This window comes from Anastrepha ludens, chromosome 6 (assembly GCF_028408465.1).
Source record: "Anastrepha ludens isolate Willacy chromosome 6, idAnaLude1.1, whole genome shotgun sequence".
Lineage (NCBI taxonomy): Eukaryota > Metazoa > Arthropoda > Insecta > Diptera > Tephritidae > Anastrepha > Anastrepha ludens.
In genome coordinates, this window is record NC_071502.1 from 105,977,455 (window position 1) to 106,212,811 (window position 235,357).

The 235,357-nt window shown below is 36.9% G+C and overlaps 2 protein-coding genes across 2 annotated transcripts in view; both read right to left on the bottom strand.

Moving 5' to 3' along the window:
* The window catches only part of LOC128868870 (integral membrane protein GPR180), a 13,183-nt gene extending 3,709 nt beyond the window's left edge, over positions 1–9,474 (bottom strand). The window contains exons 1-6 of the mRNA XM_054111428.1: positions 8,546–9,474; positions 4,286–4,757; positions 4,070–4,213; positions 3,937–4,007; positions 701–990; positions 1–633 (exon numbers count right to left, since the gene is read on the bottom strand). The exon at positions 1–633 is cut by the window's left edge and continues 3,709 nt beyond it. Coding sequence (XP_053967403.1) covers positions 353–633; positions 701–990; positions 3,937–4,007; positions 4,070–4,213; positions 4,286–4,757; positions 8,546–9,057 — 1,770 coding nt within the window. The 5' untranslated portion in view covers positions 9,058–9,474 and the 3' untranslated portion in view covers positions 1–352. The remainder of the gene's footprint in view (positions 634–700; positions 991–3,936; positions 4,008–4,069; positions 4,214–4,285; positions 4,758–8,545) is intronic.
* Positions 9,475–35,882: 26,408 nt separating this feature from the next.
* LOC128867218 (sodium channel protein Nach) lies at positions 35,883–183,532 on the bottom strand. The gene is made up of 11 exons (XM_054108319.1): positions 183,386–183,532; positions 156,133–156,389; positions 106,857–107,492; positions 67,343–67,540; positions 66,988–67,272; positions 63,149–63,385; positions 62,779–62,933; positions 61,831–61,896; positions 45,213–45,304; positions 40,907–41,012; positions 35,883–35,992 (listed from the first exon to the last, which is right to left on the bottom strand). Exons 1-11 carry the CDS (start codon positions 183,530–183,532, stop codon positions 35,883–35,885), a joined length of 2,289 nt encoding a protein of 762 aa, XP_053964294.1.
* Between the last annotated feature and the right edge of the window lie 51,825 nt (positions 183,533–235,357).

The window sequence follows — 235,357 nt, forward strand, 5'->3', positions numbered from 1 at the left end:
CAAAACTAAAGCAATTTGTTTGTAGTAATAAATACAATAACATTGTGTTTACATGTAAAAAATCATAAAATCATCACATACGACGCACAAAGACTTTCGTTACATTGTTTTCTACCCGACCAGCGCGCATCAAAATTTCACTTTCTTTTTTCTGCGCTTCACCTCCTACGCTCTTAATCTCTCCCGCTTATAGGTATATGTATGTATGCATGTAGATAGTTACTAATTCCATTGTTTGAAAAACTTCGAGTGCACGCAAATGAGCTCACAAAACTACATACATTCAGGCGTTTACAGTATATCATATTTGTTTTTGCACACTACTCATGCACATACAAGGGCCGTTTAGCACTTATGCCACAACATGACTATTCTTATTCAAATCGGTTAGCAGTACCGCATCAAGATCCTCTGCATCCAACAGCTCCGCGCATGTGTCACCGTTTACAGAATTAGATGCTAGCATCAAATTGTTCGCACCGCCCACTGCCGTTGCAACACCGCTGATGCCGTTGATGTTCGCATGCGCAATGTCACCATTGGCGATGACCACCGCATCGGGTGAATTGCGTTGACGTTCACGTTCGCGCACAATATGTGGCGCTTCATTGAATTCGTCCAGCTCATCCATGCCTTGACCGGATAAATGAAAATATTTTATAACTGTTTCACTTACAATTTAGTTCTATGCTGCACTCACCTGTGTACTTATTGCCGGCTAACAGTAAATACTGTCCCGATCGATTAGGCCACAGCAGTCCCGTCATTACGCAATATGCCAGACAGTCAGCTGAATTGGTTATGCCGAGTAGTAGTTTATAGCGCCACATGGGGCTCACCTGCAGCGCTACAATGGCGACAATGGGCAAGTAGATGAACCACACCAGACTGGATGCGCCTAGGTGTAATAGGAAATCGAGCTTTTTTGTGGAGTGCTCATATTTCATAGTGTTGCGAAGTTCGTAGAGGAACCATGTCATGAATGATGTGCTGAAAGTAGGAGAATCGTTATTGGGAGACATAAAAGTAAAGACTTTATAAAACAAAGAGCCGCAATGTTTCCATGCTAGTAATCGGCCAGAACTTTTTTATAGCCATCATCATCATTAATTCCCAAAGTTCCAGGTTGGAGCTTAAGGCCACAAAATTATGTGGCCCCAAAAATAGTTCGGATATGTTTTAAGCTACAGGGTGGGCCATATAGCGTTTGCTTTTGCGTTGCGTTACGAAATGGGACGCTATACGCTTGAACAAAATTGAGAAATATTAAAAACCTATTTCCAAAGTGGTGAGTCTTCTTTTTCTTCCGTGGTTACAGTAAACGGCGAGCCTTACAGTGACATGCTCAACGAGTTTTTGTTTCTAAAAATTGAAGAGGATGACATGGACGACATTTGGTTTAACAGGACGGTGCAAATTGTCACACTGCCAAAGTTACACTCGAACTTTTGGCTACCGTTTTTGAATTCCGATATCAACTGGCCACCTCGGAGCTTTGATTTAAGCCCGTTGGACTATTTTTTGTGGGGAGCCGTTAAGGACAAATGCTATGCGAACCATCCAGAGACGATTGATGCTTTAAAACACGAAATCGAAATTGCCATTCATGAAATTGGAAATGTGCTTAAAAATTGGGTTGATCGAATGGCCTACTGTAAAGCCAGTCGTGGCAGTCATTTGAACGATATTATTTTTCTTTCATAAATGGCAATGTTCAATCTTCAAAATAAAAAAAAAAGTTTGAAAAAATATTGATTAGTTTTTTTTTATAGCCGATTCAAAAAGCAAATTTTACATGGCTCACCCTATATTATAACAAGAAATTGGGCCAAGCTTATTTTTCAAAAACTTATGAGATATATTTAGCGCTGTTATACTAAGAAAAAAAAATTGAATCAGAAAAATTGATGTTATTTAGCGGCGATGAGAGTCCATATCACTAAAGAAAAGCTTAGGAAAGAGCTAAAGATGCTTAAAAAATTGCACTCTGTGTACATAACCTCAAAAAGTTTAAATACCACAACACACCGCGGAGGAAAATATGGTAGTGGCTCCTTCGAGCGAAGGAAATCCAACGAAAAAACAGTAGCTACAAATGATACTGAGCCAAAATTTTCGAGATACATGAGTGTAATTTGGATAGAGATCCCTTAAGAATTTAGCTTACTTCGACTTTTAGAGAGAGATTAAGTAATTGCTTTTGTTACTGAAAACCTCTTCTAAGTATATCGACGAAGGCATCGAGTATGAACCGGCTATAGGAGAAATGTAAGGCTTATTGCTATGAAATATTTTGCTTTGGCGGCCACTGTAGACGTTGTAGAAGCTTCCTAAACCCTGTCAGTGCAATGTAGTTACCGGTCGTCTTCGTCTAGTTCATCTAACGGTAGGACCACGAAACCAGTCCTTTCGGCAGGTTGGGTCCAGAAAGAAACGCGTGTTAGGTGAGTCGGTTTGGTGGGGCATGCGAACTGGTGGTTAGTATCGTGCGGAGTGCCTGCACATGCTGGACATATGTTGTGTATATCGGGGCCAATTCTGTATAAGGAGTTTAGTCTGCTACAGTGTCCAGAACGTAATTGTGCTAAAGTTGTGCGGGTCTCTCGAGGTAGCTGAAGCTCTTCTTCCGCTGTTGGTGTTGGTGTTGGTTGGACTCCGGTTGGACATTCAGGGGTTGAGAGTTTAGGAATGTGCTAAGTGTATCCCGATGAACGCCATTTAATGTATGTCTAAACACTGCCCGGTCCAGTAGTTGTCGGTTCGTTTTGTCCTGGATCGTGTCGAAATAGTTGAAGAGATGCCTCCTGACGTGCCTGGAAGGCGGCTCAGGTTCTAGCAGGTGTCTACAGGGGTGACAGCTAAGGTAGCACTTTAGTACAAACTGTTGGCTGAGCATTTTGGTATGCTCCTTGACTGGAAGCATTTGTCTTTGCCCCAAGTACTGCTGGCTAGCGCTTTGAGGACCTTGTTGCGGTTTTGGACTTTATTAGCAATTGCGGTTGTGTGCGCAGAAAAGGAGAGCAACTCCCAAAATTTTGGGGTTGTTTACTATCGGTATTATCCGTACAGGTGGTAAAGAGAGTCGCGGTGGATTTAGTGGGGGAAAGTTGTAGATTCCTCGCAGTCAAGAAGTGAAAAAGACTGGTGAGGCAATCATTTACTTTGGCGCACAGGCCACTGATGTCATTTCCCCCCCGACACCATTATCGTACAATCGTCAGCATAGGAGACCAGGGAGACTCCCTCTGTTGGTTGGAGCAGAATCCTTGTTGATGTGAGGCAAGGGAAAGGTGTTTCATGTAGAGTGGGAGTAGGAGGGATTCAAGAGTCTTCACTACTAGGGAAAGGAGAGTTATCGGGCGATAAGATTCCCCTTGGTTGGAGGGGTTTCATTAGTGGGACCACTCTCCCTGATTTCCACTTGTCAGGAATTATGAGAGTAGCCATATACATTTTGGAAAGCCTTTTGAGGTACCCTACACCCAATGGTCACAGATTTTTCAGCATAAGCATGTCCGTCAGGGCCAGTGGCTTTTGATGTTTTTCATTTAGTGATGGCCCCCTGAATCTCATCACTGGAGAATGAAAGTGGCGCACTGTTGTTCGACAGTTCGTGCAGCCATCTGGTGGTACGAGAATTGGATTTGTCAACCGGAGGATGCAATATAAATTGCCGTCTAAAATAGCCCACGCATCTCTTCGGGTCCGGCGAAGTGCAGCCGCTGAAGGTGTTAGCAACCTTATCGATCCCCGGGATCGGTCTGGCGTATGTGATAACGCTCGTTTACTAAAACTGCTGATTCAGCAGGAAATTGGGAAGTATGTCTCGGCTTTTGCTTGTGTAAGAGTTCTTCCTCACAACTAACGCATTGGGTGCAAACCACAAGCTTTGCTTATAAATTAATATTTTAAAAGTCTCTCTCATTTGTTGCGTACCGTAGTATCAAAACAATCCAGCCCGGCCAAGTTTGGTATTCATCGATGTCCGAAATAATATCCACCTCCGTCTGTAAGAGAAGGTTTTACGTTAAAAATTTTAGCTGCAAGCAAATATTAATGCTAAACTCACCTTATCCCACACATAGAGGAACATTTGAAATGCACAATAGGGAACCCAAATACTCATCAGTATTATCCAACCAGTGCGGTTGATTTGCTGGCGTGTCACGGCCCAGCCTTTAGCCAGCAACAGCAAGATTAACATAAAAGTGGTCTAAAGAAGAAGTTATTATCAATTAAATTATTGGGGTTACAATGAAAAGGCAGCTATATTTTTTTCACATACTCTACTAAAGATATCCAATATGTCGCCAGCAGTCTGCATGCTCGGCATACCAACTCCATTCATGGCGAACTTTATCAAATGCGCCGTAATGAAAGCTAAACTGACAAACTCACTCGCCAAGCTGAGCGTGAAGAGTCGAGTTACTGGATGTTTTTGCAAACGCACCGCATATATTTGCACCGGCAGCAGCACCATATAGACTAGCAAGAAAATCAAATACATTTCGAGCAAATTTTGCTGATCGAATGAGAACTGAAAGGTGAGTGGATGAGCAGCGGAATTATTGGGATGCCCGTTGACAACGTATATATCGTAGTTGAGAGCGGGCGTGGGTGGTGGGAGTATGCCGTAGGGTGATGCAAGAAATTCGTTAACCACATTGGCTGCATTCTGATTTTTGAGACGATCGTATACATGCCATTTGCAGGTGGTGCGATTGCGATAGCAGGCAGTCAGCGCGACATACCAGAATCTGAAAGGGAAAGAAAGAAAAGTTTATTTCGTGTTTTGAGAATTTAACAAAACAAATTTTAATTAAAAATTCTTTGTTGAGCTACTCATTACGCCGAGCAGCGCTAATACCATATATGACTCATAAAGCAAGCTAGAATATTGGGGTTTAAGTGCTGTATGGTAATTTTTGTATTTACTGGAGATACTAAGATGTAAAATTTTAGTGTTTCATTTTCTAGAAATTTTTAAATTCAATATTTGCACTAAATTTCCGTCATTACTAACTTTTTACAGTCTATAAAATATGTTTAGTAATGAAAACACAATAGAATTAGTAAATAAAGGTATGAATTTAAAGCTAGTAACTGACAATATTTGCTTTATTGAGTATTATGCAAATGAAATGCCGAGTTAGAAAGGTGTTTTAAAAACAAATAAACAGCGGCAGATAAGTTTGCTAACAGATAAACATTTTTGTCTTCATTTGGTTTTGCTTCGTGAGAAATTGCAAGGAAACTGTAAATTTTTCTGAGAAGAGTCGCTTGCAAGGCGAATCTATTAAAGGTGGCAGTAGGCCAGCTAATTTGTTTTTTTTTCTTTGTTCTTTTTTTTAGCCGTGTACATTCTGATGTCAGCACAAGATGGAATTATAGAAGGTATTACTTACCGAGGCGCATTCATTAAAGGTGGTGGTGTTTTGTACATTTGATTGTCAAAGCAAAGTATTGGCAAATTAGAAAACAAAGAATGAATTCGCCTTGTTTCATTCTGGGCTGACAGCCAAGGCGCATTCATTAAAGGTGGTGGCACTAGACCAACAACGATATTTTGTTCGTTTGATTATCAAAGAAAAGTATTGGCAAAGTAGAAAACAAAGAATAGGCTGACAGCCACATAGACACGGCGAAAGAAAAAACAATCAGCTGATTTACCGATACCACCTTTAATAGATTCGCCTTGACTGACAGCCATATGGACACGACAAAAGAAAAAAAATCAGCTGATTTGCCGATGCCACCTTTAATAGATTCACCTTGTTACTTACATTCAAATTTATAATTTCAAAATTGACACTTTCTCAGTGATGGTAAATGTAGGGAAAATTCCCTACATGTAGGGATTTTTGTCGAAAAATGTGGGTGTAGGGAAAAGAAGGAAAGATTTTTTTAAATTCTGCAAATGTAGGGAATTTTCAAGAAGGACAGAAACAATTTTTAAATAGCGGGCTAAAATTAAAAAAGTTCATTTAAAACAAAAATCCGCAATAAGATTTAATGCCAGACTTCTTTTCCTTATGGCAGCATACTTTAAAAAGCGTTAATATGGCAACATTGCCGTGTTTTTCTTCGTTAACGCTAGCACGATGTTTTCTTTGTGCGGAAATTGTTAGTTGTCCCACGTTTTCTGGTGCTTTTCACTTTTGAAGTAAGTTTACAATTATTTTAGTTTTGGCTTTTTTTATATTTAAAATGCATATATTTTACAGAAATGAGCTCCTCCTCTTCGACTGACTCTCCGGAGGAACACCAGGAAAAACAATGCAAGTATCGGAAACAAAAGTTCAATAACAAGTGGCTTGACGACGAAATTTTAGTGGCTAGTTTGAAGCTGTGGCTAACGAGCAAGTCTGATTAACAGAAGCACGCCGAAACAAAAATGCACCAAAAAATATGAAGGCAATTAAAAAGACATCTAAAATAAACAGGTTTTTTTAGAAAAGGCGAGTAAACCAAATGGTTCCAGAAATTTCGAAATAAGACTTAGCATGTTCTTCGCTGAGCATAATGTTGCGCTGCAAGTGGTGGACCATTTAATTCCACTCTTAAAAGAAATCGTACCTGATTCTGAAATAATAAAAAACTCTGAACTCGGAAGAAAGAAGTGCACCAACATAATAAAAAATGAATTGGCAAAAGAAGAAAAAGAAAATTTAGTTAAAAAATTAAAAGTAAACAAATTTTCCATAATGATCGAAGAGAGCACAGACATCGCACTCAATAAGCATATGTGTCTCATGGTGAGATTTTTCGACGAGGAAAGCGAGCGACTTGTGGTTAAGCTGATGGATCTAATTCCAATAAGAACTGATTGCACTGCAGGACTGCTCTGTACGGAATTTTTAAAAAATCTTAAGCAAACAATTCAATTTTGATGTTGCAATTGCCTCATTATAGTGTAAACACAGGGGAAAAAAATGTAGGGAATTTCGTAGGGAAAATTTGTTGTAAGCGTAGGGAAAAGTAGGGAATTTTTTTGGGTTGTTTAGGGATTTTTCAAAAAACCATTTACCATCACTGCACTTTCTAATGAATTTAAGTTCCAAAGTTGTAATGGACATTTTAAAATGATTGACAAATAAATTGATTCTTTGTTTTAGGTATACTTTTAAGTGAGAACAAAATGCTGTTGTTGGCCTAGTGCTACCACCTTCAATGAATTGTTGTTGTTGTAGCACCATAAAAATTCCCCATACATATTCGAGGAATGCTGCTGAAGTGACAGCCTTGCCGGATATAAGTCCGGGTCGTTCCAGTTACGTAAAACCGACTGTCGTGGGAACGCTTTCAATGAATTCGCTTTGATCGCTTGTGGATGTACGTCGAAGATTCCCTAAAAAAATTATATTATGGCCCTGAGCGACTCTCGCTAATTATTTTCCACCTAGACCGCAGTTGGCGGGGCAATTCCAAGCGAACTTTAGTGGTATTCTGCAAGTTTGAGTTTTCTTTTTCTTTAAAAACACCTCTCATTTGATCAAAATCAAACTAATTTCGCATGCAAGAAATCCAACGAACTTTCAAAATTAAGCCATACGGGAAGGCGAAATAAATATTTGTATTTAGTAATTTGACTGTGTGCGTAGCTTTTATCACACCAAGTAATTTGTGCAATCCATTAGGCAAATTAAATAAAGGCATCTCTAGATAAATAAGCAACGAATGTTCAAATTTTCAACGCAATCGAGGCTGCTGCAACCACTTAATTGCTTCATTAACATCCGGTTGAACCAATTTACCGCTTGTTTGTCTGTAGAAAGGCTGAACTTTAGCTGGAGTTCAACCATTTTAAACGATTTTACCATGGTTCACAATTAATTTGCGTCTCTTGCACTTTTACTTTCTTATGCCTTGAGCTGAACAAAACAGCTGAGTGTTGTCTGCAAAAAGTGAAAGGAAAGCAAACCTATGAGGCCAGCCATCGAAATGAGTGCATAAACAATGAAATATTGGAGCATTACATTTGTGTGATGAAAAACTTGCTACAGATAGCAGGCCCAAATAATTTGGACAAATGATTTTAGCGCACAAATAGATACTCCACCTTATCTTATCATTGAGCAGAGCACTAAGGTTGGGGAAATCACGGCTACGTGACATACGGCTGTGATTTCTTTGCTCAAAAAAGAGCAAATTTTACTGACTTAAAAAATTATGTCGAAAAGCACACGTGTGAATATCGGCGCACAACAAAAAAAAACACACACACAAAAACTTGTTTGGCAGGTATTTATGATCAATAAGCAATGCAAAAAAAAACAACAGCTGCAATAAAGCGTAAGCTAACCGTGTAGCCTACAGAAGAAATGCATTCACAGCACACTCTGCTTGCACAGCGAGTTGTTAAACTGAAACATTAGCCATGTAAGCAAAATTATTTCCTAGAAATACTCTTAATTTATTCTCTCATTTACGCTTATCGCTGCATTTTGCAATTTCAATTTAAGAAAGCAATCGTTCATGGAACAACTTCTGTTTAATTTCCTCCCTGCATATCTCAACTTCTTCTCCTCTTTGCCCTCTAACTCACCTAGGCTCCGACACCTCGCTGATAGTGTAGGTGAACTGATGTTCTGCTATCACATTTGCGGCCGTATCCTCGTCTGCACAAAGCTGCCCGTGTTTACACGGCACACGCCGTACGAAATCGCGTTTACCCTGCTTGTTGCATGCCTCATCATAGACCAGTGGCTGCAAATGCGCAAACATACGTTGACACGCTAACTCGTGGTCATCATAGCTACGGTTGCTATAGAAATCAACAAAAGCCGCCTTGTCCAGCACGACCAGCGAAATGGGTTGCGCAAACTGATCGGATGTTGTAATGTTGCCGTATATGTAGCCGAAGGAACCGCCGTGCGGTGCTGTTGCTTCGGCTTTTTGGAAACCAAATTTGGTAATAACTTTGAAAAAATCACCAGTATGAAAAGTGCCTGTTAAATGTATAGCGTTACTGTATTGCCATAGCGCTTGAAAGGCATACAACCAGCCGAGTGTGTGGAGTAGCAGTCGCGGCCATAACGGCGGCCGCTGCCGCTTCATAATGCAATTGCAATCTTTTTACGCTTTCCTATTGTTGTAATTCAAATTTATGTTGTGTTGTCGTCGCGCTTATTGTGCGTTCCTTGAGAGATGGTCTGCTCTTTATGTTTCAGCTAGAAAAATTCATCTATGCAAACTGCTTCTGCCAATTCGGCGTTTGGGTGGAGTGTCGCAATTTCGTTTTTCGCTTTTATTAGTTGTGTATTTTTCTCTCACATTTAATAAGAAATTACGTTTTAATTCTATGCTACTATTTTCTCGTAAATTTCATTTTGTGTAGCGCACAGTTTTAGTTTAGTATAAATAGCGATTTTAGTTCATTTTATCACTAAAATTTAATAAAAATACACCAGCGCATCAATCGAAATGAAAATAAAACAGCACAAAGCTACAGATTTCTGCGCTGTCAAGCTACAAATGTTGCCAGATTACTTCAACAAAGTTGACTAATGAAAACTTGTGAAGCATAAGCCAACGTTCATACAGAGCTACAATAACTTTACTAATGTAAAACAATTGACTGTAGCTATTTTCGATACGTTTGCCGTTTATTGGCTGCATTTCTTCCGTAATTATCCATGAATGATGGAATAAATGTAATAGCTTTCAGTATATTCAGTACAGAATAAAGAAATAAATGCAAAAGAACGAACCTTATGAACGACAGTTGTCTGTGCATGCTGAATATTTGTAAGAAAAAACAACAACGTGGACACTAGCGGAAAGCCTTAATATTTACTTAAATTTACTTCAAACAATCCATGCACAGACTTCTGATTAGAATTTCATTTTTCTCCGTTTTACAGGGAATGCGCAGAAGGAATGCGTTTGAAATATAATCAGGAACTTTCTTACAACAAGGAAACTCAGTCATCGATTTGCGAATAAAACAAACGAATGGAATAAACCAAAGGGAATCTATTAAAGGTGACCGCAAGAATGATAGAACGAGTCAATTCGCCTTGAGTAGACCGGCTGACTAGTTTTGTTTTCTTTCGCTGTGTGCATTAGGATGGCCGCAAAAATAAAACAACGAAAAACCGTTGAATGTCGACTGCACAAAGCATATTTTTCTTTTCTATTTTCTTCTGTTGTGACATTCCAATGTACAAAACGTTGTTGTTGGTCTAGTGTCATCAGCTTTAATTAATGTGGCTTGGAATAAACGTACTATTTAGTCATCACATATCAAAGAAAAAAGTTGTAAAGAAACTCAGTGTGAGCAGAAAAAAGATGAAAATAGATTACAATAAATATAACATAAAAAAATTGGAAGGTAATCAAGTTCCGTTTTTGCAATTACGCGCGTAGATCATGTGGGCCGCCCCTGCATGCGTACAACCAGCTGTTTTTATTCTCACATATAGGCATGCCCACCGATACGATCAAGGCGAATCTATTAAAGCTGGTATCGGTAAATCAGCTGATTTCTCTTTTTTTTATTCTTTCGCCGAGTCCATGTGTCTGTCAGCCCATAATGAAACAAAGCGACTCATTCTTTGTTTTCAAGAATGATAGAGAAATAGGTAACGCCTTCCAAATTCGCCGTGCCGTAAGAGCAGATGAATAAACAAGCAAAAGGAAGGAGAATTAATTGTTTGTAAAGATCGACTTCGCCGGGGCCCGAAACATGGTAGTCTGCAGCACCAGATTCCAGCATAAAAAGATATACCAAGCTACCTCGCTGTCTCCTGATCGAAAAACGCGAAACCAGATCGATCATGTTGTGATAGATGGAAGACACGCTTCTAGTGTATTAGATGTACGTACGATCCGAGGACCCAACATCGACTCGGATCATTACCTTGTTGGAGCCAAACTGCGCACACACCTCTGTGCAGCAAAAAACGTGCATCTACCTACGCAAAGAATGTTCGACATCGAAAAGCTGCAATCACAACAGGCAGCCAGAAGATTCGCCACTCGACTCTCACTCCTGCTCTCAGAGAGTACTGCCCAACAAATCGGCATCCACGAACAATGGAGCAACATTTCTCGTTCTCTACGTACCGCCGCCGAAGAAGAAATCGGATTCCGGCGAGCCCGAAAAAACAATTGGTACGACGAGGAATGTCATGCTGCCGCAGAAAGAAAGGATGCCGCCTATAGAGCCATGCTGCGATCGGGCGCAACGCGAGCCATGTGGGATCGCTACAGAGAGCTGAAAAAGGAAGAGAGACGTATTATCCGACAGAAGAAACGAGAGGCCGAAATACGTGAGTGCGAAGAGCTTGAGATGCTGGCCAACAGGAACAACGCCCGAAAATTCTACCAGAAAGTTCGGCGGCTTACAGAAGGTTTTAAGACCGGGGCGTTTTCCTGTAAGAACAAAGACGGCGAACTGGTGACTGACGTACAGAGCAATCTTAAATTATGGAGGGAACACTTCTCGAACTTATTAAACAGTGACAGCTGCGCATGTCACCGAGAAAGTGAAGATCCCGATACCCCAATCGTTGACGACGGAATTGTCGTTCCGCTACCCGATCATGACGAGGTGAGAATAGCGATAAGCGGCTAAAGAACAACAAAGCCGCGGGCGCCGACGGACTGCCGGCTGAGCTATTCAAACATGGCGGCGAGGAGCTGGTAAGGTGCATGCATCAGCTTTCATGCAAAATATGGTCGGATGAAAGCATGCCTGCCGATTGGAATTTAAGTGTGCTCTGCCCAATCCATAAGAAGGGCGATCCTGCAATTTGTGCCATTTACCGCGGGATTAGTCTTCTAAATATCGCCTATAAGGTTCTAGCGAGCGTATTGTGTGAAAGGCTGAAGCCCACCGTCAACCAACTGATTGGACCTTATCAGTGTGGCTTTAGACCTGGAAGGTCTACCATCGACCAAATATTCTCAATACGCCAAATCTTGGAAAAGACCCATGAAAGGAGAATCGACACACACCATCTTTTCGTCGACTTCAAAGCTGTATTCGACAGTACGGAAAGGAGTTACCTGTATGCCGCTATGTCTGAATTTGGTATCCCCGCAAAACTAATACGGCTATGTAAGATGACGTTGCTCAACACCAGCAGCGCCGTCAGAATTGGGAAGGACCTCTCCGAGCCGTTTGATACTAAACGAGGTTTCAGACAGGGTGACTCGCTGTCGTGTGACTTCTTTAACCTGATGTTGGAGAGCATCGTACGAGCCGCAGAACTTAATCGCTCAGGCACAATTTTTTATAAGAGCGTACAATTGCTGGCGTATGCCGATGATATTGACATCATCGGCCTTAACAACCGCGCTGTTAGTTCCGCCTTCTCCAAACTGGACAAAGAGGCAAAGCGAATGGGTCTGGTGGTGAATGAGGACAAAACGAAGTACCTCCTGTCTTCAAACAAACAGTCGGCGCACTCGCGTATCGGCACCCACGTCACTGTAGACAGTTATAATTTCGAGGTTGTAAAAGACTTCGTCTATTTAGGAACCAGCATTAACACCGATAACAATGTCAGCCTTGAAATCCAACGTAGAATCTCTCTTGCCAATAAGTGCTACTTTGGACTAAGTAGGCAACTGAGCAGTAAAGTCCTCTCTCGACGAACAAAACTAACACTCTACAAGACTCTCATCATGCCCGTCCTAACATATGGCGCAGAAGCTTGGACGATGGCAACATCCGATGAAGCGACGCTTGGAGTGTTCGAGAGAAAGATTCTGCGTAAGATTTTTGGACCTTTGCACGTTGGCAACGGCGAATATCGCAGACGATGGAACGATGAGCTGTATGAGCTTTACGACGACATAGACATAGCGCAGCGAATAAAGATTCAGCGGCTACGTTGGCTGGGTCATGTCGTCCGAATGGATACAAACGCTCCGGCTTTGAAAGTATTCGATGCGGTACCAGCTGGTGGTCGCAGAGGAAGAGGGCGGCCTCCTCTGCGTTGGAAAGATCAGGTGGAGAAGGACTTGGCTTCACTTGGTGTGTCCAACTGGCGCCGGTTAGCACGAGAAAGAAACGACTGGTGCGCTTTGCTAAACTCGGCCAAAATCGCGTAAGCGGTTATAGCGCCAATTAAGAAGAAGAAAGAAGAAGAGCAGGCGAAAGCAATGGAAACAACCAAACATAAGAAATAATACAGACACGCTCACACAAACACACACATATTTTCTTGCCATGGCGTCTTCCGCATAAAAACGCAAACAAACTGCATTTAAGGGTTTTATATTAAATTGTGCTTCCACAATTTAACACACGGCATTTCGTTTTCATTAGTTTGATTAGTTTAAATCTCACATATCACAAAACCACCATCCATTCACTGAATTTTCATAAACATGTTATTTCTCCTACTTTTGTTTGTTTTGTATTGGAAAGCGAACTGTCGTCAGACTTGTCAAACTCGCGAAAAATAAAGTAACTGTTTTGGGAAAGCACCACCTATAGTACTCAATTTGCATTGGTTGGTTACGGTAAATCAGCTGATTTATGTTTTTCTTCCGCCGTGTCCATGTAGCTGTCAGCACAGAATGAAACAAGGCGAATTCATTCTTTGTTTTCTGCTTTGCCAATACTTTGCTTTGACAATCGAACGTACACAACCTTGCTGTTGGTCTAATGCCTTCACCTTTAAAGAATGCGCCTTGGCTACGACTAATGGAATCTAAAATAGTAAGACTGGAATTTTTTTTCGATAACTTACAAAAAGTTTTTAGATTCAAGTTTTTGTTAAATCGATTTTTAATCATGCTCGAACATGCTGAACCAGAATAAAGCAAAAATTCAAAGTAGTTTATTATTATAGAGAAAACATCGAAAACTAAAAAATTTTCCAAAAAATCACAATTATTAAATCTTTAAGATTTCAAATGATTTGGGTCAACTAAAGCTTCTATAACCACACCTCCACGCATTAAAATGTCGCTTGGTGTTTTGATTAAAAGAAACAACAATCAGCTGGAGTCAAGGAAACCGTCGACAACCTTGTATATTATTTGGCGTGTATGTATGTTTTTGGAGTAGTGCAGCACTTAGTGCGACGAAGATTTCGTTTCAAAATAAATATTTTCACTTACTGCCAAAAAATAAATACTGATCGAAAATAAAAAAAGCTTGAAAACAAAGCAAAAAAACGGGCTATCACGCAGGTTAACTCTGCTATGGCCTTCACGTATGTAAGTATACGCTTTTAAGTAAGCCAGCGCAACAGAGTTTCACACCAAATTGCGTCTCGGTTAACTCTGTTCTTTTACAAGGCTAATCGAATATATAATTATTGTTGACACCCTGTTGTTATGTCCGCTTTTATCCAGTGCAAAAACCAGATATTGCTTCTACTATAGGGTGCATTTTTGCTTACCTGCTGCATAATTTGGCTTTACCGTAAATTTAATATTTATAATTTAATGTGTTAAGGACAGTTGTAAGATTTCCAGTAAGTCTACAAAAAAAACTTGCTTAAGCTCCTTTTGAAGTCTGAACCTATACAATTAGCTTTCAGGCTATTCAATGGCTTTTTGAAGCAGTTTTTCTTTGAAAATTTGAATAAATATGTAATCAACCACAGTATAATTCGTAAGTATGTCAAATTTGCTTGTGATTATTATAAGAATATGGCATAGGAATATACAGACATTCATACATATTTCTTTTTGTCTGCACTAACCCTCAAAAGTGTTGCGAAAATTTATTCAAAATTATTTAATCACTTCGTTTGATCCAGTTTGACCAACACCTGTAATTGAATGCGATTGTTCGAAAAAAATAATCGGATTCAGCAAGCGGTGAATGGAATTTCTGATTATGTATTTGAGCATGTTCATACATGTAAATTCATAAAGAAAATATCACAAAAGTATTTAGCTTATTTCTTTCGAATAACGCATAAAAAGCATCGACGGTAGTTTGGGCTCTTTGTCAATACCAGCAACCTTCTTTCTTTGCAAATTCTATTCCGAAAGGGGGAATTTGCATCTGCTGCCACATTTGAGAGATGATAGAGAAATCACACACAGAAGTTTAATAAAAAATGGCAATGAGCTTATGTCTTATGGAAAGGCATAAGTAAAAAACTTTCAATATGTTGGAATGGCCTATAAGTTGATGAACATTTATTTAAACTTATTTTAGACTTATCTTTTCTCGTACTAGGAAATTTGCGGATTTTTTAAATTTAGATTTATGCTGACTCTGGAAACTGAGTTTCAACTAAATATTTGTATAATTTTAATCTTTAAATTCGGTTTTTCAGTACATAATTAAAACTCCTATCTAAATATCTAATGAAAAATTTCCGACTAAGTAATTGAAGCGGAGCCGCGAATAACGTTGTAAATGCCAAAATCGGACAGAAAAAAAACGTGTTTGGAGGTTTTGTGATTGTTTTTTGCTCCTGAATGTTTGGCTTGTCCAAAACAATGACATTAATAACTTATACGAAAAAAAATTTGGGAATTTTAATTTCGAATTACAAGTAAGCAGTCATTTTTAAATTTTTTTCAGTGGAAAAACGTTTCATATCCCAAGCGCGACAGCAGTGAAAACGTTTTTCCACTATGCACAGCATCTATACTGATGGCTTTTAAAAAGTTGTTCCATTGAGCAATACGGTTTGTAGCAACTCATTTAAAATGTTACTATCGCAAAAAAAAAAAATATTTTTTTTTTTTTTTTTTGTTTTTTTTTTTTTTAAATAAAGAGTATATTATACAATGCTTACAGGTTATTTATTTAATACAAAACGTTACTTCAGCATCAAAACAAAAATGTGTTCAAAACAGAAATGGAATTATTCCAAAAACTGTGAATATAGCTTTGAGCCCTTTTACACAATAACTTTCCACACTATCTTTTTTGTTTACTTCTTCTTAAATATTAATTTCCGAATGTTTTCACAGTCACTTTTACATAAATAGCGCGAAAAACCATCGTGTAAGTGTGCTCTTTCAACTAAAAGGTTTATATACTATCTTTATTTATTGCAGATCGATTTATAGAACTCCGCGTACTTCTCAAGCAAGTATGCCGTCATTGCAAGGAGATCTTTTTTTTTCTCAACACTTATACTAATGTATTCCTTTCGAAGTAGAGGCATTGCATACATTTTCAAGTTCTGCGTTTTTTTTGAATAGAAATTATAGCATGACCATGTTTCTGCTATACATACTCTTAGCATGCTTGGATCATCAGTAGAAATCTGAACCCATCTAGCTTCGGTAATTTTGCATTTAGGATCCTTATATAAATTTTGTTTGAGAGCGTCCAAATTCTTAAAATCATTTAGATCCATTTGATGTACATTAAATGGATTCGACTGTCTCTTAGATGCAATTAATAGAGAAACATCTTTGGGAATAAAAAGTTAAAAGGTTAAATTCTTTCTCTTTTCACTCTCTTTCCGAATAATCAAAACACGCTGGAATTTTACTGTTTCATTAGTGAGCTAGAGAAAACACACACGAGCTCTTTTTTTTCTTTGCTTTACACCAAGTCTTACCTGAAATGTATGGCAAATCATTTTTTTGCACACTCTCTCTTTTTTACCGAACTGGCTCTGCAAAAAGTAATTTACGGTGACGGTACGATATGAAATTGCAATTTTAACTCTTCTTCGTCCAGGCTCACTCAATTTGATCAAAGACGATAAAAAACCCGTTTGTTCATTATAATTTTTTTCATAGAATTTGACCAAATAGTCCTTTATTTGACTAACACTAAATTTTTCGCAATTGAAATAGCAACGACAATCACAAACCTAGATAAAAACAATAAATAAAATAAAATTGCAGGAAGTACACTTAAAACGTTTTTCCACATTTCTTGTTCTGGGGCGCTTTTTTGAGGGATACTTTTGTTCTTCCTAGTTATATATGCATTTCCACTATTTCTAAGCTTTTTGTTTTTATTATCACTCCACTTTTCAACATAACATTTCCTCATGTGTACCTCTGTTACACTTATCAATTACCTTCGACAATTGCGATCGTATCATTTTGCGTGTAACTTACAACGGACTTACCTCTTCTAATTGCTTTTTAATTGCCTTATGGTCCGATATTTTAACTTATTTGGTGCAAGAGAGTAATAGTAACGGAAATCTGCAAAAAAACACGTTTTGCAAAAAATGGCTTTAAAACGTTATTCGCGGCTCCGCTTCAGTTGGTGATACTTGTATATTTACATATCGCTCATTTACTTTAAAAGTGTCATAACTGAAAACAAAAATCGCATAACTCAAAAGCTCCTCAGTTTAAGACCAACAGTTTTTAGTACTAATTTGGTACAACACAAAATTTTTCTACTAAGTAATTGGTTAATTTTTTTGGTTGGTAATTGGTACTTCACAACTCAAAAAACTTCATTTCAAGACAAACAGTTTTTAATACTAATTTAGTACAATACAAAATTTGTCTACTACAACCCAAAAACATCTTCATTTTAACTCCAACATTTTTTAGTATTAATTTAGTACAGTACACAATTTTCCTTATAATTAGTTGGTGATATTTGTATGCGACAAGTATTTCTCAACTCAAAAGTCTTCATTTTAGGTCCAAAAATCTTTTAGTACTAATTTAGTACAACACAAAATTTTCCTACTAAATAATTGATGATGACTGTATGGGCGCAAGTATTTCAAAACTCTAAAAATCTTCATTTTAAGCCGAACAAGTTTTTAGTACTAATTTCGTACAACACACAATTTTCCTACTAAATAATTAGTGATACTTATACGAGCACAAGTATTTCAAAGCTCAAAAAATCTTTATTTCAGGTCCGAAAATCTTTTAGTACTCATTTAGTACAACACAAAATTTTTCTAATAAATAATTGCTGATTCCTAAATGGGTGCAAGTATTTCAAAATTCAAAAAATCTTCATTTTACGCCCACAAAATGTTTTTAGTACTAATTTAGTACACCAAAGAATGTTCCTATTAAATAATTGGTGATGCTTGTTCGTGTACAAGCAATTCACAACTCCAACAGTCTTCATTTTAAGTCCAACAATTTTTTAGTACTAATTTAGTACAACAAAAAATGTTTCTATTAAATAATTGGTAATGCCTATACGGGCGCCAGTATTTCACAACTGCAAAAATCTTCATTTTAAGCCGGACCATTTTTTAGTACTAATTTAGTACAGCACACAATTTTCCTACTAAATAATTGGTGATGCTTCTACGTGTTTAAGTATTTTACAACTCCAAAAATCTTAATTTTAAGCCGAAAAATTTTGTAGTACTAATTTAGTACAGCGCTACATTTGCAATATTTGTATTTTTCACCATAAACTGTATAGTGGAAAAGTGTTTAGTACTATTTTTTCTAATGCAATGTCCTATTTAGTACTAACATAATATTTTTAAAATTAGAACTGGGTTGGGCTGAGCGTATGTGCCTTTCTTCCGGCCGCATTCGGTCGAGATGTTTTCAACTTCTTCGTATTATAGCGTCCCATTCGAGCAGAAGGTATGCTGGAGTCGTTGGAAATTGGTCGCAGAATCCACAGGAGTCAGTGAATCATGTCCCAATCCTATAATTACGCAAACGGCGATGACCTGTGGGGATGCCCGTGAGCATTCTCAGTTTCTCTTTAGCGAGGATTATGAATTGCCTGCACCTCCTTGGATCATATCTCGCCAGTAAGGACTTCGCCCAGCGTAGCTCCATAATTTGGCGCCAGCTCATGTCTTTTAACCTTAACTCTTCACTTCTAAGCTTCTCCTTGATGGTGCGTCGTCCCATAGCAAGTAAGGGCTCGGGCTCTATAAATAACGAGGCCGCATTCATTTCATTCATTCATTGTAGTATATCATATTGTGTTTTGTAATATGGAACTTCCCTCCATTCACTAACTATTTTAATACGTTTTTGATGTTAATCTGTTGAAACTTAATAGCGAATGCATATTGGTCCATTTTAGTACTCGAGGAAAAGTTATCGATATATTTATTTCATATCGAAATTTTAATGGAACATTTTTGATAATCTTAAAATATTTTATTGGAAAGCACAAAATATGTTTTTAGGACTTTTTAGTATCTTTAGATTTTTAGTACATTTTTTTTTTATTTTTAGTACTTCATTGTCAAAAGCGCGATATTTCATTTTACTAACATACAATTTTTACGTATTTTTAGTACTAATGAACCCAAAATCTCTTTTAGTACAACATTTTTTTTTTAGTACTCAATGAAAAGTAGTACTTAAAATACCGCATTGCCAAAAGTGCGATATTTCATTTTACTATTGTATATTAATATAATATTTTTATGCATTTTTAGTACTAATTAGCGCAAACTCTTTTTTATTTTTTAGTACACCTTTTTTTATTTTTAGTACTCAATCAAAAGTTGTACTTAAAATCCCGCTATGTAAAAGTGCGATATTTCACTTTACTAACATACACCCTTTACTTCTTTTTAGTACTAATAAGCCCAAAATCTCTTTGGGAATGACTTGGTATGTTTTAGTACAGGTAAAAGTATTATATAATATATACAATTATACTTTGAGCACAGGATTTTTTAGTACACATTATTTGAGTACTAAAATATTTTAGTACAATTTACAATGTAAAAAATTATGAAAATCTGTAAAAAAATATTTTTTAGTACTTCTTCAGTAGTTCTCAAAAATTAAATTCTAACAAAATATTTGCATAATTTTTTACTTTTCTGTTCTTTGAAGTCTACTGAGTGATATGTTGACATATTTCTCTATCCAACACAACAGGCAACTAACACACGCAACCATAATGAATTGACTTTCCTTCCTTGCGTAACTTCTGCGGCACTTCAGAGCAAAAATTAGAATTTGGCAGTTCGGATAAAATGTCTGCTGGTGAAAGTCTAAAATTGGTTGTTAATTTATAGCTGCCTGCATTATTAATACAATATTAACTTTACATGCACACTTCACCCACACATTCGCAATGTTCACTGATATTTACACTTGTAATTAAAGCATTTTCACATTTATCACACACCAACTAATCGACAGACATAATTTCGAAAGGAATTTGTTGCATATTTGTGCCGACACGTGTAGGTTTGTCTCCGCAACTTCCTTTCTTCTTTTCCTGCCTCACTAAGACATAGAAATGACCCAAAAACTTACAGAGCAAAATGAAGTGATACGACCGACCTTCTGGCATTTAGTGACACATTGTATTTGAACTTGTAACCTGTTTTTCATACAACAACACTGTGACCAAAGCTGGCACACAATACGAAAAGCGCTTGTAACCGCAGTAGTGACTGCGCGAAGGAGACCGAGGAGGAGGAGGTGCGAGTGTACATATCATAAATATTTGCCAAGTGACCCATTCGTGCGGAATGTAGCACAGCAAAAGGATTGTTTTAATTGTTTCAAAACTAACCCAAAAGCTTACAGGCGCACACATACACACACTCAAGGCAGAATGCAACGAAATGAGAATGGCATGTCAGGGAATGACCGAGAATTGGGCTGAGAAAGATGGAGTGTGGGAGCTGGAATGCAAGGAAAGGAGCGAAGGAATGAATGAATGTTTGGCTGCTTTGCTGCTTGGCTCGCAGGACAGAGAACTCAAAAATAGGCATGCGGTTTGTCACATTGTTTTTTATTACTTTTATTTTTGGCAAAAAGGGGAGAAAACTTTTTCGACAGTTTTGAAAGTTTCTCATTTGCTGGACATTCAGATGGGAGTATTGCTGGGAAGGGATTATTTTTCGCATGCGATATTACGCGTGCTTTGGAACAAATTAAAGTTAACGGAATTGCTGTAATTGTGGGGATATGACATGGGGAAAGTTTTTATTTCAAGCGCACAAAAATATAAATACACACCCACATACATTTTTATACGAAATAAACAAAATTTATTTTTGTGTTAGTTGAACATTGAAAGAAAATTTGAAAACTTAAATTTAAAAAAATTTAATGGCTTTGGCCACCAATTTTTGAATTTGATAATTTTTGTTCAAATAACGGGTGAATTTTTAGCTATTATCTTTTTAAACAGTTGGTTTATACAGCTGACGCACGTTTCGTGTTTTGTTTCACTGTCAAACATCTTCATTTTGGTCTATAATTTAACCATGAATAGTCTTACAAACGAACAAGGCTTGCAAATCATTGAATTTTATTATAAAAATGCGTGTTCTAGTAAGAAAGTTTATCGTGCGCCTTTTCCATTTTATGGTCAGTTTAATCGACCCACTGAAGCAGCTATTCAAGCTATTGTGACTAAATTTAGAACCAAATTTACATTATTGGACATCGAACCACTAACACGCTTACGTAGAGTGCGAACTGAAGAAAATATCGCAGCTTTATCGGCCAGTGTTAATGATGACCATCAATTAGCGATTCGTTGCCCTTGGCAGCAATTGGGCCTCTGTTACTCAACAAAGTGGAAAATTTAGGTGTGAAGCCTTTCTAAATACAGCTGGTGCAAGAATTGAAGCCGAACGACCTACCGCAACGCAGAGTTTTTGGTGAATGGGCTCTTGGAAAGTAGGCCGAAGATCCACTTTTTTATCGAAAAATTGTGTTCAGCGACGAAGCTCATTTTTTCATTTTTGGATCAATGGGTACGTAAATAAGCAGAATTGTCGATTTTGGAGTGAAGATCAGCCAGAAGAATTGAAGGAGCTACCAATGTATCCAGAAAAGGTCTCAGTTTAGTGCGGTTTATGGGCTGGGGGTATCATTGGACCGTACTTCTTCAGAGATGCTGCGAATAGTAACGTAACTGTGAATGGTGAGCGCTACTGTGAAATGATATCCAACTTTTTTTGCCCAAAATGCAAGACCTTGACTTGCATGACATGTGGTTTCAGCAAGACGGTCCCACATGTCACACAGCATGCGTAACAATGGACTTGTTGAGAGGCGAGTTCGGTGAACATTTTATTTCACGTTCGGGACCTGTCAATTGGCCACCCAGATCCTGCGATATAACGCCTTTAGATTATTTTTTGTGAGGCTATGGTAAAGCTCATGTCTATTCAGACAAGCCTGCTTCAATTAACGAATGGGAAGACAACATTAAAGCATTTATATGTGAGATACCGGCCGAAACATTGGAAAGAGTATGCCAAAATAGGCCTAAGCGGATGGACTATCTGAAGCGCAGTCGCGGTCAACATTTGCATGAAATAATCTTCAAACATTAAATTATATGGACTGTACTATCGATTTAAATACAAATTTCATGAATTTTTCTGAATTTTACGTGTGTTTTTTTGAGAAACTTTCCTATAGCTCTTAGCTCCCTTTAGATTCTTTTGAGTATTTTGGACATATTTTAAATGTTTGTCGTAAAAATAGATAGTTCAGTGGCTAAGTGGTGCACAGTGCATTTTTGCCTTTAAAACTTTACTTCAGCGCTAAGTTAGTAAAATTTTTTATGCAAAATATAACTTTTAGTACTAATAAATACTAAAGTAACTACTTATACAACACTTTTTTTGCAATTTTATTAAATAATTTTAGTATATTAAAGATTTTCAGAATGCAAAATTCAGTATCAGTTTTAGTACATAGTGCGTCCATTAGATTAGATTAGATTAGATTTGTGGGTGGTTGAACAAGTCCAAGCACTCAGTCAGGAGACCATTGTACTATACCCGGATAGATTTCAGTAGAAAGAATAAAGATAGGAAATCTTTCCTGGGTGGTAAGACGGATAAATTAGTTTGAGGTCACTCTTCCACAAGTCTCTCGGATCCATTGATGAATCTTAAGAGATCCGGAAGAGGAAGAGTATGAACTTTATCCATACTCGGTATATCAAAACCCAATATCCTAAGTCAGATACTGGAAAACGCCGGACAGCTACAGTGAAAATGCTCTGCAGTGTCGTCATTCTCAGGTCAGGATAGGCATATCGGGTTGTCTACAGGCGTTGTGCGCTGTGGTTACACCCACCAGTACTCTCAGATTCTTTCTGCTGAGCTTTAGGGAAAAGGTCACTATTTTCCTGTTTGGTTCTTTCACAAGCACTTGGCTTGAATAGATGCAGAATTGACACCTAGAAAGGGTTCTGGGCCTAGTGGCATACTTGCAGAGTCTTGCATAGTTCAGAGCCAATTAATCAGCTAACTCGTTCCCTGTAATACCACAATATTCATGCGCCCAAATAACACTAACTTTGTTGTGTTTTGCAACAATATTCAGTTTTGCCTTACATTCACCTAATAACTTCGAAGAGCGGCGTGGTTTAGCAAGGGCTTTCAGCGCAGCTTGACTGTCACTAGAAATTCCAATACTGCTACCTCGCACCTTTTTCTCAGTTAGCCAGTACGCCACATTCAAGATGGTATAGACTTCCGTAAGGAATACCATGGCCATCTGTCCTGTGGCATAGGAGTACTTAGTGTCTTCGTCTAAGTACCATCCAGATCCACTACCATCACTGGTTTTGGATCCGTCGGTGTAGAAAGTGTGCTGATATCCCGTTAATAGGTTCTCTGGACTTAACCATTGATCTCTATCTGGGATCAAAACATCATACTTCCTACCGAAGCTAACGACAGGCACCCGATTGTCCATCGGCATCGATAACAGTGTGCACCGCTCCGACAAGAGGTGGTATATCTGACAGTGGCCAGTGCTTACTTCATTTCCCCAGACTCCGTTTAACTTGAGCCTGTACGCCGCCTTCAACGCTTCCTTTCGAATTTGAACATCTAGAGTTTGCAAGTTCAGAATTGCATTAAGGGCATCAGGGCATCACCAGATGTCGTACTTATGGGACCTGTGGTACCCAAGCACACACTTCTCTGTAGCCTGTTTAGGTGGCATACTCTGGAATTAACCATTGTAGCCTTCCACTCTACTACAGAGACGTATGTAAATGTATGCATCCATTAGTACTAAATTTTTTTTACACTCCACGCAGCAGTTAAAAGGGTCCGAAAAACTTTTATATTTTTATAGAAATAATTTTTTAGTGCATTAAATAACTCTTTATTGTGATTTTAGTACACTGAAATATAATTTAGTACTCTAAATAGTTTTATATTAAAATGAATTCAAATTAAAAATTTAAGTGGAGTAACAAATAAACTAATGTAGAATAGATTTTTGATGGTAAAAAATAAGTTTTAATATGATTTTAATTGACTAAACAATTTAGTACTTTTATTTTTTTTATTAGTACTAAAATTTAAGTACGCAGAATAACTTTTAAATTAATACTAAAATGGTGAGCTAAAACATGAAGTAGTTCTTTAATTTAGTATAATTTTTTTTATTTTAAATAATTTTAGTACTCAAAATTTTAGTACTATTTAGGATTTAATTATAAGTACGTGGAATAACTTTTGATGACTATTAAACTAATTTTTAGTACTTGAGGTAATGCTCGAATGTGATTTTAGTACCACGTAAAATTTAGTACTCTACACAATTAAGTGTATAGCATATTTATTAGTACTAAAAATTAAGTACGCGTAATAACTTTTAATTAATTTTAAACCAAGTAATACTTAAATGTGTTTAGTACTTTACACAATTTAGTGTATAGAATATTTATTAGTACTAAAAATTAATTACTTTTAACTAAGTTTAAACTAAGTAATACTTAAATGTGATTTTAGTACCAGGTAAAATTTAGTACTTTACAAAACTTAGTATATAGCATTTTTATTAGTACTAAAAATTAAGTACGTGTAATTACTACGCGTAATTTTGAACTAAGTAATACTTAATTGTGATTTTAGTGCCCGGAAAATTTAGTACTCTAAAAAATGTTACTAAAAAATTATTCTGTTAACAACATATTTAATTTTATATACTTATGTGATAGGTAGCGTATTTTAGTACACAATATATTGCGTTGTAGATGCTACTATTAAACCTCAAATACAATTTAAATAAAAAAATTTACACTATTTATTAATTTTAACCTAGAAAATAAGCCTTCAAAGGATTCTCCATAGTTTAGTACTGTAAATAACTGTAATACAATACTTATGTGATTACAAGTAATCCCATTTTTGATTGATTATATCTTTTTCAGTGCATATTATATGCACTTTAGTACACTCACACATTTTTAGTACATCAGCTTTTTATTTTGTTTTATTATTTTATTATTTATTATTATCTTTTTTCAATTATGCGTTATACTAAGAAAATTAGTACTTTCAATGGTTACGTAATTAATTACAAGGTGCAGAAAATGGTGGCTAGATTTTTTTCAGTATATTTTTAGTACGCAATACATTTTGGTACATTGTAACATATTAGATTAATATATTGCTTTATTATTATTTATTTCAACAAACTATACATTTTAGTACATAATTAAATTTTTAGTACATTTTCCATGTGTACTAAAAAACTATTACAATAAAAAAATTAAACTTAAATAAAAACTTTTTAGCGCTGCAAATAATTTTTCAGTTTTATGTACTAAAACACAAAATAATAGAGAATTTTTATTAATATTTTATTTTTAGCACTTTTATTTATATTTAATTTTTTTTATTTTTGTTAATTAATTAAAAAAAAATAATGAAATAATTAAATTAACAAAAAATTTTTTAGCGCTGAAAATAATTTTGCAGTTCTGTGTACTAAAATACAAAATAATAGAGCACTTTTATTAATATGTAGTTTTTAGTACATAATTTTTTTTTGTAATTAATTGAAATAAATATTATTATAAAATAATTAAATTGATATAAACAATTTTTAAGCGTTGAAGATAATTTTTCAGTTTTCTGTACTAAACCTCTAAATAAAATAGTACTTTTATAATTATTAAGTTTTTAGTACATTGTTTTTGTATTTTTGTTAATTAAATTAAAAAAATGTTACAATAAAATAATCGAACTAAACCATTTATGGCGCTCAAAAAAATTCTTCAGTTTTGTGTACTAAAACACAAAGTAATTTCTTAATATTTAATTTTTAGTATAGGGTTTTCTTATTTTTGTTAATTAAATAAAAAAAAGTATTACAATAAAATAATTAAATTAATATTAAAATGTTTAGCGCTAAGAAAATCTTCTGTGTGGTGTACTAAAGCGTAAAATAATAAAGCACTTTTATTAGTATTTAATTTTTAGTACAGTGTTTTTTTTATTTTTGAAATTTAATTTATTTTTATTCTTTGTATATTGTTTTTAGTTTTTAAAAAGTACAATGAAATAATTAAACTAACGTAACACATTTTTTAGCGCTGAAAATATTTTTTTTGTGTACTAAAATACAAAAGACTTTAGTAATTTTATTAATATTTACTTTTTAGTACAGTTTTTTGTTTTTTTTTTTGGTAAGTAATTTTAAAAAATATTATATATAAAAAAATTTTTAGCGTTTAAAAAATGTGTCCAGTTTTGTGGACTAAAACTCAAAATATTTAGTATAGCACTTTTATTCATATTAACAAAAAAATTAATAATTTAATATTTAATAATTTAGTACACAAAGCTCTAATTTTCTGCACTAAATCGAAGTTTTTATTAAAGAAGTAAATAATTTTTGTACTAGGAACTTAAAAAAGCTATAAATTTGCGTATTAAAGTCAAGCCATTTAACGTGCTTAATATTTTTATGACTAAGTTTTGCTTAATATAATGAAAATACTGCTTTTCCCGCATCACCCCAACCCTCTTCAGATTATAGTAAATTTTCAATAATATAATAAATCAACGTTTTTTAAATTACTCCACTACCCAACTCGATTTTTTATCCTCCAAATGCGGCACCATTTAATTTAAGCTTTAAGTAACAAACCATTTTTAGTTGCATTTTATAGCCACTTCCAACCGCAATTACCCGCAACTTATCGCACATTGAACTCTTAAAAATTATGAAACAGTCTACCAAAACAAAAATAGAAAAAAAATGGAATAAAAATAGCAAAGAATTATTGCACACAACGGCCACTCGATGCCATCAGATAAGCGTCAATCGGTCAACTATTATCGGTGTAAGTAGCCATGTTATGAATAATTTAGAATGTTTATGCCGCGCACAACCGTTAAGCAACATCACTGCGGACCGCTTAACAAGCGTCTTATCCCTTCAACAGCCGGTCGGTCAGCTTTCTCGTCTTGCGACCCTCATGCTTTGGCATGACTAAGCACCGCCTATTCGGCCGGCTCTCACTAATCCTGTCGGTATTGCAACTAAATGACAAGCGCTGATGTTGTCATTTCATTCAATCATAAATATTAAATAAAATGCTTACATATATCGATTATAACGATAAACCGACGCAATCGAGGGGGAATACAACCATACACACACACACACACACATACTAACACACAGCACCGAAGATTGAGTAGCTTTCGGTTTGAGTGAGCTGAAGTGGCCAGTGGCAGAGAGAATTTATGTTGGTCAAACGGTGGGGTTGTGCTGTTGTGGCTTGGGGGTGGTTCGGCTTGCATACTCGTGCACATTGATACGCTTATGCTCCATCAATATTTGCTGTTGTTTGTTATTGTTTGTTATTATTGGCTTTTTGCTGTTTTGTTGCTTTGCTTTGTTGACTATTTGTTGCTGTTGTATTTATGCTTCGTTGGTCCGTGGCAATCGTAATCGCCAATAATTGATGACAAGGCAGAAATTACGAAAGTTAACGGTGGCTTTTGTTTTCTGGAAGTGCTCACTTTCTTGCATTGCCGATACAGGGGCATGCGCTGCTTTTATGTTATTGAAATAAAATGAAAAATTGCGATTATGATAAAATTGTTTTGGGTTATTGGAAAATGTGCTGTGGGATGGACGTTTTGGTGGCGCTCGTAAGCTTAATCATGGAAATCTGTTAATTATTTTTGGAAATATTTAAGCTTCTTGAAGAGCTACTGCGTCACTATTCAGTTGGTGGCTGGAAGCCTTAAAAATATTCTTGTCAGGAGGGTAAACAAAAATTTGCTATGATTGTAGGCCATACTAGACAGAATCGCTTTTGTGCGATAATATTTGTGTTTATAGACAGGAACCGTAAAGTGCTCCTAAGCTCCACAAAAGGGGTCGCCAAAGCACTTGCTTTGTAGGTCGCTTGAGAATTGTAACCGCGTTTTGAGAGAGAATGAAATCGTAAGCGGGCAATGGCACAAATTAATCAATTAATATTTGGTTAGTTCTATAGCGACCTGACTAATTTGAAAACAGCTGTGTAGGGTTCTAGACTGGAAAGCACTGGTACCAGTAAGAAATTTATTGGATCTAAGCTCGGCAGTATATTTTTGTAAAATAACAGGTTGGCTAGTTCTTCCAAATATCTTCTCAGCTGATGGCAATGATTCTTTTGGGGTGGGGCGGTTAGGAGGATGGGTTTAATATATGTGGATTATGAACGATGAAGCTAAGAAGATATGCTGAGACGATTCCAACTCGTCCTCCATATAGGTGACGTAAAAAGAACTCGTGGTAATTCCAAGTGCCACAGCATAGACACCTCGCGGAAAGTGTTCTTTGAGAAAATCCACGAAGTTCGAGAGCTGAGATTTTTTGATCTCCAAAGATCGCTCGAGCTCTACCGATCCACACGTGACCAGAAGGTTTTCACGACCTTACAAGTTGGTTTCCTTGCCCAGCGCCCGCTGAGACGACGCGAAGCCCATCTTTCCACGAGCAAATCGCTGGTGGTCAAGGGGATCGCAGTCTTCTCGCATCACGGGGAAATCACCTCACATGCCCCTTGTCTGGCCAGCTCATTGCCTCATAGTTTCTCGCAATGTCGCTGTGATCAGGAATCCAGATGAGCCTTATGTCAAAGAATTCGGATGCAGTCGACAGTGAAGCCAGGCATTCTCTGATAAGTTTTAAGTGCGCCATCATGGATGGATATAAATATTTACTTTCTTGACAGTTAGCACGCGTGTGAGTAGCCAATCAGCTACTTCTTTGATTGCGGCTACCTTTACTTGGAGCCCAAGGCCGTGGTCCGGTAACCTTAATTTGAGTCTGAGGGGGAGCTCCTTATAGAATACTTCTCCGCCAACCTTTCCTTCCAACTTCGATATATCCGTGAACAGGTTCACCAATTCTTGTGTCCAATATATAGCCCTCCGTCCACACCTGCCATGATGCAATGTGAGTGGAGAATGTTCCGCTTGTACTAAGCGTGGGTGTATATTGATCCGTCGACAATGCGGAAGTATACGCCTAGTGAGCCGCATTCCAATTTTTTATATCGATTGAATTTAGCCGTTCACGCTTCATTAGACAGACTGTATGTAAAATTTCCCTAAAGAAGCAGTTTGAACTAGTTTTCTGTATCTCAATTTTATCAAGGGATCACTGAATATACAATAAATGTGGAGTTCGTTCGAAAAGGCCCAGAACTTTAGGTATCCATTAAGCTATAATTCAGTCAGACTCAGTGCAATAATAAAATAATGGATTTGGAAATGACGTTACTCCGAAGTTTTGGACCCGTGCACCGCAAGTTTCAGCCATCCGTGCTATTCAACTTCATTTTTCATTTGCTGAAAATACTTCTTCACACTAATCCTATCCAAGAACTAATGAGAAGAAGTTTTAGTACTGGACGTCTACCCTAACTTTCAGTTCTTACACTATTTCTGCCACTGCTTTGCTCTGGTGAAGTTGGCTGTCAACTGGATCTGGGTGCAATGAATATTCATGATATCCTTAGGTTTACTAAGCTTACGTACTGGTTTTATTTGTAGGTGCGTGCGAAAGCGTGAAAAGGCCATCAACAATGAACTGATTGGGCTTAAGTGTGCCGCTGAACTTAGGTATTCAGAGCTTCTTAGGTTCTGCAACTACATAATAGCGGTTGCTCCTCGGCAGGTTATGGCAAACCTCCGAGTGTATTTCTGGCATGAAAAAGCTCCTCATAAAAAGTCATTTGCCGTTCGGTAGTGGCTTAACACAGTAGCTCCCTACAATGGAACAATATCAAGACGCACACTACAAATAGGAGGAGGAGCTCAGCCAAAGACCTAACAGAAGTGGACGCGCCAATTATTTATTTATTTATTTGTAGATATCACAATGATATCGATGGGGTGGTTCTTTCGTTAGGTTCCAAGACCTTTTGGTCCCTTTAAGCCACCCATAAACGAACCATACTCTTTGGTGAACGTCACTTGGGAGATTCTGCAGCCAAATTCTCCACGATCATTTCAAATGCATTCATATACTCGTCCAATCAGTCGCTGTTCAGATGGCAACGATTGTTGTCACATTGGTTGATCTTTTTCGTAAATCATTAGTACAATTTCAGTTTTTTCGTAAGCAAGCCACTTCGTGACCTAAGTGACGTCAGCCCATCAGCTGATTCTGTCAAATTCGCTCAAAACCTACTAGCGCACATCTAAAAATCTACTCACCATGCATACATTTTGCTTCCCTCTTTTATGTGAGCCATCCATATTTCATATCACCACTTTTTTGGTGAGATATGCTTACTCACCATATTTGTTGGTTATTGAACTTTTGAAACACCCTTTTTCAGCTCCAATAAGTATTGCTTCCATCGATATTACATATCAAGGCATGTGGCAACTAGAATTATCAATACATGCTGCCATTGCGGCTACTGACAAATTGACTGAATGTCTGACAGAATTAGCGCAGGAGCCATACATACATATGAACGTGTGTATGTGCGGGTTCGACTATAAATAAAAATTCCAATACTTAGAAATTGTACAACCATTGCAGAAATTTACCCTTTGTCATTTATGGCTTGTATTTCGCAATTTGTCGCAAATAAGTAATAACAAAGGCAAAATACAGTTCCTGTGCCACTTTTACGCCTTCCCACCCCCTGGCACAAAACTCTTGATTTCAGTGACGCCACATAACGCCGCGCACGGTCACTCTTTTCCACATTTTTTCTTTCTTTCTTCCACCCTTTGGTAGATTAGGGCACTATGATTGCCTGATTGGAGGATTGTTGCTTGGGGAAGGGGGGTTCGTATGGTTTTACGGTACTTTTTTCTCATCTCATAACGCTGCCAATTTGTATCAATACACTCGCTGATATGAAATTTGATGTTGGTGCCACAAATTCTGTTGATTGTTGATTTGCTTGTTTGCTTAGAATTTTTCTAGGTTTGCTATTTATTCGCCAAGCTACTGCCACTTGTATATACAAACAGTTAGGCAAAAAAGTTTTAGTACAGTAATTGTTTTTCAATATTCACAATGTGAACATTTTTTCGCTTTTTTTCTATGAAAATATAGTTTTTAGTATAATAAAAGCCGTGTTTCATATTTATTGAGAGTTCAATAAAAAAATCATAAAATTTTCATCAGAATTACGCGTTTTATTCTGGGAATTTTAAAATTTCTTTCGGGTACGTAATTTTATAGCTCATTTAATTAAAAATGGCTCAAAATTTCGTATAAATTTTAATAATTTCTCTGCTGATGGTCTTTGCATTTTTCTTCCTTAAGGGGTTACAGTTAGAATTTTCAAAAAATCGATTTTGTTTTATTTTATTTAAGAATACAGACAGAAAATTTAATATGGTTCCGGTGAATATTTTCGAAGTTACACGCAAATTTGAAAAGGCGTTTCAGAGTGCTTGAAAGTAAAAGGCCGAAGCGGAAACGCGTTTTTCTCAAAATGGTGTTTTCAAAGTCGGAGACCAACATTACTCGAAAACGGCTATACCAAATAGTCTCAAATTTTAATTTTTTTAAATATAATATATTTTTTAGTAATTAATCGAAGATTTGTTCTCACTAATAAACATTTTTTTATAAACAATTTATAGCCGGAATTGGATGGTATTGATCTGGACAATGTTTATTTTCAACAAGACGGCGCTATTTGCCACACAAGCAACGACACCATTGATCTTTTACGGCAAAAGTTTTTGGACCGTGTTATCTCTCGGAGAGGTGATCACAATTGGCCACCGAGATCTTCAGATTTAAGACCTTGTGACTTTTTTCTTTGGGTCCACGTGAAAGAGAAGGTCTACGCCAACAGCCCAGGGTCAATTCAAGACCTCAAAGATGGAATTCGTGAGGCTATCGAGGACATAGGGCACCCCCTTGCAATTCGGTTATGGAAAATTTCTTGAGAGGGATATTGTCCTGTAAGCGTGGTCGTGGTGGTCATTTACCTGATGTTATTTTCCATTATTAACGGCATGCCTTCCACTTTATAATGAAATAAACATCCGTTCATTTATATTAAGAAATAGCTTTTTTCTTTGAATATCAAAATAACCCCTCTTATTGGAAAACCCTTTATTTAAAAAATCCTATGAAAGAAGTTCAGAGTCAGAAGTCCAAATTTGATTTATTTTTTTAATGTTGCTCATTTTTTTAAAGTTCGAAATTTTCAAAAATTGAAACATTTTTTTTATTGTTACTCAAAGTTTGAAGCGGCAAAATTTGTTTCCTTGTTGTAATACATACGTAAAAAGATTGCGAAAAAAGCAGTTTCAATCCTGCTCCAAATTTGTGGTGACCTGTATCTTATGTGAATCATAGTCATTCTCAACCTAACCTGACCTAGGGCGACCTGCGATTACTCCCCATAGCTGTTAGTTATTAAACCTCGTAATTACCCAACACGTCAGCAAATGAGAAGAGCACATCACGTCCAGTGCCGGATTTACACAAAATGCCGCCCTGTGCACCATGAAGAATGCCGCCCTAATTTTTTAAATTTGTGTGTGCGTGTTTGTATTGTAGTACAGAAAATCGTCGACTACTCAATAAACAGGTGCAACAAAACAAATTGTGGGTAGTTTTATCCATCAATTAACAGATTATAGAATAATACTTGATATATTTCAATTTTTATTGTTGAGCAAAATTTTTATTGTTTAATTATAAATTAAGTGCTAAGAAAATGTAATAAATAGCATAAAATATAGTAGCACATCTTAAAAAATAGAATCCAATTGAACCTATAGAACAGCAAACTTACTTAAACATATTATCAATCTTTATTAGATGAGCAAAAAAAGGAATGATTGCTTTTATGAGATGAAGTTTTTACATATCACTTTAAATGCGAACACGTCTGACTTTTCGTACTGCAAACTGGTGTATTAAATTGTCACAATTCAAGCGTTCAAGTAAATCAGACTCAATGCACAGTAGAGCCAGACTACTCAGACGGTTTTCAGACATTGTTGAACGCAAATGATTTTTTACTCTATCCAGACATGAAAATGAACGTTCTGCGCTGCAGTTTGTTGACGCTAATGTGTTAAATATTCGATATGCTATCTCCACATTTGGAAACTCAGTGTATAAATCGTTCGTCCGCAGAAGCTTCAGAAGGTCAGATGGCGAGTTACGTTCTATTTTTCGTTTATAACAGTACGCGTGAAAGTGAATCATTTCGTCAGTGAATGAAATCTCAAGGTCTGAAGTATAAGCTTTTCTCAAATATTCCGATCTTTCACGAAGCTCTTTGAAATTCAAACCTCCAAAATCAGTAATCATTGGGTTTTTCAGTAAGAGCGCTTCAACTTTTGAACTTTTTTGAATAAAACACAAACGGTTTGACTTTTTAACTAATTTTTTTTTATTATCGAGTTTGAACATATACATTTAAGTATGAAATTCGATTTCTTTTGCATGACCACCGCGTGCACGTTTTACGAAGTCCAATCGTTGAACCCAATTTTCGACCACTCTTTTGCATAAATCGGCTGAAATTCCAGCAATTTCGCGTTCAATATTGGCTCTGAGCTCACAAATCGTCGCCGGCTTGTTACTGTAGACCAATGACTTCACATAACCCCAAAACGGGACGGCTTGTTAAATGGACCTTAAAATGGCCGTAATGCTCTTAAAGTAGCAGCACCAGAACGATTATTTTCATAAAAAATTTGCACGATTTGCAATCGTTGCTCAAGTGTGTAGCGTTCCATGATGAAATGTATACTAATGAAGTTTACAAATGACAAGCGAAAAATAAAAAATGTTGCGTCGTTCGCCCTCCCTATCGGAAAAAAGTTGAAGCGCACCTATTGAATAACCCTATATAACCTTTCATATGCTTGGCTTCTCTTTCTCAATTCTGAATCAACGTTGTCTAGTATGATATTGAAGGTATTTACTCGAAAATTATCGCTTCCTGTCAACTGAACTTCCCCATCTCTTGATTCGTCAGCTTGTAACTTTCTTCTTCTTCAAATTGCATTCGTGTATCTGCTACTACTTTTATCAGTCCACGATAGTCATTAATTACATCAGTAATGTTAATTTCAACTTTCTGTAATCTTTTACTAACAGCGTGGAATCGTGATAGTAAAAAATGCCAAACAATGTGCATGAATGTTATCTCAAGTCTCTCTAGTTGAATCCTCAGCCCTCTAGCTTCTTGTCTCGTTATAGCATTCTCAGTTACATCTTCCTCGAATAAGATCGGAGTTTCAATGATTTTGCCATAGTAGATAAAGGTAGTAGACAAAATATTTTGTTACATCAATACGGTTATCTATGTATTATTAAGAACATGCTTTGAACAATGCTTTAACTGTATGCACCTGCTTTCTAACCTTGTTTTAGAAGGACTGTCGGTTTTTAACAATTTAATATACAAAATCGAATGAGTGATGTATTTTTCCTGCGCCACATTTGCGTTAACCGGACTCTCTCCAAGTTCGAAATATTTTTGTTATTGCGAATAAAATTGAATGAACAAAATCGCTCTGGCGGGTATTGTGGGTCACGTATTATATAACAATATTTCTGCGTGTACGAAGGTTTCTGAAGATTGAATTGCAAACAAACTACTAATTACAACAACTATCATGAATCAACATTGTTTGATAAGTAATTCTCAAAATAACAGTTTTTGTCACTCGAATCATATAAATTTATAATAGGTATATGAAAAAAAAATACTTAATTTTTTCATACACACTAATGCAGTCAAGCGATTTTACGTAATTTAAGTAAAAATGTTATGTTATACATTAAAACCATGACGTTTTTCAATAAAAGGTTTGGTTTCCCACAATTTCCCACACTGTCGGGTAATGTTGGCCGAAACACTTTTTTTAAGAACGCATAATTAACGTTCAGAAATTAACTTTTCTATTCTTACAAATATTTCTCGCATAGATGAATGATTACACTTTCACTAACTGTTAGAAACTAATCCGAGATCAGCTTCTTATTTTCTCCATAAACGTTTTCCCTAAGGTGGCCCCTAATACCCGCCGCTCCTCGAGTATAAATTTTTTTTTTTTCAATTTTCTTCTCCAAATTTTGCCGCCCTTCTAGAATCTGCCGCCCTGTGCGCAGGCACCGTTAGCACTTAGTGTGAAACCCCCACTGATCACGTCAAAGCTGCATTTCGGATAGTTTCGAAAAAAAAAATTGATTTTAAAATTAAAAAAGTTGGCAACATTGCGAATATTGTAAAAAGACTCGTAGTGCCACAACTTTTTCGACTCACTGTACGTATTTAGACATAGCAAATTTTACATTATTTTGCTTTTATGTTTGCACTGTTAAGACAAATATGTTGGCGACGTTTCCGGCATAAATAACCGACATTAACCATACGAGTACAACCCTGTATAATCCACATACACACACACACTCACACAATTGAATACAAAGCAAATGAGTCGTAGTTGAGGAAGTGGTTCGTTAATTTTTATATGTCAGTGGCTAATAGTTGAGGGAAAACAACATGAAATGGTTCATTTGAAAGGTGTATATGTATGTGTGCCATAGTGTTTGCATAGGATTTTTCTGATATTTATTCATTGCGGTTTTAAAACAACTCGTGCGTACATTTGTGTTGTGCGTAAACAAATTGTTGTGTGGCAAGCCATAAAGGCTCCAGTTTAGCTAGCAGGATTATTTTATTTAATTTTTTGCTTTTTGATTTCTATTTTTTTATTTTATCCTTTTTTTAAATTATTTTCCTTCAAAATATTAGTCAGCAGGTTTGAATGCGGTTGCTAATTCCAAAACAATCTCTTAATGAGACGTGCGCTGAAGTAGTAGATGACCTCTGTGAAGCTTAAAGCGCTGCAACCCAGAAAGAAGCCAATGAGGCCGCCAATATAAACTGCAAACGAAAAGAAGGATAAAGATAAATAAATACAAGTTAATAAATATTTTTTATATAAGCCAATATAATATTTTCTTAGTTACACTGGAAATTTATTTTGCCCCGCTGAGTTTATGAGGACAATGTTTCAGAAATTCAAGCAAATGAAACTACATATGAACCTTTCAGGGATAGGTAAGCCTCCATGCTGATTATTGATGACTAATTGCTACTGCGCCGATCATTGGGCGCATAGTGCCAGCTATCACAGTTATCCCGGTATCGCAGAATTGTGGAGTTCCGCGGAAGCCCAGTTACAGGCTACCGGACGCGTCACAGGCTGTGATACAGATAGTGATACGGCCTTCAGATACGAAGGGTAGCTGTGAATAAGTATTATTTACAAATAAGCAGTACCGAACAAGCAGCGGGTAGGAATAATGGGTGTGAGCGGTCTTGCTTTGGTGTGAGGCAAGTCCTTTAAAAAATCCACAACGCCCAATAGTTGCTACTGACAAGACGAACAAAGGGCGCCTTCAAATTAGCATTCTACCTGATTCCACAAGGCAGCGTCTGTCTTCAAACAAGATGTGTCTCATAGCGAGCGGGCGTCTCTTGGAAATGCTATCCCTAGCAAGCTATACGACGAGGCAGCCTCACCACGAGGATAGAGATTCTGGGCTAACAACCATTACTCCGAAATCACATTGTTACTGAAACCAGAAAATGACTGACCCACAGGCTAGGCTATTAATGAAAAAAAGAGGAAAAATTGGAAGATTTGCAAATATGACAAAAAAATTTCCCACGAATATTTGAAACAAAAAATAAACTGGAAATTGTTTAAAAAATTTTAAATAACAAAAGTTTTTTGTTAAAAATAACTAATATTAAAAATATTGGAAAAAAATTATATAAAAAATTGTTTTTAAATAATTTATTTTTTGTTACAATTTTTTTTTTGTACAAAAAAATGTAATACCAAAAATTGTAGTACATTTCTTTGTGATTTTTAATATTATATATTTTTTGTGAAAGAAATTTATTACTTTCCCATTTAAAAAAAAAAATTTTGTTTGTCTCAATTTTAAATAAAAAGACAACAATTTCTTTAATTTTGAGTTTAAGCAATTTTTTGTTTTTTTTATAGTTTTTTTTTGGGAAGAAATTTAATATTAAATTTTAAGCCTGGTTGGCAATAAGCCACGCATAGACCTTTTGGTCTCTAGCGATACCAGAAGGAGACCGACCTCTATGAATACCTAAAGTAGACATCATGTAGGATGTCAGCGCTTTTGGCGAATCTAAGTAGGGCTGGGAGCTCCGCTTTTGAGACGTCTTCCAGCCTTCCAAACAGTGGGGCTCCCAGGCATCTTAGTCGCGTTTTTGATAATGCCGGACAAACGCACAGAAGGTGTTCTAAAGTCTCCTCAACATCCTCTCTGCATTTTCTGCATTTGTCCGTGTTAGCAATCCCTATCTTGTACGCATGTGCAGCCAATAGATTGTGACCTGTTGGCATACCTATGATAGTTCTGCATTCCTTTCGGGAGAGCGTAAGTACGAATTGAGTGAGTTTTTTGTCGTTAGTTCTACACATGAGTTTTGCTGTTTTGCATGTGGTCAGGTTAGTCCACCTAGCTTTCACTTGCCTTTTCATGTGGTCGTCCATTTCATTGTATATCGCATTTAGCGGTCTCGGTATGTCGTTCTCTTGTTCAAATGGTAGTCTCACAGCACTTTTTGCTATCGCATCTACTATTTCGTTCCCCATAATGCCTTTGTGACCAGGTACCCAGTAGATATGCAGCCTACTGTTTCCGGCTAGCCTTTCTATGGCCTCCCTGCTCCGTCGAACATTTTTGGACTTAATACAATATGAGCTTATTGCTCTTATTGCTGCTTGACTATCCACGTATATATTAATTGTTGAGTTCTTTCTTGTTCTAGTGTAGGCTAGCTCCGCGGCCTTCCCCACAGCAAAAACTTCCGCTTGGAAAATACTGCTGTGGTCTGGCAGCTTGATAGACTGCCTTATTCCTAGTTTTGAGCAGTAGATACCCGCTCCCACTCCGTCTGGAGTTTTCGAGCCGTCTGTATAGATGTGAAAGGTTCTATGGCCAGGCTTCATTCCTTTGTACCATCCCTCCTCTTCAATTGTAGTGCGGAACCTTCTTTCCCAATTAAAGTACGGAGTCATGTAGTCTGTGCCACCTGAGCTCCACTTTCCTATTGAGCTGTGACCGAAGGTTCTGCAGGTGAATACCCCCGCAGCCACTAACCTCCTCGCGGATTTCGCTGCCAGGTTTTCCGCCATGAGGTCAATAGGTGGCATGCTGAGTATCATTTCCAGCGCCGCCATTGGAGTGGTCTTCATCGCTCCTGTTATGCACAGAGCAGCGAGTCGTTGAATCCTTTCCAGCGGCATTAAGTATGCCAGTTTTTTTGTCGCAGTCCACCATACTAAGGTTCCGTACAGCAATATCGGTCTGACTACTGCTGTGTAGCACCAATGCATCAGGGAGGGTGATAGACCCCAAGTAACGCCCAGCATTCTTTTACATGCGTACAACGCATTACTGGCCTTTTTCACCCTCTCCTCAACGTTGTGCTTCCACAGCAATTTGCTGTCCAATATTACTCCGAGGTACCTTGCATAATCTTTGAGAAGTAGTTCGTTGTTGCCTAGCTTCGGGAGGTTCCACGCCGGAACTTTGTACTTCCTGGTAAAAAGTACCATATCCGTTTTTCCCGCGTTTATCCCTAGCCCTGCGCGAGATGCCCATTGATGTATCGTTTTGAGAGTGCTGTTCATCATATTACTGATGGTGTCCAGGTACTTTCCCGTAACTACTATAGCTATGTCATCGGCATATGCCACTAGTTTAGGTGCCCCTCCGTCAAGTTTCTTAAGAATTTCATTTGCTACTAGTAGCCATAATAGCGGCGATAGTACCCCACCTTGCGGAGTACCTCTGCATGCATATTTGGGGACGCTCGCATCATTCCACTCCGCTCTTATCTTTCTGCTAGCTAATAGCTGCCTTATCCATAGATAAACCGCGGGTTGCACATTAAGTGACTCTATGCTATTTAAAATAGCATCTTTTGTCACGTTGTTAAAGGCCCCTGATATATCTAGAAATACTCCTAGAGCATACTCCTTATATTCTAACGCCTTTTCTATGTTTAGTACAAGTGAGTGAAGTGCAGTTTCAGTGGATCTGCCTTTAGTGTAAGCATGCTGCGCCTTGGATAATTCGTCCGGCGCAATTGTGTCTCTAATGTATGTATCTAGAATCTTCTCTAACGTTTTCAGGAGAAATAAAGTCAAACTAATGGGCCTGTATTCTTTTGAGTATAGAGGGTTGCTTTTTCCCGCTTTTGGAATAAACACAACCCTCGCTTCTCTCCACAATACAGGAACGTAGCTGAACCTTAGGCATCCCCTGAATATCGTTCTTAACCATGGTACCACAAGGTGGCTTACCTTTTGGAGCATGGCTGGGAAGATATTAAATATTAAAGTTTTTTTAAATTTTTATTTGGTATTAAAATTTTTTTTTATTAAATTTAAATATAAATTTTTTTTTATTTTTGTTTGATATTATTTTTCTTTTATTAAATTTTTTATAAAAATTTTTTGTAAAAAATTAATACTAAAGAATGGTTTTTTAGATTTAAATAAACTGTCCAATTTTATTTTTAAATTTCATTTCTTTCCCCTGAATATTTGAAATAAAAAATGAATTGTAATATAAATTGTTAAAAAAATTTAAATAAAAAAATTTTTTTTTTGTTAAAAAAAATTGATATTAAAAAAAAATAATATTTAAAAAAAATGTTTTAAAAAAAAATGTTTTTAAAAAATTTATTTTTTATTAACAAATTTTTGTTTTGTAAAAAAAAATGTAATAAAAAAAATTGTAATGCATATTTTTGCAATTTTTAATATTATTTTTTTTGTGAAAAAAATTTATTACAATAATATTTTTAATATTTATCACATTTAAAAAAAAAAAAAAAATTAAATTAAATTAAAAAAAAAAATTGTTTAAAAAATTTTTAATAAAATTACAACAAGAGTTTTAAAGTGTTTTTTTGTGAAAAAATTTAATATTAAATTTTAATATTATAAATAAAATGATGTGATATTAAACTTTTTTTTTAATTTTTATTTGATATTAAAACTTTTTTTTATTAAATTTTTTGAAAAAAATCAATACTAAAAAAATGTTTTTTAGATTTATGGTAAATAAACTAAAAAATTCTATTTTGTAAGGTGTATTTTAGTCTGGAATATATTCGTATATCACTAACACAATCAAAGTCTTCATGTCCCCAGTTACGTCAGGCAATTAGCGGATTCCTTCAAACTCGCTGAGAACCGTTTAACGGTCTGATCTGGCCAGACCTCTAAAATCTTTTCACCATGAGTAGAATTGATATATTTAAAAAATTGTATTTAGGCTGTTTTTTGAAACAAGTTAGCTCAGCCTGATTGTATTTTCTTTGATTTTGGAGAACCAGGAACCACTTACTTACTTTACTTGGTATTTTTTTCTGGGTAACATTTTACGAGACTAAAACGCTTCTCAAAATGGGTTCAGAAGATGAGGCATGGCACTTTGAGATACTGTTATGACATAAAAAAAATCGAAAGATGTTACATAACCTTAAATACAGCCAAAAATGCTGATTTTTGTAGGCATATTTCGAAAACTAGACGTGCCTGGATTATTCAGAGTTGAGATTCCTATTCAGTACGTCAAAAAACTGCGGAAAAATGCAGTCTCAATCCTACTTCAAAATTTGTGGTGACCTGTGAACCACAAATATTTCGTTTTCTACACTTTCTTGGCCACTTTCAACCTAACCTAATCTAGGGGGACTTGCGATTACTTACCATTTGTTATTTAATCGCCTACTTACCCAACACATCCGCAAACGAGAAGAGCACATCGCGTCTTAGCTGCATTTTCGGATAGTCTATAATGCCCCACTGAAGATTCGCGCCCAAAAACCAAACTCTGGAACGCTGGAAAGAAATCAAAATGGGAAGATACAACGATTAGCAATCTCGGATACATTAAACTATGCAACAGATTTTTGTAGTAAGTAATGAAGCCAAAAGTAATATATGTTAAAATGAACGAAAATTTAAGATCTGGATTTTGAATTAGGATTAGGTCAGGATGTGAAGCACAATAATGGAATAAAAGGTTTGGCAGATTAAAGTGAAAAAATGCGCATTTCTTTGCCGTGATGTGAATGTAGATGAGATGCGTGAAAACACTAAGAAGGGAATGTCAAAATTACGAAGCTCTTTAAACACAAAAAAAAGTTAGGTTGGGTTAATGTGAATAAGAAAATATCGAAAATAAAGAAAAAGGTAAACACAAAAATGTAAACCAACATTTGCAATGCAACAGCTGATTCTGTCAAACTTACTGAGGACCAAGTAGCAGCGCACAGAAGGCGCAACATTGATAGAAATCCAAACTCACACACGGTTTTGTTTGGTATTAATCGACGGCATAATTTCCTATTGTGAGTAAAGTGTTTCCTTGAAGAGCACGAAACTCGAAAGTGAAAGCTTTATTCCAAACTGGATATCGCCAGTTTTACGCTAAAGTATTATAAGCTCGAAGCGAAGCGAAATACAAGGTTTGTTTTAGTCTCAATCAGTGGTATAATTTCCAACTGTGGTTATGCTCTGTAAATACAGTGTTCCCTCGAATGTCAACTAACCAAGATGCACAGACCTCAAACGAGTATTAAATTAAGTTAAACCCCTCAGTTAAGGAGGATGGTTCCATATGTGATCACTTGGGAGTGATCAGGATTCTTCTTCTGCATATGGTTCAAGCAGCTCACAACTCCCGGGATTAGCCCAAGTATCCTCTGGGTAACATCCGAACACCCGTTCGGGAGTGAGCTAAAGTGAGAAGGCGAACCATTCTAGGATAGCTGGTTGTGCGCTGGGTTTGGGACCCGCCACTTAAAACCCGAACAGCGAAAAGTGAACATCTAACTACGCAAAAAATGTTCGACATCGAAAAGCTGCAATCACAACAGACTGCCAGAATATTCGCCACTCGACTCTTACTCCTGCTCTCGGAGAGCACTGCCCAACACACCGGCATGCGCGAGCAATGGAGCAACATTTCTCGTTCTCTACGTACCGCCGCCGAAGATGAAATCGGATTCCGGCGAGCCCGAAAACACAATTGGTGCGACGAAGAATGTCATGCTGCCTATAGAGCCACGCTGCGATCGGGCGCAACGCGAGCCATGTGGGATCGCTACAGAGAGCTAAGAAAGGAAGAGATACGTATTATCCGACAGAAGAAACCAGAGGCCGAAATACGTGAGTGCGAAGAGCTTGAGATGCTGGCCAATAGGAACAACGCCCGAAAATTCTACCAGAAAGTTCGGCGGCTTACAGAAGGTTTTAAGACCGGGGTGTTTTCCTGTAAGAACAAGGACGGCGATCTGGTAACTGACGTACAGAGCAATCTTAAATTATGGAGGGAACACTTCTCGCACCTGTTAAACAGTGACAGCTGCGCATGTCACAGAGAATGTGAAGATCCCAATACCTCAATCGTTGTCGACGGAATTGTCGTTCTGCTACCCGACCATGACGAGGTGAGAATAGCGATAACGCATCTAAAGAACAACAAAGCCGCGGGCGCCAATGGACTGCTGGCTGAGCTATTCAAACATGGCGGCGAGGAGCTGGTTAGGTGCATGCATCAGCTCCTATGCAAAATATGGTCGGATGAAAGCATGCCTGCCGATTGGAATTTAAGTGTGCTCTGCCCAATCCATAAGAAGGGCGATCCTGCAATTTGTGCCAATTACCGCGGGATTAGTCTTCTAAATATCGCCTATAAGGTTCTAGCGAGCGTATTGTGTGAAAGGCTGAAGCCCACCGTCAACCAACTGATTGGACCTTATCAGTGTGGCTTCAGACCTGGAAAGTCTACCATCGACCAAATATTCACAACACGCCAAATCTTGGAAAAGACCCATGAAAGGAGAATCGACACACACCATCTTTTCGTCGACTTCAAAGCTGCATTCGACAGTACGGAAAGAAGTTACCTGTATGCCGCTATGTCTGAATTTGGTATCCCCGCAAAACTAATACGGCTATGTAAGATGACGTTGCTCAACACCAGCAGCGCCGTCAGAATTGGGAAGGACCTCTCCGAGCCGTTCGATACAAAACGAGGTTTCAGACAGGGTGAATCGCTGTCGTGTGACTTCTTTAATCTGATGTTGGAGAGGATTTTACGAGCCGCAGACCTTAATCGTTCAGACCCAATTTTTTATAAGAGCGTACAATTGTTGGCGTATGCCGATGATATTTACATTATCGGCCTTAACAACTGCGCTGTTAGTTCTGCCTTCTTCAAACTGGACAAAGAGGCCAAGCGAATGGGTCTGGTGGTGAACGAGGACAAAACGAAGTACCTCCTGTCATCAAACAAACAGTCGGCGCACTCGCGTATCGGCACCCACGTCACTGTAGACAGTTATGATTTCGAGGTTGTAAAGGACTTCGTGTACTTATACTTAGGACTTATAATTGTTAGGGTTGGTTAACACCGATAACTTTGTGAGCCTTAAAATCCAACATAGAATCTCTCTTGCCAACAAGAGCTACTTTGGACTAAGTAGGCAACTGAGCAGTAAAGTCCTCTCTCGACAAACAAAACTAACACTCTACAATACTCTCATTATGCCCGTCCTAACGTATGGCGCAGAAGCTTGGACGATGACAGCATCCGATGAAGCGACGCTTGGAGTATTTGAGAGAAAGATTCTGCGTAAGATTTTTGGACCTTTGCACGTTGGCAACGGCGAATATCGCAGGCGATGGAACGATGAGCTGTATGAGCTTTACGACGCCATAGACATAGCGCAGCGAATAAAGATCCAGCGGCTACGTTGGCTGGGTCATGTTGTCCGAATGGATACAAATGCTCCGGCTTTGAAAGTATTCGATGCGGTACCAGCTGGGTGTAGCAAAGGAAGAGGAAGGCCTCCTCTGCGTTGGAAAGATCAGATGGAGAAGGACGAGAAAGAAACGACTAGTGCGCTTTGTTAAACTCGGCCAAAATCGCGTAAGCGGTTATCGCGCCAACTAAGAAGAGGAGAACAGAACCCCTCAGTTAAACCACCTTCCAGGCTAGTCAAAACTATATTGCTGACAGATGCACTGCACCTAAACTTAAAAATTTTATAAATGCTTTCATGCTGACTCTAAGAGTTTAAGTTTGTGTCAATTGCTACCATTTTTATTCGCACACTACATTTTTTTACGACAGTTGCACAAAAAAAGAACAAAAAAAAAAATATTTCCAACGACGACTATCAATTTCGAAGAAAAATATTTTCCTTTTACGGTGCTTTATATGCTTATTCCCCACTCTCACCAAAGGATACTCGCTATTCACAATCCAAAAAAACAAATAACAAAAACCAAACCAATAACAGTTAACAATAATACTGGCAAAATTTTCAATATTGTCGCATTGCGAATATACTGAGCATTACTCGCTAGAATCCGTTACAACACATTGCCACTTTGTACAAAAATATGTAAAAGAGGGAGAGAGAGAAAAAAAACCATGCCAGATTTTTTGGGAAAAAGTGAATAAGAGCAAAAATATTTTTATCGTCAATAATTCGGCATACAAATTGTGGCAGTAACAGCAGGAAATGCTGGTAACAGACCCATTCCATACTACCAACAAAGCTGCCAAATCTGTGGCAATGCACTGCTGCGAGAGCGACGGATGTGCATTTGAGGAAGTCAGCATTGGCGGCAACAGCAGTCCCGCAGCGCCTGCATGTGCATTGATTTTCAGCATTACTATTCCAGTAAAACGGTACTTGCTGCTGCTAACTGTATGCTTGAATACGAGTGTGTACAACAGTTGATGCTATTGTCAGCTTGTGAATCGCTTCATAAGCAATTGTTGCTCAGCTGAAAAATGACACATTGCGCACTGATAGCTGGCACGATGATGCAGCTCTGGCGGTGCCTGCAGCAGGATACTCGTACAATGGCGTATGTGGCATGATGGCGCTTATTCATATGTAGTTAATATAATACTTACATCCTCCATATTTATATGCGTGCTTCGGTGTGTGTGTGTGTGATATGAAAAATTTGTGTGCAGATTTCATAAAAAGGAAATATGAAATCATTTACGGTACTTACATAGGATTGCACAAAGAAATTGGAGTCATCGCAATTTGACAAGCAATGACAATCGATTTTATACCGGCTGGACTTGAGCGAGATGATTTCTCCTGAAATCGCAGAAGAATAGAAAAGTGAATTAGACGATAAAAACTGTTCAGTGTTGTATAAAAAGTAGTAGGAAGAAAAAAGCTGAAAGGTGAAGGAAGTAGCACTTCTGGGAGTTTAAATTTTTCATTTACCTCAACTATTTTTATTATTCACAAAAAATTTCATATGCACAGAAAGGCGAATCTATTAAAGGTAGTGCTGGTAAATCAGCTGATTTGTTTTTTTTTCTTTCGCCGTGTTCATGTGGCTGTCAGCTCAGAATGAAACAAGGCGAATTCATAATTTGTTTTCTAGTTTCCCAATAATTTGCTTTGTCAATCAAACATACAGAATTGTTGTTGGTCTAGTGCCACCACCTTTAATGAATGCGCCTTGCTACAGTCTCAATTTTTCAATTTCTTGTCAATTTAAATTTTTAAAGGATTAAATTCTTAATATTAAATTGAAAATTGAGATCATCTAAAGGGTGGGTAAAGTTCAAGGGCTGATGTTGAATGTGAACCACACCAACACTTCAAGATTTTTTCTGCATTTAATTTGACACTTTTCAATTTTAGATTAACTCAAAGAAAGATACACAATCGAACAACGAGCTAAAGTTATTCAGGCTTATTATGAAAACGGGCATTCAAATCAAAATGCATATCGCGCACTTCATCTTCAGTGATGAGGCACATTTTCACATCAGTGGATTCGTCAATAAGCAGAATTGCCACATTTGGATGAATGATAATCCAAGAGTAATTGGCGAAAAACCAATGCACCCACAAAGAGTGACTGTTTGGTGCGGTTTATGGGCCGGTGGCATCATTGGGCCGTATTTTTTCCAAAATGAGGCTGGTCAGGCAGCTACTGGGAATACTCGTAGTGTTCGCTATTGTGAGATGATAACGAACTTTTTATGGCCCGAATTGTAAGATATGGATGTGGACGATATGTGGTTTCAACAGGACGGTGCTACTTGTCACACAGCTAACGAAACAATGGCTCTTTTGTGCGAAAAATTTGATGGCCGAATAATCTCACGTCGCGGCGATGTCAACTGGCCATCAAGATCATGTGATTTGACACCATTGGACTTCTTTTTTTGGGGTTATTTGAAAGAAAAGGTGTACGTCGATAAGCCAGCAAAAATTCAAAAGCTAAAGGATGAGATAATTCGGCACATTAACGACATAGAACCTCAATTATGCCTCAGCGTCATCGAAAATTTGAACCATCAGATGGAGGTGTGCCGCCGAGGTCGTCGCGGCTATTCGGCCGATATTTTATTCCATACGACATTGAGCCATACCAATATTATCATAATAAAGGGAAATTTAATGATGCAGTTTTAAAGGGAAATACCTGACTGGGTTAAGTTAGGCTAGATTTTGATGGTTTGCTGGAAAATTAATGCTACGATTTTATTGAAAGGGAGCGCAAGGCCCAGCAGCAGCAGGTACAGTTGCAAGTACAACATGGAGATAAACTGTTTCCGGACACGACGACGAGAAACGCCGACATCATTTGAGTTAATCACTCCCAGAAGACAAGACGATAGCTCGTAAAAACTGCGCTATCTCAAATTTTCCGATGTTCCACTTCCTTCAGAACCATCTATGAAACGGTGGGAGGAGTGGACACTATCGCTGGAGCAAGATCTCTATACGTCCACAAGAGAGGAACCTGGACGCAGTTACCTGGTTGAGTCAATAGACATAAACGCGGCTCCAACTTGATGGAATGCTTACAGCGGTCTCAGGGTGAAAATCAGATGAGGAGGAGGAATGTTATAGTGTTGGTGGGAGCATGCCCTGCATACCATTGGTGCGACGGCGCTTTTGATGATGTTTCAGACATTAACCATTTCAGACATTAACCATTTTAGACATTAAGCATTTTGATGGTTGCCAATCTTCATAAGAGTGCACTGATACCATTAGTTTGGACTCAAATTCCTCCTCTAATTCTTGATGTGGTGAAATTGCTGCGCCCCTCGGATAAACTATAAACTACTGTGCAGCGATATCGCATTCTGGAAAGTGGCAGTGCCCGGTGATGATATCAACTACTGTACTAATGAAAGATCGCTCTAGATTGGTAAGAAACCTAGTTCTGTGCTCATTCCTTCAAGACCAGAATTGTCTAATTTCGCACAAGTCGGCACAAGTGGGCTCCATGATTCATCTACTGTTGGCTTGAGCAATGTAGCCAGACCTAATCCAGAGCAAGCTCGAGGATAAAGGGATACCCACATATTGCGTAGAATTCAATGGTTTAAGATCAGTAGATTTCTTAGCCAATTCCCAGGAATGTCTCTGTGTACAAGAACCGAGACAACATTCGTGGTGCATCTTTTAGACAGCTCAGTTCGAATAGCTCTAGATTCGATTGCATCTTTTTATAAAGCGCTGTCGGGCTGTAGATATTTTATTTTTATAGATATAATTTTCCGCTGAAACTAAATGTGAACCCATAACGCGACTCTAGAACTGGAACAGATTTCGAGGTATTCGAAGTTTCGAGTTATTCGAGTTTTTGAGCTTTCGAAAAAGGTAGGATGTTAGGTGAAATGATTGAAGTACCTGTCTGGCTGCCCCCAAGTAGGGCTAAAGCGCCGTTTTGATACCATTTGCAGTTCTCCAACGAGCAGATATCTACAGCTAACTATATCTGTTGATGTAATTTAGAAGGTTGATGGGATTTGGGTTGCTGCACTGCCTCAGATTATTGAAAAAAGGAGCACCCAGTGACTAAAGTCTAATAATAGTCTAATCAATTTTCATATCTTCATCTTTAGTGAACTGCCCTTTTCGATTGAACGCTCCTAAGACTCGCAGTACACCCTTGAACACCGCAGTGAACCGCCACTAACAGAAGTTTAAGCTCAACTGCAACCTGGTACCAAAGAATAAAAAGGTTCGAGCCTCGATGAAGTCTGCCAGCTTGCGTTCTTTATCTAGAAACGAGCATCAACACCGATAATAATGCCTTGAGATCCAACGGAGAGATTCTTTGTCAACAAGTGCTACTTTGGACTAAGTAGGCAAATAGTATTGTAGTAAAATCCTCTCTTGACGAACAATACTAACACTCTGCAAGGCTTTCCTCATGACCGTCCTAACTTATGGTGCAGAAGTTTAGACGATGAGCATAACTGACGAGGCGTCCCTTGTTGTGTTTAAGAAAAAGATTCTGCGGGGGGGTATTGCAGGCGATGTAACAGTGAGCTGTATGAGCTTGACGACGACATAGACATAGCGCAGCGAATAAAGATCCAGCAACTTCGTTGGCTGGGTCATGCCGTCGTTCGAATGGATACAGACGCTCCGGCTCTGAAAGTATTCGATGCTGTACCAGCCGGTGGTAGCAGAGGAAGAGGAATACCTCTTCTGCGTTGGGATGCTCAGGTAAAGAAGGACTTGGCTTCACTCGGTGTTTCCAACTGGCGCCGGTTAGCACGAGTAAGCGTTTGTCGTGCCAATCAAGAAGGAGAAGAAGAAGAAGGTTGAATTTTATCAAAGCTCTCCTTCTTACCCAATTTGGCATGGAATATAGAAGCGATATTTGGTTCTGTCCCCATTCTTTTCCATCGGGGTGTGAGGGCATATGTGTGGGACACTAAAGAATCTCGTTTCAATGCGGGCTGTATAACTTACGGAAGTACTTGATGGTAAAGTATTTTTCCTATCACATAGTCGATACCGAATCCGCGACCTCTCACAAGGCAGTTTCATAGATGTCGCAAAGATCGTTGGTATTTTTACGTTGCCTTATTCATAGTTGACGTCTCTTGTGGGGCGGTGATCAGTCCGTGATGATTTGCACTTACGATGATGCCACCCAGCTAGAGAGAGCTACCTTCTCCTTTAAGGGATGAGAGATTCTAGTTGTATGCCATCTAGATTATAGCCTTCAATTTTTGACGTGTTTGCCATCGAAAGCAGACAGTCTCATTCGAGGTTTTGCTCTACTTTGCATTGAAAGTTGAAGTGTCTTTATTTGAAAGGCCAGCTATTAGCCACATCCTGACATGTTTTATGCAAAGGCATGTTTATTAAGCCAGCCACCTGCTCCTAGTCCGACGTCCGCTTGCAGCGACACCTCCTAATGGATAGACACTGGAAACCCTGGTGACCCTCAAATCCAATACGGAAGTATCATATAAGCGTGAGATTTTGCCCTCACTTTAGCTCGCCCCCAAGTGATTCCCAAATGACTAACTCAACCAGCACATGGAGGCTTAATAATACCAGAATTCCACCACATCCTAATTAGTTGAAATATTTTCACTCTGTAAACAGCTGTCGATTGCTACTCAGGGATACTTGACCAATGCCGGAAGTTGTGAGCAGCTTGAGCCGCTTGCAAATGAAAAAAAATCGTTACTGGCCACTTTCAGTTGAATGACAGTAGAAAAAATTTCTTCCTCTCTCCGCAAAGCCATATTAAAAACTGTATACTCTCTAAAACCCCTAGCATCCAATGTGCCAGTTGTGCACACAAAATTGGGTCAAACTAAATCCACCTGCATTCCATTAAACTGACTCACAAAGAAAAAAAAAAAACAAATTCTCAGAACGCAGGTTAAATATTTACTGGCCAAAAATTTTAAAATTCCATTAAAAATTTCCTCTAAATCGCCCCGGGAGGCAAAAAATTCTAATCAGTCTCAACTCACCATTGACACTTTAGCATTTTTGTTGACCGACAACTGAGAGCAGTAGCCTGGTAATCCGCCTAGCAAATCTACTAATCTTTGCGTATAATTTGCAGAACCAAGCCACACACACAAATATCAAAAGCTTAGTTATCGCCACACATCATGCAATAGTAAGTGACGGCAGTGGTCCAAGTGGCAAAAGTGAAACTAAAACTATTTTAGTCATTCCTGAAATTCTGTTTTTTGTTTGTTTGTTGTCTTCTACTTTCCTCAACGGTACTGCACATGATGTTAGCCAAGTGCCATGCTTCCTTGCAGTTGTCCGACAAATGCGAGTACACGTAGACACACGGAAGTAAAGTATGTGCTTGTGTGTGTGTGTGCGGTTATGGTTAACTGCTACTCTACATGTCTCTACTGTGATATGCAGCAATGAATGCCAAAATTTAGCCACGTCCCTTGCGTGTGAGAGAATGCTAGTCCAGTTCCGTTTTTTTTTCGAAGAAGTGAGCGAGGGGCACGGAGGTCACGTATAGGTGCAGCAGGTGTTCACAGCAAAAATATCATTTTCAGTTCACAGTCATAATGCCAGGCGTTGATATATGTAGGTATGTATGTACGAGTGTGCAAGGGCCATACAGTGCATGACCAAACTACTCAGCAAACATGCTAGTTCATGAAGTAGTATTTTGTGGAAGAAATCAAACTATATCAAAAGTGAGCACATTTATACTAGTTGCAAAGTGACCAGAAATGTACTAGTTACAAAGTGACTGGAAATATACTAGTTACAATTAGAGGTGTATGCGAATTAATTTTTCTAATATATCTTTTCACTGATACTTAAAATAAGCATACTTCGAAATATTGATGGTGTCAAAAACTTGCGCTCTCTGGGCCATTATGAAACTAGTTCATGACTAGGTTGACTATCTACGTTTAGATGCATATACTGGCTAGTCCGTTAACTGGCATAATCCCGAAGAAAAAAGTGCCACTTGCAAATACATATATGGAAGATGAACTACTTCAGCTGCATGACAAACTGCTACTTATGCCATAATTGCCGCTACAACTTCAAATTAGTGTAACAATTCAAGGCCCGATTTTTTTAAATTTTTTATTTAATTTCACCTTTTCTAAATTAAATTGTGGCAAAAGATTCTGGTGGAAGATACAGAAATATACATGCATTGGCGACTGGGAAATTTACATCTGACGTTTTCTTAGGGTTGACCCAGCACAGCTTTCAACCTTTTGCACATTCTTATGGTAAATCAGCATATAAAACTATGTTATCCTTATCCGCAAATGTCAGCGGAAATTCTGCATCCCCACATCACATCCGTCTGGAGCAATGAAAACCTACCCCCGTCCTGGACTAAAGACATCATAGTGAATCTGCCCAAAGAAAGGCGACCTGCGTGACTGCGGCAACTGGCAAGGAATAACCCTACTTAACACCATCTACAAAATTGTAGCCGCGGTTATACAAAGCAGGCTCAAAGATATCAAACGCTCCTTAAGATACGAGTAAGCTGGTTTTCGCCCTCACCGAAGCTGTGTTGACCAAGGCAACACACTTCGGATTATACATAATAGAACAATCAGTTGAGTGACGTTCCCCGCTCTACATGCTGTTCGTAGACTTTAAGAAGGCATGCGACACTATCGAACGAGACGCAATATGGCTGGTACTGAGTAGAAAGGGAGTTCCCGACTAGATAAAGCGACTCATCAAAGCCCTCTAAGAGAACTTCGTACTGGCAGTGCTTCACAAAGGCGATATCAGCGATCCATTCACTATCAACGCAGGCGTAAAGCGTGGTTGTCCCCTGTCGCCCCTTCTCTTCGCCGTCGTCCTTGACGACGTCATTAACCAACTGACCCTGCACAAAAAAGGCATCGTATGGAGTTTCACCAGACGTCTTGAGGACCTGGACTTCGCCGATGGCATGTGCCTCCTCTCTCACAAACTCTCTGACATTCAAGCGAAGGCGGACAAACTAGTAGCGCTGGCACGCGCTGTCGGACTGGAGGCCAACATCGCCAAGACCAAGACCATGAGAGTTAACTACAATAACGCAAGGCAGATATTGGTTCACGGATGTCCGGTGGAATTCGTCAAAAGTTTCTGCTACCCCCAGCTGCATCATCACGGCAGATGGTGGAGCAGATGAAGGTATCAAAATTCGACTTAAATGGCAGAATTTTTTTAAAATTGAGAAGGTGCACTGTCTCGCGCTAAAAACAATTTTTTCAAACGTACCAACGAAATTATCCCTTACACATTTTTTACGCTGTCTGAGCGCCAAATTTCAGGCGCAAATAAAAGCTGAAATATTCTGCCGTAACCACATTGAGGTTGCCTTAGTTTTATATACTCGCTGACTAGCGTTCAAGGACCCAGTAAGGGGCGGACTTCTGCTAAGTTCTTCAACACAAGTTAATTTGACTGTCGTGTATATTCGTATACAAATACACATGAAGGTATGCATCGGTGCGTCCTTCAGCACCTCAATTGCTTTCAAGCTCACACATAGTCATGCCTGCGTGGCTGTCTGTCTGTCTGGTTGGTCACACCCCTTCTTGCTGTTGCAAGTGTAATAATTTCGTTTATTTTAATTTTTTTTTTGCATTTTTTTGTTTTTCTCTTGCGTATTATTTCATTTATTTTGCCTGTATGTGACGTGTTTGTCCAACTATTGCTACTACTGCTGCTCTCCCTCGATACTTTCACGTTACTCTTCGTGTTACTTGTGTTTAGTTTTTGTTGCTTCCTTTTTTGTTGTCGAAGTGCTGGAGTGTGTTTTCCTGTCTCCGGTTGCTTTCCCCTGCCCCAATGAACGTTTTTGGTTTGTTCCACTCTGTTCATTTCAGATTCGTGCAGCAAAAACAAAATGAGATATACTTTTGTGTGCCGAGAGCAGGAGGAGGAGAAGTAGGGGTAGCAGAGAGTTCGGTTGGTGTTAGTTATAAGAATGTGAAATTGGGCTAGTAAAAAATGTATGGCTGTGTAGTGAATAGTAAGTACGCATGCAAGCTTGAGCATTTCTGACAAATTGAGTAAATTTCATAATTTGAACATGAATTTTAATTTCCTCTAACAAACAGAGATAAATTTCTAAAATGTTGGTGTGCATACTCGTATTCATATCCACTTTGTGTGTTGGTAGTAGTTTTTTGATGAGAGTGAAAGGCAAAACTGAGTTTGCTTGGGAAACTTGTTGCTTAACGAAAATTATTTTTCAATGACATCGTCCCTCAAATTCTCGGAGATTATTTAATGAGCTTATCCTTAAGATGATTATTGCTCTTGAAATATACTTTTGGGGTACAGGTGGGTCTTCTTAGTTGGACGATGATGGAAAACCCTTTGCCAATAGACACCTAATTAACTATCTTAGATTGCAACTTCCGGCTGCGAATTTCCTTGTAGCAGCAGAAATATGGGGAGGGACTATTAAAAAATGAGACTGACGCATTTTATTTATATTTCCCTTGCATTTACTAACTTCTTAGCGTCTTAAATATAATTTTTTTTTATTTATTCTATTATTTTTCCAGAGTGGGCCATATAGCGTTTGCTTTTTGAACCACCTATTTTTTTGAGAATGGTAACACAAATGATATGTCAAATGCCTTCGTAAAGGTTTGACATTTACGAAATGGGACGCTGGGACGCTTGAACAAAATTGGGAAATATTGAAAACCTATTTCCAAAGTGGTGAGTCTTCTTCTTCTTCCACGGTTACAGTGAATGGCGAGCGTTACCGTGACAAGCTCAACGAGTTTTTGTTTCCAAAAATTGAAGAGGATGACATGGACGACATTTGGTTTCAACAGGATGGTGCAACTTGTCACACTGCCAAAGTTACACTCGAACTTTTGGCTACCGTTTTTTGAATTCCGATATCAATTGGCCGCCTCGGAGCTGTGATTTAAGCCCGTTGGACTATTTTTTGTGGGGAGCCGTTAAGGACAAATGCTATGCGAACCATCCAGGGATGATTGATGCTTTAAAACATGAAATCGAAGTTGCCATTCATGAAATTGGAGCCCAAACAATCGACCCACCCTATACTTTTGGTCTTGTGAAAATGTTTAATTTGTGCCGAATAATCGTCATTTGTGGGAAGTGTTGATTTTCCTCTTTCATTCGAAAAAACGGCGGCTGAAGCGCATCGAAAGCCACATAAAGTTTATGGAGATGCTGCTTTAAGTGAAACAACGTGCCGAGATTAGTTCCGTCGCTTCATAGACGGTGATTTTAATGTTGACGACCGTCCGCGTGAAGGAAGGCCAAAAGCCTTCGAAGACGCTGAATTGGAGGCATTGCCCAATTAGGATCCGTGTCAAACGCAAGAAGAGCTTGCTTCAGTATTAGGAGTTATCCGGCAATCCATTTCCAAGCGATTTGGGTTCCTTATGAGTTAAAACCAAGGGATCGTCGTTTTTTTTGCCTGTGAACAACTGCTCCAGCGACAAAAAAGAAAGGGGTTTCTTCATCGCGTCGTGACGGGTGATGAAAAATGGATTCATTACAGCAATCCAAAGAAAAGAAAGTCATGGGAACTGCCTGGTCATGCTTCAACGTCGTCGTCGCCTTGACCGAATATTTACGCTGCGAAGGTTATGCTATGTATTTGGTGGGACCAAGTTGGTGTTATTTATTATGAACTGTTAAAACCAAGCGAAACCATCACTGGGGATCGGTATAGACTTCAATTGATGCGATTGAGCCGAGAACTGCGCGAAAAGCGGCCGCAATACGCGGAGAGGCATGAAAAAGTGATTCTACAGCATGACAACGCTCGGCTTCACGTTGCCAAACCCGTTAAAACCTACCTGAAAACACTGAAATGGGAAATCCTACCTCACCCGCCATATTCTCCAGATATTGTGCCGTTCGATTATCATCTGTTCCGATCGATGGCACATGGTCTAGCTGACTAGCAGTTCCATTAATTGTGCTCCACACTTGTAACCATTTTTTCAGAATAAAGTTGTATTTTAATATAAAAAAAACAGCGAGAAATTAGTTGCGCACCTAATATTATTAACCTACAGTCGAATTAAATTCAAATTCTAAAAATTTTAAATAAATTCAATTTGAAGTTATGTACATTTAATATAAAGTAGGATTTACATACAAAATAAAATATATTTTGAAATTTCGAGACCTCAGTCTCTAATTTTTGTCTTTTAGACGAAAAATAACAGGCCTAGAAAAATTTATGTTATTAATTTTATGGTATATTAGAAAAATATTTCCGATGTATTTTCATGCGCTCAACGCGATTCTGGGATCCAAAAGTGCCCATCATGTCATGATTTATTTAAAAATGCACGTAAAATCACATAAAAAATATTTTTAGGTGTTTTTGCACCTCCTTTTCTTAGAACCATTACGTGATTAACCTCTCAACCTATACTTTAATTAAGGCTTGAATCTTACCGTAATGCTAAATTATTATTAAAAAAAAAAAATAAAAAATTAAAAAAATAACAATAAAAGCAAGCTCAAAAAAAAAAAAACAATTTCGAGCAAAATGAGATGAGCCCATTTATGACCCGGTGATTATCGAATTGCAAATTATGAAATTACTTTATTTCGACGGCCGCTGTAGCCGAATGGGTTTAGCGCGTGACTACTATTTGGGAAATCGGTGTGAAGAAAATGAAGAAAAAGTTTTTTCTAATAGCGGTCGCCTCTCGGCAATGCCAAACCTTCTAGTGTATTTTTGCCATGAAAAAGCTCCTCATAAAAAGCCATTTGAAATTCGGAGTCGGCTTAAAAATGTAGTTCCTTCCATTTGTGGAACAACGTCAAAACGCACACCACAAATAAGAGCAGAGCTCGGCCAAACGCCTAACAGAAGTTAAGTTAAAAATTACTACTTGGTGGTTTTTTGGGGTAGCAGATTACAAATGAGGATGGTTCCATGTGTAGAAGTCCACGCAAGTATGGAAAGTTACTGATCGCCATTCACTTGGGAGTGGCCAGGACGATTCTTCTACATATGGTTCAAGCAGCTCACAACGTCCGGGATTAGCCCACGTATCCTCTGGTTAGCTTCCGAACACCCGTTCGGGAGTGAGCTAACGTGAGAAGGCGATGCATTCCAGGATAGCTGGTTGTGCGCTGGGTTTGGGACCCGCCACTTAAAAATCCCCCCCAATGAAAACAACAACAAAGCCTCGGATGAGAACTGCCTTTACTGATGACGACCCCTGCAAACGAAATAAGGAATATGATTTAAGGGCATGCACCTGGAATGTCCGGTCCCTTAATGGGGAAGGTGCCTCTGTCCGGCTGGTTGATGTCCTTGTGAGAGTAAAGGCTGACATCACTGCCATCCAAGAAATGCGATGGACGGGGCAAGGTAAGAAAAACATAGGACCTTGCGACGTTTACTACAGCTGCCATGTAAAGGAGCGCAAATTCGGTGTCGGATTTGTTGTGGGAGAGAGACTTCGTCCCCAAGTACTGTCGTTCACTCCGGTGGACGAGCGTCTCGCAATAATCCGCATCAAAGCGCGATTTTTTAACATCTCGCAAATTTGCGCCCACGCCCCGACGGAAGAGAAGGACGATGCGACCAAAGATTCCTTCTATGAGCGCTTGGAACGTTCCTATGAGCGCTGCCCCCGCCACGACATAAAAATCGTGCTTGGCGACTGCAACGCCAGGGTGGGCAAGGAGGGAATTTTTGGTCCCACAGTCGGAAAATTCAGCCTGCACAACGAAACATCCGGTAACGGACAGAGGCTGATCGACTTCGCCGGGGCCCGAAACATGGTAGTCTGCAGCACCAGATTCCAGCATAAAAAGATACACAAAGCTACCTGGCTGTCTCCTGATCGAAAAACGCGAAACCAGATCGATCATATTGTGATAGATGGAAGACACGCTTCTAGTGTATTAGATGTACGTACGATCCGAGGACCCAACATCGACTCGGATCATTACCTTGTTGCAGCCAAACTGCGCACCCGCCTCTGTGCAGAAAAAAACGTGCATCTACCTACGCAAAGAATGTTCGAAATCGAAAAGCTGCAATCACAACAGACAGCCAGAAGATTCGCCACTCGACTCTCACTCCTGCTCTCCGAAAGCACTGCCCAACAAATCGGCATGCGCGAGCAATGGAGCAACATTTCTCGTTCCCTACGTACCGCCGCCGAAGAAGAAATCGGATTCCGGCGAGCCCGAAAAAACAATTGGTACGACGAGGAATGTCATGCTGCGGCAGAAAGAAAGGATGCCGCCTATAGAGCCACGCTGCGATCGGGCGCAACGCGAGCCATGTGGGATCGCTATAGAGAGCTGAAAAACGAAGAGAGACGTATTATCCGACAGAAGAAACGAGAGGCCGAAATACGTGAGTGCGAGGAGCTTGAGATGCTGGTCAATAGGAACAACGCCCGAAAATTCTACCACAAAGTTCGGCGGCTTACAGAAGGTTTTAAGACCGGGGCGTTTTCCTGTAAGAACAAAGACGGCGATCTGGTAACTGACGTACAGAGCAATCTTAAATTGTGGAGGGAACACTTCTCGAACCTGTTAAACAGTGACAGATGCGCATGTCATAGAGAATGTGAAGATCCCGATACCCCAATCGATGACGATGGAATTGTAGTTCCGTTACCCGACCATGACGAGGTGAGAATAGCAATATCACGGCTAAAAAACAACAAAGCCGCGGGCGCCGACGGACTGCCGGCTGAGCTATTCAAACATGGCGGCGAGGAGCTGGTAAGGTGCATGCTTCAGCTCCTATGCAAAATATGGTCGGATGAAAGCATGCCTGCCGATTGGAATTTAAGTGTGCTCTGCCCAATCCATAAGAAGGGCGATCCTGCAATTTGTGCCAATTACCGCGGGATTAGTCTTCTAAATATCGCCTATAAGGTTCTAGCGAGCGTTTTGTGTGAAAGGCTGAAGCCCACCGTCAACCAACTGATTGGACCTTATCAGTGTGGCCTCATACCTGGAAAGTCTACCATCGACCAAATATTCTCAATACGCCAAATCTTAGAAAATACCCACGAAAGGAGAATCGACACACACCATCTTTTCGTCGACTTCAAAGCTGCATTCGACAGTACGGAAAGGAGTTATCTGTATGCCGCGATGTCTGAATTTGGTATCCCCGCAAAACTAATACGGCTATGTAAGATGACGTTGCTCAACACCAGCAGCGCCGTCAGAATTGGGAAGGACCTCTCCGAGCCGTTTGATACCAAACGAGGTTTTAGACAGGGTGACTCACTGTCGTGTGACTTCTTTAACCTTATGTTGGAGAGCATCGTACGAGCCGCAGAACTTAATCGCTCAGGCACAATATTTTATAAGAGCGTGCAATTGTTGGCGTATGCCGATGATATCGATATCATCGGCCTTAACAACCGCGCTGTTAGTTCTGCCTTCTCCAAACTGGATAAAGAGGTAAAGCGAATGGGTTTGGTGGTGAACGAGGACAAAACGAAGTACCTCCTGTCTTCAAACAAACAGTCGGCGCACTCGCGTATCGGCACCCACGTCACTGTAGACAGTTATAATTTCGAGGTTGTAAAAGACTTCGTTTATTTAGGAACCAGCATTAACACCGATAACAATGTCAGCCTTGAAATCCAACGTAGAATCTCTCTTGCCAACAAGTGCTACTTTGGACTAAGTAGGCAACTGAGCAGTAAAGTCCTCTCTCGACGAACAAAACTAACTCTCTACAAGACTCCCATCATGCCCGTCCTAATGTATGGCGCAGAAGCTTGGACGATGACAACATCCGATGAAGCGACGCTTGGAGTGTTCGAGAGAAAGATTCTGCGTAAGATTTTTGGACCTTTGCACGTTGGCAACGGTGAATATCGCAGACGATGGAACGATGAGCTGTATGAGCTTTACGACGACATAGACATAGCGCAGCGAATAAAGATCCAGCGGCTTCGTTGGCTGGGTCATGTCGTCCGAATGGATACAAACGCTCCGGCTTTGAAAGTATTCGATGCGGTACCAGCTGGTGGTAGAAGAGGAAGGCCTCCTCTGCGTTGGAAAGATCAGGTGGAGAAGGACTTGGCTTCACTTGGTGTGTCCAATTGGCGCCGGTTAGCACGAGAAAGAAACGACTGGCGCGCTTTGTTAAGCTCGGCCAAAATCGCGTAAGCGGTTATCGCGCCAATTAAGAAGAAGAAGAGATTACAAATGAGATGACAGTCGAGAATCGCGGTTAGTGCACAAAAATTCATCGAGAACCAGACTTATACCAAAAAAGAAAAAACATCTAAAAAAAAATGTATACAATGTTTCCTATATTTGTAGATTTTTTACAGGTAGCGATTGGAGTTCATGGAGGGATGGATTGATTTGAGTAGGCCAGTAGGCCAGTAAATTGCCGGGCACTCTGACCAAACATCCGATTATACTTGACAATTTTAAATTTAGCACAGGCTAAGGAACCTTCAGCTCATGGTGCATTTAACTACCATCGATAAAAAAATGTTGAGGCTTCTGGCTCGTAGCCTCTTTACACTCTGCTCTTAAGATGAAAAATCAAAATACAATGAAGGTGGTCGTCGTACTGGTTGAAAAAGTGACGGTTTTGGAGATAAGTACTTATGGACAAGGATTTCCTTGGTAGGGAAATCCATTAGTAACGAACTGACGGTTCGCTGCGCCTTAAAGCAAAAAACAAAAAAAAAAAAAATAAACAACATAAACACTACTGACAAAGCGCTTGAGGATGATCTTGGAATAGCGTCTGTCAAGTTGTACCCGCTATAAGGTTAGGTGGTGTATGGGCGACTAGGAAAAACCTCTGAATTTCAGCAAGAGAAGCAGATAAGAAGAAGAAAGTTGGCAAATGCATTTGTGGAGGTTGTGGTGTAATTGGTGTAATTGTGGATATACAGGTGTAATCCAGAACTTTGGTGGTGCAGAATGGACTTGTTAACAGCAGTCGTCAATAGCTCACATAATAGAAAAAACCACTACAATATTGTAAGAAAGTCTAAGACTTAAGTAAGCTCACCCTTGCTACTTGTACCTCAACCTACCCATGTGTCGTAGATCGCTTTTGAAAAAAATAATTTGTGCTAATTTTTTTGAATATTCTCATATTTCTGTGGATTAACTACCCTTAATTTGGAATTATTTTTGAAAAATTCACTGAAATTTATACAGTTATCTTCTTTTCTATACCTATTTCTATTATTGTTTGTTTATTTCCATATTTTTCTACATGTATCACCCTTTATTTGCACATATTTCTGAAATAAATTTTGCAAGCAATACAATTATCTGATTTTTCTACTAAATTCTTTTTTTAGATATATTTTCATATTTTTCTAGAGGAACCACCCTGTATTCTGATTTTTTCTGAAGTATGCACTGTATATATTACAGTTACCATACTTCTGTGCCATTGTAATTTTAGTTTGGTATAATTTTCTATTTCTCTAGAGGAACCACCCTGTAATTGTAATTATTTCTGAAATAAATTTTGTAATTAATACAGTTAGTTATCCGCAACAAATACAGTTAACTGATTCTCTGTACTTCTTTGTTATGGGTTTTGTATGTTTTGATATTGTTTTAAATGGACCACCCTTTATTTGAAATTATTTCTGAAATAAGCTCTGTAATTATTGTTGTTAGATATCTTTCTTGTCATACTTTTACTAATTATTTGCTTTGTAGATTTTCATGTTTCTTTAGATGAACCACCCTGTATTTGAAAATGTTTCTAAAATAAGTTTTGCAATAAATACAGTTATCCGATATTTCTTGTTTCCTTGTATTTATTATTTTTCGAATATTTTCATATTTCTCTATATTAACCACCCTGTATTTGTAAATATTTCTGAGTTACATTTCGCAAGAAATACAGTTAACTAATTCTCTATAGTTCTTTTTATGGTTTTTGTATGTTTTTATATTTCTTTAAATGGACCACCCTTTATTTGAAATTATTCTGAAATAAACTTTGTACAATAATTACTGTGGCTACATTTATGGCTTGTCATACTTTTTCTAATTATTTATTTTGTACATTTTCATGTTTCTTTAGATTAACCACCCTGTATTTGAAAATATTTCTAAAATATATTTATTTTGCAATAAATACAGTTATCTGATTTTCTATACTTCTTTCTTATTTTTTTCTTTTGTACGTTCTCACATTTCTTTAGATGAATCACCCTGTATTGGAAAATATTTCTAAAATATATTTTGCAATAAAAAAAAACAAACAAAATAAAACAATATTCTGCAATACAGTTATCTGATTTTCTATACTTCTTTCGTATTTTTTGTTTTAAATATATCTAAAATATATTTTGCAATAAATACAGTTATCTGATTTTTTTGCTTCTTTCTTATTTTTCTTATCTTATTTTTTTAATTTTTGCACGTTCTCACATTTCTTTAGATGAACCACCCTTTATCAGGAACTATTTCAAATACAGTTATTAATTACAGTTCTAATTATTATTAATAAAGCTATATATCTGATTTCTAAATTTTTTTCCTGATATTTTTCCTTTTTTTTTGTATATTCTCACATATCTTTAGATGGACTACCCTTTATTTGGATTATTTTTGAAATGCACGCTGCAGTTGACACAGTTTAATATTTGGTTTTCTGTACTTTTTTCTGATTATATATTTTTTGTGCTTTTATATTCTCACATTTTTGTAGAAGGGCCACCCTTTTCTGTATTCTCATACTTCTCTAAATGAACCACCCTGTATTTGAAATTATTTCTGAAATACACACTATAATTAATCCAGTTATCTATCTACAGTTTTTCCATATCTCTTTCTCACTTTTTTATTTTTCATGTTTCTGTTTTTATGTTACTCAAAGGATTACTCACTTTTTATGTCCTCCAAACAAGCCAAACCATCGAAATCACAAATTCGCAAAACTCGTCCATTTCTCACTTTGATGATCCGAAATAACGTCAGATTTGATTTATGTTTTTTTTCATATATCACAAGCATTCATCAAATTAAAATGGAAAAGCAATGGGGAAAGCGTTAATTGTGAAAATCCGATTTAAAATCGAAATCGAAACTATGAATGATTTAGTACATAGGAATTTTAACGATGTGTGTATGCTTGTGTGCATGCATGTGTACAAAATGAAAGAATCCAATTAAAAAAGCTTTAATTTTCTGGTTAAATTTTCAGCAAAAAAAATGTCTGTTTTGCGCTCACAGTTGACTAAATTGTCAAATATGGCAATTTTGGCATTAAGAAAATGGCGGTGCATGAGAGCAACGCCGCAGTGTTGGCGCCAAAATAATCAAATCGTTGGAATGGCAAAATAATTGGCTGATTTTACAGGTTTTTGTGGGAAATAACACAATGCGGTTAACTGTGAAATTGCCAAATAAAATTTTAAACAAAAAACAAAACAATGAAAACAACTAAAAACAAAACAACAACTAAAAAGCGATAAAAGCAAGTAAGCGGAATGTAAATACCAACATTCGTATAATATTCAAAATGGCGTCAATGGCTTTTAGCAAATAGATGCGTTGTCACTTGCAACTACGAATTACAGACATACACACACACGCATACACAGATGCAAATGAAACTGATATTTTCATAAAAGCGTTGGTTTAGCGAATTGTTATTTGAATGCAGCATAGCATAACATTATATAATTGTAACGGTAAGCATTTGTGTTTTTGCTTTTTTGTGTTTTATTTTATTTTTTTTGCGTTTCTAATTAAAATAATGCTTTTAGCGCTCATTAAGTGTAATTGGGTCAAAATATTTCTAAGCGTGAATTAAGTGTATACTGAACACTCACACTGATTGCGATAGAAATGCGGCACGCAGCCACACACCCGCAACGCGAAAAACATGCGACACTCGGCCAGGCAGAGGCTAAAACTGTAGATGGGCACCGTCTGCATTTCCTCAGCCTCGTATTGGTAGCGACATTTGCGCTGTTTGGTGGTGAAGCTGTGAAGCAATTTTATTAGAATTATAATTATTTTAGTTTATTTTAAAAATATTAGAAATTATTAGAAAAAAGTGGCGCCTAAAAGCAGACACCATTAAAATTAAGCGGTCATACAAGCGAAAGTTTCTAAACAACTAAGCTTTACTTTGAAATATGATGTAAATATTTTTAGGCAGTTCAAAAAAAAGTTATTTCATTTCGTTCCAGCACTCACGCCCGCGCCTCCTCCGCTGTATAGATCTCCAACGCAATTAGTTCCACTGTTGTGTAGTCAGTTTCTGGAAACGTGTAACGTTGTTTCGATATATTCGGTATGTCGCCGGCGCCATGAAAGTAGACATCATATGCGGTGGAGAGGTTTATAATCTGAGCATAGATTTCGCCATCAAGCGGGTGCACGGTGACACGATCGCCATGATCTAACTGGCTCCAATCGTTGCGTTTCCAGTAGCTGGCATGAGGTCCAATTTTGTGCGTGTGTGAGAGAGATGGAGAGAAATTTAAAATCGAGGTTAAAATGGAATTATTGGTAATGGAATATATACAGGTTTTCAGAAATATATAACTAAAGTGGAAAGCGGAATTTTTTTTTTTGCCTCCTTTATTGATTACACCTGTCGTATGACACTAAGTAATTCTACAGCTTGGATTTCATAATATTAATCATCATCAATTTTACATTTTGGTTAAGTTTTTGTGTGAGTTTACAAGTGTAGATTTAAATTATTCTAGTTATCAGCTGAGTTGGCGTTGGTCGTTTGAGCCGCCTGAAGTTTGCCCTTTCTTCTGATGGGAGTTGTCGCATGTCAGTATTTGTATGGTTCATTAAACGGGCAATATGATTTGTGCTGCGTTCGCGGATGATTTCTGTTACTGTATCGATGTTGAGGTCGCGATGAATATCTTCGTTTGGGACGTTCCAAGGTGCATTGGTTATAGTTCTGAGTACTTTTGATTGTAGTCGTTGAATAATGTCAATGTTACTTTTACTGCAGTTCCCCAGATTTCTATGCCGAATGCCCAGATTGGCACAATCATAGTTCTGTATATAAGAGTTTTGTTCAGCAAAGACAGTTTCGAGCGCCTGCCAAGTAGCTACTATAGTTGTCGGAATCTGTTTTTTACCTCATTTCTTTTCAACGTGATATGTTCTTTCCAGGGAAGTTTAGAGTTAATAGTCATTTCAAGGTATCTTGCTTTGGTGTCTATCGGGATTTGTGAATTGTTTGTTGTTAGATTCTTGTGCCCTACTTTCTTGTTAGAATAAACTACATGAATTGCATTAAACCATGTTAGTGTTTTGTTCAAAATCTATTGTAACTTGTTTGTTGCTGCTTCTAAGGTTTTATGAGTTGCCAATAGGATGGTGTCATCTACAAATGTTGCTATCATGTCGATACTTGCAGGCAAGGGAATATCAGCTGTGTACAGCACATATAGTACAGGCCCTAGTACACTGCTTTGAGGTACACCGGCTTCCATGAGTTGAATGTTAGAGTATTTGTCTCTATATTTCACGTAAAAGTATCTATTTGCTAAATAGCTTTTCATTAACAAATAGTAGTCGAGCGGAAGATACTGTTTGAGTTTAAATATTAAGCCTTTGTGCCACACGCTGTCGAAAGCTTTCGCTACATCAAGATACACAACAACGCATGTATTTCTTTTATCATTTTCTGACAATATTTTATTTGTTACTCTTTTTCCTACGAAATCCGAATTGGTGTGAAGGAAATAAGTTTCGCGCCTGTAGTATGGGGTCAAGTATAAGCTTCTCAAAAAGTTTGGATAATGATGGTAATAAACTAACTGGTCTGTATAAAGAAGCTTCAGAGGCGTCTTTATTAGGTTTGGGTATTGCGATGATTTCAGCAACCTTCCAAGGCTGTGGAAAATACTTCATTCGTTATGCTGAGTTAAATATATTTCTTAAGTAGAGAGTGGCTTTGTCAGGTAACTCCTTTAGAATCCTTCCTGTCATTCCGTCACATCCTTTGGATTTATTTACGTCAATTTTTGTCTCAACTGCTATTCGTATTTCTTTCGAAGTTATTTTCTTGATTGGTATATTTATGTTATTAGTGAGGTGAGCATGAAATTCAGAGTTGTCAACGTCTTGGTTATTATGTATTTTTTTGCAGGCCTTCCATAGTGTATAGTTTGTAGGTCTAGTAGGTCCCAGTGAAGCGAAAATATGAAGTTGATATTAGAGAGGTCGCTATGCTCCAACGAACTAAGAGTGAGCCACTTTGCGATGCCTGATGATTGTATGCAAGAAAAGGAATATCTTTTCCAACACATCAGTCAGTTCGTTGCTTTTGCGGCAGCCGCTGGAGAAGGAGGGCCTCGAGCCAACTCAGCGAGTGCTGGGCTAGTGTGCAAACGTGCAAGGTCCAGCTCAAACAAACCCCAGCTCTCGAATTTGGTGGGTATCCTTACCGGACATTGTCCGTTAGGTGTTCATGCTGTGAGACTTGGGATTGCCTCAAGTCCGTTCTGCAGAAGCTGTCTTGAGGACGAGGTGGAATCACCTCAACACCTAGCTGCCCTGCTCTCGTCTGGCAAAGATTTAGACATCTGGGCTCTCTCTCGCTACGCTTGTGGATATATCGGGTCTAAATATCTCAAATCTTCTTTCTTTCCTTCTCCTTTCTCCTCTCCGCTGCATGGAATCACACCTGCCGATTTTTTTGAATATTTGTCCAAGTGTGCCCTGTGCTAGGGCTGCCATTAAACCTAACCTAACCTATATATATAAATATATATAAGAAAATGTTTACCGTGTTTTAGTGCCAATAGAACTAACTATGCTCATCAGGACCCAAGACAGGCTGAACAAGATCAGAGAAAATCCGGCTGGTGGGTAGGCTCGTTGAGAGACGTGCTTGAAATTCTTCTATGAGAATCAGTCAATGAAGATCGAGGCCAGATTCGCAAAATGTAAGCACCCGGAAAAGGCAGAGGTGGCAGCAGGAGAACTATTTTTTATTGAATTATTTTCCATTTTGGATGGAAACATTTCATTAGATTTGCTATCAAATTTACTGCAGTGCCTCCAACTTTCAGAGTGCACTTCAGTATCCTTGTAGTCAATAAGCTTTTTGTGGAATAACCTGCATCATCTACTAGGTGACTCAGGCGTGGGTGAGTTAATGAGGCCATTCAAGCAGTTGGTAAACCTTGGACGAGGGCTCCCTTAAAGGTGATCTTTCGGGAATATGTTTCTAGAAGATCCATATCCGGAAATTCAAACCTTGCGATGGAGTTCAGCGGATGTTTCGGATATGTTAAGATTGCATTTTACCTAACTTTCTTCTTTTTCGGAAAAACACACTATGCTCGGACGGAGAGAAACAGGAGTAAGAGGGTTTTAGAAAAAAATATTTCTTTGGATTTCTTAGATGGAAGATTCGTGGTCGGTTTGTGATCATTTGTAGTATGTAGAACTGTCCCACCTCTCAGCAGCATCCAGTCTTTCTGACCAAGAAGTTTTTTTTGGATTATCTGGATGATCTACTAAGAGGTGGATAAAATGAGTTAATATGGCCATTGAAACATTTCGTAGTTCTTCCGGAAATAAATATCCTCAATATTCATATTCAGGAATCGGAATCTTGTAATGAAGATGAACCGGTCTTCCAGATATGACAGGCTTGGATTATTTTCAACTTTCTGCAAACAAACGGAGATTATTTAATTTTTGGCAGAGGAGATCAAGCTCGGACAGAGAGCAGGGGCGAGTAGAATGGCGGAGAACAACAACTCAAATATGAAGAAAAGCAAATACAGAAGTTTAAGCAGCCCCGACGAGAGGGGACGGGGGAATCGGGGACTTTTTACCCCGGTCCCGGAGTTCTCAGAGGGGCCCGGGCTCGAGAGTAATGCGATTTATATGGATTAGACATAATTGGAAAGGGCCCGCATTTGCAATTTTCTCCCGGGGCCCGGATTTGCTCTCTACGGCCCTGAGTCTAAGTATAAACAGGCTGACAAAAAATGATATTTTTAATGCAAAATCAGTTAGATAAAACTAAAACAATTTTTCATACTTACTCATAAGAATTATAGCGCGCCACGAGTGAGTTTACCGAATGGCAAATGCCAAACTCTGTGAGTGTTTCATAAATGAACATTTGTACGGCGGCGCCACTACTCATTTCCGGCTCGAAATTCCATTTGAGTTCATACAGCAAATTCAGATAGTTGCTGCTCGATATGCCAAAAGTTTTATTACGCGGCAGAGTTTCGATATTTTCATAGGTGAGGCGAGCCAACTTCTCAATAAATACATGAAAATCATTACGATCCTGATCAGATTCGAAAATGTTTGGATGTGAGCTAATCAAATGAAATGTTCAAAGTTTCTTATGGATAAACAAGGAGGATAATCGCATAAAATTTCACTTACTACATATATTCCTCCACTTTCAACTCATCGATGCGCTTATGAGGACAAACAGTGAGCGAGGGAAAGCTCGTATTCCACACCAACTTATTGCGATCCATCGATATGACCATGGGTGAGGTTTGAAAACGCTCCCAAGTACGTTTACTCAACGAAATGATGGCGAAGAGAGCAACGCAGATGAAGGCCAGCCAAAGCATTCTGGAGGTGGAGCAACGAGATTGAAGAGAAATGGGAAAGCTAGAGTGACGAGTTTCTTTGGGAATGAGTGAGTAAATGAAGGAGGAAGTGAATAAGTGAGTCAGTGAGTGAGTTAGTGCGTGTGTGCATGTGTGCTTACTCTTTCCCTTCTACCCCTAAGCATTTGTCCTTTTACGTATGCCCGCTGCGCTTTGTGATGTGAATGACCGGCTCTAAAATGGCGTCATAAATCTGACATTTGCGCGCATTCATAAAAATCTATTGCGTGTAAATTTATGCTATGAGTATTTCCGTTTTTTGGTTGCTCATAAAAATCGCAGCCGCAAAAGGCAAAAGCCAAGTCAACAAACTGTAAATGTTCGTATGGAAGTGGAAGTAATAAAAAATTATTGTTTTTTTGTTCTTTTTTTGTTGTGGGAAAACCAAATGTGAATTGCATAATTTCAAAAGTTTTCTCATGCAGAGGTCTGCTGAAAATGACAAAAAAAAAAAAAATAAGTGCGTAAAAATTGTTGGCGAAAAACAAATTGCATGCGAAAAAAATGGCAAAAGTTAGTTGACGTAATGAGAATAAATATTTCATGTATGTGGTTGTGTATGTTTGTATGCACAACTTCTCTATTTCATTGGCATTGTCTATAGCTGCATGTGTGTGAGTATGTGTGTTAATATGTGTTGCCTGTAATTCACCCTTTCTCAAATTTGGCAGTCAATGACTTCAAGCGCTTTGGCGCACTTGGCCCAAGCCTCCAACTTTTATGGTTCCTCTTCCTCAAAAATGAAAAAAAAAATAGTCATAGTCAAAGTGCAAATGTGAGATATTGTCGAAATGCTGCTAGTATTTTTTTATTGCACTTACAAGCATTTATTATACACACATACACACGCAAGTGATTCAAACACATTTGAAGCCACACACACATACGCATGCCAAGCGCATTTCCGCGTGCATTTCTCGCGCTCTAGAAGGCAAATGCCTTTGCGCTACCACCATCGCCTTTCAAGGAAGAAAATTTTAAAGTTGACGCCACAAACCTTGCGTTGAGAATTCTAAGAACAAAAACCATTCCGACGCGCTTTACAATATTTCCGCACTGATTTCAAAAATTTTAAGAAATAATAAGTGAGGAAGTGTGTAAATTTGAGGAACCCAATTTTTTTATAGCCATTGCATGGCTTTTAGTGAAGTACTCGAAGAAAATAGGAATTATAAAGGGTGTTTAAATTTTAAGGGCCGATGTTGAATGTGAACCTCACCTAAACATCAAGTTATTTTCTGCATTTCATTTGACATTTTTCAAATTTCAGACTAATTCAATTTGAACCATGGAAAAATTCACAATCGAGCAATGCGTTAAAGGTATTCAGGCTTATTATGGAAATGGGCGTTCAAATCAAAATGCATATCGCGCACTTCATCTTCAGTGATGAGGCACATTTTCACCTCAGTGGATTTGTCAATAAGCAGAATTGCCGCATTTGGGCGAATGATAATCCAAGAGTGATTGCCGAAAAACCAATGCACTCACAAAGAGTTTATGGGCCGGCGGCATCATTGGGCCGTATTTTTTTCAAAATGAGGCCGGTTAGACAGTTACTGTGAATAGTGTTCGCTGTCGTGTGATGATAACGAACTTTTTATGGCCCGAATTGGAAGATATGGATGTGGACGATATGTGGTTTCAACAGGACGGTGCCACTTGTCACACAGCTAACGAAATAATGGCTCTTTTGCGCGAAAAATATGATGGCCGATGCCAATTGGCCGCCAAGATCATGTGATTTGACACCGTTGGACTTCTTTCTTTGGGGTTATTGCCCAGCAACAATTCAAGAGCTAGAGGATGAGATAATTCGGCACATTAACGGCAAGAACCTCAATTATGCCTCAGCGTCATCGAAAATTTGGACCATCGGATAGAGGTGAGCCGCCGATGCCGCGGCGGCCATTTGGCCGATATTTTGTTCCATACGTAATTGAGCCATACCAATATTATCATAACAAAGAGAAATGACAATAATTTCTTAGAAAAATTTTATTTTGTTTAAAATTAATACCGGCCCTTGAAACTTAACCACCCTTTATTTAAAAATCAAAGATTATTTAATATTAAAGAGTATAAGAAATATTGAGACGCATTGAATTTCGATCAAACGAAAAGCTAAGACCCGATCAGCAGTGAAATCCAGCTAAGAATTCCATTTCAAATAAATAATGAGAGACATTCAAGACCACTAAAAAACGATTTAAACTCCTCTAAATATTTTCAACAAAGTACCAGTGAATTATTATGACAAAAAAGCAACGAAAAAAAAGTTTAAAATATATACGTAAAATTTGAAAAAACCCAAATTAGTGCACAATGAATTTAAATGGACCTGCACAAACTTATCTCACAGCGCACATCTGCGTTTGGAATTTTCATGCGCGCTCAAATTGAGCTCATTTACTCACTAATACTAGCAGTTGCGAGCTTTTTTCGACGAAAAAAAATACCCACACAGCGAATCGGAAACTTTTCTCTAAACAAAAACCAAAAAAAAAAAATAAAGAGTTGCAGCAAGAGCTTAATTCAAATTTCCAACTCTAACCTCAAAAAGTGCTAAAATTTTGGTATTTTTTTATAGCAGCAAAGGCAAAGATGAATGTAACGGAGCGCATTATCCAGTGGCACTCAGTTGCTATAGCGACAGTAGTCACACGCAAACATATGCATACACAGGCAAATTCGCATCCCTGCAGGGAAGCGCTTCTAATGAATTTATAACTATGATTTGTGCGCGTTATTTGTTTTTTTCTATATACTGGTGTAAAAGTTAGATTAAGAAACGTGTATGTTAAAAATATTCCAGTTGTTTATAATATTGTTGAAGTACTATTAAAAGACCTTAGTCTTACTATGTACTATTTATATAAACAAAATAAATAAATATAAGCAGCTGGTGAATTTTGCACGGTGAGGGTTTCTAAGAAATATCAAGTGCCCCTACTTCTGCATGTTTCAATAGTTCGGAAGTATTACCAAATTTTATAGATATATATAATTAGATATAATTATTATAAATCTGGCACCTTCACAATGCCATTTCTATTTATATTTCTTTCGATTGTCTGCAACTAGTACTAAATTCCATAGAGGAGCACTAGTACCTTCCACACCCCTTCTCAATAGTTCTGAACTAGTACTAAATTCTACTGACGAGATCTGGTAGCCTCTGCATCCCTTTTTCGATATTTCTGAGCTTGTACTAAATTTTACAGACAAACTCTAGTACTAAATTCTACTGACGCGATCTGGTAGCCTCTGCTTCCCTTTTTCAATATTTCTGAGCTTGTAAGGGAGAATGGGGAGTTGTGAGACGGGTTTTGTTTTTGGACCCCTATTACTCAAAATCTTAATATTCTGCATATGTCAACGATGGAATTTAACAAAACTACAATTTTCCTTAAAATTAAAATTGTATATAATAATGTAAAATATAATACAAAATACAAAAATGTGGGGAGTAGTGAGACACCATGGTTTAAATCAATAAAAATGACTTATTTTAGTTGTTAGTTCTTTATTAAGATGAAAAATAAAAAAGAAAAGACAATTGTTATAAAAAAAGTGTATAAAAAATACAATGCCATTAATCTGATGATTCGCAGTGAGAACATGTACAATATAATAACCAATTCGTAAATTGGCACACTTTAGCTGCACAGCTCGATCGCATACATTGCAATGAATGGAGTTGTTTCTGCTTAACTTTAAAAGCGGAAAAACAATAAAAACTCAAATTTAACCAAAAATTTCATGATATATGTACAAACAATGCATGAATATTCCGAGGTACTTATGAAAGATGCGTTAAAACGTCGAAAAAACGGTGTCTCACAACTCCCCACATTTGTTGTCTTACAACTCCCCAAATCGTTTTTTTATAAATGGCCGCGTAGTCATAAACACATCGAACGTTCATGCCCAAGTGAATGTGTAAATTCAAAGCTAATAGGACAATTAATAATTTGTATATATTAACATTTGCAATTTGCTTCAACAACTGATCGAATGTATCGCAAAACAAATGATGAAAAAAACTTACCGAGAAATTCCAAAACACAGTAACTGGGAGACGCGTCGAATGCCTGTAAATATGACCAATGCTAGCTGAAAAGTGAGATCGCATCGAGAACACTTGTTGACACTTAAAATCGAATGTAAACAAATGAATAATGCCGAAAGGTAACAATGTCTCACAACTCCCTGTGTCTCACAACTCCCCATTTCCCCCTACTAAATTATACAAAGGATTTCTAGTAGTTCCTATATCATTTTTCTGTAGTCTGGAAGTAGCATGAAACTCTACAGAGAATACCCCCTGCATCACATTTCAGTAGTTCTGAACTCGTACTAAATTCTGCAGAGGGGCTTTAATACCTTCTACATATCTTTATAATAGTTCGAAACTAAATAGTACTAAATTTAATACACAAGATAAATGATTCTGAACTAGTACTAAATTCTACAGAGGATCTTTAGTACCCTCTTTATCACTTAACGGTTGTCGGCAACTCTACTGACGAGATCTAGTACTCTCTGTATCAGTACTAAATTCTACCGAAGAACTCTAGTACTTAGTAGTTTGGAACTGACACTCACTTTCACAGAGGATTCAAATAAGTAGTAAATTTAATGAAGATTTTGCATGAGAAACCGAACTGTGTTCTAGTTCCAGCTGCTGAAATAGTTGATAGGCTAGAGCAGTAATTTCCACTCGTTTTATACTACGACTTCCTTAACACAATTAACTTTTTTTGCAGGAAAACTCACTGGTTTCGAACTGCTGCTCCTCTATTGAAAACCATGACCAAATCATATTTTTCTCTTTTCCACTTGACCAGCTACTGAATATTTAACGTTGAAGCCCTAGCCAATAGTCCTCTCAGCGTACCATTTCGAATAGTGCCGCACTTGTAGGAAATTCGATGAATTTGTGGGAATAGCTGTCATTGATCCAGCAAAAATTGTGCAGATATATCAGCGGTTTCTAATACTTTTTGTATTGCGACTCCATTGCAAAACTAATTTTCTTGCGATGCTCTTTCTAAAAGAAAGAAATGATACTTGTGAGTTGTCACAAGTTTAACAGACATGAAGAAGACTTTACATATTTATTATTTGAGCAGAACACTAAAGACTATACAATTTTATAATTAATATTTAGTAAAAAATATAGCAACAAAATCAAAAATATTACAAACACTTTTATGAGCATCATTTCTCAAACCTGGATTGAAACTTAGACTTTGAATAAATTTTTCAAGCAGAAAATCTTTCAAAACAAAAAATCACCTACATTTTCTTGCTCCCTTTCTATTTTTCCCTTTCGCAGTCATCACTCGATTTCACTCTGTGCGAGAGGGACTTTTGTAGGTGTACACTTTTTTTGCCGTGGCACTGTCACACACCGAAAACAGATGTCGATGCTCGCGATATGACTGGCTTGAAATTGACAAAATCGTACTAACTGATAATCGGGAATTGATTTCACCTGTTACACTTTTTCCTGCAGGGATATTCACGTGTAAGGTCACATATGGGAAATATCAGCTCACACACTCTAGTGCAAAATCATAACCGCATTATAATTTGCGGAATAATTTTTGTTGAGTGTAAAAAGGAAAGATGTTGTTCCACAAATGGAGGGACCTACAGGCCGAGTCCGAACGGCTCAGGTGATTATTCATATTAATATTGGGAAGCAATAGAAATGGCATTGTTTGAGCCAAATGGCTTTTGAATTCACTGTAGATAAGGGAGTTTCATAAGTGGATTACGGTTTGCTGAACTGGATTATTAATGTGAACTCAACAAATTCTTCGTGAAGTTGAGGTTAATAAAAACCGAATGCTTTTTTCTTCATATTCGCTTTTCTACTAACTTAATTTTTAATATTTGCTTACAAAACTTCGCTCTTTCGACATTATCTTCTTAGTTTTTTTCACACAACTCATCTACAGTGACGTCACGCGAAATTTTGTAATCTATCCTTCTGGCGTAAAATTTAATTTCTTCCCAGCTTGTGCTTGCTGTTGTTTCGCACTACACCTCAGCCCTATTCATCCTTTAAAAATTTGCAGTGAGGTTATACTTTTGCACTGGTGTGTGTGCAAGGTTATTGCAGTGTATTTGTTGCCATATCAACTGGCCCGTTTGTCTGTTGGCAGGGTTATCATATGCACCGCAGAGATTTTCCCAGAAATATCCCTTTTTTCTGTTATCAAACCTGCATAGCGAATGCTAACTAAATTCTGTAAGTGTCGGTGTGCGATTACACGGGTGTGTGTGTGTGGATGCGTGTGTGCTACAGCTGTTGCCCGTTGGTGTTGCGAACCCGTTTAATTTTTTTCGCCGCACCTTTTTCCTCATTTTTTCATACTCGTACACATACTCGTATACTTACGCCCACACATGCCCGCTTATGCTTGGTTTGTAATTCCGTTTTTCATTTGGTTGTGGCTCAAAGTTGCAATCCACTTTTTCACCATGGCACTCCAATGCCCGCTGAGCAGGTTTTTTATTTACTGCTAAACCACAAACGGACATTTACGAGGGACATCAAGTTAAGTTCAAGGATCAAGGGGCTTAGGGAAGGGATTTTTTCTTTTAATTTTTCACTTGTTTCAACATTTGGTTGCTCTCGAGTGGGTTGAATTTCTCACATTTTTTTAATATTAAACCTTCGAAAATATATTCTTTAGAAATCGGGTACCTTAGCGCAACTGCATTTCATTATTGTTGACAGACTTTCGAACGAGCGCAGAATTTTTTGATTTTAGAGAAAAGTAATGAAATAAAAAGGCAGTAAATCTTAGGCCTCATCTAGGAATTCTTTGACCTTTAAGGTCTATACTGCAAACCAAACCAAAACCAAACCAAACAACCAAAACCAGCAAACAGGGCGCTCACTTTCGAGGTGTCTTCTATGCAATTTTCAGCCAAATCAATAAATTTTCCGGCAATCACATATGTAAATGATTCTACGGGGGGCCTTCCCTCCTTCTACTGCATTAACTTTTGTTTGGAGTTTCATTGACCATTCATTGATTTGGATCATTGAGAGTAGAGAAAGGAGTATAGATGGGATTGTATAAGCTTCTAACCTTGGTTTCGTGGCTGTTCATTCTAGTTCTGTGAAGAGCTTTGTTCTTGAAAATGTTGGCTTGAGCGCGCGCTTTCAATTTACTATTGCATTCCATAAGTAAGTTGAAAAATGGCGTCGTTTGACGTCGAGGACACGTCCCGCAGTGGAAGGCCTTCTAAATTCGATTAAGAAAGTCTCAAATCACTTTTGAAGGAGAACGGCCGCCAAACCAGTCGAGAATTGGTGAAAAAAATGAATTGCGATCATAAGCCGATTCTCAATCATCTTCTTTCAATGGGACTTACCGTAAAATTGAGAGCCTGGGGGCCTTATGAGCTCAACGAAAAAAGAAAACAGGAAAGTAATCTTCAAATTGCTTCTCAGCATCTCGCCCGCCATCGACAACAAGCGCTTATAAACGGCGCTTTTGGTACCGCATCGTCACGGGAGATGAGAAATGGTGTCTACACATCAAAAAAGAAGCAAAGAAAGAAGTGGGTGGCTCCAGAAGATACGCCAAAGCCGAGAACCAAGCCGGATCTTCATCCAAAGAAGATCATAATATGCGTTTGGTAGGACTAGGAGGGCATGGTGCACTGGGAAGTGTTCGTAAAGAATACCACGGTGAACAAGGAGCTGTAGATTACCCAGCTATGGTACACTGCGTGAAAGAGACTTTTCCACTGAAAAGACCTGATTGACATGGTCAAACCATGCTTCTTCACGACAACGCTAGGCCCCATGTTGCACAAGACTTCAAAGCCGTTCCCACGACAGTCAGTTCTACGTAATCGGAACGACCTGGACTTATATCCGGCCATGGACTGTCACTTGAGTACCATTCCTCGTATATGCATGGAGAATGTTTATGCTGCTACAACAACAACAATGACAACGACCGGTCCCATGTTGCACAAGTCGTTAACTCAAAGACCTCGAATGGGAGGTCCCTCAGCATCCATCGTATTCTCCGGACCTTGCACCGACCGATTACCATCTTTTCCGCTCCCTGTCAAACCATATGAAGGACGTCACATTCGATAATAAACAGATCCTTAAAAACTAGCTCAACAACTTCTTTGGCACCAGAACAGGCGATTTTTGACGAAAAACCATCAACAAATTGGACGAAAGCTGGGAAGAGATTGTTAACAGCAACGGCGAATATAAAGCGTGGTTAAATTTCACGGGCTGATATTGAATGTGGACCACACCTGAACGTCAAGTTTTTTCTGCATTTCATTTGACACTTTTCAATTTCAGACTAATTCAATTTGAACCATCGATAGATAAATAATCGAGCAACGCGTTTAAGTTATTCAGGCTTATGGCAACAGTGAATGACCAATTTTCGAAGAAAATCACTTTCAGTGATGAGACATTTTCACCTAAGTGGATTCGTCAATAAGCCGAATTGCCGCATTGGGGCGAATGAAAATCCAAGAGTGATTGCCGAAAAACCAATGCACTCATAAAGAATGACTGTTTGGTGCGGCCGGTCAGACAGTTACTGTGAATAGTGTTCGCTATCGTGAGATGATAACGAACTTTTTATGACCCGAATTGGAAGATATGGATGTGGACGATATGTGGTTTCAACAGGACAGTGCCACTTGTCACACAGCTGACGAAACAATGTCTCTTTTGGGCGGAAAATTTGATGGCCGAATAATCTCACGTTGCGGCGATGTCAATTGGCCGCCAAGATCTTGTGATTTGACACCGTTGGACTTATTTCTTTGATGTTATTTGAAAGGAAAGGTGTGCGTCGATAAGCCAGCAACAATTCAGCCAACAACACATATTGATATAGTTATTGTGTTTTGTTTGAAATGAAATTCTTCGGTAAAAACGCTACGAACTTATTCCTCAACCGAATAGTTTTATATTTTATTAAATTTTTCTATACCAAAGTACAGGCCTGAAAAATTGATTTTTCATAATTTTTTTTGCTGGTGATTTAGAGGATTTTCTCCATTTAAATAAATTTCGAGCATTCGTTATATGGAAGAAGATTCATGAATCGCCTACAAAATAAAATTATCAAAAATCAACGCGAATTTTGAGCTACTTTCAGTCACCACAGCATTAAACTAGAATTGAAAGCGCTGCAAAGCTTTGAAACCCAGCATTTTTCCCGGAATTATGAGTAAAAGGTTGCCTGAATTATTTTTAATTCTATACACAGCCTGAAAATTTGAGTTTTATGGTTTTTGTTGTACCATGAACTACCATGTTTTATCGACCTACCAGATGAAATTTGTATTCGCAGATCGCAGATTAAATAACCAAGTTCTCACTTTGATTATCGATTCTGGTGCCCTATAATACTCTAAAATCGTATAACTCGTATTTACTTTCTTAGCGAGGTACTGAATCACAGAAAAGTGTGACAATCTTGGCGCCTTTCATTTTTTGGCCGAGATGCTAGGGGTGATGTATTGAGATTTCAATTATTCACGAACAAAAGGAGAAATAAAAATATATTATATTCAAACTTCAAGCATACTCGAACTTCTAACATCAGTAATCAGCTGACCAGTCCTCAATAAGTAACTTCGACCGCAAACATATCCGCCATCACTCGTACACATATACATATGAATGGTTGCGCAAAAAACTAGGTATATGAAAAAACACCTTTTTTTTGGATATTGACAACACATGTGGCCCACTCGCATACATGCACACACACGCACAAACAACCCAAATCCCACCACCCACTGTGTGCAGAGATGGAAAGCCTCTTAACTAACCCCGAGCGCTATGGAGCAAATGCGTCGCGCGAATATAATTCTGGTGTAGATTAAATGCCGCGGCGAACAAATTTGCCTTTGAAATAAAGAGAGCGCAAACAAGAAAAAACAAAAAAAAAAACAGAAAAAGAGAATAAAATAAATAATAAGTGCGCTGATGGTTTGTGAAAATTTTTCGCAAACTTTTAATTAGTTTGTAAAAGGATGAAAATTGAAAACGATTATCTCTGATTGTGCCATTGAGCATCAAATTCATAAATATGTAAAGAATTCAGTAATACATAAATATATGTATTTAGATGTTCGTGGAAACTAACCAAATGGTGGGTTAGGTTAGTTTAGGTAGTGTTGGCTGATCTATAAAAATATCTCACTTAGACCTCAGGGGTCCAATGAGCGGTCAGTGCTATGTATCTGAAGTCGAAGATATTATTTTATGTAACTCCTAATGCACGTCTCCGCGAGTTGTAACAAGCCGTTCGGCTTTTTGTCAGCAATATCCTTTAAGGATGAAAAATATGGGGCTTAATATGCCACCATTTCTCGAACTCTTATCGCTTGAGGGTCAAAGTGAACTTAATGGAGCTAAAATATGTAATGAAGTAATAAAATAAATATTGTGCTTACTACTGGGTGAATCTTGAAAATACTTTTCTCTGGATCTAACTCGAACTTTGTTAAAAGAAAAAAAATAGGTGTTTCACGAAAAATCTTTAACAATCTTCTCATTACACCTTGTGACAGTGAAAGTTATTCAGAAAATATTTCTTATGCACAGATTTTAGGAAACTATAAATTTCAAATAATAAAATTGCATACTTATTTTTTATAATAAAAAAAAGTATTTTAAATACTTCTACTCAATCTGCGATACATCAAACAAAAGTGGATATATGCAGCTAATAAAAAAATATTTGTATACTTCTCAAACCGAGTATTGTTTAAAAATGTCCATTGAAAAGAAATTTTTTAATGAGTTATTAAAAAAAAATAAAGGTAGACAAATATTTATATGTAGTGGCAGATCAGCAGTAGTTATTCCCAATCGCATATGAAAAGGACGTTCTGCCTTTGGTATGCTGAATAAAGTCAGGAGATTGGCGCACATATACAGACGTACGGTGGTCCTATATGGTTGTGAGCAGTGGAACCTGAACACGTGCGAGAGTGGCTGCCCTATGCCCTCGATAGCCTCACGTTTCCATCTTTAAGGTCTTAAATCGACCCTGGGCTGTTGGCGTAGATGTTCTCTTTCACGTGGCTCCAAAGAAAAAAGTCACAAGGTGTTAAATAACAAGATCTCGGTGGCCAATTGTGATCACCTCTTCCAGAGATAACACGGTCCGGAAACTTTTCCCGTAAAAGATCAATGGTTCCATTGCTTGTGTGGCACGTAGCGTTGAAAATAAACGTTGTCCAGATCAATACCATCCAATTCCGACCATAAAAAATCGTCAATCATCTCTCTATAGCGCAGTCCAATTCAAAATAACACCTGTTATTGGAAAACCTTTACTAGCCTAAAACCATAAGCAACACAGACCTATGTACCTAGTACTTAACGAATACCCATCCTCTTCGAAGTGCGTCGTCGCACATGGAATGGAATCGGCCTTACACTGCGTAAACCCCTGGACGACATAACAAAAGCTGCGTTGGATTGGAGTCCGCAAGAGACTTGTAGACGCGGAAGACCAACCAACACCTGGAGGCGACAGGTGGATGCAGAAGCACAGAAAGCAGGCCATTCGTAGAGGCAAATAAAACTTCTAGCTTCGAATAAATCAAATATGTGTATATATATATATAGTTATACATTCCTCACCTTCGTTCTCCTTGCTGTTTTATAAAACTACTAGTTAGTTTAGTTTACGCTTTCCCTTTGAAACTTTATAATTCTCTTATAAATTGAAGGGCGTGGGCAACGCAATAACAAATCAGCGGTTATAGGAATCAGAGGGTTTACATTTCTCATGTTTGCTTTATCTGCTTATTCCCACTTAGTGGAGATTGTGATACAGCGAACAAATACACAAATTGCAAGATTTTCAGAAACATGTTTTTTGTTTTCAAAATTTTTATAGTAGTAGAAAATAATGAGTGAACTTATTCATGTACGATGATAGTAAACACTTCAAATATTTATTATAAAAAAAAGTATTCTTATAGGTTGAGTCATTTTTGATTTGCACTAGTTTGAAAGTTAATTGTATGCTTTCTTGACCCCTAGACACAACTTTTTTGCAAGTTTCTGCAATTTATGTTGAAAGAAATCCTTTTGGGAGAGATGAGCTTCAAAATAAAAAAAATACTTGCGTTAATCGGAGCATGCTGCGTGTAGTTATTAGCGTAAATACTCGGACAGTCAAGGAATGTACGCTTGAGATTTTTTCCTATGCGGAAGAAAAAAAAATTTCAACAATCAACGCGCTTATTGAACCACTTCTAATTTGCACTTTATTATACCAAAATGCAATTAACTATGAAACTGCATAAGCGAAATTTTTATAAAAATTGTGATTACAAAAGAAAAAAAAAAATAAAATTTATTATTAAAAAAAAAAACAATTATAAAATGTGGTAATTAAAAAAAAGCTTTTGACAGAGTATGGCACAAAGGACTTCTGTATAAACTAAAAACCATTTTACCACTTAACATATTTAATATCCTTAAAAGCTACATGACTGATAGACACTTCTTCATAAAATATGACGATGAGTGCTCTGTTATCTTGACGGCGTCTGCTGGAGTACCTCAAGGAAGCGTACTGGGCCCCATACTATACTTATTATCCACAGCAGATATACCAACGCCAACTACTCGAGGATCAATGATAGCTACATTTGCAGACGACACAGATTTAATGTCAGCTAACAACAATAAAGAAGCAGCAACAAAAACACTGCAAGATACGCTATCAGCTACAACACAATGGTTTGAAAAATGGGGCATTGAGGTCAATAAAGACAAAACACAACATGTAATATACGCGAAGAGAAAATCTGCAAGATATCCAATCCAAATTAACGGGGAAGACATAAAAATACACTCAAGTGCAAAATACTTAGGCATAACGATTGACTCAAAACTCACATGGAAAAAACACATACTAAACAAGAGAAACGACAACTCTACTGGCTACTAGGAAAACAATCAACCCTAAGCTTACTTAATAAACAAATGATATACAAATCAATAATCAGACCGACATGGACCTACGGACTAAAAATTTGGGGGACTGCCAGTAAATCAAACCTACAAATCATTCAGAGAAGTCAATCTAAGATGCTAAGGACCATCACAAACGCAAATTGGTACATAAGAAATGGCGATATTCACCGCGTCCTCGGCATAGACACTGTCACTGAAGCAGTAAAAAGAAGCAGCAGTAAGCACATCTTGCGTGTATTAGAGCACAAAAACCATGAGATGAGACTGTTACCGGAAATGGAACTTAAATCAAGAAGACTAAAGCGCAAAACACCCACAGATCTTGCCCGTACTGTGATATAAAATAAAATATAATAATATAAATTTATAGAAAACTATGTATTAGTAAAATTGTAACTAAATACCACCAAAGACAATAATGTTCTCTTTCAAAGGGAAGGGACATTTTAATTCCAAACCCTAACACCAATTACTTATTGTTAATATTAACAGATCGTAATTTATAAAGGAAATAAAAAAAAAAAAATAAATAAATTTACAAAATTTGTTATTTAAAAATAAAAGAAAAATATTTATAAAATTTGTTAATTTAAAAAACAAAAAAAAAAAATATTTAAAAAAATTTTTTAAAAACATTGTAAAAACTTTTTTATATAATTTTTTTTATAAAATTTTAAATTTTTTTTTATAAAATTTCTTTAGAAATGTAAAAACTTTCTTTTATAAAATTTTTAAATCTTTTAAAAATTAAAATAAAAAAAAATTAGAAATAAATTTCATTTAAAAAAAAAATTTCTAAATTTTTTAAAAATTAAAATTAAAAAACCAAAAATTTTTTTTTTTTAATTTATAAATTTTATTTTTTATTTGTTTTAATAGCTGGGGTCAAATTTAAATATGTGTACATACCTATAGATGAAAGATATAAAATTTGTCAATTTAAAAGCAAGAAAATATTTTTAAAATTTCTTATAAAAATTATAAAATTTATTTATAAAATTTTTAAATCTTTTTACAAAATTTATCAATAACAAAAAAAATAAGAAAATTTGTTAATTAAAAAAAAAATCATAAAATTTGTTAATCAAAAATAAATATTTATAAAATTTCTTAAAGAATATGTAAACACTTTTTTTATAAAATTTTAAAATTTTTTTATAACTCTGCTTAAAAAATTGTAGGAACTTTCTTTTATAAAATTTGTAATTGTTTTAAACAATTTCTTAAAAAACGTAAAAAAAATTTTATAACAAATTTATAAATTTTTTTTTTGATTTTTTTTATAGCTGGGTCAAATTTAATTATGTGTACCTGTAAATAAAAGTTATCGTATAAGTACACATTTTACTCCAAAATACTTAACTCCGTCAGAGATTTAAAAATCAATGACTAGGACGGGCTGTAAGTGATCTGCTGGGTGGAACATCTACTCTTCTGCAGTTCTTCATACAAGATGATGCAAAATTAATAATACAATTTCATTTGTAAATAATTTTTTTACTAAATAAATGCAGCTGGATAGTTCATTTGATTGGCCTCAGTCACAAAAATTATAAATCTTTCGATGGGTGATTAATTTTGCGCCACGTTGTACATCTGCGCTCTGCGATTGATACGGCGTGGTATAGGTAGCGCTGGATCTCCTTCGATGCCACTGTACTGAGTATATACAATATTTTATTTCTTGTATATTGACTTGTGGCTAACTCTTCCCAAAAGCGTAGGAAATCGTCACTCTTAGGGGCAATGGCGTTCTGTTGTCGCAATAATTTATTTTTCAGAATTTTCTCAATGTATTTTTGTATTTTTGTTCATAAAAGCTTGTATTTTTTAAGCTATTTATTTACATCTGTTTACTTTACCGCCTCGCGTGTATTGTTTTTCTCACTTTTGGCTTTCTGTTTATTTATTTGAGTGCCATGCTTATATATTTACACAATGATATGTATGTATGTATGTGCATATTTTTATGTGTTTTGTCAGCATGGCTAAGTAAATAGATAAACAAATGGGTCAATAAATGCTAGTAGAAGTAAACTGCGGCTCATTTGGGGATACATTAAATTTTTCATTTCATAAAGATGGCGAACGAAATGGCCCGATAATTTTCATTGTTTTTTTTTCAACACAAAAGGGAGGTAATGCCAACAAAATAAGAATATTTAAAGTAAGTTACAATACATAAAATGAAAAATCACTAAAATTATTGTAAATTCCGGAGAGAAGAGGCACAAATGCCAACTGAGGGGAAAGCTGAAAATCAATGCGAAAGATGAAGCTCGGAAAATTTAATGAAGTTTTAAAGTATGAAATAAAACAATGCCACGAAATTTAGTTTAAAAAAGTCCATATGTACATTCTTAGGCAACTCGGAATGAAGTTTCGCTTCAGACCAGAGGTCCGATTTAAGATTGTTATTGATAATATTGGCTTTGACGTCTACTGTATGAAGCCAAAAGTGAACGTTTCGGCTCGCCCTCCTAATCACTGTAGCGTATTTGAGGCTGAAATTCCCGCCATTGACGAGGTTACTGTCTGGTTAGGCAAAAATGTGGCTACCTTTAGACAAATCCCTATTTATTCTGATAGCCAAGCGGCGACTAAATCGCTTGGTGGTTTTGTCACTTATTCCACCATTGCTCGCAAATGCCGTGCATTACCCAACTCATATGGGTGCCAGGGCATAGTGACATACCAGGAAGTTTTGAGGCATTAGCGAGAGAGGGCATTATCAAGCGCCTCCCTCTTGGTATGCAGATTGTTGGCATACCTCTCTCAACCTTCAAACTGTGTGGTTCAAGTATGTAGCATTGTATCTTCAGCTAGTCTGGCATGTAGCGCTAACATGGAACGCCTGGTGCTCGAATCAGCTACTTAATCGGTCAACGAGAACGTCTCGATATTAGTAGCTTCGATCACGGGTCACTGCCTTCTAGGTCGATGTGCTCAACTATTGGACTATTGCAGAAACTGCAAGAATGAGGAAGAGGAAAAGTAGTCTCTCAGACGTGAATTGTACTGATGGCCTTAGTGATGTAAGTGTTAGCCAGATCAAAGGGTTCGCACTTAAAACAAAATGATTTAACGAAGTAGAGCAATAAAAATAAATTATTTTTACACAAAATAAAGGAAGGAGGGGAGAGTCGGCATTGATATAGGTACCTCTGTTTTCACTGACGGATCCAAAATGGAATCTGGAGTGTGAGCGGGGGTTTTCTCTAAATCAGCAAGCATTTCGGACTCCTTTAAACTGCCAGAAACGAGCAGCGCTTTGCAAGCAGAGGTCTTCGCGATCCTGCAGGCATGCAAAATGCTTCAAGATCGCTGTTGTGAGGGAGCCATTAATATTTTTTCCGACAGCCAAGCTGCGATCAAGGCCCTGCCGCCGCCGTATTGCAGCTCTCATCTGGTGAACGCCTGTAAAGGGGAACTCAAACATCCCGATCGAGCAGGAAACATCTCCCTTATCTGGATTCCTGGGCACAGAAATATAGAGGGAAATGAAATTGCCGACGAGCTTGCCAGGAAGGGGTCGGCAGAACCGGTTTCATCTGTCCCCCTCGCAGCTATCGGGGTCCCTTTGTTCGTTGTTAAAGGGAAACTACACAATTTCTTTCTAAGAAAAGCGCAAGACAGATGGAGGTCTGTTTCGAAAACACTATGGTCCCAATACGATAGAAACAGAACGCTTAAGGTGATAGGAGTCCCCGCCATTCAATTTCCAAATTCATTGCGGTGTTCACTGGTCACTGGGTGATCGGTACTCATGCGGAGAAGCTTGGAATTCCGTACAACCCCTATTGCAGAAGCTGTGGGGATTCTGCAGAGAAAGAGACTGTTGAACACTTTTTCTGCAAATTTCCGGCTCTGGCGGCTAGGCGCTTGAGATTCCTTAGCCTGCCCTTTGGGGATGACTTGAAGAAATTCTCGAGCCTAGATCCCTTTTCTCCCCTCCACTACATCAACAGCACTGGATGGCTGTAGAAGGTTTTCTCTTCCCAATAATTTTTCTTTGCACAGGTAATGGTCCACATTATGGTATCAAAACGGCACGTAAGTGCTACTTGAAGTGTGCCTGTGACACTCTTGCCATTTTACCTACCTACATACACAAAATCCTTTCGTTTAATACTTATTTAATGTCTTCATAGCATTTGATTTCAAATTTTACTAGGAATTACAGTCAATGTATGCGCGGATTTAGGAGTGTGAGTTCGTATCCAAGAAGGAAAGTGGTATGAAAAAGAAGTATTCATCCTTGAAGGTTAAATACGACATAGAATAAAGTAATTGAAACACAGAATTGGCTGGAGTGTTTTTATATAGATATAAATATTTTCAATATCTATTACTCGTCGAGCTTTCAGCTTTCACTGTTTACGGGCAAAAGCTTTCATGGGATACCCAAAATTCCTACTCGCACTTTTTCTTCCCATCTTACAAAGCTTTTGTGACCGCTTTGAGTTTTGGATGTAAATAAGGAAGTAATTGTTAATCCAAAAGTACACAAAATTCATACTCCGCTAACGGCCTAAAATTGAATTATGAAGGCTCTGGATAACCAAGCGACGTAGGAAGCAAAAGTTAAATAAAAATATTAGTTGCTACAAATTTCCATTATCTATTCAGTAAACTAAATATACAAAGTAACAGTACTTCTTATGATAAATTTGCGCTTCATAAAAGCTCATCAACCATTATGACATTGGAGCGACCACATCCTTTGGCAAATAAAGCGCAAGTGGACACGCACTCAAACAAGCGCGCCCATGCCATTACAAACTATGCAATACAATATTACATTTTTCTATAGGTATTTACTTATGTGTCCTACACATACTTATGCGCAAAACAAACCAAAAGCCTCATATTTAAGCACAAAAGTGAGTTTATTTATTTGCACAAAAGACCGAGAGCTCCGTAAGTCCAATGGCAGGACAAATAAGAACATTTTATTAACAGCAAGATTTGTCAATAACCAATGCCCGTTTCTATTTGTGTTAAGCAAATATATGCACACACACACAAGAACACATATATGGAGCATGTGCGGTGCTCCTAGCAACACACTACGACGGTGGGCGCCTATGTCGGTTTGTATGCCTTGTCAACAAAACAATTTTCTGCAACCTTTTCGCTTCTTGTCCTCTGCTCCTCAGGACATTCTTATTTATTTCTTACGTATTGTATATTTGTTTCCAAGTTAATATCTTACAGCGGCTTAGCAAACAATACGGCTGAACGAGTGTGTGCGTGTGTGTGTTTGCAGGCGCTTCATTGTGTGGAAGCCCAATGCTCCAAACTGCAGGCTACTTCCATTTCAACTGTCACTTTCTCACTCCAAAAGTGTCTTTAATGTCTTGACACTTTAATTTTACTACTCTGACATGATTGTTCTTTTGCTTCCACTGAATTGTTGCCATTTCGAAAGTTTCTCTCAAAAGTCGTCCACTCAAAATTATTTCTCAATTCGTTGGCATTTCTGTTGGCAAATTGCAATTGCAAACAAATAAAATAGTTTTGGGAAAGTTTTATTCACGCTTAAAACGTTAAGCATTTCATTGTCGAAGTACACATACATATGCATATAAGTGTATGAATGTATGTGTGCTTGAATGTGGTCTTGAGTAGCAGATTTGCAGAAGATTGTTAGCCGACAGTTGAATGGAGAAGAACACAATTGCAAAGAATTTAAATCAAGAAAGCTTAACTACCTTTCCTAGTACGGAGTACTTCAGAGGATGGGAGGAAGTGATTGATGTTACTCTACTGTCTGAAAATAGCTTAGTAAGGGTAGATAATTGGAGGGTATCCAATAAAAGGCCCTTTTCTGATCATAGTTGGATTCTCTACGATTTGGATCTTAAGGTAGATCCACCCCTACCGTATCGAAATCCTTTAAGAACCAACTGGAAGAGGTTCAAAAATGCAGTAAACAAGAGGATAGGAGGGACTCCTATCCCTCAAATCACTCTCACGGAAAACCTTGAGAGTAGGGTCATAACACTGGAAAAGGCATTTAGTAGGGCCTACAAAACGTCCTGCCCCATAAAATTTAGCAAAAAAACTCACCCTCCTTGGTGGAGCAGTGAGCTCTTAAAACTAAGGGAAAAATCTAGATCAACGTTTAACCTCAGCTACTCGACGGGAAATTGGGAATTGTATAGAGAAAGTCGGAGACAGTACAAGAAGGCAATCAGGGCCGCCAAAAAAGAGAGCTGGAGGGAATTTTGTTCGTCAATCGAATCCACTAGGGATTCTGCTAGGCTTAGCCGGGTTCTTTCCAAAGACCACTCTATGGCTTCTTGGGTCAAGAAACCTGATGGAACTTGGACTGCTACAGCAGAAGAATCGCTAGAGCTTCTGCTAAACACGCATTTTCCGGGATGCAGCCCTTACGAAAGGGAGAGGGAAAACATTAGGCGGAGCCAATATAATCCACAGCATCTTGCAAATGAAATCATTACCAAAGAAAAAGTTGCATGGGCAATCAAATCTTTCTCACCCTTTAAATCTCCGGGGCCAGATGGGATCATTCCAAAGATGTTACAGGAAACCTTGGACTGTATCCTACCATGGCTAGAGGAAATTTTTAAAGCGTGTTTAAACTTAGGCCATATTCCAGACAGCTGGAAACTAGTCAAGGTCGTCTTCATACCAAAAGTAGGTAGAAGAGGACATGAATCAGCGAAAGACTTCAGGCCAATCAGTCTTTCGTCTTTCCTGTTAAAAACTTTTGAAAGACTTTTGGATACGCACCTCAGAAGCTCTTTGGAGAGCTCTGGTATATCAACTGCACAACACGCATACCTTAAAGGCAAATCTACGGAGACGGCGCTTCACGAGGTTATCGGAACAATAGAGGGCTCTCTAGAGAGCAAACATTATACCATGGCGGCATTCTTGGATATCGAAGGCGCCTTTAACAATGTTAGCACAGATGCCATCCAACGGGCGTTGATAGACCTGGAGGTGGACAGTTGCATTAGTAACTGGGTCATCTCCATGCTAGAAACGAGGATCATCAAAGCTAATATGGGTAATATCAACATAACCAAGAAGGTCCACGGGGGCACTCCACAAGGGGGAGTATTATCTCCACTTCTTTGGCTATGTGTGATCAGCAAAATCTTAACAAAACTTGACGGAGGTGGGGTAAAAGTGGTGGCGTACGCTGATGATGTGGTGTTAATGGTGTCAGGACTGTGTCCAAATACGATCAGTGGGATCATCCAAAGGGCTTTAGGCGAGCTTAACTCTTGGGCCACAGGATGTGGGCTAAGTTTAAACCCGCGTAAAACAGAACTTATGCTTTTTACCACCAGATACAAGGTACCAACTTTTACCCTACCAAATATCAACGGACAAACTCTGGCTTTATCAACCAGTGCAAAGTACTTAGGGGTAATTTTGGACTCCAAACTTAGCTGGAAGTTAAACGTCGAATAACGGGTAAGGAAAGCAGAAATTGCTTTATATGCCTGCAAACGTATGCTTGGAAGAAGTTGGGGTCTTCAACCTAAGCATACATTATGGCTGTATAAGGCGGTTATACGACCCATTTTATCGTATGGTTCGGTAGTTTGGTGGAAAGCTCTAGGGAGAGAGTACAATACCAAATTACTCGGCAGAATACAAAGATCAGCCTGTGCAATAACGGTCGGTGCAATCAGATCATGTCCTAGAGAGGCTCTCAATGCACTGACACACGTTATTCCAATAGACCTACACATAAAGAAGACGGCAACCATAAGTGCATTTAGGTTAAATGAAGCGGGTCGCTGGAAAGGAAAAACTTATGGTCACGCTAGTCTATTATTGCGACAAACTCAGTTAACCTCGGAGAGGACTGACTACATCGTCCCGATGGTAACGTTCAATAGGAATTTTGCCACACTCTTTCCATCTAAAAAAGAATGGAAGAAGGGATTCTCTCTAAACAACTTCGATACCACAGTCTATACAGATGGCAGTAAAATGGATTGTGGTGTCGGAGCTGGTATATATTCTCATAAACTTGGAATTGAAAAATCTGTGCGTCTCCCTAATACCAGCAGCGTCTTCCAAGCGGAAGTACTAGCAATTGGGGAAGCCTGTAGGTTACTAATCGCAGATTTTTCTTTTAAGGGCAATATCGCTATTCTTTCGGATAGCCAAGCCGCAATCCAGGCGCTGGACGCGACTAGAACAACCTCTAAAGTGGTGGAGCAAAGTAGGAATAGCCTCACCAACTTGAGTGAAAACCATAGAGTAACCTTGATTTGGGTCCCGGGACACCGGAACATAGAAGGTAACGAAAAAGCTGATGAACTGGCAAGAGGGGGATCTGCCATGAATAGCGCTCTTGCAGTACCAGTATTCACTCCACTAGGTGCGGTCAAGAATGCAATTTCCCTAAAATACCTTCGAATTGCAGATTGTAGATGGAAAGACCAAACGAAATGCAAAATCAGCAGAACGTTATGGCCCACCTACAACCTCAAGCAATCGTTGACATTAATAAACATGAAACGACGGGACACCTGCAGACTTACGGCAGTCATAACTGGCTTCTGGTCCATCGGAGAACAAGCCGCCAAAATGGGCATCCCTCACAACACATACTGTCATAGTTGTAAACAACCGCAGAAAAAGGAAACAATCTTCCATTTCCTCTGTGAATGCCCTGCCCTATGGAAGGGCAGAATGTTAACCCTGGGCAAACCGCTGTTCGAGAGTCTCGAGCAACTGTCTGGCGTAGACGTCAACAACCTAATAAGGTTCCTAAACCGCACAGACTGGATATAGTCCTGCTGCAAATAACTGTTAAACAATTTGGTAACGAGGATGTGGCAACAAAATGGTGCGGAAGCGCTAGTTGGATTCTGGATGAATCACCACTCTAACCAACCAACCAAACCAACCAAGCTTAACTAACAATTGTTTAACTACATTTTGTGGAAATTTAAAAAAAAAGTAAGCTTATTCTTCGAATATTTTTTCAACTAAAGTACATATCTGGAGAGCTGCACAGGAAAAGGTAATAGTGGATCGCAGATTTTTTTAAACTTTGCAGTTTTGCAGTATTTGGAGTTGCAAAATAATTTTGGTAAAGAATTGTGTAAACCTTTTTTCTAAAATCTTCGCTATTAAAAATGTTTTAAATTTTAGAGAAACGCCGTTTTTAAGAATTTTTAACTCGTAAACTATTTGTTCTGCAAGAAAAATTAATTTATACAAAATTTTGGAGTAAATGTAAAATTTAAGAAATAGAAAACAAAAAATTTCTATTTAAATTTTTTTTATTTATTTTTTTCAACACTCATTTTTACTGTTAAGAAATCGTGATAAGGACATTATAGATCTTTTCTAAAAAATAGCTTCTTAAAATCTTAACTATCCACAAAATTTAGCGAAAATGTCAAACTATTACATTTAAATCGCCAGGCATAGACGGAATTTTTCCAGCCATGCTCCAAAACATGAACGACCTTTTGGTACCATGGCTGAAAGCTATATACATAGGATGTCTGAGGCTTAACTATATATCAGGTCAGCCCATAAGTTCATGCGTTTTTTAAAGGTGGTTTTAAAATTAATAAAAAAGATATTTAAAGTATTTATTAATCAATAATATATTTTCCTTCTTTATTTATAATATCTTCCCAACGTTTAGGCAAATTTTTAATTCCCTGCTCAAAAAATTGTTTGCCCTTGGAGCCAAAATACGCTTCGATATCCCTTTTTATAGGTTCTTTTGAGGAGTAGTTCTTGTTACTCATATGGAATTGGAGTCCACGGAAAAGGTACAATATCCGGAGAGTATGGTGCATGCGGCATTAGCTCCCATCCGAGCGCGTTCAGCCTGCCTAATGTTTGCGGTGCGGTATGAGGTCTTGCGTTGTCGTGGTGAAACAAAACTTTGGATCTATTCACTAAAGATGGTCGATTTTTGTTAAGTGCCTCATTTAGGTTTGATAGCTGATGGGAATAATAATCAGCAGTTATCGTCTGCTTTGGTTCCAGAAGTCCATAATAAACAATACCGGCCTTATCCCACTAAATAGACAGGAGAATTTTCTTGGGGTGAATGCCATTTCTAGGGGTCTGTTCTGGTGTTTCATCTTTATCTAATCATTGGCGTTCGTGAACAGGACTATTGTAAAAGACCCATTTTTCATCACCACTAACGATATGGTTCAAAAAACTTTAATTTTCAAGCCGTTGCAACAGCTGAGAACACATATTCCCTCTCTGCTGAAGGTTGGCGACGAAAAGTCTATGCGGAACCCATTTTCCCAGCTTTGAAACCTTTCCCAACTGAACCAGGTGCCTGTGAATTGTTCCATGCGATGAATTTAACCTCTGAGCTATCATATCGACTGCCAAATTTGGCTCAGCTTCCACGAGTTCGAGCAAGGCGTCGGAGTTAAAGACTTCAGGACGACCAGCGCGCGAGGCATCCTCCACATCGCAGTTACCACTTTAAAAACCACTTTTGCGTAGTCCTTACACTCACGGTATCCTCTCCGTAAACAGTGTTTATTTCTGCAGCAGCAGTTGTTGCATTTTTAGCAGTTTTATAAAAAAATTCAAATTATGCCTCTTATATTATGCCTCGGAGATTCCATTTAATTTTTTAACAACACGTGCTTCTATCCGCGATAAAAATCACTTGTTGAATGCACAATATATGTATCACAGAAAATACAAATAGTTCCGTTATATTCCGCGAATAATTTTTTGTATGCAAAAATCGTACAAAAGTGCAATTATGGGTAAAATACGCACGAACTTATGGGCTGACCTGATACCTGTTATCTGGAGAGAAGCAAGGGTTGTATTTATACCGAAAGCGGTTTTCTTCTGAAAACGCTTGAGAAAATCCTTAATCAGAGAAAATAGGATGTCAGACTTTATGTCTAAGGCACAACACGCATATACTAAAGGAAGATCCACAGATACTGCGTTACACTCACTAGTGTTAGTTATAGAGAAAGCTCTGGAGTACAAGGAATATGCTTTAGGAGTATTTCTAGACATTAGTGGTGCATTCAACAAAGTGTCGATAGAAGCCATTTTAAGGGGCTTAAATAGAACGAATACAAAACCCACTGTTTCTTCATGGATAAAAAACCTGTTAGGTTGTAGAATAATAAGGGCGTAATGGAACGAAGCTAAACTCATTAAAGTAGCATGCGAACATACACCACAGGGTGGTGTTCTATCGCCACTTCTTCGGCTACTCGCATTTAAGGAGTTACTAAAGAAATTTGAAGGTACGCATCGAAACTAGTAGCCTATGCAGATGACATAGCCATAGTAGTGGCAGGCAAATACCTAAACACCGTGAGTGACATAATGCAGCAGTGCACCAATGGACAACGCAAGCAGGCCTAGGGATAAATGCTGATAAAACGGATATGATACTTTTTACTAGAATGTACAAGACCCTCTGTTGGTAACCCTCGAAGCTAAACGACGTGGAACTAACTCTTAAAAACTTCACAAAGTACCTTGGACTAATTTTGGGGTAGTAAACTATCATGGAAGTACAATATATTAGAGAGGAAGAAAAAGGTTAGCAACACACTATACGCATGTAAAAAGATGCTGGGAGTTACATGGGGTCTATCTCCTGCTATAATGAATTGGTGCTACTGAGGTATAGTAAAGCCAATATTACTATACGGTGCGCTAAGAAAACCGACATATAAAAAGCATATGGAAAGTATTCAACGTCTTGGTGCACTCGGCACAACAGGTGACTTGAGAACTAGTCCAACGGCAGCGCTTGAAAGATTTTCACCGATTGATATTGCGGCGGAATGTCTAGCAGCTAAATTGGGTGAAGAAATTCCGATCAACAATAGAAGAAGAGGGATGGAAAAAAGGAATGAAACCTAACACAAATAATCTTAATATATTTACTGCTGGCTTGAAAATGTTAGACGGAGTAGGGGCAGGGATCTACTCCGCAGAGCTGGGCATCAGGCGGCCATTTAAGCTTCCTGACCACCGCAGTATCTTTCACGCAGAAGTCTTTGCTGTAGGTAAGGCTGCAGAAATGGCACTAGCAAAGCAACGCCAAAATAAATATTTACGTTGACAGTCAAGTGGCGATGAAAGCAATAAACGCATATGAAATTTCATCTAAAAATATTCCAAAAAGCAGGGAAGCCATAGAGAGATTAGCCGCAGACAGTCCGTTGCATATTGGGTACCCGGACATAAGGGCATTGCAGGAAACGAAATTGTAGATGAGATTGCCAAAAGCGATGTTTACAGACAATTCGAGCAAGAAAACGACATACTGAAACTTTTAAATACGGTATACAAAGACATCGCTGCGGACATGAAAATACGGATAGATAGAAGGTGAAATAATCTAGCCACTTGCAAGACCGCTAAAATCATGTGTACACAGAGTGCAGATAAATACGTCCAATTCGTACTAGCTCTGTCTAGAAAAGAAAGCAGAACTATCGTAGGTACAGGTATGCTGAGAGGCCACAATTTCCTAGCGGCGCACGCATACAAGATAGGAATCACAAACAACGATAGCTGCAGATTTTGCAATGCACTAGAAGAGAAGGAACGCTAGAACACCTTCTATGTTCTTGACCTGCATTAGCTAGAATCCTAATGAAATGTTTAGGAGCTTTACAATATGAGAAGTTAGAATACCTCTCGGGGATAGATCCCCAAAGTTTACTTAGATTCGCAAAAGACGCAGATGTATTAAAAGATGTCTACTACAAATTTATAAAATGTAAAAAAATTTATATATTTCCTAAAACTAAAAGTAATTTATGCAAAATTTAAGCGAAAAAGTCAAATTATTATTATTATTTTTACTATTTATTTATTAAACTATAATTAAAATTATAAACTAATATGTTTACAGCACTAACTACTAAGGCTATCGGCTATGTCAAATTATTATATTAAGGAATTACTGATTTTTTTGTTTTGTCAAATTATTATATTAAACCTCTGCAACTGACGTGGTAGTATAACATACACCTAATACTATAAAACACTATTTTGCTCCGTTCTTTTATAAGCAGATACTCTCGAATTTTTAGTAACTTTCTCATGAGTACGTTAGTGTATAAAAGGCAGTTGAAGTGAGCGAAAAAGTGTCGGTGTGAGCGAGAAAGTGTCTATAAGTCAACCACATCAGTATTGCCGTAGGTGTCTGAGAAACAATCACCTCAGTATTTTTGTTATATTTTCGTAGTGTCTCCTGAACAACGTATCACTTGAATTGTTTCACCACCTTATATCTTTTTTAGTTTTTATTAAATACAAATCAGAGGAAACACTCTTCCAAGAGAACATCACCTGGAACTTCTAAAAACCGTGACGAGCAAATACTATAGTGGTTGGAGGAAACCGAGCATGAGTTCAGCGATTTTGATGACGAAGGCACTGACTCCAATTTTCAGCCAGAAACAGACCTTTTAGAAAACGATGAAGTTTCAAATGATGAAGCAGATGAAGAACGTATTGTTTCAAGTCAGGTCAGGTCCATCGCTGAACAGCAACGTACTTATGAAGCAGTGCATCAGGAAACATCCGACGAATTATACACAGGAAAGAATGGTTTTAAGTGGAGTAAGACAGAGCGACCCAGAGCATCCAGAACCGCAGTCCGTAATATAATCAGGATACCTCGCCGTGTAAGCACGTTTAACTTTGAATGATATTTGGAGCTTTGGTTCAAACTTTTTGACAGGTCTATGTTGGAATATCGGGCCCAATTTACAAATCAAAAGCTCAGTAGCTACAGGATACAGTTCAAAACTAGTACAAAACTAGATCTTATGGATACAGATGTAACTGAAATACGAGTGTTCATTGGATTATTTACTACACTTCAGTTTTCAAAAGCAATGATGCGGATCTTCGATCAATATTCGCTACTGACGGTACTGGCCATGAAATATTCCGCTGCGTGATGTGCAATTTTCGTTTTTCTTGTTTAATGAACTGACAATTCAAGTACCAGAGTGAAACTTATAAAACAAGATCCAATTGCTCTAATATCAGATATCTTCAACAAATTCATCTCAAACAGTCAATGCCAATACATTCCCGGACCATACCTCTGTATCGATGAAATGTTGCTGCCATTTAAAGGTCACAAAATGTTTATAATTTGCTTGCCACAGAAGAAAAACTTTTTACTCAATCTGGCAAGAGAATTTCGGATGAATAATGAAAGATTGCCAAGAGAACTAAGAATGACGATAAACAGGGTTCTCGGTAAAGATCTTCCCCCTCCACCACCAACCGTTCAATCTAAGTCATCGAGTGGAAGAAAACTTTGCACTATTTGTCCGCCAAAAATAAAAAGAGTAACTAAATATTGTTGCTGCAATTGCTTAAAGCCAATTTGCCTCCAATGCTCTAAGCCACTTTGTGAGACATGCCAACAAAATTTGTAATTTTTTATTTCACGGTTAATATGATTTTGTTTTACTAAACTGCTAAGCTTAAGCTTAATATAGAATACCAACTTTTTTTTAATGAATACAATACCTACTATGGAATATTGTTTTTATTTAAATACGTAACTTTTGGAGGATGCATTTTTAAGTAATGTTCAACATGAAATAATTTCTGACTTAACTACTCAATTAATCTTTTTTCTTAATATATCTTTGAGTTTAAGTTTAAACAAAAGTAAATGTAAAGCATTTGTTGAAAAAAAATAATATATGGAATATTTTTCGTTGTTTTTGTATAGATATAAGTTTTAAGGTTTAATTTGTGAAATAAGAACAAAACCTGTTTAACATAAATTGCCATTTTAAATTCAATAAATATGTTAATAAATAAAAATATAAATCTTTGAGCAAAACATTAAAATAGTTTCACCAACTTTACAAGCCGGAACTTAGTAATAGCTAGTCATCGAAATGGTGTCTGATATACTACCATGTCAGTGGAATTGTGATTAATTGTCACGTCAGTCGCAGAGGGTTAAGACATAAAAAAAATCTATAATGATTTTTTTTAAATAATTTTTTAAACACTAACTTTTACTGTTCAGAAATCATGCTACGAATATCACAAGTTTTACGAAGAAAAAATGTAACCGTTTATACAAAATTTTAACAAAACTGTGATATTTAAGAAATTAAAAGAAATTTAGGTAATCATTTCTTTTTTGAGGATTTTTTCAGCAATTATTTTTTACTCTTCTGAAATTATGCTAAAAGTATTACAGATTTTTCGAAAAAAAAAAATTTTTTCTTAAAATTTTTACGTTCTTTTAGTCATTTATTCAAAATTTCAGCGAAATGTGGAATTTAAGAAATACAAAAACATTATCTGCTATAATTTTGTCAAATAATTTTTTAACAATAATTTCTACAGTTCAGAAATCACGTTAAGGACATCATACAGGGTGAACGATATGAAGTGTTACCAACTTAACACTGCTTGCGTCTGTAAAACAGCTCATGACATCAACGTCAAAATTGTTCGAATGACAGCTCCTAATATTGTTTATAAGCCATCAAAAGCATTTTCGTCTCAGTTTTGTTGAATTTCTGTGATGGCATTCAAACGTAAGAGTGTGATTGCGTTATATTTGGCTGGAAAATCACAACCAGCCATTGTTCGTGAGCTCAGCCACCTCAAAGTGAATAAAATGTTTGTGTATCGCACTATAAAACGTTACAATGATACTGGAAGCATTGCATGGAGGTGGACCAAAAAAACCGCAACAACACCAGAAATGGTTCGGAAAGTGAAGGCTCGACTTGAACGAAATCCACGTCGAAGCGGAAGAAAAATGGCCAAAGAACTTAAAATATCGCAAGATAGCATTCGACGCATATTGAAAAATGATCTCAAGGTCAAGGCTTACAAGTTCGAAAAAGCACACGATCTTTCACTCCAGCAAAAAAAGTTCGGTGCGAAAGAGCAAAGGAGTTGTTGCGCTTGCACGAACGTGGCGAATTTCCTAACATTGTGTTTTCTGATGAAAAAACTGTCCCAATCGAGCAGTTCATTAACACTCAAAACGATCGAGTTTACTTGACCGAACGCTCATACGAGAATTTGAGCCTACTTATGGCCACTCGAAGCAATTTCCCATTGCAAGTAATGGTTTGGGCCGCAGTGACCGCTGATGGACGCTCTCCAATCGTTTTTATCGAGCCTGGTGCCAAAGTGAATGCGACTTTTTATCGGTAAAATGTTGTAGAAGCTGCTTTAGAGCCGTGGACGCGCAAACATTTCGGTCGTAGACCATGGACGTTCCAACAGGACTCGGCACCGTCTCATAAAGCTCGTGTGAACGAAGAATGGTTAAAAAATTATGTTCCACCCTTCATTTCGTCCACACAATGGCTTTCGAATTCGCCAGACGCAAATCGGATGGACTATTCCATCTGGTCCATTTTGGAGAGCAAGGTGAGGACTAAAAAATAGGCCAGTATGGATGCGCTGAAAAAAGCGATTATACGAGAATGGGCCAAAATATCTCAAGATCACATTCGTGCAGCATGCAACTCATTCTTTGACAGTTTGAAGGCTATAGTCAAGGCAAAAGGTGGTCATATTGAGCTAAAGTGAATATTGTATATTAATAATTTTTGAACAATTTTGTCTTTGAAATCAATAAAAACTAATTTCACACAAAAAAGTTAAGGTGTTTTGAATAGGTATAACTTCATATCGTTCACCCGTATAAATAAATTATCTGTTATAACTTTGTCAAATATTTTTTTAAACAATAATTTCTACTGTTCAGAAATTACGTTAAGAACATCATAGATTTTTCTAAAAAAAAAGATTTCTTAAAATTTAAACCTTCTTTAAAAAACTTGTTAAATTTTGAAGGAAGTGTTTTTTGGAATTTCTGCAAAAAAAATTTTGCGATCTGAAAAAAAATTTTGCGCTCCAATAAAGAAATTTTTATACAGTATGCTACTCTGTTATTAACAGTTTCGATTTTGAGAGGCCCAAAATAAACTTTTTGCTTAGTTCGAGTGAAGTGTGAAGAGATTTTTTTTTAACTCGAAATGCAGAAATTTCAAAAGAAAAAGTTGCATATTTTTCATTGTAGAATTAAAAAAGCAACGCTTATCAATAATATTTATTTAGTTTTTTTATTTCAATTACACAGGCCGACAAAATTTAACCAACATTCAGATTCAGAAACCAGACTATATATTTCCGAAGGTTTATGATGCGTTAAACCCAAATCCGGCCTCAGAATTGCTCTATCAGCTCTGGTTTTCGAGATATCCTAACCTAAAAGTGCAAAAATACCGTTTTTGCCCATATTTGAGGTTATGTAGCCTTGCAAATATTTCTTTCACCAAAATTAAAGGATGGCATCTTTAAATACAAGCCTTCTTTTTTCAAATGGCGTTGAGTTTGCTCAAATATCATTTTTTTTTCGCTGAGATATCGCATTTTGAAATTTTCATGTTTCTAAATTTTCCTACACCTGAAAATCGATTGACTCACCACACCCCTACACTATCTAAGAAAAATAAGACTCAATTCAAGAAAATTAGTAATCGACTATATCATGTCTATGTTATCTCAATCGATTTTCAGGTGTAGGAAAATTTAGAAACATCAAAATTTCAAAATGCGATATATCTGCGAAAAAAATGATGTTTGAGCAAACTCCACGCCATTTGAAAAAAGAAGGATTGTATTTAAAGATGCCATCCTTTAATTTTGGTGAAAGAGCAAGAGCAGAGCAATTCTGAGGCCAGATTTGGATTCAGCGCATCATAAACCTTCGTAAATATATAGTCTGGTTTCTGGGTCTGAGATGCTGTCGGCCTGTGTTATTTTTAGAAAAATTTAGTTCATTTCACAACAAAGGCCATGCTATTCTAAGTTTCAAACTTTGTACAAGATTTATAAAAATGCGACAAACTTTCATCAATAATTCCAACTTTTTAATCGCAAGTTTTTTTCTAAAAAAATGCAGTTTTATGCTCCATTAAATTCTGATGCAATGAAGATTACCAGCATGAAAACATTGGGAAAAGTCGATGAAATTCCACAGCCTTCCCAAATCTTGCATAAAGTTTTACCTAAAAGCTCTTGCAATTAAATTTGTGAGCTTTAAAAATAGAAAATAATAAAATTATTATAGTCTACGTGTTGAGAATATTTTCCACCAGAAAAATACAGAAATTTATTAACATACTTACTTACATACATAAAAGTATTATTGCCTGCCAACAAATGGCAATACTCATAATCGCTTTTTAGCAGCTCTGACCTATAGCCAGGCAATGTGGGTAAGAAGTCACACATTTTTATCTATTTATGCGGAGGTGCGCGCCAACATACTTACGCACATATGTTTCTATGTAATAAAATGTGGCTTGCTTAAAAATGAAGTTTAATTAATTGGGTGTTACACAGTGTAAACCAGCTGCTTAGCTATTCTGAGCCGAAAATTTCCAGCAGGATAATCATTTATTTAGTAAGACTGTTTTGCTGAGGGTAGAGTGCTTAGGCAGGGAAGTAAACAAAGGCCAAATGGAGCGCGAGAGTAAGGAAATAGTTTGTGGGAAGAGGTGGATAACAGGTTGGTAAGAGAACTGGCGGATGTTGCAATGAAGGTGAAAGTTTTGGGCGGTTGTTGCGGTGGCTGGTATGTGGCTTTTAGGGCAGTTAGTTAGGCTGAAGTTGAAGAATTTTTAAGCAAACGGATTACTATGTAGCTACCTGCTTGCCTGTTTGCCTTGCAACACGTGCCGAATTTATATTTCTAGTCAGTTTAGTCCTGACATGTTTAAGTGTGTTTTTTTGTGTTTGTCGGTAACGAAATGAACGCATTAAAATAACGACAGAACTTAGGGTACATTTTTGGAGTAGTCCAAATAGAAATAAAGTGTGTGTGGGAGGTGGAGGGAACTATAACTGGGAGCTGTGGGTCTCCTATAAAATTGTTTTAGGAAATTCCACAAACTTAAATTACAAATAAAGTGTGTCAGAGACGTAAAGCTCTTAAATACAAGTAAATGCGGCGCTCACTATTAAAATATGTATGTATGTGTCTATGTGCATAGTATTTAAATGTGCGTGGCAGAAGAGGCACACTAAAGCGCCTTATTTGTGCTACAAACAAGTACCAGTTAGCTCATCTGTGGTAATACAAATCTGTAGCATTAAAAAAAGTCCCTCCTAAATGTATGCCTCCTCTCCAACCGAGGCTTGAGTGGAGTTAACATTTCTATTATATTTCATGCATAAAATTACCAACGAAATGTAAGCTTGCGATACCTACAAGCGAATAGTATTTTCCGCTGTTGTTGGCTTTGTTGGTTGCTTTTTTTGCCTGCGTATTTTGAGTTGGGTAATAAATCCTTAAACCTGACATGACATGACAAGCAGGATTACAGCGAGCGCATGAGATTAAACACGCCGCCTGGTAAGCAAATAAAGCAGCTTATACTAACTGTATTTGATATGGATATTAGACCCATATGAATGTATGTGTATGTGAACAATTATTGGTGGGATGTGTGCAAGTGCGCGAGGGCACGCAAACTATTGTGAAGTCGAGTAGTTTTGGAGAGATGTAATTAGTATGAAGTGCTTGCCGTTTGAAGGCTGCTTGCCGCTCTTTTCGGAGTGATGGATTGTGAGTGTAAGCGTACATTTGTAAGATAAGATGAGTTTGCCGTAGCAGGAGAGAGCTTTTGCTACAAGTAAACAGTATTTTTATCATATCGATATTTTGCTGCAAGAGCGGCATTATCCAAAAAAATCAAAATGTAGAGAAAATGACTTCAAAGTTGTGAATTTACTGTGCCTGCCTATCTAAAAGTAAATAAATATTTTCATCTAATGAGTTAATTGTATCGTCATGCAATTTTTACTTAAATGAAAAGAAGAGTTTGTGGTTATTTTTTTGTACTTATCTTAAAAAACAAAAAAAAAATTGGGCTTATGACGCTCTTGAACCAAATGAGCGATATGAAATTGTTATGATTTAATTCATGTGAAAATTAAACGCTCGAAACGTCACTTACAATGGGAAAAGGACACTTACAGTTTTTTTAAACAATTTGCCAATATAAAGGGTGGTTAAACTTCAAGGGCCGATGTTGAATGTAAACCACACCTAAACGTCAAGTTTTTTCTGCATTTTATTTCACATTTTTTGATTTCAGACTAACTCAATTTGAACCATAGAAAGATATATATTCGAGCAAGGCTCGTCGTTGATGAACATTATGCATAACGACTTGCATTTACACGATTAAAAGGTACAATTGACTCAAGAACTAAAGCCTCTTGACCATTTCAAGCGTCGTCAATGGTCAGAATGGTGGCAGGAAATGGCAACATTGAATGACCAATTTTCGAAGAAAATCATCGTTAGTGATGAGGCACATTTTCACCTCAGTGGATTCGTCAATAAGCAGAATTGCCGCATTTGGGGGGCGAATGATAATCCAAGAGTGATTGCCGAAAAACCAATGCACCCACAAAGAGTGAGTGCGGTTTATGGGCCGGCGGCATCCGATCAGGCAGTTAATGTGAATAGTGTTCGCTATCGTGAGATGATAACGAACTTTTTATGACCCGAATTGGAAGATATGGATGTGGACGATATGTGGTTTCAACAGGACAGTGCCACTTGTCACACAGCTGACGAAACAATGGCTCTTTTGGGCGGAAAATTTGATGGCCGAATAATCTCACGTTGCGGCGATGTCAATTGGCCGCCAAGATCATGTGATTTGACACCGTTGGACTTCCTTGTTTGAAGGTTTTTGAAAGAAAAGGTGTACGTCGATAAGCCAGCAATAATTCGAGAGCTAAAGGATGAGATAATTCGGCACATTAGCGGCATAGAACCTCAATTATATCTCAGCGTCATCGAAAATTTGAACCATCGGATGGAGGTGTGCCACCGAAGCTGCGGCGGCCATTTGGCCGATATTTTGTTCCACACGTAATTGAGCCATACCAGTATTATCATAACAGAGAAAAATGATAATAATTTCTTAAACAAATGGTATTTTATTCAAAATCAACACCGGCCCTGGAAATTCAACCACCCTTTATTATAATTTACAATTTTTGCAAATGTATCGACGAAAATCAATCATTTGTGACAGTTGTTAGTTAAACAGCTACAGACAGGCAAAGGCAAACAGGAAAAGGCGACGGAAGTTTTTGTAGTTAGTAAGAAAGTTATTCAAAAACAAAATTAATTTGCGCCGCCTTAAGCTTTGCAACAGAAAACAAAGCAAAAAAAATTAAATTTTCACAAATATTGTAGTAATATTTTTTGCGAGCTTCTATTCACCGTAAACACCAAATCGTGTATCTCAAAGCTTTTACTATTAAATTTTTTTAATTTTAGCAAAAGTATTTTCGTGCTTTCTAGCTAAAAGTATTTTAAAGCTTTAAGGGGTACCGGTGGCCTAGAATTTTCAAAAAAACGATTATTGTTTTGATGTTTTGGAAGTATGGGCTTTTAAGAATATACTGAAAAATTTTTGGAAGGATATTCTCCGTATTTTCGATTCTACAGCCGTTTTAGCAGGTAGAGTCAGAATCGTCATGTGGCGGCATCGGTTGGTTGGTTGGTTGAAGTGGTGATTCTTCCAGAATCCAACTAGCGCTTCCGCGCCATCTTGTTGCCACATCCTCGTTACCAACTTGTTTAACGGTTATTTACAGCATAACTATATCCAGTCTGTGCGGTTAAGAAACCTTATTAGGTTGTTAACGTCTAAGCCAGATAGTTGTTCGAGATTGTCGAACAGCGGTTGGCCCAGGGTTAACATTCTGTCCTTCAATAGGGCAGGGCATTCACAGAGGAAATGGAAGATTGTCTCCTTTTTCTCCAGTTGTTTGCAACTGTGACAGTATGTATTGTGAGGGATACCCATTTTGGCTGCTTGTTCTCCGATAGACCAGAAGCCAGTTAGGACTGCCGTTAGTCTCCAGGCGTCCCGTCGTTTCATTCTTATTAATGCCGACGATTGCTTGAGGTTGTAGGTGGACCATAACGTTCTGCTAATTTTGCATTTCGTCTGGACTTTCCACCTACAGTCTGCGATTCGGAGGTATTTTAGGGAAATTGTGCTCTTGACTGCACCTAATGGCGCTCTCTGCAAGAGCGTTATTCATGGCAGATCTCCCTCTTGCCAGTTCATCTGCTTTTTCATTACCTTCAATGTTCCGATGCCCCGGGACCCAGATTAAGGTAAATTTATGGTTTTCACTCAAGATGGTGAGGCTATTCCTACTTTGTTCCACCACTTTGGAGGTTGTTGTGGCCGAACCCAGTGCCTGGATTGCAGCTTGGCTATCCGAGAGAATAGCGATATTACCCTTAAAAGAGAAATCTGCGATTAGTAGCCTACAGGCTTCCCCAATTGCCAGTACTTCCGCCTGGAAGACATTGCTGGTATTAGGGAGACGCACAGATTTCTGAATTTTAAGTCTGTGGGAATATATACCAGCTCCAACACCGCAGCCCATTTTACTTCCATCCGTATAGACTGTAGTGTCGAAGTTGTTTAGAGAGAATCCCTTATTCCACTCTTCCTTAGTTGGAGAGAGAGTGGCAAAATTCCTATTGAAAGTTACCGTCGGGACGATGTAGTCAGTTCTCACCGAGATTAACTGAGTTTGTCGCAATAATAGACAATAGACGTATGGTCATGCTACGGTTTTTCTCTCCAGCGGCCCGCTTCGTTTAACCTAAATGCACTCATGGTTGCCGTCTTCTTAATATGTAGGTCTATTGGAATAACGTGTGTCAGTGCATTGAGAGCCTCTCTAGAACATGATCTGATTGCACCGACCGTTATTGCACATGCTGATCTTTGTATTCTGCCGAGTAGTTTGGTATTGTACTCTCTCCCTAGAGCCTTCCACCAAACTACCGAACCATACGATAGAATAGGTCGTATAACCGTCTTATACAGCCATAATGTATGCTTAGGTTGAAGACCCCATCTTCTTCCAAGCATACGTTTACAGGCATATAAAGCAATTTCTGCCTTTCTTACCCGTTCTTCAACATTTAATTTCCAGCTTAGTTTGGAGTCCAGAATTACCCCTAAGTACTTTGCGCTGGGTGATAGTGAGAGAGTTTGTCCGTTAATATTTGGTAGGGTAAAAGTTGGTACCTTATATCTGGTGGTGAAAAGCATAAGCTCTGTTTTACGTGGGTTTAAACCTAGGCCACAGCCTGTGGCCCAAGAGTTAAGCTCGCCTAATGCCCTTTGCATGATCCCACTGATCGTACTAGGACACAGAAAAAGGAAAAAATCTTCCTCTGTGAATGCCCTGCCCTATGGAAGGACAGAATGTTAACCCTGGGCAGGCCGCTGTTCGAGAGTCTCGAACAACTGTCTGGCTTAGATGTCAACAACCTGATAAGATTCTGCACAGACTGGATATAGTCATGCCGTAAATAACTGGTAAACAAGTTGGTAACGAGGATGTGGCAACAAAATGGTGCGGAAGCGCTAGTTGGATTCTGGAAAAATCACCACAAAAACTAACCAACCAACCATTGACTCAAAACTCGCATGGAAAGAACACATACTGAACAAGAGAACCGAGATGAAAAACAAATTCCGACAACTCTACTGGCTACTTGGAAAACATTTCAATCCTAGGCTTATTTAATAAACAAATGATATTCAAATCAATAATCAGACCGACATGGAGCTACGGACTAGAAATTTGGGGGACTGCCAGTAAATCAAACCAACAAATGATACAAAGAAGCCAATCTAAGATGCTAAGGGCAATCACAAACGCAAATTGGTACATAAGAAATGACGATATTCACCGCGTCCTCGGCATAGACACTGTAACTGAAACAGTAAAAAGAAGCAGCAGTAAGCACATCTTGCGACTATTAGAGCACAAAAACTATGAAATGAGACCGATACCGGAAATGGAACTTAAACCAAGAAGACTAAAGCGCAAAACACCCACAGATCTTGCTCGTACTGTAATATAAATAAAATTATAGAAAACTATGTTGTGCTGGTGAAATTGTAACTAATAAAAATGCTACCAAAGACTATAATGCTCTCTTCAAAAGGGAAGGGACATTTTAATTCCAAGCCCTAACACGAATTTCTTATTGTTAATATTAACAGATTGTAATTTATAGTGGAAATAAAAAACAAAAAAATTATTTCGAATTTTTTCATTAAAAACTGAAAACAAGCGCGCCATTTTGTCAATAGTTTTTTTTCTGGTACAGGACATAGCTACAGTCATACTATTTCATATTTTTTTTGGTTTTTGTGTTTCAGATAAATATAACAGCCATAATGGGCAACAACGTCCAGTTCCAATTTTTCAGCAGGGCCAACATCAACGCCAATTTTTAAATAAAATTTTTTTTTCTCATTTAGGTATGAAGAAGAAAAAAGAAGTTAAATAAAAGGCTTGAAAATTTTAAATATCGTTTTTAATTTTTTATTGTATAAAAAAATCCTGAAAATACCCTAAATTTTCGAGCTCTAGACCACCGGAACCCTTTAAATATAATACTATTAAAATGTATTTCACTAATTTCAGGTAATAAATTTGTAGCTGTTCCTCAAAAGTCATACATCAGCTGACCAGCTTTGATTACTGTTTTTAAGAAGTGCAACTTTGAGCTTTGTCCTTCAAGTGATTTTTTGTACATTCGTGCTCACTCTGCACGGGAGCATAGGGCCTCGACAAGACTTTTCCATCGGCTATTGTGATGTCGGTATCTGCCAGCTCTCGCAACATCCATCTGCACCAAGTGATCTTTGATCGACCGCAACCTCTGCTCCCTTGCGCATTCTAGTCCAGTGCCATTCTCGTGACGCTATCTGGTGGTATTCCAAACGTAATTTTAAAAGCCAGGAGTCAACTGCATATGTGCTTCAAAGCTTTAAGTTTTGTCACTTTTTATTTTCTATGTGCTGAGTGGTCATATTATAGAGCGTCTTATGTTTAAAGCTTTAAATCAGTCAAGCATACGCTTCGAAGCTTTAAGTTTTGGAACTTCACTTCCTTCAACTTTTTTTTCTAAAATATACACTGGAAATGCATTTAAAACATTTCAGGTTGCTCTTTAATCTTCTAAAACAGCTTTGAAAGCTCTTTAAGACTTACTTTCTTTTACGCGACCTTCGTATTAATTGTTTTTTAGACAAATGAATTTATATCGACTTAAGAGCTTCAGTTCTTATATCTTTTTGTACCTGAGTAATTTTTCGAAAACTTCAAAGCCTTAAATACTGTAAAAGCTCAGAACGCGAACCTCAAGGGAAAGCTTTAAAAGCTTACTTTCTCAAACCTAAAAATTTCTTATAACTATAGCTAAATGTTTACAGCTTCTTAAACGCTATTGCAGGTTTTTTTCTAAAGATCCTGCATATTGTATCTAACATCGGTAAAGAGTAATGTTAAGTTCAACCCCATTTGGGGTTTTTTTGCTTAAATTATACAGCTAAAATTATAAAGCTTAAGAAACACTTTCGAACATTTTCCTTATAGGCGACCTTATAAAGATACACTTTTTCGAGCTTTTCGGATAGCCTCTTACTTATCCGTTTTAATGAATCATGAAATAATTAATGTTTTGAAGACCTATAAACTAGATTTTAAAATTTCGCTTTCCTTTATCGGTCTAACCAATTTATCTTTCTGATCCTATTTTCCAAATAAAATAGCGAAAGTGCTAAAGCGGAAGTTCTAAATTAACTCGGCTGAATTAGTGGTATGTGGTGATGAAAGCTCAAAGAAAGCTCAAGAGAAAGCTTGTAAGCGAATTTACCCTTAATATTTTTTTCGGCATTGCTTTAAGAAATCTGAAGATACCGAAGATAGAGAAAGAGAGGAAGTATCAGAGAAAGAAAAGGGAAATACGCAAAGGAAGAGACAGAATCAATTTTTGAAATGACCGCGAAAAGGGGTTTTTTGTTTAAATTTATAGAATGGCGAGAGGAAAGATGCGGCATAGGGGAAGTAAGGTTTTGTTCTGCATGAATTCAATATGAGAACCCATACTTTTTTGTAGGTGGCTCATGAAGAATCTACTCGTCAAACCTACCATTTTCTTAAAGCTCGATGTTAGTGGAAAAAAAACTGCAGAGGCAAATCATCTCAAACTTGCTTGCTTGCAGTTGGCGCCTTGCGGGCTATGCCAGTCGCCCGTATCAATTTAAGTCCCACCCAACTACGCAATCTTTACGTCGCAAGCTAGGCCACTAACTGTACTATCTTTGACCTCTTCACTCCCCATTTCACTTACCTCTCTACAATGCTGAGCCCGATTTTTGCCAAATAGATGAATCCATGTATGGAGGATCCCTGCAGAAATTCAAAAATGAAAGCGCGTCCTTTACTCAGAATACCCAACTTCACGCTGTGCGTCTGCTCCCCTTGATGCGAAAGCCGCTTTTGCACTGGCACCCATTGACGTGGTCGACGTATGCGTCGTATACTGTACGTCGGTGAATGAGATTTTGCTGTTGGTATTAATTGCAGCTGCTGTTGTTTATGCAATGCCACCGTATCCATATCCACATGGCTCGCACAAAGGGTGTTATGCATGAGACTCAACACATGCGAAGGCGTATCGGTTTTGCGTGGCTGTGCTGCGTCCGCATACTGCAATTTCAAATAATGCGGCAGCTTTTGGCCGGAGTTGGGCGTAACGAATGCTGGCTGCGCCTGTTGATATGCTACTGACATAGATTGCCGCCATGACTGGCGATACCGATGATTAGCAGCTACAGCTCTCATTGTAGTTGGTTTTGCCAAAGCGAATGGCTCGCGTTCAAACGATTGTTGCTGGTTTCCTTGTGCTGTGAGCAGTGAGGCTTTTGAGTTGGTCAGCGAGCCACTGCTTATGGACTCTACGCTTGATTGCGCGTAAAGCTCATAGCTGCCGTCGTATAGATTGCATAAGTAGGCGTTATTGTCGTGGTTTCTACTGCTGCTGTTGTTTGTGTTATTGCTGTTGCTGTTGCTGCTACTGCTGTGTATATTAACACGAGAGCGTATCATAGCTGAGATTATGTGACTGGGTAAAGTTGTTGCTGTGATTTACAAAGCGTAGTTGCGTCTGGCTCAACCCGATTTCGGTTTTATATTCGAGGTAGCGTGTATTTTGAGGCCTTCTAGAGTATCAAAGGACGAGAATAGCCGGAAAAGGTACAAACTGTAATTGAAGAAGTAAAAATGTAAGTTTCTAAAGTACTAAAGACTGTTTAAACTAAAAATTTTCAACTAAAAATAAATATTGTCTAAAAAAAAGTCATTTGAGTAAGTAATTACCAAGTCCTGTGCTGTTTCAACGGTGCCCAATTTTTCTTTGGCTTGTTTCCAATAATGGTAATTTTGGTGCATAGTCACGCAATCCTTACTCTGATTCTTTACTTAAGATAAGAAACAACTTTTATCTTTCTATCTTTTCATATAGTCATTTGTAGATACTAATTTTTGTCTCTCATAAATTTTTTCCACGAATTTTTTATGTGGTCTAGAGCTCGAAAATGTAGAGTATTTTAAGGTTTTTTTTTAATAAAAAAATCAAGAACAATATTAAAAACGATATTTTTAGTCTTTTTTTCAATATCTTTTACATACAAAAATTACAATTTTTTTTTAATTTTATTAATTTAAAAAATCGCGCAGAAATTGACCCTCCCAAAATATTGGACCAGAACGGTGCAGCCCATTTTGGCTTTTCTCTTTACCTGAAACACAAAAACTTAAACAATTAACAATCAGTAAGACTATAGCTATATCCCGTAGGTAGCTAGGTAGGTAAAATGGCAAGAGTGCCACAGGCACACTTCAAGTACCACTTACGTGCCGTTTTGATACCATAATGTGGATCATTACCTGTGCAAAGAAAAATGATTGGGAAGAGAAAACCTTCTACAGCCATCCAGTGCTGTTGATGTAGTGAAGGAGAGAAAAGGGATCTAGGCTGGAGAATTTCTTAAAGTCATCCCCAAAGGGCAGGCTAAGGAATCTCAAGCGCCTATCCGCCAGAGCCGGACATTTGCAGAAAAAGTGTTCAACAGTCTATTTTTCTGTAGGATCCCCACAGCTGCAATAGGGGTTGTACGGAATTCCAAGCTTCTCCGCATGAGTACCGAACACCCCGTGACCAGTAAACACCGCAATGAGTTTGGGAATTGAATGGCGGGGGATTCCCATCACCTTAAGCGTTCTGTTTCTATCGTATTGATGCCATAGTGTTTTCGAAATAGCGCACGACGAGGCAGACCTCTCCATCTGCCTTGCGCTTTTCTTAGAAAGAAGTTGTGTATTTTCCCTTTAACAACGGACAAAGGGACACCGATGTCTGCGAGTGGGACAGCTGATACCGGTTTTGTCGACCCCTCCATTTCCCTCTATATTTATGTGCCCAGGAACGCAGATGAGGGAGATGATTCCTGTAGGATCGCGAAGACCTCTGCTTGAAAAGCGCTGCTCGTTTCTGGCGGTTTAAAGGAGACCGAAATGCTGGCTGATTTATAGAAAACCCCCGCTCCCCTTCCAGATTCCATTTTGGATCCGTCAGTGAAAACAGAGGTACCTATATCCGTGACGACTCTCCTCTTCTTCCAGTCTTGCCTGCTCGGAATGATAGCCCTAGCATAACTCTCAAAACACAGTTTGAGGATGGAGAGATCACTGCGAAGAACAGAGAAGGAAGGGGAAATCTGCTTCAAGATGCTACTACGTCCTACAGGAAATTGTCTCCTGAGGCCAAGCTCCTTCAACCTGATAGCGCTCTGAGCAGCAATGGATTTAACCTGCAGATCCACAGGAAGTAAGTGCAGAATAACGTTGAGCGCAGCAATGGGACATCTTCTACAAGCACCAGTGATGCCCACACATGCAGTTCTCTGCACTCTCTTTAGTTTAGTGGTGTTGTAGCCCTTCTGAAGGGCTACCCACCAAACTAGGCAACTATGTGGCAGAACCACTGAGTTGTAAATCCAAACTACGACACGTGGCTTGAGACCCCATTTTTTGCCGAATATAGATTTACAGGCGTAGAAGGCTATATTGGCCTTCTTAACTCGATTTTCTATGTGCAGCTTCCAATGGAGCTTGGGGTCAAGTATTACACCAAGCTATGGCCCGTACCCGAATAAAAAAATTTGACAAAATGGCGCGGTTTTGAATTTGACACTCTAAAAAATACGAAATAGGACTTTAGTGTAGGCAATTTCAGACGATTATTGAATATTTTTTTTTGACAACATCAGACCGAAAAAAGTAGTTTTGAGATAATTGAGCTTAAAGGTTTGAGAATGGATAGTTTCCATTGATGCCGCTGCGTGACGAATCTGACTCTACTTGCTAAAATGAGTGTATAATCGAAAATACTGGAAAGATCCTTGAAAAAATTTAACAGTATATTCGTAAAAGCCTATATTTTCGAATTGTCAAAAAAAAGATCCATTTTTTGAAAATTCTAAGATTCAAAAAAAAAAAAAAAAAAAAAAAATACCTCGATATAAGATAAACTTTCTAAAACTATTGAAAAAATAAACTTTCTCATCTCCTTACAGCACTTAAACTTGCATTTAAAAACTCCACTTGGACTTACTGCCATATCACGTATTTCGAAATCGCGTCACTCATTCGTTTGGACTGAACAATTTTCTAAATAAATTGTTGCATGCTTTTAGGCAGCAACTTCAATTGGGGGTAAAAATTCGAAAGCGCCGACAGACATTTTTTCTTTTCTAACTCGTATATTTAACTCAACTTCGAGATCTTTAACAAGGACGCTTGATTGCTTAAATGTTTATATTTATTTCTGAAAATACATTTTGAATAATTAAGGGCTTTATACGATTCCGATTAAAGGAACAATTTAGGCACTTGACTACAGTAACAATTACCAAATTTTAATTTTAATCTGAAAAAAAAACGGACTCGCTTGGTAGCAGGCGTAATGAAAAACTTGGGAAGAAGGAGTCGCTTGTGAGTTTCACTTTTTCCAAGTTCGAGAAAGGTGTAGCAGAGGCCTGCTTTTGGATTTATGAAAACAGCAAAGTTGCTCCGATTTATACATTTTTTCTTTACACCTAAAATCAGAGAACCAAATTGAAAAGTCACTCGTGAGTTTTACTTTTTCAATTCAAGCGAGAGATTAGAAAAATTCGCCAGTGAAAATTTTCGGCAGAACATTTCTTCTTTCAAATATTAATTGAAAAATAATCCAGATGGATAAAATTCGCCGTTGGGTTTTACTTTTTGAGCTCTCAGGGGAGTTATCCAAGATACTCAATTTTGAAATTTTGCAATTCATGCATTTCTTCTTTAAATCTGAATTGAACTGTTGCTAATAAGTAACTCATTCGTGAGTTTTATTTTTAGTTTCTCGGGATCGGTGTAATATTCTTGGGGAATTTTTCTTTATTAATCTTCAATGAAAGATATTCCAAAGAAGGAAGTCTCTCGGAGCTGAAAATTTTTCGTTTTCTAGAGAGGCGATGGACAGCCTCATTTTAAAGCTTGCGCATTTTTCTTCCCATCTTAAATGAAAAAAAAAACAGCGGTTATGCGTTGTTTTTTTTAGCCCTCGAATGAGATGCCGTTAACTCGTTTGTGGGCAATTCGGTTGGGGAATGTTTTTCTTCATAAATTTTAAATGAAAGATGTTCCAAAGAAGGAAAGTCTCTCGAGGTCTTTACATTTTTTGACCTCTAGAGAGACGCAGAGGAGACTCACTCATTTACTCAACTTCTTTATTTTCTTCTCCAATCTTAAATGAAAAAAACTGGACATGCACATACAGTCATGAGTTTTAGTCATTTTTAGCTCTCGAGTGAGATGTCAAAGTAACTCGCCTGTGCGAAATTTTGTTGTAGAAAAATTTTGTAGGACAAAAGGAAAGATATTCCAAAGAAAAGAAGTTCCTTGAGAGCTATACAGTTTTTGGCCACTGGAATGGCGTCGAAGATTTCTCATCTTGTGCATTTTTTCTCCAATCTTAAACGAAAAAAATCAGATGAACAGGAGTCGGACAGTCATGAGTTTTATTTATTTTTAGCTCTCGAGTGAGTTGCTGAAATAACTCGCCTGTAAAATTTTTTGGTCTATGAAATTCTTTTTCCTTCCGTCTTTAGTGACAAAAAACTGGAAAGGAAAAAACGCTTGAAAAGTTTGATAATATTCTCTTTGTCTGAAAGACAAAAAAATGCAAACAGAAAAGTCGCTCCTGAGTTTTGGTTTATCATCTCTCAAGAGTGGCGTCGTAAAAACTTGCTTGGGTAAATTTTCAGTTTATGAAATTTCTTTTTTAACTTAAAAAAAAGAAGCTGGTGGAGAAAAAGGTAGCTGAAGAGTTTTATTTTTCAACTCTCGTGATTAGTGTAGGAAAAGCTCGCGTGCAAAATTTTTCGAAATATTAATTTTTTTCACTCATTCTTAAACTGAAAGTAAAATTGGAGAAGAAAAAAGTCGCTTGTATGTTTTATTTTTCAATTTTCGCTAATGATGTAAACATTTTTTTCATTCATTTTTAAACTGAAAGTAAAATTCTGTTCGAGGTTTGAGTCAAGGCGCATTCATTAAAGGTGGTGGCTTTAGACCAACAACAATATTTTGTACGTTTGATTGTCAAGGGAAAGTATTGGCAAAGTAGAAAGGAAAGAATGAATTCGCCTTGTTTCACTCGTGGCTGACAGCCACTTGGACACGGCGGCAGAAAAAAAATAAATCTGCTGATTTGCCGATACCACCTTTAATAGATTCGCCTTGGGTTGAGTAGACAAAGTTGCTTATACAATTTTTCGATTTATGAAATTTCATATTTAAATACTAAATGGAGTATTAAAATGGAAGAAAAACTCGTCCGTGAGTCTTATTTCTCAACTCTCAAAATTAAGTTTTGTTTCTTCCATCTGAAATGAAAAAAAACTTGAACGAAAAAGTTGCATAAAATTTCTCATAATATTTTCCTTAATCTTAAGTAAAAAATGCGAAGGAAAAAATTGATACTGAGTAGAAAAACTCGCTTGAGAAAACATTTCGATGCCTGCATTTTTTCATTAATTCTAAAATTAAAAGCAAAAATGCAGAAAAAAAGTTACTCATGATTTTTTTTAACTCTCGGAAAGAACTCCCTTATGAAATTTCCTAATTTATGAATTTTTTTCTTAAATAAAAAAAATTTACATATTCATATATCCTTTAATTTAATTTACAGCGACATGAGTCAAAAATATGCATCCTGAAACTATGCTACATATTTTCTAAAACACCTGCCAATAGTCAGCCATGCTTTGTCCTGCATGCAATAAATTATTGAAAATTGGTTTCCTCAAATTCCATTAATATTTTATTTATATTTCATACCACACATACACACGTAAGTATGCACACGAGCATATGATACTAAATGACGATCCATTTAAGCTCCACAATTTAATTAACACCAAACATTAAACTCAAATGTGTGCGACTCAAAGCGGTCGTGTTGAAAAAGTTCTCCATCAGCCTCAGAAAAGCGCTTGACCATCATGGAATATTTCATGGAGAAAGGCGGCGAGCAAACACCACAAAAACATACACTCGCACACATCCATACGCACACGTATAGAGCATGTGAATATTTGTATGGTGATTTCACTGAAGGGCAGCTGAAATGTGCAAAATAGTCTCGCGGTAGCTGTGACAGCTCGAATGTGAGCAGCTCATTTACCTTTGCGAGTGTAATCATTAACCGGCAGAGCTTCCCTGGCAGCTCTTTAGCACTCCTGCACTTTGCAACCTTCATTTTCGTCCTTACCCCGCAGCTGCCATTGGCCTTTGTAAAATGCTTTTCACTTACTCGTTTGCTTTTTTTGCACTATCAATGACGAGTTAATAAAGCCTTTATTATGATGGCTATCGCCAATACACAGAGACCCTCATTTGGCAGTAATGGACCACAAAAATAAAAACGAAAATAAATAAAATATCGACAGTTGATACAAAAATACAACCGAATAAAAACGAAAAGAGAAATATTTGGTTTAAAAGAAAGAAAAACATTACAAAGGGAGCAATGAAAATTGGCTCAGAACACAAAGCAAAAGTGCTGGTGAAAAAATACAAAAAAAGTTGCTTTTACTCTGCACACTCTTTGGCTGGAATCCCGGCAAGGAAATCTTGGGGTGGTGAGTAAAGTTTTTAATTAAATTATTAGTCAATTTTTGGCCAATATGAACTGATCCTGTGAGGATTGAACGTTTACTAGTTGCAAAAAGTCGTGAAGGGGATTGTATTAATTACTATGGGATTGCAAAGTATTACTCTTCTAAAAGGAATTCTAGCAATTTTTTTAGTTTGTAAATTTTTAAGTTTTAGGAAACGTTTAGCAGTTTTAAATTTTCAAGTATGCAATTTTGAATTTTAGTATGTATAATAAAGTACAAGTTTTAAGTGGCTCGAAAACCGCGTTGTTTTTGCAAATATTTATTTTTGCTATTTCAAAGCTGTTTTTGGATTCTGGTGCGCCCTAAGTTAACTGGCGAGAACGGAGCCTTTTCATCTTCAAGCACATAAATATAGTGTGCGTTGCAGCATAAACACCCCTATATATGTGTGGGGAGTGCTGCTGGAGGGACAGTCCTTGGCTTTATAAAAGTCCCGGTCGTTCCAGTAACGTAGAACCGACTGATAATACAAGGAGAAGTCCATTAGTATTAGTGGGAGCGTGCCCCACATACCATTGGTGTGACGGCCACCTTTGAGATGTTTTTGACATTTTGATTTCAACCTCCATAAAAAAAAAAAAAGGAGAAGTCCAAAATGAACAAGACTGGGCTAAAATAGAAACGACAGGGCTTTGCTCCAATAATTTCGAGTTTATTTGTTCAAAATAGTTTCTTCTCGCCTCGAAACACTGTTTTGTGCGATCTAAAAGCTTTTCGAAAGAGTGTTTCAGGTTATTGACTGGAATGGCCTTCAGGATGTCGGTACAAGCCTTTTGGATGATCTCTACGAACGCAAAACGTTCTCCATTCATGGCCAAATGCAATTTCCGAATAGGTAGGTAGTCACAGGGAGCCAAATTAGGCGAATATGGTGAGAGATTAATGGTTGAAATGCGATTTCTAGTGAAAAAATCAGACACAAGAGTGGATGGATGAGGTGGTGCATTGTCATGCAATAAGCGTCAGCTTCCTTTTTCCCGGTATTCCCGGTGAATTCGACGAATGCGTTGTGACAAACGCTTCCAATGCGATAAATCAATGATGATGATATCGATGGAGTCTTGTTTATTTTGGACTTCACCTTGTATAGTGCGGGTAGTTCTTCTAGTTATCTGCAGGCTGCTCTTAAATTCAGGTGGACTCTACATGAGTCAACTTAGCAATCGCTTGACATACACCCTTACTAGCAATGGGCCAAGTGCTTTCGGAGCAAAGTTGGATTGTAGGTAGTGAGGGAATTTCGTAGGCTAACTCTGGCGCAGTTGTCGACAATGGTGTCTCAAGTCCAAGACAATACCCTAAAAGTAACCGCGCTGTGTGGTTCAAATAACTTTATGTCACTCTCGAGTGCTTGTTGCGGGGACAATGAGGTGGAATTTTCACTGCTTGCTCTCTTAAGGAGCTCCTGATTTCAAAAGATTCAGATATCCTCATTCAGTTTTAAAAAACACTTTTGAGGAGTAAGTAGAAATGAGCTTGTGGAATTTCTCCAGGAGCTTACGTAGAAGCTTTTTCAATAGACCAAAATATTTTAGATGTAGTATAACGATTTTCGAAGCATTAGTTTCAACTCACACGAAAGCCAGTTTAGTTATTTTCCGTACTATATTTACCTCAGCTTAGGTTAGACGAATTCCTGCTGAGGTCGTCACTGTTCATGATCCAATAACCCATTCAATACACGGTTCTCGACGAGTGGTACAGAGCGAGAGTGATGTTGGATGAGTTGGTTCGAGTGAGTCTCTAAGTGTGGTGGTGCATATGGAGCAAGGCTTCTTCATACGCCGGACATTTGTTTGATAAGTCGGGATCGGTGTTCGGTGAGCGGGTGTTTGAGTGAGGGGGTTAAAAATGCCGTTGCAGCAGCATTGGTTTGTCCGGAGACTTAAAACCTCCCCCTCGTTTGGAACCGTTGCCCACTCTGGAACCACTTTCACAGTCCTTCAGAGTAGCGTTCCATGTTCCTCATTACAAAAGTCTATACCTATGTGCCTGCGTCCAAGTCTCGCTTTTTTATCCAGAGAATTCGGACGCGAAACTACTGAAGAGCTCCGTCGTTTCTTCGCTACTTCGCATCTTGTCGATTACATGGTTATGTGACCGACTGCATTATCCATACATCAACCGCTTGCAAAACATTCTATTATCCCCCGTAACGGGAAGTCTCGCTGTTGAGTACAGTCGCATTAGAGTACACCCTCTTGCCATCCCAAGTGTAGGTTTCTGACATTTTTGTAGCTTCGCCCAAGGTATTATACTATTTACTGGTGACCAAATCAGCTCTACATAACGTAGGACCGAATTTTCTCATATTCTTTTTCGCTTCTGAGTAAGTACTTAAGCACAAGTCGAATAGGATAGATAGCTTTTGGCTCGGACTTTCTTTTAATAGAGTCAACTTTAAATTAGTGGGAAAGAACTGCTGTAGGAGTCATTAGTTTTAATTTGTTGCATAGCGCTTTCAAGCATCCCCGAATCATCAAGTAAGATGTGTCGAAAAGGGCCATTGACATCTCGCTGCATAGAATTCTTAACCTCCACTTTTTCCCACTGGGACATGCCTCCGTCTATATACCTACATGTATTACGTAATTGTATCTGTGCACGCTTTCATTGCAAACAGCAATTTCCCTGCTTTTTCCTCGCTCGTAGTTTTCTGTGCAAGCAAAACTTACACTTTCCCCTCCTATCAGTGCATGCAGGTGTTTAATGTAGTTGGGTGTATGCGTGTGCGTTTATTATCCTCTACGCTGTGCACGTGTAAATGCATACACAGCCGGTTACCTACGCTTATGACCATTTCATTTAGTTCATTTACCATTGAGCTTATTTAAATGCAAATTTAAATGAAATTGTAATCAGTTTAAAGTAGATGCAGTTACCGAAAGAAAGAGTAAAGAGGGATAGAGATGGAACGGACATTTCTGTGTCTGTGCACAGTGACTTGCTTTGCGACTATCAGCGCGGGAACTTCAAGCTGACGAGTACCTTTTGAAATTTTGTTGCAGGCTCTGAGTAAATCGAAAGAGAAGTGATAGTCGCATTTAATCACTCTTTTGACAAGGGAGGTGCTCAAAAATTTGAATTTGGGTTGGTTGATAACAATAAAAAATATCGGAAAGCGATTTCTGGTCAAACCAAGTAAGTTGCTGCTAGTTGCTGATGTTTTCTCGAGCCGTATGAACGCCAACTTCACAGTGAGCCCCTTTCAGCCCCTCTTAGGGATCTTTATATTCTCTGCAAGCAGTCTTTGTTGGGTAGTCGCTAGAGGGATTAGCTCATCAGGTATCTGTGGAAAGCTGAGCCGCCTCGAAGATACATTAAAAGGAAGTTGCTTGAGCAGAAAGACGTGGTTAAGCCATACATGCGCCAAACGCTGTAACAGAGGGGCTACCAACAAACAATTAAACGATACACAATAAACAGTCTCATCAGCTTTCGCAACATCAACGTCGCAATCGCAGATCCATCGCAGACGAAGAGCTCGCCTTCCCGTGTGAGATCTGTGCAAGACAAGCACACTTTCTTTTCGTATTTCATCGCTGGTTGTCCTGGGTAGATCGCGGTATGTAAAATATATGCACGTCCAACATCCAAGAACGTTTCATATGATACTCGCAATCTCCTCATAGATCCACTGAAATGAAGTCATATAGCGCGCAACTTTTTCTGATCCCTTCAGGCTGTTATAGCACGCTTGAGTCTGGTCCCATCGGAAGATGATCTCGGACTTTGAAATTCAGAAAATGAAATAACGAAAAAAGAAAAACATATTCAATTATAGTTGAGCCTTTAATCGCGGAATTATTTAGCTTCATATTTACGCAGCTACTTTGTCTTGCGCAAAATTTCAAGGTTTCTGTAAATTGTTCTATGGCGTTAAGTCACAGCTGGCGGATGAAGACAAAAAGCTGCGGTTGAGAGTGAGTAAGCACCTCTACACCCTTTATTGGGTGCTTGGCCCAGCTCCTCCTTCCACTTATGGCGAGCATCTTGACGTTTTCCTACAAATTAGGCCCCAATTTTAAGTCGATAACGAACGGCAGCTATTTTTTCATGAGAAGCTTTTTCGGAAGCGCAGAAAACCGCTCAGAATCGGATGGTGTTTCATGCTCACAGTGGGTTTCTGATCCGAATGGTAGTTACACACAAACCCTTTTGGGGTGATGGCCTACTCTAACTTTGCTCACTCCATATGATGCAAAAAACTCACTACTCTCACTCGTTGGATACTAACATTGGTCTCAGGACTAAGCAATCACTTCTTTAGTGGTACGTCTTCATCAGTATTGGTATGTATAACAAAAGCAGGCGGAAGCTGGCTTTGGAAAGGAGTGCTCGCCGAGTTTTTCGATTTCCAGAAAATTTCTTCTGTAGTTTCCCTTGAGTTGATATTCTCTATAGGCCATGGCGCGAAGCGAAATATTGGTTTAAGAATTTGTTTCATCAGCAACTTCCTTAGTTGAGAGTTTCTGATATCGACGCGTACGATATTAATACCCTGTAGATCATCCTGTATCCAAGTATTCACTCAAAGTTTGAACTTACTAATTTCCTTGCACTAATTTATATAGGACCAGCTTCCCTTCGGGTAAACTAAAGTTACAAATATTCTAAAGTGAAATCATTAAATTTTCCTTCACAATTTTCAAAGCTTATTTCTTCATATTTCTAAATAAGCAGCGTACCACTGTTAAAACAATGAAATATGCCATTTTAACCAGGCAAGCGCTGGCAAAAGTAAAAATATTGAGAAGTGCGGTCTGCGTGTCCTTTGATGTCTCACCAATGGACATCGCAGCAGCACAGCGCACCAATAAGTTGATGGCTGATGGTCGAACGGGCTATGCTTGTACAAAACGTAGACATACACACACGCACACAGTTGCACACAAATTACGATAAATATATACGACAGACATAAATTGGCAGGGCCATAAAAGGATACATTTTCAGAGAGTTGCTTATTTTAAGCCGAAAATCGAACTGAGTTGATATGCTTTTGTGGCGGTTTAATGTATGGCGAAACAAACACGCCGCTACACTGAATGAGCGGTATGAAGCTAAAGAGTAGCGCAGCATTGCACACTCATTATGAAGGCATTTGGGTTGGGCGTTCAAGCGTTTGGTCTGCCTACCGGTCTGCCAGCCTGCTGGCCTGTAACTCAAGGACATGCAATTAATCCTGCCCAAATACTTGCTGCACTGAGTGAATGGGTACATACATTCATACATTTGTTTGTGTGTGCGTGCAAATGAATGCCCTTAGCAGCACGGCCGTGTCAGTAGCGTAGCGTAGTGGTGTGTGTGCCATCGCTCCATGTAATCAGTTGTAATGGACTATTTGCGGCGCTGTACTCCGCCACTCGCATACAACCACAATTGCTGGCTACCCATCCAAATATTTTCATATATGTAGACAAGCGTATCTGCTTTTATATTAAACGACATGAAACATAAGAAAAAACACACTTAATTAAATGCACTTAACCAACAACAAGAACAACAGCAAGAAGGATGCGAAATAATGAAATAAAAAACTGGTCGAAAAAATATACAAAATTACCGAATATAGTGAAAATCAACAATACGCCTGAAGTGCTCGCTTTCATCTCTTCATCTGCTTGCTCTTTATCTCAGCGAAAGTAATATGTGGAGTAAAAATATTTTCAGTGCATAAAGTTTAATGTTGTTGGTGGCAAAAAAGAGGAAGAATTGCTGCATTTATCTACCAACCAATGCATTTGCCCTGCTGCGCGTCTGCCGTTGCGAATTCACTTGCACAACTCATTTGGTCGCTGTGGACATGTGCCTACAGTGGCGGGAAAAATAATAGGTATTTAGAAAATCTTAGATTTCAGATTTTTTTTCGTAATACCTAATTTTGGTTTCAGAAGAGTACAAGAAAATTTCAAATTTAAAATTTCTTAAATTTTTTTTCTATTATATTTCATTTAGAAGTCCATTCGAAATTTATAAAAAAAATTTTATACAGATTATATAATTTATTATACTTGTTCGGAAAGCTTTTGACAATGTTTTGAATTAAAAATGTATAGAAAATATTTTTATAGAAAATCGGTTTCTATTCTTTCAGTAGTGTTTAAGCTAAAGTTAAAATTTAAAACTTATAGAAAAATTTCGTATAGAATTTTTTATTAATCTGTTATTTCAAAAAGCAAAATTTAAAATATAGAATTTATTGCAATTTTTTATGAAAATATTTTGTTCTACTGATGGGGCCGGTGTTGCTTTTGAATAAATACAATTTTTTTATGAAATTATTGTCACTTCTCTTTATTTTGATAATATCGGTATGGTTCAATTACATAAGGAACTTAATATTGGCCAAATGGCTGCCGCGGCCTCGGCGGCACACTTCTATCCGATGGTCCAAATTTTCGATGACGCTGAGGCATAATTGAGGTTCTATGCCGTTAATGTGCCGAATTATCTCATCCTTTAGCTCTTGAATTGTTGCTGGCTTATCGACATATATATTTTGTACTTTAGATGTTGTGATGAATCGTCCAAATTTAGGTGCCACCTACGAGTATCGTGATTTTAAATCGTTGAATGTTAATTCCCTGTATTCAGACATGGGTTCTATAAATTGGAATGAATGTTGGTTTCTTAGTACTGTCGATAATAAACTTGACTTCCTCAACCGTAACCTATCCTCGATATTTAACATGCATGTTCCGCTTCGTTCTGTAAATGTTCTAAATAGTTCATGTCCTTGGTACAACTCGAAAGTTCGAGCTGCCATTAGAAAGCGCAACAAGTGTTATGCTAAGTGGAGAAAAAACTTGACGGATACTTCTTGGCGCCGGTACAAGGTAATCCGAAATGAAACCACTGCAATAATACGACAAGCGAAACGTTGGTACAGTTACTCAAAACTCGATCCGTCACTTCCTACAAGAGAACTGTGGCGCAACCTAAAAAAATTTAAAGTTCATGGCAAGGAAAGTTCCGAATGTGAGATTGACCTTGATGAACTTAATGACTACTTTATTAGTGTTGATAAGAAAGCAAATTGTGCTCCTATTTTAAAAGAGTCCTCACCCTGTGCTACTCTAAAAGAACAGTTTCAATTTTTGACAGTTAGTGAGGTAGATGTCCTGAAAGCTTTATCCAAAATAAAGTCTAATGCTATAGGCGATGATGGCATCTCGCTAAAATTCGTCCGTATAGTCATACAATATATAATAGGACCCCTTACCCATATAATAAACCATTGCTTGACTAGTTCATGTTTCCCAGCAGTATGGAAAAAGGCTATAGTTTTCCCAGTCGCAAAAAAGACAAATGCTATTTATGCTGGCAACTATAGACCTATCAGCATACTGCCCGCATTTTCCAAAGTTTGCGAAAACTTGATGGCTACGCAAATTTCATCATTTGTACAGAACAATCGTCTACTCTCTCCACTACAATCTGGCTTCAAACAAAGTCACAGTTGCTCGACTGCAATGGTTAAAATATTGGACGACATTAGAATTAGTTTTGACAACGGATACTTGACTCTACTTTTTTTACTTGACTTTTCTAAAGCATTTGACTCAGTGAATCACAAATTATTATGTTTGAAGCTTAAACACTATTTCGGCTTCAAAGACAGTGCGGTGAAGCTCATGGCCAGCTACCTTAGTGACAGAACGCAGAAGGTCAAGACCAGTAAATTAACATCTCAGTCTAGATACGTACAAACTGGTGTTCCGCAAGGGTCTATCCTTGGTCCACTTTTATTCAGTCTTTTTGTCAATGATGTTTTTACCGTTTGTCAGTACGTGAATGTCCATGCGTATGCTGATGATTTACAATTGTACTTGTCCAGTCGTATTGGTCTCGTTGAAGATTTATGTTTCAAAATAAACAGTGATTTGTCTGCTATTTCTGTATGGGCTAATGAAAACTCTTTATGTCTGAACGCGTCAAAGTCAAATGTCTTTCCTATATGTAATAGTGTCGTGCATGTTGACAATATCCCTAAATTGTGGATAGGTACAAATTTCCTTACCTTTATGGATAAGGTAAAAAATTTGGGGTTTATTCTTAACACAAAACTTACCTGTGCTGACCATATAAATATTGTTGTGGGGAATATTTACGCTATTGCGAAAACTGAGAGTCTCTGCAACATTCACGCCAGAGAAAACGAGGCGCAAATTAGTTCTCCAGCTAATTATGCCTCTCATTACCTACTCTGAGGTGGTATTCAGCAAACTCGACTCCACATCTTGCCATAAACTTAATGTGGCATTTAATAACGCCACGCGGTATGTATATGGGATTGGCAGATATGACCATATCTCTGCCTTCAGATCAAGGTTACTAGGCTGTTGCCTTAATAGTTATTTATCTGCTAGGAATTGCATATTTTTGTGCAAACTTATATTATTCAGGTCTCCTCCCTATCTGACAGAGAAGTTGATACCAGTAAGGTCTCGCAGACACAACAAATTCATTGTTCCAAAATTTAATTACCTAGATTATTTTTCATTACCGCTGTTAAAGTGTGGAACTCATTACCCGACACTGTGAAGGCTGGACTTAACAGATTTAACTACAGGGCAAAAGTCTATAATTATTTTAAAAGTGTTTGATTGCATTAAAGTAGCGGATTAAATTTCTCTTTACATTCTCTAATTACTCGTACTACTTTTGTTTTTTTTTTTCTTTTCTAAATCCTTCTTTTCTTTTCCTGCTGCTTCTTTTCTTCTTATTATTATAGTTAAGTTAAATATATTGGATTGATTTGTAAATGAACTGGTGTAAAATTTAGATTAAGAAACTTGTATGTTATAGGACTATGAATAAGTTCGTGCGGTTTTTTTTCGAAATTTGAAACTTTATTGACGTAAAATGGTTACAAATTTAATATTCAAAATATTGTCCATCGCTTACTACTACTTTTTCCCATCTTTCTGGCAATTCACGGATTCCCTTTGTGAAAAATTCGGTCGGTTTTGCCGCAATCCACGAATCGATCCATTTTTTGACTTCATCGTAATTACGGAAGTGCTGGTCAGCCAGGCCATGTTGCATCGATCGGAAGAGATAGTAATCGGATGGCGCAAGGTCTGGACTATACAGCGGGTGGGGTAGGACATCCCATTTGAGCGTTTCTAAGTATGTTTTGACCACTTGTGCAACATGTGGCCGAGCATTGTCATGTTGCAAAATAACTTTGTCGTGTCTATCGGCGTATTGCGGCCGTTTTTCTCGCAGTGCTCGGCTCAAACGCATCAATTGTCGTCGGTAGACATCCCCCGTAATCGTTTCATTCGGTTTCAGTAGCTCATAATACACAACACCCAGCTGGTCCCACCAGATACACAGCATAACCTTCAGGCCATGAATATTCTGCGCCGACGTCGATGTTGAAGCATGGCCAGGGTATCCATACGTTGCCCGACGTTTTGGATTGTCGTAATGGACCCACTTTTCATCGCCAGTCACAATTCGATGCAAAAAACCCTTTCTTTTGTGCCGTTGAAGCAGTTGTTCGCATGCCATAAAACGGCGTTCAACGTCTCTTGGCTTCAATTCATACGGCACCCAATGGCCTACCTTTCGGATCATTCCCATGGCTTTTAAACGTTTGGAAATGGTTGATTGATCAACTCCCAAAGTTTTTGCAACCTCTTCTTGCGTTTGAGCCGGATCTTGATCGAGCAATTCCTCCAATTCGGTATCCATGAACTTTGGCGGCGCACCCTCGCGTTCTTCGTCTTCCAAGCCAAAATCACCACTTTTAAAGCGTGCAAACCACTTCTGGCACGTTCGCTCAGATAGAGCATGCTCACCATAAACTTCCACCAAGATACGATGACTTTCGGCTGCTTTTTTCTTCATATTAAAATAATGAAGAAGAATTCCCCGCAAAAACACATTATTTGGCACGAAATTCGACATTTTCAAGTGTGGTAAAAATATTGTTGTTTACGCTTCAAATAAAAAACTTATACTGACGTTTGTGCCTTACGACAGTAGCTCTCCAATGAATGTTTGGAAATGTGGATCGATGGAATAATAATCAAGTTACGCCATCTGTTGTAAAGCCGAAACGAACTTATTCATAGTCCTATTATTAAAAAAAAATTTGAAATTTAAAATTTGTAAAACAAATTCCCTATAGAAACTTTTTTCTATTCTTGTTACATGTATTTGTTTTGGAAGTGTTTGGGGAATCTTTGAAATGCAAAAATTATTGGAAATTTTTTCATTTATTGGAAATATTTTCATTCAATTTTTTTTCTATTATTTCAGCAGTGCTTAGGAAAATATGAAAGTTAAAATTTATTGAACATTTTTTTATACAATTTGTTTTTAGTATTCTTAAACATTTTTTTGAAGTTATTTTGACAAAATTTGAAAATATTGAATCAGGGGCGCTCAGAAAAATTTGTAGTTTAAAGTTTATTCTAATTTTTCCAATATAAATTCTTTTCTATTTTAATTATATTCGTTTTGAAAGTATTTAGGCGAAGTTTCAAGTTTAAAACTTATAGAAATTTTTTTATGGACATTTTTTTCCTATTCCTGGTATTTGTATTTTTCTGAAAATAGTGTAGATAAAATTTGAAATCTCAAATTTATTGAAAATTTTTAATTCACCCTCAATGCATGAAGTTTAGTGCCTGTTTAGTTGGGTTCTCTCGTATTTCAGCTCTTACAGGTGACTTCTGTTATATCTAAAAGTCTGCTTAGACTTTAGTCTGATGGGTATCCCCTGTGATAATAAGCGCACAGAAAGTGCTTACTAAGTAAGCCCCTCTTCGCGCTCTCGTCTAAATTCTCATTTCCCGAAAGCATCTGGGATCCAGTGACAATTGAGGCTGTGCTGACGAAGATACGATCTCTATCGTGTATTCAGAATCATATTTTGAGTTAGTCATTAGCCACCCAAAGGGACGGCTGATTGGTTTTTACCATTTCGCTTAAATTTTCATAAATATATCTTCTCATTTATGTTATTTCTTTTCCGCCGCGCTTTTTCCATGTTCATAATGTTCTGACCACGAATCTGGAGTATTGAAAGCTTCTCTAATTTCGGAAATCAGCAAGGCCTGACATTGCTTTAAAAGCCTTGATTTCATGACCATTATTGAGTTCTGTCGTTTACCTCAGCAGTTATCGCCGCAACTTTGAATTATTTTGTCCATGAATACAGACTTTTTGTGAGGTTCCTCAAATTAAATCAGCGTGACAAGACATTATTCTGAAGCTTTTGATTTCAATGCGTTCTCTCTTATTGCCTTCCGTGTAGCCACGCGGCCAGAAATTTAGTTAGGAAAATTACTTTTATTCAATTCAAAGAAAAAAATATGCGAAAATAATACAAAGTTAAGAATTAATTTACTTTTGCTCGATATGACCACCTTTTGCCTTGACTATGGCCTTGAGACGGTCCAGAAAGGAATCGCAAGCCGTCCGAATGTGACTTGCGGGTGTTTTTGCCCACTCGCGGAGCATGGCTGTTTTTCAGCGCCTCGAGGCTGGTGAATCGTTTAGTTCGGCCTTTGCCCTCCAAAATGGCTCAAAGAGAATAATCCATCGTACTCACGTCTGGTGAATTTGAGAACCATTGTGTGGACGTTATGAAGTTGGGAACGTTGTTTTTTAGCCATTTTTGGTGCACTCGAACTTTGTGAGACGGTGCCGAGTCCTGTTGAAACGTTCATGATCTGCCACCGATATGTTTGTCTGCCCACGGATTCAAAGCAACCTCCAGAATACTTTTCCGATAATATTTCGTATTTACGAATTGACGCCAGGCTCGGTGAAAACGATTCAAGAGCGCGCATCTGCGGTTACAGCGGCTTTAACCATTACCTGGGGCGGGTGCTGCTTCCTGGTGGCCAATCGATGACTCAAATGCTCGTATGAATGGGCGGTCAAATAAACCCTATCGTTTGGAAGTTTACGAATTGTTCAATCTGAAAAATGCTCTCGCCAGAAAACACAATGTGCGGAAATTGACCGCTTTCGGCCAAGCGAAGCAACTCCTTCGCTCTCTCAAGTCTGACTTGTCTGACTTGATGCCCGCGCATCAGCTGCGAGAGCGGTATGATGTTGTTTACACTTCAAGTGCCGGACCATATAGTTCTAGTACTCGTTATAACCATCAGACATCTCTCTAAGCCTTGTCATTCAACGGTTATGCCTATTTTCCGACTACCGCTAGCTGTAAAAACTCTCTACGCTACAGGAAGTAATCATCCCGACAACATTTGGTATCTCTCCCACGTTACGCTATTCACATTTATGCATAAAACTAATACCTGGACTTATTTTCAGGAACGCTACTGTAGCCTCTTGCCGTGCATCCGCAAAAGGCGCTTTTGCGTGGTGAAAATTATCTCTTCAGCGGATATTAAAGTAAAGCGCATTACCGCTGCGCCACACGGTGCTTTTTCGTTGCTTAAATGTTGTTGTTTCCAGCGTTAGTATTATTGTAACTTTTTTGTTTTTTTTTTTTTGCAATTTTTACTCTCCTTTAACTTTTTTCACTTTTGTTGTTTGTTAATATTTTATACTTATTATTGTAATACTTTTCCGCGCTGCCTTTGTTCTTTTTCCATTACAGTTATGGGCAATTGTTCATCATTCTTCTGGTGCTCCTTTGTTGGTGCTTCAGGCTGAAGTAAGTTGCTTAAGAAAACACATTTGCTACTTTACAGGTGAGCGCGCTTCGCTCTTTGTCATTACGGCAAAGCCTTTTGTAATGGTTGTATGCATTTAACTCAATGTGTATGTGTGTAAGTATGTATGCATGCATGTGTGGGTGTATGTAGCACTACTTACTGCAATGAAATTGCATTTTCCTTCGCAATTGGTTTCGGAAAGCTCTTATTGAAGACTTAAATTGTTTTTGAAAAGGAATCCGATTGTTACTCTTCGGTGTACGTATGAGTGTGTGTTTCAACAGAGCGCAATTATTCACACAAAATGAGGATGAATTTGTGATTTTACAAACATACTATAAAAGTGGCTAAACATCAAATCAAATCGAAATCTTCTGGATAAAAATTAGGCCTAAGTTGTGCACCTTTTTTACGCGCATGGTTGCCTTTCCAAATCTGTGAGTTCAAATAAGTACAATTGAATTTCTTATCCGGTAAAGATTTATGAAGAAGTACAATTGAATTTCTTATCCAGTAAAGATTCATGAAGAAGTGTTCGTTCTTTATCGAACTCATCCGCTGTCTCATTCCCGTCGATGTTCGAATAAACGGGAGCCTTGTGAACTGAGATTACTATGGACGGGAACGATTTTGTATATCTTAACGGGGATTCAGATTAATTTAGCTAAGAGTCGTTTGACCTTCAAAACCTCAATCATAACTCTAGTTCTTAAGATCTAAGTAGGTAGGTAGGTGAAATGGTTGAAGTACCACTTTGGCACTCCCCAAGTAGCACAAAAACACCATTTTTATACTACTATGAGACCTCCATCAGAGGCAGATATCTACAGCCAGCCAGACCTGTTGATGTAGTGGAGAAGATATATGGGATTTAGGTTGGCCCACTGCCTCAGTCTGTCGAAGAAAGGAGCCCTCAGTGACCTTAGTTGTCAGGCTGCCAAACTTGGATTTTTACAGAGAAAGTGCTCAACAGTCTCCTTCTCTGAAAGGCACCTACAGCTACTAGCTTGGAAATTGAATGGCGCGGCGTCCTCAGGAGCCCTCCGTCTATTGTACTGGAGCCACTGGACTTTTGAAATAGCACATGAAAAAATGGAGTGGGATATTTTCTGCGCTTTCCAGAGAAAAAGTTGTGCAATTCCCCTTTAACAACAGTCAGGGAGATGCCGATGACCGGGTAGAGGTGTCTGAGACCAATGAAGTCGGCTTCCTGGCAAATTCATCAGCAATTTAATTCTTAAGGTCTTATATACCACGGAATAAGTTAGCAGATCCACTTGGAAGATGCTGACATAGTTTTCCAGCCATTGTGTCTAAGAGATATCGAGTTTCTCAAAATAAATACCTACCACAACACCGCAACCAATCTCGGACCTGTCAATATGGAGAGAGAGAGCTGGCTATCTTTGCCACCAACTTGACCTACAATTAAATAGTTACAATTCATTTTCGTGCTCAGCGACCCCAAATTAGTCGAAGATTTTAAGAAAATATTTTTAAATCATTGCTGATTGTTAACCTGTGCTATTGAGGCCTGACTCATGTTTGCAAGGTTTTTCTCTTCACCTATTTGTCTTATTACCCTTACACTGGCACTTATTCCAGGTTTAGCTTCTGCAATTTTTGTTAGGCTTAAGTTAACGAATAGTCCCTCTGTTGGCCAAGAGGTAAGGGCTTAGAAAAGTATTAGCTGACTCTAAGAGCACATCTTGCAAGGCCTGTCAGTGGCCCATCAGGTGCAGAGGCTATTGAATGTTGCATTAGATACTTACCCGGTCTTGAAGTATTCACTTGCGTATTTGTATAGACAAAAAAAACTTTATCTTAGAGGTCTAGGTGAAATAGATAGACGCTTTATTATTTAATTTTTCACTTCGTATTCCGTATTTCAAACACTGCTCTGGCGCAGGAAACTGTAACTGATACTGATACCAAATTTGTGTGAACGTGTCCTTTTTTGAAATGCACAAGTGTGTTGTTTTTTTATGTTTTGTTTTGGGGTTTATTCTCCTTTATATTTTCGGTAATCACTAAATAGTTGAGAACTATTACAGCTGTCACTGCAATTACCGGCTCGTGTCATGAAATATTTAGCATTTCATTGTATGAAGATCTGAAGATAATTTAAATTAGTGTCACGTATGTGAAATGAATAGGAGGATAGCAAATGGCAAGCTGTGTAGCGCAGTACTGGCAATGAAGGATGTAATGCATATGAATAAATATATGTAATATATAAGTGGGTGTATGTGTGTATATAAGTGCATTCGTATACGCACAGTAGTCACATATTTATCGACAACTTGATATGTTATGAAAGCCACATTAAATTTGTAGAAACTACTCACCGGTACACAGACACACACTTGCTTATACCATTATAGAAGGACATTCACATGCACATACAGCTATACTCAGTGGGAAAGGATCAAAAAGCCATTAACCTCGAGCAACAGCCTACAATCTGTCAATGCCCCGCAATCAAAAAAAAAAAATCCCATTTGAAATATACTTAAGTAGATAAATATATATGTACTACACACATACATATATACATACGTCTATATGTATGCGTATTTAATGGTATGTTTTTGCCTGTATATTTGTGCTCATAAGTTTATATGTCCTGTTGAGGGCAGCGGCGTCGGCAGCGCTAGTGGCTGAGATGACCTCAGCGCTAACCACTTTTAACCATTTCTGGTCTTTTCAAGTTGTTTCAGCGACGCCGCTAAAAGCTACTTTCGCCATGCCAAGGTTTTGGTCGTGCGGGGGAAAAACAAAAACATTTTAACGAACAAGTGCATGAGTGGGAATAGATATAAAAAAAACAACAAAAAATAAAGATAAATAAAATATTGTATTTATAAAATATAAAAGAAATGGAATCTAAACTAGGGTGAAGCGAAACTAAAAGAAGCAGCTGGAGGTGGGATTGAGTGAAATGTAATGAATTGAAACTTGAATTTATATAAATTAAGCAAATAAGAAAATGTAAAAAATATAACAAAAGAAAACAAAATTGAGTTAAATTAAGCAAATAAAAAATAAAATAAAGTAAATGAAATAAAACAAAACAAAACAAAATAAAATTAAATAAAATAAACTAAAACAAAATAGCACAATAACGAAATAATGAAAAATTAAAGTAAATATATTTTTCGATATTTACGTAAATAACGTAAAATAAATTAACATAAAGTATATTAAAAAAAATTAATTAAAATAAATAAATATAAAAAATTAGATAAAATAAAATTAAAAATAAAGTAAAATAAAACAATATTAAACTAAATTAAAGAGTTTAATTCAATTAAAGCAAGAATAAAGGAAAATAAAATATCATAACGGAACATAATATAACATAACATAGCATAACATAGCATAACATAACATAACATAACATAACATAACATAACATAACATAACATAACATAACATTACATAACATAACATAACATAACATAACATAACATAACATAACATAACATAACATAACATAACATAACATAACATGACATAACATAACATAACATAACATAACATAACATAACATAACATAACATAACATAACATAACATAACATAACATAACATAACATAACATAACATAACATAACATAACATAACATAACATAACATAACATAACATAACATAACATAACATAACATAACATAACATAACATAACATAACATAACATAACATAACATAACATAACATAACATAACATAACATAACATAACATAACATAACATAACATAACATAACATAACATAACATAACATAACATAGCATAAAGTAAAACAAAATTTATGTATATTACAGTAGCCAATTATAAGAAAAAAAAAAGAAATAAAAAATCAAATAAAATAACACAGCATAACATAAAGTAAAACGAAGTAACAATATATAACAAATAATAAAATTAAATAATCAAACAAAAAATTAAATAAACAAAACGGAATACAATAACAAAACACAACATAACATAAAATAAAGTAAAATAAAATATCATAACATAACATAACATAGAATTTAGTTAATTTACAGTGGCCAAATATAAAAAATAAAAAAAAAACTCAAATAAAAAATTGAATAAAATAACATAATACGACATATCTTAAAAAAAAATATGGTGAAGTAAAGTAACAAAATATAATATAATATAACAGAACATAACAAAGAATAAAATAAAATTTAATTAATCAAATTAAAAGAATTAAACAAAACACAGCAGACTAAAAGTGAATAACATAGCACAGCTTAGGTTAGGCTATACTGGTTGGCCGAAGCTATGCAGGGACCATTTTGGTGCAAGCGATACCAGATTAGAGTCCCTTTGTTTTTTTGTTTAAGCACAAATATGCATCACTCAGGAAGCGCGTGCTGCTTGCAAATTTTAGGAGTCGCTCTAGCTCCAGTTCGGGGGCAGTCTTTCAAAACCAGTTAGTATAGTATAGTTTTTCAGAGAGCTGGACAGTGGCTCTCTTTAGGTGTCGCTAAGCAGAGCACATCAAAATCGAGAAGGGTAGTTGTGTAGTAGAGTTTAGCGCGACTACCATTGTGTAGGTCCGTATTTCCATACCATCTTCGTTTTAGAGGCTGCATAAAACGTAGCGAAGATCGACTAAACCTAATACATACGAGAATTGATTATTATGGCTATAATTGTAATAATTATTACGGCCATTAAAGGAGATTTAAATGAATTTCGATCGATTGTGCCATGTGCGAACTTGGCTTGCAACGATGCAATATTGTTTTGTCTGGACCTCTCTCATTGCCATAAATTTCGTTGGGGTTATAGGGAGGAAAGCGAAAGCCTTATGAGGAAATACCGTATGCCGCCTTGACTTGGAACCCGCGAGCAACGAGAAGAAGAGGCAGGCCACTGATGATTGGCAAAGGACCAACCGCAATGAAACTGGAAAAACGTTTAATGAAACGAAATTTTGGGAACACTTTTGATAAATCCTTAATCTCCTAAAGGAGTATGGAATAAAAACAAATTAGAGAGAATGGGTTTGAAAAAATGGATATCGGCGGAAAAATAGCGAGAATTTGTTAAAGTACACAAAGTAGCTTGAATATTTCTGCTAAAATTCGAACTACTCTTTCATTTGTTATTGCCTGTAATTTTTTTTAACCACAACCACCTATCATATCGCAAGCCGAGCAAAGGAAACTTAGCAAAAAACAAAAACAGAAAAGAATTCTGGCGCGGTAACTGGCGCTGCTCTGGAGACTAAGCTGAGGTATTTGAAAAAGTCTGCGGAAGATATGCAGAGTGAGTTCCCAACGGGCAACGGCAATTCTAAGCAACTGTGACGATTTAGTGACGGCAAAAGTTTGGCGCCATTTACGGACGTTTTTGCCACTTTCTGCAAAGATTCTAGGTTTTTTAATCGTTTTTTCTTTAACATTTTTTTTTTTTTTGCCACTCTTCATTCTCTCGTTTACTCGCCTGTACATCTGTTTGTTTACTGCCTTACAATTTTTACGCTGTTTATTTGTTTGTTTTGCAAAAAGGCTGCGAATGAAGGCCCACTGAAATGTGGGTGAGCCGTGGTAGTTACAGCGCAAGAGGTCGTAAAATGAATGGTGTAGGGAATGTAGCTTAAAGTGAGCTCTTGGAGGGATGAGGCCTGTGTAAACAAGGCGTTACATATCAAGTGCTTCTTTTTCATTTTCCCTCATGTTTTGCAAGCAGGCAGAGCACTTCTTTGAGTTGGAATATGGCAAATGTATGTACAGATGTATGCCCATATTTTGCAGTATTTTATTTTTATTTGCTGCGAGGCCGCGCCCTTGTCCTGCTCACGGCCACCTCAGTTTTGGCCTTCAGTATATCTACCTGCCATCTCTCACTCACACACACTTTGATATTTTTAAAGTAGCCACACAAAATTTCCGCTATTTTTCGCCATTTTGCGCCCTTGTGCTCTCGATTCGCTTCACTTTATGTTATTTTGCTGCTCGCTTTTGAGTTTTCGAGTGTTTTCGTTTCGTTTGCACCCGAAAAAAAGTGAACACTTTTATTTATCTTTTCGAGCATTTCAACCGCAAAACCGAAATATGTTGAAAAAAAGTGACGAAAAAAGTGAATAGCCAAGCATCATCACCAGCCACTTACGAACGCTTGTTGACAATATTTATTTTTTATCAGCTTGTTGCCACTTTCGTTTGTCGCAATTTTTATTGCGGTGGCTGATTTTATTCTTGTTACTCGTTTTTTCACTTCCACCCAACTTTTGTTTGGTGGTTATCGTAAGTGCCGGGATTCCAAGTAACTAAATTAGCAGTTCCGAACTTATGGGATTTTTCGGGATATTCTTTTCATACATTTTTAATTTAATTTATGTTACCTTGCAGTAGCTCAAGTAAAAAAATACAAAATTATATTATATGCCATGAAGATATGCCAGCCCATGAAGATATTAGTCTGTTCACTAAGTTTTGCGGTTCAATAAGGAAAACATAATTTGATGGCTTGAAATACGCTTTATCATTCAGTATAGTCTCACTAAACATCAATACACTTATTCCAACGTGAGAATCTGGAAAGGCTGCAAAATACGCTTCCACAGCTGTTATGACCGCATCATTTGATGAAAAATGCTTTCCACGCATGCATTTTTTTAGGTCTGGAATCTGAAGAAAGCCGCTAGAGGGCAAATCTGATGAATACATTGAATGCTCCAACAATTCAAACTTAAATGATTGGATTTTAGCCATTGTCAAAATGCTCCTGTGACACGGTGCATTGTCCTGATGAAAAATATTTTTTTTTTCTTTTGCAAACAGAGTCTTCTTCCCCGATTTTTATCCTTCAGCTGGTCAAAAAGCTTGCAATAATATTCAGAATTTATTTAGCTACCAGTTTTCAAATAATCCACGGCTAAATTTCCTTGAGCATCGCAAAAATCTAATACTAACAATTTCTTGGGCGACTTCTGGACACGAACTGGTTTCAGAGCCGAAGAACCAGCTTCGCACCAGCTTGTTTTGATCTAGAAGGATGGTTATAGACCCAAGTCTCATCATTAGTACTGAATTGGTGCACGAAATTCAATTTATCCTTTCAAAAACGCTCTAAATGTTGCTGAGAAAGCCGCGCTCGAATGTGTTTTTGTTCCATTGATAGCGAATGCGGCCCCCCATTGTGCACACAGCAAGCCCTAAACTTCTGTTAAAATATTGCTTACACCGCTCCATGAGATGCTTAGGGCTTTTACTAAATCTCTTTCAGTGCCACGATGATTTTTCAATACGATATCCTATATTATTTCTGATATCCGATTTCTGGTGATGCTGCTGTTTTTTGATGGTCTTGACGTGAATCATCTTCAAGGTTTGTACGACCTCGTTTAAATTCAGCAACCCACCTTTCTACAGTACTAATTGGTGGCGAAAAGTCTTTATATACTTTCAACATTCATTCAAAAAATTTCCTTTGCTTTTAAACCCTCCGAAAATAAAAATTCAAAATTCAAAAATTCTTTTCATTGTAGAAAATATTGTGACTCTCGCCACTAAATGGCTTTTAAACAAAGAATGAATTGACAGACTGAAATGAAACTTAACATGGTTCATATGAAGAGAGTACCAACACAACAACAAAAAAGGAAGGGTAGTAGTAGTAGTTTATTTCGCCGGACTCGGTCCAACGCATCTCACTTAATCCAAGGATATCTAGACTGTAATTAGACATTTAATTTTGAATTTGTTGCAGTCTCGATGGTACTGAGAAAGTTCTAACGTTCCATTTGCCAATCATAAATCTTTATCTTATCTTTAAATCAAAAATCTAGTTTCGCTTGCTGATGCTTCTGTAATCCGATGAGCTGCTTGAGTTACAAACAAAAGAGTCGCTTCTGGTCAATCCTAAGCGAAAGATGATTAGAAAATTTTCCCAACGACAGTGGATTTCAGAACACAACTCCATTTCCCATTGTAAAAGAAGGACTTTCGCATAAAACAATTAAGTATTTTATCACCAAATACAAGGCTTTCTTTTGATTTAAACCCATAATGTTAGCGCAGGGTTATAGTTTCTTTTCAAATAACGGAAATTCGTATATACCAATCTCGAGATTGCATTGACCTAAACCCGTAAGCTAGAGACTTTATGAAAAGGCAGGTGAGTCCCGTGATTCAAATTCTGGTACGAGATGCTCTAACTGCTACTGAGTGTCAATGTTTTTTGTCGCTTTGAGCAGTGATTGCCATTATAGTTTTAAACAGTTTATATGTAACAAAAAAAGAAAAAAACAAAAAACAAAAAAAGGTATATATAATATAAATAAATAAACTCAACTCAACTCGCCACTGTAGAAGTGTTCCGCATATTCCCTCAAAAATTTCTAATGCTTTAATTTCGCTCCAAAATGCTCGAACTTTTTTATATCTTTTCTGTATCTTCACACCGTTTTTCTTGTATTTCTTTTCTACTTCTCTGCTGATTTTACCTGCCGTTTGCTGCTCTTTGTCTCCGGACGTGAGTTATACTAAATTGCGGATATCACCAATCAATTGGTATTTAGTAGTCTTTTATCCGCTTGGCTGGCACGTGGGCTGAATGCTAAAGTAGCTTAAGTGAATTATTGCATTTTCAGCACATGAAACGAAGCACCTGTTGGGGTATTAAATTTGTTGCATGTTGCTTTATTACATTAAGTTAGATTTGGTGATGGCATTATGGGCGTGGTAAAATTTGTATTCTATTGCAACTTCTGAGATTAGTTTTTACTTAAAAAGTAAGGAAAAAAAAAATTGAGTACTCTGCAGAAGTTCAATGCACTTTTATTTAAGGGAAGTTGAGATATAAGTAATTAAAAAGTTTGATTGATTGAGTAAAGAAAAAAAGCTCTTTTATGCTTGGTCTCAAGTCGAATCTCACACTTCTTCCTCGTGCCGGGAATCAACCGAGTCTTAATTTTTTACTACTATTTCTAGGGACGAAGAGAGTGTAGGAATCTTCGTTATTCTTAAGCATTTTTAGCGTTACGTCAGGTTAGTCAGGCTGCTTGTGGCCCTAAGGCCTATTGTGACACCTGCATATCTTTTCCATCTCCTAACTAAGTTGCTTAAACCAATCGTTTTAAAAAGGTAACTAGTCTCTCTAGTGAGACATTTTGCAAATTCTCCAGGTCTTCAAAGAAATAATCACCAAGATATTTGGCACGGCTTCTTTGAAGTGCAGGGCATTCACAGAGGAGGTGTTCTACGTACTCAATTTCTTCCTCATCTCCACAGCTTCCGCAGAAGTTATTGTGAGGTACACCCAATCTACTGGCTAGTGAGACAATAGTGCAGTAATCCGTTATAACAACTGTGACGACGCTGGTGGTTGATCTGTAGAATCCAAGCAGACATTTTGTCCTATTAAGATTCAGTTTTGGCCAGGGAATTTTAGAGACCCTGCAGTTAGTAGTCAGGGACCACTTTCTATTGTCAAGTCCATTCAAAGGAGCCGGAATGAGGAATGCTTATGCCCTCTACCACTCGCTGAAGGCCAAGCTCAGATCATTTCCTTGCACTCTCATCTGCTCTTTCATTTCCCTCCAGTTCAGAGTGGACGGGGACCCGATAAACTGAGGTGTTGTTTTGTTGGATAAGCGAGAGCGACCTTCTGCATTCTTTAACACATTTTGAATTGATGCGCCCTGAGGTCAGTGCCTTGATCGCTGCTTGACTATCAACAAAAATGGTAAGGTTTGTCATTAGTCGTATCGTTTTTGCTGTTTGGCCTGTAGCGTAGATATCAGTGTGAAAGACGCTGCAGCAGTCTGGGAGTCTAAATGAGCAATTTGAAGATTCTAGTTTTGAGTACACCCCCGATTCAGCGCCATTGCTTATCTTTGAGCCGTCAGTATAATTATGGTAGCCACTATTATCTGATACGACTCTGGTCTGTCAATCCTTTCTGTCGGGTATTCTTATTTTATAGCCTTTGTTCAGATCTATCTTGGGAACCAGACATTTCGAATTATTGGTAACTGATCTCAGAAACCTGATTGCTGAATGATTATTTATAAGGGGGGCGAGTTATGATGAAACGCGGCTCATCGTGTATACCTTTGCCTTCATACCCATTACATAGACCTCCGCTGAAAAAATGCTAAAGTAACTTGAAAATGTATGAGCTGACTCTGAATCAGAGATAGTGGGAGAAAAGATAAGCTCCTGTTTCAAAGTTCGAGCTTGAACCGTTTATGAAAATTGGGATTTCATATGCCTAGTCAATTCTATCCATTAGTGAACATAAAAGTTGTGGTAGAAGCTGATCTTAGATGGTTGAAGCTTTTATGCTCCCCCTCAGTTCTCTTAAGTTAGAGGGTTGGGCTCTGTCTGTTATTCACAGCCAGAGATTACTTGTAGGCTGAGATATACATCAAATGTTGGCGATGGAATCTAACACCATCTCTGGTAGCGCGTACGTTTACTGTTTCAAAATGACATGCCAATAATTGAATGTTTGTCAAGTTGGGCAGATGGACAACCGAAGCGGCTTAGATGGGAAAGGGTTCTGGTATAATTTTTTAGAGCTAGTAATATTTTTTGAAATACCCACCCAATCAGATTTTTAGATGCAGTACAAAGCGGTATTTTTAAGAACATTGATCAGTTTAGTAGCCACCCACCCGAATTTCATATCCGGCGGCGAAAGTTAACATTTAACTTAGATCTTGAAACAGCAGCTCTTGAGACATTCTACTACTTCTGCCTACTGTCATTTCAGCTATATCTCCTGATGAGCAGATGTTTAAGGCTGCAATGCACTCTTTAACCAAATATATCAGTTTATCGTTAGTTGTCTATGAGCTGGAGCTCCAGACAGATGAACTGTTTGGCTAATCCTACCTGGGTTTATTCCAGTGTGGTAGGTATTCAGAGGACACGAAATGCATCCAATAGGGGTTAACTTCATACCTATTTAAGTATTAAGTAGTTGAGGTGGGTGCAAATTGGAGTCCGCGATTAATTTTCATGCTTTCCAAGTTGAGAACTAACAAAGAATTCAATCAATGACTATCAAATTCCACGTGCGTTGATGGCTTCGAGAACTCCACTAGACCATCGTATCTGACTCATAAAAGTCAAGTGTGGCGACTGAAATCACTTACAAGTCTACGAGTGCATACAATTGGAAACATATACGAGTATGAACATATGCAAATTTTCTAAAGTGTGGACACGTGACCAAGCAAGGGCTATAGAACAACACCACATCCTCACCTACTCCACCTCTACTGCGAGAGGAAATGCAACATGTCTCACTCTAATATAAAATTCATGCACTTCTCTTCCCATCTGTCTTCTGCTCCCTTAAGTACTCATCACACTTTTGAGCCATCGCACGTGAGTGTTCATTATGCGCGACTTGTTGCCAACAAAGGCAACAACAATAACGGAACATGCAATGCAACACGATGGCACAATGAAAGAGCGTCGAGCATCGTAGCTACAGATGTCGCCTCAGACTGATTGTCACTGCCATTGTTGTTGGTGTTGCTGGTTTACTGCTGTTGAGGGTTGACTTTTAATACCTGCACGAGGATGCATAAGCACACACACACGCACACATACCCTATCAGTTATGTAATATATGTGTGTATGGGTGCGTGTGTGAGCGCACACTCCTGTTCGCGGAATTCACTTGAAGTGTTGATTAAAAATGCATTTTATTCATTTCAGCGGCAAGTCAACGTTATCAACTCCGCATAACGAGCGTAATTGTTGTGATGGCGGCTTTTGTTCTTGTATGAAGTTTGGCAACGAAGCTGCTTTAATTTTTTACTGATTTCGTATTTATTTCGTATTCTTTTGCGCGGTTGAGCTCCTTTGAACAAATGACTTTCGTGGCAGCGGGAGAGCAAAGCTTTTATGTAAATTAAGAAGAAAACTTACAAAAAAAAAAATCGTCGATTACACTTAAATGTGTGACGTGAAGGTAGGAGGTAGATTCAGAGTAATTAAAAAATGAATGAATTTTGAAAAATGTTTTTCGAGGATAATGGAAGCAGTTGAAGCCTCTCGCTACTAAAGATTTTCATTTAATGTAAATAATTTCTGAACTTTTTTGAGGAATATTCTTTTAAAATAATCACTACACATACACATATTCATTATTTACATATTCTGCTTGCAAATTTACATATTTATGTAAATATTTCATATTCAAAAAGATTTCTTTACGCAAAGGAAATGTGATGAATATTAAAATTTGTTTTGAAATCGAAATTTAACTAAATATAACGGGTGTTGGGAGTATTTGACTGGTTACAAACTGGTTTCAAATTAAGTAGTTACGCAACTAGTTTCAAAATAACTACAATAGTTACAAAATGTTTTGTAAAAGATGAGATGAAATTAATTTGCTAAAGTTGACTAAAAATCATTTATCATTAATATATTATTTTCACTTCATACACTTTGTATTAAGAAAGTGTGTCAGAATCGCATGACGCAATCTTTTGCTTCTGACAAAAAAGAAAAAATTTTAAGTTCTTTGTGACACTCTTAAAAATTTCGAAAATAAATTCCTACAAAATATATTTGCTTGCCTTGCAAAAGCAGATGTGTGTCTTATTTTGAATATAAAAACAAATGGGTTAGTTTGGAGAAGCAACATTAACGAACTTTTTGAAAAAAGATGTTAATATTCATTTCCTAAAATAATATTACTGAAGGGTATTTGTCAGTATCGGATACACCTTATTTATACAGTTTGCTAAAAACTGCATTTAATTGTGTTTTTGGTTAAAATTTACTTACGGTAATATTTCATCAAATAAAAGGTGAACCATCGACTGCTTTAAATTTAAATCACATCCTAATTTGACACTGACAGCTATTCCGCTTTCAGAAAAGTTTCAGAGGCTCAGTATTATATCTACGTGGTATGAAATTTGTTGCTCTATTGATTTGATCATTGCTGCTAAATCTTGCGAACTTACTTCCAAAATGTATGCTGTATTTACTGAAAAAAGAACTGAGACTTTCAACAGAATATCTCAGACGTGAAAATACATCCACTGCCACTGAAGAGACAAAAAGTTTCAAAAATCAAATTCTCCGTTGTATCAGTAGCAATAGTATAACTCCGGCAAATCCTAAGAGAGATTCACTTCAGCAGATCTTGGACAATAAACCAATATGGCGGCATTATTCACCCATTGCCTTCGAAAATGAAAACGTTCACAGCAGAGTGCTATAGAGATACTCCAAAAAAGAGTTTTTGGCAGCACATGATAACATGTATAGCAAAATGCTGCTGTGTGGCACTCAAGTGAACAATTTAAAATTCCTTATTTCTGAATTGTTTCAACAACTAGTTTCAAAAACCTTCAAAAAAGAAAAAAAACTAGTTTCAAATCAATATTCGCAACTGGGTTCAAAATGAGCGAAAAGTAGCTGGTTAAGTAACTAGTTTCAAAACAACTAGTTGTGAACGAGTTCATTAAAAATGAGTTGAAAAGTAGTTTTCTTAAGCTAATAAAATATAAATTTGTGTATTTATCTGCATGAGAGGATATACAACATATAGGCTATTTTTCGTCAAATGAAGTGTGGCCATAGACTGTTTTCCTTCAAAATCACATGCGTCACATATCGCTACTTCGTTTTCGAAAAAGGGGACAGAATCCGAAAATATATTAACGTGGTACGCAATGGATTGCTCTTTTAGCCACAAAATTGAGAGGCCAGTTTGCAATATCTCCAATAACTTTTTTTAATAAATTTTTATTTGAACCCAACATTTTTAATGTTGAGTTTTTTATAAGAATTTAATAATGAAAAATTATAGCGAAGCTCCCGTCCAAAAATTAAGAAGAAAATTGAGATCTAAAGAAAAAAAATTGTGAAGTGAATGCAGTCTTTATATTTTATAAGAACCCTACACAGCCGCTTGGGTAAATCCAAATATTCTGATATAAACTGAGATCCGCTAGCGTGTATTTATTGGACACTTAGCGATCCTTAACAGCTGCTTAGTAAGAGTTCAAAAAATTACTCTGGCGCTTAACTCAAATATTACTTGTGCTAGTTTTGAGATTGAGAGGGTGAGCTGCTGCAGAATCAACTGATGCAGGATCGATCAACAGATGCAGAAATTAGCCTTAATTTGATTACTGCAACTAAGCGAAAGGCTTACACTTTCTAATAAAGCGAAAAATGGTATAGTATTCTTAAAAGCAAATCAACTGATGACCCAACCCTTGCCAACAGTTTAGTATTTTTGCTTATAAATAATACAAATACATGAAAGATAAGCAAGATCGTTATCGATTTCAGTTCACTTTTAGGTTTTAGACAAATCAAATATATTTTTTTAAATCTAACGCTAAATGAAATTTCTAAGAATTCAATAGAATTTACATATCGCTTGATTTTTAAGGGACTCTACGCATATATACTCAGCTTTTGAGTATACTTGATATGGTAAGTGCAACCACTGATTACTACCAATAATGCCTAGCGCCTCGACGCCGTGCATGTAATTGCATACTCTTAGGCAGATTAACATATGAGAGTGCTTCCAGCCGAAGAACGGCACTAAAGCGAAGTGATGTGATAATGCCTTGTCGCCCATGCAAATAAGATAAAGAAAGGGAAATTAACAAAAAAAAGTAATGCATATGAATAAAAAATTAAAAATGCAAAAAGCAAAAAACAAGAACTTAACTGAGCTGAAGTATCCGGCTGACGCTGCACTGCACGTAGAAGAGCGATAATTTTTCGCACAAAAGCGCTGTCACTTTCGCATAACTCACATGCAACCAAATGGGTTTCATTTCACTTTCGAGGGTATAAAATGGAAAATATAAAAATAAAACAACCCTCCGGTTGATGGGTGTTGCATACGAGAGTACGTAAGTATGTCTGTTTGTGTGTTGAGAACTTGCATATTATTTTCAAAAGGCAGATAAAAAACACTCGTACAAAATTAATATGTTGCCATTATGAAGTTATTATGGGAAGCGCTTCAAAAGCAAAGGTGGCGATGCTGACTGGTGCACATACAAGTGCCCCAGATACATACATACATTTACTCATTTGTGGAGCAATTCAGAAAAGAGGCCACTCATACATATCCGCGTGCATGGGCTACTTCCCTTTTAACGCTGCAAAGCATAAATAACTTTCTGCTCACACCCCTAATAGTAATGTAATGGACTCTCATTTGTGCGCCAATTCTCTATGGAAGAGGCTAACAGCGTATAGTAGTGGCGTATTTTATTCAACTAAATTATTTGCCATGCCACGGTGAAACCGAAAAATCACCAGTCATATTCCCAATGCAAAAGCAAAGATTCTTATATAAATTTTTATACTTTGCAGCCAAAAAATAGGAATAACGATAACAAAATGCTGGAGGAGGATGTGCCACACAAATTGGCAAAAAGTCATAAAAGTCCATTTAGCTGCTGGTTGCCGTCCCTGTTACACATTCGCGCGCTTATATCACTATCAGGCGACAGTGATAAAGTGAAGCACCAATGCTGTGGAAGCTGCTCAAGATTACTTTTATATCTTCTGTGAAATAAAAACAAAAATATTAGGAAATGCAATATCATGTGAGGAAAGTAAAGAAAAGAGAAATAAAAAGTAAGAAAACTTTTTTCATAGAAGCTGAAACAAATTATGAAATGAAATGAAATGAGAAAGCAGAAGAATATTAAGCGCGCGTGATTGGGAATTTCGAATGTTTTCCAAAGGATTTTAAGCTATGTACATGCAAGAAATACAGTTGTGGGAACTTACTCTAGCCACCAAAGAGATAATTTTTATAAATCAGTTAAAGGCAACGCTCTAAAGCGTGAACACCGCAAAACGTGAACAGACATTTTTGTGCATTGACTACTCTAAAACGTGAACAAACCCAAAAAGCTCTATAACATGAACAATAAACGTTACAGTTATTTGAATGTAGTTTACATTGACCTCAAGTAATTCTGAAATTGGGGAATCCCCTAATTACAAATATTCGTAGTTGCATGTAAGGAGTAAAATATTTAAGTCGCGGTGTTTTCTGGTGAAAATGAGTTCTAAAAAACCCGTGTGGTTGACATTAAAACAAAGTTTGGAGAAGAGGGCCCCAGGGGTAAATTTCGAGAAGCAGCGAATCACGTTTTTATGCTGTTCAAACGCCACTGGATGCCACAAGCTTAAGCCATTGGTAATTGGAAAGGCGAAGAATCCACTCTGCTTTAAAAACGTTCAGTGTCCCACCGACTATAAGTCCTTCTCACCCAAATGAAGCTTAACTGACAACGAAGAATGGGCGAATTTCGGCAATGTTTATGCCACCAAACGTTACTCCCCTCATTCCACCGATGGATCAGAATGCAATAAAAATCACTCAGTTGTATTACAGAAACAGCCTTCTAGCTTCAATACTCGTAGCAGCGACAAAGTCTGATTTGCTCGAGCCGTTGAAAAAAATTAACTTAAAAACAGCTATAAATCTTTTGGATGCGGCTTGGTTTCCTGTTGGTGAAGCAACATTAGCTAAGTGCTGGAACAGTATTTTAAATTTTGCGATAAACAATGATGATCCCGAAGATAATGTTCCGTTGGCGGTTTTAAAAGAAAAAATGGGAAGCTGAACTTCGCACCTTGATGAGCAACACCGTCGATCTCCTTAGTAGTTTAAATCTTGAGGCTCGTTCGTGTTCGCAGATATGCTCAAAGATATGTGTCTGTTACGGCGGGTCGATTCAAAAATCGCCCATTGCTCTGTGAAAATCATATTCTAGGGATCGAAATAAGAAACTTTGCCGAAGGAATCATACCTCTAAAACGAATGAAAAATCCCACTTTGACCCATTTAGAGTGCTCCAATCGAGTCCAAATGTATGACTGACCCCCACTAACTTTGGACGGCCGATCCATCCATGCCAGTGGCACACCCCCTGGAACTCCCCTGGAGGGTTCCCCATACAATCATTTCAAAATATCACCATTTTTGACCTTTACATGAGAAAAGAAACAAAAAGTTCGACCCAAATTGGGGGACATCAGAATTCGTGTTATGGGTATGGTTCCTTCGGCAAAGTTTCTTTTTTTGATACCTAGAATATGATTTTAACAGAGCAATGGGCGATTTTTTTGCCTCCCTACAAAAGACACTAAAAGTTCGACCCGAATTGGGGGACATCAGAATTCGTTTTAGAGATATGGTTCCTTCGGCAAAGTTTCTTATTTTGATCCCTAGAATATGATTTTCACAGAGCAATGGGCGATTTTTTTGCCTCCCCACAAATCGATCCGGCCTAATGTACATACACATATACGTGCAAAGAAATCGAATATCTACGCAGCAACAGTAACTGCGAGTTTAAAGGAGAGTCCACTGATTCATAAGCGTTGCATGTCACTTTACTCGTGATGCACTGTTTCGGGATGCTGATGTTAGAGGATCGTAAGGATCGTAACACAACATAATATAGTATAACAAAAATAGCATAGCGTAACATAACATAAGAAATGGCATAGCATAAAATAACATAATGCAACTATGCTCTGTGGAACCCGACATAATATCGCAAAGAAAAACAAAATAGATACATGACATGACCCAGTTAATTATTTATCTAATAAAAAGTAGTTCTTTTCAAAACTCTACAAAATATAGTGGGCTAGAATTTGAGCTTGAATTTGCAAAAGAAAGGCTTTAATTAATAAAAAGAAGAAATAATCAAGCGCATAAACCTGCAAACAAATTTTCAAATGCTAAAGTACGGAGTCGTATCAAAGTCGTAGAGTTGATTACCAGTATCACTTGTAGCACAATCTACTGGGTACATTGGATTTAGCGAAACGTCTTATAAAAAACACACGCATAATTAAATTTAAGGAAGGCCAGCAAAATGTAGCTGAACTAACTTTTTTGGTCCGACACGTCGGAAATTTTACATTGATTTTTTTATACGAGATTTTACGCTGATTACAAAGAAATTTACCTTGATTTTTTGACGTGATAACGTCTTATAATTCGATTTAGATGGCTGCACGCACGAAAAAATGTGTCATTATCTTGCTCAATTGTCGTTATCTTGCTCAATCGTCGTTATTTTGCTCAATCGTCGTTATCTTGCTCATTCGTGGTTACCTTGCTTGAACTGCAAGCGAAAGCGCGGAACGAACGACAAAGAGCACAATCGGCTCCCGCATTCGGCAACGTTCGACATGTGGCTCTCTCCTACTTGAGTGAGCATATATATGTATGTATATGCGCATATATGTATATAAATTCACATTTTTGTATTTGCATATAAATTCTTCCTGTGTGCATGGTAATGAACCATTTCTCTGTTGAGAATTGGACGTTGAGAGGAAAAGTAGGAAATGAGAAGGAGTGTTTCGAGTGTAATGTGTCTTGCCTCTTCGTGTTGTTGACTTACTAACGTCTGATGCACAATCGAAATTGAACATATCTTTCATGAATTTGATAAATGTTTCATAATTTTTCACGTTTGTGTACATGTAACTTGACCTATTCCATTGCAATTCCATTTACCTCCTTCTCTATATCCATACAAAATATCTATCAAACAAATAATATTAAAATTTTGTTTTGAAAAATGAAAGCATTCCATCAGTATTTTCTTATGACGTTGGCCCGTTAAACTATCGTCAGTAAACCGACTTTACAGACAACCTCTTTTTATACAAAATTTTACACTGATTACAAAGAAATTTACATTTATTTGTTTATAAAAAAGATATCCATCGGCACTGACAGACTTTGACTAATAGCGCTTATGCCTACCGGTATCTGTATAGCAATGCAAAGTATTCCTCTGGAGCTTTCTCAATAGCAGACATGCTACAATCCAATTTTGAATGTTTTTTCAAAACTAATCTTAAAATCATACCTAGAATGTTGGGTCAGCAGCAATTGCAAGCTCAGTGTTTTCATATTTCTTGATGAAGTCCTTTTTCTTTTCCAAGTCCTTTCCCAATCGAGCTAAATAATAGGGCTGAGTAGGACTTTCACGCATTGCATGTCTTTCGCGCTCGCACCATCAACCTTGGTAATTCATATAAATACGGGTACATATATTATTAAATTTCAGCAAACAGTAAAAACAAAGTTTTGCTTGCAATTTTTGAAATATTTGTTTTTTTAATGTTAGAAATCACGTAGTCAAATTAGCCGGGCTCAGTTAGTCCAAACATACCCTAAAATGCAGTGCACTCTCTCAAATAGCCTTCGGTCATAGGAGTAACAGAACTATGATGAATTCAATGCAATTTTTTGTGAAATCTAATTTAGCTTAGTATTTTTACACTCAAAGTAAAGATAAAACAAAAAAGGGCGGAATCATTCCAGCTCGCAATAAATATATCACTTTCTGTACTTAATCCTACTGATACAGAATGTCAAAGCCACTTCCAACTCTTGAATAATCTCTTTTAATTTGTTTACATAGACAGAGAAATATTTGTACCAAAGCACAAAAATACAATAAAAAGTGAGGGTAAAAAATAAAGAGAATTTTGTATAACGCGCGTAAGTCAATCAAAAATCGAAGTGCGGAAAACTAAACGAGAATACAAAGCGCCAAGGGAGGTAAAACTAGACGATAGAAAACCCAAATAAATGCGTGCAATATTTATCATTTGGAGCGATTGAATGAAAAATAAAATCCATGAACTAAAACAATTGTCGATACAGAACAAACAACAATAAAACGACAAAAAGCAATAACAAAAAGTGACTATAAATCATAAAAAAACGAAAAACTTCGAGCGGTTATGAACAATGACAAATAACTACAATAGTCAAAAGGTACACATAAAAGCAGTAACAAAAACAAAAAGTAACCTGGTGCCTCACTACAGCGCAAGAAGGACTACCAAAATGAATGGGAGTCTGCAAAGTAAAAGCCAAAGGTTGATAGATAACGCTGAATTTCGTTTGAAGCACAGTTGGGAATTGCGGCTGGTACTTTTGGATATTGAGTGAAGTTAGGTAAATAAGTGAGTTGGTGCGAGTGTACGTGTGAAAAATTTCTGGCTACATTCCCCAGGGTTAGCTGCGCTTCTAAAAGTATATATGGCTTTTTGTGTAATTTTTGATGTATTGTGGGCAATTTTTTTCTGCCAACGTAAAAGCGTTAGCTTGGAAGAAAAGGAGTCTCGGGTGTAATAAAAATGAGGAAAGCAAAGCGTTTAACCCAATAAACATTTAATTTTGAGTTCAACATGAAGTTGAGTTTAGAATTTAAGTACTTGAATCAAAGCTTAGAAGTGCAATAAAAAAAATACAATACAAATTTTAGCTTTGAAGTCGTCTCATAGTATTTTTCTGATTGGTTAGGGAAACACATATTTTTCCAAATTTTTGTATCATTATTTTTTTGTTTTATTTTATGTCATCTCAAACTTTATAGTTCCCTCTATGTACGAATTTCTGAGGTATTAGGGCTAAAACGTTGTCTAGTAAAATCATTCAAAATGGTTTTAGATACATAAAAAGTTTATTTTGAAATCTGTTTTATGTCTTTACCTTTAGGTTGAGCTATACAACTTTAAAGTCAGTCTAACGGTTTTAGTTTTGCAAGGTGGTGCAAAGATTTATAATTTTTGCAATTGACGTCATATTTGACGCTCGTGAACTAGACAGCTGCAGTATACAAACAGGTAAGCAATGGATCGCGTAAAGCGTAAAATAAAGAGTTCCATGAATCAAAATAGCTTTTTTTTAAAAAAAAAGTTCTAAAAAACTAAAATGGATGCTTAATTTTGCGCCACCTTGTACAAGAAAGGTGCAAAAATGTTGATACTTTTATGGCTAAAATAGTGTAAATATACAATAAATTTTGTATCTATGCACATAGGTATATATAAAAATTCAGCCGTTTTTCGCGTTGTGATGAACTTTACGGAGAATGGCTCAAACCGATTTTAACCAAACTTTGCCACATTGAAGAAACACATGTGGAAAAGGTTTGTGTTTTGAAATTTTAAGAATCGGATACCAGGGTCTCGAGAAATAGGCCAAAACGTGGACCCGGGTAACCCTAGGATGTGTTTGTACAATATGGATATCAAATGAAAGCTGTTGATAAGTGCTTTAATACGGGGTAATTTTCATACCTATTGATGACTAGGGTCTCGAAATATACGACAATATGTCGTTTACTTTTTAACGCTTGGGGCGGAACTGAACTGCCAAATTGACAGTGTGAGTTACAATGTGTCAATATTTCTTTCTGATTTGGGCGCCATAAGGAGAAGACGTAAGTGCAAAGTGTAAACATTTTTTGTGAATTTTTTTGGAGTGGATTTTGGAACAGTGAATAATTTCTTACGAAATTTGAGAATTTAATGTGAAATCCGAATGTTCAAATGAAATTATGTTTTGTGGATTTATTTTTTCGGTTTATATGCGATAAGCTACGATACACCATGAGTAAAAAAAATGGTAAAAAAAATGAAAAAACAAAAGAAATTTTTAAAGGATGCAAAAGAAGAGCACGAAAAATGCGTAACTTTGATGAAAAAATTAATAGTCTTATCATGCAAAGTGTCAACAATTGTCAGAAGAAAATAGATCATTTAAGAAAATCACAACAAAATAAAATAATTCTGACCATGTGGACTTGGGCTTTTAAACACATATGCATCGAAAGTATAATAAACAAAATTTGAAAAAAAAACATGTTTTAAAATCTCAGAATACCATAATTACAATCATGTTTATTACAGTACAAATGCCAAGACAATCACGTAATCATATTGGTCGTTCGACAAATAATAATAGGCGCATGAGAAATGCCCGGAATAACGCGACATCAGAAGAACGTCAAGAACAAAATGAAGTATTCAAACGAATGATGAATAATGTTATCCAAGCAACTATTTTAATTGGCAAATTCAAGAATGAAGACGTTCTAATACCCAGAATTCCTATGATTCCACCTGAATTGCCATTTGAATTCAAGCGTTTGCAACTGCCCATTCGTTTAGCATTTGCAATAACTATCAATATGGTAAATCACAAGGGCAAACTTTAGAAATATGCGGGATGAATTTAGAAGAACCAGTATTCACCCATGGTCAACTATACGTTGGCTGTTCACGTGTTGGGAAGCCAACAACATTATATATTTACTCAAAAACAAATAGAAAAACAAAAAATATTGTTTATGCCAAAGCGCTTGAATAAAGAATAAAGAAATAAATAATATGAAAACCATATATTTTCTGTTCTAAACCATATCTATTCTATTTTAGTGTGCCCAGCGAAGCGGGCCGGGTTTGCTAGTTTATCTATATTATTTTATTCTTAGTTATCTCTAATTTTAAAATTATATTTCAAAATCCATTCTTTTTTCTTTATTTGTTTTTTATCATGGGACTCAGGGATTAAATTGTTTTCAAAATTTATGTTTGTCAGACAGTAGAGAAGACATAAAGAGTTAAAATGGACTTTATAGAGGATAACGTAAAATTAATCACCCATATTTGCCACGTGTGAAGTAGACAGCTGCAGCAGAAAAGCAACAGACAAGCAATGAAGCGCATGAAGTTCAAAATAAAGATTTCCATTACTCAAAATAATAATTTTTTAGTATAGGAAGTTATGAAATACAAATGTGCGTGATTCATTTTGCGTTTTGTGGTAAAAAGTTATCAAAAAAAAGGGATGATTTGTTTTGCGCCATCTTATAGTCTTTCGCCTTATCTTTATTGATTGAACGGCATTCAATTGGATTTTTCATTTTTCATGATCTTGCGTTTTAAAATGGCATGGAGCGATTGAATTATAATTTACGGAGCCTCGTTTGTAATAGAAACATTTGTCGTTTCACTGAGCAATTATTGGTCACTTCCCGAAATCAGTAACAAGACTTCGAAACAATGCTACCATGGAACAAAATCTTTTTACTCTCAATATCACCATAATTAGAGAGGATCTTGGACATTGAACTATCATACATTTCTCAAAGATTTGAGATGAATTGGGAAATGATGTTTAATATCAGTATCGATCTCAATGAGAATAATTTTAGATATTAATTTGAGACTAAATACTTTTCAAAAGTGTGAGATCATACTTGAGAGTCATGTTTTTAGCAAAGGTTTGAGATAAATTTGAGATTAGTTTAAGGTTTCAATGTAATTGAGATTCTTAAGAGGGCGAGACAGATTAAGAAGAATAGAAATGAATTAATTAGTATTTTTATCAAAGGTTCGAGATCAAAGTTAGCTATTAACTTAAGAAGTATGAAGTTCTCAAATCTGTGAGATTCATTAGGGAAGGATGTTAAATATCAAGCGGACTACTATTAAGTTTGGTCGCCTTGAAACTACTTGAATAATGATAAATTTTATATCAATTTGAGAACCAAATTTTTATTGATGGTTTCAGACCAATGGGAGAAGGTTTTTATATGCATATCAAATTTCTTAAAGTCCTTAGACGACTCGAAGAATTGCATCAACTTTACATAACATTTAAAATGCCATAGCAGCACATAACATACAGGAAAACATATAATATAGAAAGCTATAACAAAAACTAGCATAGCATAGCAAAACATAACACAGAATAAAGTGTGTCAGAATAAGTATATCAACTTTAGACTATAACTTTCTCTAAAGTTTAATATCTAATGAAGGATTGTGTTAGATATCAACTTTAGAAATATATTTTTATCAAAGGCTTGAGGTCAGTTGGCGCATCATCATTCTGAGGTATCTAAACTCCTCAAAACTTTGGGGTTTGTTAAAGAATCATATAACCTTGAGAAATACTTTTGACGCACTATGTTGCACTAGAAGTTACAGAAAAAAAAGTCTATAGTCTGTCGTTGGAGTCATCTATCTCCAGTGCTACCAATCACATTGCGTCATATCATATGGTGTTACAAAGGTGACATTTTAAGCTTTATTTAACAAAAAAAAAATTAAATTCGGAGAGTTAAAAAAAAGTTATAGCTGCTCAAAAATGAGTGCAAATAATGAAGAAATTCGCTATATTTTGAAATGTTTGTATAAAAAAGGGAAGAATGCCACGCAAGCCACCAATGAAGTTTACGGAGACGTTGCTGTATCAGTTCGTGTAGCACAACAATGGTTCGCTCGCTTCCGTTCTGGAAATTTCGATGTGAAAGATGCACCTCGCTCCGCTCGACCTATCGTTGAAAAAGTCGATGAAATTATAGAAAATATTGACCAAGACCGTCACATAAGCTGCCATGACATCGCCAAGGCACTAAACATTCATCATCAAACGGTTTTGAATTATTTAAAAAAGGCTGGTTACAAAAAGAAGCTCGATGTTTGGGTACCACATGAATTGTCTGTGAAAAATTTAATGGACCGAATTAACATCTGCGATTCTTTGCTGAAACGAAATGAAATCGAACCATTTCTGAAGCGAATGGTAACAGGAGACGAAAAGTGGATCAAATACGACAATAATGTGCGAAAAAGATCATGGTGCAATGGTGGTGAAGCTCAACAAATGTCGCAAAGCCAGGATTGACGCCTCGAAAGGTTATGCTGTGTGTTTGGTGGCCTACTCGAATGATTGATTCTTCGCTTTATTGTCAACAACTGATGAGAAAAAAAACGGTCACAACTGATCTGCAGAAAGGGCGTCGTCTTCCATCAGGACAACGCTAGGCCACACACATCTTTGATGACTCGACAAAAACTGGGAGAGCTTGGCTGGGAAGTTTTGATGCATCCACCATATAGCCCTGACCTTGCACCATCGGACTACCATTTGTTTCGGTCAATGCAGAACTCCCTTAATGGAGTAAAGTTGGCTTCAAGAGAAGCCTGTGAAAATTACTTGTCTCAGTTTTTCGCCGAGAAACCACAAAAGTTTTACACCGATGGAATAATGTCTCTAGAAGAAAAATGGCAAAAGGTGGTCGACCAAAATGGTACATATTTGGTTTAATAAAGTTCATTATAAATATAAAAAAAAATGAGTTGATGTACAAATACGAAAAGACTTTTTCGACTACCCAATATTTTTTGTTTTGTTTTTGAGAACTAACCATTTCTCGAAGGCATGCGATCTTTGGGGAATGGTGTTGGATATCAACATCAGAGTTATGATTTGTTCGGAGGTTTGAAAAAACAAAAAATATTTTTAAGTGTTCGTTGGGATGTAACCTTTCTAATTCCATTTATGTGTGCTGGACTGCAATACCAATGTTTTGCAGCATACATTTAGGGTGTAAAAGTAATTAAAACTTAGGCTACCGACATTTGTGTAGGGTTTTCCAATAAGGGCGGATCGATGTTGAAATGGAAGAATTTATATTTAATATGATAGCCGCTTGTATGCCATTTTATTTGGGGTATGATAAAAACTGAGTGATCTTAATGATAAGGTAATCAGGTATTGCTAGGCTTTGTCTCCATTTTCAAAATAATTTTTATAATTTTTTTAATAAAAATATACAATATTTCATTCTATGACAAATATAACATAAAACCAAGTTTCAAACAAGTTTGTGCAACATTTCTAAAATATTACCAACTTTTCATGAAATTTAAAAAAATTTTATCGGAAAGACAAAAAAAAAAATGGGTATGAATTTTCATAGCCAATTTAATTCCAGTGCAAGAAAGGGTAAGTTGGAAGAGAGCGGAAATTCCTGCTAATTTTTTATAATTGTTTTTTCTTCATGGTGTTACATATTTTCTGCTTATAAGGAACGCACAGTATATTACTTTTTGTAAAAGAACTTGCCAATTGGTGGTGCTTTAATAATTTTGCCTTTAGCTCCGTTTCAAATATCCGTCACTGCTTCGCACGCTGCCGCAATTTTCAACGGCTCTGTTGCACAGATCCAGCCTCATTTGAGCAATGGCCTGTGTTATGTTGACTTTGAGAGCATTCGCCGACTGAATAGACCTGCGAATTTGGAATAACCTAAAATAAAGCCACTAGTGGGGTCAAATCACACAACTTTGGTGGCCTCCTCCATAAAAAAAATGTCTCCTTTGCACGTACATCGCTGACTGAATAACAAATAACTGATTTGGCTCATGACTACCACAGAGTGTCAACATTCACCCATCCCTATTACGAAACCCTATACAAATGCTTGAACATGCGTATGTAGTGGGCAATCGTTTGCCACAACCCAGATGTCGTTGTACACTTCTAACCATTTGTAAGGTATTTCAAAACCTTTAAATAAACATTTTTTACAATTTCCATTCGCTCTCTTTTGGCAGCCCACAAAAGTATGCAACGATTTAGCTTATTCAATAACAATTCAATAAAGTAAAAGCAAGCATTTCGCGACAGGATCACATATGTGAAAATGGCATGAATAAAATTTTTGTAATAGTTTCATTTGAGAAAAAAAATCCGAAATTGGCATTCGAAAAGCGAAGAGCGCATAGGGAGAAGTGTCGCAAAGTTATAAAAATGCAATGAAATTTATGTAACGAAGGGAAGGCGCAAACGGCAAACATTTCAGTGGACTTTCACTTGTCGCAGCCTGCCAATATTGAGGCTTTACATAAGCGAAAGGAAATGCAAATTTTCTCTCTCTCTCTCTCGCTCCCCCTCTCTCTTTGACTGTGCATAGAGGCGTTCTGGCGGCCAAGGTAGAATGTTTATTTGCTGAAAATGCCAATTTTTCTCAACGACATTTTTATGCGCCACAATTTTTATTTTCGAATGGTCTGATGCATAAATTTTCTGTGCCATTGTTTGTTTGGGATTTTCATCGCACATGGCCAATGTTAGATGGTAGCGGAAAATGGCAACAAAATACTTGCATATGTCACGCGGCTATTAAGAAAAAATGTCGCCATAAATATTATTGAGACATTTACTCGTTCCCAAGGTGCGTTCCATGACAATGGAATATTTTACAAATTTTATGCAAATAGGAAAAACTGAAAGGGAATTGTTGTTTTGCAAAGTTCTTATCTTTTATTCAAAATTGCTATTTTTCACTCAAAACAGCGATTTCCGTGGTCTAAAAAGCATCTCGAATGTCGGCCCAAGCCTTGGCTCCGGTTAACATTCAAATCTATCATTTCATCGGGAAATGTATTTTTCCGAAAAAGTAAAATCGCACGACCCTAATTTAGAGAAATATAGTTGACAGTCCAAGATCGAGGTTGGGGAGGGGTATGATAAACCTTTAGGTACACATTCGTAGGATGTTATGGCCTCGATTGCCTTGCCTTCTGGAAGTTTTCAGTTGAATGTATACACTTTTTCCTCTAAGAAAAAAGTCCGGTTCTCTCAGATTGCGCTTTTTTGAGATGAGCCATCGAGGCAACATTGTTCTGAGACATGTTGCACCATCCTGTTGCAACCAAAAATACTCGAACCGATTTTCCTCACAGAACAGCTGCAGGAATTGGGTGTTCAAGGACTAATAACGATCGTCAGTTACAGAGCGGCTTTTGTCACGCTCAGAAAAGAATATCGCATGACATTTTTCTACCAAAATCTGGGTATTTAAATACTTTCTTCTGAGCCCTCTCACATTCCTGATCTATAATTTCAACAGGTAAGATTACGCGCCGTATTCTACCTTAGTATGTGTATTCTTGTATTTTATAATTCTTAGATTTTATCATTCAATTAAATTCATAAATCAGTTGAGAGGTACAGATGTCTGCGAGGCGGATGAAATAGTACGAAAATTCCGCTTTTCGGTCTTGAGCATTGTATACTTATAGGCGAGATAGTAATCATAACTCAACCACTAGCACCTACCTAAATAGTTAGGGGACAAACTTCAAGAGACCCTTCAAAAACACAATGTGGAAAATCGTTAGAGAATTAAATATTCTGTCTTCTCGGGCAAAATCTTCATTTCAAGATGTATATAAGATAGGTATCTATTCCTTCACTCCCATAATTACAATACAATAGGTCAGCTGACTACAACTAATTATTTGAGAACACTTTCCCTGTGCTACGCGTAATTGTTTTGGAATGCACCTCATACACATACATACACATACATTCATACATACATCCATTTATGTATGTGCGACACGGCTGTACCCCGAACGCTAAACGCTACTGCTTTAAGTGTTACTGCAAATGCCAATTGTCAATTGCAAACGGAAGTGCTAGACAGCGCGCCAGTCATTTCCGGCTGTCGCAGTTTGTCTGGAGTGCTGCTCTCCCACTCCACATCGGAAGGTTACTGAAGCTGGAAATGCTTGAATTTGCTTGACTTTTCTATTGAGATACTAGCCTAGAAGTTGTGTTGGTTTCCTTGGGACAAGTCGCCACACCCACTGACTGTTGAATTTCATATGCAAATCACTTGCCATTTCCGCACTCTCACACACATTCACACAAGTTACTTGAATACATGGAGGATTACTTTTCACTCATTCTTTGGCAAATAGTCGCTTTTGTAGAGTATTTTGAAAAATTTTTAGCTCACACAAAATCTGTTTAATTTTTGTTCATTTTTTGGTTGGCTTAAAATATCTATATAAAATATAACAAAAAGTATTGGCCAAAGGAGAGCGAGAGTCAGTGTACCAAAGTTTACAAAGGGTGGTTCATATATGAGTTAATATTTAAGCCATAACTATCAGTCAGTGTCATACTTTTGCATAACCATTGTGTCGCTTTATAAATTTTTATTGAACCGAAGTTTTGGCACAAAAGTTGCACGCATTTGACCTGCTGTATGAAAGTTTGCAGGAAAAGTGCATGAGACTGGCATACCATCGGCATGTGATGCAGGCATGCGGTTACTGTGTTCAGAGTGTCCAACTCAATCTAGGAGCATCGGCAAGTTGTCGCTTTGAAACACTCATTATTCCACCTATCAGTCTGGTGTGAATATATTTCAAAAATTCTCGAACGGGCGACCTACTGCTTCAAATAACACAGCCGTTGAAGGCAAACTATCAATCACTTCATTATAGCTTCTAGCCTCTTGGAATTGGGCATTGAATTTGACCGAGAATTTTTTTTCACTATTGAGACGAACTTTCATTTTCGCGTTTATGGCAACAAAGAAGTTTGTTGAGTTTCAGTTAGAGATAATTGTCAGGAGATTGCCTTAAGATCGAATTGTCAGCCGACAGAGTCACTTTGAGACTGACTTTTATGTGCTAGCGGCTGACACATTTGCTTTTCAAAAATATTGCTGGAGCTGCTAGTTGGTTAAATTTGATCACCAGAGAGTAATGATTAATCATTTTCTGTGGTCTGAAATTGAAGCCATTTGCTTTCATCTGGATTGTGGGCCAGATACTATTATTTAGATATTTTTCTTAAGTGAACTGAAAGATCAACGTTCTACTTGTTGACAATCTAAAAACAGGCTCAGGGTGTTGTAGCAATAATGAATCGAGCCATTGATGAGATATATCCATAAACCTTATATAGTATGAGGGACATAAGCTTGGATTGGGAGGATGCGTATTTAGGTGAAAGAGTCATATGTAACAACAGACAGTTCTTCTAAATAAAGTCATACTATACAAAAAAGGCGGTTGACTCGTATTAGTCCCATTTGCGTGATATTTAGTCCCAGGTTTAATGTTCACAGTTGATAAAAATAACTCTTTCTACCAGTGGCTGCCTTTTGGCATGGAATAACAAACCACTGACGAAACTGACATCAATGTGCCCATCATAAATTAGAGAAGCCCTAAATACCTAACAAATGACTGATTTTTTTTTATTTTTTTTTCTTTATTTATTTATTTTACTTTGTAATTTCAGCATTGAATCTTCGCACATGTTCACCTGTTGGGGTACGATCCGCTCTTATGACAAATTTGTGCGTATCCAATGGCATTCGTTCGAATGCTGTTTTGAACATATTAACCACAGCGTTATTAGCGTGAAAAAATGCTTGCGACTGTTCAATAATTCGTTTCTTTAACTGTTGTGTTCCCTGTATATTGCACCGCAAATCTGGTGTTGGCACCATTGAACCATGCAAATGATATATTGGTCCTTGTGTCTGTAATGGCAAGCAATTAAGATAGAATAATTAATTTATTTATTTTTGAAGAAGGCAGTGCGTGACTTCTGATCGTGTAGTGTGTGGTGTATGTTCAGTTGTTATGTGTTGCAATTCAGAAATTGAAATTAGAAAAGGTCGATCCAAGGAGCTCCCGGAGATTTGGTGGCTCCTAAAACACTCAGGCTAAAAAGCCCATTGTATTTAAAGCTGTGGAAAGTGGGTAGATAGTCAAGGAGGGAAGGAGAAAAGTATCAGAGAAAGAAATAGGAAAGAAAAGAGACAGAGATAGAGATAGTAAGTCCTGTGAGAATTTTCCAGATTCTTTGGCAAATCTGTAAATATCCTCGAATTTTAGAGAACGGGTATTACTTATTCTCATGACATCGGAACCCAAACTCGTAGCCGTGCTCTAGCAAAGGCAGGACACTCACAGGGAAAGTGCTCAGTGCTATCCGCCTCCACCAAGCATGACAGGCACATTGGGTCCTCAATGATTCCAATGGTGGTCATATGCTGACCCCATTGGTTGTGCCCTGTAATGATACCGACCATCAACCGGACGTCTTTTCTTCTAAGTTTTAGTATACAGTTTGACAGTTTTTTGTGCGGACTTGTCACAAAAGACTTTGCAGGTCTGCAGCGTTCTAGACCGGACCATCGCTCTTTACGTAGATTGCCTACATAATCGTTGATCCAGTTCTTGATTCCTGCGGGACTGATTCCGATTATTGGCTCTGGCCCTTGTGGGGGCACCGCTGATCCACGGTTGGCCAATTCGTCGGCAATTTCGTTTCCTTGAACACCGGAGTGTCCCGGAACCCATATAAGTACAAGCCTGTTTTGTCTTGCGACAGAATTAAGCCTCTGCTTACATTCTTGAACAATCTTTGAGGTTTGCTTCGCGTTCTCCAGGGCATTCAGTGCAGCCTGACTGTCACTGAAAACTCCAATCTGTTTCCCGCTCCATCTCCTCTCGATTATCCATTCGGCTACTTTCGGAATGGCAAAAACTTATGTTTGGAAAACAATTGTCATTTCCACCATAGCATAGTGATACTTATTACTATCGTTTAAGTACCATCCGGCTCCAGACCCTATTTCATTCTTGGACCCATCGGTAAAGAAAATATCCGTCAAACTTCCCTGCATGCATTCTGGACATCAAAGAGCCGGATATCCTAACCACTAAGTGGCTGTCGTGGTGTAAATAATGGATCCAGTTTGACTTTTCCACTTGCGCAGCACAATCCAGCCGTTTCTCTTTTGAACTTTAACGCATTGCGATATCGGCATACAGTCGTCATGGGTCCAATATCTAAATTGGCATTATCACTGTAGTTCGCAGTGGGGTCATATTGGATTACCAAGCGATTGTATGATGCAGATGATCTTCGTGTGCTCAATCGGGCATTATCTCTTGTTATATTCTGTCTTTCTTCGCTTAAGTTCTGTGAATACACTTGTTGCTGGCTTGCATGTCTTGTGCGGCGGCCGAAATTCGCCCGTCGTTCTCTCGGCATTTTGGACTACGGACAGACTGGTGAATTTAACCTCAAATGCACGATCCACATAATTTACACAGTTCAGCTTACCACCTTAAGGATTGATTTGATGGTTTTCGATTGAACTGTTAGGAACTTTAACCTCAATTTTACAATTTCACAGTGAACGCAATACCGGTTTTAAGTTAGCGTTTGAAAGAACGTGCGCATAATAAATGTCACATGAAATTAACTGAGCAGAGTACACCTATAAACCTCATGGAGCCCGAGATCTTTCCAACGAATGCAAAACCGTGAAAATCGGTTCGTGTGTCTGAAGTTATAGCGTCAGGAAGGAAAACCCAACTTTTTTTTTATAAAGGGTGGTTAAGTTTCAAGCGCCGGTGTTGATTTTAAATAAAATACAATTTTTTTAGGAAATTATTATCATTTCTAATTATTATGATAATATTGGTATGGCTCAATTATGCATGGAACAAAATATTGGCCAAATGGCCGCTGCGGTCTCGGCGGCACACCTCCAACCGATGGTCCAAATTTTCGATGACGCTGAGGCATAATTGAGGTTCTATGTCGTTAATGTGCCGAATTATCTCATCCTTTAGCTCTTCCAAATAACTCCAAAGAAAGAAGTCTAACGGTGTCGTTGACGTTTAGGTGTGGTTCACATTCAACATCGGCCCTTAAAATTGAACTATTATAGATTTTTTTATTGTATATTTTTCTAGTTATTTTATTTTATTTATTTCTCCATTTTATTTTTTTGAATTAATTTGTCTATTTTTTTTTTCTTTTTTTACTTTATTTATTAAGACTCTTATTAAAGGGGTAGTATGGTATTTTTTCTTTTTTTCATTTTTTTTTTTTTTTTAAATTATTCTATAACATCTTAAGATTATTGTATGAAAGTTTGAAGTGCATTAGAGTAAAATTGACAAAGACACAAAGGATTAAGTATCTACCTCTCCAACCGGATTTCACGCTGCCGAAAATCTTTAAACGCGTTTTTCTCACACTTGCCTTTTTTACGGTCGGTGTCCACTGTAGATTCATATCTACTGCACCGATTCTTTTCAAATTTGGTTTTTTTGTTTCTTTACTTTATTCACGAGGTAATGACGTCGAGTTTTTTTTTTTTAAATTTTGTCATATTTTAAAACAACAAAGTTTTCAAGTTTTTTTTATGAAAAATCGGTGTTTTAACTTCAAAGCGCTTTAAAAAATTAAAAAAAAAAAAAAAAAAAAAATTCGACGTTGTTACCTGCGAAACTTTATTAGCTGATGAAATCAATTTGGTTTTTTGATTTTAGTTGATCCAGTATTGAGTTCTGAGGGACACCGCAATAAAACTTTTTTATGAGACGTCCGCGAAGACTCGCTGCCACCAACTCATTTCTTCATAAAAATCAATGAAAATTTCACACAATATTCTTTAAATATGACTTTATAATGAAGTAATTTTAAAATTTTGAATAAATCAACTGTGTCGACAAAAAAAATTACGAAAAATATGCTTGTTTTACACCGAATTAACCATACTACCCCCTTAAATCATGTAATTTTATTTATTTTTGGATATTATTTTATTTTTAATATTGTCTTGTTTAAAACACTTCTTTATTTTATTTTGCTTTACTGATTTGTTTATTTTATTTTATTTAATTTTTTTAGTTTACTCTTTATCTTACTTTTTATTAGTTTTTTGTTTCTTTTCCTTTTAGATAATTTTTTTATTTATTTTAAGTCATTTTTTATTATTTTTTTATGTTACTTTATATTTTGTTTTTATATTGGGTAATTTTATTTATTTTTGCATTTTATTTTATTTTACTTTACTAAATTTTTTTGTTCTCTTTATTTGTTTTTGCTTTTCAGTTCTATTTGTTTTATTTCACTTTATTTTTAATTTACATTTTATTTCAGTTAATTAATTTATTTTTTATCTTTTCTAATTTTATTTTACCTTGTGTTATTTATTATATTTTTTATTTGTATCACCCTTTACATGTCTGCTGCTTCGCCACCCCCTTATTGGTTCATAATATAATATTGTATTGCACATAAGTAGAAATTGTTAAAAATAATGTCAAGTGCTGCACGATTACATTAAACGCGAACATATGCTGCGATTTCACTTCCTTCGATACAAACTACACCAGGCCATTCACCCACCAGCGCTTCTTGAACGAGAGGGTGACTCTGTGCTTTCAGCGACGGCTGGTGCGCTCTACAGACATTTGCATATTGCAGAAACCTTCCGGTAGACAAGCTGGTGTGTTGGCGTTGGTTAGTTGGGGGCGTTTGCTAGCTGGCATTCATGCTAAAGACTCTATATAACACATACTTTGAATTTGAATGACACACACACACATACATTTATAAGGATCTGTATGTCTGTATGCTAATGTGTACGCTCGTTTCCTTATGATCACTTGTGCTTCCATGTGTCGAAATTCATTTACAAATATGCGTTACAAATCTTTAAACGTCATTTCAATTGCCAAATTGCAGCCTTTGGCAGCTGGTGACAATTGAATTGAAATTTAATTTAAAAATCTTTGGAAAATTGGCACTTGGCAGCTTTTATGTCGCACTTGTTTATTGCTTTGTTACTTATTCGCTAATATATTTTCAGATTTTTTGACATCTAAGTACTTAAATTGAAAGGCTATTGGGCTAAAAATATATAAGTGGAAGTCGAAAAAAAAGTGTAATGTGGAATAACACTGTGAAAGAGGATTTCTTTTGTTTTAGGGGGTAGTATGGTATTTATTTTTTTTCATTTTTTTTTTTTTTTTTTTAAGTTATTCTATAACATCTTAAGATTATTGTGTGAAAGTTTGAAGTGCATTAGAGTAAAATTGACAAAGACACAAAGGATTAAGTATCTACCTCTCCAACCGGATTTCACGCTGCCGAAAATCTTTAAACGCGTTTTTCTCACACTTGCCTTTTTTACGGTCGGTGTCCACTGTAGATTCATATCTACTGCACCGATTCTTTTCAAATTTGGTTTTTTTGTTTCTTTACTTTATTCACGAGGTAATGACGTCGAGTTTTTTTTTTTTTAAATTTTGTCATATTTTAAAACAACAAAGTTTTCAAGTTTTTTTTATGAAAAATCGGTGTTTTGACTTCAAAGCGCTTTAAAAAATTTAAAAAAAAAGAAAAAAAAAAAATTCGACATTGTTACCTGCGAAACTTTATTAGCTGATGAAATCAATTTGGTTTTTTGATTTTAGTTGATCCAGTAATGAGTTCTGAGGGACACCGCAATAAAACTTTTTTATGAGACGTCCGCGAAGATTCGCTGCCACCAACTCATTTCTTCATAAAAATCAATGAAAATTTCACACAATATTCTTTAAATATGACTTTATAATGAAGTAATTTTAAAATTTTGAATAAATCAACTGTGTCGACAAAAAAAATTTCGAAAAATATGCTTGTTTTACACCGAATTAACCATACTACCCCCTTAAGCAACACGTCCAGAACTTTTACAAGAGATATCTTTTGTACGCCGTAGATCAAATCTTGATGGTCAACTCTTTATAAATAATACTGATGATGGGTTTGGAGTATTTGATTTCTGGATTGGTCGATGTTGACAGGCTGTGGCGCCCATTTTCTTTTGGCGACGAAATTTTTTTAATATTTTTATAACTTGGGCTCCATATCGGCAAATTCACGCTGTATATTATCTCTTAAAGTTTCAGTTATTTCTGAAAACTCTATCTTTACGAAAACACAACGGAAATAATTTGGAGGCGTTTAATAAGCCGATCGCACTCGAATCGTTACAGAACCTCACGATAAAATTTTCGAGTTAGAACATAATAGAATAATTTAAAGTTCGCAAAGGTCCTTTGTGCACTCTACTCATCACAATACCTCCTCGAAATCTAGTTTCTCAAGTAAACTTTGGATGGAGCTGGGATGGGCTGAGTCTATGCACCTTTCTTCCGGCCTTAGTAAACCGAAACATATCTTCCTTCTTCCCGCTATGGCATTGCATTCAAGAAGAATTCGGGGAATTGATCGAAAGGAGTCTGTGAACCATATCCCGAGCCTATGCAAATGGGACTTGTCATTTGTAGGGACTTGTGAGAATGCCAGTGGACATTCTCGTATTGTACTTAAGGAGGTTTATAAGATGCTTTAATAATTTCGAATTGTAACTTCCCAATGAGGACTTAGCTTGGCTTAGCTTCTTTGTTTGGTGCCAGCGTACACCTTTTAGCATTAGCTTTTCGTTTTTAAGCTTTTCCTTAGTGGTATGCTGTCTCAAGGCAAGGAATGTATAGGGACCCATTAGCAACGAGACCGCAACTGTTCTAGCTAATGCATCAGCCGCCTTATTTCCAGGTATGCCCATATATCGTAGAACCTATACGAGTCTGATGCGATTACGTAATCCTTATAAATTGAGTTTCTCTTTCAACTCTAGGATTAGTGAGGACTTAACCTCGAAGGAAGATAATGCCTTGAGCGCTGGCTGATTGTCGCTTAGAAGGGTAATTCGCTCATTCCGGAGTTACCTTTCAAAATTGATTTCTGCACATAGACTTCCGCTAGAAAATGCTGGGATAAGTACCCATCGGCAAGACCAACTTTGTTTTGCGACCATAGATTCCGGCGTTCCCGTGCCTGCATATGCTTTTCGGTGTTTTCGGGTCATCTGTACACTTCGGGTATCTGTACTCCAGGGTACACTCTTGCAGTTTCCTTTCAAAGATGGAGATACTTGAATTTGCTTTAATGCCCAGTTCAATTCTGAACTTCGTCTCAAAAGTTATAGCTTTTGGAACATCATCTTTGGGGAATTGGGCAAGTGCGAAGGCTCAATAATTCCATAATCTAGAGATAATTTTACCTTGGCCAAAACCTTTGCTTGTTATATTAAAGACGGAACGCTTGGCTGACTGTTGAATAACTATTTGAAGAGCTGCCATGTTAGCTCGAGATTTTTGGACCTCCAATGCAGCTGTTGAACAGATGCGCTTCGCCCCACGAGCGCAAATTTTTTTTAACTCGGAGCGTAAGCATGAAAACCAAGGCGCATTTATTAAAGGTGGTGGCACTAGACCAACAACAATGTTCTGTATGTTTGATTGTCAAAGCGAAGTATTGGCAAAGTATTGTAGAAAACGAAGAATGAATTCGCCTTGTTTCATTCTGGGCTGACATCCACATGGCCTCGGCGCAAGAAAAAAACCAAATCAGCTGTTTTACCGATACCTCCTTGAATAGATTCACCTAGCATGAAAACAATTTGTTGATTTGAAATGACAAAAAACATATCTTTGAATATTTCACAAATTTTTTTTATGTAAATTTATATTTTAAGAACAAATTTGTTTGAGTAAATCGATGATATTTTTATCATGATTTGTAAGAAAAAATTAGTGTACAAACAAGTTATTAAAAATTATAAATTTTAACTAATTTTTATAATTTTATTTCTAATTATTATTTAAAAAAAAAAATGTATACATTTTTTTAAATTATAATTTGTAACAAAATTTTATTTTTTTTAATTTTTAGTTTTTGACTAACTTTTTTAATTTGGCTTTAAATTTTCATTCTTTAAATTATATTTTGACTTTTTTTTTTAATTATTATTTTTGATTAATTTTTATAATTTTATTTTTTTATTAGTGTATTTATTGTTATTATTTTATTTTTATTTGTTATTAATTTTCATTATTTCATTTGGCTTTCAATTCTTTAAATAGTTTTTTGACATTTTTTTAAATTTTTATTTTTCATTAATTTTTATAATTTTATTTTTTAATTATTACAAAATTATAAAAATTATTTTTCTTAATTATTATCTTTTAACTAATTTTTATAATTTTTTTGAATTATTATTTTTTAACAAATTTTTATTATTTTATTTTTGTGTTTTACTAATTTTTATAATTTTTTTTTTATTATTATTTTTTAACTAAGTTTTATAATTTTTTTTTAATTATTACTAATGACTAATTTCTATTATTTTATTTTTAACGTTTTATTTTTTATGTAAATTTTATAATTTTATTTCTAATTATTATTTTTTATTAATTTTTATAATTTTATTTTTAATTATTTTTATTTTTAATTTTTATTTTTAGCAAGTTTTTGTAATTTTTCTTAATTATTATTTTTTAACTAATTTTTATACACTCTTTGAATTATTGTTTTTAATTAATTTTTATAATTTCTTTTAATTATTATTTCTCAACTAATTTTTATACATTTTTTTGAGTTATTCGTTTTTAAAATTTTTTTTATTATTTTATTTTTAATGTTTAGTTTTTGACTAATGTTTGTAATTGTAGTTTAATTATTATTATTTTATTAATTTTTATAGATTTTTTTATAATTATTATTTTTAACTAATTTTTATAATTTTTTTTAATTATTTCTTTGAACTCATTTTTATACACTTTTTTAATTAATATTTTTAAATAAGTTTTATTATTTTATTTCTAATTATTATTTATAACTAATTTTTACGCCTTTTTAAGATTATTATTTTTATACAGTTTTTTTTGTGTTTTATGTTTTTAATTAGTTTTTTTCTATTATAAAAACCGTACGTTTTCCCACAAAATTTATATAGAGTCTCTTTTTTGGCGTAGTAAATTTTGCAAAAGAAGAAAGAAGCACAAAATTTAAGAATAAACTTTGCACCTCCTATTTCCTTTTCTATAAAGCTTTGTGTATTTTAAATAAAAATAATAATTTTTTTTGAAGTATTTACTGATTTTCTAATACCCACAAAAATTGCAGTTTCTAATCTTAAAAAAAAAAAAAAAAAAACAAACAACAACTAAAAATTACGAGCATACCCCTGAGACCCTTCCACCTTTGTTCATCTGTTTTTTCTTTACTTTTTCTTAAAATTTCACCACATTTTGTCGTGCAACACAATTCTCAGCATATTTTTTCGCTGTTTTCAGCAGTTAGCTCCATAAAAAAACCAAGCCTACAAAATAGAAACTGAAATCCCAGTGGACATTAAACGCTCCATTAATGCTGACTCAGCTACATAGCTAAATGACGATGGCTCGCCAATGGCTGGGATGAACGACTGAGCCAGCGAGACGAGCGACAATGCAGCCGGCGAACAAATGAAACATATAAATTTGCCATTTGTTTTCAACCAATTTAACATTGGCATATTGGATGTCAGTGCTACAGAGCCAAGCAGAAAGGTATTGTGTTTTATAGCAGCCTCACCCACTTCCCCTATAAAGTCCTTGTGATTCGGTTTTGCGCCTTCAGGCAGCTTACGCGTTTTTTGTTATTTTTTTCTTTTACTGTTCATTTCAGTTATTTTTGGTTTGTTTGCTTTGCTTTCTTACTGATTTTGCAATATTTATGATTAGCAATTTATTATTCATCAGCAGACGCGCAGATGTGAGATGTTTGCAGAGCATCGCCGCCACCGCCTGCTAAGCGCAAATATATCGATTGTGGCGGAAGCTGTTGGTGAGGCTGTGCATGCCACTTGGAGAACGCTTTTGGTGGCGTCTACTGCGCGCAGACAAGCACACATCGCATTAGCATGCACTTAATTTGATTAACACGCAGCCACCAGTCATTCAGGAAGAAAGGAAAAACAACTACAACAACAAGGCTGTGTAAAGAAAATGCAAAACAAAACAAGAGAGTCATAGAAAGATTTTGTGTTGGTGTTCGTAGATAAACAAATAAAATCGATCATAAATTCGCTACGTTTCAAAGGCCCTCAATTTCAACTCACTCCGATGGATTTGTTAAAAGAAAAGTTGTGTTTGTGAAGAAGAACAAAAAATATCAAATATAATCGACTGGGAAAATTCGAAATAATATCAAGAGCGCGTAACACGAGTCAATGCACAAAAACAACACAAGAAAAGCAGCAAAAAAAAGAAGCACAAAACAAAAATCAAACACACCAGCCAAGAAAACGCTGAGCGCAAACATCAACAGCTATCAGTAGCAAGCACGCAAGCAAGCAAGCGGGCATTGAGCCTGAGAAAATGATGAATAAAGAAACGGAAGCAGACAATCATCAGTATTTCAATCATTTCGGTATTTAAATTGTTGCACATATTTCATAAAGCATACTTGAAGGCGCAGCAGCTTTCTTAGCTGTTGATTTTCTTTTACGGAACGCCTTCACTTCACTTCATTTCATTTCATTTCATTTCACTGCCACTGCTGTTGATCTCTTTGCTCAAGCTTCTCGAGCTGTTCTGCTGCAAGCGCAAACGTGTAAATAGTCAGGGATAATGAAAAATTGAAAACGCGTTGAACGGCAAGTGCAGAGAAGGTAGTATCACTGGCAACATTTGTATAGGCATATTGAATTGAAAAACTGCGTTTGGTAGGGGAAAATACTTGCAGTAAGTAATAAAATATTACACCGTGCAATAAATTTGGAGGGTGAATTTACACGATGATTTCGCTTAAAATATCCATAACTTCTCTTTCTATGCTGTATCAAAAAATATCGTCCCTTACAAAAGAAATCTGCCAAAATCGGTTTAAAAATGTTAATTTTGAAAGCGCAGATCCATGCACCAATGCACGAGGGAAGGAAACCAATTCTGCGGAGAACATCGCAGATTGGAGTGCGAAATTGAATATTAAGCAATTTTTTCTTTCCAACGTGGGCTTCCTTAAGCCCATCGCATGCATATCTCAAATCTATGCAATAATCGTCGAATCTGTGCACTAAAAATACATAGGGTTGCTCTTTTATATTTTGCGCACAATAATGAAATAACAGAAAAATACTAATAGAAAATGGCTTTACTGTTTTTCTAAATATTCTCCTTGGAAGTCATTACACTTTTGCATTTGCTTTAACTAATTTTCAAACCTCTTTTGCCACTCAGAAGTGTATACCTCCAAAGTCTTCAATAGCCTCTTCAGGCGTTGAAAAACGTTGACCTCACATTTTTTTTTGATGTTCGGGAAGAAAAAAAAATTAATTAACGAATTAGGGTTGTAAGGCGTATCGATTGAGGATTAATTCGATCTTTTGACCTCCAAAGTCTTCAATAGCCTCTTCAGGCGTTGAAAAACGTTGACCTCACATTTTTTTTTGATGTTCGGGAAGAAGAAAAAATTAATTAACGAATTAGGGTTGTAAGGCGTATCGATTGAGGATTAATTCGATCTTTTGAGGGCTCAAAAGCTTTCTTGTGTGAGAGTTCGCATTGTCTTGGTGTAGGATGACTCATCTTCGGCAGTTGATTTTCCGAAAAGTTCTGGCACACAAAGGGGTTTATACCACTCAGGGTTGAATATTTAACGTTTCTCTAGTGGCATAGTGGAGACATGATCAGATTTTCGGAAAAAAGGGGACTATTTCCTTTGAGTTGCTTCTTCCACGGACAACTTTTATTGGATTAAACTCGTTTGGGAACAGCCTAACTGTGAATTGCTGCTTGCATCGATAGAAGATCGGTATCTAGTTACTATGCCATGGACGTATTGTGAACTGCAGTGACAGAATTTCTCCAATATTTCTTTACACCAAACGACACCAGTCAGTCCTTTTTTTTGGTCATTTATTCTAAATAAATCTTCAGCAAATCTGTTTATGCAATATTGAATGTATGCTGGTCCCGGTCCCACTAAAGCCCAAGGATGCGCCTTTCTCACGATACTCCTCTGTCACATGACGATCTTTCTGGCACAACAACCCTTTTCGGCCTTCACGAAATTCATCCTGCATGGATTGGCATCCATGTTGGTACTCATTGTACCAGCGTTTCACACCGTCTAAATGTGGTGCTTTAATACTAAAAGTCGAACTAATCTTATCAATGCACTCCTGCCTCGATAGCCCCCGTCAAAAATCGTAATAAATCATTGTACGAAAGTTTTCACGAGTTAGTTTCATCTTTTGGACTAAATGAACTTTTCAGCTAAAAAATGCCAAGCTGTTCAATAAAGATATCGACTTACAGCTCATCACAAGTAGTATTGCAAAGGTGCAAATTATGAGAGGCAATCTCCCTATTCCACATTTGAAAGGGCTTTAAAGTTCCAAGTATCGTACTTGGCGCGTACACCCTTTTTAGGTGTTTGGCCGAGCTCCTCCTCCTATTTATGGTGTGCGTCTTAATGTTGTTCCACAAATGGAGGGACATACAGTTTCAAGCCGACTCCGAACGGCAGATATTTTCATGGCAGAAATACACTCGGAGGTTTGCCATTGCCTGCCGAGGGACGACCGCTATAAGAAAAATGTTATCATACTTATACCCGCTCTATTATACAAGGTGGCACAAAAATAATCACCCTACCCTACAGTATATAAAAAGAAAAGCAATGGAGTACATAAAGGTGAAAATAAAGATTTCCATCACGCAAAGTTATTTTCTTTTATTTAATAAAAAAAAAAATAATTTCAAAACAAAAATGGATGATCAAAATTGGTCTACCCTTTAAAACAAAAAATTACCACTAAATGCCTATTTGCTCCTTAAATCATATCGAAACCAGCGCATGTTCTACGTAAATTACAAAAATGAAATGCCCAATTTCCAACAAATTAAAGCTGAGGTCCGAGAAGTCAATGTATTAGGACCAATCCTGCAAAAATTCCTCTGGAGCTAGCGGCTGAAAGTAAACGAAAATAAATCTCAACACGTAACCTTTACCACTGCCCACAAATAAACATAAACCGTATCTCAATCCCGCAATGTGAACTGCTAAATATCTAGGCATTCATTTGGATAAACGGCTTACGTTGAGAACGCAAATCTTTGCCAAAAGAAAAGCTCTTGGATTATAAATTTGAAATACGTATTGGCTGTTAAACCGTAAATCCACTCTTTCAATAGCTAGTTGTCTATTTCTGTCTTATTCTTTACAAATCTGTGATAAAACTAGTCTGGACTTCTGGAATCCAATTCAAACTTGGAAATCCTGCAGCGTTTTGAGTCCAAGACCCTACGTACCCTAGTCAACACTCCATGGTTTGTGACAAATGCCCAAATTCATCGGTACTTAAACACCCCCTCGATAAAAAAGGAAATACAAAATTTTACCAGAAAATACCGAAGTCGACTTCAATCGCACCCAAATGAACTGGTCTCTACTCTCATGCCACAAAATTTTGTGCTTTGTTAGATATCTAACGAAAGAAAATATGTTTAACTATTAAATAAAACTGAAGCAAGCGTTCGATCAAAGACGGTTAGAATTGGCTAATAGTGAAGGTGTTTTATGACAACAAGAAAAGTCTAGGATCCCCATTGTTTTAACGACACGCCATAATCTTTGGTTGCTTATACGCGATGTTTTATTGCATTCAGCGAGCAGCTCATTCCCGGTACCACGCGATTATCAAATTTTCAAATCAAGGCAAAATTCTCTAAATGGAAAAACATAAGACTCAATTAAGGCTTGTGAAAATAAGTTGATACAATTTTTTTACCAATATATTGTAAATTTTCTTATGCGGTAGAAAACACCTAATACCGTCAGAAAAAAAAAATAAAAAACTAACGAAAATCTGGAGCGACTTCACTTTTGCAATGGGCTAAAAAACTGCATACTCGAAATTTTTCTAGAAAATCGAAACTAAAGGATTAAAATTTTGACGAAAATTTGTTGATCTTTTTTAAGTTATTAAATTTTGTTTAAAACTTAACGTTTTTCCGGTTTGAGACCTGGATTTATAAGGTTTTGAATGAAGAGAGAACTACGTTTTCTTAAAAGAAATGAAAAAAAATATTAATTGTCAAACTTGTCTATATACTTGTCCCAGTGCTATAGTTATTTAACGCACTGTATTTCAATTCAGTTGTCGAAATTTTTACCTGACTTCTTACAGCGCGAGGGATAAAAGAACTTCAGCGTGCATTTCCGGTGGCCGCCGCTGTTGAATGGCTAGGCGGTTCGAAACCCGCTGTGGGCACGAAACACCAAAGTTATAGAAAAGGTTTTTTTCCCCCTCGGTAGACAATGGCAAGCCGCCGAGTGTATTTCTGCAATAAAAAACTGCAGCTTAAAAAAAACCAGCTGCCATTCAGAGGCGGTGTAAAATTGTACATCCCGCCAGTTGTGGAATAAAATCCAGAGCCACTCCACAAATTGGAGGCGGAGCTCGGCTAACCACAAAATAAAGGTGGTAAATTGCAATTATATATTATACATAAATATTCGTATATATATTTATATGCATTTCCAATTCTTTTTAAGGCGTGGGGTAGTCAGAGAACCGAAAAAATTATGCTTTTCCATAATTTGTTTGTGCTAGTCAGTTGCGTCATTTTACAAAAATAGAACTGTAGCATTAATACATCATATTTCGACTTTAGTTTAGCAAAATTTCAAAAAAAAATTAATAAGTGTAAAAGTGATTGCTGTTCGTGTGGAGCCTGTTTCTCCAGAAGTCTCTTGCGGTGATCATCACAAGTCCTTGTAGATTCATCTAAAATCAATCGGACAAGCGAAATTAGTTTTATTAGTAAATAATCTTGTGCCTAATCAAAGCTTCTTTTTTCAAAATTAACAATATGTCGGCATTAGGAAATATTTTCCAGATTTTTGAGAAAAAAACCCCACAATTAATTGTTAAATAAAAATCGAAATTAAAAAAAAAATCCCTCGATAAGGCACGAATTTTTTATGTTTTTCAAAAGCAGTATACATTTTATTGAAATATACCAAGCGGTGTTTAAGTTACAGTGATCACCAGTTCAAAAACATAGTTTTGAGAAAAACGCATTTCAAGTCTTTCTATCGATGTATGTAGAGTTATACGAATTATTTAATTACTCTCACTGTGCCATCTTTTCTTGGGCCATGTAATAGTTCTTCAGCCGTCATAGCAGCTTCCAAAATATCGATCTGCTGTTGCCTACGTAGCATTCTACCTTCACGAGTATTATCGTTAGCGCGCTTATCTGCCACTTTCATACGTGCAGCATCCATTTTTTCAGCATACCGATGAGAATTGCTTGCAGCTGCTGCTAGCTACTTGCTCTCGAACGCTCCGGAGCGCCCTTTGTTAATTGTTGAATAACTCGAAAAGTATTTGTTGGACTCACTTCAAATTTTCACACAATACTTTTAAGATATTTAAGATAATATCCTTTAAGAAAATGCAAAAAAGAATCCAATTTGACCACCTCTAATCCCTTAATTAAAACTAATATAATACAATAGCTATCTATTTATCAAGCTATTTATTTAGAAATACAATAATGAGTCAATTTCTAGCTTTGCAATTTTTTCATTTAATAAAAGAAATAAAAATTTGCATTTTCTAAACAAAATCCAAAAACAAAAAAAATATACATATATCCTTACCATAAACCATTGCAAATGGCATTCATGCATTTCCAAATTGAATGTTATTTTTTTGTTTTTTTTTTCTTTCTAGCAACTCCGTTCCCCCTCCTGTTCATCTCCACTTTAACAGAGCTCAATTTTCATTGGAGTTTCCACCTTACATTCCACTTAATTTCATTTCATTTGCCACCAACTTCAAGTAATTGCCCTGCAATTTGCCGTCAATTGCACTTCACATGCAGTTTCGCATGCATTTTCGCAATCCTTTTACATTCATTCACTGCGTGTATTCATTTCATTTCAATTTTCCTTCGCTTTGCTTCTGAATCGAGTTTCCACATTTGAATTGTTTACATTCGTCGTTGTTTTCGTTTCATTTTCATTTACAGCCAACAATATTTTCCATTTGATTGCTTTCGATGTGTGCGTGCTTTTTCCTTTATTAAACGTTTTTTTTTAACTTCACTTTTCAATTGTAATGCTTTCTTGCAATCATTTTTGAGTTCATTTAAGTTTTACGTTTTATGAAATGTATTGAAGACGATTGATTGCCCAGCAAGCAGTGAGATTATAATGCGCATCCATTCAGGCAGTCCTGAGTGTACAGTTTTCACAACAGCTATCACGAAGGGGCCTTAAGATAATTGAAATGCCTTCAAGTGCTCTGTTATATTCTAAGTAAAAATCATATCGTAAAAACGCAGTCCAAGAGGCTCAAGCTTAGAAATTCATTATAGCGAAAAAAGTTTAATTATAAGTGTAAAATATTAGGACCTCTTAGAGATATATTTGAGATAAATGAGTGGAGTAGAATGCATTTGAATTTTATTTTTTTACATAACCCACCAGCTTTCAAGGGTCATGTTGCGATAGCTCCCCTACTCAACCGTTGCTTTAAAACACTTGGTTAAAAAAATTCTGAATCTTTAAATCGGAATGGTTGAGTTAGGGTCTACAAATAATTTTTCTTCTAAAATATAAAAATAAGCTTCAAAGAAGAACTTTACTCTCAAATCAGCTATGCTTTTCTGTATATTTCGAAGGCGTAGAAAAAATAAATGGTGGAACAATTTAAGCAAGAGTAGCCAAGGTCAAAAAAAAATAAAAACTCCAAAACTGCAAATTATATGGCAATCTAAACTCTAATCTATATAAAAAATTCACTGAGACCGATTCACCGGGAAGGACGGGATTATATATATATATATAATTGGCGCGTACATCCTTTTTGGGTGTTTGGCCGAGCTCCTCTCCTATTTGTAGCGTGCGTCTTGATATTGTTCCACAAATGGAGGGACCTACAGTTTCAAGCCGACTCCGAACGGCAGATATTTTTTGAAGAGCTTTTTCATGGCCGGGATTGGCAGTCTAGAAGTTTTCATTTTCATTATATCCATAGGCTGAGTAGAATGTAAAATTAAGGAAGGGGAAGGTATTTAAACATTTTTTGTCATCCTATTGTTTTAGCGAAAATCGGATTTTGAAAAATCGGAGTGCTACGAAAATTTGAAAAAACAGAAAAAAAAAAAATTTGATAAACATCAACTGCATTTTGATTTTCTTATTTCCGATGATTCTGTTGTGTGTTAACCCCTTGCCGTACTTTAACGAGTCTGACTCGTGATGAAAATTTTGGCCCAAACATTAATACGACGAACCAGGCTCGTGAATAGATCGTCGGACCAAACGTAAATATCACGAGCCGAGGTCGTGTGCAGATAGGTGGATCAAACATAAACATCACGAGCCTGGGTCGTGATTGAATGTTAGATTCTATCAGTACGCCTTCAGAGTTAGACACGAGTCTCATAACAGCTGTTACATCATCTCGCGCATCAAATAATTTTACTTTTTCAAGGCGTCTCTGGAGATTCACTGTCACTCAATCAATTTTAATATTTAGCAATAAAAATTTAGGAAAATATTTCTCTAATATTGCATTATTAGATGAAAATTGACTGCAAAAATTAATACTATAAAATTATTAACAGTTGCCCAAAGAATACCACGTGGAGGGTGCACTGTTGGTTTTGCGTTTCTTAAACCTACGTGTGTGTGTATGTGTGTCAGATATGCCAGTGCTGGCGGTAATATTGTTTTCTTGCTGCTTCGGAAATAATTCTGAAAAAATGTTTTTTTTAATTTAAGAAAAGTAAAAAGAAAATTAAGGAAATAAAAAAAATCAAAAGTTAATAAAATAAACTAAAGTAAAAAAAGGTTTAAGAAAATATAGAAAAAAATTTCAAATTTTGGCGTTAAAGTTGTTTTCTTGTGTGTGCTGAAATTATACCGAAAAAAATATTAAAAAATTAAATAAAAAATTATGAAAATAAAACACAACAAAATCAAAGAAAAATTAAGGAAATTAAAAACAAAATATTAAAAATATTAGAAAAAAAACAAATTTCAAATTTGGACGGTAAAGTTATTTTCTTGCGTCTGCTGAAGTTACCCCGACAAAAGTTTTTAAAGAATTAGATAGAGATTTAAGAAATTAAAAAAAAAAAAAATTTCAAAACAAAAAAATTGCAAGGAAATTAAAACAAATTAAGAAAATGGAAAAAACTCATATTTCAAATTTTAAATTTAAAAAACTTTTGTCCGCTATTAAAAAAAACGCTAAAACTTGGTGGCTTGTTTTTATAGAAGAAATTAAGGAAATTAAAAACAGTTCAAAGTTTAAAACACAATTTTAAAAATAGTTAGAAAAATCTAAACTGTAAAAATGTAAGGAAATAAAAACAAACATTTCGAAAAAAATTAAAAGAAAATGAAGCTTCAAATTTTACATTTTTTTTTATTTGATTTCTCTATTAAAAAACGCTAAAAATTGGTGAATTAAAAAAAAAGTTGGATTTGAGAAAATTTTAAGAAGACTAAAAATATTTCAAAATTTTAGAAAAAAAATTAAGATAATTAAAAAAAAGTTCAAAATTTACAAAACAATTTTCAAAATATTAAAAAAAAATCTAAACTATAAAAATGTAACAAAACATTTTAAAAATTAAAAACAAATCAAGTTTCAAATTTTACAATTTTTCTGAATTTATTTTCTCTATTAAAAACGCTAAAAATTGCTGAATTAAAAAAAAGTTGGATTTGAGAAAATTTGAGAAAAGACTAAAAAGATTTCAAAATTTTTGAAAAAAATTTAAGAAAATTTAAAAACAATTGAAAGTTTAAAAACCTATTTTTACAAAACTAAAAAAATCTAAACTAAAAATATGTAAGGAAATAAAAAAATAAAAATAAAAATCAAATCAACTAAAAAAAATCAAATTTGAAATTTTACAATTTTTTTGCCGTTGTTTTCTCTATTACTCTGAAAATTGGGGAATTAAAAAAAGTTTGATTTCAGAATATTTTAAAAAAACCAAAACGATTTCTAAATTTTAGAAAAAAAATGTTTGAGAAAATTTTAAAAAAATTTTGACAAATTAAGACAAATTTGAAATGTCAACTTTTCTGAAAATGAAAAAAATTTCAATGTTTAGTTCAAACATTTTTTTTTCAGAAATTTTTGTGTTTTGCTATTTAATGAATTGCTAAGAAAATTAAAAAAGCAGTTCAAAGTCTACAAGGCAATTTTCATAAAAAAAAAATAATAATTTTAATTAAAAAAGTGTAAGGAAATAAAAAAAACATCATTAAAAAAAAATTTAAAATAAAATCAAATTTCAAATATTACAATTTTTTTGAACTTGTTTTCTGTATTAAAAAAACGCTCAAAATTGGTGAATTGAAAAAAATTTTGATTTGAGAAAATTTTAAGAAAACCAAATAGATTTCAAAATTTTAGAAAAAAATGTTTGAGAAAATTAAAAAAAATTTTAGAAAAATTAAAAAAATTGCAAATTTCAACTTTTCTAAAAAGGAAAAAAACTGAATGTTTATTGAAAGAATTTGATTTTTTCAGAATTTGTTTTTCACTATGGAAAGAATTACTAAAAATTGGCAAATTGTTTTGATTTCCACATTTTGTTCACTACAGTAGTTTCAAAGACTTTTCTAATAAGACTTAATTTCTTGTAAAATAAAAGCTCATATGTACACTGTACACTCCTTATAACCAGAAAAGTATCATTGGAACATTGGAACCACAAATTGCATTAGACGGTCTATTAGTTCCATAAAGAATAAACAGTTTTTGGCCGTCTGTTCCGACTCTTGACATTACTTGTACTGAGACTCAAGGGAGTACTGAATTCTCCCTTTTTTTAACCAAAGCCAAATTATCGCGCAATTTTGTTTAAGCCTTTATACTAGCAGATACTTATACTCGTTGCAGTGTTTACAACAGAGCTATGGCTCACTAAAGACCCCCAATGAAAAAGAGTCAGAATCTTTCACTCCAACAATTCTTTTCTTTTTTATGGAAACATTCAGATTGAATTATACAGGAATTCTAATTTCCTACCTTCCATTATTGTAAAACCTGTCTCGCTGCATATTTCTTCTACTGCAAACATTCCTTTCCTTGCTTCTATTCCCAACACGAACGTCTTTCATTTACTATTCTTTGCTTACACGAGAGCACTCACATGTAGTTGCAAAGTCTGACAAAAAGAGCGTAGTGCAAAAATTAATATTCATATGTCTGTATTGGAATGGATTTTAAATGATTGATGAATATTTGCTCCACTACCCATCCCACATATCGTTTTCATGCTACACTCAAACTCCTCTGCAGCTTTTAGTAGTTTGAAAAATTGCGCCTGAGTAGAAAAAGTGTTAAGCATTTGTGCATCTGAAGTCAACTTCGATTGTTTTACTTCTATTGCCAAGCCTCACTTAATTTTTGATGGATCAACCAATCGAGTGTGATGAGTTGCAGAGAAAAGAAAAACAGGTACACAGGGATGGGATGGGAGAATGCTGTTGTTTTTTTCGGGCCGTAAAGAGAATACAGAACAGCTGTTGTAATAAAAAAAAATCAACTTTTTTCTGAGAGAAAAAACAAAATCAGGAGGCGGAAGTCAGACTTGAAAAATAGTATCAGAGATTAGTAGAGATGGCAGAAGTTTAAACAAAAACTACAAGTATATATTTTATGCCCCTTCAAGGTAGTTGGAGGGCAAACATATGGATTAGAGGTCAAAACGTACGAGAAATTACACACTCTATCATCCTCTAACGTGTTACGGGCGAGAAAAGTTTGATAGTGGCGCTTTTGAATATGCCCATCAATATCATTCTTCTTCTTCTTCTCATTTCATTACAGAGCCCAATTTTTCATTTTTCTGCCTTCCTGCTTGAACTTAACCTTCTCGAACGGACACTTATTTTCTATTACCACTAACATTGACATAGGATTTCACACACTTTGAAATTTATAGAAATCATTCACAACAACTCCGAGTAAAATTGATAAATGAAGGCTCTAAAGGGAATAGAGATGTTCTAAATTAAAAGATTATATATATATATAATTGGCGCGCACGTCCTTTTTGAGTGTTTGGCGGAGCTCCTCCTCCTATTTGTGGTGTGCGTCTTGATGTTGTTCCACAAATGGAGGGACCTACAGTTTCAAGCCGACTCCGAACAGCAGATATTTTTATGAGGAGCTTTTTCATGGCAGAAATTCAGTCGGAGGTTTGCCATTGTCTGTCGAGGGGCGACCGCTATTAGAAAAATGTTTTTTTTTATTTTGGTGTTTCACCGAGATTCGAACCTACGTTCTCTCTGTGAATTCCGAATGGTAGTCACGCACCAACCCATGCGGCTACGGCGGCCTAAAAGATTAGATTTTAAAATAATGCATTTTTATTTTAAGAAACCATAACAATATTTCTAAAATTAACGCACATAGCAAGTTCAGCCTTCTCTCATATCAACTCCTTGACCACAGCTAAAAGTTCAACATATAGATGGCATAACCAAGATGCATACAAGATTGCATAACTGTAGAGCAGTCTTTGAATATGCTCTTGCCGTACTTGCTTCGGTTACCATATAAGTGAGCCCACATTCGTAGGCAGCGCCTACTTGAGAAAACCCTTTGCTTCATTCCAGTGAATATTTTCAGAATCTTTATCAGAGTTAAATATACTAAAATTTCGGTTAGCGTATTCCAATCCACTTTTACTGTACTTAGAATAGGGACAAACCATCCAAAAATATAGTAATTAAGTTCTCAAGTTGTGCTTAAATGCTAGGCTGGGTTTGCTCTTCATTGAAAGCTATCGATTACAGAAATACCCTAAATTAATAAGCTTCGGAAAGCAATACGACCATAATATGTAAATTCCGCCCTGAGATATTTGCGGGAAATTCGGTGATGTGCTATTTAAAGACGAAATCTTCCACTTCTCAGAAGGTATATTTTCACTCGGACGCAAATTAAGCACCAATATCATGAGTGACTTTTCAAACGGATTTGTTTTATGCTTTTTAAGACTTGCCTTTAGAGGCAATCTTATCGAATGAAATAAACTGACGTTGTGGGATCACCACGAAAGCATCAGCATAGCTTTCTTTGACTTAGAGAAGGTGTCAGAAGAGGTTGCTCTATGAGGATGTGAATGAGCACAAATACAATTTTTTTCGATTCTATAAGTAGGATCAAGTCATGACTGATGCTGATGAGACTAGAATTAGCTGATCACGAAACTGATGCAGTTCTTAATAATGGAAAGAAAGGCTGTGGTATTCATGTGTTCAAATAAATAAATAGTAAATAAATAAAGATGAAATCCAACGGAGAATCGCTCTTTCCAAGCAGCCTTGAAATTCGTCCTAACGTATGGCGCAGAAGCTTGGACAATAACAACACCTGCTGAGGAGTCCCTTGGAGTGTTTGAGAGAAAGATTCTACCGGAGATTTTTGGAACTTTGCATGTTGGCGACGGCGGGTATCGAAGGCGATGGAACAATGAGCTGTATGAGACATAGCGCAGCGAATAAAGATACAGCGGCCAAATGCTTCGGCTCTGAAAGTATTCGATGTGGTACCAGCTGGTGGTAGCAAAGGAAGAGGAAGGCCTTCTTTGCGTTAGAAAGATCAGATGGAGAAAGGCTTGACTTCACTTGGTATGTCCAACTGGCGCCGGTTAGCATGAGAAAGAAACGGCACAGCTAACTCGACTTGAAATGGTCCTTCAGTATGACTTCGTTCATGGCGCGTCCAATGCTGAATATTGGCTGCCCTAAACATAATAAAATTTTACAAAAGAGTAGTCGGCGCGGTTCGTCCGTATGCTGTTCCTATTGCCCGACTGATGTACTCAACATAAATTTCTAGGTAGAAATTAACATCGATTTATCGGCTTAGCACCATACGAACTAATTGAGCTTTCATCATCATCGCTGGTCTAATCCCAGTGGACACACAAGCCATGAAAGGAAAGGAAAAGGAGCTTTTTAAGGTTATCTAAACCTAATGGAAGAGCAAGGCGAAAAGAAATCGCTTCAGATGAGAAATTTCGCTCGATGGACTTCTGAAAAGTTCGGTGGAATATATTAACAAAACCCGTAAAGCCGTAAACCTGTAGCAAGTTTAAACATTTGGCTAGGAATAAGCTACGGATAAACTAACTTTTACTTTCACTCTGGTCAAGGGGTACTTCGAAAATACTTCAATAGATTTGGCCACAATAGTCCCCGCAACTATTTACTTTGTACTGATAGTAAAGAAGATATGGAGCAGGTTAAGTACCACTGCCCGCGCTATTCACACTAAGTATTATGGATATGTTTCTGTCGGTGGATAATTGGAAAATACCATTTGCACATACAAGACATACTTACATTGAGCTCATCAAACCCGTGTGGAAATACCTTCCCGTATTGTGGGCAAAAAGAAAGGTGAAATTATTTGTCAAACTTCGCGGGATTAAAATTTCGCTCTAGTTATTTTTTTCATGAGTTGGCAGCACTATTAATAACATCTCGGCCAACTTTCATGTGAATGTCATTATCAGTAATATATTTACGCTTGTGTTTACCAAACGACCAAGAGTGCATTTTTCGATTTTTACAATGTCTGATTTGATTCAGCAGAGAAGTGCCATCAAATTTTGTTTGCGGAATGAAATTTCGGCTGCGAAAGCGTTTAGCATGTTGCAGAAGGCATTTGGTGATTCGACCATGTCGCAGAAAAATGTTTATAAGTGGTACAAAGACTTCAAAGAGGGTCGAGAACGTGTTGATGACTTGGAGCGCTCCGGACGACCATCGACGTCAACAGATGACCAACACGTCAATAAAGTGAAGGAGTTAGTGCTCAAAAATCGTCGGTTGACTGTTAAAGACCTTACAGATATGATCGGAATGTCAGAAGGATCTGTGAAAACCATTTTGAAAGACCATTTGGGCCTACGAAAAGTCAAATCTCGTTTGGTACCGAAAACTCTCAATTTCTTGGAAAAAAGTCGTCGCGTTAATGTGTGTGAAACAATGCTTTCAGACTATCAGGACAAGCTCAAATGCATCATTACGGGAGATGAGACTTGGATTTATGCTTACGACCCTAAAACAACCGACCAATCAAGCGAATATCGTGCTAAAGGCGAGGCCAGACCGAACAGAGCACGTCAAAGTCGTTCAAAAATAAAGGTTATGATGACAGTTTTTTCGATTTTCGTGGTGTGGTGCACTATGAATTCCTACCACCTGGCCAAACTGTTAATAAGGAATATTATTTGAGCGTTATGCGTCGTTTACGTAAAGCAATTCGTCTAAAAAGACCAGAATTATGGGCCAACAACTCTTGTTTTTTGCATCACGATAATGCACCGTCTCACACTGCACTCGTTCTTCGTGACCATTTCGCCAAAAATTCCACGCATATCGTTCCGCAACCACCGTATTCGCCTGATTTGGCTCCATGTGACTTCTGGCTATTCCCAAAACTCAAGAGACCACTCCGGGAAACGCGTTTCGAGTCGATTGAGGAGATAAAAGCTGAATCGAAGAAGGTGCTGATGGCTATACCGGAAATGGAGTATTTGGCATGTTTCGGGGATTGTAAAAATCGTTGGCATAAGTGTATTTCATCGAGAGGGGATTATTTTGAAGGGGATGAAATTGATTTACAAGAATAAATAAAGATTTTTCATTTTGCAACCAAATTCACCTTACTTTTTGCCCACAGTATGCTGTGTGGCTGCTAGTCGTGCCTGCTGCTATGTCTAAGTTGAAGTACTCATAACAGTTTTCTCTTCACGGTGTCATCCCGAGAAAACCCGATCCTTGCCAGTTATAACTGAGAAGTTGTGAAGTATCTGATCGACTTAGAAACAAACATAAATACCACCCAATGAAAAGATGTACAAAGCTTCGGATTGAGAACTTCCTATACTGATGACGACCCTTGCGAACAACGAACTACGATTTGAAGGCATGCACCTAGAATGGCCGGTCCTTTAATGGGGAAGGTGCCTCTGCCCGGCTGGTTGATGTCCTCGTTAGAGTAAAGGCTGACATCACTGCAAATAATAATGAAGCCTTCCAAAAAAACGAGCTCGTGCCAGCAGACTGTATTTGGTGTGCGGTTTTTACAAATTATGCTTTATGCTCTTTGTTTACTTATCATATGTAAGTTTTTTGTTTACTTAAATTAAATGTTAGAGCATACTTTCGAAAAGTATATAAAAATAATATCATAAAATTAAGCAAAAACGAAGGGCGCAAAATTTTATTGTTTAAACTGAAGAAAAAATAAAACATAGGGTGGATGATGGCGGAACAACGAAGATATACTTCATTTATAGCCATAAAAATTCCATGATAAACGAAAGTATGAAATTAGTTATAACGGAACCTATACTTGCTCACACATATGCTCACATAAATCGTAACATAAACTCTTCCATAAAAGTTATTGAATGGAAAAAATTGCGTTGCTTTAAGCCAAACTGGATAAGCTGAGACATAAATTTTAACTGAATGAGTTTTTATGGTGCATATGTTTATGAGAATAAGTGATTTATGAACATTTCCTGGTAATCGAAAGTATATTTAATATTTATTTATAAATTGTCTTTTAAAGTAGGCCTCTTACCTAGCATTGAATGCTGGAAGGCACTTGTGAGATTAGCGACAAAAATTTTGTTACCATAAGTTATGATGGCGTAGTCAATTTTAAACCAATTTAAAATTTGGATGACATGATTTTTTTTATACAATTAATTAAAAGTTTTCGTGACACCTACATAGTATTGGAAAATTCTACTTAGGCTCTTTCCAAGTAAAAGTATCGCAGCCAAGGCCGTAAAAAGTTTGATCAATATATTATACGTGGGTTTTGAGTTTAGCTGAAGCAACTTTTAGTGCAAAGTCCACGCAGAGTTCATCCAAGTCTTTGATTAATACCTCTTCACTATGATTTCTTTAAGGACTCTCTTTGTGAGGTAGAGAATGAGAGTATGAGGAATTGTTAATAGGTGTATAGATGGGTTGCTGTTGGATGGAAGAGTTGAAGAAAGTGTATTTCCTTATGCACTTTTACTCAGTTATGGAGGAATTAAGAATTAAGAACAGCAGATCTTTAATATGAAAAAACGCAGAGTAATCTCGCGAAAAAATTCAAATAAAAAAATTATTTTGATACAAAAGTTGCAACAATAACATCGAGCAGCAGCCAAAAAAGGGCGAAAATGGCGTTTAGTAATTATGAAACAGGAAGAGAAGCCTACAATAGTGAACCATTTGCCTTAAAAGTCACAATATTTTTGGGCAGCGTATTGAAGTGTTCCCTATTTGGTCTCAAGTTGATCAAAATTATTGAAAAAAAAACTTGTAGAAAACTAATATACATTTACGTTTAGTATTATCTGTGTGTAAGAAATTGGATGGCTCAAATTTTTTTAAGTATTTTAACCCAATATTTTTTACCCGTCTGAAAAATATAAAAATATTACATTTTATAGGGCCGATGGGGGGTTAAAATGTTTACCTAGAATATTTCTCACAAAATTTTAATAGGGCCCTTTTTAGAGAAGAAAACACGATCTATTTTTTTTTTTTTTTTGTTGAGGTAAGGTTCGCACTTACAGCGACCGTCGTCTACTGTGTTGAGTGGTGTGTCTATTAAAACAATCCCTCCTCTACTTCTGGAGAGACACCGTTTTCGAGACTACTTTCTGCATTACTTCGGGAGGGACCAGAATGGCATCCATAAAAGACCTACACACTACGTGTGTGGTAATTCCACTAAAAAAATCCATCCTCTTCTCTTGGATTTTTCCCTCCACCTCGGGACTGCTTCCGCATTGCTTCGAGGTAGAGGGCCAAGACGGCGTCCTAAGAAGGACACTTACTTACCCACCCTGCGTCCTGGGTCGCCTGTTTTGAGAAATCTATGCTCAATGCTTTTCAGCATAACTTTCCATTTCGCGCTACTTTTTTCGGAAAATATCCTCCACAAAATTTGCAATGGCATTCCATTTTTTTTCGTCTATCATTATTTTTTTGATAATTTCTTTAGGTGTTAATACACCAATAGCTCGTTGCATGCCCGGACAAAAACTGTGTGAGGTAATAGTTAACCTCACCGTGTTTTTTTCTACCCACTTTTTTAGATCGAGTCTTAGTCTCGCTGCCCATCTACCATACCGTTCAGAGTTCCATCTTGCCTGCCAAAGTGTGAGCGTTTGAACTATAAAATTGGAGAAGCGTGGTACTGGGATTCCTGTGTTTTTTGCCTCCTTCACCCACGTCTGGGTCCAGAGTATTTGTAGTCAGCCTTCATGTTATAGGCTCGCCTGCTTGTGTCTCTGTCTGTGAGGCTTCGTTTTGTTGCATTGCGTCGAGGTCTACAATTTTTTCCCACGACGTTCTCAAAGTATCTCTTCACCGCTTTCCAGCTGTTCTCACATTTGACCATTTGCTGATTGTGTTGCTCGGCGCGATGCCGCCAATCAGCTTTCTCAGAGCATCTCTTTTCGCGAGCCATCTTTCACAACTAAAAAATGTGTGTTCAGCGTCATCGCTCCTCGCTTCGCAGTATATGCATTTCCGATCGCTTACCTTGCCCATGCATTAAAGGTATCTCCGAAATTATCTGTGGTCCGGAAGGAACTTAGTTAAGAAGTAATTCAGTTCCCCAAAGTTCTTTGGTGCCATTTGATTTTTGATGACATGAGCTTAGTCGTACATCTGGCACCCGGTTCAGTGTCCCATTGGCTTTGCCACCGCGGCATGGTTTGGCATCTCAGTTTCGCGACGCTACGGACGACGTGTTTCTTCTTGGAGTCTCACGCATTCATTTATACCCGGGTCATCAGGTCGACGGGTATATCCCCGCTGATCACAAAGATTGCAGTGCCAGGGACAAGGCGGTCGGCTGAGTGTCACTGTTCGTTGCACGGATTCCAGTGCTTTGCGCTTGGCTTTGCTATAGCGCATTCCGATACACCATTAATTGAAAGTACTTCCGCAAAATTTTATCAAATATATTTCATGATTGCGTGGTTTTCGATGCATTTTTTTCAGGTCAAATTCGCCAGCCAGTCAAATCTTGAATTCCTAATTGTTGAGATATCGAGACTGAAGGTTGTTCAGCCACACTTTGCCCTACAGCAGCAATATTCTTAAGAGAGCGTTCAGTTTTGGTTCGCTAGCCTTTTATATATATCCTCGATGAAACAAGGGTTTTGAAATTTTTTCAGCAACCATTGAAATTCGACTTATTCGGATGATTTTTTCCAAGCAAAAATTAACGAATTTTGCAATATGTTGTTCTTAAAGATCGATATTTTTCATAATGAGTTTGAAAAATGTGAATGCGTTGCTTTATCGTAAAAACTTATATATCTATGTACCTACTTGACAAATACAAAAGACGACTTGAACAAAGGTATTTTTAGGAATTATCCGCTCTTGGAATTTGGACTTCGGTTTTGAAAGACCGTTTACCTTAACGGGACTTAAGTTTTGGAATGAAGGTTTAGTGAATTAGTGAAAATAGTATCCAATTATAGCCATTTTGGGAAATATTCTTTAGAAATTTTTAATAATTTAAATTTTAAATAATTAAAGAACATTTTAAATAATAGAAATAAGAAATTAAATAATTACAATTTTAAATAATCAAAAAAAAAAAAGTTTAAATAAAAAAATAAAATAAATTAATTAAAATTTTGATTGATTCTGTTTGGTGTTATAATATATTATACATCGCAAACTAATTTTACTTTTTCAAGACGTCCCTGGAGGTTGACTGCCACTCTTTCAATTGTAATAAAATTAGGAATACAAAAGTTAGGAAAATAGCTCTCCAATATTGCGCTAATACTAAAAAATTATTAACAGTTACCCAAAGGATACCACGTGGGGGGCGCACAGTTGGTTTTGCGCTTCTTAAACCTATGTATATGTGTCAGACACGCTAATGCTGGCGGTAATATTGTTTTCTTGAGGGTACACAAATTTTTACAATTTTTTTCCTCTATTTAAAAAAACGCTAAAAATTGGTGAAGCCTGAAAAAATGTCTTGTTTTTTAGAGAATTTTAAGTAAACTGAAGGATTTCAAACTTTTAGAAATAATTTACTAATTTTCTAAAAACATACAAATTTTAAATTTCAAGTTTTCTATAAAGGAAACGAAAATGTCAGTGTTTTTTTAATACATTTTTATTTATTTAAAGAAAAATTTTTATATTTTTATTTTCTATAAAATTTAATTATTAACTTATTAAATATGTATGGAAATTAAAAGAAAAACTTTAAGAAAATGAAAAAAAAATTTTACATTAAAAAAAAGAAGCGCTAAACATTGTAAATGTTTTTTATTTTTCTTTTGTAGAAAAATTTAAGATAATTTAAAAACAATTCAAGTTAAAAACAACAACTTAAGAAAATGAAAAGAAATTCAAAAGTAAAAAACAAATGTGAGGAAATTAAAAAACAAAATTACGAAAATTAAAAAAAATTCATGTTTCAAGTTTTAAAAATTTTTACAATTTTTTTCCTCCATTTAAAAAAAACGCTAAAAATTGGTGAATTCTAAAAAATGTCTTCTTTTTTAGAAAACTAAAAAGAGTTCAAACTTGTAGAAATAATTTACTAATTTACTAAAAAAACAAAAATTTTAAATTTGAAGCTTTCTATAAAGGAAACAAAAATGTCAGTGTTTTTTGAATACATTTTTATTTATTTAATGAAAAATTTGTATATTTTTATTTTTTATAAAATTTAATTATTAAAGTTTAAATAATTAAAATAATTAGTCTTTCGAAACAGTAAATAAGTAAAATTTTAAATAATAAAAAAAATGTAAATAAAATAATTAAGTAAATTTGTTAAAATTTTAAATAATTAAAATAATATCAAATAATAATAAACTTAAATTTCTTAATAATCTAAATTTTCAATAATCCCAATTTTATACCATAAATGCTTAGTAAATCTCATTCGATACTAAATAAATAATACTTTGCCTGCCTTAGTTATTAATGCAATAAAAATATTACTCTTTTAAATATTTATTCCAGTGCAAATAAAACATACATTCATACCTTATACATATCAAAGGCGCATTTTCGAAAATCGAATTTCTATAAAATTTATCACAGCTTAGCTGTAAAACATTGACGCATTTACTTTTACAAACAATTTATGTAAATAAATTTTACCCACTTTTCGCAGCTTTGCGCATTCACTTGAAGCTTTCCCCGGCACTTCGTGTATTCGCATCAAATAAACATTATAAATTACCGCAATTTTTCAAATCCTTACCGCTTTACGCCAAAAACCCATAGAATACCGCATTTCATGTATGTAAGTGCAAATGTATGAGAGGACGGGTGCGTACGTGCGTATAAATAAAAATACGTGTGTAAGAATGTGTGCGTGTGCATGGCGCGAGAGATGGTGGTGTGGGTGTGTGAGTGTATTTTGGCAGTGTAACAACGCGCACGTACTTAGCAAACGCGTATGAAACACCAAGCAGCTGAGAAAAAACGAACAAAAAAATTAACATACTTTTGGGAGTAGCGCCCACAAGCCCACGTGCACAGTGGAAAGTGAAACAATGCCTAAACAAAGCAAAAATTCAGGAAGATAATATCATATAGAAAGTGTACACATGCTTGCGTGTGTGTGTGTATATATGTGTGGGTGTGATGCTATAGAGAAATGGCAGCCAACGCCAGCTGCGTCGAGAGGCTAAGCAGCGCCACAAAAAACAAAAAAACGAAGTCATTTGGAGTTGATATATTGCACAAGTGTATTGCCGACAAATGCAGACAACAGACAACAAACAAACCCAGCACACAACAGTAATTTCACTACAGCCAGCGTTGGTGTAGGAGCACAGAGCTGAATAGCTGCTTGAAGAAGTGAAAATGCAGCCATTTACCAAGTTACGTTGTGCTTTATTCCTTACCTTTTCTTAGCCAAAAACAAAAAATGTACTACTTTGCGGCAACCCTTTGCATTTCGCATTCGACGTATTCATTGCCGCCTTCTGGGCGTTGTACGTTGTACAAATTTGATAGCAAATTTGCTTTCAATATATATTCCACATGTGGAGAGTAATATGAGTGTGTATGTGTGCGTAAATGTATTCCTGCAGGCGAATACTTTAAAAACAATATCAACATGAACACGTGCGTACGCGTTGGCCAACAGTGGAATGGAAAAGTATTCGTTCGAAGCGATTTTCTTACTGAAAGAGCTGCAAGAAGGGACTAAGGAAAGGGCTAAGTACGAACTTTTTCCTCCTGAGGCCTTTTGAAATGCTGTGCGCTTAAGACGTCCGTATTGTGTTAGAATTCTAATGTCTTAGAGAAATCGGTGGATACTTTGAAAGGCTATCAGAAAGGCCATTCGCTACCTCACATCCACTTTCGATTTGATAAGTGGGGCGATTGACTTCCCGTCGCTACTCGAGAAAATTAATTTTAATATTCCTCAGTAAGGCTTGCGGAATCATGATATTTTCTGGTTAGGGATGGTACGAACTGATTGTGCTTCCGATGCGCAATGCAGAGACGATTGGCTCAACATTTTGGTAGCGGCCAAGACCAACCATCGGTTGTAGTTGTCGGCTCTGTTAAGGGGACAAATACCTGTAAACGGCCATATTTTCCCTGATTTTCAATAAAATTATTTAAAATGAAGAAGTTAATATATTTTTTTCAAAATTGGCATACAGTTTATTTATACATGAAACTAATATAAGTTGTTTTTTTTAATCATTTAAAATGGCGGATGTGCACTCAATTCTTCCAGGAAGGTCGCAGCGGGGCTTCTCAATCGGCGGGCATTGTAGCATCGCCGTCAGTGACCTGAATAAAAAAAAACAAACATTTCTTTATTTATTAGTGCCATAATTTCTATATGAATTAACAATAAATGGGAAAAATATCGCGGAATAAAATGCTTAAAAAAATGAATTTTCGGGCGAGTTTTCCTACTATTTTTGCTTCGAAAAAATAAAGGTAATATTATAAAACAGATAGAAGGTAATATTATAAAACAGATGTGTGCAAAATTTCAAGGAGATCGGTCAATAACTTTTCGGGTTATCGTGTACGCCAAGTCGAAAAATATAGTTTAGAGAAAATCGCGTTTAAAGTCGGCAACATAACTGTACCTCTCCCAGTGATCGAACGCAAAGAAAAGAGTCGTCACGGTTGACGATCTATAATATAAGAAATACTTAAATTTACGTTCTAAATTTTTTTTTGACATATTCTTAAAGGATTATATTAACATTTTATAAAAAAAAAATTTTTTTTTTCGAATTTTTACAGGTATCTGCCCCCTTAAGTGGAGTGGAATGCGGTTTGCTTGTTTGAAACCCGCAATACCAAATTTCCCTGTATTTAAATAAAAAATTTATTCAACTCGCTGTTCAATTTCCCCCCATCCAATAGACGCCAATCTTCTCACCCTTGCTAGCCGTAAAAAAATGCCAGGAAAAATTATTGCGGTTTAACTGCTCGCAGGGTTGATTTATTCTTTTCCTTCTGACAGATATCAAGCTTAAAATTCTCTCTCGAGTATCAAGGCCCTTTAGCCAAATTTTCTTCAAAAGCATTTGAAACAAATTGTAACCTTAGTGCACCATTTCGGTGTTTATGTCATTTTATTACTTGGACAAAAATAAAAAAAGGATTACTTTACCTAAATATGAAGCTCTTTTAAAGGGGAAATTAAGTGATTTTCCTGAATTTTTTTTTATAAGTAGGGATAATTATTCCTGAACCGCACAGACTGGAAATTGTCATGCTGTAAATAATTGGTAAACAAGTTGGTAACGAGGATGTGGCAACAAAAAGGTGCGGAAGCGCTAGGTGGATTCTGGAAGAATCACCACTTAAACCAACCAATCAACCAGGGATAATTATTTGAGAATCGGACAAACTATTATTTATTTAACATACATATATTCAACTATACTGACACAAAGTTTTACTAAAAAATATTAAAAATTACAATTGTTAGCAATATTAATGCAATGACGTCATTAAAAACCGATGTACCCTGGTGGCCACGATACAGCGTTGAGAAAAATCATCTGAAAGCAAAAAACCAAAAAAATTCATAATCTATGGTTATCGTCGCACGTGGCGGTTTTTTTTGATTTTTTTTTTGAGAAAATGGTGCAGGTTTAAAAAATGAGTTTGTGTTTTTTGGTTTTCGAAAGGCTTGAAAAAATATGATTTTTTGTAATTTTTAAAAACGGCTAGGTACGGCTGTAGACAACACATGTACAAAAATTAAAAAAAAATTAAAATCGGCTCATAAGTCTTCAAGAAATCGAGGCCACCGTGTTCAGAAAAGTTGTTTTGAGAAAAACGCGTTTAGAGTTTCCTTTGGCCGTTGTAACTCACCACTACCTGCCTTATTGTATTGGGTATAACTTCGTCAATTTTCAAGTTAATTTTTTTTACATATTCTTGAGTATATCTAATTTAAGAAAATGCTAAATAAAATCGATTTTTTTGAAAAATCACAGTGGTGTTCCCCCTTAAAGTCATAGTTGCTGCGCAAGAAATTTGCTTGCCACATACGATGTTTATATTTATAGTAATGTTCGTGAAGAAATGTCTCTTTCTTGATTGTGATTGGCTTAATTTATCTGTTCCTGCCAGAGTTTTCTTCTTTACGCAATTCTTACGGACTTTGGTAGAAATAAAATAATATGAACTTGTAGCAGTTATTGATTTCACAGTTAAAATGGTCTTTGTTGTTGTTCGGGCAGCATAAATATGCCTCACACAAATTTGGGTAACGCTACTGGTAGCGCAGTTCGTCGTCAGATATAAATCTGGATCGTTTATAGTGGTCAGTACTCCTCTGCTAGAAGAAGCTCACATGGCTTCCTGTGTTTTTTTTTAAATTAAATGGGTTGACAGTGAGGAAGAAAGTTGATTGCGAGTACTCAATGGATGATCGCCTCTGTAAATTTAGCTGAAAAAATTGTAATTGCTCTTTTTTTACCGAAGAATATTACGTTACACTGTTTGCTGTCTTCTCTCGAAAAAAATCAAGAGTTTAAGCTATCGATTCTTGCTCCATTGGAAGAAGGGGAAATGAGCTTGTATCCTTACCATGGGCGACGCCTGTACTCGTAACTTTTAAAAAATGAATTCACTATTGATATGTTGTTGCCCACACGCATACGCCTTCTCGCCGTGACATGCTAAATATGTAAGGAAAGAAAACGTAGCATGCTTTAAGGAGAAATGTTTCAAGTAGAATGTGGAAAAACAAGATTTGGTGGAGAAAAACACGATGAGCACCAAAATGTTCATACTTTTAGTAGGAGGAGAGTTTTTTAGCTGCAAAGAAACAAAGAAAAAATACAATGAAATTTAAAATAAAAAAGGTAAATACGCAAAGTGAATAAAGGAAAGCATTTTGTGGTTTGATGTTTTTCAACGTAATAAAAGCAATGAAAAAAGTGCGAAAAAAGAGAATAAATAAAGTTAAGTTTTTGAAGGGTTGATTTTTCAAGTTCGATTGTAAAATAAATTGCTTGACAAAGACAAAGCAATGATGACAGCAAACTAAGTGAGAATGAGTCGAGTAAAACCGAAGAAAGTTGATACGATTTTATTCGAAACAAAGCAGAGGTAAAAACAAAAATAAAAATGATTATCCTTACTAGTAAATACTATACAAAAAAATAGAGTAGCACGACGAAGCCAAAATAAAGTGAAAATTGTAAATTTTCATAATCTGCGACATGCACGCGCACAACAACAAAAGCAAACGATCTACAATATAATAAATAAAATTTCTAAAAGCAATAAAAAAATGAAAACTAAAGTAAAAACACGTGCTGTAAAATATGAGTTAAGAAAATCGTATCAGATTTCCGTGAGTGGAAAAATTGAATTTTCGGTGTTGGTGGAGTGCACAGCGTAGTGCAGGAGTAGCCAACAAAATTTGCATACTCCATTGAGTTTGTGCTTGAGTGAGCCGAATAGTTGCATTTGCATATGAATGTGTGCGCATTGGAAATTTATAAAAACTAAATTTGATGCGCATGAAAAATTTATTTCATTTTCGGACAAAAAATATGAAATAAAAAAGTAAATATTTTTCATTCTTCTCAGTTGCTACGTGTAATGGGATATTGATGAATTGAGCTGAGCTGCGTTGATGAAACTAAAGTTATTGAATCTGTAGGAGTATACAGCATTGCGCTTCTTCTTTTCTGATGCGTAATGGCACTTTAATCGCCGTATGGCGTGACTCGATGAATTGCAAAAATCGCGACTCACTGAAGACATTTAGCGAAAAACACTCAACACTTGAACACGTGAAGTAAATTCACCTAATATGGAAACAAGTTTGCTTAAATATGTATGTAAATACTTTATAAATATATTTCTTATTTCTTCATAAATGTATTTAATTAGTTTAAATTTAGATGCTTAGTTTGGCGCTTAAGGAATGCTAATGTGACCGAGAAATCCGAGGTAGCCAAGAAACTTTCTTTCGAGTGCATTTTTTTTGAAGAGTTATGGACCAAACCACTACTAGTTAATTGAAAGAATGCTGAATAGATTTGAAAATCCCAATTTTTCGAGGTTAAGACATTATGGGTTCTCAAAAGGGCGGAATTTTTGAATATCGAAAATCCCGAAATTTCTTTCTAGCGCATTTTTTCAAGAAGTTTTATACCAAACTACTATTAGTTAGCTGAAAGAATGCGGACTAGAGTTGACAATCCCAATTTCTCGGGATTCCGAAATGTGGGGATTTTTAAATAATTAATTTCTTGATATGAACACTCAGGTAATTTAAACTTAATTTCAAGTTAAATTGTATTAAAATCTTATTGAAAGAATGTTGCATTATACTAAATTATGAGAAAAATCATCTCTCTTATGGCACGTGTTTCTTTTCTTTTGTTCCTTGTTCACTCCACTCGGGAGCATAGGGCCCCGTCAAGACCCAGTCTTGTGTTGGTTTCGTTATTCTATTTGGTTTCTGACAGCGTAGGTGATTAGTCTGCCGTTACCAATCCTAAGTGGTCGAAATGCCCACCTGTCGTTGCTTAGGAACAACGTCTTCTTACTGCTTGAGGCGCCATCTGTGTTTCACATTTTTCTGGCAGAAGGATCACACAGGTGGTTGAGGACTTCGCTAAATTTGCAATATTTGCAATGTAAATAATACGCTGACTATTGTGTGGGAGTGAGGATGGAAAGGATAAATTTTTGGTTTTGAGGAATGATATTTTTTTTGTTCTTGCTTTGGTTTTAGAAACAAGGAAAGTAGGTAAATTTGGAAAAATGCGAGGACAGTGCTTTACGTGGTATTCCAACTCACAATCTCTGGGATAGCAGGTTAATGCACTAACGCTAGACTACCGACGCCGCGTGTAGAGCATATTTGAAAACCTGTTAGCAGCCTGGCATGCCTCGAGTCATACAAAGCATAGATTTTGCCAGCTCTTTATCAGCACTCCACTTTTTGTCTTTAATGAGCTCAGCTGACACGCCATCAGTATTTGCTTAAATTATTGAATAGAAGTACTCTAAATGTAAACTGCGCCTACAACAACCTGCAACAAGAAATTTACAATTTTTTTTTTAAGAAAATAAAGGGCCCGCCATCTATTGTTACGGATATGAACTAGGTATTATTTGAAGAATGGTAACACTTAGCTGTCATCTGATTTGACAGAAAATTAGTTTTATTCTTCCGCTGAACGAAAATGGTTGTGTATACGTACAAAGTCCAATAGGTTCGGCAGCTGAAGCAAACCGACCACCCAATGCATTTTCGCTTCGCTTCATGGGCTTGGGATCGACTTGAAGAAGATGAAGACTTTTACCGAAAATCATCTTTTCGGATGAAGCTCATTTCCGATTTGACGCCGTTGGATTATTATCTTTGAGGTGCCGTCAAAGACCAGTGTTATGCCAACAAACCAGCAACAATTGATGCACTGAAGACCAACATACGCGATGTCATAGCTGAAATACAGCCGCATACAATCGAAAATGTGTTGAAAAATTGGACCGATCGTATGGGATGGTGCATGGCTAGCAGAGGCAGCCATATGAATGAAGTTGTGTTCCATCATTAACCGGAAGGATTGTACTTCAAAACAAAAAAAAAAATAGTTTGGAAAAATATTGAGTAGTTTCTTTTTTACAGCATTTTTAATTCCGTAAAGTTATATGGCGGACCCTTTACCTTACCTTAAGCGTGCTGCAGCTATTGCATATCCTAAGGCGAACAATTCTTTAGTTCAGTTATATATGTAGCTTAAAATATTTTGAACCTTCAAATATACAATAGCGGTTAAAATAATAGTAGTGCGATATATTGAAGAGTTCTGACTATTTATTTATTTTTTATTTAATTTTATGCGTTTAAATTTTTATAAAAATATATACAAGTATAGTTCACGTAACAAAAAAAAAAAAAAAAATTAACGCCACCATTTTGAAATATTATAACTCTTCCGATAGGATGATTAGTTTTGCGCCATCTTGCATAAATCATACTTTTAAGCTGTGTACAAAATTAAAAAAAAAATGGAGAAATGTTCATCAAAATTTCAAAAATGTAGGAAAATATGCTGTATGAGTATGCAATTTTGTAGACCATTCGATTTTTAGTTGCTTTGTTGATGTTGCGCGTTTTCATCCATACACAAAAATTTTCAAGCATTCGCTATATGAATCAAAATGTATTAATCAAGAATTATCAAAAATCCTTCTAAATTCTAATTTTAGGCCACTTTAAACTGATACTTTATTATTTATTGAAATTGTAAGTTACACGCTTTTCCTTACGGTAAGAAATATATTTTTATAAAAAAAATATAAAAACAAAAATATTCACTACTTAGTTGCTACTATTTTCCCCGCTACCGTATGTAACTACATTTAATTTCGTGCTCATTTCCAATCCTTTTACAAAATAACCTGCTGATATGCAGCAAACGTAAGCCCTTGAAATGTCACTCAGTCAAAGTCGTGTAACAAAAAATCCATTTACATGAATGTGAAAATAAATTGGTTCATATGTGTGCATGTATGCATCTATGCTTGTATTTGTTATCGCATGAACTTGCACGCGTGTTAGTAAATCATGTAAAGCAAAAGATGAATATCTCAAATGTAATAAATCTCTCATAAGTGCTACTCAAAACTTTTTCCGATTTTCATTTCCTTGCTTTTTCATTTCCGGATTTTTATTCAGTTTTTCTTGTTGTAAAGTTGTTGTTCAGTAGTTTGACTGTCGATTGCTGCACAGTATTTCAATTTCGTAATAGTAAATCGACTTAGTAACAGTTGAAAAGCTGAGATGAATATTTAATAAAAATTAATAATAAAATAAGTAAAATTTTAAATTTTTATGATTTTTTTTTTTAATATCTCAATTTTTATATTTTATAAGTGCATTGATATATTACATTTTCGAAAAAAAAATTTCCAATAAAATTTATTTTTTTTTATTCTTATATTTATTTTGTTTTTATAAAAAAAATTCGTTTTCCTGCGTTACTTTAATTTTCAAACATTTTCTTACATCGGTGAACTATTTGTTTCATACTTCATTTTTACTTGCATGCCACTTTAATTTTCATACACAAGGCATATTTAATTAAATTTTGTTTTTTAATTTTAAATTAAAATTAATTTAAACATAATTTAAATTTTGACTTTAGTTAATTTTTTATTTATGTTTTTTTTTTAATTTTTTAGTTTTATCCTAATTTAATTTTTGGTTTATTTTCCTTCGTTTCTTTAATTTTCAAAAATTTTCTTTCATATGTGAACTATTTTTTGTTTTTTCATATTTTATTTTCTTCATGCATTTTTTTCTTCCTCAGCGTTACCACAGGAAATGGCTCTACTTAGTGCTTTTGAATATTTCAATACATTTGAATATAAATTTACTCACACATGAAGCATATAAACTTCGCCATAGTATTGTTGTGCTGCATTGCCGTTAGGTTCTAGACTAAAATGCACTCACTTGAAAGTGTTTTTGTTCGCTTACTTAGCTTCCACTCGAACAGAGGGTTTTTTGTTTCCAAACATAAATAGAACCAAAAAATTCCAATCTTTACTTCCTTACCTTCCGCGCGTTTACGGCGCGAAAAGGAGAGCAAATAAAACTACAAATAAAGTTAGAAAAAAATTTACTGCATCCTTAAGAAATTTGATCTATACCAACCATATGTGAACTACTTTCAAAGTGGTCCAAAATGGTTATGGTATGCATTTCGGTAGTGGTTAGGGCGCATGAAAATGAAAAAGAAATGAGCTCATGTTAGAGGCCTAAGCTTGAGACGTTTTTCTAGTGCCTGAGGTGTCTTACAGGCAGCAACGCAAAAAATTTTCACTCCCAAGCGAGCCAATATCCATCTGTCCATTTTTGTATATGCGAGGATGAAAATATGTGACTGTATTTAGATACATTCCATGGGAACTCAAACATGAAATAACTTTTGCTCTCTTGTCGAAGTAAAAGCTTTTTCAAAGGTTTGCTTTTCATATTTTCGGTAAGCAACTGAGTAAGCGACTGTTAGGTTAGGTTACGTTAGGTTGACCTGACTGGCTAAAAGCCATCACATAGACCTAATGATCCTTAGTGGTACCAGATGCAGGTAGAACCTTACCTTTCCTTGTAGTAGGCTTCTTGTTATAAGCCTGTATCTTTTGCGAATCTAAGTAAGATCTGAAGCTCTAACTCCGAGAGGTATTCTAACTTCTCATATTGTAAAGCTCCTAAGCATTTCGTTCGGATTCTAGCTAAAGCAGGGCAATAACATAGAAGGTGTTCTAGAGTTTCTCACTCTTCTAGTTCACTAAGCGACTATGTTCGAGTTTAATAAAGTGCGTTAGCCCTTCCTGAGTATTTATATTATTGAAGCACTAGCTGGTGCAAACCAATTAGAGAGAGATACCATTCAAAGCGATACCCTTCCTCACTTGGTATTTTCATCCATTTTCTTCTGCCACCGTCAGCAGGTGCCACATCGCATATCTTCAAGGCTCACAATTTTGTATTCATTTGTATTACTTACCCAGCGTAGCTGCTCATATTTCATATGTCGTGCTGTGCCTAGTTGGTTAGTAACTCAGGCAGCTCTTGGGTCCATTGACTGTCATATTCGGAGTTACGAAGGCTGGAAGAGCAATAAATCTTTGGCAGGATTTTTTCTGCGACCAGCCCAAGAGTCGTATTGGCGGATGTTGGTATTAACTACACTTGCGCCACATAATAGGATAGGCGTGACGAGAGACTCCTAGAGAGGGTGTGGCTTTTGTTGGTTAAGAGAGTAGTTTACTAGATTCTAGCAATAGTGCGATCCTATAAAAAATGGTGTTTCAGCGATTTGATGCTGCTGCTGATGTCAAATTTTTCAGTAACTATTAGAAGGAACTCGCACGAAAGAGTGTTACCCTGGCTCAAACCTACATTTATAATAGCATCTAACTGTTTGAAGAAAGCCTTCCCAATACTGTCTCAGCTAGAGGCAGTTTTTTTTTCATGGGTGAGTTTGGGTTCGAAATGCCTTCGCACTTACAACGATCGGCGTCTACTGCGTTGAGTGGTGTGGCCACTAAAACGATCCCTCCTCTCCTTCTGGGGAGACACCCCGAAAACAATAACAGGCAATCCTTTTGCTTTCGTTTTATGATCGCCTAAAAGATGGTGGCATGTTAGTTCATTTTTCGCCGATCTTTACCTAAAATTTGAAGTGGTAGATTTAGCAGATCTGAAGTCACAGTGAAAAGGCTTCATTCGTTTATATAAAAAAGTGGAAAGAGAGCATCATTAGCAATTTTTATAAGACTTTTTAAGAGACTTGAGAGAACGATAATGTACACTCTTCTTATGGAGTGAACAAGGCACACCCACATTCTGATAGGCAGCTATGTAACTGCTCATTCACATTCTATATATGAATTGGTATACTTGCACCAACCGCTATTAATTTGGATCCCTTAGATTATTTTTCATATGCCCTATGATCAAAAAGTACCGGGAATGTTTAATTTAAACGAGTCACGCACGTGGAAATCGGTGCATATTTTTTTCTTATGTTGGTAGGACTGTAATACACACATCTGTCACTTTTTAGCGCCATCGGATCATTAGGGTCTGCCGCATTTTACCATGGATAATTTTGTTGAACAAAGAGTTTGTTTGAGTTTTCGTGTTCCAATGCACTGATAATGTTGCAAAAAGCATTTGGCGAATCTGCTCTATCAAGAACAAGAGCGTAAGAGTGGTATAAAGACTTTAAAAGTGGTCGGACAGTGGTAGAACACAAAAGTGAAAGAAATCATGCTTGAAAATCTTCATACCAGCTTAAGAGAGATTTCTAGTGAACTTGGCATTTCATATGAAACGGCACAACCCATTGGGGTTGATGTTTTGGGTATGGGACGCGCTACAGCCATGACTTCAAACAGAATGCGATGAAGGAGCTGAAGCCCATCCCTTCGTCGGCCTATCAGGGGTGCATGGAGAACTGGGTTAAACGTTGACAAATGTGTGTTGCTTCAGACGGGTCATATTTTGAAGGAGATAAAATAAATTTGCTTGAAATTTAACTGTGTTTTGTTTTATTTAAACATTCCCGGCACTTTCTGATCATAGAGTACACCCGGTTGCAAAATTATGAACAAACCACTATTTTTTTTATTAAAACACAGTTCATAATACAAAACTAAATCAAACCTACAACGCAAAGTTTCAAACTTTGTACAAAATTAAAAACACAAATTAAAAAAAAAAACCATAAAAACTTTCCAATTTTTTAACTCAATTTTTAGAACACTTCTGGTCATGCAGTTTTATAGCCTATTGATTTTTAATAAAACAAAGTCAAGTTTGAAGTGCCTAAAACATACCTTCGATTTTTAGCTGAAGTGTCGTGTCTTTTCTACATATATATCATATAAAGTCCCTGGTTGAAGTTTTTATATGAAAAAATAAATCAAAAACAAAAAAAAAATCTATTTGAAAATTTTGATTACTTTAGCTGTCAGGATACTAGCCTCAGCTGTTTTCTTATTCTATTGCTTTTCGTTCGTCATTATTGCCCGGAAACGGAATTCCATCTACAACGATTGTGGTACTGCGCTATTCATCTTCTCAGTGACTTTCCCTGCAAGCGATATTTAGCCTGTTGCCGAAGTGGTTTTTTTAAAACTTAAGAACATTATGGGCATATAACTAAAGCAATCTTAAGACATCAGTGGCCAGATTGTCGCCTTAATTGTTATAGGAAAAAGGACAATTTGGAACAAAAAAAAATCAGTATCCAGAACTCAATAAAACACAATTGGAGGTAGCAAAATATCTGCCTTATAGCTTAACTGCCTCTAAAATGACTGCAATTTCAAGATAAGGAAACCAAATTTAACAGAAAAATTAAAAAAAAACCGGAATTTATTCATTTATTCATTTTAGTAAGTCAAGAAATACAAAGTTTCTTCCAGACTACAAAGAAATAAGAGTATTTATATAGAAGTAATTAACAAGATTAAAGCTTAGGAAACTAAATTAACAAATATATACTAGGTAATTATTTAGATTTCTTACAAAGGAACAAATTTTTTAATTCGGTATTAAATACATGTTTCGCCCTGGAAAAGTCCAGATCCAAAAGGGAGGCGAGATAGTTAATGTCAGACAGCGTTCTAACAAGAGGCGCATTGGCATTATATAATGTCCTTCTAAAGCCAACATGAAAAATTTTGCAACGGCGAAAATTCCTGCAAGGAACATTAAAATGTATTCTTTCTAGAAGAAATGGGCAGTCAATTAGTCCATTAACGAGAACGAAGATAAAAGAAACTGCCTGAAACGTACCTCTGTCACTTAATGGACAGAGACTAATCAAACGACAGCGTGAATTTCAGGATAAAGAAACTGAATTTAACAGAAAAATTAAAAAAAAAAACTTGCCACGTAACTTAAAAATATTACTACCGCAGACATGCCTAGCCGTTAATGGTATGTACTCCCAAAGAGGCCCATCCTATAGCGAAAGTGAACAAATCAAAGTCATCGGCATAAATGTTGACCTCGGTAAACTTAATATTCTCAAAAATTATTGTAGTAATTCCACATAAAAAAGAAAAAAGATCGACATCAGTATGCTACTCATAAATATAGATGGCTGTAGCGGTCGATATCTTGTAAAGTACAATTTAAATTTCCTGATCGTCGTCAAGGTAACATACACACTAAAAAAATTCTTTCGCTGTTTTTTGTTTATTCCACTCAGTTGTGAGTTACAGGGTGTTAACAATGGAAGTCAACAAAGAGAAAATTCGGTACATTTTACAGTTTTTCAGTGCAATTTTAGTTTCGACGATTTCGATCAGGCATTTTTGATGTTAAAGACATTTTTCATGTCGGAAAAATCACAGTTATAATCGAATTTGACCGGCACGTTAGTAGTCGTAGTATCGCTCAAAAGTTAAAGATGGACCATAAGACAGTTTTAAACCATTCTGACAAAATTGTGGACTAAAAATATATATAATTGACAAATAATAAGGACATTCTGTGCGAATATTGCGAGTATCCAGTACCATGCCCATATGGAGTAGTTCTATGGTAGTTCTTAGCTTGCTCTATGGTCTACGTATCTTTTTCCCAAAATACGTGCAAGTAAATATTCCTCTGCCATGCATTTGTGCTATCCATATTTTATTGCAGTTGCAGCGTGTATGCCTTGCATACTTCTAAGTTTGCCGCGTTTCCTCACATGTGCAACTGTGCACAGTCACGAGCTGTAGCTAAATACTCCGTACGAATTGCATCAGCTTTTTATGCACTTTCTCCGCCCCTTTCTTTTTCCTCTTCCCACTCACTTCTTTGGGTCTCCTGATATGGTTTTTCCAAAAAATTTCCGGCTTCCTTGTGCATCTTCTGTTGTAGTTTCACTGCCGTTGCAACTTTTCGTATTGTCTTTCAACAAAAGTTTATTACTTCTTTATATGTTTTATTGCGCTACTTAAAGTACAAGTACTGTTGTTTGCTCTTTGTTTTTGCTTTACTTTGGGTTCTTTTTTTTCTACTCATTTCAACTTTTCCGGCTGCATTTGAGCCAGTTTTTATTTTTCTTTTGGTGCGGAAGTTGCAGCTTTCAAGAGCTTTTTTGCTTAGATTATTTGCTCGGTGTAAATATGGATTTGTTGTTGTAACCACTCTGCGGGGAACAGTTGGGCTTACTTAGATTTTTATTCTTTCTTTTGTTTTGAAGAAACTTAAGTTATAGTGTGGAAATGGGAACGCTTTGAAAAAACAATTAAAATTATAATAACACACCGTGCCCCAAAAATTTCTTTTTTTTTGTCATCCTGGATAAATTTCATATGCACGCAAAACTAGAGAGTTTTTTATTTTCCTATCAATTTAATTTTTCAAAGGTCCTTAAATTTCAAAGAACTAAGATTTCAAAAAATGGTTTTAAATAATATACTTTTAAAATATTTTTGATATTAATAAGGACTATTAAAAAATATGCCATTTTACTTTTCGTCAGGTCAAATATAGTACAGTTATGTGCTTTTTTCATTTTTTCCTTAAATATCCTTAACATTTCCTTATGAATTAATTTGCAAAAAAATTTTGCTAAAATAGTTTTTTTAACTCTTATTTTCTCATATAAATAATGATTTCCTTAAGATCCTCCAAAATCAGCTAAATAGCCCCTTAGGATATACTTTTCTTTTCATAATAGGAGAGTTAGAGTTTTAAGTTTTAATGAAGCTTGTAGTACCTAATAGTAGTAGTAATATGACTATTTTCAAAATAATTCATTAGTAAATTTCAAGGACATTTAAGGAGACATTTTTCAAAAAACATTATTGTACCATATTTGTCCTGACAAAGGTAAAAAAAAAATTAGTAGGTGGGCATATCCCCTTTCGTGTGATATTCATTTTAATATCATAGGGTGAGTTGAAGTATTTAAAATCATTATTTGAAAATTTCAACCTTTGAAAACTTTTTTTTTGTCCTTATTGATTCCACTGGGGAGCATAGGACCTCGACAAGAGTCAGTCTTGCGTTGGTTTCGTTAATCTATTTTTGCTTTCTGGCAGTGTAGGTGACTAGGCCGCCGCTTGAGAATTTAAAGTTATTTAAAAAAAATTAATTGATAATAAATCGAAAAACTGAGTATGCCGCATTTCTGCATAAAATCTCTAATTTCACGTATGAAATTTTGTCGTGATAGTTTTTACTAGTCAGCACTATTATTAAAACATATACCAAAATATAAAAAAAATTAAAAAATTGCATTTCTTGTATTTTATTATCTATTATCTGTTATCTATTATCTATATTTTTTCAATAATTCGTTTTCCTCATTTATACTATAATTCATCTGCTATATGGCCTTCTCATTTACTTCACACAATAACCAACATTTTTCTAATTGAGCAAAACTTCCGCATCTGCTTTCCTGTAACAGGCTTTTTCCAAACTATCATCCTGGCTGTTTAAAGTATTATATTTCTTTGTTTTCCTAAGTTTACTGCTTCTTGCGTATTTGGTTTTACTCGCATGCCCATACCCAGAGATAATTTGGCTCGTGTGCACCAGAGTAACGTTTATTAGCTATTTGCTTGCTTCTTGCCACACACATAGCCACAAAAACAACCGCCTGCATGTCGGTATGCAGCTAATGTTAGTGGTGTAGTGGCTTTCGTCTGGTATTCTGAACATTTTCGTTGCTAAGGTTAAGAAAGTACTAGGCAAAAAGTAAGAATAAGACAAAAACAGCTGAGTGGCTTAAATTTCTTGCTCACTGGATGCTAGTATTTAAAAATGTTTATTCCACTATTGTAATGCAAATATTTTTTCTTCTATTCCTAACAAGCCCACCGGCGAGAGAATCGGAATGTTTAAATAGAGTAATAGCTGTCCGTCGGTGCTGTTCAGACTGGGCGGCAGAGAGTTACGCACAGGCAAGGAGCTACTAACAGGTCACAATACTATAGTGACGCAGGCATGAGGGAAAGGCTGAAGCTCCACCACAACGACTTCTCTAGAAGCTGCGGGAATGGAGAAGAGTCAGAGCTAGAGTCAAAAATCAAAGAATTGTTTAATAGTCTGCTTGCTACAGCTAAATGAGTTTTGATAAACAAACATTTTTACTGCTCTAACTACGAATATGAGATGGATTTTAAGCTATCGAAATCCGGTACAATAATAAATTGACTCACTAAAGACATCTCGCGAAAAATGCTTAGAGATTTTTATTACAGCTAATTCGATGGGTAAGGTATATCTTTTGACAGCCACTGCAAATCTATCCTCATAAATATAAGAGTGATGAAAAGTTACTAAAACTGGTTGATGGACCAAATTGTAGCCAAAAGAGCAAAATATTTATTGACCTTTACCCAATATTTGTTCAATTATTGCAGAAGTATTGAGTTTTTCTTCCTTATTCACTCCACTAGGGCCACGACAAGACTCAGTCTTGCGTTGGTTTCGTTAATCTATTTTGCTTTCTTGCCGGGTGGGTGATTAGCATGCCGCTAGCAGTCCTAAATAGTAGGTATATCCACCTTATAAACAATGCCTTCTAACTATTAGAGCTCCATCTGTGTTTCATATTTTTCTGCCAGAAGGATCACACAGATGGTTGAGGACTTCGCTAAATTTGGTGTGTCTGCGCTGTTACCGCGGTTGCTCGCTTCCTCTTGCTGGCGCCACTGATGCAATGTGTAACTGTGTGTTTTTCTTTGTTTTTTGCCTTGTTTTAGCAGCCACAATGCAAGTAATGCGCTGACTTTTATGCAGGAGTAAGGATGGAAGGGATAAGGTTTTTGAGGTTGAGGAACGAAATTTTTTTTTGAGTTATTAACTCTGATTATCCAATGTAAATTGGATACTATAGCTATCGTTTGGCTCCCCCTGATTCTATTGCATGCCATGTTTTAAAGTGAGGGAGAAGAATTTTACTTATATTGTGTTTGCGGCTCAGATTTTTGATTTATTTTGAAAACTAGCTAAGTTATAAACAACTGATTTAAAACAATAATCGTCTAGATATAGGTATTATTCCTTTTTTCTCTAGAATATTTTCCTTAGATTTTCCTCTTTTTTTCAATAATATATTTGCTTTGCCATCAGCTGTTAAATTTATGTGCCATTCGTCGCCTTCTCATTCTTCCTTTGCCCAACTTTCATCACATTCATCACCAAATAGTCACATTTACTTACGCTACCCATAAATTTTACACATTTTCAATTGGCTATCTTTCAAATGAAAATAAATATAAACATGAACACATAAATACATACAGTTTTACATACATATGCACATAAATTTCAACAGTTGCCCTTTAGAAGACAAATTAGGTGTTTAAATTAAATAAAATGTGTAGTTTCGCATTGCTTTGGCTTAGTGAAAAATCTCAACAAATGCAATATAAATAGAAAGAGAAGCCTTTTGACACAATCATCAATTATCCGAAGAGTGTTTGCAGCCACACGAAGTTGGTCGGCGAAATAAGGTCAGTTTGAGCAAAGCCGGAGAGCCTGAGACTACAAGAAAATCCTATTTACTTGAAGACTTTGCACACACATTTCTACACACGCGCACACGCACACCCACCACTTTATGTATCGCCTCATCTCTCACTAAGACCGTTTTTCTTTGGTCACACGCCTGACATAACCTCAAATATAAATATCATTTATATCAATTTAAATAATGGTCATTCAATGTATTTATTTCACTTTCTAACAAGTCATCCTTTTTGGTTACTCATACGCCTCCGCTGCAAATTGGCTGGCTACTTAGCAGTGGCTAACATTCAAACGTTTTCTATGGTATTATTTATAGCATTTGACTAGTGACAGCCCAAAGGCACCTACGCTTTACATACACATACACACTTACATGCATTTGCGAGCGCAGTCAAGCAATCACACACACACACACGCATGCACATATATTTTAATGCTATCTTCTTAAATCTCTCTAATGCTATTGGCAAATATATTACCTTGTGCTTCTGCATCCCCATCTATACTACCCTTCTCATTTTCTAGCTACCACATATCTTTTACAATTCTTCACATTCGACCGCATTGGCAGATAAGCAAACGCCTCGTTGTCCGAGTGCTGAGATAGCGTTGACAGTCGTAAGCTATAAACCACAGGAAATCGGGTATACTATTAGTTAAGGTGCTGTCAAAGTGGCAGTCAAAGCTGGCAATCCTAGGAAATTACGCACGGCAGAACAAGGAAAAAATAAAACTCAATTGTGACCACAAAGCAAGCGAATGCTTTTGTAGCCCAGCGAGCTACACCTTTTTCCCCTATCATACACGCAGTTTCAGCCTGCAGCCATCAGATCTAGTTACATGTTTGTATGTATGTATGTCCGCTTTTCCGTTACGTTCGAACTTCGTGTAACAGAATTTGACAGTTAACGAGTAGAGCTACGTCGTGTCCGGCGATAAGAAAATACATTCATCTTATTTTCGACCACTCCATCCAAATCTTCTAAGGACGTTTTCCTTTTTCTTAGTTTCTTGTTAGCGCGTCGCAGCCACAGCAGAGTGAAAGTTAGTGAAAGCAGCGTGTGGCGCCTGCTCGACACTCTATTGGCAGCTTCGGCAGAAATTTGAGAATAAAAGCAAATAAGCATTAGACTGCCCATTGCTTTGTGTGCAATCAAATATTCGCAAATTTTCACCAAATTAAAGTACGCACTGGAAGAAATTTCTGAGATATTTAGCGATGAAATAAATTATGAATTTTTTTAAATCTATCGAGAAATACCAGCTTTGAACGCAAATACAAAATGCATGCAAAAGAAAGTGGCAAATATAAAATAAAAATTTAATAAAACTCCTTGCAGGGCTTTCTAGCTATGGTGAGTCGAAATGTTATAAAAAAAGCTGAGTGTGGGGTATTAATGGAACTTTTTTTTTAGTTGAAAGGACCGTGCCATTAAGTAAATAGGTAGAGGATGATATACACATATATTTATATAGTTTAAATATATGCGCGATGGCATGAATTCGAGTGGCTCATTTTCACTGACTCTACTGCTTAGATCTGGTTGACCTTATTCGAGCAAAGGCCTGGATTAACCTTACTGATTTCGAGAAGCTCGCACGCTTCCGGTGTTATTTTTAGGTATAGACATGCAAATATAAGAAACTTTGCAAAAAATAGTCCGGAGGGTTCAATTCATGCGATATCGATGACCAAACCACGTCATCTTGTCTAGCGATAATAATCATTGAAATCGTTCGTAAAATCGTCTCCGTTATAGCATTCGCTGTACGGTACGTTTAACCATTGACACCTGCTTCAGTAACTTTTGTTCGAGCTATTGTCATCTTGATGATTGGCTTAGGTCGAAGTGGCTGCATAGCTATGTCCCCACAGTTACGCTCATAATAAGAACTCATTGTATTAGCTAAGTTTTTCCTCTAGTCGCTGTTTCAATCATATTTTTTCTAGCTCCATATACAGTCTGAAAAAAACTATAGTACCACAACATTTCGTGCAGATTTGGCCGCTTTTATGTATTTATATTACTATTTTTTCAATTTGCTTAATTTTTTTATATAAACATTTAAGTCAACAAAAAATATCATAAAAACCAAATATTAATACTTTGTACAGAAATATTCGAATAATTTTCTTCGAACTTTCACACTTTTACTCAGGTGTTGCACTATTTGGGCCAAAAGAAATGCTTTACCATGTATCTGCAGCGCTCGCAGTTGATGGTGATGACCTGATTAGTGTCATTTGCCAGAATGTTTAAACACAGTCGGCTGAAAATCTGCTCCAAACAGTAGATTTTTGTGGGTATTATCTGGTCAAGGTGGTGGGGATCGGAGCTGCTTCTTGACAATTTTTTTCGCTGGCTTAGAAATTCCTCTAAAAAATGCAGCTCTTCTCTAAAGCTGAAGCCTTTTTTATTTACTATTTAAATTGATTTGACACCCTCTTCAAGAAGTTCAAAACTATGTAATGGAAGTCAAACAAAGGTAAAAAGTGGCAAAGCCGTTACTGCCAAAAAGTAGGTAGTAGGACTTGCGCAAGACAAAGTAATACTGTTGCAACTCACATTTTAAAGTTAAGTCATTTGCCTTTGCAACTGGTGCTCCTTTGGCATCGTAAAATATTAATTATTAATATTAAATAAATAAAAATTTAGTAAATAAATTAAAAAAAATTATTAAAATATCTGGGATAGAAAAAATGTGCTCTTGTGCATAAAGAGTCTTTCAAAAGACGCCATTAGATGTAGTTCTTAAACAAAACTTGTAAAAATTTAGATTATTTTGGGTTTCACTATTTTTATTCACTACGTGAATATATACATATAAGGCGTTTTGCAATAGGTGCGCTTCAACTTTTTTCCGATAGGGAGGGCGAACGACGCAATATTTTTTATTTTTCGCTTGTCATTTGTAAACTTCATTAGTATACATTTCATCATGGAACGCTACACACTTGAGCAACGATTGCAAATCGTGCAAATTTTTTATGAGAATTTATAAATTTTCCAAAAAATCATCTTCAGTGATGAAGCTCACTTTTGGCTCAATGGCTTTGTCAACAAGCAAAATATGCGTTACTGGGCAGAAAGCAATCCACACGTGATTCATGAGGCACCGTTGCATCCCGAAAAAATCACTGTTTGGTGCGGTTTACATGCCGGCGGCGTAATTGGCCCATATTTTTTCGTTGACGAGAACGATCGCCACGTTACTGTGAATGGAAGTTGATACCGCGACATGATAAACGATTATTTTTGGCCGCAATTGAATGGTATGGACTTAGACAACATGTGGTTTCAACAGGACGGGGCCACAAGCCACACAGCACACGCTACAATTGAGTTGTTGAAGAGTAAGTTCGATGAGCGCATTATTTCCAGAAATGGACAGGTCGAATGGCCGCCGCGCTCGGTTGATTTGACGCCTCCGTTGAGCGGCGTCAGGTGGTTCGTAGTTTGTTTGCACTTCGTCCTGTCTGTTGAAAGGGGTTCCATTGCAGCGCCTGGTTGGCGATATTGTCGTCACTCTTCCTCAGGGTGTGGCCGATCCACTGCTATTTTCTTCTCGGATTTTAATCGCCACATCGGATTGATTAGCCTTCCTCCGTAAGCCGGTGTTGGATATAGTTCGAGGCCAGAAATTCGCATTATGCGGCGCAAGCAGCGGTTGATAAACGTTTTCAGACGCCTTGTGATCATTGCGGTGACCTTCCACGTTGTACAGCCATATAGCATGACGGACTTGAAGCATATGTTGAAAATTCGAAGTTTCTTGTGCGTAGTTGTATTCAGAATTATAGCGGAAAAATTACATCACTTGAATGTCTACCAAGAGCACGTCTACAGGTGAAGTCCGCCAAAGAGTCAATTCATGAATGCTTAATTGTTGAGAACGTCGAGATATCGATGAAGCTTGAAGGTTGTTCAGCAATACTTTGCACTACAGCAGCAATATTCTCAACCAAACGTCCAGTTTCTGGTCTGCCAGTTCTTTTTATATCCTCGATGAAACCACTTTCTTGAAATTTTTCACTAGCTTTTGAATTGTCGACTGATTATTTCCACGAAAAAAAATCACGAATTTTGCGATATGTTGTTCTTAAAGAAAATGAAAATATATTTAATAGTTTTAACGCGTTGTTCTCTCCTGTAAAATCGTAGATCTGTCTACTTGAATAATTTCAAAGATGACACAAGAAAGGCATCCTCTACGAATTATTCACCACTGACATCTTGGCTTCTTTTTTGAAGGACTTCACATAAATCGGCGCTTTTCTGCGTAATAAATGAAACAAGTTGCTACCTCGGCTAACTGGTCCGCAAATCATGGTGTGGGACTGTGTCCGAACATTGAACGTTGAGGATCAAGCGCCATGCAAAGTATAGCGACTCAGACCTCTTCAGTGACTTTAGATTAGTTTGTTGAGCCAAAGTTTGTTTCTCCAAATTCTTTTGCTCTATTATCTAGTGAGGTGTCTTTTCGAGGTAGACCTGAGAAACGGCGGTTCATAGTCTGGACTGCTGTTTAATGCAGGATTATTACCGTGGCCTAAAAGCTGTACATAAAGCGCCCTTTGGGTCTATATCTCCATGACGATGTTACCGATAAGGGTTTTGGAACTAAGTCTATTGGATACAGGTTAAGCAATATTTTCGAGTGCTTCTAATGGATTGGCTGGAAGCAGTAGTACAGGGACGGCACTCGAAGTGTAATCAACTTCAGACTGTTTAGGCTAGTTGGCTAAATGATAGTCTGTTACTTACAAGCGCGCTGAGGCATTTTGCCGAGAGTAAACGTGAAAAAAGAAAATCATTAATGGATTTTAAACGTAAAAGTGTGATTGTATTATATTTGGCTGAAAAACCCACACCAGCGATTGTTCGTGAGCTCGAGCACCTTAAAGTAAATAAAGTTTTTGTTTATCGCACCATTACTCACTGCAATGATACTGGTAGCACTGCGAAACGTCGTGGAGGTGGTCATCAAAAGACTGCAACGTCACGTGAAATGGTTCAAAAAGTGAAAAAGCGATTTGAGTGAAATCCCCGACGAAGTGCTAATCCAATGGCGAAAGAACTGAAAATATCTGATCGTATAGCATCCGCCACATACTAAAAAATGATCTCGAAGTCAAGCTTTACAAGATTCAAAATGCGCATGATCTCACAACAAAGCAGCAACAAGTCAGACTTGAGAGAGCAAAGGAGCTGCTTCGCTTGACCGAAAGCGGTCGATTTCCGAAAATTGAGTTTTCTAACGAGAAAATTTTTCAAATTGAGCAATTCGAAAACTGCCAAACGATAGGGTTTATTTTACCGACCATTCATACAACAATTTGAGTCATCGATTAGTCACCAGGAGGCCGCACCCGCCACAGGTATTGGTTTGGGCCGCGGTAACTGCAGATGGTCTCTCGCCAATCGTTTTCATCGCGCCTGACGTCAAGGTGAATGCAAAATGTTACCGGGAAAGTATTCTGGAGGTTGCTGTGAAGCCGTGGACAGACAAACATATCGGTGGCAGATCATGAACGTTTCAACAGGGCTCGGCACCGTCTCACAAAGTTCGAGTGAACCAAGAATGGCTAAAAAACAACGTTCCGAACTTCATAACGTCCACACAATGGCTCTCAAATTCACCAGACGTGAATACGATGGATTATTCTCTTCAGGCCATTTTGGAGAGCAAAGTGCGAACTAAAAGATTCAGAGTCCTCGAGGCGCTGAAAAATGACATTTCCTCCAGTGGGTCAAAATACCTGCAAGTCACATTCGGGCGGCTTGCGATTCGTTTCTCGTCTCAAGGCCATAGTCAAGGCAAAAGGTGGCCATATTGAGCAAAAGTAAATTGATTCTTAATTTTGTATTATTTTCACACATTTTTTCCTTTGAATTGAATAAAAGAAATTTCCCAAACTAAATTTATGACCTTTTTTTATTTATTACACTTCTAGTGTTGGACCCTGTAGTAATAGTTGCTACAGACGTAAGGGTCTGCACAGCCACCTACACAGCTTTATTAACAGTTTAGCGCTTTCTGACAGAGCTGTTAAGATTCCATTGCGATTAATAATTAAACACTTTTAGGTTTTTTTTAATGATTATTTTAATTTTTTTATGTAACACATTAGTAATTATTTATAATTAAAAATAAACAAAAATAAGAAGAAAATTATTGAATAATTTTGAATAAAAAAGGTAAATAATCAAAAATAATGATAATGATTGCCTTACAATAAAAAATATTGTAGCTAATTAATTTTTAAAATTTTTCTTTAAATAATTAATTGAAAATCAAAAAAAAACTGGTATTTACTTTCAATATTTCTATTTAACAGATCTGCAGTTAAATGTAGCAGCATTACAATTTTTTCTCAGTGTATCTGCACTACGTTGCACAAAAGCCTCTGTGGTCTCTTTGAAATTAAACATTTACCAATTGGCCAACCTTACACGACCCTAATTTCCTTAGAACGTCGCTCTACTTACCCAGTTTTCTTGCAGTCTTTCGAGAAGTTCACACAGCAACCACAAAGTCTTAAACCATATGCAAGGCAGAAGATGATAGCCTCTCACCGATACGAGTATTAAGCGAGCAGAGTGGGAAGTGTGATGTCAGTGATATGCCATTCCGAGTAACTGTATCATATCAGTTGGTTGTTGGGTGGAAGGCTGAGCAAACAATGACACCGGATTACGCAAGAATGAATAGTTGGAAAGGTGAAAGGGGGGATGCTAGTGAAGTTAAAAGAAAAATAGGCTGATTTCTTCTGTAGTTGAAGCTCATGCGCCTCTACTTCTTTTGAGGTTTTACTTTGTACTGCTTTGAATTTTTTTTGTTTTTTTTTTTTGTTATTTACCCTCGGTTTTCCATCATTTTCTAATTTCTTTGCCACTTAGTTCGGTCTGCCGTCTTATCTTATTTAACATATTTGGCATTCTCATTGAACACCTCGGCCATATTTCATTGGCTTGTCTGGCTGACCAGTTGCTAGCAGCAGTTCGGGTGGCCTGATAACCGTTTGCGGTAAGCTTGGCGTAAGTAGGCTACTTTTGTTTTTTTTTTGCTTTGATATTGCATCCTTTCATTTCGGTTATACAAAACCAAAGCGCACATAAAAACTGAGTCAGTTTTTTGCGCAAGCTCGAGAGAAGGGCGAACACAGCTAGTTAGCAATTTATAAACTATTTTTTCACTATTTCTGATTTGTACTATTTTAGTTTCTAGCTGCATTTTCCTTTTGCAAACACCATTTCGCTTTGTGGTAAAATTTTACGAAGAAATGAAGAAAAGGTAAATAAATAAACTTTTACCCATTTGTTGATTTCTGCTGTTAACCTTAAGCTGTGTTGCTATGACGCCTTTTGATGCCCTGTTTACAAATACTGGATCCATCTGAAATGCTATACTCGCATATAAGAAAATGTGAATCTATGCGCCATGGGTATGTGTGTGTGTTGTATATCCATCAGCACTTTTTGTGTTATTTTTAGTTACATTTTGGTGTATCACTACTTTTTACTCACCCCCTCAGTCACTCACTCAATCTTTTTTTCAAACACTTCTCTGCTCATTCAATAGTAGTGTTACTTTTGCTATTATCATTTTTTGTTGTCATTCCATTTCAAATGTTGAATTTTAATTTTACTGAGCTGCTTTTTATTGTATCCTTTGTGTTTACTTTCTTTTGAAAAAATCTGAGGTCGTCACTTTGTTTAGTTTTGCTCTTTGAATTTACCGCAAAAAATATAAATCCCTTTTTTCAAAGGAGATGACTTAAAATGTATGCAAGTTTCTGTTTTTAGCTCCACAATTTTTTTGTTTGATTCAGGATTATGCTTGGCTTTTATGCGGTCTTTTTTCACTCAATACTTTAAGTTGATTTCAAGCGCTGAGCTTAATTGCAATAGAAACTATTTTTTAAAGATTCGCCAGAAAAGTATTTATAAAAGTATTTTACAAGTTGCTATGGGTCCCTATGTTCTATGCAGAACTGAAAGGATCAAATACAAGTTGACCTTTTTGGATATTCTATACCTTTTGGAAATGGCGTCATACCTCAATCATATTTGACACCTGAGAACTAAACGGCTGCAGTATACAAAAAGAAAAGAATTGAAGCGCTTAAAGGTCAAAATAAAGGTGTCAAAACGTATTATTATTTTGCAATTAGTTAAAAATGTATCAAAAAAAAAACAAAAAAATACTTGGATAATTAATTTTGCGCCACCTTTTGGTTGGCAGACTTGTTAGATACGAATATTGGTGCAGCAATGAGTTTTGTGTAATTTCCTCCAGACGCCCTTAGTGAGCTGCGTTTTCGCTTATATAAACCACATCTTCGGAAGTCTTTTATATGGAAGAAAATTCTCAACATCTTATGCAAAAAAGTTGTCAAAAATGACTTTTGAGTCACACCACACTTTTTCATAACAAAAGTAAATGGACTATAAAATTGCATACTCAGAAGTTTTTTAAGACTCCGACTAAAAGTTACAGGTTTTTGTGACAATTTTTTGAAATTAATAATTTTTTTCAGAATTTGGCATCAACTTTGAAACTTTGATTTATAAGGTTTTGTTAAATAATGAGCTACTGATTCATAAAAAAATTATGAAATCATAAAAAAATTTGCGTATATTATAAAAAGTGCAAGTGACTTGGACGCCTTCAATTCGCCACTTCTCTCCTCGCTATGTTTGGGGTATGATATGCAGCAAGCGTGTTGGCTATACCTCATAAAACTGGCAAAACTTACTATTTTCACTGCTGCCAATTGTCTTTCAAGAGAGTTTCATTAGACCGCGTTCATACAGAGAGACTTTTGTTGATCAACATCGGTAGTTATCGGTTGGTGTTGTCCGTCTTTTTCCCACTGCTCGGAATGATTAGTTTTTAATCTACAGTCAACAACACCATTGAGAAGAACGAGAACGCGAAGGGTCTTAACAGAGTGGGTGCATCACAAGTAAAGTGTGGAAGCAACAAATGTTTCCCTGTGTGAACGCGTTCTTACTAGGCCCCATTAAGTGCTTCCAGACAAATGCAAATTTTTGGCAGCTATTTTCCAGTGCTACCAGCATGTATTTACTTTCTGTCCAAAAATCTCGGGAATTCTTTATTTAAAAAGCGCGCGTTACACATACATTTGTCAATTGTCCTCTATAGTGTCATAGATTTTTTTTTTGGCATTTCATTACTATGGATAAAAATAACGAACAAAGAATTTGTCCTAAATTTTGTGTTTTGAACGGGATTTCTTGTGCCGAATCGTTGAAAATGTTGCAGTAAGCCTATGGCGAGTGTACTTTATCAAACACGCGGTACATGGGTCTACGAGTGCTATAAGGCTTTTGCAGAGGGTCGAGAAGTCGTGTAAGATTTGCCGCGATCTGGTCACCCGTCACCGTCTTCAATGGATCAAAACGTCGACAAAGTCAAGGAAATGGTGCTGGAAAATCATTATTTAAGTTTGAGGGAGGTAGTCCGTGGCCATAGCGTGTCTCATGAATCGATTCGCAATATCAATAGGGCATGAGCCGCGTGGCTGCTCGACTCGTCCCAAGAGAGTTGAATTTCTTTGAAAAAATTCATGGGAAGAAGGTGGTTGAGGATATGCTTGAGCAAGTCGGTTCGGACCCAAAGTTTATCCAGCGCGTCATAACAGATGAGTTTGACATGCAAACCGGTCCACAGGCGGATGAATGGCGGTATCCACATGAGCCGAAACCCAAAAAAAACACATCAAAGCCGGTCAAAAGTGAAAGTCATGCTACTCGTTTTCTTTGATTATCATAGTTTTGTGCACTCGGAATCTCGGGATTCGTTCCAAATGTTTCTACGATAAATAAAGAATATTATTTGGAAGTTATGCGATGTTTAAGAGAGAATGCGCTTAGGAAACGGCTCAATTTGCGGAAAGAAAACTCATGGATCTTGAATGATCCTGCACGATAACGTACCGTCTCACAACGCTCATATTGTGAACACTTCTTTGACCAAAAACTCGACAAATATCATCGAACAGCCCCCTGTGACTTTTTCGTTTTCCCAAAACTTAAATTGCCCCTCCGAGGACGCCGCTTTGAGTCGATAGAGGTAGATGCCATTAAGGAGAACTCACTGAAGGAGCTGAAGAAGATTTCTTCAAACGCATTTGAAAGGTGCTTTGATGACCGAACTTATTGTTGGCATATGTGCATTGCTTCAAATGGAACCTATTTTGAAGGTGAAAAAATAAATTTTGATGATTAAACAATTATTTTGCGTTTTATTGAACAACAGAAAAAGAGAAGAACCGTTTTATGGTATTCTTTCATATCACTGAAACCAAAGCGAATAGTCGGAACAGACTCGCAAAAAAATTGAATACTTTTACAACGCAAAGCAGTCGTGGAAATCGTGGAGTTGAAAAATAAGTGAACAGAAATCGATGGTTAGCCAGAAAACCTTTAGAACCATTGGTCTTTGATAATGTTTTTTATGAATATTTGGTGCATTTTTTATGTACAACCAATGCACGGCATTTTTTTAATATGGAGAACATGTGAGATATAGTCAAGACAAAAAATTGTAAAAAATCAGCGAAGATTTTGAGAGACTTAAAGTTTTCACTTTGTCATCATAAAATTTGATGGGCTATAAAGTAGCATACTAATTTTTTTAAATGTGACTAAAAATTTTAATGTGAACAAAACTTAATAGGCTATAAAGCTGTATACTCAATTTTTTTTTAGTTGTGATTTAAAATGTTGAATAAAACCCAAATTTTTTTCTCTTAAATTGTGATTGAAAGTTTTAATCAAAACCGAAATTTTTACTTTTAAATTTTGATCTAAAATATTGATGAAAAAGTTTCGAAAATTCACAAATCTTCTAATATACAAAGTTTGAAACTTGGTATATATTATGGAATTAACTATATTTTTATAAAAAGATGAAATTAAATACAATAATAAATAATCAAATAGCCAAAATTTGTCTATATAAGATACCTTTATAATAATTTCGGGACGGTGTATCATAAATATATTTTTCTCAATGCAGCAGCTCATAAATGTCTCGTATAACTTGTTGTGCAAGAATTTAGTGCTGACAATTTCTGCAGCCAATTTGCTAATATTAAAATTAATGCCTCACCAAAGTTGTTTCTCCTTTAACTGTCTGCCATAAAAATGCAACGAAAGCCAACCTACAGTGGAAGAGAGAGAGAGAGAGAGAGAGAGAGAGAGATGGGTAGCTGTAAATTGTACGAGTATCTTTCGCCACTCAAAAATTCTTTAGCTTTGCTGCTGTGTGCTTTGCCGTCTCTTGCTCGCTGCCCTCGCCGTGGCTGTTTGGCAATTTCCTAAATAGCCGCATTCGGCAATTAAAATTGTTCGAAAGCCTCATCACATCGTTTATTACGAATATTACTGTTTTTGTTGTTGTTATGATTGCTGTTATTACCGTTTGCTGGCGCAGAGGCTTCGATGAATTACGATGCGCTTCCGCGTTGATGACATTAATGTGCGCCCGGCATACTGCTGCTCCTTCATGATTTTTTTCCTTCATTTTTCTGCTTCCTCACTCTTACCGCTTGCGAATTGCTTTTGCTTTTACTGCACAGCGATAATTTTTTGTTTTTCAGTGGCAGCCACGTTGACAAGTTGCGCCTGATTACAATTATTGATGCTTTGAATAGCCTCAGTTAGCGTTACTGGTCCTGCCAATTCCCTTGAGCGTCAGCCACCTGCTTTCCTGCTTAATTCTTGTAACTTTTCACCAGGGAAATTGCCATGATTTTAGTTTTGTTTCTCTTTTTTCCAAGCGTCTCCTATTTTTTTATCAGTTCGTTTCCTTCTCTTTATTTTGTAGTCAATAAAAATCATATCTTTATGCTCTCGTATTCCATGCATAAATCGTTCATTTGACAACGTCCAATAAATGAAATGGCATTGTTAATTGCTGTTGTTATGCTGTAATGTGCGTTTACATAAAAAACATTTTTACGGCATACTTTGTTCCAAAATATCAAGTGCTTTAATGGGGTGGGAAAGCGGACATACGTAAATGTGCATTGATAAATGCCTGGCGGCAGGTGGTGAGATGAGCTGTGGGTATGGCTTCAAGGCAGAATTTACAAATTTTAAGTTATGGCCTCTTAAAAAAGTAATCGTAGGCGTAATAAAGTACATTGATGCCACGTTACTCTTACCGAATTGCATGTGTGTGTATATGTGCCCGCTATGCCGAAACATATTCTTGTCTATAAACGAACGGTGGTGACCTGGTGACAGACATTCAATGTGTACTGTAATGGAGCTGTGAAAAAATAATGCATTCCCGATGGGCGGAAGCAAGTGGGAAAATAAAGATTCAGAGCCTTTAGTTTACGTGCCCTTTATGTGCCCTATGATTTCGCTACATAGCTTTATTATGCACGTCAACAGAAATTTCTGACTACTATGTAGAAGATGAAATTCCAATAACTGCACGCAATGGATGATGGCTGTGAAGAAGATTGTGAACGAAAATCAGCAAGCCTCGCATTCTCACGATTTTGCATATCAAGTGGTTCAATAATTTTTAAAATTGTCGTTAATTCTAACAAAACTGGTTTATTTGAAGGCTTGAGTATAATAAGAAGTTAACTCAAAAATGTTTGAAAAATCATAAGTTTAAGATTTATTCCATGTAGATGTATAGGCGGCCGCCGTAGCGGAATGGGTTGGTACGTGACTACCATTCGGAATTCAGAGAGGAACGTCGGTTCGAATCTCGGTGAAACATCAAAATTAAGAAAAACATTTTTCTAATAACGGTTGCCCCACAGCAGGCAATGGCAAACCTCCGAGTGTATTTCTGCCATGAAAAAGCACCTCATAAAAATATCTGCCGTTCAGAGTCGGCTTGAAACTGTAGATCCCTCCATTTGTGGAACAACATCAAGACGCGCGCCAGGAGCAGCTCGGTCAAACACCCAAAAAGGGAGTACGCGCCAGTTCTATATATTATATATATATATATATAATTTCTTTTTCTTTCCGCAGATTGAAAATAAATTGTGATGTTGACGTTTTTTAACAGTTGCTGCCTTAAAGGGGGAGCCTGCTTTAGAGGCTTCAAAAAATCGATTTTTTGGTGGATTTTTTTGGGAAGGAAAGAAATATTCGATTGAGACGAAACTTTCAGGTGTTATTGTAATGTATTTGAGCAGTCTTTTCAAATTTTTTTATTAAAATATATGTCATATTATGCCTGGTACAAGCATTTTGCCGAGGCGCCTCGAGTGTGCATGTGTCGTGCGGTGGGAAAGATGCAGGTCGCAATTTTCATCTAAAACTAAAACCCAAAACTTTTTTTTTCGTATAGTATAGCTTCTAGTTAAGCCAAGAAAATTAAACAAAAAGTGAGAAATTCAACAATTTTTCGCTAATTAAAAAAAAAAATAATTTTTTTGGAAAAACAAATTCACTTTAGATTGTTTAAAAAGTGGGTTAATCATAACTTTCATAAGGTTTTTTAGGTTCAACTAAAAGAGAATTTAATTCCGAATACAATCAATGTTATATCGTTTCGATAGGACGTTTAACTTTTTCCCTATCTTTCCCGCCAATTAGGAAAAATCATAAAAATAAAAAAGTGAGAAATCGCGCGTCAAAGTTGTTGTACATATTAAAATAATGCCATTTTCGTGTATATAATAAATACTTATTTTGACTTTTTTAGCTCAAAAATGAAGGGTTTACATACGTCCAGCAGCGCCAAAAATGCGCTGAAAGAAAAACTGTTTTTAGAAGGGATACCAATAGAAATAAATATAAAAAAGTTTTGTTATTTATTCATACTTAAACTTTATAAAAAAATTTATTTTAATTTTTCTTTACAAAAATTAGTATCATATATAAAAAAATCACTTGACCCAAAGTATAATGAAAAAAAGTTGCTCCACAGTCTGCGTCATTTCTCCTTGAGATGTTAATGGATCTGCAAAAAGTAAAAAAAATCTTGTAAAATAAAGTTGTGTGTCTGTCGAGCCGGATCAGTATTAATAAAGATCTCACATAGGATATAAAATATTCCCGCCTCAAAAGATTCCACTCACTTCACTACCAACTAAAAAAATGCTACAAAATCTATTTTTAGTAATAAAAAAGAAATTAGAAATAATGCAACCAATATCTGTTTTTGCTCCAGATAAGCAATGCTCATAATTTTTATACGTATTCTCATTATATTTGATGCTGCTGCAATAGCAAATTCGGCCTTTTCAATAGCAAATACAAAGACCGCACTAAAACGAGATCCACGCATAAGATGCTGAAAAGAAGGGTAACAAAGGTCCCTATAGCAACAGAGCGTATCATAAAAAAAGCACAAAATCAGCAAAATACAAACATCACCACCAGCAGCAAGCAAAATAAATCTGCATGCTTTCTAAATAATTAACGCATCCAGCGGCGACGCTTCTTTATTTTGTCACTGTTGCTTTTTGCCGTTTTTTGTTTTCGTTTTGCGGACACTCGGGACCTGCTCGTGCTAAGTGAGAAATTGCTAACCATTTGCTAACAAACAAAACAGGCTTGAAAACATAAGCAGGCTAGTGAACAAGGCAGAGCATATGTAGTGGTATTTGTGGGCAGCGCTCTCTACATACATATGTATGTAACAGCTTCCTCATCCTAACGTTATTTTGTTCTTGCATATTGTTGTTGTATTTGTGCAATTACATTAAATGGCCAGTTACTTTTTTACCTTCGTCGCTACTGAAGCTTTCAGTGCGCCTTCAGTACCCCATTGCTATTGTGGTTGTGCTTGTTGTTATTGTGCTTATGTCCTTTGTTCATTTGTTATTAAGCCAACTGTTGTACATGGTTGGCATTCTAATCCACAAACCCAGTTAGTCAAGTGAAGCAGAAGCTGTCAGTTCCTTTGTTACAAGGACCGCCTCATTTACCTTAATTTTTTATACAAACTCTATTGTGTAATTTCCTCTGCTTTACTCTGTCACTTTTTATTAGAAAAATATAGAAAATAAAAAAGCAAACACAGCTAATATACTGGCTTAGCATATTGTGCTAACTAAGTCCAGTAAATTGGTTTTCTTCATTTGAGTTTATGAGGCGAGCTATACAAGTTTACTATGTGAATTAGAGATACCCGCAGTGTCGCTGCGGAGCTACTCAACATCTCAATTTGAGCAATGAACATCATTAATATAATGCCACTTGGAGCAATTTAAATAATGAGCAGAAGTTTTGAAAAAGCAACAGTGAATGGTATTTGATACACAAGTATCTATGGTACTTGTATAAGTAATCAGTTAAATAACCAGTGGATTGTCTAAGGCGTGGAAAAGGTGAAACTTTGTAAAGGCAATAGTGATTTCGGCGCTACTTTGTTACTCATGGGCAGATACGTGTAACTAACTGTTGGTATAAAATAAAAACTAAAAATAAAAAAAATTTATTCTGCCTTAACACTTTGCTTTATTCTTTAATAAAATTTAATTCTTTGATATACAGTGCCAGCTTGCTAATCCGAAGGTGTGTAATCCGAATTATCCAGTAATCCGAATTGAATTTATGACGCATTACGTGCTCTATAGTCCGCATTCGTTGCAAGCTCGCTAAACCGAATTGTTGTTTTTTTTATTTTTGAGTCAGTTTGTTTACAAAACCATGAACGGAATTTTCGCGAAAACATCAATTTAAATAACATGGCAAAAAAACGTGCACATAAAACACTGTCATTAGCTGATAAGCTTAAAATAATAGAAGAAGTAAATCGTGGACAATCAGGAAAAGTTTTAGCAAAGAAATTTGGTGTAGGAGCTTCAACAATTTACGACATAAAAAGAAATGCTGAAAATATTAAAAGGTAAAAAACCTGTGTAAAAAATGTATTCTGTAAATATTACTGTACATACATATTTATTCTTTTATAAGATTTGCTGACAATTCTGATGCCAAACTTTTAAAACAGCGCAAGACACTCAAATCGGGAGAGAATGAAGAATTAGAGATTAAGTTGTATGCTTGGTTTGAAGAGAAGCGGTCACGGCATCAAACCATTTCAGCAGAAATTTTACGACGAAAAGCTAAATCACTTCATCAAAAAATGTATCCGAATCAATCATTTAACGCTAGTGTCGGATGGTTGCAAAATTTTGAGAAGCGATTTTCTGTGCGAACTTTGAAAATATGCGGTGAATCCTTATCTGATCTTGTACCTGATTTTCAAAATAAGCTCTATGACATTATCGAGACTGAAAATCTGATTGACCATCAAATTTACAATGCTGATGAGTCTGGACTCTTTTGGAAAATGTTTCCAGAAAACACTTTAGTGCATTGTAAAGAAAAGTCTGCTCCTGGTACCAAAATGAGCAAAGAGAGAATCACCTTCTTGTGCTGTGCTAACAAATCTGGAACTCACAAGCTTAACATTGCTGTGGTTGGGAAATCAAAAAATCCACGTTCGTTTAAAAAACAACATATTGTTGAATATTACGCATCGAAAAATGCATGGATGACAACATATATTTTTACTGAATGGTTTTTTAAATCGTTTATACCACAGGTAAAAGACAATCAAATTGAAAATAATTTGCCCAAAAAAGCTTTATTGTTACTGGATAATGCGAAGTATCATGGAGAGCCGCTGGTATCTGAATGTGGGCAATATAAAACTATGTTTTTACCCCCAAATTGTACTAGTATTATTCAACCCATGGATCAGAACGCGATACGACTAACTAAGCTGTTTTAACAAAAAAGATCTGTTGTGTGAACTGGTAAGCTCTGTAGCGGATGATTCAGACATTTTTTTTTAAACAATTCAGTTTAAAGGACGCTTGTGAATTGCTTAAACGATCTTGGGACGGGGTGCCCAATTCTTCTATAAAGTCTTGTTGGAAGCATATTCATTCTCAGAGGTGGGCTTCAGATGATAACATCCCTCTATCATTGTTACAACAAGAGTTGCCAGAGAATGATCGTGTTGAAGAAACAGAAGAATTTCGCACAATAACCAACTTATTTCACCGCAACAATGACGTGCATATTTCTGAAGATGAAGTTCTTAGCTGGATTATGAACCCTGACAATACTTCGTGTAGTAGTTCAGAGTCAGACACAGAAAATGTGGAACCAGAGCCTTTAATTACGAAACACGTTAAAAATCGTGAAGTTCTGCGGGCCTTAAATATTTCAATAGATTGGGCAAAGGAACGAGGTCTGCAGATTACATATTAATGCTAAAAGAATTGCGGAACAAGGCTTTAGAAGCATGTGCGCTGAAAGACAAGCAAATCTACATCACTAAGTATCTACGTTAAAAAAAACGTAATATGTAAATACTTACATACATATGTACATATGTATTTATAAATCTTTAATTTTTTCATTGTTGATTAATAAAAATAAAATAAATTTGTTTTGAAATCCTGGCTTTTGTTTTCTTTTCGAATATAGTGAATATCTCGTTAATCCGAATCAGGGTCTGCAATCATTAATTCGGATTAGCGAGCTGGCACTGTACCTCACAGAAAAAAGTATATGCGCAGGGGTATTTTCAAATGAAAAACTATACAAAAGCAAGATAACGGTTCAACCAATAATTTTATTAATAGGACTATGAATAAGTTCGTGCGGTTTTACAACAGATGGCGTAACTTGATTATTATTCCATCGATCCACATTTCCAAACATTCATTGGAGAGCTACTGTCGTAAGGCACAAACGTCAGTATACGTTTTTTATTTGAAGCGTAAACAACAATATTTTTACCACACTTGAAAATGTCGAATTTCGTGCCAAATAATGTGTTTTTGCGGGGAATTCTTCTTCATTATTTTAATATGAAGAAAAAAGCAGCCGAAAGTCATCGTATCTTGGTGGAAGTTTATGGTGAGCATGCTCTATCTGAGCGAACGTGCCAGAAGTGGTTTGCACGCTTTAAAAGTGGTGATTTTGGCTTGGAAGACGAAGAACGCGAGGGTGCGCCGCCAAAGTTCATGGATACCGAATTGGAGGAATTGCTCGATCAAGATCCGGCTCAAACGCAAGAAGAGGTTGCAAAAACTTTGGGAGTTGATCAATCAACCATTTCCAAACGTTTAAAAGCCATGGGAATGATCCGAAAGGTAGGCCATTGCGTGCCGTATGAATTGAAGCCAAGAGACGTTGAACGCCGTTTTATGGCATGCGAACAACTGCTTCAACGGCACAAAAGAAAGGGTTTTTTGCATCGAATTGTGACTGGCGATGAAAAGTGGGTCCATTACGACAATCCAAAACGTCGGGCAACGTATGGATACCCTGGCCATGCTTCAACATCGACGTCGGCGCAGAATATTCATGGCCTGAAGGTTATGCTGTGTATCTGGTGGGACCAGCTGGGTGTTGTGTATTATGAGCTACTGAAACCGAATGAAACGATTACGGGGGATGTCTACCGACGACAATTGATGCGTTTGAGCCGAGCACTGCGAGAAAAACGGCCGCAATACGCCGATAGACACGACAAAGTTATTTTGCAACATGACAATGCTCGGCCACATGTTGCACAAGTGGTCAAAACATACTTAGAAACGCTCAAATGGGATGTCCTACCCCACCCGCCGTATAGTCCAGACCTTGCGCCATCCGATTACTATCTCTTCCGATCGATGCAACATGGCCTGGCTGACCAGCACTTCCGTAATTACGATGAAGTCAAAAAATGGATCGATTCGTGGATTGCGGCAAAACCGACCGAATTTTTCACAAAGGGAATCCGTGAATTGCCAGAAAGATGGGAAAAAGTAGTAGTAAGCGATGGACAATATTTTGAATATTAAATTTGTAACCATTTTACGTCAATAAAGTTTCAAACTTCGAAAAAAAACCGCACGAACTTATTCATAGTCCTATTATATACTAGCAAACCCGGCCCCCTTCGCTGGGCACACTAAAATAGAATAGATATGGTTTAGAACAGAAAATATATGATTTTCATATTATTTATTTCTTTATTCTTTATTCAAGCGCTTTGGCATAAACAATATTTTTTGTTTTTCTATTTGTTTTTGAGTAAATATAAAATATAAATTGAAAATCGGGAAAAAAGATTGTTTTTAAATTTCAAATCAACGCATATGAATAAGCAATCGTCCTTTTTCCTGATCATCCATGAATTTTTCGTTTCAATTTATATGTTTTATTAAGCATTGGAGCTTTTATAACCATTATCCATTTATATTTTTCAAAAAAAAAAACACATAATTTCATTTGAACATTCGGATTTCACATTAAATTCTCAAATTTCGTAAGAAATTATTTACTGTTCCAAAATCCACTCCAAAAAAATTCACAAACAATTTTTACATGTTGCACTTACGTTTTTTCCTTATGGCATCCAAATCAGAAAGAAATATTGACTCATTGTAACTCACACTGTCAATTTGACAGTTCAGTTTCGCCCCAAGCGTTAAAAAAGTAAGCGACATTATGGCTGGTTCAAAAGAACGCTGTACCCGTTGCCAGTGCTCGGAATTACAACCAAACTTTACGAAACCCATTTTCAATACTTACTTAACAATGTGCGTAAGTTTGGTTTAATTCGGTGCAAAGACACGGCGGGTCCACGTTTTGGCATATATTTCGAGACCCTAGTCATCAATAGGTATGAAAATTACCCCGTATTAAAGCACTTATCAACAGCTTTCATTTGATACCCATATGGTACATACACGTCCGAAGGTTACCCGGGTCCACGTTTTGACCTATATCTCGAGACCCTATCTACCAATAGGTATTCAAACTATACGAAAATCATCTTCAATACCTACTTAACAATGTGTGTAAGTTTGGTTTAATTCGGTTCAAAGACACGGCGGGTCCACGTTTTGGCATATATTTCGAGACCCTAGTCATCAATAGGTATGAAAATTACCCCGTATTAAAGCACTTATCAACAGCTTTCATTTGATATCCATATTGTACAAACACATTCTAGGGTCTACGTTTTGGTCTCTATCTCGAGACCCTAGTCACGGAGCGGATGGAAATACTCTGAACTAAAGCATTCACCAACAGCTTCCATTTGATACCCATATTGTACATACACATCCGAAGCTTACCCGGGTCCACGTTTTGACCTATATCTCGAGACCCTATCTACCAATAGGTATCCAAACTATACGGGAACCATCTTCAATACCTCCTTAACAATGTGCGTAAGTTTGGTTTAATTCGGTGCAAAGACACGGCGGGTCCACGTTTTGGCATATATTTCCAGACCCTAGTCATCAATAGGTATGAAAATTACCCCGTATTAAAGCACTTATCAACAGCTTTCATTTGATACCCATATTGTACATACACAACCAAAGGTTACCCGGGTCCACGTTTTGACCTATATCTCGAGACCCCAGTCACGGAGCGGCATGAAAAATACTCTGTACTAAAGCATTCACCAACAGCTTCAATTTGATATCCATATTGTACAAACACATTCTAGGGTCCACGTTTTGGTCTTTATCTCGAGACCCTAGTCACGGAGCGGCATGAAAAATACTCTCTAAAGCATTCACCAACAGCTTCCATTTGATACCCATATTGTACATACACATCCGAAGGTTACCCGGGTCCACGTTTTGACCTATATCTCGAGCCCTATTTCCAAAATAAAATATAATCCATGTTGCTCGTGGATGATGTAGCTTTCGAATGGTGAAAGAATTTTTAAAATCGGTCTAGTAGTTTTTGAGCCTATTCATTACAACCAAACAAACAAAGTTTTCCTCTTTATAATATTAGTGTAGATTTAGGAAAATAGGATTAAAAAATTAAACAACAAAAATTCAACTTGACTAAACTTATTAAATTAAAAACATACATATGTATGTGCATTGGCCTTTCTTTACACCTTTTTCAACGTTTCTATAACTTTCGATTTTCTAATAATTAATATGTTTTTCATTTTGAGAAAGAACATCATTTATACGCTTAAGCTTAGAATCTGTGAAGTTTTGAAGAGTAGAATCACATATCTTATCCCAATCTTTTACTAAAGCACCTTTCAGGTATTTTATTGTCGCAAACTACCAACCATTTTTATAAATGCCTACGGGCCGACAATATTCCCCAGAGGTCGTTAATTGAGTTTAAATCGGGACTTAGTGCTGGCCAATCCTGAACTGAAATTTTTCTTGACGAGCCGTATGGAGCCATTCCTTGGCGTTGTCTTGCTGGAACGCCCAGTCGTCTCCGTATATGTTTCCCGCAAACTCAATGGAAACATCCTCTAATATTTCAACATAGAATTCTGCGTTGGTTCTTGTCGGAATAAAACAAATTGTAGACTTTCCACTATGTCCGAAAGCGGCCCAAATCATCAAAGATCAGCCACCGTGGTTCCGCTTATGGCGCATTTGCCGTGGTTGCCTAAGGTACCACCAATATTTCTGGCAAGCATCTGGACCATCTAGGTTGAACTTTTTTTCGTCCGAAAATAGAACGTTTCGGAATTCGTTAGTCCAAAATTTATATTTTCTGGCAAATATTAAACGAGCCTTAATGTGGCGTGTTAATAGTCTTGGTACCGGCTTCCGCAAACAATATTTGAGTGTTCCGTCCTCGACCAAAATTTGATGTGTTCGTCTATCGGTGACCTTAGGACTTAAATGGTGTTTGATTTTCTTGCAAGACATTTCTTTTTGAGCAGCCAGACGACGAATTTCTCGTTTGCACGTGCTGTCGATGTTAGTTGATCTGCCGCTTCGATTGAGTTGACCATATGTTTCTGGACTTGTAAGAAAGTTACTCATGGTATTCCTAAGCCAATTTCCTCTAGCAGAAATTTCATAAATAATTTTGCCACCTTCGCTTAGCCCTTTAATCAGACCACGCTCTTCGTTAGATAAATGTCTTTCACGGGGCATTCTACAGATTAACCCATCAATAATTCAATTATTCTTTGTTCAAAAGAAGTAATCGAGTTTACTTAGATTTTTCTTTATGATACCAATGCAAATAACACAAATTTTTTTGATAACTTGCCCTCAGTGCTTGCCAAATCAATACTGATCTCTGATTGCACACATAAACCAAACTGAAACCCAAATCTCGCAACACAAATTTGTAATAACGGTACTAAGAATAATGATTAAAGAAGAATTTCGCAACCGAATAGTTAAGTTGGACTGCAAATGCTGACTTTGGCATACCAAACAAAAATGCACCGTTACTATCAACAAAGATATCGGTATAAAAAGCTTTATACTTATTTCTGTGAGGTACATGAGCCTTGATTATGGAAGAGAAAATCTGAAGGCACGTACTTTCTTAACCTCGCAGTATTAAGCGAAATGAAATACGAATACCAGCTTGTTTAAAAAGTTACCAGAACAACCGCCAGGTCTCGCTCTAAGCCAAGTGATTTGAGTTATCTTGTATGTTTTTACCTGTTAGGTTGCCATATTAGTGATTTACATTCCAGCTAAGCTTTCAAAGCCATTCCTTGGCACTGTAAAAGTTACGCCGTCTTGAGTAAATCTAGCTCTGCATGTGTTTTCAATTTTTTAAAGTTTTAAAAATGGATTTGAATTTGCAACAAGTTACAACTAGTTTGCATTAGATTTTGTAATAAAAATGGATTCAATGTTGCGAAAACTTTAAAAATGTTGAGAAACTGTTTCGGTAATGATACACTAAAAACAACAACCGATAGCCGTTTACGAGTGGTTTAAATGGTTCAGAGTCCATCGAGGATGACGAAAATTGTGGCAACCCATCGACATTCAAAACTGAAGAAAATATTAATAAAGTGAAAAAAAGTTGTTCAATAACCGCAAGCTAACCATCAGAGAGCTGAAAGAAGACTTGAACATTGCTTATGCATACATGCAGGACTTTGTAGTTAATGATTTAGATTTACGCCGTGTTGCTTCATATTTGGTCATTGGCCGCAGAAGACATGAATTTCATTCAAAAAATGGGCCGTGTTAATATCGCTAAAGAAATGATTTCCAAAGCTGAATCCGACCCAACAGTTATCAAACGCATTCATTACTGAAAGCGAGACGTGCGTTTATGAGTACGAAAAGCAATCAGGTGAGTGAGTGGAGTGCTCTGAATGAACCAATACCAAAAAACCATGTCGTTTTCAGTCAAAAAAGTAAGCGATGATTGTTTTTATGGTTGACAACGGTATTGTAGAGTAAGAATTTCTTCCACATGGCCAGACAGTTAATTCGGACTATGGTATATTGTTCGTTATTTTTATATAAAATAATAATTCTTTCTATAGTATACAGTCAGATCGCTTAATGACATAACGCGTTGGAAGCGTCAGTCCTAGCAGATTTTGCCATGGAAGAGTACACGCCACGCAAGCGCTCCCAAATTGTTGAAATTTACATTCAACAAAAGAAGTCAAAAGAAGAAGAAGAAGAACAAAATCATCATGTCCGATGAGGCTTATTTCTTATTGAATGGGACGGTGAACAAGCAAAATTGCCGTATTTACGCCACTGAAAATCCTCACGAAATTCAAGAGGTACCTCTTTACGACGAAAAAGTCATTTTTTGGTGCGGCGTTAGTGCGAAAACGATTATTGGGCCGTTTTTCTTCGAAAATGAAGATGGTCAAGCTGTTACCGTCAATCAGGAGCGTTATCGCGATATGATAACCACTTTTGGGATGTCAATTATTCTACTTGAACCAAATAAAATGATTATTATCGTCAACATTAAAAACATTGTGTTTTTCTTTGATTTAAAAAAAAAAACACATGGGTCCGTCGAATATGGGCAACCCTGTATAGCTAATCTATATAAAAATTAGAAAATTTCCACCCACTTCCACTCCCAATTCCACGGTTTTTATTTATTCCACTAAGTTTTAGGGAAAGTCCACTTAAAAAAAGTTTGTTGGGTATTTGGCCGAGCTCCTCCTCCGTTTTGTGGTGTAAGTCTTGGTGTTCTATAACAAATGGAGGGATCTAATAATGCATAATTTTATGCCCTTTCCGAACACAGATGTTGTTTTACAAATGGATGTTGATTAGATAGGCTGATTAATTTTGTGCCACCTTGTAGTACCTTAGTAAATGAAAACGTGTCCTTACTTTTATTTAGGAAGGCATAATAAATTGAAAGCTAAGTAACATTCATCCAGCAAAAGAGTGATGTGTGCTACCTCGTCATATGAGCTGGTCTTAAATTTATATTTAAAGGCACCATTTTTTATACTAGACTTTAATTTTCTTTAAATCTACCCGACCTCCGAAGAAATCTGAAGAGGTCTTGTGGTGCCAAGGAGCCAAGGTCGTCGCTTCTTAACGCATCAGTGCCAAAGACCTCCAGCCTGTATAGAGCGAAGGCCGGGCAGATGCACAGTAAGAAGTCCGCCATCTTATCCTCCTTTCCATGTGCTGGGCAGAGTGCACTGTCCTAGATGCCTACCTTTTCCATGTGCTTCGCCATCAGTTCAACCAGCTGCATACAGTCCTTTCTGCTTAATGACAGGAGGGTCTGCGACAGTCGGTCGGGCATGACAGGTAATAACAGTTTGGCCATCTACAGCTTCTCTTGGCCTGCCCTGCTCGTTTGTAGGTTGAAGTAACCCGATCGCTAACCGTGGCTTTAAAGGCTGCAGAGGGAAGTGGCAAAATGGGCTCCGGGCCAAAGAGGTTAGCCTCAGAACTCATTCTAGCTAAAGAGTCTGGGTCTCGTTACTCGCGATACTTACGTATCCCCTCGGGGTTCTGAACCGAACCCAAAACGTCAGTTGTCGGACGACCCACCCAGCAACCCCAGCACGTTGAAGAAGCCCCGAAACTCCAAGACTTCTCCAGCCACATACAGTGAAGCTGTCAGAGGCCAACAACTATGGGCGGTGGTTGACAAAAGCAACCCTGACGGCACTATTTCGCCTGACAACTGGAAGAAAGTGGAAGCCAGGCTCTCAAGCGTTTTCTTCCAAATCCTGAAGGAGAATCCTGGTCCTGCTCCTTTCTGTCGCGATAATGGATGGCATCAGAGCCACGTGAAACTTATCGCCTGTGCCGATCAGAGATCAACTGATCTATATAAAATAGCGATTTCAAGGATCGGCGAAGTATGGCCTGGGTCTAAACTCGAGGTAATTTCAAGGGATGACATCCCCAGTTTACCAAGAGCTAGGGCCTGGTTACCAGCGGAGCCATCGGACCCTCAGAGGATCCTTGAAATGCTTCGGGTATGTAATCCGGAGCTTCCTACATCGTCGTGGAAGGTCACAAAGCTGGACGATCCCAAAGGTGAGTACCGAAGCGCTACCTTCGTAGTCTGCAAGGACTCCGTGGACGCACTGGCGCGATCTGACGGTGTAGTAAGCTATGGGTTTTCGTCCATAACACTGAGGGTCTACAACAAAGACAAGACGTCTAGTTTAAAGGACCCGGTTGGAGCTGAGATTGCCCCCACGGCGGAATCTGGCTCCGGTCCTAACACGGCTACAGCGCTAAGGAAGGCATCTGCTGACGGCAGTATCTCTTCCTTGTTAGATAGAGTACTTGATACTACTCTCACTGATGAGGAAGAGCTACTGGCGTCAGATTCAGATGAGCCCAACAAAACGGTGGTGGAGAGGAAGCCCAGTAACCATGATGTTACGGGTTCTTCAAATTAACCTTCACCACTCAAAGGTTGCGTCCGCCAACCTCATAATCCACCTGGCCAAAGGTGGACATCATATTGTCCTGATTCAAGAACCATGGGTATCACATGGACTTGTGTGCGGACTAAGGACTCAAAAATATAAACTGATGTATGCTCGCAGCAAAGGTAATCCTAGAGCGTGCGTACTAATAAGAAAAGGGATAAATGCTTTCATGCTCTCTAATTACAGCGACACCGATCAATTGACCATTAGCCTGGAGTCGGGAAATGAACGGATGTGGCTATCTTCCTGTTACCTCGCACATGACCACGAGGAACTACCGAGATTAATATTCAAAGATCTGGTAGCGCAGGCGCAGAAGCTTGGCGCAAAGCTAATTATTGGTGCGGATGTAAATGCGCATCACGAGATATGGGGCAGCACTGATACTAACGCTAGAGGTGAGTGTCTCTTTGATTATCTGATAGGTACTAAACTACAGATTTGCAATAAAGGTAATAAACCTACTTTTGTCATTAGTAATAGACAGGAAGTGTTAGACGCTACTTTTGCTTTTGACTCCGTTATTAACAGAATTAGGAACTGGAAAGTTTTGGAAGAACATTCCTTCTCTGATCATAGATATATCTCGTTTGAGGTTAGCAAAAATCTACCGAATCCTAAGCCTGGTAGAAATATCAGGAAAACAGACTGGGAAAGGTATATAGATTGTATCGGGGTTACCCTAGGAACATGTCCATCAGTGGTACCGCAAAGCATAGAAGGACTAGAAAATTTGGTGCACAAAATTACCTACAACATGAATGCTGCCTTAGCGGAAGCCTGTCCCATAAGAAGACTGAGGGGTAAACCCAAGCCTAAGTGGTGGACGGTTGAACTAAGCAAGCTTCAAAAAACAAGCAGAAGTGCTTTTAATAAGGCAAAGAAAACACATCTCGCAGAAGATTGGAAAGATTATAAAGATGCTCTGAAAATCTACAAGAAGGAAATCAGGAAGGCCCAAAGGCAATCTTGGAAATCCTTTTGTGAAGAGGTTGAGGGGGCAACTGAGACCTCCAGACTTCGTAGGATCTTAGCGGGAAGTCCTCAAAATTGGGAACTGCTACAGAAAAGTGATGGTACGTTCACTACAACCAGTAAAGAGTCCTTAGAACTTTTACTCGACACTCATTTTCCAGGCTGCTCAGACATTACTGGGCATGATATGGAAGATACAGTACACTGTCGTGAAGTCAGAATAGATGCTATATCTGAGGATCGGCTCTTATGGGCGATTGAAAGTTTCAAACCCTTTAAATCACCGGGTCCAGATGGAATTTACCCAGTGGAACTGCAAAAGACCGCCGGATATCTAGCACACTGGCTGCTAGCAATCTTCAAAGGTTGCTTTCTCTACGGTTATATACCTCTTAAGTGGAGACAAGTCAAAATTGTCTTCATCCCAAAAGCGGGTAAAAACTCACATACCCATCCAAAAGACTTAAGACCGATATCTCTTTCTTCCTTCCTATTGAAAACTTTGGAGAGGTTGATAGAATTTCATTTAAGCCTAACTATAGATAGAAATCTTATCTCTACGTCACAACATGCCTACACGAAAGGGAAATCGGTAGAGACGGCTCTACATAACCTTATTTACACGGCAGAGAGTTCACTGCACAAACAGGAGTTTACTTTAGCCGCTTTCCTTGATATTGAAGGGGCCTTTAACGATGTCGAAGGGGGGGCAATTACTGCAGCACTCACTGATTTTGGGGTAGAACCGGGCTTGGTAGGCTTCATTGGCAAAATGCTAAATAGCAGAATCATTGAAGCGGAACTAGGAGAATCGGTGCTCAGGAGATCGGTAAGTAGAGGTACACCGCAAGGCGGAGTCCTCTCACCGTTTCTATGGAACGCAGTTGTAAATAAACTTCTGTTAATACTGGAATCGGTGGGCTGTAAGGTGATAGCTTACGCCGATGATGTTGTCATTGCTGTCTCTGGTAAATTTGTATCTACATTAAGAGACCTAATACAAAATGCTCTAGAAATACTTTCTAGGTGGGCAGGAAAGTGTGGTCTAGGAGTTAACCCAGACAAAACACAACTTATACTGTTCACTAGGAAACACAGAATCCCTCAACTAAGTCCAATTATGCTCAAGGGGGAAGCTCTTGTGATTTCGGAAGAAACCAAGTACTTGGGACTAATCATAGATAGGAAACTAACTTGGAAGTCAAACATCTTAGAAAGAGTCAGGAAAGCGAACCTAGCTTTTTATGCCTGTAAGAGAGCTTTAGGTAAGACCTGGGGAATTAAACCTAAGGTTGCTCATTGGCTTTACACTGCTGTCGTCAGACCCATTCTTCTATATGGGAATGTTGTCTGGTGGTGTGCTATGCAGAAAAAAACCTATTCTAATTTATTGAATAAGGTGCAGAGATCAGCGGAATTAGCAATATGTGGAGTCATGAAAACCACGCCATCCATGGCTTTGGATATCATACTACATCTGCCACCCCTAGATCTCTTCTGCAAATACTTAGCGGCCTGCTCCGCTGTAAGGCTCAAAGCGAGCTCACAATGGAAGACTGTCACACAGGGACATTCGACCATCTTAGACTCCTACACGGATATACCCAGTGACTGCGATTATCATCCTCCCATTCTCTGCTTCGAAAGGAATTTCCTAATGAAAATCCCTTCTAGACTGGAATGGTTAGAAGAAGATCCAACACCCAACACACCCGTTAAGATCTACACGGACGGGTCTAAAATGGATACCGGTGTAGGATCAGGGTTATTTTGCGAAGTGCTTTCTATTAGTGAATCCTTTAAACTACCGGATCACTGTAGTGTTTTTCAAGCGGAAATAAACGCTATTCATGAAGCCTTAAAATGGCTAAAGATAAACAGAATATCATCAACGGATATCTGCATTATATCAGACAGCCAAGCTGCCCTACGAGCCCTGGATGCATTCCAAACAACATCAAGGAGTGTCTTACGTTGTCGCCAATCTCTAAATGAGATGGCCAAACAATATCGTATAATCTTGTGCTGGGTTCCAGGCCACAGAGATATACCAGGGAACTGTAGGGCAGACCAACTTGCAAGAGAAGGTACCTGCTTGCCAGACATAAGTTATCTTATGGAGATACCTCTCGCAACTTGTAAGCTTCTCATTAAGGACGCATTAATCAGGTCTACAAATCAGAGATGGATTAGCGTTAACACCTGTGAAATTGCTAGGCAAACATGGCCAAGGCTAAATTTACGTCTGTCCAAGAGCATTATAAAACTGAATAGACTTCAAATCAGGACCTTAGTCGGGGCCCTCACAGGACATTGTCTCATAGGAAATCATGCAAAAAGATTAGGCGTTTACACGCATGATTTCTGTCGTAGCTGCAGAAATGAGGAGGAGTTGGAAACAATTCAACACCTTTTTTGCACATGCCCAGCTCTAGCCAGAAGCAGGAACCGATTTTTAAAATCCTACTTCTTAACGAATATAGATAATCTATACATTTTAGGTATCAACAACCTTTTACGCTTTGTCAAAAGCTCAGGATGGTTTAATATGGAGAGGGAAATGTAGCTCAGCCCCCGCGGCTTCACAACGGACCCATTTCGTGGTCTAAGTGGCATCGTTGTCTCTATGTGCGATGCGGCTGCCAAACCTAACCTAACCTACGTATCCCGAGACCCATGTTAGGCTCTCAACTACTCTTGAAGTTGTTGGAGGGTGGCTTTCTAAGGTCTTGAGACAGATTTGCCTCTCCACCTGTTTTCATTTGCTTCATTGAACATTGAATAGTTGATGCGTCACACTTTCACTGGATTTAGAATTTTGATCAATATGTTTTTGAAATATAAATCTTGAATTTGGAGAAATGCTTTTTTCCTTGAGCGCCTGGGTGCAGAATTCACCTTTAAAAATTTATCTTTTCGATGATTTCCTTAATTTCTACTCACCTGCCTTGATTCCCTCATAAATCTAGAAAACCTTTTGTTTTGGTATTTTTATATTTTTGCTTTTAATTCCAGCTTTATTTCTGCATCTTTCTCAGTCTTTGTATAAGAAATAACATTTTTTCGCTTAAATTTTTATAATTCTTTTCTTACATTTTTGAATATAATTACACAATATAGTAATATATTAGTAATAATAATAATAATCGTATTCTTCTTAATTTTTTTCCTTGTTAGTTCATATAAATTTATTGTAAATTATATTTATAATTCAAATTATAATTTCTGGTTAGTTTTTTGCTCTTATTTTAATATTTTAGTGTCTATCCATTTGTTGTCCGTTTTGCCTCACGCATCATAATAACTATTTTGATTTTTTTGTTTTTGTATTTTTTCGCTTTCCGCGTGTGTTGGTTAATGCTCTAGTTGTTGCACTTACCCAAGTATGTAGTTCTTGTATTTGTATTTAGTATTTTTTTCTCAATAAGTTTAGTGCGTTTAGTAGCTGTGACAAATTATGCTGACAAAATTCGATTTTTTTTTTGTTTTTTTTTTTGTTTTTTGTTTGTAACGCAGTTATTTTAATATTTATTTTATTATCTTTTTCGTTTTTGTTAGTTGATTAAACCTTTTTTAACCTGTACCCCGCTATATGTTTTTAAGCTACCCCAGTTTTTCATACAGCAGCATAAACATTTTTTATTTGCTGTACTTTTTTACCGATTTTCTTATGAGCCTTATTTACAAATGTAAAATAAAAAAAAATCTATTTCTAACTACACAATTTTGGCTCCAAATTATGATACAAAAAAGAAAGTAGTTGCACTCTGATTTTTTTGCCGAATACAGGCACCTTTGGAGTTTCCTAATTTGTTAATAGTTAAAAATAATTTATAGTACACAGTAAATAAAAAAAATTTAAATAAAGGGTGGTCAAATTTTAAAGGCCGATGTTGAATGTAGAACACACCTAAGCGTCAAGCTTTTTTTTCACTTCATTCGACATTTTTCAATCTCAGACTAATTCAAATTGAACCATAGAAAAATGCACAATCCAGCAACGCGTTAAAGTTATTGAGGCTTATTATGAAAACGGGCGTTCAAATCAAAATGCATATTGCGCACTTCATCTTCAGTGATGAGGCACATTTTCACCTCAGTGGATTCGTCAATAAGCAGAATTTCCGCATTTGGGCGAATGATAATCCAAGAGTGATTGCCGAAAAACCAATGCTCCCACAAAGAGTGACTGTTTGGTGCCGTTTATGGGCCGGCGGCATCATTGGGCCGTATTTTTTCTAAAATGAGGCCGGTCAGGCTGTTACTGTGAAAAGTGTTCGCTATCGTGAGATCGGAACGAACTTTTCAAGCCATACCAATATTATCATAATAAAGAGAAATGACAATAATTTGCAAAAAAAATTCATTTTATTCAAAATCAACACCGGCCCGTGAAACTTAAGCACCCTTTTTAATAAAATTATATATAAAATTATATTATTAATTACTATTTTACTATATTATATATTTTTTTGTGAGCATGGAATTTGCAATAAATTCAGCGCAGTTGGCAACAATTAGTAATGATTTTCAATTGTTGCAGCAGCAAAAACATTCTTCAAATATATACAGGAAATGCTGCTGGAGTGAAAGTCCTTGGCAGGATATAAATCCGGGTCCTTCCGTAACGCAAAACCGACTGTCATGGGAACATTTTCAATCTTGTAGTTACATTTCGCTGAAGAAGTACCAGCAAAAGTCAAATTACTACTAAGGGGGCGTCCATAAATTACGTGAGGTGTTTTTTGTAATTTTCTGGAGTGAGATGTCGTTAGATTTTATTCAACCCCCTCCCCCATCCCCCAATCTCACGTGAGATTTTTCAAAATGTGGGTTTCTTATGTAAACGCGTTGGATTGTTATTGTAAAAAGAAAAAAATTTGCTTCTTGCTTTTATTTACGACTAGTTAAGACTAGTAATCAATATTGCTGAGAGTTATAAGTGTAATAAAAATTTAACAATAGAAGACTTAAATCGTAACTACTGCGATTAAAAAAAGAATATCTACTCTAATTCAGTCATGGAGAATCATGCGCGGTTTCTAGAGAGACTATTGGGACCAACATGTCCATATGATTTTCAGTAAAATCATGTGCTCCTTCAACTTCGTTCTAATCTAGCCACTCTAAGCCGTTGACGCTTGCGCACAGTAACTCATTAGCTCGTCTTGTGACAATCCGTGAGGGTCGCACTTTGCGGAGCATACGCGCTTGCTTAGCTGGTGCAATGTGAGCTGCTCGCCTGTGCTCTGCAGCTCTTGTGATAGATGCGAAGTAAATACCGCATGTACTGTAGCATAGTTTCTCTAAATCATCACGTATACTTGGGCAATAGAGATCAATAGGCGTGCTGATGAAGGCATTCAGCGGTTGAATCGGTACGCGTATTAGAAATGGAGCAAATGATTTTCCGTCATGTTCTTTAAAGTCCGGAATTGTCAAACGTCAACCTGAGTAATAGGGCGTTCGGCTCATAGTGGCGCGAAAACAACCGACGGGCTACACTGTACCGCAAATTCAGATTAAATTGAGCTATTTGGTATAAAACAAATATGGTGGTTTGATAGTAGTAATGTATA

What these genes read in the sequence shown, in the direction of transcription:
- LOC128867218 (XM_054108319.1), bottom strand. Translation starts at nt 183,532, where the DNA reads ATGCGCTATAGCAAAGCCAAGCGCAAAGCACTGGAATCCGTGCAACGA. An exon ending in GCGCGCTATAATTCTTATGA is followed by an intron (nt 63,386 to 66,987) that starts GTAAGTATGAAA and finishes ACCTCATGCCAG; the next exon opens with CTACTGGAAACGCAACGATT. An exon ending in ATTTCTTTGTGCAATCCTAT is followed by an intron (nt 41,013 to 45,212) that starts GTAAGTACCGTA and finishes ATTTCTTTCCAG; the next exon opens with CGTTCCAGAGTTTGGTTTTT.